At 38.5% G+C, this 218,366-nt stretch overlaps 15 protein-coding genes, 2 long non-coding RNA genes and 1 pseudogene across 35 annotated transcripts; 12 read left to right on the top strand and 6 right to left on the bottom strand.

The window, feature by feature from the left end:
* The first annotated feature begins 1,820 nt into the window (after nucleotides 1–1,820).
* On the top strand, nucleotides 1,821–114,779 carry LOC134818475 (mucin-5AC-like). 2 transcript variants are annotated; one of them, XM_063828058.1, is made up of 8 exons: nucleotides 1,821–1,845; nucleotides 101,564–101,680; nucleotides 101,937–102,197; nucleotides 102,703–102,808; nucleotides 110,365–110,487; nucleotides 110,988–111,047; nucleotides 111,993–112,075; nucleotides 112,286–114,779. In XM_063828058.1, the coding sequence occupies exons 2-8, from the start codon at nucleotides 101,571–101,573 to the stop codon at nucleotides 114,270–114,272; spliced, it is 2,730 nt and encodes a 909-aa protein (XP_063684128.1). In that variant the 5' UTR covers nucleotides 1,821–1,845; nucleotides 101,564–101,570; the 3' UTR covers nucleotides 114,273–114,779. The 2 variants fall into 2 exon arrangements, with proteins under 2 accessions (XP_063684128.1, XP_063684127.1); XM_063828057.1 differs by lacking the exon at nucleotides 1,821–1,845 and adding an exon at nucleotides 19,087–19,091 and having other exon boundaries at nucleotides 101,563–101,680.
* Nucleotides 9,922–32,642, top strand: LOC134818479 (uncharacterized). Of its 4 annotated transcripts, none has more exons than XM_063828063.1 (8): nucleotides 25,425–25,514; nucleotides 26,968–27,166; nucleotides 29,940–30,058; nucleotides 30,308–30,385; nucleotides 30,514–30,612; nucleotides 30,738–30,842; nucleotides 31,393–31,468; nucleotides 31,894–32,642. In XM_063828063.1, the coding sequence occupies exons 1-8, from the start codon at nucleotides 25,455–25,457 to the stop codon at nucleotides 32,028–32,030; spliced, it is 873 nt and encodes a 290-aa protein (XP_063684133.1). In that variant the 5' UTR covers nucleotides 25,425–25,454; the 3' UTR covers nucleotides 32,031–32,642. The 4 variants fall into 4 exon arrangements, with proteins under 4 accessions (XP_063684135.1, XP_063684133.1, XP_063684132.1 ...); XM_063828062.1 differs by having other exon boundaries at nucleotides 31,384–31,468; XM_063828064.1 differs by having other exon boundaries at nucleotides 25,431–25,514; nucleotides 26,968–27,079; nucleotides 31,384–31,468.
* On the bottom strand, nucleotides 38,645–40,160 carry LOC134818495 (uncharacterized). Its single transcript, XR_010160661.1, has 3 exons — nucleotides 40,101–40,160; nucleotides 39,772–39,938; nucleotides 38,645–38,720 (listed from the first exon to the last, which is right to left on the bottom strand). It is a non-coding gene; the product is annotated as an uncharacterized LOC134818495 (long non-coding RNA).
* LOC134818494 (uncharacterized) lies at nucleotides 41,153–42,244 on the bottom strand. 2 transcript variants are annotated; one of them, XR_010160660.1, is made up of 4 exons: nucleotides 42,160–42,244; nucleotides 41,857–42,039; nucleotides 41,326–41,423; nucleotides 41,153–41,212 (listed from the first exon to the last, which is right to left on the bottom strand). It is a non-coding gene; the product is annotated as an uncharacterized LOC134818494 (long non-coding RNA). The 2 variants fall into 2 exon arrangements; XR_010160659.1 differs by having other exon boundaries at nucleotides 42,129–42,233.
* LOC134818493 (uncharacterized) lies at nucleotides 45,354–54,099 on the bottom strand. 5 transcript variants are annotated; one of them, XR_010160655.1, is made up of 19 exons: nucleotides 53,868–54,085; nucleotides 53,540–53,725; nucleotides 53,198–53,377; nucleotides 52,940–53,032; nucleotides 52,626–52,754; nucleotides 52,371–52,488; nucleotides 51,753–52,221; nucleotides 49,260–49,340; nucleotides 49,018–49,102; nucleotides 48,755–48,912; nucleotides 48,281–48,625; nucleotides 48,042–48,080; nucleotides 47,394–47,914; nucleotides 47,042–47,171; nucleotides 46,770–46,952; nucleotides 46,236–46,333; nucleotides 45,997–46,122; nucleotides 45,668–45,834; nucleotides 45,354–45,566 (listed from the first exon to the last, which is right to left on the bottom strand). XR_010160655.1 is itself a non-coding variant. In XM_063828080.1 (7 exons), the coding sequence occupies exons 1-6, from the start codon at nucleotides 53,910–53,912 to the stop codon at nucleotides 52,402–52,404; spliced, it is 720 nt and encodes a 239-aa protein (XP_063684150.1). In that variant the 5' UTR covers nucleotides 53,913–54,099; the 3' UTR covers nucleotides 49,343–52,221; nucleotides 52,371–52,401. The 5 variants fall into 5 exon arrangements, 1 of the variants encoding a protein (XP_063684150.1); XR_010160656.1 differs by having other exon boundaries at nucleotides 45,729–45,834; XR_010160657.1 differs by having other exon boundaries at nucleotides 47,073–47,171.
* LOC134818252 (serine/threonine-protein phosphatase 4 regulatory subunit 3-like) lies at nucleotides 60,131–71,580 on the bottom strand. Its single transcript, XM_063827740.1, has 12 exons — nucleotides 71,397–71,580; nucleotides 70,341–70,396; nucleotides 67,335–67,433; nucleotides 64,316–64,546; nucleotides 64,005–64,148; nucleotides 63,614–63,769; nucleotides 63,321–63,431; nucleotides 62,856–62,969; nucleotides 62,555–62,722; nucleotides 62,211–62,396; nucleotides 61,744–61,929; nucleotides 60,131–61,624 (listed from the first exon to the last, which is right to left on the bottom strand). The coding sequence occupies exons 1-12, from the start codon at nucleotides 71,539–71,541 to the stop codon at nucleotides 60,827–60,829; spliced, it is 2,394 nt and encodes a 797-aa protein (XP_063683810.1). The 5' UTR covers nucleotides 71,542–71,580; the 3' UTR covers nucleotides 60,131–60,826.
* On the top strand, nucleotides 64,760–66,034 carry LOC134817987 (uncharacterized; annotated as a pseudogene).
* On the top strand, nucleotides 80,138–88,182 carry LOC134818137 (uncharacterized). The gene is made up of 7 exons (XM_063827569.1): nucleotides 80,138–80,418; nucleotides 84,229–84,480; nucleotides 84,635–84,749; nucleotides 84,902–85,021; nucleotides 85,240–85,302; nucleotides 85,560–86,184; nucleotides 87,313–88,182. Exons 1-7 carry the CDS (start codon nucleotides 80,138–80,140, stop codon nucleotides 87,558–87,560), a joined length of 1,704 nt encoding a protein of 567 aa, XP_063683639.1. The 3' UTR covers nucleotides 87,561–88,182.
* On the top strand, nucleotides 91,092–96,772 carry LOC134818135 (DNA-directed RNA polymerase II subunit RPB1-like). The gene is made up of 9 exons (XM_063827568.1): nucleotides 91,092–91,339; nucleotides 91,637–92,313; nucleotides 92,472–92,535; nucleotides 92,794–92,906; nucleotides 93,063–93,105; nucleotides 93,352–93,410; nucleotides 93,719–93,818; nucleotides 93,941–94,278; nucleotides 94,560–96,772. The coding sequence occupies exons 1-9, from the start codon at nucleotides 91,092–91,094 to the stop codon at nucleotides 94,652–94,654; spliced, it is 1,737 nt and encodes a 578-aa protein (XP_063683638.1). The 3' UTR covers nucleotides 94,655–96,772.
* Nucleotides 114,780–115,042: 263 nt separating the features above from the next.
* Nucleotides 115,043–116,067, top strand: LOC134818478 (uncharacterized). Its single transcript, XM_063828061.1, has one exon. It carries the CDS (start codon nucleotides 115,162–115,164, stop codon nucleotides 116,056–116,058), a length of 897 nt encoding a protein of 298 aa, XP_063684131.1. The 5' UTR covers nucleotides 115,043–115,161; the 3' UTR covers nucleotides 116,059–116,067.
* A 3,590-nt stretch (nucleotides 116,068–119,657) lies between these two features.
* LOC134818476 (protein maelstrom homolog) lies at nucleotides 119,658–123,496 on the top strand. The gene is made up of 4 exons (XM_063828059.1): nucleotides 119,658–119,817; nucleotides 121,095–121,318; nucleotides 121,525–121,712; nucleotides 121,863–123,496. Exons 1-4 carry the CDS (start codon nucleotides 119,667–119,669, stop codon nucleotides 123,286–123,288), a joined length of 1,989 nt encoding a protein of 662 aa, XP_063684129.1. The 5' UTR covers nucleotides 119,658–119,666; the 3' UTR covers nucleotides 123,289–123,496.
* Nucleotides 123,189–127,195, top strand: LOC134818477 (protein maelstrom homolog). The gene is made up of 7 exons (XM_063828060.1): nucleotides 123,189–123,801; nucleotides 123,982–124,190; nucleotides 124,381–124,505; nucleotides 124,749–124,818; nucleotides 124,948–125,128; nucleotides 125,318–125,392; nucleotides 125,542–127,195. Exons 1-7 carry the CDS (start codon nucleotides 123,698–123,700, stop codon nucleotides 126,086–126,088), a joined length of 1,311 nt encoding a protein of 436 aa, XP_063684130.1. The 5' UTR covers nucleotides 123,189–123,697; the 3' UTR covers nucleotides 126,089–127,195.
* Nucleotides 127,196–127,925: 730 nt separating this feature from the next.
* On the top strand, nucleotides 127,926–133,499 carry LOC134818042 (F-box/LRR-repeat protein fbxl-1-like). The gene is made up of 9 exons (XM_063827455.1): nucleotides 127,926–128,074; nucleotides 128,355–128,453; nucleotides 128,620–128,775; nucleotides 128,953–129,061; nucleotides 129,202–129,346; nucleotides 129,944–130,031; nucleotides 130,185–130,377; nucleotides 132,317–132,450; nucleotides 132,716–133,499. Exons 1-9 carry the CDS (start codon nucleotides 128,009–128,011, stop codon nucleotides 132,992–132,994), a joined length of 1,269 nt encoding a protein of 422 aa, XP_063683525.1. The 5' UTR covers nucleotides 127,926–128,008; the 3' UTR covers nucleotides 132,995–133,499.
* Nucleotides 133,500–141,355: 7,856 nt separating this feature from the next.
* On the bottom strand, nucleotides 141,356–142,531 carry LOC134818565 (uncharacterized). The gene is made up of 2 exons (XM_063828181.1): nucleotides 142,444–142,531; nucleotides 141,356–142,216 (listed from the first exon to the last, which is right to left on the bottom strand). Exons 1-2 carry the CDS (start codon nucleotides 142,516–142,518, stop codon nucleotides 141,605–141,607), a joined length of 687 nt encoding a protein of 228 aa, XP_063684251.1. The 5' UTR covers nucleotides 142,519–142,531; the 3' UTR covers nucleotides 141,356–141,604.
* A 9,015-nt stretch (nucleotides 142,532–151,546) lies between these two features.
* LOC134817730 (fizzy-related protein homolog) lies at nucleotides 151,547–167,469 on the top strand. Of its 2 annotated transcripts, XM_063826976.1 has the most exons (10): nucleotides 151,547–151,577; nucleotides 155,454–155,633; nucleotides 155,861–156,019; nucleotides 156,149–156,490; nucleotides 156,660–156,785; nucleotides 157,981–158,145; nucleotides 159,443–159,546; nucleotides 159,700–159,853; nucleotides 163,180–163,281; nucleotides 165,591–167,469. In XM_063826976.1, exons 2-10 carry the CDS (start codon nucleotides 155,499–155,501, stop codon nucleotides 165,765–165,767), a joined length of 1,464 nt encoding a protein of 487 aa, XP_063683046.1. In that variant the 5' UTR covers nucleotides 151,547–151,577; nucleotides 155,454–155,498; the 3' UTR covers nucleotides 165,768–167,469. The 2 variants fall into 2 exon arrangements, with proteins under 2 accessions (XP_063683046.1, XP_063683045.1); XM_063826975.1 differs by lacking the exon at nucleotides 151,547–151,577 and having other exon boundaries at nucleotides 155,449–155,633.
* A 4,210-nt stretch (nucleotides 167,470–171,679) lies between these two features.
* LOC134818129 (proteinase-activated receptor 3-like) lies at nucleotides 171,680–172,534 on the top strand. The gene has a single exon (XM_063827560.1). The coding sequence runs from the start codon at nucleotides 171,680–171,682 to the stop codon at nucleotides 172,532–172,534; it is 855 nt and encodes a 284-aa protein (XP_063683630.1).
* A 3,567-nt stretch (nucleotides 172,535–176,101) lies between these two features.
* Nucleotides 176,102–213,452, bottom strand: LOC134817875 (MAPK/MAK/MRK overlapping kinase-like). Of its 9 annotated transcripts, none has more exons than XM_063827230.1 (14): nucleotides 213,353–213,452; nucleotides 212,529–212,643; nucleotides 209,589–209,678; nucleotides 186,692–186,762; nucleotides 185,978–186,118; nucleotides 185,320–185,447; nucleotides 184,903–185,021; nucleotides 183,126–183,225; nucleotides 179,950–180,055; nucleotides 179,668–179,803; nucleotides 179,398–179,542; nucleotides 178,421–178,561; nucleotides 177,760–177,977; nucleotides 177,088–177,164 (listed from the first exon to the last, which is right to left on the bottom strand). In XM_063827230.1, the coding sequence occupies exons 1-13, from the start codon at nucleotides 213,399–213,401 to the stop codon at nucleotides 177,807–177,809; spliced, it is 1,512 nt and encodes a 503-aa protein (XP_063683300.1). In that variant the 5' UTR covers nucleotides 213,402–213,452; the 3' UTR covers nucleotides 177,088–177,164; nucleotides 177,760–177,806. The 9 variants fall into 9 exon arrangements, with proteins under 9 accessions (XP_063683306.1, XP_063683304.1, XP_063683305.1 ...); XM_063827233.1 differs by having other exon boundaries at nucleotides 177,760–177,887; XM_063827236.1 differs by lacking the exon at nucleotides 185,978–186,118 and having other exon boundaries at nucleotides 176,102–177,164; nucleotides 177,760–177,887.
* Nucleotides 205,782–209,718, top strand: LOC134817874 (putative transporter svop-1). The gene is made up of 6 exons (XM_063827228.1): nucleotides 205,782–205,991; nucleotides 206,123–206,190; nucleotides 206,356–206,511; nucleotides 207,200–207,353; nucleotides 207,795–207,883; nucleotides 208,256–209,718. The coding sequence occupies exons 1-6, from the start codon at nucleotides 205,843–205,845 to the stop codon at nucleotides 209,170–209,172; spliced, it is 1,533 nt and encodes a 510-aa protein (XP_063683298.1). The 5' UTR covers nucleotides 205,782–205,842; the 3' UTR covers nucleotides 209,173–209,718.
* Nucleotides 213,453–218,366: the final 4,914 nt, after the last annotated feature.

Below are 218,366 nucleotides of genomic sequence, written 5' to 3'. Positions count from 1 at the left end.
ATTATTCAAATTTTGAATTTGGTTTTTTAATCATTTTTCATTTCTGGAGCAATTCATTTGTATTCCATATTTATAATTTATATTAATAATTCCTAATTAAAAGAAATACGTATTTTTAACGATTCGGATAAAAAAGGTTAAATTGTAAATTATTTATTGATACATGTTACGTATCCCAAATATCATAGATATTTCCGCCTTCGGCGGCGCGCGCTTCGCACGCGAAAAGTGGCATGCAACGTATGTCAAATTATTTAACAGAATTAAATTGGTGCTGGTATTTCACATTATGTTTTTATATTACATGTTATTTAATCATGCATATTATTTTATACAAATTATAACTTTTTGTATTTTCTTGTATTACGTAGTTACCCCACGGTCGTAGTGGCCCCACGGTCGTTTCACTATGGTGTCACCCCTGTAGAGTATATACGGTACAGGGGAGCCGCGCACTTGTGCGCGGCGGGTCATACAACGTATGACAAGTATTTTCTGAATAGTGAAAAGGCTTCAGTTTTTAATTACTGGGTGGCGCTCAGCTGTTCATTCCGCCAAATCTCTATCCACATGTTTATGAACATTATAGCCTAGGATCCCCAGCTAGGTACGTAAGCTTGAGTAAAATTTGATTCACGATGTCAATCCTTCGCAGCTCGGCGAGGCCCAATGGTGAATTTTTTCGATCTACCAAAGTGGTTGCGAGAAAATGCAAACTGAACGCAAACAAAAAAAGTAAAAGCAAACATTTATTTTTACTGGGCGGCGCTCAGCATGTAATTCCGCCGAATCTCTATGATTGTGAACATAAATACAATAGCCTGGGCCGGGGTCCCCAGGTAAACATTTATTGAGCTGTTAAAACATAAAAGATATTTGGATTTTTGCAATTTTTGCAATTTTGCAATTACTGTAGCGCTGCGCGAAAATGTTTCGCATCTATAACTGTCTATTACATACGAAAAGATGTTTCATAGAATCGAGCGCTACACCTGAGGCTTACTTATAATGCCAAATCCATTAGTCCATTGCTGATCCTGGAACTGCTGGGTTAGTCAGCCGAAGTCAACGATTCGACCAGATCTGCAGCTTTGGTACCAACTGCCATTTAGTATGTCCTGCAATATATTTATTTTTCATTGCAACATGATCATATCTAGTCAGTAAATGATTTGCAGTCTGTTCTCCACAGCCACAGGAACAGTATAGAATAGTAGTAAGATGGCCATTTCTTTTTGTCAATGCTATGAAGAATGTGCTTTTAAATTTGATGATCACGCGAGAAAGTGCATTGCTAAAGCTAATAATATCATAGTGGACTTGGAGTGGCAAGAGAGTGACTAAAAGGTATATACCTTTTACAAAGATACGTCGAAAAGAATCCAGGGTGATACAGGATCGGAGACTGCAGACCGTAAAGTATACGCACCCACCCTTGCCTCCTGAAGTCTTGGTTGGATAGACATTTATGCAAACTTGGTCGTTTACACTCCAAGTCCCTTTGTTAAAAGAAGTAGTATTATTTATGTCTGGAGTAAGCTTCATTCAATAATAACACTATCAGTATCAATATCAGACTAAACTATCCAATAAATTATCAAATATTAATTATTAATTCGTTCTAAATAAACATTTATAAATTAAGATGTTTAATTACAAGTGGTTAAAAACGCCCAAAATCGATCTGAGAGTTTTTCAGTCTGTAGTACAATCACGATAGTAATAGTAAGTGTGTGCCGCTGCAATAAGATTAGGTTACTGCAATTTAAAATTGTTTGGAGTCCAAAATTGTTTGGAGTCCAAGTTTTAATACTTTCAACACTACTATATAACAAATAATTTGAGGACCCCGAAACTTCTGAGTTATACATCATAAAAGATTTTATATCTGTCTCCATCCTCCCAAAAGAATGGTAGATCCCGATCAAAACTCAGAGGCTGGACTCCTCAAATCATGTCTTACAGGGGCAACATGACAATGGTAATGATAATGACAATGATGATAGTGCCAGCCCCCCTTGTTTTGTTGTGAACGATCCACGTATGTTAGCTGCTGATGGAATCTGCAGAAACTGCTCGTTTGATTCTAAAGGAGAAGTGGTATGTTGTTATGAATGTAAGAGCAATTTTCACGCTACTTGTTATGAACTAAAGGACGGTAAACGTGTTAACTTTCCTGATAATGTATGCTCCCCGTCCTTACTGAAATCTTTCAATGCTAACACTGAATCAAAACAGAAAGGTAAACGTTTTGGAAGTTTCCTCTTCCATTGTGACTCTTGTGTTACATTAGCAAACCTGAGAAACGCTGCTGATTTAAAAACCCATGTACACACCCTTGAAACAAAAATGTCAAAACTAGATGCTGACATAGACACCATTAAAAATCTCTTGTTAAATCCTGCCACTCTTCATGGATTAAGTTTGACCGCAGGAAACTGTTACATATCACCAACCCTTTCACCAGTTAATAGTAACCATGAAACTGGTGGCTCTAATGGTGTTGTCGAAAATCCCTGGCGTGACAGCAGCAGAGTAGAAAAACTGAGGCATCCAGCTTCAGTAATAGTCTCTGAAGGGGGAGAAAAAGTTCCATTATCTGACCTTAAAACTATTATCACAGAAAATAACATTTTTGTAGATAATACCTTCGAAAACAAGAAAGGTGAGACAGTTATCACCACATCTAGTCAAGCTGATCGAACAAAGCTAGTTCAATCTATCTCCAAAAAATTTCCCAAATCTGATCTCAAGCAACCTATAACCAAATTGCCTACGATATCCATTTCCGGGATTAGAGATGAAATCACAACTGATGATCTCTTTGAAACCATTATGAAACTTTACCCTGACATCAAGTCCCTCATTGATTCTGGTGAAACATTCTCTGTACTCTCAGTCCGCAAACAACGAAATTATCAAACAGAAAAACCACTGTTTCAAGCTTCTGTTAGAGTGAGCAATGCCATAAGGAAGCTAATTGAAAATCGTGACAGTTTCCTATCGATAGGTTTGTACCGCTGCAAGGTGTATGATCACTTTTACATCAAACGATGTAATAAATGCCAAAAGTTTGGTCATTACTCAGCCCAGTGCCAAGCATCTAACCATGTCTGTGCTCATTGCACTGAAGATCATGAAACTAACTCATGTACAAATAAAGACACACATTCCTTTCAACCCTCCTGTGCTAACTGTAAAATTCTAATAGAACTGATGAACAGTACACACACTCAGCCACAGATAGATCATGCCCAGCCTATATCTCTGAACAGCACAAGCTTAAGCATTCAATCTCATATTACACCCAAAAAAACTGGTGAAGAACAAGACTGGAGTTAAGAGCCTTAGTATGAAATGTGCAAGCTGGAATGTTCGCTCTCTAAACAACAAAGTTGACCATGTTATGAACTTTTTAGAAGATAACAACATATCTATTTTCTTTGTTACAGAAACATGGCTAACTGATGAGAACAACAACACCACTGCAATAATAAAAAACTATGGCTATAAACTTTACCAAGTGTATCGCAAAGACAAATCAGGTGGAGGTGTTGCCATAATCTACAAATCATGTGTTCGTCTAATCAAAGTTTTTGCCAACAATGACGGATCATTTGAGGCAATTAACGCAAAACTGAAACTCGTTGATGGGTCTGTCGTCTTCTGCTCCTGTGTCTACCGTCCACCTGGGTCCTTGGGAAATTTCCTCTCTGATTTTGAAGATTTCCTGGCGGATGCATTCTCAAAATACAAGCATTTCTTGCTATGCGGAGATGTTAATATGCACCTAGACAGAATCTCTGCCCATGTGAGCGAGTGGAGCACCATACTATCATCTTTTGGGCTTCATCAACTTGTCTACTCACCAACACATAAAAAAGGTCACATCCTTGATCCTGTTATTTCTTCGCACAAAGTAGTAGATCAAACTTCTGTTGAGGTAATGCAAAACATGGCCAAAAGCTTCCCATCCTGTGACCACTATCCGATTATATTTCAGCTTCATAAGCCTCCTGACATCGACAAATGTGAGAAAGTCATACGCTTTAGAAAGATCAGAGACATAGATCAGGAACAATTTAAAGGTGATTTATCTGTTGCTCTATCTGAGTTGGTTTTTGAAGAAAAGAGCTTCTCTGATGTTGTGACTCAATTTAACAATGGGTGTCAACATATACTAAATGTACATGCTCCAGAATATTCCAAAACCATCAAAGACATTCCCACTGCTCCCTGGTTTGATGGCGAATACAAAGTTGCAAGAGCCGACAGAAGAAAGGCTGAGAAAGCCTGGAAAAAGTCAAGTCTTGACATTGATCATGATATCTTTGTTCATTTGCGAGAGCACTGTTCAGAGCTGACTCTCAAAAAGAAAAAACTGTTTTTCTCTAATACTTTCCAAAAATACAAACACTCACAAAAGAGCCTTTACAAATTTGTAGACACTTTCCTGGATAAAGAAAAGAACCTCACTTTACCATCTTCAGAAAATCTTCAGGAAACTGTAAATGCCTTTAACCAGTATTTTACTGAAAAAATTGAGAAAATCCGAACATCATTTCCCAACACTACTGTGACTAATAGTTCTCCAAACTTCAATGGCCAGGCATTATCTGAATTTAGAAAAGCTACTATTTTTGAAGTAAGAGAATTGATCAAAGAATCTGGCATCAAAACCTCATCGATTGATCCACTACCTAAAGAACTCTTGTCAGAGCACCTTGAGCTAATCCTCCCTACCCTTTGTGATATTATCAACGTTTCTCTTTCAACTGGAAATATGGAGGGAATCAAACTAGCACATCTCACTCCCCTAATCAAAGGAGATTCCCTAGACACTGAGAACTTAAAGAATTATAGACCCATCTCTAATCTTACATTCATCGGTAAACTCATTGAGCGCTTTGTATTAAAATGCCTCAATGAACATCTAGCCAAGAATAATCTCAACATCGACCACCAGTCTGGTTACAAAAAGCATCACAGCACAGAAACACTCCTCATTACCATAGTCAATGACCTCCTCATAGCCACTAATGAAAACACAGCAACAGTTGTAATGCTTTTAGACCTGAGTGCTGCATTCGACACAGTTGACCATATCAAACTGATCAATATATTGAAGTGTGAGATTGGGATTGCGGGAACAGCCTTGAAATGGTTCACCAGCTTCATCCGTGGTCGTTGTCAAAAAGTCAAGATAGGTGACCTAGAATCTGAAGAAATTGTAATAAAGTTTGGTGTCCCACAGGGCTCTGTCCTTGGCCCTGTGTTGTTCAATATCTACATCCGCTCAATTTACTCTTCTGTAAAATCAAAGCAATTTCTGATCCATGGCTATGCTGATGATCACCAGATCTACAAGTCATTTTCATCCGCTACAGAATATCAAGTCCTCAGCGAAGACCTGCCCTCCTGTTTTAGAGAAATCGAGACCTGGATGACGAATCACTTCCTTCTTCTGAATCCAACTAAAACTGAAATTATAGTTTTTGGTTCAAAACGTTTATTGTCAGAATTAGAAATTGGAGGTGTCTTCCTAAAATCTTCTGTCTGTATAAGACTTGTTAACGTTACCAAAAACCTTGGCTTTACATTGGATTCCTCTCTGACTCTAAATCCTCAGATAAAGAAGCTTAAAGCTGCAAACTGCCACAAGATGCGGAATATTGCAAAAATGAAACCATTCCTCTCTGAAGATCAAATGCAAATCATCGTACAATCTCTTGTTATTAGTTCGCTTGACTACTGCAATGCACTTTACTATGGTACTAATCATTCTGTTTTGAAACAGCTACAATCTCTGCAAAACAGAGCATGTCGCTTAGTTAAAGGTCTAAAGAGGAGAGAAGAAGTTGAGCCCTACATAAAAGAACTTCATTGGCTCAAGGTACAAGAACGTATTGAATTTAAAATACTCCTGCTAACTTTCAAACTGCTCCATGGACTAGCACCTTCATACCTGTCAAACCTTGTCAAGTACAATCCCAGTGGTGGCAGAGATGTGTCTCTTCATTGCCCTATAAACAGTCCACCAAGAGCCTTCTCTTCATCTGCTCCAAGATTATGGAACAACCTTCCTCAAGAAATCAGGAAATGTGTAAACATCAATGACTTTAAGGGAAAACTAAAAGCTCATCTGTTTAGAAAGTCCTTTGATATGTACTGAGTAAATAATACACTATCAGAAGATTTTTAAAATCTTCATCCTATAGCAGGTCAATTTTACGCTTTAAATTAAATTATTTTAGGCTACTAATTTTTCAGGATTTTCGGGCAACATTCGAGATATTATTCTTTTCCGTGTTTCACTGTGTCTGCCAACAAAATTTTAGTGTAGGTCAGAAAAGGAGGCTCTATCCCGGGACACCAACATTTTTTGGGTTGGCACCCAGGAGAAAGCTGCCTTATTCTTTGTATTTTGTCTCAAGTATTTTAGCATCTTCTTCCACTCTGTTTATTTCACCGTCTCTAGACTTGTATGTTGCCCAGATAATTTGACATGACTGTATTGGATTTTCTGTAACATCAGTTACTGTTCTGCAGTAAGCTTTTTTAATAATTTTGTATTGGATATTGAAGTATTCAGATTGTTTGTATATTTGGAGTTATATATATTTGGAGTCTCATACATAGATTTCTTGTGGTCATCATCTATTTTTCATATGTTTTGTTAGAAAACCTGCTAACCTTTCCTGGATATCTTCTTGTTAAAGGTGTTTCTGCCTTATTTAGTCAGGATTTAACTTGTAGCTATAAACTTCCGTTTTTAATTCCAGTCCAAGGCGAGATGCACGATCTCTACTGTCATTTAGGTATCATTTACAGCTGAGCATAAGGGTTAAATTTAAATTATTTAACCTTTTGGTGCTGTATCAAAATAACATTAATTTATTATTATTATTATTAAGTATCTTTTAAGTCAGCAGCCTGTGATTGTATTAATAGTGCTTTGGTTCTCGATTTTATCAAGTTAATGGAAGCTTCTAGGCAATTGCTTGAAGTGAGCATTTTTAAAAGAACAGTGTTCCAAAGCTTGGCTGCATTAAACAAAAAGGTATTTGATTTATTTTATTGAAATAAATTTTTGTGCACATACAGAATGAATGGTTAATAATTTAATATATATGTAGACCAAGCTCTGTGCATGGGATGCTTCCTGGAAGAATCCAGTTCTTTTAGCGGGGCACCCTACCTAAAGCCAAATTGAGATATATTAATCATATTCCTAGGGAAATAATCAGAAATCGAATACCAATCAAATAATATGATATATAGGAGTAGTAACCATATTTACTATGCAAAATGCCCCAACCACATAGTGTAACTTTATATATTAAAATTCAAATTCCATATCATCATTAAACCTCAATAGTCAATATAATAGCCCAAGCAAAATTAAATAACTTCTTATATACCTTACTGTCATACTACAAATTAATTGAACATTTGAAATCTGTTAACCAGAGAATAAAATTTCTAAACCTAATGCAAGTGAAATAATTTAGATGCAATAATGAATGCCTAATGTTAGTATCTTCTGTCAATGTCCTTGTAAAACAGTCTGTACAAGAGAAATGAGTAACTAATAAAGAAGAAAAAAAAAACAGGAAGTTGTCGTCTGTTGAAAAATAAATAAAATATCTAGAATATAAATTAGAATATAAAATAACATTCAGTCAATGTGTCGTCAATAAACTGTACAATTATCAAATGTTAAAACTGGGTGATACAGTCACCAAAAATAAATACTAAGTATAATAAGTTAATAAATTAAATGTGGTCTATAAAACTACCACTAGGTATAATAGGTCAATAAATTAAAAGTGGTTTATAAAACTACCACTGTGCGAACCCCTTCTCCAGTTAAAGCATGTCAGTCATGTGCAAAATCAATCAGAATGGTAAGGTGTTAAAAAAGGGAATAACCTTTCAATACATTAATTATATATGCCTCAGATTTAAAAGAATTAGAAGATACTTAGTTATCGTCGACTATGATTGCAGTGTAAAATTTTTCATATGAATTGTCGACGGTGTAATTAGGGTCTGTTGTTATAGATGAGAGTAGCTTGTTTCTTATACGAATCACTAAAGCTTTTAACATCGGGCAGATTTCGTATATCTGTTGAACATTATTCCAACAATTTGCCCCCAAGTATGAAAGTTTTATGTGATGTTGATTCTATTAACATATAGGTTGCAGCTTGCCGCCGCTCCTACTACCTCCTGATATGTAACTAAATTTGTTCATAAAGTTCGTAGGACAAATTGTCATGGATGATTCTAAACATATAATTTGACAATGGAGTTGTCGTCTAAGATGGAGTGGTAACCATTTCATGTCTCTATAAACATTAAGGCTGCTCTCTGTTTGTGGAACGTTGAGAGCTATTTGGGCTACCTTTTTGTACAGAGTGTCAAGTTCAGCAAGTTTTGTCTTGCCAGCTCTACAATAGATCGTGTCTAAATAAACGAATTGTGGCAACATGAGTGCATTGGCAAACATTTTCCTATATTTAATGGGTAGCAGTGCTTTACTTCTATACATGGTACCAATTCTCTTCATGACCTTCCTAATAATATAATCTACATGGCTTTTGAAGTTTAATTTACTATCTAGAATGAGGCCAAGATATTTTGTCTCTTTGCATTCCTTGATTGTGAAAGTTACCGCATTACATATAATGGTTAATTCATCATGTTGATCAACAGAATCAAACAATAGGAATTCAGTCTTCTTTTCATTGAGTGATAATTTATTAACACTGAGCCATTTAAAGATTGTCATAAGTTTCTATTTTCATGTTTATAAATGTGCTTCTGCAGGTTTGATCAAGAATAGTGCACCATCATCTGCAAATAGAAAGGGCTTAGATAGGTACAGGCATAAATGATGTCATTTATGAGATACTAAATAATATAGGCCCAATGATTGCTTCCTTGTGGTACACCACTCAGAACTTCTAAAAATGAGCTTTGTTTGCCATTGATCCTAGTGCATTGATATCTACAAGATAAGAAGTTCTTAAACCAAGTTAAAGCAATGCCACCAATTCCATAAATTGCCAATTTTTGAAGCAATATTTCATGATTCACTGTGTCAAAGGCCTTCTTAGGATCAAGAAAGATGATTCCTGGTTTATAAGACTTAGATTTACTCATATATTTCGTCCATCAGATCGTACATCAAATAAGTTGTGGAGTGATTTTTCCGAAAGCCATATTGATGCCGATGAAAAATTTGTTCTCTTCCATGTAATCAGTGTAGTTGCTTGCCGACAAAGTACTCTATAAGTTTTCCTACAAGTGGAAGGATGGATATTGGCCTGTAATTATTAGGATCATCTTTCATTCCTGCCTTATGGATGGGAGTTACTCTAGCTTTTTACAAAGGGTTGGTACAACACCTGTATTAAGGCTCAATTGACAATATGGGTCAGTGGCTCAACTATGTGTGGTACAGCTTGCTTAAGTAAAAATAGAGGCACATCGTCATATATGAGGCCTTGTTATTCTTGAGCGTTTCGACATACATTAGGATATCAGTTTCATTTATTTCTTGGAATCTATCAAATGAGATGTTAGAAGTTCTAGGAGGTAAAAAATCAGTAAAACTAACTCTTTCAATATTGGGGGCCTGATTTTTGTAATCTTGATCCAACATTTGCAAAATGAAAGTTAAATAGCTCAGGATCATTCTCATTGATAGTTTGACAATTAGTTGTACCAGGGGTCATATTGATGCCAGTTTGATAGTTTTCCATATCCCTTTAAGATCATTCTTGGCACTTTTAACTTGTAGATCATCGATTACATTAGCCTTTTGCAGGTTTTAGCTAATTTATTTCTAATATTTCTCTGAATCTTGTAGTAATCCCAGGCCTCATTACACTTTATACATTTGCTACATGTACCACATTTATTGCAATTTCCATTGTCTCTCTTATCCTTCTTTTTACGGAATTTCTTTAGAAGAAAATGTGTATGATTAATGGCATTTAAAAGTTCAGTAGAAGGTTTATGTATGAACTTTTCATGCCTTTCTATGGTCTTGCAAGGGAAGAAGGTTGCATATGCCTGTTCAATATGATGACAAAGGCCAGCAGTGATAGCTTCAACATCTGTACTTTCCAATAGTGGACTGTAATCAGAACAGGTATCTAGATAGTCTAAGATTGTTTAACATTACGTTTACAATGATTTCTAATTTCAACCTTTTCAAATTTAGGAGCTATAGGTACTTTACAATCTATCTCACACATAATAGCTTGATGATCCCCAATACGTTCATCAAGAACAGAAGATTGAACAAAATCTGCATACAGTTAGTGAATATTACATCAATAGTAGTCTGGGTAAAATTGTCTCACGTTTAGCAACTCTAGTTATCCCTTGAATGTTTGAACTAGATTGTAACATCTCAAGGTCATATCTAATTTTTTGTACTGGGTGGATGAGATATTATTCTGGTCAATGTTTATATCTCCAATCCAGATAACCTTTTTCCCATTCAATTTTTTCATGCAAAAATGAATTTACTCAATAAAGTTATCAACACTGCAATAATTTCCGGAGCGATAGAAGCAGCAAACATTGATCTTGCTATTCTTAAGCTTCACCCATAATGCTTCAATGTTATCAAGCTTACTATCCATAACTAATTCTGTGTAAGCTAGTTTTTTGTTTATCATTAAGCCACAACCACCCCTAGAAATGTTTGGCCTGTCGCATCGCATAATGTTGAAGGAGGAAGGAATATTTATGTGTCTGTGTCAATAGTATCATTAAGGATTCATCTCATTTAGGGAAAGTATGTCTAGCTTATGATCTCGAATGAGTTGAGCAAGTTTCATTACTTTTAGCTAAATTTAGGAGACCACCTTGAATGTTACAGTGACCAATGCAAAGGTTATGAAATTTGTCAGCTGAGTTATGAATATTTGTCATTTCACAAAACGTGTCAGTCGTTGTGTCTGATTAAACTAAAATCAGGTGAATATTATCCGCCTGGAAATATTTTCAATAGAAAAGTTTTAAATTTGAAATCAAAATAAATATTCAGGTGGAAATGTCATGTCGATTTCAATGGTGAGCATGGTACTTGATGTGCTTTGCTAGTTTAAAGATACCATCGCTGTTTAGATGCACATTGTCTTCCCCAAATCTACTAAAACTAGATGATTTCCTAAATCCAGATCTATCACTAAACAAAAAATCGATTCTTCTCTGTGGGTATAAAGCTAACAAACGAGTATTTGGAAGGAATATTAGATAAAAAGATATTGATGTCATTTATCAGCTTTATTTCTAGCAAAACTTTCTCTTGGTAAAATGTTTATGATCTTAATTTTGGCAGCTGGAGCCCACGAGTGAAGTGACTGGATCAGATTATCAATAGAGCGATTGGTGTTATCAAGGGCCTTTGCTTTTCCTGTGAACTCATCGGGTGACAATAATCTATTCCTCATGTGCCGAGGACTCTCTAGGATTAAGTCCACATCATTAGTTCCACACATGAGTACGATGGTCTTCACATTATTTGCATCAATTGACCTCTTTCTTTCATCTGAGTGGAAGCGTTCATTGATACCGTTTGCAATGCCACCAGGATAGTGAAATACATGTGCTTCTTGATGAGCAGAGAATAGTTTTGTAGCATCTAACTTGGAGAACATGCTTGAGCTAACATACACAGCAAGGGATTTGCTTTTGACTGAAGCAGGGGGTACGGTGCTCTTATGAGTGATTTTGTTGGGTGATGATTTCCCTTTGATTGAGGGTTCAGTTTCTCTTACAGTAACGAAAGCTTACTTGAGGTATCGGGTGGAGCAGACAAGGTTGCACTGCCATCAATCTGGCGCAGAGTAATGCTAATTCTCATGTCGTCAGTATGGTCCTGAATAAGGCTGTGTTCAAAGCTGTCCTGAGATTTTCTGTCATTAATCATTACGTCGCCATGGGAGAGAGTAAGATTGGCAACGTGGACTTTGCTTTTAGACCTAAAACTGAGGACTCTTGTTGCTCCTAACGATATGGTGGAAATCATGGAGCCTGGGTGATATGGACCTCATCATCTGAATGGAATGGTATTCCTTGCTTGCCATTTTCATACTTAGTGATCATGGCGCTGTTAATTCCAGACTTGGGAACTGTGAGCGTAAACGTTCTAAAATAGAATTTAATAAGGGTTTGTCATTTAAACGGCCTTTGTTATGGAAGCCTCCATTGTAGGCATATGGGAAATCCCCATAGTATGCTACAGTCCTATTGTTAAACGTTTGTGTGTATTGTGTTTCCATATCCAACTTGAGAGTATCAACAAACCTGAATACACCTCGACTCAAATCATGATATGGATGATGGACTTACCCACAACGTTAACACTGGTTGAAGATTGTTTGTTAACATCAGAAGAATTCACAAGAGATGGGTTGCTATTAGGTTCAGTCACACTGCTAACTTCACAGTTTTGAGTTTCTAGTTCATGTTCAGAGATAAGAACATTATCCCTGCAAGAGAATGGAACCGCAATTTTGTCATGGCCTGAGCCTTGGGGTAAGTTGGTTTAGACGAGCAATTTGTCTCCTCAAATTGTCGTTTTCAAGACTTAGTGATATACAGGTAGAACATTTTGCTTTTCACTGTTAGGTCTGTCACGAAGGCTGTAATTTCTGATTGGGATACCGGACATAGTTCAAATAAACACAGTAATGCAAAGAATTCAGGATAGAGTCTAAAACCGATGCTACTGTTTATAGTTATTTAGTTGTTGATTACAGTACCTTTGCAGCAATTCAGAAGATGGGAATGAGTGGTGTCTGATATTCTTTAGGTGATAGATGGGAGTTAACAGCTCTTAAAAACGATGTCTGATAGTCTTTAGGATGTCTTTAAAAAGCCCCCTCCCAGATTGCAACATTGCCATGTTACGAAAATATTCGCTGCACTAACAAAATATGCGCCCTTCTTAGCAAAATATTTGCCATGTTATGATGTATTTGCAATGCTGCGAGCGATGATGCAAATATTTCATAAGGAGGCAAATATTGTACTATGAAAAATTTGCCTTCTTAGCAAAATATTTGCCAAACGCTCAAACGTGCGTAGCAAAATATTTGCCTCCTTATAATTTATTTGCGTCTGGGTGTAAACTACGCATTCTTAGCAAAATATTTGCCTCCTTGTGATTTATTTGCGTCTGGGTTTAAACTGCGCATTCTTAGCAAATTATTTGCCTCCTTATGATTTGTTTGCGCCAGAGTGTAAACTGCGCATTCTTAACAAAATATTTGCCTCCTTATTATTTATTTGCGCCAGGGTGTAAACTACGCATTCTTAGCAAAATATTTGCCTCTTTATGATTTGTTTGCGCCAGAGTGTAAACTGCGCATTCTTAGCAAAATATTTGCCTCCTTATTATTTATTTGCGACTGGGTGTAAACTACGCATTCTTAGCAAAATATTTGCCTCCTTATGATTTGTTTGCGCCCGAGTGTAGACTGCACAAAATCGCAAAATATGTATTGTAATCTAAGTAAGCGAGTTTAGTATAAAACCAACAATACCAATGTATAATCTATTGACAGGAGGATTAATAATTTCCTGCTTTCCGTTGATTAACCGTATAAAGTGTTGTTAAACTGATTCTACAACCCATGTGAGGTTACTTATTCGCAACTGTAACTTCTGTACCTACTTGGATTTATTATCGATAACTCGCTAAAATCTCTTTATCAGTTTATTATTTCCATAAAATTATCTCGAGAAAGCTACGTTATTATAATATTAATACAAAGCTAAATTGACAGGCCCCAAGGAATGGAAAATAACTGTTTGCTTAACAGTAACTTGAGTTCTCATGTTGCCATTTTTAGATTAGATTGCTATGTTCTTATGTAGTGAGGACAGCACTTTTTCAGTTGCAGTGCAACTACCTGTTCATTGTTCACATTGTAAGATTGTAGCATAATCTAAAAATACACATGATCTATCGTTTCAGTCACTATTTGTCAATAGTTCAATTGTCAATGAATTTCACATATAGAAGACATGTATGAGGTAATTATCTTTTGATTAACATAATTGTTCAATTGTTACATTTAGTGATTCTGAAAGAATATCCAATTACAAATATTATAGTTCTAAAATGCAGTTATTTTCAGATTATGATATATTTTATCGGAAATTTGTGTATGCAGCGAATTTATTTAATTACAATTACGTGAGGCATCAGTTACAGTATAGGATTGTTCCCAAAATTGCTTGGAATTTGCCCTAATTAGATTTCAGTCAGGGCGGGTTCACTTTCAGGGTCCCCAGTCATGACTCTAATTTGATGATCCAATCTGAATCCTGCCAACATTCAAATTTTTGTGTAATAGTATAGTAACAAAATTGCGTAAAATAGTGTAACCTCAATCGCATTATCAGGGGAAGCCTCGAGTCCAAAATTGTGTATCGAGGGCTGGGTGCGGACTTTGAAAAACCAAAAAAATATTTTCGGCTAATAATGAACAGGGTAGCATGTCTCTCTCTCTCTCTCTCTCTCTCTCTCTCTCTCTCTCTCTCTCTCTCTCTCTCTCTCTCTCTCTCTCTCTCTCTCTCTCTCTCTCTCTCTCTCTCTCTCTCTCTCTCTCTCTCTCTCTCTCTCTCTCTCTCTCTCTCTCTCTCTCTCTCTCTCTCTCTCTCTCTCTCTCTCTCTCTCTCTCTCTCTCTCTCTCTCTCTCTCCTCTCTCTCTCTCTCTCTCTCTCTCTCTCTCTCTCTCTCTCTCTCTCTCTCTCTCTCTCTCTCTCTCTCTCTCTCTCTCTCTCTCTCTCTCTCTCTCTCTAATGCTCTATTGTTATTATGATCCAGATTTGGCTCGGGGAGTCAACTATTGTGCAGACAGCCGACTGCTGTCTGGTAAAAACGATCCAGTGATAAAATATGCTTGCATCTTTGCATGCGAATCAGGGTACCATCGTGCCCTGAATCGGGTACTATAACTGTGTCGCTTAATTGGAACTAACCAGTGATGATCTTTCTTCTAGAGGGGGATGAGATGTTGTACCCTCGTATATTGACGTGTAACTTCGCGTGCAGCGGAATCTGTTATTTGTTTACCTTCAAGCAAGTAAATACCTCTCAAGCAATGTTTACTTGGGAAATGGGAATCTTGAGGAGATTTGTTTAGTTTAGATAACACCGCCTTTCTAGGGCGGTGTTATTGTTGTCAGTTGTGATGATATAGCCAGCCCCGCTTCATGAGTCAGTTAGTGACCTGTCTGTGTAGCAGGTGATCGTTTGTGTTTGTCGAATCATTGTAGCTTCTGTCTTACACAACGTCGTTGACAACAGTTTTCAGGACATTCTGGTCCAACAATGGTCATGTTGCTGAGCTACTTGATTTACCAACAACGTTATATAATTTCAACTTGGTTTACCATGTCCTCAACTGATGTAGCAACAGAGGGCTCTCTCTCTCTCTCTCTCTCTCTCTCTCTCTCTCTCTCTCTCTCTCTCTCTCTCTCTCTCTCTCTCTCTCTCTCTCTCTCTCTCTCTCTCTCTCTCTCTCTCTCTCTCTCTCTCTCTCTCTCTCTCTCTCTCTCTCTCTCTCTCTCTCTCTCTCTCTCTCTCTCTCTCTCTCTCTCTCTCTCTCTCTCTCTCTCTCTCTCTCTAACAACGTTATATAATTTCAACTTGGTTTACCATGTCCTCAACTGATGTAGCAACAGAGGGCTTGATATCCTTAATCTGCTGATCTTTAGTAGCTAGCAAATCATTCTGTAGATCTAAAGCTGACCGTGATAAGATATAACGTCAGACTTGAGCTGCTGATTTTGCCTTCTTCAATAATTGAATAATATTCATGCGTTTCTTTGTCAAGGTGCAGTTATTTGAGAAATACGATTCTGCATGATTACTTCAACACATGGAACAGTCGCCATGCGAAAAACTCTCCAAACCTATCTTTTACAATCCCGCTCTATCATGCCAAACTTATATTATTGATTTCCTTCAATAAAAATGAGAGCAAAAAACAACGAACGTATTAAAAGTGTATAAGCTGAACTGTGTACTTAACTAGGTATTGAGTAAAGAATAGTATGGTATCAGTAAAGTAGTAAGGACTTGTTAAAAAGTATTTTATTGGTTTAAGTTAGAGCCCTGATAATTTGTTGAAGAAACTTCACTTTCACAGTTTCACAAAGAGAGTGAGACCATACTGCGATTTTTGAAAGTTAAAATTGTTAATAGCTCAATTAATACAGGGGGGGAGTCAGTACCCATACGTTGGGTCTTATAGTTATACAACCGCTGTGTTTTATATTTGAGAGTTGTTGCGTTGCAGATGGCATACTGTACCTACTTGTTCGAGGATTCCGTCACCAAAATTTGAAAATTGGGTGTGGGGGCCACACCCAATAAACATTGAATTGCTTATACTGGTGTTCGTGAAGATGTTATAGAGTTATAGAGACTCCGTTGTAACATATTGTAATAGGTAATTTAATCCGGTTGCAGGCGATATAACCACAAATAATGATTAGTTTAATTCAGTTATGATTGTATTTTACAAAGGATTCACCTACGACGTAAGAAACAAGACTTGGCAGGAACTTCTTGTTGGGAGTACCTTCTCCGGGAAACTTATCAGAATTTATAGTTTCCCTGGAATACTGGGACGGGAGGGGGGCCCGCTTTTTAGAAGTGAAGGCAGTGAACTCGGCTTCCTTTGAGGCTTTGAAGAGTTTGCCCGAAAGGAATTTAAACCCTTCCAAAGCGGGGAGAGTTAAAATAAAGTACAAAAGAGGAAGAAAGGAGAAAGGAAAAAGTAAGTACGAGAAATATAAATATCATGTTTTTAAGATTGATTTTATTTGTCCTGCATTATTGCATCTTCAGCGTTTGTTTTTGTGAATCTAGATGAGCTAATATAATTTGTGTATTTAGACATGACATTTATCAGCACTTTCAGAACAAGAAGAAAGTACGGAGCAAGAGATTAGCGTTCATGGTATGAAATATTGTTATATCTGTACATACTACCTTACTCGGGATTATTACGACGGGTTTATTAACGACCGGTTAAAATATGGTTCGGGAAAAATATGGCGAAATTGCTCAAAACCCACCACATTTTCCCGGTCGCCATTTTACCGGTGTCCAACCTTTCAATTTTAGATTCAAAAATTTTGTCTCAGATGTAAATTTAGAGATAGGCAAGTTTAGAAATTTTCGCATTGCTAAAATTTGTGAAACAAGTCAAATTATCAATAATTGTTGAAAGTAGACAGAAATAATGACTCGTGGTTAATCAAACTAGATGGAAAATAATTTTTAACATAAGAAGCGTAACAACCAGATCGATATTAAGATAAAGGGAGAGACTTTTAGTCTTCCAATAAGTTGTAATCATCTTCGTTATTTTCATCTGGATCATCCCTTTCATCATCCCCCCTTTTCTGAGCCTGGAACTCGTAATCATATGCCGCTCTTAGGAGTACCTTCATTTTGTCAGCTAAAGGTGCGACAGCTTTGAACGTTGCCTTTAACTTGATTTCCAACCCAATTTTAGCCAAATGAAGTCGAAAAACCTACAACAAGTGTCCCAATAGTCTTCTTTATTGAATATAAGACAACGATTAAAATATGAGCACCCATACCCCTTGGGAACCCTAAAAGCTGAGTCGGCGGGTTTATTAACGACCGGTGAAAATGTGGTTCGGGAAAAATATGGCGAAATTACCCTAAACCCGCCACTTTATCCCGGTCATAATAATCCCGAGTAAGGTACATAGTATCAAAATAAGATATTGATATCATACATATGTATTATGATATCAATATTTCATTTTGATACTATATATTATAATAAACATAGATAATTTAAAACAATTTAAACGCTTCATCGCATCATCAAAACATTATTGACTGTAAAAACGCATTTCAATAATTTTTGTCTTCAAAACTCATAAGTCATAAAAACGAAATTGAGTTTGTAAATGATATTTGTAGATACGATTGAACTGAAATAAGTATGTTGTTCTTTTATTTGTAGTCTTAATTTTTGTTCAATATAAGTCTGTAAAACCTGACACATTTAAAACCTTTAAACACGATATTTGCACTCTTAAATATTAAAAAACTAATTTCAGGACATGATCCCTTCGCCTTCGAACCCGATCAAGATCTACAACACGAAGTAGTATCCCTTTCTTCCCCAGTCTCGCAACCCGCCACTTCTTCCGCTGCTGCAGTTGCACCAGGAGGCAAAGGGGCGATAGGAGACTTTAGGCGAAGTATTTGTTGTTTTATAACCTTAACTTTCACAGGTAAAGACGAGAATCTTTTCGTATCCTTAATTGGTCTTGTTACATATTATCATCAACACTGCATAGCAGTTACTATTCGTAATACCACGATGCCTTTTAACCCTTATCATACTGCGGGGTGCTTGGAGCTCATTCATTACTGGGGGTGGGTTGAAAGGACCTGTTCCTAATAGCAGGAATGAAGAGGGCACGGGCAAGGTCTAACCCAAATTTCCGTGAATCCGTCTTTCTTGGATTCTTCTGGTGGTTCAATGACCAAAGCGCCAATTGATTGTTTATTCTCATAATGTCAAGTAAATAATAAAACGCTATATTACTCCACTTGTTCAACTTAGCTTTCGTAGAAGAAACACGGACGTATAGGTATTGAATCTGTCAAACAGCCTAGCTGGTACAGATTAACCTAAAACATATCACCTTATTAAACACGTGTCAAGCAACCAATTAACCCGATCATTATCAAATAAAATATGTCCATTGTTTCTAAATTGATAATGTTTTGATTATAGGCTTCGTTCAAATTTTCAGATTTGTGATTTTCGTGTCTCTCGGAAACTATAATTACAAATCAAGTGTGTTGAGCTGAGTGTAAGCTTGATTGGATTAGCTATTGACCTGCGTGAAAGCGTGAAGTGCTAGACACACTATATCCCGTTCACTAGGAACCTCATTTGGTCCCAGGTCTTCTGTATTACGTGATATAACGCAATATACCACGTGTTAACCCATTACTGCCCGGAACTCCAAAAAGTTTTTTAAAAATAATTTGATTCATAGATTCTAGGTGGTTTATGGTATCTATTTTGAAATTTGAAATCCGGAAGTCCGTAGGTCCTTTAGTTTAGGAGTTACAGACCCGTTGCTTTTGGGCAACACTGGGCAGTTGCCTAGAAGCAGTTAGAAGAAGTTAGTTTATTGCGCGTGACTGGTCACTGGTATCACGTGACGTGGGGTAGTAATTAATGTAGGTTTTACACGTGACGGTTATCACGGGGGGTTTTAGGGATATATCTATACGTGCCTTTTTAGATATGTTAATGTATTAAGTGGTAGAATAGATTTGTAAGGTACCAAGGCTACACGTTTATAGTACTAGAAGATTGTTATTTATATTTAGAGTTTCTGCTCGATTGTACCAGTTATTCAACGATTCACCTGTTTCCTTTAGTCAATACTAAACTAACCTCGTTATCCTTCATGCAAATGAGTTTATGTCACCCCCACCTGCAACAAGAGTACGTTACCAGCATCACGGACAAAGGATAGGACAAAGAAGACACTCTCTGCCACACTCATAAGCTCATAGAGCCTGGCAAACTCTAATCACAGGTTAGTCTGGCAGTGGCTCACACTCTATTGATATCTCTTTAATGAGACTTGATTTGAGGCCTCTCAACTTCCCTAGGCCTAGTTGAGTGTTTCCTAAGATTTTTAATAATCTTTCAACTCTGCTTTAGTTGATAATCTGCTGATGATAGGAATCTGTTGATATTTCAATTTTCGTCTATATAAACAATCTTCAGGTTCGGGACAAAGAGAGCTCTAGGACGCAACTATTTCAACCAGTTAATGAAGCGCTACTTCCCTCTTGCTGGCTTGGACTCTGAAGATAAACGACTGTCACTACGTTCATTGAGAGCGACCGTCGCTACCCGTCTCAACCAGGAAGGTGTAGATGACAACGTGATCATGCAGAGAACAGGACATAGGAGCCAGGCAGGACTTGACAGGTATAAAAGACCTGGACTCAAAAAGAACGTTGTAAATGTATCAAAAAGATTGACTCTTTCCCAGCTCTCTAGATTTAATCCTATGTATCTAGCTGCTGTAGGCTTTTCGGTCGTTGGGACCATGCTTGTTGTGCTGGTGTACCATTTTACCATCAGAATTAAAGTGGCTGTTTGAATGCCCCAAGTAAAATAAGTGTACGATTTTTAAAAAGTTGGACAGTCCGAGTTGACACTTTATTATACTTATAGAAAATGGCACACACTTAGTCTTCTAATTTTTTGTTGTGGTTTCAATATCTTTTTGTAAAACTAATTAATCATGACGCTTATTCTGCGACAGTTAATGCGTATTAAGTTCTATTTTGAAGCTGCTTTGACGAACTTTTAAAATATTGACTTGATAAATTCATAAATCAGGGTTGACATTAATGATTAAATAAGCCTTAAGTTTTAATTTATCAAGTTTTAAGTTTTGTGCCGTGTTCGAATAAATGGGTCAATCAAATATTTTGATTGACCCATTTAGAAAGATTCAGAATAGCATTTCTAAGAGACTAGTGCAAATAAATAACATGAAGGCTGATGCTCTAGCAGAAGAAATAAATAACACTGACGACACCAGAAAGATGTTTGAAGCTTCAAGATATTTAGCTGGTATAAAAAAGTCGGGTAACATAGTGGTCAATGATACCAACAACAATCCTATTGGTACCGATTTAGGGAAAGCAAACACAGCGAAATCTTTCTTCGAAAAACAACTAACAGAAGGAGTTGAAGCTGGCCTGCAACCTTTTACCTGCGATCCAAAACCACTTGATAACCCCATTACACCAGTTGAAGTTAAACTTGCTGCAAGTAAACTCAAATCAAACCGTGCCAGTGGTCCAGATAATCTCCAGAATGAGTTGATAAAGTACGCCCATCCAATCACTTTTGAGAAGTATGCTGAGGCAATTAACGAGTCATTTAGTGGGAACAAATACATTAGTTCGATAGGACAAGGTATTGTGACTCCTCTGCAGAAGCCCGGTAAACCTAAAGGTCCCCTCACAAGCCTTAGACCACTTACACTGTTAAACGGATCGAGGAAGATGCTCACTCAAATTGCCTTAAAACGGGTTGAGAGTAGAATTGACAACTACACCATGCCATGGCAGAGTGCTTACAAGAGAGGTAGGAGCTGCTCTGACATTGTGTGGGCTCAGAGAATGCTCATATCTGTTGTGATGAGGAAGAAATGGACATTTAGCAAAATGGGTATTGATATGAGTAGAGCTTTTGATACCGTGAAAAGGGATACTATCATAAATGTTTTGAAAGATGCTGGTTGTTCGGAGGACGACATTCGCTTAGTTCAATACCTTCTATCGAATACTCTCCTTAGAGTTCGTGTTAACTCCTCACTGTCGGAAGAGTTTGAAAGTTTACTCGGAGCCTTTCAAGGTGACAGTTTATCTGGAAAGCTATTCACACTTATTCTTGCAGCAGCCTTACACCACCTCAGAGCTGTATCTGGGAGACCAAACCCACCAGTATCAGAACTAGGTTTTCCAACTGAGTGGGAATATTCAGACGATTGTGACTTTGCTGACGAGGACATCGAGAAACTGAGAATTTTCCTTCCTGCAGTGAAAGAGATTCTCAAAGACTGGAACCTCCAAGTAAATGAAAGTAAAACTGAATTCAGTACCTTCTACCTGGCGAAAAAATCTGATAAAGACACTAACGGTCAGCCATTAGCTAATAATGAACCATGGCGAAGTAATAAGTCACTAGGTTCCTTACTGTGTACTGAGAAGGACATTCAAAGAAGGAGAATCCTAGCTGAAATTGCTTTTAAGAACTTCGAAAAAGTTTGGTTGTCCGGTAAGAAAATTTCCCTTGAAAGAAAGCTGAGGTTATATGACGCTCAAGTTGTATCTGTATTAATTTACAACTCAAATAGTTGGAGTCCTAAAAAAGCAACCATGGAGAAAATGGACACACTTCATCGTAGACACCTCAGGTCCATTTTAAACATCAAATGGCCTAAAGGTATGATAAGCAACAAAGCATTGTATGAAAGGTGCAAAGTTGAAAAGTTATCAAAGCGTATCGAACACCAGCGGTGGAAGATGTTTGGACACATTCTCAGGAGTATGGAGAACACCCCAGCCCAAACGGCTCTCTCTTTTGCTATTGAATCAGATAATTTATTTATTGGAAGATTGGGGAGACCTAGAATGAACTTGTTATCGGTTTTAAGAAGTGATTTAAGTAGTAGAAATTTGCAAATGGACAACTCTCATGAATTGAATGAAATTAGAGATATAGCTGCATGCAACAGATGTTGGGAAAATCTTTTTCAAGGGTACAGTTTACCGCATTAAGGTATTTTTAAGAATCATTTTTGTCGGTAAGATCCTGTTTTATAATAATAATAAATATTTTGTACACCCTGGTAGCTACTATTAATAATAATTATTATTACTTATTATGATAAATAATAATTGCCAATTTGAATACTGTAATTGACTGATACACGGAGAAAACATTCTCGTTACCTTCCGAAATTTACCCGTTTCAATTGTCCTTAACTCAACTGCGCAAAACACAATTATTGACTATTATAGTATGGCAGATTATTGATGCACAATTTCCACACAGTCGCGAAAATACATAATCATAATATGGCCGATATTTTGCTAAATATGCACAATACAGTTTACACCCAGGCGCAAATAAATTATAAGGAGGCAGATATTTTGCTAAGAATGCGTAGTTTACTCCCAAACGCAAATAAATCATAAGGAGGCAAATATTTTGCTAAGAATGCGTAGTTTACACCCAGACGCAAATAAATCATAAGGAGGCAAATATTTTGCTAAGAATGCGCAGTTTAAACCCAGACGCAAATAAATCACAAGGAGGCAAATATTTTGCTAAGAATGCGCAGTTTACACCCAGACGCAAATAAATCATAAGGAGGCAAATATTTTGCTAAGAATGCGCAGTTTAAACCCAGACGCAAATAAATCACAAGGAGGCAAATATTTGGCTAAGAATGCGTAGTTTACACCCAGACGCAAATAAATCATAAAGAGGCAAATATTTTGCTACGCACGTTTGAGCGTTTGGCAAATATTTTGCTAAGAAGGCAAATTTTTCATAGTACAATATTTGCCTCCTTATGAAATATTTGCATCATCGCTCGCAGCATTGCAAATACATCATAACATGGCAAATATTTTGCTAAGAAGGGCGCATATTTTGTTAGTGCAGCGAATATTTTCGTAACATGGCAATGTTGCAATCTGGGAGGGGGCTTTAAAATAACTATCATGCAACAACAATTTACATCGACATGCAACCTGTAATGGTTGCTACATTTGATTGAGGTGTTAATTCCCACTAGGGGTCCTCAAATTATTTGTTATATAGTAGTGTTGAAAGTATTAAAACTTTAGAAGAATAACCGTTGTTGTACGGTTTGAAATGCTGATGGCCTCATAAAGGGAGTATGGGCAGTGATACTTGATAATCTTAGAGAATTCTGAAATGCAGTGGTACTTGAACAAGTTTTGGACCATTAGAATTAAAAATGGGTTTTGTATGCTCCTTTTCAAAGTGTTTATGGGCTAATATTTGTATGCCATCTTACTATATATAAAGCAAGACGTTATATATGTGTTTATCCGTACCATTTTACTTGACACCACGGCATCAACTTTAGCGCGACTTTCCGCAAAAACCGTAAAAGATATACAATTGAAACTTTTTTGACTGGGTAAAATGCTTTAATGGCCTCCAAATCAGCATGAAAAAATAAAAAATTTGCCAAGGAATAGGAATTTTAGGGCCCAAAATTTGGACTCCCAAGTGGTGTCAAAAATGTGAATTAAATAGGTGATAATTATTTTAGTCTCTTGAGTCTTGACACCATTTTAGGGTTATACAGGTTCCTGCTAGTATGGTCTAGTTCGTGCACATGTTGATTGTTTATCTATATGAGTCGTTTTTATCATTTGACCGTTTTTTGAGGACAATGCCCCAAACACTTATACCACAACTGAGATGTGATTCAAAGAGAGCATTATGTATTTTCAAATATAGTTCAGCAGGTATCGAGTGCCGAATTCTACAGATTGTACCAGTCATGGACCGTTTGATTGCTTTGATTGGAATCCAGTCTTCTTTGTATGTCTGGAGTCACCACTCAAATTGAGTTCCATTGTCTGGGAGGTGCACCTCCCAGACAATGGAACTCAATTTGATGTAGTCTAGTGGTACCTCCATTTGTCGCCAAACTAACAAAGGTCATTGATAATTCATCTTGGTTAAAATATCGATCAGACCTCTTAAAGTGTAGTGCTCTGAAAGCCCTTTTCTCTTTTGCAGGTCAATCAGATTGCAAAAACTTATTAATATCGTCATCAAATAGAGTGCACCAATGCATTGCAAGAAAGCAGTTTACTTGCTTTGATTAGAGCCCAGTCTTCTTTGTTCCTCACAACCTCACTTACTGTGGACCTCAATTTGATACAGTCTATTGTTACCTGTATTTGTGGTCAACGGACAATTCATTAAAATATTGATCAGACCTCTTTAAATGCAGTGCCCTGGTGGCCCTCTTCTATTTTGCTTATATTGCAGTAATTTATTAGGAGAGTTGAATTTCTTTGGGGAATCCCTCCAGGATTTGGCCAACTAGATAGACTATGAACGAATAAAGTTAAACGGTCTCATATGAAATCATTTAGATGATTACCAACCTTGGATCACAACTTTGGTATAATAAAATCAAGACTCTGCACACATCTCATACCACCTTAATAAAGAGGGAGGATCCTGGACCCCGAAATCCACCACTTTTCTGTACTTTCAGAGGTACCAATGTGGCAGGAAACCAGGGCTCATATGCCTTGAACTAAAGCAGTACAGGGGGTGTCTTCTCTGGTATCTAACACATCCTGAAGCAGCCCAACACACTAGTGTTGGGATGTCTGCCCCTGGTGCCTGCCCGGGTCAATAAAGCATTCAAGCGTCATGTATGTTATGTTTATAAAGCGGATGTTATTGCCCACTTAAAGGGGCCTGTTAATAATTAGTTAAATTATTAACTATTTTAGATTTAATAAATTATATTGCAGTCATATATATCACTATTGATGAGTTGTGCAGCTGATACTTATCATTCTTGCACTTCTGAGGACTGCTTCTTCTACCTTGGGGACACTTTTTCTCAATCTTTACTCATTCGATGTTGAGACTGAAAAGGACAACATTATTAGCATGTCAAAAATCCACATTTTGCCCTTTGTAAAACCATATATTTATATAATTTTATTTACAGTATCATATATTTTGATAATTTTGTCAAATAAAATTGTTTCCAGGAAGCACAAATGACATAATACAAACAGGATGGGGTGTGGCGACTCTAAAACTGCAACAGTTCATGTCTTATCTGAAGACACAAAATTGGTGAGAGTTTCAATACTTCTTTTGCATATATATACATATAATGTAATTTTAATGTTACATAGCTCAGAAAAACAGTTATTTGAACGTAAGCTATTTTAATGTTGTAGTTGCATGCACAATTCACTTGTTACATAGCTTTCGGTGTCATCTCCACTTGCTATTCATTCTGAAATCTTATGATGGCTATGTGGCGCAGTTCGTTAGTCAGCTTGCTTGTGAAATGCCTCGCATTCACAGGGTCCCAGGTTCGATACCCGTCTGTGCCGCTAGCCATGGGGTGAGTGTCGTTGACGCTCTGCTAAGGGTTCCGTTGGACCTATGCAGCCCCCCGGTCTACTCAGCCGAATGCTCGAGAAATCGTGTGTGAGGGTTAAATGAGGAGCTGTACATGATCAATACAGCGAAGCTTCGGGCGAAGAAAGTGTGGTATAATACCTTAACCGTCGCTGGCGTTAGACTTGATCCTTCGGTTTCCTGTAAGTGCCGGTTACATGCCGTGACTATAAAGCCATGGTTGTCCGAAGTAAAGCATAAGGGTGGTCATTTCAGTTGATGGCCCTGCTGCAGCGCAGCTAAAGCATCACATAAGTAACATAAGTAAGTATGGTATGCATTATGACCTCCAATCACGTGTACAAGGGGCACCATTTATTCATTCATTCATTCATATTTGGTTTTCACCACAGAGAAAATGGGTCAGGACCTTCTGGACTCCTGTGACCGATGTGTTTCACTCACGACCCCGCCCATTTTCTTCTTTTGATATGGAATATGGATTTTGGCCAGAGATCAGTTACCTAGTTAGTAAAGTTGGTTACTTGTTGGTTACTTGTTGGTTACTTGTTGGTTACTTGCTGGTTACTTGTTGGTTACTTGTTGGTTACTTGTTGGTTACTTGTTGGTTACTTGTTGGTTACTTGCTGGTTACTTGTTGGTTGCTTGTTGGTTACTTGTTGGTTACTTGCTGGTTACTTGTTGGTTACTTGTTGGTTACTTGTTGGTTACTTGCTGGTTACTTGCTGGTTACTTGTTGGTTACTTGTTGGTTACTTGTTGGTTACTTGTCACTGAACTTTTATAGACTTGGTAACTGGCTTGATGGGGAGGAAAGCCTAATTTTCTTAAAACATGAAATCCATCAATCAATCAGCTTCTAACAGTACTATCACTTTTCAAAACGAATATGGCTCAACTCGCCACCAGTGACCAAGTTTATTAAAGGTAAATCTGTCTATGCCTGTTGTAGCACATAAATGAATCGTCAGTTAAATTGGTTTAGGGAACTTCGTTTGCTAACTCAATATCTTGTAATAGGTCCTTGTCTAAGACATTATTATCGTCTCTTCAATAGTTTCACTTGGCACTTGCTACAATAGATTCTATTATTATTGTCTACTGTATCAAACGAACTGTTTTACCATTACTATTTACCTTCTAATAAAGATTAATTTCAGGGATCCGAGGGTTCTAGTGAAGAGTTTGGAGGGTCAGATGAGGAGATGTTTATACAGAGGAGAACCTGGGGCTCACCAGCCCCTCCCCTGCCGGACATTGCCGGATCAAGAGGTAATGTCCCCCCTCTAGCTGACATTCCTAACGATTCTCTTCCAGCTGATGTTTTCCCAACTGATTTACCACGTTATAAACCGCTCCGTAAGTTAACTAACCATATTATAATAGGTACAATGTACATCTTCAATCTTCAAAATTCAAGAAGATATAGCAATCTTATTTGGTAATTTCTCTACAGTCCGGGGAATATTTCCACTAGTTATCCGTAATATCAATACCGTATTTTAAACTTGATGAGCATACACAAAGCGTCTTGAAGTAGTTCTCTATTGTCTTAGAGCTCATTTTGACACTGGTGTGTCCAGGTGTTTATTGGAACCGTTACTGCGCTTGTCAGGTCGTTGAAGATGTCATGAATCATGTTGTACTGTCCACCGTCTGAGATGAGGATCTTGTTTACGTGTGTGGTTGTTGTGTAGGACCCCCGGATACAAGAGAGTTGTTTCTTTTCCCATGAACATACCCGCATACCGTTATAGAATCTTTTACATGGCTCATGTCTGAGTTAAACTTGACAGAGTCACTGAGATAGATGCTGCTAGGCTTGATGATTAGGTACCAATATTGATAGGTAAATTTATAACAATTCCCTGGCAGAATTCGTGTGGTGGCCGCATAGAATCACTTCCTTATCGCCCAGTTTCAAGGGAAAATTATGTTTTTATCATAAAAACCTTCTAAACTTTAATAGTTTATAAAACACAAAAATTGAAGCTTTGTTAATCGACACCCAGTAAATCGAAAGTTTACTTTTTTATTCTGCTTCAATCAGACTATTAATTTGTAATACAGGCTTTCAGGCTTTGAATTGAGTTTAAATGTATATAATTGTAAATATATTAAGACAGTTCGCTACATGTACAATGTACATACATTATGGAATTGAAGTTTTTACTATTCTTGATAAATGTAAATCTTACTTTGGTTCTATGCTCTTATATTGCTATAAAAAATTGTTTGAAATGTTTCACACGATGTGAGAAAATCCTCCGATATGCGTGAATACGGTGCATATGATGATATACTCTCAATCATGCAAGTTACACCGTGATCGTTCTTTAAAGCATTGCTTGATATCAGAGTTTAGTAGTATAAACCCCCAGCAGTTCGATTGTTTGCAATCGTTTTAACACCTTTGCTTGCTTATGTAAAGTTACAGTTAATGTACATCACGTGGTATTCATATGCACTAAGATAGTGTCACCTCAATAGAGCTAAATTGATAACATAAATGTCAACCTGATTGATGTGATTGATGTGATAGGTTAGTATTGTAGAATGTAGAGCCGGACGTTAGATAATCAGATATACATATAGCCAGCGTAATTTATAGTCATAGATCAGTAATAATAGTAAAGGCGTGTACGTCAATCTAAGTTTAAGTAATTCAAACTTGCGTCTTGCATGGCAAGCATGAGGCATCACGCGTCATGTACGCAGTTTAGTGTTTATCAATTACGTGTGAATTACGTAAACTCTACATGAGCACTGATATCAACGAATATCTTGTTAGATTTTTGCTTATCAACAAAATGCTTTGACTTAATGAGAATTTTGTAACACAATCTAAAACTTTCAAGTAGGAAACTAATGAGCCTATTTTATATTTACCATGAGATGCTTTCCATCGGATGATGTACAAATTATCGAATACTTCCCAGAAGCCTTGCTTGAAAATTATGTCCACATTTGGTTTTCATGGTAACTAAGGTCGCTAGAAACCCAGTTTTACTGTACTAAACATTCGTCGGTGCAATTCAATATGCTTTGTTTACTGAATACAAATATCATTACATTGTCCGATGTCCCCAAGGTAACGGATTATCAGTAATAAATATTCATTACGCCCACGAATCTACATGGTTTGGTTCTAAGGTATAGCATGGGGACCTGGTCAGAACCAGTCTCAATCGGAAGTAAGGGGTTCATTCCAATCAATCAGTCCTGCAAACAACTGAGTTTTCATTTTGACCCATATTTCAATCCATAGTGATTTAATATGTTGCATAACCTGGTTTTATGCTCTAGATGTATGAAATGTTTCATGTAGGGCCACTGGCCAATTGGCAATAAGCTAATTGAATCGTTGAGATGATTTCTCGAAATTAATTGGAAAGAAGTGGATTGAGGCCGGAATCCCAAACGTTGACCTTTGCAGAGCCAATGGTCCTAAATTTCTGCAAATAGCGTAACAGCTGGCCGGCTGGCTGCCTCAGAAAGTTCCTCGCCCGAATTTTAGAAAAGGACTCCATCACCGCTGTGAAACCGCTTGATAAGATCTATAGTGTCCGTTAAATGTTCTCCAGGTCAAGTAAAACAGTTTATCCCTTGACAAATTGTTGGCAGGCTGGTTAATTGTAGGGGACGAGTCGAAACTTAGGGCTGCCGCCCGCCATCTCTTAAAAGTTGGCTCTTTCGTAGCTTATTTAGTTCCCCGTTTTATTTGCTGTGACTGCACAAAACTGGCGCGATTCTGGCGTCTTCCGTGCGAAATGTCGCGCCGAACGTTTTAAAACAGACAAGGCGACGTTGAGTTTATGAAGGAGCACGTTTGAGAATATTCGCGCGGAAGCATTTTACTGTTTACGAGTTCATAATGTTTTGTTTTGTTTTGTTTTGTTTCTCTTAATGTTGCGAAAGACGTAACAACATATTCGAACCAAATAAATTATTAAGTTCATTTTGTCACTGTATTTACAAGTGTAAGCTAATAGCTATCAAGGTACTCAAGTTGTAACTGAACCGAGAAATGAATTCTTACAAATTACAACGATGAATATGTCGAGTTCATCTCATAATTCCACTTTAAACACGAGAACGTAGTATAACTGTGTTAACCCTTAACCATCTTTAGCAGACAAACGAAGCCGCCGATCTGAAAGCATGGAAATTATTCACAAAAACAAGGGTGGGGCAGCGTTTGTGATCCAAGAAGAAGCAGCCAGAATAAACAATCCTCCCAGACGATTACAGGTGAGCTGATATTTGCTACTTGACCGAATTTATATCAGAAAATGCAATAAATTTTGTAATAATTCACCTGTTGAAGCTGTGCTTCTTTAAACGCATTTCCATTGCCATGCTTGACAAAGACTTTTCAAATCTTTTTTTCTATATCGGCGTGTATGTGCTTGTGCAATGTGTATCGTTTCTGTTATATCTCCAATATGATTGTGTATTATTATCTAAATTTAAGTATATACAATTACATAATCTATTCAGAAACTGAGTGGAGCCAAGACGATGACTTTGGAGGATTTGACTAGGAAACAGCGGGAACATGAAAGAAACAGGGAAAAGGTATGTTGGTTTCATCTACACAGGCCAAGACATACCCATGTCATACTTTTGTAACAAAATCTTTGGTTGATAAATTTTTCGACCATAAACTAAATAAATAAAGTGTTATACCGTGTATTTCTTCACAGAGACTTCAAGAAAAGAAAGAGAACTTGTCCCGGCAGCACAGTAAAAAGAAGAACAAGGCTAGCCTCGAGTTTGAAAATGCTCAGCAAGTTTTTGTGAAGGTAAATTTGTTGTCAACAAACTATTGACTAAACTATTTACCAACTGTTGACCAACATTGACCAATTCATTTTACTTCTCATTTCTTTTCCGTTGTATTGTATATTGTCTCACACCACCCTTTTAGAGCGAAACAAGATTAAATAGAGTTTCGAAAAACCGAGAAGGTTTTGTTCATGAAAGAGTAATGAGAGTAAGGGAACACAACAAGAAAGTTGTGGACAGAAAAAGGGTAAGTAATTTACTAATTGTAAATATATCATTGAACTCATCATAATCAATAGATACATTCTGCTCTGTCTATCTGCACTTTGCTGCGGTTTTTGCCAGCCAAATTCAGTTTTTTTGATATTGTTAAACCAAGATTACTCGACGATTGTATCTTTCGAATCTGGTCGCTAGAGAACACCTAGCAACCGATAAAATATAAATTCGACTTTAAATGACCACTCAAATTGATCTCTGTAAATACTAAGCACTTAAGTAGTGCTGTACAAGTTTGCATTATTGTGTCGCCACATATTTTGTTGGAGATTACCCGTTACCCTTAGTAACGTTCTGTGACGTCATACATCCTCAGAATTACTGATTCACTGAATTGCGGCAATTTAGAAATCTGAAAGATGCTGTGGTAGACTTTGAATAACGGTTTGATTAGAGTGCTCTGTCCTTAGTAACGGTCGCTCAAGTAACTATACAAACGTTACAATATATATGGTTAAATGATATATCTAGTCTTTATGTTTATTAGTATGTGATCCTTGAAACTTCAGCTTCTTCAGTCACTCAGTGTGCGAGACGAGGAGTTGAATATGAGTGGTAAAATAGAACACGATATGGAATACAATAAAAGTGAAAGTAAGTTTTTATAACATTTCTTTTCTCTAGTTATTATGCTTTAGTTCTTATTTTCAAACTTATCCACTCATTAGTTTGTGCCATACCTAACAAATTACTGTCGTCACGCTTAGTTCACTCTTAGTTCACATGTATGTTTTGATATTGCGTCTCCTAGCTGCACACGCGAATGGATTTCTTGTAAGATAGAACATCTCTTGTATAGGTTGACATCATAGAAAAGCCGCGCGCACGTGTTAATTAGTGACCATTTTTCAGTGTCACGTAACGCATTATTACGTACTGATTAGCTTTAGCAGCTAGGGTCTAACATAACATCTTATTTACCGCTACAAGTTTTTAACTTTTATATTTCTGCTGCACTCCTCTTATTAATAAATCTAGATAATCTCCACTCACTTGTTTACTCAATGATTGTGATGCAGGTGAGTCCTGGGCTGATAATGACAGTATTAAGAACATCTACGATCAGATGGATTACATTACTCCAGCATCCGGTGCATCAGCCGTCAATCACAACAATAACATGAACAACGCTAGTGACGATGAGTTCTTCTCATAAACCCTGAAATGTATTGACATTACAATTCTCGTTATTATCTACGAAAGCCTGAACAGGGCCCTGCATGCAGCTTTAAGCTAAGTCATAAGTTTCCCTTTTTTTGTATTTCTCCAGATTTCTAAAAATAATTTAAATTTAAATTCGTATTTTTTTTGTAAAAATTTGCTAAGCTAATTGTACAGATTATATGCCAACAATGCAATGTTAATTGATTAGAACTATATAGAGTATAGAGTTGTTAAATTCAGATAAAGACTCAGAATTATGACCGGGAATGAATGATGAAGGGCTATTGCATATTGTAAACTTTTTGTAATTAATGAGGTTATTAATATTTACGTTAAATAAGTGTTACTGTTCAGTGCGGTTCGTAGTTTCAACAGATAAAAACGTATCTTTGGTTAAAAAGTTTCATGGTTGCGACATGTTCATATTACATAGTGTTTGGTTTCACTTAATCTGTAATGTTGGGAATATTCTATCAAGTTATGATCAATTGCCCAACAATAAAAATGACTATTGATTAAAAGTCTTGGATAATTAATTAACTTATTATACTGACTAGTGATTAGTTATGCTAATATGTATATACTATTGATTTTCTAATATCAACTCTATTAGTTTCTTTGTGAATGTTATTGCAAAGATAAAATAAAGACTTGTGTGAAAATTTAACATCTTGTGGCTTTAGGGACCGTTTATACATTACATGTTGCATACTTACTTTGGAGCCAGATTTAACTGATGCAGAAAGACTATTCTGATCACATGACAAGGTCACATAAGTGATAAGGAAGCTGAATTATGTCCGATTTCTCTTGAGGGTTAGGGTTTTGGCTGATCGTGCTTAATCACTACATTGTATTTTTATGACCTACCAAGACGCTCGTCGACGGTCTTTGACATTTGAAACAACTATTTTACGAGTATCACCCGTTAATCACTACATCACTGGAGCTCCGACACTTTGCAAAAAAAGGGCCCCCCGGCAAACGCAATAGTTGAGGGATGATTTGGGCATTGTTAATGGTCTGGCCCGGCGCGCGCTACTTCGTAGCACTTGCCATCGGACCATATTCAATATTTCGAGAATGGAGAAGAAAGCGGCGCGCGCTACTTCGAAGAAATTTAGACGAGTAACATCCGTCAAGGGATGATAACAGTTACCTGGGGACCCAGGCTTTTATATTTATGTTCATAATCATCCGAATAGCGGCTGCTATGATTCTAAACTTTTCAATAGTTCACAGGGGGAGCTGAAACCAGGTTTTCGATCAAACGCTGTTATGTGTAGTCAAACGTCGCCAAAAGTTGCTCTAGTCCAATGAAATCGCTGCATTATGTAAGCCAAGCTCCGCATATGAATATATGTAATTCAATTATGCATACTAACTTGCAAAATGCAGCGATTTCATTGGACGAGAGCAACTGTTGGCGACGTTTGACTACAAATGGCAGCATTTGATCGAAAACCTGGTTTCAGACCCCCCTGTGAGTTAGGTTAAAATTAAAAATTAACGAGCGAGGTTATGGTTATATTATGATGTCAATTCATGGCAGCTCGGCGCGGCACAGTAGCGCATCTCGCCGATCTAGCCAGTAACGCATCGTGCTACAAGGTTATGGTAATTTCTTCAGTTATGTTTTCTAGTCAGGTTTCCGTTTACAACTCGGTGTTTAATTTGTTTTCGTCCTGGTCAATGCCAAATACAAGAAAGTGAAAAGTGCCATATCGAAAAGTGCCAAAATCATTAATTTTTCTTGGAAGGATGTATCTCTCTTAATTGACGATGTCAATTCATGGCAGTTCGGCGAGGCACAGTAGCCGATCTAGCCAGAGAAGCCTCATTGAGTGCGCGGCGCGGCACAGTAACGCATCGTGCTACAAGTATCTCTCATGTATGACATTGAAACCATAACAAAAGTGTACGAAAAGGTATCACTTTAAGGCAAATGACAGATGACAGATGACAGATGACAGAGATATTTAACAAACTGAGTAATAGGTTTATGTGAGAAAGAGAAAGGTACATAAGTTTGTATCTGATCTCAGACACACGCAAGCGCGCTATATGATCACGTGACTTTAACACTGCAATATCATTGGTCATCTTTATAATTATATCCAATGCGAAATACAAAATAGCGCGCTTTACCTATAATCCATGGTAGTTACCTATAACCCATAACTAGCTTGCTAGTCTATTGCTCGCAGGAAGCTTGAAAAGACCGCCGCGCACAGTGCACAGGGATTGTATTATTGGCGTCCCAAGTAAAATCATCCCATAAGACAAAATTCATATTTCCTAACCAGTTTGTATCGGCAAAAAAAACTTTTTATCTCGTGAGCTTTTGTGTTTTGACGGATGTTACTCGTCTAAATTTCTTCGAAGTAGCGCGCGCCGCTTTCTTCTCGAAATGTTATGGCCCGACGGCAAGTGCTACGAAGTAGCGCGCGCCGGGCCAGACCATTAACAATGGTCAAGTGAGCTTTACCTGGGGACCTCAGGCTATTATCATTATATTTATGTTCACAATCATCCGAATAGATTATCCGAATAGATTATATTTATGTTCACAATCATCCGAATAGAGATTCGCCCGAGCGTGCTAAATCACTCTACATGCTACAGTCGATCTTCGAGATTGTTCTAAAAGGGCCCCCGACATTTGAAACCAACTTCTATCGATTTATTTTCGGACGCTGATTCCGAATCACCCCTTATGACATAGGGTTAAAATGCTCCCCTGACGAGATATTGGCGAAAAACTGTCTCGATCACGTGATATGACCGTATAAGGAAGTTAGTCCAATTTCTCGTTAGGGTTAGGGTTTCAGCATATGCTTTTGTTAAGGATTGGGTTAGGGTTAGGGTTAGGATCAGATTAGAGGGTTAGGGTTTCGAATAGTCGTTCAGGACCAGCTAGAGAACGAGTTGAAAAAGTCACGTGACAGTCGAGTGTAGAGTGATTAATCATCATCCTCATCTGGGTGCTCAAAGTACGATTTGTGTGTGATAATATCACTGCTCCTCACTGCTCAGGTCAGGAATTTTGAGTTTGTCTTGGAAGATGGAATCCCTGAATCAACTAAAAAAATTTAAAAGATTTTCTCATTTCTGCATTATCATCGTATCAACAAGTACTTTCGAATGATATGAGTTTCAATATGATTTAAAGATTTTTCTCAAACAATATATCACGTGACTTGACCAGTTTTTCCTTAAATTTTGTCTAGGAAGCCGATTTCACCAATTCTTTCGATCATAGGATTCGGGACAATATTTTTACTGTTTCTGAAGCATATTTCATACCTTTTGAGGCAAAGCGTGTCGGTTTTGATGAGAGATGTAAAATCACGCACATCACAAAATCATAAATATCTTTTGTTTGCAGCATCTTTTTTCAAACAGTCAACGGTATAGTATCAGGATCGGACTGAATAGTGCTTTCGAATGATGTATAACTTGATATGATTTGAGCAATAAGTGTTGTCACGTGATATCTCGTGACTTGCCTGTTTCAGCCCAAAAATCTTTCTAGATAATCTTTCTCTACAATTCTTTCTATCATATTGCTTACAAGACTGTGCTGACAGTTTCTGAAGCATTTTTGAAATCTTTCGACCCATTTATATCTTGGTATATTAAGATAACATATTATCTTATCCCATAAATTTTGATCACGTGATTTTGACGCGCATTTTTATCGCGCGTGTAACAAACTTTTCATTTGGCGATGCGCGTTCCAGCAAACACGCTTGGACTTTCTGTACCAAACTGTACCATGGTACAATATTTGACGAAAGTCAATTATCTTGAGATCCTACTGATAAATTTTCTTTAAACTTTCCAGATAGTTGTATATCTATGAGACAGATAATCTGAGCAAGTTTGGGCGAATTTCTATGTGTCAAATTTGAGATATGACTTCAAACACAAGAAAATATCTCAAATTGGCGGTTTCTAGCGGAACGCAGGCACATATTTCGAGATCCTACTGATAAATTTTCTTTAAACTTTCCAGATAGTTGTATATCTATGAGACAGATAATCTGAGCAAGTTTGGGCGAATTTCTATCTGCCAAACCTGAGATATGACTTCAAACACAAGAAAATATCTCAAATTGGCGGTTCCGGTACGATATTTGACGAAAGTCGATTATCTTGAGATCCTACTGATAAATTTTCTTTAAACTTTCCAGATAGTTGTATGGCTATGAGACGGATATTCTGTGCGATTTTGGGAGAATTTCTATGTGCCAACATTTATCAGTAGGATCTCGAAATATGTGCCTGCGTTCCGCTAGAAACCACCAATTTGAGATATTTTCTTGTGTTTGAAGTCATATCTTAAGTTTGGCAGATAGAAATTCGCCCAAACTTGCTCAGATTATCTGTCTCATAGCCATACAACTATCTGGAAAGTTTAAAGAAAATTTATCAGTAGGATCTCGAAATATGTGCCTGCGTTCCGCTAGAAACCGCCAATTTGAGATATTTTCTTGTGTTTGAAGTCATATCTCAAATTTGACACATAGAAATTCGCCCAAACTTGCTCAGATTATCCGTCTCATAGCCATACAACTATCTGGCTATATACACACTATTTGTCATATAGCCATTTAACTATCTGGAAAGTTTAAAGAAAATCTTTCAGTCAGATCTTGATAAAATATATTTTAAGTTATTCACTAAAACACTCTATTTTCGACCATTCCATTTGGTACAGTTTTGTCGAAAGTCCTTCTGTCCAGTTTTGCTAGTATATTGTAATTCGGAAAATATTTTCACATCAAGGGCTTCATGTTGGTTAACCCTTATCATACTGGGGGTGGGTTGATTCGTCAATCCCCCACCTTCAGTAACAAATAAATTTTACTTAATAAATTTTACTTAATAAATTTAAATTTTATATTGACTAATATGAATTTTATCAGCATCGTCTCCTCTATCAGCCATATTATTTTTATCAACAAGTTTCAATCGGCCGGAGAGCTATTATTTAAAACATATAAGTGATACGAAAAGATTGTGAGTGTATTTTTTGCTCTCGATGGTTATTAGTGATTTTGCTTCCTATATTAGACTGGGACCAAATCGGGGCTCCTAGTCAAGCAGATCAAGGGCTAATGCAATCAAGCTTACACTAAACTCAACACACACTTGATCCCGCTGCTATAGTTTCCGAGAGACAAAATCACAAATGTGGATTTGAATAAATGTTTCAACTTTTCAAAAAATTGTTGAAATAATGTTGAAGGCCTAACAATTAATACACGAATTATAACACGATAGAAATATACGATATACGAAATACAATCACTACACACAAACTCAATACTATATCACAATACTGGCAAGCATGACCGTCCCTCTTATATTCACAATACTACCTCAGCTATTATCAGCGGAAGTTGTAATTCCGCACACCCTCAGGAGTGCTGATCTCTGAAGTTACGGGGTACTTATCTTCTTCTTCATCTTCTTCTTCTCCGTCTTTTGTTCGTCTTCTCCTTCTTCTTCTCCTTCTTCTCCTTCTTCTTCTTCTTCTTCTTCTTCTCCTTCTTCTTCGTCATCATGTTGATCCTCGATGTTTATCCTCACGCCCCTCCCCGGTTCCCTCTCCAGCTCCTGCAAACAAGTATATCGTATAATCTCAGAAACAGGGTTAATAAATATCTACAATTTGATAAATCTACTTTTCCAAATCCATTGATATAGTCTATTAATATTTGATCCGTTATGTGAAGTACTTCAGTGACACTTACATCTAACAATTTCGGGTCCAGATGGTACGTAAGGAACAGCACCAGATTGTGTTTGGCGATTGTTCTGTCCGCCTCCTCCCTCCCCAGCAACCTGTAGTGCCTGGCACCCGTCGTGTTTCTGTGGCCAGCACTATGCTGTCCGCCTCCTCCCTCCCCAGCAACCTGTAGTGCCTGGCACCCGTCGTGTTTCTGTCCGCCTCCTCCCTCCCCAGCAACCTGTAGTGCCTGGCACCCGTCGTGTTTCTGTGGCCAGCACTATGCTGTCCGCCTCCTCCCTCCCCAGCAACCTGTAGTGCCTGGCACCCGTCGTGTTTCTGTCCGCCTCCTCCCTCCCCAGCAACCTGTAGTGCCTGGCACCCGTCGTGTTTCTGTCCGCCTCCTCCCTCCCCAGCAACCTGTAGTGCCTGGCACCCGTCGTGTTTCTGTCCGCCTCCTCCCTCCCCAGCAACCTGTAGTGCCTGGCACCCGTCGTGTTTCTGTCCGCCTCCTCCCTCCCCAGCAACCTGTAGTGCCTGGCACCCGTCGTGTTTCTGTCCGCCTCCTCCCTCCCCAGCAACCTGTAGTGCCTGGCACCCGTCGTGTTTCTGTCCGCCTCCTCCCTCCCCAGCAACCTGTAGTGCCTGGCACCCGTCGTGTTTCTGTCCGCCTCCTCCCTCCCCAGCAACCTGTAGTGCCTGGCACCCGTCGTGTTTCTGTCCGCCTCCTCCCTCCCCAGCAACCTGTAGTGCCTGGCACCCGTCGTGTTTCTGTCCGCCTCCTCCCTCCCCAGCAACCTGTAGTGCCTGGCACCCGTCGTGTTTCTGTCCGCCTCCTCCCTCCCCAGCAACCTGTAGTGCCTGGCACCCGTCGTGTTTCTGTCCGCCTCCTCCCTCCCCAGCAACCTGTAGTGCCTGGCACCCGTCGTGTTTCTGTGGCCAGCACTATGCGAGACAACAGAAGCAGTGATCAACCGGGATCCCGGCCCCGGCCCCGGATACGGCCGGGATTTGTGTTTTTTCCCCGGCCCCGGCAAAATAATTTTCAAAATCCCGGCCCCGGCCAGAGGCCCCCAATCCCGGCCAGAGGCCCCCGATCCCGGCCCCGGCCCCGGCTGTTTTTGTCAATTTTTGCCGGGATTTCTCGTATTTTCTGCCTCAATTTAAACCGATAGATTATCAGAATTTATCTTGATTTTAAGACTTAAATTAAACACAAAATTTTCGGTAACATGAGATCGAGTGAAAAATATAAATACGAGGACTTGACATCATTCCAGTTTGATATTCAGAAAATTTCAACTTTGAATTTACAAAGAATGTAAAATATTAATGTTGATTAAAAAAGTTCGAGGTTGATTAAAAAGTTTGAGTAAAGTCATGTGTTCGTGTACCGTTTTCTTTCATATAACTATAAGTACAAACGTCAAACAATTCAGTTCAGGAGCAAAAAACAGTAGAGTCAGAGAGTGAGGCCGACTCAATGCAGATGATGATGATAGTCATCAGATCACAGATGACTACTCGTTTCCGGTGTTATTACTTGCCCGGGCAAGTAATAGAGAGTGGCGGTAAAAGGAGTAGGAGGATATTTGGCAGTGAAATAACGCCAACTCATAGTAGTAATGTAAACAGCGTTTGGTGTAATTATACTTAAATATTGTGTAGCTGCCTTCTAGGTTGACCTTGAAGCTAGCTCACATTGATACGAGTTTCCGGAAACTTTCAAAAATTTTCAAAATTAGATTAAAAAAATCCCGGCCCGGCATATTTTAGCCAATCCCGGCCCCGGCCTTGGCAACATTTCAAAATCCCGGTTAATCCCGGCCCCGGCTGATTCAACTTGGTTCCGGCCCCGGCCCCGGCCCCAGCTAAATTTCGTCCCCGGTCGATCCCTGAACAGAAGTGGTCTGGAAAAATTACATGGCGTCAGAATTTGTTTCGATAATACACACAACATTCAAGCCAGATTAAAGGATTCGAATAAAACTGCTACCTATTATCTTCAGGCACTGGATGGTGGTGCATTAAGTGAAGTAGTTATTATTCTTTCTAACCATCTCTCTCTCTAGATTGATCGTCTGCTCTGAGATCGTCCATATCGATAAGGTTCCTCCCAGATACTATCTTTTTCAGCCCCATCTTCTTCAACGATTCTCTGAGCTGAAATTGATTCTTTAACATCTGCAATCCAATATATCCGGCTTAACCCTTAATTGTAATAAAGTGGTGAAATTGAATCTCGGTAGATACTGGGAAAACATAGTCTCAAAGAAGGGGACCCCGCCGGCCGAAATTCAGTTCCTGGTTTAAAATGTGGCTAACCAAAAAACGGCTAAGTTCACAGCCGGCAATAGAACGTCGGGCGGCGTGGTTGGAGTTTTGTTCTGACCCATTAAAGCCGCAGAACACCTGGTGACCTACGCTGTCCATTATAACCTTCTTGTGCTTCTGTAATATTAAAGTTATGAGTAAAAACTGGAGTTAGTTAATGAACACATCGAGGGTGAACATATCACATCTATTAACATTAATTCTCAAAACAGCGGCTTCATAAAACATACGTTTAGGTACACCATCAGAAGTTTGAACATATCTGCTGTTAGAAAGATATGCGGCGCTCCCTGTGTCTGTATACTTAAATATTGTGTAGCTGCCTTCTAGGTTGACCTTGAAGCTAGCTCACATTGATACGAGTTTCCGGAAACTTTCAAAAATTTTCAAAATTAGATTAAAAAAATCCCGGCCCCGGCATATTTTAGCCAATCCCGGCCCCGGCCTTGGCAACATTTCAAAATCCCGGTTAATCCCGGCCCCGGCTGATTCAACTTGGTTCCGGCCCCGGCCCCGGCCCCGGCTAAATTTCGTCCCCGGTCGATCCCTGAACAGAAGTGGTCTGGAAAAATTACATGGCGTCAGAATTTGTTTCGATAATACACACAACATTCAAGCCAGATTAAAGGATTCGAATAAAACTGCTACCTATTATCTTCAGGCACTGGATGGTGGTGCATTAAGTGAAGTAGTTATTATTCTTTCTAACCATCTCTCTCTCTAGATTGATCGTCTGCTCTGAGATCGTCCATATCGGTAAGGTTCCTCCCAGATACTATCTTTTTCAGCCCCATCTTCTTCAACGATTCTCTGAGCTGAAATTGATTCTTTAACATCTGCAATCCAATATATCCGGCTTAACCCTTAATTGTAATAAAGTGGTGAAATTGAATCTCGGTAGATACTGGGAAAACATAGTCTCAAAGAAGGGGACCCCGCCGGCCGAAATTCAGTTCCTGGTTTAAAATGTGGCTAACCAAAAAACGGCTAAGTTCACAGCCGGCAATAGAACGTCGGGCGGCGTGGTTGGAGTTTTGTTCTGACCCATTAAAGCCGCAGAACACCTGGTGACCTACGCTGTCCATTATAACCTTCTTGTGCTTCTGTAATATTAGAGTTATGAGTAAAAACTGGAGTTAGTTAATGAACACATCGAGGGTGAACATATCACATCTATTAACATTAATTCTCAAAACAGCGGCTTCATAAAACATACGTTTAGGTACACCATCAGAAGTTTGAACATATCTGCTGTTAGAAAGATATGCGGCGCTCCCTGTGTCGGCCAAGTCTCCAACTTCCCGATAGATTTAACTGAAATGTAACTTGTCTTGGTTACGGAGGTGGCGCAATTTTTGAAGGGGGAGACTTGGAAGTAAAATAACTCCCTCTCTACCCCGGCAACCGGGACAATCAGCTTTCTCATCTGTAACGATACCCATCAGTAATTTGATGTCCGTATTAAGGTATTATACAATGAGGTATTGAGTTTTTGAAAGTTAGCGGAGTTTTTGTTTTTGTTTGTTAAGTAATTTTCAAACGAAAGTACACAAAGAGAAGCAAAATAATTTTACGAATTACGTAACTTTGTTAGTAATGTCAGCAATTAAAATTAGCATAGGCAAAAAGTCCGCTAACTGTAAAAAACTCATTACCTCTTCAAATTTTGATGGCCTAGCACTTAGCAGTACCATTTTATATACTACTATCAATTTTTAATATTCAAACAGGCTTTTATTGCATTTACATTTTCGAGATCTTCGTAGGAGACGGCAAGCGGTTCCCCGGATCTCGCTGCCCTTAAAAAGAAGCACCCTGTCAAGAGGACCTGCCGCGTGGTGGTAAATAAATCACACCAGTTGTCGGTTGGTAGGGACTTGATAGTTTCCGCGAGTTGGAGGTAGATTGGGCTGAACATCATCTGGGTGATCTGTAAAATACCATGTCATTGCATATGATACTGAATTTGACAGATAGTTTTAGGCGTTTTTTAATTAAGTCCAGACAGGGATAACTTACCGGTTTAGATTCTTCTTTGGCCGAAAGTTACCTCGCGGACGGTCAGGATGTCCCGTGAATCCATCATCTGTTTAGCAGAGTGTTCCATATTCTTTTGTTTTTGGAGGTCACTTATGAAACTCTCTGTTGATTTCAGCCATGTTTTTGTTTTAAACAAACAAAATTAAGTGGTTGAATAATGAATATGTGGGACATCGTAATGATTTCATGGAACTTTGGATTGAAGAAATTGACATTAAGAATAGAAAAACTGGAAGGTTACTTTTAAAATGCATGTTATCATGAAGTAGTAAGAATGTTGAGCAAGTTGACCTTGTATTACAGATATTGAAATCATTTCCAAATCAGGTTATAAAAAGGTGCGGTGCACTTTCCGCTGGATAATTAAAATAAAAGGACTAATTTTTCGGTTTCAAAAATATAAATTGATTGAGATAAAACATTTTTACATGTAACTTGAAGTTGCTGTCAAAAATTGTTTTACCGTTTTGTAGGATTCAGTTTTAGCATGTACATGAGCTTATGTAAATTTCAAGTTGTTTTTATCTCAAAGAAGTCTTCAGTGATCTTTATAAATTATTTTTTGTATCGTCAAGATGAGTTGATGAATCCAGCTTTACAAATATGGTTTTAAAATTGTGAAGTTGCAAAATCGGTAACCAAAAGCGGAACTAATTTCGATATATAACTTGTACCACATTTCCATGCGAGAGAATGACATTAAACTCAAAAAATAAAATATAACACAAAAATCCTTTTAAAAGTTGTACTCTTACATTTTTAACGAGGTGAGAATTATCGCCCACCACCGCGATCGTCTACTGATATTACCTGGGGACCCCATATTATTACTGATAGCGATCGTCTACTGATATCACCTGGGGACCCCATATTATTACTGATAGCGTTTTAAATCTCGGGCTCCTTTCAAGTCCCTCAGTTCCTTGGTCCACAAATGGGCGAAAATTATAATCCGAGTGTAACTCCTTGAGCCAGGCTAGTTTGCCGGATAATCCGAGTGTAACTCCAATTGAGCCAGGCTAATTTGCCGGATAATCCGAGTGTAACTCCTTGAGCCAGGCTAGTTTGTCGGAGACTCGGATAATCCAAGTTTAACTCCTTGAGTCAGGCTAGTTTGCCGGATAATCCAAGTGTAACTCCTTGAGCCAGGCTAATTTGCCGGATAATCCGAGTGTAACTCCTTGAGCCAGGCTAGTTTGCCGGATAATCCGAGTGTAACTCTTTGAGCCAGGCTAGTTTGCCGGATAATCCGAGTGTAACTCCTTGAGCCAGGCTAGTTTGCCGGATAATCCGAGTGTAACTCTTTGAGCCAGGCTAGTTTGCCGGATAATCCGAGTGTAACTCCTTGAGCCAGGCTAGTTTGCCGGATAATCCGAGTGTAACTCTTTGAGCCAGGCTAGTTTGCCGGATAATCCGACTGTAACTCCTTGAGCCAGGCTAGTTTGTCGGATAATCCGAGTGTAACTCCTTGAGTCAGGCTAGTTTGCCGGATAATCCGAGTGTAACTCCTTGAGCCAGGCTAATTTGCCGGATAATCCGAGTGTAACTCCTTGAGCCAGGCTAGTTTGCCGGATAATCCGAGTGTAACTCCTTGAGCCAGGCTAGTTTGCCGAATAATCCGAGTGTAACTCCTTGAGCCAGGCTAGTTTGCCGGATAATCCGAGTGTAACTCCTTGAGCCAGGCTAGTTTGTCAGATAATCCGAGTGTAACTCCTTGAGTCAGGCTAGTTTGCCGAATAATCCGAGTGTAACTCTTTGAGCCAGGCTAGTTTGCCAAATAATCCGAGTGTAACTCCTTGAGCCAGGCTATTTTGCCGGATAATCCGACTGTAACTCCTTGAGCCAGGCTAGTTTGTCGGATAATCCGAGTGTAACTCTTTGAGCCAGGCTAGTTTGCCGGATAATCCGACTGTAACTCCTTGAGCCAGGCTAGTTTGTCGGATAATCCGAGTATAACTCCTTGAGTCAGGCTAGTTTGCCGGATAATCCGAGTGTAACTCCTTGAGCCAGGCTAATTTGCCGGATAATCCGAGTGTAACTCCTTGAGCCAGGCTAGTTTGTCAGATAATCCGAGTGTAACTCCTTGAGTCAGGCTAGTTTGCCGAATAATCCGAGTGTAACTCTTTGAGCCAGGCTAGTTTGCCAAATAATCCGAGTGTAACTCCTTGAGCCAGGCTATTTTGCCGGATAATCCGACTGTAACTCCTTGAGCCAGGCTAGTTTGTCGGATAATCCGAGTGTAACTCTTTGAGCCAGGCTAGTTTGCCGGATAATCCGACTGTAACTCCTTGAGCCAGGCTAGTTTGTCGGATAATCCGAGTGTAACTCCTTGAGTCAGGCTAGTTTGCCGGATAATCCGAGTGTAACTCCTTGAGCCAGGCTAATTTGCCGGATAATCCGAGTGTAACTCCTTGAGCCAGGCTAGTTTGCCGGATAATCCGAGTGTAACTCCTTGAGCCAGGCTAGTTTGCCGAATAATCCGAGTGTAACTCCTTGAGCCAGGCTAGTTTGCCGGATAATCCGAGTGTAACTCCTTGAGCCAGGCTAGTTTGCCGAATAATCCGAGTGTAACTCCTTGAGCCAGGCTAGTTTGCCGGATAATCCGAGTGTAACTCCTTGAGCCAGGCTAGTTTGTCGGATAATCCGAGTGTAACTCCTTGAGCCAGGCTAGTTTGCCGGATAATCCGAGTGTAACTCCTTGAGCCAGGCTAGTTTGCCGAATAATCCGAGTGTAACTCCTTGAGCCAGGCTAGTTTGCCGGATAATTTGAGTGTAACTCCTTGAGCCAGGCTAGTTTGCCGAATAATCCGAGTGTAACTCCTTGAGCCGAAATTCAGTTCCTGGTTTAAAATGTGGCTAACCAAAAAACGGCTAAGTTCACAGCCGGCAATAGAACGTCGGGCGGCGTGGTTGGAGTTTTGTTCTGACCCATTAAAGCCGCAGAACACCTGGTGACCTACGCTGTCCATTATAACCTTCTTGTGCTTCTGTAATATTAAAGTTATGAGTAAAAACTGGAGTTAGTTAATGAACACATCGAGGGTGAACATATCACATCTATTAACATTAATTCTCAAAACAGCGGCTTCATAAAACATACGTTTAGGTACACCATCAGAAGTTTGAACATATCTGCTGTTAGAAAGATATGCGGCGCTCCCTGTGTCTGTATACTTAAATATTGTGTAGCTGCCTTCTAGGTTGACCTTGAAGCTAGCTCACATTGATACGAGTTTCCGGAAACTTTCAAAAATTTTCAAAATTAGATTAAAAAAATCCCGGCCCCGGCATATTTTAGCCAATCCCGGCCCCGGCCTTGGCAACATTTCAAAATCCCGGTTAATCCCGGCCCCGGCTGATTCAACTTGGTTCCGGCCCCGGCCCCGGCCCCGGCTAAATTTCGTCCCCGGTCGATCCCTGAACAGAAGTGGTCTGGAAAAATTACATGGCGTCAGAATTTGTTTCGATAATACACACAACATTCAAGCCAGATTAAAGGATTCGAATAAAACTGCTACCTATTATCTTCAGGCACTGGATGGTGGTGCATTAAGTGAAGTAGTTATTATTCTTTCTAACCATCTCTCTCTCTAGATTGATCGTCTGCTCTGAGATCGTCCATATCGATAAGGTTCCTCCCAGATACTATCTTTTTCAGCCCCATCTTCTTCAACGATTCTCTGAGCTGAAATTGATTCTTTAACATCTGCAATCCAATATATCCGGCTTAACCCTTAATTGTAATAAAGTGGTGAAATTGAATCTCGGTAGATACTGGGAAAACATAGTCTCAAAGAAGGGGACCCCGCCGGCCGAAATTCAGTTCCTGGTTTAAAATGTGGCTAACCAAAAAACGGCTAAGTTCACAGCCGGCAATAGAACGTCGGGCGGCGTGGTTGGATTTTTGTTCTGACCCATTAAAGCCGCAGAACACCTGGTGACCTACGCTGTCCATTATAACCTTCTTGTGCTTCTGTAATATTAAAGTTATGAGTAAAAACTGGAGTTAGTGAATGAACACATCGAGGGTGAACATATCACATCTATTAACATTAATTCTCAAAACAGCGGCTTCATAAAACATACGTTTAGGTACACCATCAGAAGTTTGAACATATCTGCTGTTAGAAAGATATGCGGCGCTCCCTGTGTCGGCCAAGTCTCCAACTTCCCGATAGATTTAACTGAAATGTAACTTGTCTTGGTTACGGAGGTGGCGCAATTTTTGAAGGGGGAGACTTGGAAGTAAAATAACTCCCTCTCTACCCCGGCAACCGGGACAATCAGCTTTCTCATCTGTAACGATACCCATCAGTAATTTGATGTCCGTATTAAGGTATTATACAATGAAGAGGTATTGAGTTTTTGAAAGTTAGCGGAGTTTTTGTTTTTGTTTGTTAAGTAATTTTCAAACGAAAGTACACAAAGAGAAGCAAAATAATTTTACGAATTACGTAACTTTGTTAGTAATGTCAGCAATTAAAATTAGCATAGGCAAAAAGTCCGCTAACTGTAAAAAACTCATTACCTCTTCAAATTTTGATGGCCTAGCACTTAGCAGTACCATTTTATATACTACTATCAATTTTTAATATTCAAACAGGCTTTTATTGCATTTACATTTTCGAGATCTTCGTAGGAGACGGCAAGCGGTTCCCCGGATCTCGCTGCCCTTAAAAAGAAGCACCCTGTCAAGAGGACCTGCCGCGTGGTGGTAAATAAATCACACCAGTTGTCGGTTGGTAGGGACTTGATAGTTTCCGCGAGTTGGAGGTAGATTGGGCTGAACATCATCTGGGTGATCTGTAAAATACCATGTCATTGCATATGATACTGAATTTGACAGATAGTTTTAGGCGTTTTTTAATTAAGTCCAGACAGGGATAACTTACCGGTTTAGATTCTTCTTTGGCCGAAAGTTACCTCGCGGACGGTCAGGATGTCCCGTGAATCCATCATCTGTTTAGCAGAGTGTTCCATATTCTTTTGTTTTTGGAGGTCACTTATGAAACTCTCTGTTCTCTGAAACAATATAAATGTTGATTGTTGATATGAAATTCTTATGTCCTTATGTGACCAAAACAAGTCCAGTATTTCAACTTTTGGTAGGATTTATATCCTAAATCTTACAGACAACAAACGTGGAGGAGTTAGAGTACTTTCGAAACATCATCAGTAAAATTCTCAAAACTGTACCCTTAAAATCGTGGTAACTCAAAAAATATTATGTATTTGCATGTAAACCAGCTTGACGATCTCTGCTATCTGGTGTGTCACCAGACCCTCACATCCTTGCGCCGTTTTAAGGATTCCTTCGAAACACTTGCAACGACCGAGTTGAGTGGCGGCTGCCAGGCCCTGGTCGGAGGAGTGGGATCGGGAGTCCGGGATGACCCCGAGCAGTTTCTGCAAGCCCTTTTCACAGAAAAGATATTGTAGCTGTTCCATCTCCTCCATTTTTAAAATGTCGGGATCCGAGTGTTTCTAAGGTAGGTCGATTTTAATGAGTTTACTTGTAAAATATGCTAGTAGCTGCATATCAGGCAAAATAAAGTTCACGGTAAAGTGGTGATAGCATGATTATAAGTTTCAATAAAGCGCACTAGATCTGTAACATGCTATCCTTAGGAATGAAGAAATCATAATCGTACAAATGTATCAAATGTCGTCATGACAGAAGATCGGTCCGCTTTTATTTGATCTTCTGACGAACTCCGCGGTTTGAAGCTCAGCCATTTATTGACGAGCTTCGTAAACGAAGTGATCTGAAAAGGTATTTGTTCAGACATTATTGAAATGAATATCATGTGCCATGTAGCCTTTTATTCATAATTATTTTGGTCGTAACTCTTGCCAAGAATCGGATAACAAAGGTTATTATATATCAATCACCTCGTCAGAAGATTTCTTAGAGTTCGGTACCTCTCCGCTCTGAATTAAAAAATAAAGATGAGCAATAGAGCACAATAGCACAAAGAGCCACACCTATGTATGAAGCAAACTGAAGCAAACACTGACTGTTTGCCTCCTCAAATTTCAAATGTTATTCAATTTGTTTACCTGTAATTCACAATATACTGAATCGAGAAAACCTATGCAATAAAACCGTTTTCAAAATGGTTATTGGTTACCTGTAAGGTGACCGGGGAGCGAGCATCAAAATGGTCGAACATGTTAGTTTCCAACATGAGCTCCAACATCGACTCTGGCTCTGAGGAGGTTGTAGGGATTTTTCAACATTACTCTTAGGGTGGTGGTTGTGAAACTGGGTCCGGCGTAGGGAAGGGGATCAGAGGATCAGGAGCTGGAGCCTTTATAGAGATCTGGGGGGTTGGCTGTTGTTGTTGCTGTTGTTTTTTCTGCACAACAGACATTAAAGTTTCCAACTTCTTCTTCCTTGTCTCTTCTGAACTGTGTGTCTCCTGGAACAGGTCCGTGTACCGCAACCTCTTGTCTGATGCTATCACCTTAGCAATCTGCGGAGAAAAGGACTGTTAAACAGGGATGCAGCAAGTCAAAGTATAGAAATTATTCATAACTTGTAAATTATTTTTTATTTTGACAATTTCAATCATTCTGAAATTTTCTATTAACTATTCATTAACCTCTTTGTGCACCCGTCTCGCATGTTTTGCAACGTTACTACAAACAATTTTGGTTGAGCAAATTAAACAGTAGCACACATCAACGGATTTATGCTGTGCAGTAGCTCGATAATTACAGTTGTAATAGCGCAAGACTGCGGCGCTATCAAGTTCCCTCTCTGAAAAGATTTGGTACGTTAAGCAAGAGGACATAAAACACGTTTACAAGCGTTCCCGTATAACTTTTCAGAGTTTAAAAATTGAGAGAGGCAGCATGAGTTCACCTTTAACAACGTGACAGATTTGAGTGACATGCCGCTTGATCTTTTTCGCTGATATCAATGTTCTGCAGTCAATGCACTCTTTCTGCTAAAGGAATTTAAAATCAACTATCAAATGGCACTAAGTTTGCTAATTTAAAAAATGTAACATGGGCATTGGGCATGAAGCATTAGCACTTTTAACAAATCAAACTATCTTTTTGAGAATACACAGAAACTACTTTCCAAGATTTCAAAACACTTACTTTGCGAGCTTCTTCAGCAGGAGTAGCTTCTTCAGGGAATAACGTCCGTGATACCTGAATCATCTTCTTTTCTTTCTTTTCCTGGGAAGAAATCTTAATAGTTGACTATAAAAGTATGCATAGAAGTACAACACATTAACCCTAACCCAAACCTATACCCTAACTCTGACCCTGATCCTAACCCAAACCCTAACCCTAACATTCTGATAATCAAGTTTTCCTGATATATTGCTATGAAAATATGATCCTATCCTACTCTGTTAAGAAAAGTAGTAGTAATAGGTAAGTAATAGGCATTTTTCCAAAAAGTTTGTATTTACCCCCACAATTTTGATCCTTGGGTAGTTGGGGCTGTAGACACTATCAGTGGAGTTTGTTCTTACTGTGATGTATAACTAGACTTAAGTAAAAGTCTGAAATAATATACTGCTTGAAAGCTAAATAATAAACTGCGAGAGAGTAGTTAACGTGATATATATATAATATATATAAGCAACATTTGACAGAGCATAGTGTGGAGTGAGCTATGTGCCCATCCTTGGAGAACCCGGTGGATGTCCTTGCTGTACGGCAGTGTTAAACAAGGAACTGAAAGCGAGGGGTTCCGTTCAGGCCCTTCACACTTTGTTTCTGTCTAGTTCTAATGTACCGTCACAATAGTGACTTTAATATATAATCAAGAGTACTAGCCTGCTGGGACAAGCACTGGTGCTTGATTTGCGGATGTTGTGGAGGTGTTTGTTCAAGCCACAATGACCAGTGATGAGGTGCACTGCAATTCTGTAATTTTGTCTGTTGTTGGTGAGTGTAGTGTTGAGATTTTTGATGATGTTGGTGTTTTTTTGTCCGAGTGTCAGTTTGGTGTGTCTGGGTCCATCAGTAATCCATGATTCTTGGTTAAGTCTAGAGACTTTGTCGTCAATCAAGCGTTTGATTTAAGATTGTGGTATAGGGCAATTCAAAGTGGATTCACTGGTTGTACCAATTTTGGCTAGCTCATCTGCTTTTTCATTGCCCCATAATCCGATGTGTTCAACTATCCATCGGATCTCTAGAGTGTTGGTGGATCCGATAGCATTGAGGATGTCATACCAGTCTCTAGTAGTTCTACTCCTCTTTGAGATCGAGGATATAGCTTGTATGGATGAGAGACTGTCAGACCATATGATGATGTGTGTGTTGTTGTAAGTTGAGAGATATTTGCAAGCTTCGATGATGGCAGTGAGCTCTGTGTGGTAAACAGTGCAGTGATCAGGAAGCTTGAAAGATCTTTCCTCGAGGGTAGTGTTGTTATTGTCAGTGGTGATAATGTAGCCAGCCCCGCTACCTAAGTCTGTGCGTGACTTGTCTGTGTAGCAAGTGATCGTCTCACTGGAGATGTTTTCGATGCTGTTTTGAAGCGAATCTCTATATATTCAGTGTTGTTAGCTCCAGGAGTGGTGACTTTGAAATGCCGTTCAAGCATCATGGTTGGTATTGATAGGTCTCTCACTGCTTTGGGTGGTATGTTGAGATCAGCCATGAACTGTTTGTTGATTGTGGTGTGAGCTTTGATCATTGATGGTACCTTTTCTGAAGGCGATAGTTTCAAGGGTTAGGCTACCATAGGCTTGTAGCCTTGGCAGAGCCCTTTTTCTTGGTGTTAGGATTAGAATCTGATGTTAGGACTGTTCGTAGGGGTGTGATGCGAAGGTCTGAAGGCAGGTGGACTTTAGTGAAATGGTGAAGGACATGAGTGGAGCCTTTGCCATGGTTGAGACCTGACCTATGATTTGTGAAGCGAGTTCTAAGTGATTGGATGGAGATGCCAACATACTGGAGAGGGCAGTCAGGATGTGCACAAGTAATTAGGTATACTATACCGGAGGTAGTACACGTCATGGGCTCAGAGATTGTGTACTCCTCTCCTGTTATCAGATTGGAGTAGCAGGGGTCAGTTTTAAGGAAGCCTTGAATGCACATAAGACATTTTCCACAGTCTGTAATAGGACTAGCCAGGGTGGTAATTATGGGGGTGCTAGGGTAGTTACCAGGAGCAGCGGTCGGCGGTATGGGTGGTATGGGTGCGGGAGTAGGTGGTGCTGGACATGGAGGAAGCTGTAAAGAGGGATGTGTAGCTGAAGGAGTAGGAGGTATAGGCGATGGTAGGGCGGGAGCATAAGATAAAACCCTTCCACTGCGGAGCTTCATGAAAACAGGAAGGTTCCGGAGTACAATAAATCACCAGATGATCTATGGGTGAAGGGTAGCGCGATAAATCAGCGGCTACTCTTCAGTATACCTCTCAATGGAGGCTTATTCAATTGACAAAGACTAATAATAAATGCTGCTTAGCACTATAAAGTTGGTGGCAGTATAAACACTCCTTCACCTTAAGGAACCATATATCAGTTGACACAGAACTATTTGATTACTTTTCAAATGAAGCATACACTCTTCTTACAATTTAATACTGATGATGACAATATGGACTCAAGAGTTAAAAGCACCTACATTTTTAGCTATAACCGAGCCAGGGTTAGGGAGAATAGGGTCTGCAGGGGTAGCACTAGCAGTTGTGGGGGCAGCAGCAGGGGTAGCACTAGCAGTTTTGGGGGCGGCAGCAGGGGTAGCACTAGCAGTTTTGGGGGCGGCAGCAGGGGTAGCACTAGCAGTTGTGGGGGCAGCAGCAGGGGTAGCACTAGCAGTTTTGGGGGCGGCAGCAGGGGTAGCACTAGCAGTTGTGGGGGCGGCAGCAGGGGTAGCACTAGCAGTTGTGGCGGCAGCAGTATGGGTAGCACTAGCAGTTGTGGCGGCAGCAGTATGGGTAGCACTAGCAGTTGTGGCGGCAGCAGCAATAGGGGCGGCAGCAAAAGGGGCAGCAGTGGGAGCGAGTGGGGGGGGGGAAGGCGGCAGGCGCAAACAGCCTTCGCACCACCCCTTGGTCAAGGTCACGGCTCTTCTTTGGTTTCATCCTCTTCACCTGTAATATATCTTCATTAAAAATAAAATAATTTCCTTAGTCAAACAAAAAACTTTCAGTCAAACTAAAATTTATATTTCGTTCCAAGTATACAATCCTAATTTATTATGAAAGGAAGGAAAGAGGGAGTCAATCATGTCTAAAGATACCTCGGAGAACTTCCAATAGGTCAGAAAGTTCTTAAAGTTTCTGGTGGCCGTCTCCTGGTCCACCGTTTCGGTGATGCTTCTTTCTGGTGCTGGCTAAATGAGCTACCTCCTCTGTCCTCTGAAAAGTCATAGGGTGTTAGCACTTGTTTCGTGAAAACGCACGATATTCAAGTCAAATAAAAGGGTAAAACGCTCATTGGAAAAATCTTGATCTACAGAGAGTTGATTTTGTGAAAAAGTATTATATTTTGTAACCTTGGCCATCTCCTTGTGGTTCTGCTCCTCTGAAGCGCTCCATACTGACTGGCGGATCATCGTCGGTGTGGGCCGCTTTCTCATAAAGCTGGGTCTGAACTTAAGCGTGTTGGTCAATGCCCAGCGCAGCTGAAATTTAACTATTCTTATCTTCAATCTTATAAATCGTGTGTAGTCCCTGGTATAATGGGGATTTAAAGCAAAATAAATAAAACTAAGTAGATACTAAACACTTGGTTAACAAAGAAGCTTAGAACGGTTAAGTGCACAACTAGCAATAACATTTCCAAACAGCAACTGCAGATTAGACTTACTTCCCGAGCGGCGTGCTTTGACTTTTGCAGACTTTCGTATTTGCCGCAGAAAACCTGCTGGTCGACTGCCCCCTTAATAACGCTCTTGTGTTTCTGAGAAGAATCATTCAGACAAAGTTTCTTGATCTCTTTACATGTTTCCCATTACCCAGAACCTCTTTCTGGATAAAGTCGATGGGTGGTGACAAGAAATCGGTAGTACGCTCGAAAATATATTAGCAACTGGAGGGTGAAAAACAGCGACTTTACAAAGCTTACCTTCAGGTATGCCCTCAGAAGCTTCCACTGTGGGGAGGTTAGAAAGATGTGGGGTAATCCTGTGATGTGAGCTGTTTTCAGCTTCACAGTCTTCTCGTCCACCATCTCACAGCTCTTCCCGTTCAAGGGGGAAACTTGAAAATAATACAGTTTCCGCCCTTCAACATCTAGCTCACTCGACTGTAACAATAAACTCAATAAGTTATTAAATTTTAGCCATTATTATTGACCTTTACTAGTTAATAAATAAAACGGTTATTTAAATCGGAAAATAATATTAATAATACAAGGATTAAGATTAAAATTTTACTAGTACTGATTGATTGAGTGTATTGCATTTACCTTTCCCACTATGTCCCCCCATGAAATACATAGTGGCTCTCCCGCATGTGCTGATCGGAGCATGAAACAAGCAGTTACGAGGGCTCCCCGCACGTGGCGGAATAGCCCAAGCCACTCGTTTTTTGGTAGCTGCTCTACTTTATCTGCTAGATCCTCGTAGACAGGAGAGAAAACGATGGCAATTATCTGTAAAATGCCTCACCTTTACATGGGTTACCTATATATACTATTGGTTGACGAATTAAACATATAGTTTTTAAAATTTTTTAGTCGGGTTCAGATAGGGAAAGCTAAGCAATCAACGATTACTAAATCAATCATAATCAACCTCTCTCATGGACAGTCGATTAGCAGTGGCTGTCATGACATTCATGGATTGGACAGCCTCAAAAACAGTGAAACGCTCTTTTTTCTTTCTCTTTCTCTTCTGCAGGGGTCATCAGGGTGCGGGTGGCAGGGATCCCCGCTTTGTGTCCCAAGATTTAAACATCCAATCTTCGTATCCCCGTACCTAATGAATTCCAATTCTAAGTCACTCTCCATGCTCATTCTAGAGTATACGGATTTGTTAGCTCCCAGGGAATCATATCGAAGACACAGTTTGGATTTGGAAAATCTCACTCTACATCTCATGCAGTTAATTAAGATAAGTCGATCAGAATATTATTAATTTCAATCATGTACTAATGTGAATACAGTATGGATATTTTTAGAGATTTGTATCATTCGATGAAGCAAAAATACTAATTCATTGATAAGGAAAAGCCTTGATTGCTTGACAGAAATTGCTATCAAGGCTTTTTCACCCCATTTACTGTTTTTCAGGCATTAAGACTCGCCGAAATTAGTTCAGCAGGCATATTTTAAGTTCAAACAATTCTAATTAAATGTCAAGGATGACAGGAATAATAAATATTTATGTGGAGGTTTTTAAGGCCCCAACATTAATGTGGCTCTTGCTATGTGTTGGTTCAGCCGAATTAATTATTATATATTTACATCGTATCAGGCAATGGTTCAGTTTAATTATGGTAAGGGCACAGCCTGTCAAAAACCCTTTTCGCATGATCCGTCGACACCGCCTGAAGGTGAATGCATAATAACGGATCATGAACGTACGGAATCAAACGTTAATAAGCTTGCAGCTTCCGATGAAAATGTATTCAACTTTGTGTCATGCTTGAATTGGTTTTGGACCTCTTCAATGCTTTTAATTTATTTATTATTGTTATTTGGTATTATGAGCTGATATGTATATATACATACGGTATCTAAAATTAAGCGTATAGCGAGCATATTTAACAATTTTTAAGCAATAATGTATTGCGAGCAGCTGTAACTTAAATATCGCATAAAAATCATATAATTATAACACAAAACTAAAATTTTATTGGAATCTAGGTTAAACTAAGATAAAATTAATATCAGCCCCTTCGCCACTCTCAGCAGTCAACCAGGGCTCATAAAAGCTTAACAGCGCCTGGGTCCGTTCACCAACTGTGCTAATGTGAGTGGCGGTGTGGTGAAACCCATTTTAACAGCGTGAATATTTATCAAATATAAGCGCGCTAGCTGCTAGCATACTTGTATCATTTAATTTTTAATCAAATTTATTCGGATATATATTTATTGATTATGTATTGAATTGGTGATAAATAATAAAATTGTCTTTTCTCAAAAAATTGTCTTTTCTCTATAATCAAGTTTATTTTTCTCGTTAGTTGTCATCCGGCCAAACATTAAGCAACTTATATTGCAGTACCATTTATCATTTAGTATATCAAAATTTGACCAAAACCCATAATCATGGGTAGAGTGAACCGCTGCCAGTGTCTCTCTTTTCCAAACAAAAGAAAATGATATTAATTTGAGGAACCGTCCGCAAATGCAAATTGATACCGAGAATGAAATCGGTCGCTCGCTTTTCCCATTCAATAAGCTTTATTACAATACGTAAGCCGTGAATGAATGGGAAAAGCGAGCGACCGATTTCATTCTCGGTATCAATTTGCATTTGCGGACGGTTCCTCAAATTAATATCATTTTCTTTTGTTTGGAAAAGAGAGACACTGGCAGCGGTTCACTCTACCCATGATTATGGGTTTTGGTCAAATATCATCTCTTTTTGATTATAATGTCAGGATAATTTACACAGTCGAAACTTAATAAGGAGGTAATTTCAACGATTTCGAAATTTTACCTTTGAAAACGTTTCCTTGTGTTTAGGTAGGCATATCTGTCAATAACAGACTGAATATAGCACTTTTTACTCATTCAAGTTGGCATTAAATTCATATATAATGCCATTTTAATATCGTAGGAAAGCAGAATATATTCGAAATCACGAATGAGCAAAATTCTCACCTTTCGCACGTGCAAACTTTGAGCGGACGTTGCGTGCGCATAAAATATTGAATCACCATAAATTTTTGCATAGTGTTATTTAATATATAGTTTGATAAGCATGAAAAGTTTCAGAAGATTTCAAAAAGAACTTGGATCACAACGGGACTCCAAAGTTGGTAAAAATCGTGAAAATAACAATTTTTAGTGATTTTAGCTATTTTAAATGAATTTGGGCGTGTCCCCACGTGTGCAACTTTTCGATTTTCAACTTTAAAACTAGCCTATAACACAATTTAGACCTTTAGGAAGCAAAATTGAGCTCCACAACCCAAGGGATGGCCCAACACCAGAGAATACTAATTCACAACTTTTGTGTTTTTATAAAATTATTCTTCAAAAAAGCACAAACTTCAATAGCGAATATCTTTATGAAGGAGCAAGGTAGGAAAACTTTCCGGTAGATTTTCAGAATGCTTGAACAATTATCTAAGGTGAAAATGTCCTCAGATTTTGAATAAAATTACTCCTTAATGCTTTAAAATCGATTTGAAAAGTTGTTATTTTGTCAAAAATCAAGTTTTAAAAACACTTAAATTGATGACGTCATCAAGTGATGATGATGACGATAAATTATTTTTCGATATAATGTAAACTAAAGTATAAACAATTATCTTTAAAACCTGTGGTTCGAAATGACTGTATCTTTTATACTTTTGAATCTACGGACACTTAAATGTAGGCTACAATTTACTGCAAAAGCGTCTATACATATATATATATATATATATATATATATATATAGCTTCACGACAATCTGTTGTAAAACAGGGGTTCCAGAAAACCCACTTCCCGATACTCCTGCAACATGAAATTTTTTTTACAGTCGATTTGGACAAGGTCTAGACGCTCTGCAAAGTTTCAGATCTCTAACTCAATTTTAACATGGTTTTGAAGGCACCTGAATATGGCGATTTTGGGTTTTTTACCTAATTTCGTATAACATGCTGGCGCGTATTTTGCGCAAATTTCTTAAAAACCTCCACATAACTATTTCTTATTCCTGTCATCTTTAACATTGAATTAGAATGTTTTGAACTTAAATATACCTGCTGAACTTCTTTCGATGAGTCTTAATGCCTGGAAAACAATAAAGGGGATATAATAGTATAGGGGGTACATAGTGTTGTGAATATAAGGGCAACGATTATGCTTGCCAGCATTGTGATATGTCATTGTAACTTTGCATGGCTGAAATGTAAAAATACGTGCCATGCCAGTACGAGCGGCTAAATCACTCTACAGTCGATTGTTCTAAAAGGGCCCCCGACAGTTGAAACCAACTTCAATCGATGTATTTTCGGACGCTGATTCCGAATCACCCCTTATGACATAATAGGGTTAATATGCTCCCCTGACGAGATATTGACGAAAAACTGTCTCGATCACGTGATATGACCGTATAAGGAAGTTAGTCCAATTTCTCGTTAGGGTTAGGGTTTCAGCATATGCTTTTGTTAAGGATTGGGTTAGGGTTAGGGTTGGGATCAGATTAGAGGGTTAGGGTTTCGAATAGTCGTTCAGGACCAGCTAGAGAACGAGTTGAAAAAGTCACGTGACAGTCGAGTGTACAGTGATTAATCATCATCCAGATTCGGCGAAATGACTTGTCTTACGTTGTATGACCCGCCGCGCACGAGTGCGCGGCTCCCCTCTACACTGCCGTTCCCTGAGAGAAGGCAGTGAGTCCATTTTTCGAAATTTTGAGATATTGGTACTAAAATTTTCAGGAGAAGATTCTTTACAACTTAAGCTATGAATCACGTTATAAAAATACTGTTTTAGCTGTCACGAAAGATAGTAAGTCACTCAAAACTTGACAATTTAGCACGTTATCTTAACGGGTGATACTCGTAAAATATTTGTTCCAACTCGGCGCGCGTCCTGGTAGGTTTTAAACCTACAACACGTTATCCCAAAACCTTCCCTGAGAAAAGGCAGTAAGTTCAGCCTTTATTTGCAGTTTTTATAGTTTTTGGCCTATAACTTCCACAGTTTTAGTTATTATCTTAACGGGTAATACTCGTAAAATATCTGTTCCATATTTTGGAACAGGACCGTCGACGAGTCCAACTCGGCGCGCGTCCTGGTAGGTTGTAAACCTACAAGTTGATTCACGATGTCAATCCTTCGCATCTCGCCGATCTGTGGTTGCGAGAAGCATTATTGGATGCGCGCGCGGCCCAGTATTGCATCGCGCTACAAACCTACAAGTTATATCTAAATAAATTGTATGTGGTCGTAATTAGCTCAGCAAGCAAAAAATGTTGGTACTAATATTTCAAAATTTAAAAAAATATTATTTTTAAAATTATTCATTATTGAACCTGAACACAAAAGTCAGGTGAATGAATTATTGGAACATTTTTTGAAAAATTTGGTGCTTTAAATAATGTTCAAATTTTCTAAATTAATTCGTCTGACCGATGCTGTAAAAATTATTCCAAAATATTCGATATGTAAGAAGTTATAGGCATTTTGAGCGAGAAATTATCCATTTTTCGTCAATATTACACACTTGCAACACACAGGAGGCCCGCATAATTATATCGCAAGGATATGATCAAAAATATAGAAATGTTGTATTTTTTGTGTTGACTTTATTTGAGGAAAAGTGTACTTACAGCCTTTCTAGAGAGGAAGATCGGTTGAAATCGATCCTGATAAAAGGCAGTAAGTCCGCAATTCCCTCAGAAAAGGCAGTAAGTCCAATGCAGATGGGAAAATAGTTCAGTTATTCTAGAGAAAAATGGTTTTTTATTGATTCACGATGTCAATCCTTTGTAGGTTTATATGGAACAGATATTTTACGAGTATCACCCGTTAATCAATCCTTCGCATCTCGCCGATCTGCATATACATTATACGAGAAGATGCGCGGCGCGGCCCAGTAGTGCATAGCGCTACAAGGTTTTTATAGATCAGTGTTGGTGAATTTATGCTTTTAAGCTAAAGCATGTTTACAGTTTAGCTGACATATGACAATAATTTATTTACACATAGATGTCAAAATTAACTCCGTTTATGCGAATAAAATTACCTAAAAAACGACAAACACGTTTGTCCCCTTTTCTCAAAATGACATCGATGTGACTTACTGCCTTTTCTCAGGGAACGGCAGTACAGTGAAACGTTGTATCACGTTGTGACACCCACGGTCGTTTCATGTCCTGACGATACAGGGGGAGCCGCGCACTCGTGCGCGGCGGGTCATACAACGTATGACAAGTGAAACGACAGTTAATGGGGTAAGTGGGGGTCACGACGTGATACAAGGAATGACAGTGGACAGGCTGAGCGCGGCCCAGTAATATTTTTGGACGCTGATTCAAAATATCATTCCCCATGACGTAGGGTAAAAATGCTTCCCTGAAGAGTAATATGGGCAAAAAACTGTTTTGGTCACGTGACAGGCTAGTTAAAAACACGAATTTGATTGTTTAGGGCTCGGATTAGGGTTGTAGGTTTATAACCTACCAGGACGCGCGCCGAGTTGGACTAATATATGGAACAGATATTTTAAGAGTATCACCCGTTAAGGATTAGGGTTGTGGTTAGGGTTATGGATAGCTTTGGGGTTATGGTTAGGATTTATGTAAAACCGCTTTGTTCGGGTTTGTAGGTTTACAACCTACCAGGACGCGCGCCGAGTTGGACTCGTCGACGGTTCCAATATATGAACAGATATTTTAAGAGTATCACCCGTTAATGTTCGGGTGCAAAACCATAAAAACCAAAGTCTCGTGATAATTTTGGGCGATCGGATCAGTAAGAGCCGGATGGGGCTCACTGCTCAGTAGTCAGTATTTCATTTTGTCATATCTTCGATCGTCTTTATGAACACAAAGTCTGAGGTAAGATTAACATGATTATTTACAGTTACTATGTTTAGTGTTTATTTATTTCCTTTCTTCATCATATTATTAAGTCACAATTTTGTTTGGTTTGACTCCCATCTAGAAGATGACCTACTTTTAAAGGATCGTTCACACGTTATCTAAGTTAGATTTCGACTACCCCTTCTCCCTCTGTAAACACTTTTACACAGCTGCTATTGTGTAGAAATTATAACTAGCTTGCATTTTAAATTCCAATCCCCACTTAGGCTGCTTACAATTAACATCTGACCAATCCCAAAGAACGAACATCCATTATATTAACCTGAGCGAGAACAAAATAAACGACTCCTTAAATTCATTCAGATTTAAATAAAAAAGTGGAAGTTTTAAAAGAGGACGTGGGAAGTAAATATATCAAACTGTCACCAATATATAGTTGAAACTTGAGAACTTCAATGTGGGATTCGATGAGGAGTTTTGTAACACGTGGGTATCAAGTAATACAGTCACAATAAATGCTAAGCAAAGCGTAGTCGCACACACTTACATCAAAAATATATTCTAAATTTGTTATTCGGTTCTGTTCAGTTAATCAAACAATTTAATATACATTACAGAATCTAACAGAAACGCCGAGATTCCCCACTTACCATGTGACATGTTTCTCAATTCCTGTCAGTCAAAATTTTATGAAAGATAAAAATTAAGACTCCTATATTCACTAAAATTAATTTCAAATAATTTATATATAATTATCTCGCTGCTGGTTGGGGAGCGTGTCTGCATTACTTTCAGTACATGTATAATATATTATATAACGATTACCAAACTCGAGGCTCACTTCTCTTCTCGTCCGATCAGGAAAGTTGTAAGTTCCTGGTATATTACCTACTGCAGTGTTCACTCTGTTTGTTCAGTACAGCGAGCATAATTTACAAGAACTTGATCGTCCGATGACAACGTCCTACAGGATCACATCATGACACCACCATACGTGCCCACGTGTGTGCGCGGCACGGCAGATCACGTGACTTGTAGTGTGATATCACGTGACCGTGGAGCTGACTTTCTGTCGTTTGTTGAGAGGGGGTTCGTCCTCTTCATCACTGTCGTCAGCGTAGTCGACAAGAGGTGAGGATGCTGATATCACCTTGTCCAGTGCAGGGAGGGAAGCGGACATAACTTTGTCGAGAGGGGTGGTAATAACTTTGTCGAGGGTTGAGCTGATGTTGGTGATCACCTTGTCTGAGCTGGGTGTTATCACCTTCTCCAAGGGAGTCGTCATCACCTTCTCCGAGTTGATAACTTTGTTCGGGGGTGGTTTCGTGTCCAGGACTTTGTTCTGTACCACCAGGGGCGAGTTGTACAGTGGTTTGTTCATGTCGCTTGCATCTTCATCATTGAAGTAGTTCTCCTCATTTTCGTCAAGGTCCCTTGCATCGCGTCTGAAGCGAGCCGAATTATCGAAATTTTTGGGCCCTGCCATCGTGTCCCCCTTCTTAGTACTCTCCCTCTCTAACTGCTGCTCAAACTTTGTTCTAAGAGCTTTGAAAGTAGAGCACTGCTCTACAGTTAACAACTTAGTGATGTGCTTTTCACACACATACTTTATCAAAGTCTTTATATCTTCACTTTTTATGAATTCTAGCAGTTCCAAAACTGCTGAGTTTAACATGTTGTGCTTTAGTCCGTTCTTCACGAACGCGTCTATAACGTAAGACATTAGGTCGAATTTGATGATGTATCTGTTGTAGAACTCGTCCTTGAGGCCCACTATCTTCCGGAAGAATTTCAAAGCGTTAAGGGCAAGGAAGGAGTACCGAGGATTCATCAGCAGTAACACCTGGAGTAGCAAATGGGTGAGAAAAATGTGAACTTTACGTTGAAGTTATACGATTGAACCAGAAATTAAACTAAATTTCGGAATTAAACTCACAAAACACAATTATATCTTGACATTACCTTTTGGAAGATTTCTTTTGACAAGATATAATTCTTGACATGATAAGTGTGATTTTCCACTGCGAAGGAGAGTACGTCCAGAACGCTAGCTACAAGGGACGAGTTCTCTGTTTTGCTGACGTATTTTAAACACTCTGTTCCGTGCGTAGCCAGAATAATCGGCTCCGTCAGTCGGTGCATGGCGTTCTGTTTGCAAGAATGAAGTTAATATTTTGAAATTTAACTAGGAGTTAATGATTAAAGGCGCTATGATAGTTAGAATTTATCAAGTCGGTGCATGGCGTTCTGTTTGCAAGAATAAAGTTAATATTTTGAAATTTAACTAGCAGTTAATAATTAAATAAAAGGCGCTATGATAGTTAGAATTTATCAACAACCCCTCCAAGTTTTTATTGAAATCTATAATTTTTCAAATGAATTAACAAGAATAATTTCTAGTTAACCACAAAAACAAAGGTAATACAAACCTTGTAAAAGAATTGCAGGAATTCGCTTTTCTCAAGTCTGTTGAGAGAGCGGTGCATGTTCTCAGGATCAATAAGCGTCCGGAGAAGGCCGAACAAGGTACCCTCAGCATTGCACCCGGGATGGTTTACAACCCTTTCTATTACAATGTTCACTAAAAGAGCATCCTCGTCATGACTTGTCGCTTCCTGGTATAGGAGCAAAGTTAGTCTCTTAATTCAACTTTTAACGTGAACAGTCAGATTGTTCTATTCAGATGTACTAAAGGTTGCAGGTGGTCAGTCATCTAAGAGGATGATAATAAAACATCAAGTTTTCAAGGTAAATCATAGCAAATAGCGCCCACCTGAACCATGAAATCTCGCACAAGAGAAGGGTTAGTATCAGTAGCAAACGAGAGAATATCGGCAGCAACAGACCATATCTCCTCGACATCAATAGCTAGAAGAAACTCAAGTGTGGGAAATAATCTCTTGTTTGCTAGAGATCGCAGAAATGAGGTTTTTCCTTGCACCTGCAATGGTAATAAATTATTTAGAGGTTAACGTGACAGAGAAATTAATTAGAAAGTTTAGAGAAATTAATTAGAAAGTTACAGATATATGGATACTTTAAAAAATTATTTCATAAAACGTATTGTAACAAACCTGAAGGGTATTAGAGAAATTGCAAAACTCCCGAAGAAGGCAAGCTAAATCTATCCGCCGAGCTATGTCTAGATTCTCGTCTTGAAGTTGTTGGAACAGCTTCGTTAAAAATATCTGAAATTAGTGTTCATGTGTCAGGGCATTTGAAAAGTTTTAATAATTCCCAGTTGTACCTAAACGAATGTTTAAGTTCCCAGTTGTTAAAATTGGATTCGTTGTATGTTACTTTGAAATAATTGGTAAGCTATCAATGAGAAAGAGCCCCTCTGACGTAGGCAATAACTCCATTTAATGACGAGGACAGTCCTTTGGTGATATATGAGCGGTCAGTGGGGTTTTTCAATTCATTTCATTTCAAAGTGTTCACGAAAGGCTCCGAGAAAAACCAGTCCCAAATGCAATCAAACTCGGGGTAATTACTTATCGCTTACAAATACGAAAATAACTGATAATAAGACACATTACCTCATCTTCTTGTAGCATAGAGACGATATCTGCTTTGTTGAGGAAAATAAAAGAGCTGAGTGTGGAGAGCATGTTGTCTTCAAATACACTCGGTGTAGGAGAAACTATATCCTGCGGAAATTACTGATTAGATCATGGTTAAATCACATATTGAAAACATTCATGATGGTATGTAGACAAAGGAAACAAGCACTGATGTTTTTTAAATGAACTTGATATCGAGATATTATCGGATTGAAGTCTACACTTGGATATTAATCTTTAAGTTCAAGCCGAGGGATATGACCAGGTACCTGAATATATTGAACTCTGTAAGTCTGATGAATTTTGTCAAGGAGGGTAGGGTTGGTGAAAGGTATGCACTCTTTGAACTGAGCTCTGTCTCTGATAAATTGCCGGTGACCGGCTGGCTCTGATAGTGAGGGGTCGTATTCTAATATTCCTAACACCTGAAAATGGCAAATTATCGATCATCAAAGTCGGTCACATCAGAAATCGATAGCACCATCCATATGGATCACCGCTATTTGGCGATTATCTTTTTTGGATAAATTATAATAATGACAATCATCCCTAAAATTCTAAAATTTCATGAGGAGACGTAGGTAATTTTTGAATAAGATATACAACTACAGAGGATCAACCAAAAACCCACAATTAAGACGTTTAAAATAAAATTCTTACCTCAAATATATAATCCTCTGTAAACATTATTTCGAAGATAGCGTTTTTGTTAAGCATGAAAATACTCTTGAAGATATCGAAGAGCATGTGTAAATCCTCCGTATTTTCAAGATCTTCACAAACATGGAATATCTCTATGCATTGCTGAAATAATTAATTAGTCTTTCTATGAAGCATATCATAATTCATAATAACACAATGACAATCGACATGGGATTTTTCGAAATCCAATCGGTATTCAGTAAGCACAGGATTGTAAATAGACACACTGCATTCCCACAACACTAAACATCAGCAGGTTCCAAACTTACCGGGATATAGTTTTCTGATTGTAAAGCAACAGCTAATCTTTCTCTCCTGATGGGACTGTTCATTGCGCCCTCAATCACTTCTCGTATCTCAAACAGCCTGCTCAGTTCGCAAGGGGGGAGATCTATGGGCATTGCTGCATCTGGAATATCCTCAAATCTCTCCTCCTCTTCATTCTCCTCATTGTCCATTTCTTGAGTTATCGTGGTGGTTTGGGGATCCTTGCCTTGAACCTGAACGGGTGTCAGGTTACAAATTAATTGGTAGTTACATGTGTTTACCACACAGTTGGCTTATAATTTAGCTCTACCAGTATGTGTTAACCACACAGCTTGCTTTAAATTACAGACCCGATACGGGAGGAGAAGGGTGTGCCCCCCCCCCCATCTGTAGTTAATACTGAGCCCCCCCCTCTGTAGTTAATACTGCGCCCCCCCCCCCCATCTGTAGTTAATACTGCGCCCCCCCCCTCTGTAGTTAATACTGCGCCCCCCCCATCTGTAGTTAATACTGCGCCCCCCCATCTGTAGTTAATACTGCGCCCCCCTCCCATCTGTAGTTAATACTGCGCCCCCTCCCCTCTGTAGTTAATACTGCGCCCCCCTCCCCTCTGTAGTTAATACTGCGCCCCCCCTCCCCTCTGTAGTTGATACTGCGCGCCCCCTCCCATCTGTAGTTAATACTGCGCCCCCCTCCCCTCTGTAGTTAATACTGCACCCCCTCCCCTCTGTAGTTAATACTGAGCCCCCCCCCCTCTGTAGTTAATACTGCGCCCCCCCCATCTGTAGTTAATACTGCGCCCCCCCCCCCTCTGTAGTTAATACTGCGCCCCCCCCATCTGTAGTTAATACTGCGCCCCCCCATCTGTAGTTAATACTGCACCCCCTCCCCTCTGTAGTTAATACTGCACCCCCTCCCCTCTGTAGTTAATACTGCACCCCCTCCCCTCTGTAGTTAATACTGCGCCCCCCCTCCCTTCTGTAGTTGATACTGCGCGCCCCCTCCCATCTGTAGTTAATACTGCGCCCCCCTCCCCTCTGTAGTTAATACTGCACCCCCCCCCCCTCTGTAGTTAATACTGCACCCCCTCCCCTCTGTAGTTAATACTGCACCCCCTCCCCTCTGTAGTTAATACTGCGCCCCCCCTCCCTTCTGTAGTTGATACTGCGCGCCCCCTCCCATCTGTAGTTAATACTGCGCCCCCCCCCCTCTGTAGTTAATACTGCGCCCCCCCCCATCTGTAGTTAATACTGCACCCCCTCCCCTCTGTAGTTAATACTGCACCCCCTCCCCTCTGTAGTTAATACTGCGCCCCCTCCCATCTGTAGTTAATACTGCGCATTTAAAAAAAAACAGGATCAAGCTGAAGAGAGATTGGCAAGCCCTTAAAGAAACGTCATATATAATGTTTGGCAGTGGTCTTGAATATGACTTCAAGAATAGCTGACACGCCATATAAGGATTAAATGAATAATACTCGAAAGTCGTTTAAATTTTGCGGATACATTTAGATTAGATAGGTAGGATCACATGCAACCAAATTTGATCAGCTGATGCTAAGGCCTAAGATCACGGTAAATTGAAGAATGGAACATTCAATCGGTTAAAAGGAACTTTTCAGCAAGAATTCTAGAAATGCGATAATCGTTATAACACGCTGTCATACCACATATTCCAATTACCGCTAGGTTCTTAACTTAATAGAGTATGATTATTTGTGAGAAAGATCAAGCGTAGTCTGCATTCACTAATTGAATCTCCATAACTCGGGCACTGCTAACAGTTTTAGAGATTAACTGCTAAGTAAGTAGGAGCCTCGAAGAACAGTGTTATGAAACATCTAAGAAGTGTTAACTGTTAAAATACTGTCCACAATGACTGTCTGGGCCTGTAGTGATGAACAGGCAAGGGGTTTAGAGTACTGTGGTGTATCTAGTGGTAGATATGACATGTTTGAGATAAAGGACACTGGAAATGGCAGGACACGCCAGAACACATGAAAACAACTTTAAGAACACAAAGAAATCAAATCATAACGATGAAATTGGAAGTCGTCCTTGCCCAAAGATTGATGCACAAGTAGTCTAAGGATCCATTATTCATCTGTCTTGATGTTAGATTTGAAAAAGCCAATATTCTTTATATCAAAAAGTTAACAACCAAGATCAAAGATTCAACCGAGGCAGTTGAAAGCTCTCTAATTAGTTCATCCGTTCTTCAAGCCCGTTCAATCAAAATGGAAAAAGTTGTGAAAGGTGACAAGATTTAGACGATCATCTTGAACAAAAATTTTACACGGATATGGCGGAATTAATCTTAGGAAGCTGTACCACTGCAGCACAAATGCACACTATCAATCAAGAATATGATGAATTGCAGTCTGCTATATCATGTTCAGCAGATTCAGTAGTGTTGCATGTAGGGCGCGCGCGCAGCACTACAGTAAATGTTTTCAATGAAAACTCTTTACGATTTTGGTGCTGCGCGCTGACAACTGCATACTCTACTATATTCGCGCGTTGGCAGAATATCAAGCTACTCGGCGAACTAACGCCGCCCATCTGCCAAACTTCAGAAAATCATCCATTAATTTGTGCACACATTTTAATTAGCACCGGAAATTATTCCATGCTCGTTGGGATTTAGGAATTGATACGACTTAGTCGTTAATCAAACTGCATGGTTAAGATATGCACGAAACATGTCTACTGTGGACTAATGTGACTGCAAAATGGTATGTGATTTATCAGCAACTCAAATAATAATAAACATGAAACAGTATCAAGATAATCAACATATTGGAAATCCAAGATATAAAAATAATGATAGATTGAAAGAACTAAGAAGGCAACTCCTCAAGAAGCGTAGACATTTCACAACTTTGTCAATAATTTGAAGTCAATTTTCCCGCTTTTTAAGTTAGTCAAAGCATATTTACAAAACAAACCGTTTTAAAATCACAAATTATAGCAAAAAACCCAAGTATTCTTAAAAGTAACCAAATGATGAGTGAGTAGTTACCTGACATATTTTAGCCCATATTTCGTCACACCCGGCCCGCTCTTGAAAACTAAGCGCTAGTTCCGTAGTATCGTTTTCAGACCACACAATCAGTGTCTCCTGAAATATGAGAAATATTATTTACAATCTTTATCAACGCTGAGAGTAGGGAGACGTTTCGTAAGGTATAGACAGGACTAGGGAAGATGATTTAGGGTGATTTTATACCAGGCGGAAGGTAAACACACGTAATACGATTGATGTAATACATGGGAGCAGCGCACTTTCACATTTTGGGTTGAAACTAGATATTAGCATTACTTTTCAGCACATTGTTGACATTATATCCCCTCGCTCACACGATTATATATTTACTCAAGCGGGATAGAGCGTAATACGATTCTATATTTCAACAGGTTAAATAAAGGCAGTGTTCTCCCTGGTTTTGGAGTGGAGCCAAGATGAGGTAACTGCAAGGTGCAGGTGTTTGTACAATGAACATTATACTGTTATGTAGGGCGGTGTGGAGGGTTGTTATTGTGATTAGTGGTCCTAAAAGTGGGGGCCTGGCACACACCACACGTACACATGCTGTACACAATGACATGTAATAACTTAACAACTAACTGCACCTGCAGCTAGGTTAAGTGTGCCCAGTATGGCACCTTCAGGTTACGCTAATAGGGCAGATTATTCTGCAGATTATTCTGCAGCTTATAAGTGAGTGTTTCAGTTTGGAACGTGAAAGTAACCGATTATCTTATTTCGATACCCAATTTATTGTGCTAAAAATACATGCCAAATCCAGCAATTTTATTCTTTTGTCAGCGTATGACGTTATGGACGACTCAGTTATAGAACTTTGGCGTAAAACCCAAAAAGCCTAAACTAAAAGGAGTACCCACCTAAGGATTACCTGTTAAAGAAATAAATGTCCAAATTAATTTTATGAATTTACGAACTTAATTAGTTTACGTTACATTTCATTGATTACCAGAATGGCATTAGAATAGTGCTAGTTCTTGCAGAGTTTGGTTGGATTTCCCGCCGCTCTTAATCAGTTTCTTTGAAGGATAAAACTTTAAACTAATCTGAAAACTGACCCTGTGAACCGTTCAGGAGAGGCGGGAAGAAGAGAGTACTGATTGTAATCTCATACAGATAGGTTACAATTTCATCTACAATACTGCTCTACTCGGAGGTTCCCTAATCCCTACTCGGAGGTTCCCTAATCCCTACTCGTAGGATCCCTACTCGGAGGTTCCCTACTCGGAGGTTCACTACTCGGAGGTTCCCTACTCGTAGGATCCCTACTCGGAGGTTCCCTACTCGGAGGTTCCTTACTCGTAGGATCCCTACTCGGAGGTTCCCTACTCGGAGGTTCCTTACTCGTAGGATCCCTACTCGGAGGTTCCCTACTCGTAGGATCCCTACTCGGAGGTTCCCTACTCGTAGGATCCCTACTCGGAGGTTCACTACTCGGAGGTTCCCTACTCGGAGGTTCACTACTCGGAGGTTCCCTACTCGTAGGATCCCTACTCGGAGGTTCCCTACTCGTAGGATCCCTACTCGGAGGTTCCCTACTCGTAGGATCCCTACTCGGAGGTTCCCTACTCGTAGGATCCCTACTCGGAGGTTCCCTACTCGTAGGATCCCTACTCGGAGGTTCCCTACCCGGAGGTTCCCTACTCGGAGGTTCACTACTCGTAGGATCCCTACTCGGAGGTTCCCTACTCGGAGGTTCCCTACTCGTAGGATCCCTACTCGGAGGTTCCCTACTCGGAGGTTCCCTACTCGGAGGTTCCAGAACTTGGTAGAAGATTTCTGAAAATCAAGTAACACTTATACTGATTGGATATGTCATATGATGGTAGCACTGGTTGAGCCAACAACTGCTTGTATACGACCCGGCTAGCGATACTACTACAAACGATCCTAACATAACAGCTGTCTAGCACCTTCTTGGTATTCCCCGATAACAGAAAGAGATATCTGTCACACTTTATAATACATTGATATGTGGCAGTGCTAAAAATTAGCACTTTTGGCTATGATTCATGGAAACCGAAAGTGTTAAATAACGGTACAGGGGACAACATGTTGCACAATCTAGAGGAACAATCTATTAAATCCCGCTATATAAGATCTGCTATTTCATTACATTGTTCGTAGTATTTAGTCGTATTAAGAAAAAGTTGCAGAAATTTCTCATCACCGCAGCTCAGGTAAAGGACCGACCGATAAAAGTTATCATAATTTAATTTAAGTTATTACATTATTTAAGTTACTGAGTTGTGCGTTCCCCATCTTACAGGGTTCTCAATTAATATTAATTAGGAGCAAGTATACTATTAAGTAGTATCAAAATTATTATGATTATTTAATAAACGTAAATATCGCTCAGCATTGACTCCTATACTACTGTTGACTGTTCTCAAATAAACTAAACCTATAAAACCTCTAGGAACATTCCCAGTGTGACACGTGACAGTCAATTATTTGTTTTACTGTAAGCTGATTGGTTAACATTACAGTCTCGTTGTCAAAACAAAGTTCCCCGAACAAACATTAATCTACCATATAAACCATACATATATATATAAACCTTTAAGTAAGGAGGAACATAGCATCTTAATTGATGGGCAGCAGTTAATCTTAAACATTACGCTACAAAACATCCCTCTTAAATAGCTACTACAGGAGCCCACTAAATTGTAGGATATATAACAATTGTAAGTAGTGTAGTTGTGGGGAGCAGTTACACACATTACACAATGGTAGTTACTATAATAGGAATTTGTCTATAATCTATATCCAACACAGCTGCTCTTTATTTAACTACAATAAAGATAACATTTTGTGTCTGTGTCAGCTATACTTGGCACGCCACCAAGTTTAGATGTTGAAGTATTGCCATGTCAGAGCATCTATTATCATGTTGGGTATCTGCATATTATAAAGCCATTCAGTTGACTAAACGTAATGAACTATTAGTAAACATTTTAAATTGATATTTTGAAAACTTACACATTGTTTGTGGTAAGCTGTGTCAGCTTGAACTTTTGATTCGAGTAGAAGTGATCCTGAAATGGAATAACTGTTAGAACAAAAAATACAAAATAGGGGGAAATCATGTCATTTTAATCTCTTTTGGTTTCTCTGTTTAGAAGATTTTCCAAGATTTGGTGCAAAGTCAAATCTTTTAGATCAAAGATTTTTAACATAACATCTATTTAATTGTCCAAAAATAAGCCGCAGCCCCATTAAACGTCATCGTCATTCAGGAATTTTCAGGGTTGGGATGACATTAAATGACATTTCTATACCCATATCATGTACCTTAAAAGGTCAAAGTTGTAGAATATAACATCGCTTCGTTGTACAACCTAATCTTTCACAACGCAAACTTGCCACTTTAATTGTCACATCAATTATACAAAAAACCATATTGGTCACTTTGGTCTCGCAAGATCGGGAATAAATGGGGTTCCACGAAGTCCTGGGTACTGCGTATACAAGCAACGAATAGGCCGGAGCGCCAACTGGTCTATGCAATTTACAACCCAACATTCTCAACCGATTAGTGTCCACTCTCACTAACAATGGTTTACTATTGTAGCGCTTGTACACGTTTTTGTTGGACATGATGAGGGGTGTTTCAAAATTTATCGAAGCTGACGAAGATTAACGACATTTTATTCGACATTTTATTCAAATAATGTATAGTCATACATATCTTATCTAGTGCAAGACTTTTTAGTAAACAAAGCGAGTAAGTTGCAGTGAAACTGGTAACTTTTGGTGAACATGTACATGGCAAGTAAGGTACATCACATGAACCAATGGCACCAAACATGTCTACCAATCCACCATGTATGCCCCAACAAACTTCTCTTGTTGACAAATTACTTACTATTCGGTCTTAAAAGATGCTGCCAAAACAGTTTTAATTGAAAATTAATCTCTGAACAAAAAAGCTTAGAAATTCGTGACAAAATGTCATTAAATGTTATTGTCATTTAGAGGTAACAAACGTTAAACAATACTTATATACTATGTAGAAGTAATAAAGAAGAAACAAACCATCGTCTTCAGCCTGGACAATAAGTGTGAGGACAGATTCCTCCAGCAACGTACTACTGACATGTCCCGTGCCCTTGTCGTCCCATTGACGTTCCTCGTTGAGCACGTACACCTTGACGCGGCGCCTGTTCTCAGCCATTAACATTACGCCTTGCAGTCAAATCATGCTGCTGGGGAGTTAGCTGCTCAGGTTATAAGATTTTAGGGAAAGGTTTATTTCTCTAATCTGTTCATTATTATAACATATAATATAATATAGCGCATGAAATTATCATTTCTAGGAAATTCTAGGAAAAGGGAAGGTTTATCCAACCAAAAATATTACAGAGGGGAGGGGGGGGGGGCGGGAGTTGTTGCTTTGAGAGTTGTTGCTTTGCAGATAGCATATTGTACCTACTTGTTAGAGGATTCCGTTGCCAAAATTTTAAAATTCGGATATTTAAGACCACGCCTATTCAATATTAAAACACCTATATTGTTCTCTCTGGACATGCTGGACACCTAAGAGACGGTAGATTATTTAATGATGCATCTGATCTAAAAAAATTATGTGAAACGGATTTGAAATGAATGAGTTATCAAGCATTTAGTTTATCTTGTTAGCAAAATTGATTGGGTGATTGTGACACGACACCTTAATTGGGCTACCTTCAAAATTCCTATTGTGTAAATCTGATATGATGTAGTACATGCCATGCTTTTAGCGTGCTACCTGAGCCTTAGCAATGATCAGAGAATTTTGGCGGCAAATGAATAGTGAAACAAAACTGTTGCAAAAGGATAACTTTATTAAAAATATGCTCACAATAATAAACAACGATAAATCTACAGATAATTCTCAATATGACCACCAGTTGTGGCTGTTGGAGTCTCCAGGCAATGGGAAGATGTGGGTAAGCTCTGGACTGTTTGAGGTGTATTTCATTAGGTCTGGATAGATATCTTAGCTGTAACTGTTTTAGCAAACCAACCCAACTTTTCTCCAAGTTTCTTTGTATATCATGAACAAATAAAAGGATTGAATCACGGGTTTGGCCCAAACAGGAGACTTGTATGTCACACCGGACAGCTCTAAGTTGATGCTTTTTAAATTATTTAAAGGAGACCAGCTTGAATGTTTCATGTCTGATAGTTAGAGTTTGTGCAACTTAACAAATGATAGATAAATTAATATCAAAGCACAAAGACAGTGAACTATGGCAACTATAGTAGAGCACAGCAAGGCAGACCAAGACGAAGCTATTTGTCTATGTTACTGGAGGAAGCAGGCATGGCTCCAGCTCTTTGGGGGTGGGTGCAGCTCTGCACGCGGAGCGGGAGGGGGGGGGGGAAGCCCCCTGGAACATTTTGAGATTTTACCCTCCTAAACGTATTTCAATATCTTTCAAAACAGTCTCAATTGAGTAGAAGTCTGAAGAAAGTAATCAAACAAATTAACAGATTAATTTGACAATTTTGGTGTAAACATTTTCAAATCGTTTGGGAGGGTGCAAGTCCAAACTGAGTGGGTGCAACATCCTTTGAGGTGGGTGCACGGTGGAGCCATGCCTGGAAGGAAGTTGAGTCCAACTCTAAACAGAAACTGCAAAGGCTGGTGCGGGACAGGGATATATGAAGGGGGTTTTGATCTGTTAAGAAGTACACTCATTGCACTGAGGGGAATCAGAGGAAGGTCAACAGCCCAGCATCTTGAACTGCAAGACGTATCCTTCAACCTCATCCCCCAGAAGACGAGCTTTGAGGTCTCCTAGATTTGTTTATGTAAATTTTGTAGATATTTTACTTTACTATTTTATATATCTGACTCAGGCGAACTTAGTGCCCCCATCATAAACTCATGCTTAATCAACCGGTATGATGGACTGACCAGCTACCTCCCTCGCCACTCTGATCGTGAGATCACTATCAATCCTCTATATTAACTCTATCTCTTGGCCAATCATGTGATATAAAGTTTATAGAGAAGTTAACAGGTGTTGAGACAACATTGGCTTGTCCAAACAGATCACTCTACCATATGACCCGTAGATCGCAAGAAGTATTTGATCATATGATAGATGTAAATTCAATTGATGCTGGAATCAGATATAGCTTAACTTTTAGATCTGTAGATTGGAGAAACAAAAACTCCACATGTATTATGGGCGACTCTAACACAGGTATGTTACGCTTCGGATCTTGCAAGAGGAGCACGTTTGGCGAGCTTATGCCAGGACGGAAATTCTGGTCACCCAGAATTGATGACATTGATCCCAAATCCTGCATGGGTTACGCTAATGTTGTTTTGTTGTGCGGGATCAACGATGTGAAGCAGCCTGATGTTAAGAGTCAGTCTGATATTGTTGATATTTACCAGAAACTAAAGCTGAAAGTTAAACAGATACAGAAACTTAGCCCTAACACTTCTGTATCTGTCTGTAGATTATTACCCACTAAGGATATGTTACTGAACGAAAAGGTTGATACATTTAACAGGGCTATTCACTTCGACTTGCCTCAGACCTGTAAGGGTGTTCAGCTTGTTGATGGTTTTATGCAGTTTGTACAGAACAATGTCCTTGCCTGGGAACTGTCTAAGCAGTTTGACAGGCATGGGCAACCCGACATGCTGCACCTAAATAGGACTGGGGCTAGAGTTCTTGCAGGGATAATTAAACAATCAATATTTCTTAGACTAAATGGTGGAAAAGACAAGAGAAGACGCTCTGGTAGAGTGAATGGAAGACTATACAGCAATGTGGCTAAAGATAAACTGCTATATTATTATATTTTTGTACCAATGTTCACCTAACTTAACGTCTCTCACTGACACCATCACCCGGCAACCAATTTTAAAGTAAAATTTATTAACGATCTGACTACAGACTGGCGGTCAACGTTCCCCGTATAGTAGCTCAACGGAGGGGGTAATCAGGGCTCGTGTTAATGGAAAATGTACGTGTCCTTCCACAATCCCTTCTGTTGGGTCACACGTTATTGGGAACTGAGATCGCTATCGTGTAACTAGAAGCAGTATATGCAAAGTAACTTTGGTGACAGGTGATGGGCAATATGAAATTACACATCTTACTTTAACTTTATCCCGTCACCCATGGACTTATTAATTAACGGCTGGTGGTGGTGTCATCGTTTGTCGTACTCAAAACGTTTCGCGGTTGCGAATGCCGGCCCATCGAGGAAAATCTTTTTACTTTGTATTTTAACCATTATAAAGTATGATTAGTCGGATATAGTACTGAGTTCAAACAGTCCCCGAAACGAAAAAGCAAACATTTGAATTTTGTTTCGGGACTGAATTGTTGATGGGCCGGCAAATATTTGTTGTCGAGTAGTGTTGAATACTCATATTAACATGATTATTGATTTAATTTAGGAATTGTATATAACTATCTTTGACCAAGTTTAATTGTTAATGAGAATGCACCCCAGCACTGGGCGTGCGCGGCGGCTTTGATGTTAGCGGCTACAAGCTTGAAGCTAGGCAGCTGCAGAAAAGGCGCCGCGCGCTCACAGTTCAGCGTACGGCTTTTCGTTTTTGATTTTACAAATGACAAAGCAACTTTTAATGATTATTAATGGAATTATCGGATATTTAAAATTCAATATGTATTGATTCTTCTGTGGAAAATAAAAATTGTATTTTACTTTAAAAAATTGTATTTTACTTATATTGTATACAATTTTACAGACGAAATGATCCCAGGGGGACTCCCAACCCACCGCTTCGGCGGGTAGTTAATGCACCGATCACAAGCAAGAGTCACTTTGGTCTACTTGCTGTGAGGTGTCTCAGCTACATGGGTTGGGGGTCCCCCCTTTTTTTGTTTGTTCTGACTTATAATAGTACTATGTTTTACAGTATGCACTGAAGGGGTATCCTAAGAAGTTTCTTGAACTTTTAACAGGTACCCCTCCTCATTTAACCCTCAATTAAGTTTCCTATCATTCGGCTGAGTCGACCGAGGAGATCACATAGATCCAATGGATCCTTAGCTACTCCCTAGACTAGGTGACACTGGGATGCGAACCCTGAACCTTCTGCGCAGAAGGCGGATGCTCTAACCACTAGGCCACCTAGTTCTGACTTATAAATAATAGTAGTTGTTGGTTGTGGCGGGGATTATCACGTACTAACTCGGCAAGACAATTGATGAGGCTATGACGAAATGAATGCTACCAGAACTGACATTTAGGTTAATTTACTTTCACTACACACTGGATACCCTCGACAAATGTAATAGGTAAATTCGTAGTGAACATTTTTCTTTAATGATAAATTTTTAATTGTTGTTACATACATTTATCGTAATAAGTTTAATTTTTTTCATAAAAATATCTTAATAATTGGGAGAAATTCAAACAATATAAACATAATATATCAATGACCCAATAAAAATTAAACCCTTTGTAATAATATATAGAATCCACAAATTTACATCACAAGAAAAAGCAGTTTATACCCCATCCAACAAGCACTCCATAACCTTTTATAGGGTTTATAGTTTATAGGAGTGTTGATCAGTTTAACGTCCAAATCACTTATTGCCGTGGGTGGAAGAGTTCTGGTAACTCTGTACCCCCTGTAACTGTAATGAGTTTAATTATATTCTCTGGTGATAATTAAAAATGCTGAAACCATACGTAATTTAATGTATGTGGTATGAACATTACAATCTCTCCAACTAAACATCACAATCTCTCCAACTAAAACATTAAAATCTATCAAATTAAGTAAAACAAAATTAAGTCACTGAATAGTGTCCAGGGTCACTCCAGAGCCCAGAAATAAATGATTATAAAATTCCATGTCGTAGGATACAAGGATACAAGGATACAAGGATACAAAAGTGATAATTACTTTATTGAGTACACAATAGTTGTAATTCTGAAATAATTTAAGTTACACAATTCTAATTATTTACAAGTGTGTAGGGATAATTTAGAAATGTTATATAATGCTAGTTTTAGAAAAATAGATAAATCGAGTTTGTATGGTTCAATCTTATTTTAAGGTCCTATAGCATTATGCACTTGCCAGTATTTGAGTGGAAATCTGGGCTCTTATAATAGGCTGTATAATTTTCGTTCACAGAGAGAATTGAATGGATTGCTCTTGCTGTGGCAGTGAGTGTGGTAGGATCTAGAGTTTTGTTGGAGAGCAAACCGACTAGGTCAGTAATGTTTAGGGGATGGAAATTGAATTTTTCCCTAACTGAGGAGTAGAGCAAACAATCAATCAATACGTGACTTTCGTCCTCAATAGGCTTGAGCCCTTTGCTGAAAAAGCAGTAGGTGCACCAGCAGCAGGTGTCGTATATATCATATTCAATATTGTGTACAGTTTATGTAATTAGCGTCAAGCATCAAAATGTGTCGCAAAATTTGTTCCTCTCCGATTCTTATAAATTTCAAATTTGCTACCCAAAGTCGCATAGAATATAAATAATTTTTTCCCAAGATTTTTGCACATTAGTGATGCAAATAAAATCTAAAACTGATAAGCTAAATATAAAACCCAAGTAGTCTCTTTTGTGTGATTTTTTGTAATATTTTCCAAAAATTAACTTTTATAATATTGTAATTTGTATAACATATAACAAAAGTTATATTTAATTATTAAACGGCGCTCAGCTTGTAATTTTGCATTTTGATTAATGATAAAATTATCGTCCAAATTTCTTCGAAGTAGCAAGCGCTGCATTTTTATTTGTCCTCGAAATATTAGCAGGAAGCTTTGAATTCGCGCGCACCGGGTCAAGCCATTAACATGTAACAAATTGACAACCTGTCATTCCACCGCGACTTTTTATGTTTAAAACATTATTATGTATTGTATCACGTTGCGACCCCCACGGTCGTTTCACTATGGTGACGATACAGGCAACAGGGGTAACCGCGCACTCGTGCGCGGCGGGTTATACAACGTATGACAAATTATGTATTAGCGATCATGTCAATTTTTCAGCCCGTAACTAATAAGTAGCTTAATAAAGTATATTTACAATTTTGCAAGATCAAGATCAGTTACAAAATTTAGTTACGATAATGTTTACTGGGCGGCGCTCAGCCTGTCACACCCCCGAATCTTTATTTGAGCTAAGTGAATTACGACTTCCATTGCACTAGCAGCTAGAAAAATATGTTCATCTAATCGCTCATGGTGCATGGGAAATTAGTGCGCGTGTGACCACTGACCAGCATTCACGGATGCGATTAAATTTTTACCGTTCTGTTAATACAAAACGTACACAAAAAAGTGGTGCCACGTCAATCCTTGGAGGACTTCGCCGCATCGAATGCGATCGTTGCTCTGCGTTGACATCGTCAATCAACATCGATTCATGGCGCTTATTATTACACTGATTAGTTTGTAGTTGATCACTATCATCCTTTAGCACATAACGAGTCTGATGATGTGCGTGAATGGTATATGGCATTTTCCTTTTACATTCTATAAACACTTTTACAATTTGCACGTTACCCAGTTTTATTTACTGGTCAACGGTCTGCATTTTTATATTTTACGTAAAGATTGTGACATAAAAAGAGTGCCGAGTACAGCGCGCAAAGATTATGAAGTGTTGTTAAATGTAGTTTGTTAAAATCAAGCGCTAATTTGTTTAAAGGATGCTACACATTGTATTGATTAATTGTGCACGCGAAGGCTGCCGCGCGCTTTTCGCGCGAAATGGGTTTGCAAAGTGTGTAAATTTAAATGTGATAAACGATTTATTTCCTTCAAAAGTTAAGTATTTTGATCCCCGTGCATTTTTTCGTCGTCAAATACAATTTCCAACAATTTTTTAAATATTTCGGACAGTCATTATTCTTTATATTGCAAGGATCGAAAGAAGATTCGTCAATTACGGCGTTTTCTATGGACATATATTTTTAGTAATTACTATTGATTAACGTAAATTGATCTATCCTGTATCCCATTTAACATTTTTACATAAATTTATTGTTTTGTGATACGTGCATGTCAAAATCTTAGCTCAATAAGGAATACAAATTTTTAAGGGAAGTGGTGCATTTAAAAAATCTTGTGTGAGACTACTAGTGCATCATTAGTTTAAAAAACAGTCGAAAGGTAGCGTGTTTTTTGTTCTGTTTTGCACATTTTTGTTTTGTTGTATTAAGATTTGTTTTAAAGATGCTGCACCTACATTCAATGAAGTTAATTCTCGCATGGACGCGTGATGGCCCCCTGTTAACGTCAAAGGTGTAGATTACCATCTACCATACTGTAAGTTGGTTAATTTGGTCTTTAACAAAGGATACGAACCAATTACCGGATATACAGAGAACATCCTGTATATATTATGTTACAATGTACAGGGTGGGCCAAAAGTCAGTGCCCATAAGTTGGGTCTTATACCAACGCCGTGTTTTATATTTGAGAGTTGTTGCTTTGCAGATAGTATACTGTACCTACTTGTTCGAGGATTCCGTCACTAAAAATTCTAAAATTCCATTTTTGGGGGCCACACCCAATCAACATTGAATTGCTTATACTGGTGTTTTTGAACATATTACAATAGGTCATTTAATTTTTTTTTTTTTTTTAGAAAAGAATATTCAAACAATATACACATAATATAGCAATGGCCAATTGGCTGACTATAAGGTCATGGCCTGAACAAACAATTTTTTTAAATAGTCAAGTGATGCTAAAGCAGAGCACAAATGTGTAATAAGTTAATAAATAAAAATACTGATTCAATGATTAAAATTATAGCTGTGAGTGTCAATAAATTACTGTGTCATAACAAAAAGGAACGGTGTACACGTGATCTGAGATACCAATATCTCAATATCAAAAGGATCATTTAAATCAAAAGGTCATTTAATTCGGAATATAATATGAAAAAATGGTTCGAAACGGATCTAAAATGACGAAGTTATCATGCAATTTGTTTATCTCGTTAGCAAAATTGATTGAGTACTCAATGATTACCCAATTACGACACCGTAATTGGGCTCTCTGCACGACTCCCATTATGCAGATCTAGCCTCGACCCAATCACCTGATCACACGTAATGAACAAACTCGTTATGCGTCATATCTCGGTCATCTGAGAAGCTAGAACTCTCATGTTTTCAGGACAAAGGTAATTTAAATGGCCAAACACCATTCAATAAAATTTGGCTTGATCCGACTGTCCAAACTATCAACTAAATGCGAAAATGAACCTTCATTTGAAAAAAATGAACACGAATATTTTTCGGTTTGACAAATTCCTCGAACCAGTGGTGGTAGTAAGTCATACCAGAAAGAATTATTTCAATTGGGCACTCAGTGACTGAGCTATTAAGGCCAACGTATGGGTACTGACTTTTGGCCCACCCTGAATTATATCATTAAATTACCCAATCACAATATTATGTTCTTGACAATACCATCCGAGATAGTCCAGGACCATGACCAGCACCTACCATATGATAAGGCCTATTGGGCAGTGCCCCTCCGAAAGATACTACCACATACCCAGTCATCGGTCTAGCTCTCTTTGTTGGGGAGCGAAGATCTGAAAATCTCTGCTTAAAATGAGTTCTGAGTGGTGTTTTAGAACTTAAATTTATTGCTATTGATAATATGGGAATCAGGAAGAATGTTTTTAAATGTGGTTATGATGTTTATGTATTATTATTGATTAAATTTGACTTTTTTTACTTAATACATACTGTAGTAGTAGTAGTTGTATTAATCTTGAAGATTTTGTTAAGTAAATCGAATGATAATGGGTATCCCACTTAGGGGTATGGGAAAGAAAAAACGAGCCGCTTATGTTGAATACGCAATACACCATAGAAAAAAGTATGGAGCAAATAATGGGAAAAACTTGAGCATCCCTGAACTTGTCAAGCTCGCCAATCCTGATTGGCTCAATGAGCCTGATGAAATCAAGGAGCACTGGAAGGCTATTGCAAAGGGTCAAACTCCTTCTAGGATCACTCAAAGACATGAGACATCGTGCCAACGTATGGACACTGAGGCAGCGGTTATGACTGATATGTCCTTGTAAGTTTCGTTAATATGAATATGAACCAAAATTTCCATGTAGTCCACCACTTGATTTGTTGACATCAAAGATTATATAAAACTGTTTACGGAAATTTCCCTTCAAATTATTCTGCTTCTGAAATTTTGGCTCTAGTAATTAATAAATGTGCAATTGTAAGATAACAATTGAATAGACCCTGCACGCGGCACTTACAGCCGCACATAAGGATTTCTCAACAATGTGTGGCTGTGCGCGCTGCGGGCAGTATATATATATGGGTGAAATTCAAATTTGAATTTATCTATGATGTATGAATTTATAACATAATATGTATTGTTTGTTTTGTGGTAAATACAAATTTTGTTTTTCTCAAAGAAAACTAACCTCTAGCTCTCGATTCCTAGCCAAAATGATTGTTTCAAATACACAGTATACTCTAGTAGCAGGGTGTAGTTGAGTGTGCACTTCGATGTGTACTATTTCTGACAACACAGGGTTGTTTGTTAGGTCATTCTAAACCAAAATCGTTTAGGTGGACAATTCGTTTCGCTAGAGACAACCCTACAGGGCAAATTTTCTAAATTACCCTCAGTCGCGTATACGGGATTTCCGTATTTCGGCTCCTGAAGGTCGGAGAGACTTAATTTTTAGCTTAAAATCACCGCAATGGCCACATTTATATACAACTTACTAATCAATATATGGTCTAAAATTGTTTGTTTCCGAGATATCTGCAAAAAACTAATTTTAAGTTCAGGCGTAGGCACAAATTTCATCAAATTTGTATCTCCGCTTCTGAAGGTCTTAGAGACTCAAACTTTGGCTTAAAATGACCGCAATGCACATGTTTATATTGACACAATAAAGGTCATAAAGGCCCAAAATGCTTACTTTTGGAAAAAATCCAGAAAAACTGATTTTAACTGGGGAAGTGAAAAAAATCTACTCTAGAAGCTAATTGAAATCGAGTATGCAGTTTGGTGTCTACAACTTTTCTTGAAACCAGGTCCTTTGTAAGGTCATTCTGGATCAGAATTGATAAGGTACGCAATTTCTATCAGTAGTTCCAACCCTAGGGGGGAAATTTCTAAATTACCCTCAGGCACAAATATATGACTTTTGTATCTCGGCATCTGAACGTTGTAGGGGCCTCTCTTTTAGGGGCCTCTCTTTTAGCTCAAACTAACTGCAAAGGCCACATTTACATACAAGCTATAAAGCAACATAGGGTTTATAGTGCTTAGTTTTGGAGATATTCATTAAAAACTGTTATAACTTTCGTGCATCCTAAAATAGTAACATCAAACATGTACTTAATTTTGGTATCCCGGGCTAAAAAAGTCTTACAGGCACTTTACTTGCAGCACAGCAAAAGTTCAGCATGAACACATTCAGATAATATTTATGAAGCAACACAATTCAGTTTCAGAAGCTCCTTCCAGCTATCTTGTGTTATCCCCAAATGTATACGTCTAACCATCTCTCTGGTTACTTCGAACTACTTCAATCCCCAAATTTATACATGAACATCTAACTATCTCGTACTACCACAAGTTGGGCTCTCTCCAGTACTGTTTGACTATTATGGCTAATCAACTTCAGTCTTCAATCCCACCTCATGAAGTAGAATCTACTTTTAGCTACCTTTAATTCTGCTACCACCAACACGTTATAATTGTAGCTCTTTCTAGCTCTTTCTAGCCCGAAGTAGCTAGAAGAAGCTAAAATTTGTGGGTACTGTTTGCTAGTGTTAGCTGGATCATAGAGCAGAAAGTAGTCTGAGGTTGCTGGAATTAGTGCTAGAATTTGAAGGTGCTGGTGATAGCTGAACAGAGTAGGAGTAAGTCTGAGGTTGCTGAATAGGGCTAGAATTTGCAGGTGCTAATGGTAGCATAACAAAAATTATTGGATGTTGGTGGAAGCTAGATAGAGCAGGAAGTAGCATTCAGAGATTGCCAAAAAATCGACTGGGAAAAAGTGCCAGGACCGGGATTAAGACCGGAATTAAGGATCGGGATTAAGCCCAGATCCCGGTCGCGGTCTTAACATAAGTTGGGCTCTCTCCAGTACTTTTTGGCTATTATAGCTAATCAACTCCAATCCAACCTCATGGAGTAGAATCTACTTCTAGTTTCCTTCAATTCAGCTATCTCCACTCTAGCTCTTTGTAGCAATCTCTGAATGCTACTTCCTGCTCTATCTAGCTTCCACCAACATCCAATAATTTTTGTTATGCTACCATTAGCACCTGCAAATTCTAGCCCTATTCAGCAACCTCAGACTTACTCCTACTCTGTTCAGCTATCACCAGCACCTTCAAATTCTAGCACTAATTCCAGCAACCTCAGACTACTTTCTGCTCTATGATCCAGCTAACACTAGCAAACAGTACCCACAAATTTTAGCTTCTTCTAGCTACTTCGGGCTAGAAAGAGCTAGAAAGAGCTACAATTATAACGTGTTGGTGGTAGCAGAATTAAAGGTAGCTAAAAGTAGATTCTACTTCATGAGGTGGGATTGAAGTTGATTAGCCATAATAGTCAAACAGTACTGGAGAGAGCCCAACTTGTGGTAGTACGAGATAGTTAGATGTTCATGTATAAATTTGGGGATTGAAGTAGTTCGAAGTAACCAGAGAGATGGTTAGACGTATACATTTGGGGATAACACAAGATAGCTGGAAGGAGCTTCTGAAACTGAATTGTGTTGCTTCATAAATATTATCTGAATGTGTTCATGCTGAACTTTTGCTGTGCTGCAAGTAAAGTGCCTGTAAGACTTTTTTAGCCCGGGATACCAAAATTAAGTACATGTTTGATGTTACTATTTTAGGATGTACGAAAGTTAAAACAGTTTTTAATGAATATCTCCAAAACTAAGCACTATAAACCCTATGTTGCTTTATAGCTTGTATGTAAATGTGGCCTTTGCAGTTAGTTTGAGCTAAAAGAGAGGCCCCTAAAAGAGAGGCCCCTACAACGTTCAGAAGCCGAGATACAAAAGTCATATATTTGTGCCTGAGGGTAATTCAGAAATTTCCCCCCTAGGGTTGGAACTACTGATAGAAATTGCGTACCTTATCAATTCTGATCCAGAATGACCTTACAAAGGACCTGGTTTCTAGAAAAGTTGTAGACACCAAACTGCATACTCGATTTCAATTAGCTTCTAGAGTAGATTTTTTTCACTTCCCCAGTGAAAATCAGTTTTTCTGGATTTTTTCCAAAAGTAAGCATTTTGGGCCTTTATGACCTTTATTGTGTCAATATAAACATGTGCATTGCGGTCATTTTAAGCTAAAGTTTGAGTCTCTAAGACCTTCAGAAGCGGAGATACAAATTTGATGAAATTTGTGCCTACGCCTGAACTTAAAATTAGTTTTTTGCAGATTTCTCGGAAACAAACAATTTTAGACCATATATTGATTAGTAAGTTGTATATAAATGTGGCCATTGCGGTGATTTTAAGCTAAAAATTAAGTCTCTATGACCTTCAGGAGCCGAAATACGGAAATCCCGTATACGCGACTGAGGGTCATTTAGAAAATTTGCCCTGTAGGGTTGTCTCTAGCGAAACAAATTGTCCACCTAAGCGATTTTGGTTTAGAATGACCTAACAAACAACCCTGTGTTGTCAGAAATAGTACACATCGAAGTGCACACTCAACTATTCCCTGCTACTAGAGTAGTAAGTAATTTGTATTCTTAAAATATTCTTAGTATAGTGCACTGTGATAATATTCACCTAGGCCAGGAGTACCCCATTGTGTTACTAAGTATTGATCTGAACTCTGAATAATTATTTATAGTGATATGTGACTTTTTCAGGGGTAACAAATGGAATGATAAAAAGTGGGCTAAGATAAGTAAAGGCTCTCAGTCATTTAAAGAATCAATCTTGTCAGTTGATTCTATCATCGATAGACCATTGGGTATAATCGACTTCAGTGCCCATGTAGAATATATGGATGGCTTCACTGTTCCAGCCGAGTTTTCACTAGTCCAGGGGACCATAAGAAATGGACTTGATCATACATCAATTTACAATGAACTTCTACGCATTGATCCTCTAAACAAAAAGTATGACTAATTTAAATGCAATTGGTGAACAAATTTTTCCTGAATTGTAATTTTTAGTAACAACACCTTAACTATTCATTTCACTGGAAATTTGATAATGTATCACATTTTTTCATAATTTTGATAGTTATAAATTAACACACTTTCTTTCCAGCCACTTACGAGATGGTTATAGAAATGATTTGAAAGTAAACTGTGAAAGAGAACACGGAATTGACATTGACACGACACAGAACCTCGCAATTGATCTGGAAGAGTTTTGTTCAGAGGTAATGTGAAATGTCCTGTTTAATTGATACACTTTCTGATTGAGATTAGAATCAAATACGAATTTAATGTTTATGGATGAAGTTTAGGATTTCAGGAATCTTAATGGCAGAGTACCACAATGAAAATACTCTTAATATATTTCTATAATTAGATAACAGAGTTGATAACAAAGCCGAAAGACATGTTGTTATTGTGCAGAAAGGAGGACGTTTCTAGGGTACTAGGGTCCTGGTATTGGTTGAAAAGAAGATATAACCTTCCTAAAATACAGGTACGGTCAATCAAGGCCTTTCAACCACTAGATTTTACTGGAGTAAATATGAGTCTTACTGAGATTTAAGTTATGCAGTGGATCTAAATCCCAAACTAAAGAATAATTTTGAAACAATGTTAATTGTGATGTGAAAAAGTATAACATTTTTAATGCTCTCAAGTTGCATCTTTTTATTTTGGATTTCTGATGAAATATAGTAAAACAAAATGTTTAAGGTGATAACTTTGGAGCAGTTTGTGATTATCATAATCAATTACCTGATTGACGAACTTGGTCGAGTAAGTAATAATATTAAATGCAAGTGATTGATAAGACATTCATAGCACGTAGATTGATTATATTCATCAGCTGATTGATGGAATCAGCTGCGAAAATCTGTGCAGCAATCTCAATTGTTTTTATCTTTTATCGATGATAGTTATTGGCCAACCGCTTTTTGTTTCTTGTCTAGCTTCATTGCAAATTGAAAATGCATTTGTGATCTTTCTTAAACGCTATGATATTGTATAAGAAAATTTCACACAGTTAATTGCAGGGTCAATGTGGGAACAAGTTTAGTGAAGCATCTCTTACTGATAAATTTAGTACGACATTTCGCGACACTGATCCTGAATTCCGCTGTAAATACCACAACACTGATGAAGCGTGTGAAAAACGCAGCTGTACCAAGAAGAATGCCAAGAAATATTTTTACCTCCTGATGCCTTTGCTGAATGATTTTTTACCGGAAGTGATACTTGAAGAGGGAAAACACTACTATGATCCCGCACCTGTTGGCTCAAAGAAACGAGCAGGACGACCTCTAGCACCAGCGAATACACCAGCACCAAGTAGCAGATCACCTGAACCTGAGCCCAGATATCAAGACTTCCGAGAGGAGCCTGAAGTGAACAAGCCAAGACGACCACAGGAAACCTATTCTTCATCTCAGAACAAATGCTCCAACAACAATGAACGATCATCACCGACCTGTGACAGTGGAAATTCCTCCGCTAGTAGTAACACAGATGGCCTTGTAAATGATGGCATCCCACCAGAACGACCAAGACGTCCCAAAACAAGTCTGAAGAAAGTAGACGATAAAACCCTGACGAAGAGTTCGCTGAGTTATGATCCTGTGTACCAGCAGAACGGGGCAAGCGCTGTGGAGGTTTCGCTTGGTAAGTGTAGAAATATTAGCATTATTATATCTACTAGAAACCCGCTAGTCGAAAGCTTTGTTCGAGGAAATTTAAAATTAATGACTATGTTTAAATCTATCTAATCTCTAATCATCTAGCTCTAAGCTCTGTAATATAGAAAGTATGGATTTTATTTGACAATGACGACAAAGTTGTAAGTATCCAGATTCCCTAAACAATACATTTAATAATAATATAGTTAATATTTAATAGTACTATGTTTACAGTATGCACTGAAGGGGTATCCTAGGAAGTTTCATGAACTTTTAACAGGTACCCCTGGCCCTCCTCATTTAACCCTCAATTAAGTTTCCTATCATTCGGCTGAGTCGACCGAGGAGATCACATAGATCCAATGGATCCTTAGCTACTCCCTAGACTAGGTGACACTGGGATTCGAACCCTGAACCTTCTGCGCAGAAGGCGGATGCTCTAACCACTAGGCCACCTAGCCCTAGTGGTTAGAGCATCCGCATCGCAAAATATCAATCACAACCAAAGTTATAAATAGTGATATCGTGAGCATAAATGTGAGCTAGTTAAGACGTATCACGTATCACGTATAAAGCATGGCAACGCGCGTTGCTAATCTGTTTTTGCTCTCGCATGTGCAATCTCTTGATGTTGCTAAGCAACGATGCAGGTAACCGTCGATGAAATGACGCCATTATTCTAACGTTTATTTTACCTCACGCCGACGTTAATTATAAAAAATCTAAAGCCTTAATCAAAATTCTAAGAATGCTATATATCCTATTCCTATCCTTTTTTTACAACCCTGCTAAAAATGTCGAGGTTTCAACTCCATTTGCGAGCTGAAATTGGCCACGCCATAGGGTCGGTTTTTGGTCGGTTTTCAGTGTTTTTTTGTCTGGTGCCTGGGGGATTTTGTCAAGTTTAAAATATAACATAGATAGTTAAATAAATATTTTACATTGACTAATGACTGATGCAGTTGTGTTAATTTAATCAGTGTTACAAATAAAGTTGTCGATCATGAATCATCTGATCGAATTCTGTCTACTATTATTATCACAAACCTTGGAAATAATAATCAATTACTTAATACCTCAATGTATCAGCACTTACATTGATCGCACTTTCCAGGCAGGCAAGGTTTGAGCGGAAGAGGACGAGCTCGCTACAAATCTTCCTCCCCCTCCCCACCACCAGGACACCCCGCTCATCCTAGTTGTGCTGCTCTAGAACCTGGTGTGAATCCACCAACTCTGTCTGCTAAACAGGGTAGTTACGGTAGAGGGAGGCTGATGTTTGCCGCAGCACAAGTACCAACCATGGTCTCAAGAACTGAAACTTTATCTGTGTCCGACCAAAAAAGATACAGCCATGATTAGACTCTAGATTAGAAATGTAACTGTTTATTTTTTAAGTAATATGTGTTTTGTTATTTTTAAACAATTCATAAAATCCAATTCACCTTTAATGTAGTTTAATGTAGTTAATTGTCTTGTATTTTCAAAATTTATATTCCAAAGCATTTCCTTAAAATTATTGTGTGAAAATTGTTTACTCAATTGAGTGTTCACCTATTATATATGATTGAGGAGTCGTATTTACTTGGGAAGGAGCACAATCCTGCAAAGCAAACGAGCTAAAAGTAAAGCTAAGAGTGGTAACTAGAGTCGACTCTAAGAGGTGCTTCGAATTTCGAATTTATGCCATGTACATTGTACATTATATTTGAGATAACAAAATCGGTTGAATCCCCATAGCTGTTTCAAGATTCTTTACTTTTAGATCAAACTTTTAGCTCTCCTTTTAAACTTTTAATTTTGTTACAAATTTTTAATAATCACGCTTTGTATTTGAATTTTATCATCAATTGTATTTTCGAAATTTTCAAAGAACTGTCCACATGCACAGTATGGAAGGTTTTTAAATTATAATTTATTGAAACATATTGAACAATTAATGTTATAAGTAAATTTACTTGATTAAATCTTTAAATGGATTTCGAAAGTCTTTTACTTTTCACTTTTCTCTCAATAGCCATATAATAGACTGACCTGAATTTTCACTTTTTCGTCCGATCATCTTGGAAAGTTTTTTGTACATCCCCATAGACGTAAATAGTAACCAAAAAAATTATTTTTGAAAAATTCGGAAATTTAGGTGCTCCCCAAGCCGTTTCCATGACAACCGCGCTCGCGAACCTCAGAAATCTGGAAAAATTCGATATCTCAGGACCCATTGCACCTACAGAGCTAAAATTAGGCTTAAAAGATGCGGAATCAGCACATTTATATGAGACTTATTAATAAACATATAGCCTAAAGTGCTCACTTTCGTCAAAAATTGCAAAAAACACATTTTTGTACATTTCCATGGCAACCGCGCCCTAAAATTTGGATGTGCATCTCTATTTTTCAGTCAAACTATGAACAGCTCAGAACTACAGGTAGATAACTACAGGGGGAGAACTAGAGGGGAGAGAACAGCTCAGTACTACACCTGAGGAAGAACTACAGGCGGGAGAACAGCTCAGAACTACAGGGGGGGGGGGGGGGGGGGGGTTTGGGGAGAACTACAGGGGAGAGAACAGCTCAGAAGAACTACAAGGGGAGAACAGCTCAGAACTACAGGAGGGAGAACTACAGGGGGAGAACAGCTCAGAACTACAGGAGGGAGAACTACAGGGGGAGAACGGCTCAGAACTACAGGAGGGAGAACTACAGGGGAGAGAACAGCTCAGAACTACAGGGGGAGAACAGCTCAGAACTACAGGGTGGGAGAATTACAGGGGGAGAACAGCTCAGAACTACACGAGGGAGAACTACAGGGGGAGAACGGCTCAGAACTACAGGAGGGAGAACTACAGGGGAGAGAACAGCTCAGAAGAACTACAAGGGGAGAACAGCTCAGAACTACAGGAGGGAGAACTACAGGGGGAGAACAGCTCAGAACTACAGGAGGGAGAACTACAGGGGGAGAACAGCTCAGAACTACAGGAGGGAGAACTACAGGGGAGAGAACAGCTCAGAACTACAGGGGAGTGAACAGCTCAGAACTACAGGGTGGGAGAATTACAGGGGGAGAACAGCTCAGAACTACAGGGTGGTAGAACTACAGGGGGGAGAACAGCTCAGAACTACAGGAGGAAGCACTACAGGGGCAGAAAAGCTCAGAACTACAGGGTGGGAGAACTACAGGGGGAGAACAGCTCTGAGGAACTACAGGGGAGAGAACAGCTCAGAAGAACTACGGGGGAGAGAACAGCTCAGAAGAACTACAAGGGAGAACAGCTCAGAACTACAGGAGGAAGAACTACAGGGGGAGAACAGCTCAGAACTACAGGGTGGGAGAACTACAGGGGGAGAACAGCTCAGAAGAACTACAGGGGAGAGAACAGCTCAGAACTACAGGGGGAGAACTACAGGGTAGAGAACAGCTCAGAAGAACTACAGGGGAAGAACAGCTCAGAACTACAGGGGAAGAACAGCTCAGAACTACAGGAGGAAGAACTACAGGGGGAGAACAGCTCAGAACTACAGGGGGAGCACTACAGCGGAGAGAACAGCTCAGAAGTACAGGAGGGAGATCTACGGGGGAGGGGGGAACTACAGGGGGAACAGCTCAGAACTACAGGGGGAGAACTACAGGGGGGGGGGGGGGGAGAACAGCTCAGAACTACAGGAGGGAGAACTACAGGGGGAACAGCTCAGAACTACAGGAGGGAGAACTACAGGGGGAACAGCTCAGAACTACAGGGGGAGAACTACAGGGGGGGGGGGGAGAACAGCTCAGAACTACAGGAGGAAGAACTACAGGGGGATAACAGCTCAGAACTACAGGGGGAGAACTACAGGGGGAGAACAGCTCAGAACTACAGGGAGGGAGAACTACAGGGGCCGGAGGGGTAACTACAGGGGGAACAGCTCAGAACTACAGGGGAGGGAGAACTACAGGGGAGGGGTAGCTACAGGGGGAACAGCTCAGAACTTCATGGGGGAACAGCTCAGAAGAAACTACAGGGAGGGGGGAGAATAGCTCAAAAGAACTACAGGGGGAGAACAGCTCAAAAGAACTACATGGAGAGAGAACAGCTCAGAAATACAGGGGGTGAATTACAGGGGGAGCAGCTCAGAAGTACTATAGGGGGAGAATTACAGGGGAGAGAACACCTCAGAACTACAGGGAGAGAACAGCTCAGAACTACAGGAGGGAGAACTACAGAGGAGGGGGAGAACTACATGGGGGAACAGCTCAGAATTATGTAGTTCTAAGCTGTTCTCCCTCCTGTAGTTCTTCCTCAGGTGTAGTACTGAGCTGTTCTCTCCCCTCTAGTTCTCCCCCTGTAGTTATCCCCCTGTAGTTCTGAGCTGTTCATAGTTTGACTGAAAAATAGAGATGCACATCCAAATTTTAGGGCGCGGTTGCCATGGAAATGTACAAAAAATTTGTTTTTTGCAATTTTTGACGAAAGTGAGCACTTTAGGCTATATGTTTATTAATAAGTCTCATATAAATGTGCTGATTCCGCATCTTTTAAGCCTAATTTTAGCTCTGTAGGTGCAATGGGTCCTGAGATATCGAATTTTTCCAGATTTCTGAGGTTCGCGAGCGCGGTTGTCATGGAAACGGCTTGGGGAGCACCTAAATTTCCGAATTTTTCAAAAATAATTTTTTTGGTTACTATTTACGTCTATGGGGATGTACAAAAAACTTTCCAAGATGATCGGACGTAAAAGTGAAAATTCAGGTCAGTCTACCATATAATCGCTATTAATGTCCTAGTTCAACTTCTCAATATAAATGAAAATGAACAAATCATCTCAAATTGGCTTATCTTACAATAAATATTCAACACAATGTAACCTAACCATTTAAACCATTCATTCTTATCAAGGAAGTATATAGTAAGCCCAATGAAAGTTAAGACGACCCCCTTCCTGGAGTATTGCTATTACTACCAGCAAGAGTATGAGCGTGAGGTTGGTCGGCCTCTGGTTCTATTCGAGTTAGCTGCACTGGCCTTCCCAGACTACTGGCACCATGAACCAGCTGCAACTAGAGAGTACTTCAGAGTACTTGCAAAGGGAGGCATCCCGGACCAATGTCTGAGAGATCATCACTCTCAGATTTCCTGTCAGCGTCTTGATAAAAGACAGAGAGGGTTAGTCTTAATTATAATTATAACTTAATAATAATCTTAAATTTGATCCTTCGAACAGCTGTTGAGCAATGAAACGCAAACATATGCATAATCTTAGCAAAAAACTTAATAATAATATTATATTAATAATGATAAGTTAACAATAATAACTTAACTAAGAGAAGCAATCATTTAACTTAGAAAACTTTCTTTTGTAAAACTTTAGATATGGAGTAAATGGGTTTAAATATTATATGTTTCGTTTTCATGATTTCAGTGGTTTTGTCTGCTCTTTTTTACAGATATTACTATTTTCAGGGACTCTCACGCACCAAGCTTCTTCTCTTACGCACCAAGCTTCTACTCGAACGCACCAAGCTTCTACTCGAACGCACCAAGCTTCTACTCAAACGCACCAAGCTTCTACTCTTACGCACCAAGCCTCTACTCGACCACACCAAGCCTCTACTCGAACGCACCAAGCTTCTACTCGAACGCACCAAGCTTCTACTTTTACGCACCAAGCTTCTACTTTTACGCACCAAGCTTCTACTCTTACGCACCAAGCGTCTACTCGAACGCACCAAGCTTCTACTCGAACGCACCAAGCTTCTACTTTTACGCACCAAGCTTCTACTTTTACGCACCAAGCCTCTACTCTTACGCACCAAGCGTCTACTCGAACGCACCAAGCGTCTACTCGAACGCACCAAGCTTCTACTCGAACGCACCAAGCTTCTACTTTTACGCACCAAGCCTCTACTCGAACGCACCAAGCTTCTACTTGAACGCACTAAGCTTCTATTCTTATGCACCAAGCTTCTATTCTTACGCACTAAGCTTCTACTCTTACGCACCAAGCTTCTACAGTATCCAAGATCTTACTGACACAGATGAACCCAAGAAACTAAATTTCTTGTACAGTTCTACATATCCTGCTCCGAACTCTTTCGAATATGTGGACTTTCCTTGGGCTGGACAGAACATCCATACAGGTACAAAAAGCTATTTATATCATCTCTAAAACTGAACTTTCGCACTATTTTTTGTGTTAAATATTCACAAATGCAATTTCTTGTCTCCCAGACCTAAATTTAACAACAGCTAATAATTTGGTGAATTCCTCGAGATTACTCCTTTTTTCCTATAACAGGTGCTGGAACCGGGCACGAACTTGGCGTGAGACCTTCTTTCTGTCAGCAACAGAGCAAACCATCGTAAGTTATTCTTGATAACACAAAACGTAACTTTTGAGGCTAACAACCCATACTGTGTTCTTGTCTGTAAATTTTTGTTTTAACTTATATTCAGCTTGTCGGTCTACACTCTACAAGAATCCATATATTCAAATTTCTTTAATTTTATCGGATCAAGATACATGTCGCACAGTTGGAATGTGGGTTTAACTTTTCCACTGGGTATACATAAACTCTTTTACTCGGGTTTTACTTTGATTCTAACCTCCAAAATTTCAGGTTTCTATCTTGCACTGAAGATAGTGATTACACCAAAGACTCGAATGCACCAAGCTTCTACAGTATCCAAGATCTTACTGACTTTCCTTGGTCTGGACAGGACATCCATACAGGTACAAAAAGTTATTTATATCATCTGTAGGGTAGTTAAAATATGAGCTCATGAAATGTCTTTACCCTCACACCTGCATTTAATGACTCACTGCTCTAATTGTTTTATAAACGCTCTTCGAGATTAAGTGATACTCCCTCTTTTCCTTTAATCTTAGGCGCTGGAAGAGGGATTTTCTGTCAGCGACTTGATCAAATATCGTAAGTCATTCTTCAAAGCATGAAACTTAACTTTTGAGGCTCATAAAAGATTCCATGCTTGTAAATGTAAATGTGGTCGGTTCAGCCTTCTCTCTAGCTTGCCAGAGAAGAAAAAATCTGAATACTGATTTCTATATAATACTATAATGATACAATTCTAAATGTCCATGTTCCGCTGGGTTCACACCGGCTCTTTAGCCTTTAGCCCGAATATCACTTCTTGCTTTTGAGTGGCCATCATTTCAGGTTTTCGTCCGCGTTTAGCTCTGATGATTTGTCTTACACCAAATGTAACTTTCACGGAGGTAAGAATTGTTATTAATATGTGACAGCTCACAGTTTGCTGTAAGATTAATATTATAAGTTATTGTTACGTTTATGAGGCCTGTGTGAGAAAACACATGCAATCAAAACTTAACCGAGTCAGTGGAACAACTTTAATCGTATTCAAGTTATCTGACTCTAAGCAGTGGAATGCTGAGTTAACAACAAAAGAAGGTGAAAATGTTGATGACACTACATTCAAGTTTTAATATCTGGAACAATTCCGTTTCAAATATTTAGGCTACCAATTCTATTAAAGCATTTTCATTCCAATTCTTCATCACACCAGGCAAGGGGCGGGGATCACCATGTGAACCAACTGAGCAGTACGGACCGGATGATGATAACCTTGTGGACCAGCTACTACAGGACATGGAGACTGAACTCACGTAGGTTTTATCTTTGGTCAGATGTCAGAATGATCGGGCTTCATAGAAATTTTATTGATAAACATGCACTATTTTATCTTTGTCGTTAATAACCCTTAATAACCCTCTTTTTCTCTTGTCAGGCCCGATACATCTAGTGGACCAAACAGCTTCCTGGCCCGCCTCATGAGAGGTAATAATACTACTACTACTACTACTACTACTACTCCTCCTACTACTACTCCTACTCCTCCTGCTACTCCTACTACTACTCCTCCTCCTACTACTACTACTCCTCCTCCTACTACTCCTCCTACTACTACTACTACTACTACTACTCCTCCTCCTACTACTACTACTCCTCCTCCTACTACTCCTCCTACTACTACTACTACTACTACTACTACTCCTACTACTACTACCATCAGCCCCTCTGATAAACGTTATAGGGCTGCTCTGGTGGAGCGAAACAAAACAAAAGGTAGATATTATAATATAGTACCACTAGGCCAGTGGCCTGTTGATAACAGGCCAGATTATTGTGGAGTTATAGATGGAATGTAGTGTCAACTTAAGATTCAAGTCGTTCCACTGCCTAAGTTTCGATTGCATGTATTTTCCCACATAACAGGCTTCAGGAAGTTACTATCCTGTCCGTGTAGAAACTGTAGGTATCCGTCTTTCTCGAGAACATTTAAATCAGTAGAACTACTTGAATAACTCTGAGTGTGACGCTCCCTTTGTTAAAAACTAATCAAACAGGGTTCGGCAGAGGACGGGGACGTAGAAATACCACAACACAGCAACGAGAAGTTGCGCCGTTAGGCAGCTGCAGCACTGAGACCACCGGCCTATAGGGATACGCGGGAACTTTTTTAACTGTGGGAGTGGGTTTTAGTTTTTGTATGGTGAAAATTTATTAAATTTGGTAAATGTATTATATTATGTGTTTTTAGATAAAAACTTATTTTAAAATGTAAAATGTTACATCACTTTAGTTATGGCTGCATTGGCCGGTTCCAACCACGCCCATTTAATAAACTCCCACTAATCAATGCCACCAAATACCATATTGAAACATTCCACATTCCAAGAGTTTTTAATAGCTACATCTTTGGATTTTTTAGAACCTAAATACTAGTGCTATGAAGCTCTCCTAAGCATCATCTCTATCAGCTGCACTGTAGAGACTGTAAAGACTGAAAGACACTCAAAGTTTCTCAACTTATGACAGCGATAGTTTAAATGAGCCTGATATGTTTTACTTTGGGACAATATGTTTAAAAAAAATTTTAGAACCTCTTTTATTTTTTTGGAGCTGCAATGACTATTAAAATGACCGGTAAATCAAGAAAAAAAGAGCAAAAGGAAAAAAATGAGTTGTCAATATTTGTTGCAGTCCCCATTTTTGCACTAAATTTATTATGATTTATTTTTGTAAAAGCTTCTTTTCGGGTTATCAGCTCATGTTTCTAGTTTGGGAACAAGCCTCGGTATCAAGTCGCTGACAGGAGGTCTCAGCAGTGTATGGTCGGGATCACATAGTGACCATATAAGGGCATCACGTGATCCCGGTCACACACTGCTTTTGAAGTATTCTCCAACAAATTCTATTTTTAGAAAGTTCCCATAATATCAACCAGTTCACTGAGGCCTTCTGTCAGCGACTTGATATCGAGGCATTATAGTAAATACTAATCATACTAAGTGATTACTGACTAAGTGACAAGTGATTCATGATGCAGGTCCCCAAAACACTTTGATGAAATTCTGATAGACTCGATAGAGGTTTTTCTCTGACCGTTTCAAAACTGAGGCCATTACTTAACGGTCAGTTTATATGATTACTCTTTTTGATGGGATAAATTGTACTGGTATAATATATTCTGGGTTAAAGCGGTTAATTTATTTGGGTTGTGTAATTTATTCGAAATATTACTAAAGTTAGCCCCGGTATCAAGTCGTTGACAGGAAGTCTCAGCAGTGTATGTCCGGGAGCAAGGAATCAGATCTTATTCTGGTATTTTCCTTGTTCCCGGGCACACACTGCCTTAGGTCTTATAAACATGCCCTAAAATATCATCCCAACTCCCGTGCACCTGAGTTTATTGTGCATATTTTATTTAATAACAGAGCATAACTGAGACTTCCTGTCAGCGACTTGATACCGAGGCATTTTAAGGTTCCTTTAATTACAAAGTAGATTAAGATACGGAAATTTCTTTGGTAACGGGGGTCCTCGATATATTACAGCAACCCGTTGAATAAGCTTGATAGAAGTCCCTCTATAATACTATGAACTTTTCTAACCGAAGGTTTTACAACTTTAGGTTTCTTTTTTGAAGTGTGATTTTTAAATTTTTTAATCATGTCTTTGTAGGTTACGTCTTAATTTGTAAAACTGTTGAACAGCTTTGGTATATTTTTAATTTCCCATTAATTTCCAAAATTGTAGCTAAATTATTCGTTGCATTACTAAAGTTAGCCCCGATATCAAGTCGCTGACAGGAAGTCTCAGCAGTGTTTGGCCGGGATCACACAGTGACCATATAAGGGCATCACGTGTATGGCCGGGATCAAGTCTCACTCTGATACTTTACTATTCTGATCTCGGTTAATAAAAATTCCAACAAATCTCTGTCTCTAACTCAACCACTTTCCCGGTCACACACTGCCTTTAGATAAACAGTTGCAGCTAAGACTAAGTCACTTTTTCTCCAAATCCCAATGATGAATGTGGCACTTTGGGTATTGGCTTCAAACAGCTCGCTGTTAATGTTATAGCTATCCCAGTTCTCACAATCTGAGGGTTTTTGATTAACTTCCAAAATGTCACACTCAGCCGATAATTTTCCTAAATAACAGTAGCTAATTGAGACTTCCTGTCAGCGACTTGATACCGAGGCATTTGAAGATTTTATCGATCATACAATATATTCAATATGTCTATTCAATTTCCGATTTTCTCTATTTCCCGAAAATACCGAATCTTTATCTGAGTTACTAAATATTTACATGACCTCATGTCGTCTTTTCAAAATTTCAAAGATCTTCACCTCATTGTTTGAGCTTTTTATCTCAAGAAGATCCTCCAATGATTGATATGACATATATCATTCTCAGTCTAAGTAAATTATATTTATAGTGAGGGCCAGAATATGTTTAAAAACATGGCAGCCGCACTGTTGCCAGAATGGTGCCTACGTGTGACTACGATGATGAAACACTTTAACTGCTTCCAACCGAATCTGTCCAGCAGCTCAGTGTAAGCATAAATAGTATGATTATGTCCTCCATCTCTTGATATTGATATTAATTAGCCAATCAGTTACTTTAGTGAATTTAAAATATTAATAGATACAAGATGGCAATATAAAATTTCATTAAAATTTTGTAAATTTTGCAGACGTAAAGAATATGGTAAATATTATCGTTTAAAAGATCTGTACGCTACATACCTACATATAGATACGGGTGGTAGAAAGTCTATCATACCCAAAGCATTGGACAGTTCATCAATAACCCCTTCTTACTTTTTCTTGATTTTCAGCAGCTCACTCCCGCAAGATCCCGCTACATGTAAGCTGACAGATATTTATAGTTATAATTTGCAGCATTATTATTAAACCCTTACCTTTATATTAACTGATTTCTAAAGGTAAATGTTGTGAATATCGAATAAGGTTTTGAGCGTTTAATAATTATTCTGTCTTCCAGGTAACAACAAACCACCTTACCAATACCTTGGTCCCGGACATACACTGCTGAGACTTCCTGTGAGAGCACCTGGAATAGACCAAACCGGCAGAGCACCTGAAATAGACCAAACCGGCAGAGCACCTGAAATAGACCAAACTGGCAGAGCACCTGAAATAGACCAAACCAGCAGAGCACCTGGAATAGACCAAACCGGCAGAGCACCTGAAATAGACCAAACCGGCAGAGCACCTGAAATAGACCAAACCGGCAGAGCACCTGGAATTGACCAAACCGGCAGAGCACCTGAAATATACCAAACTGGCAGAGCACCTGAAATATACCAATACCTTGGTCCCGGACATACACTGCTGAGACTTCCTGTGAGAGCACCTGAAATAGACCAAACCGGCAGAGCACCTGAAATAGACCAAACCGGCAGAGCACGTGAAATAGACCAAACCGGCAGAGCACCTGGAATTGACCAAACCGGCAGAGCACCTGAAATATACCAAACTGGCAGAGCACCTGAAATATACCAATACCTTGGTCCCGGACATACACTGCTGAGACTTCCTGTGAGAGCACCTGAAATAGACCAAACCGGCAGAGCACCTGAAATAGACCAAACCGGCAGAGCACGTGAAATAGACCAAACCGGCAGAGCACCTGGAATTGACCAAACCGGCAGAGCACCTGAAATATACCAAATTGGCAGAGCACCTGAAATATACCAATACCTTGGTCCCAGACATACACTGCTGAGACTTCCTGTGAGAGCACCTGAAGTGGACCAAACCGGCAGAGCACCTGAAATAGACCAAACCGGCAAAGCTCCTAAAATAGACCAACCCGGCAGAGCAATTGGAATAGACCAAACCGGCAGAGAACCTGAATTAGACCAAACCGGCAGAGCACCTGAAATAGATCAAATTGGCAGAGCACCTGAATTCAGAACGGAGACTGATAGTACGGATGATATCCCATGTTACCGAGTTTTAGGCCAAGAACCGAATGTTAGCAACCGTCGGTTGAACCCTCTGAATTCTTTTATGGACACTACCTCTAGCTCTCAACGTAATAGAGGTAATAATCTAGCTAATTTACCATCTTTAAAGAAAAGTTTAAATCATATATTCTTTTCTATACACGGTACCTTCACTTTGCAAGACACCTTGGCTTTTATTTTTTACCGCACTCCATTTTATGTCTTGATCTCTACCTTTCTAGGATCTGTTTCTTTCTTTATTGATTATGTCACTGTACTGACCTTTATTGTACCTACATGTATTGTATGGTTTCTGCATCTGTTTAGTTTAGTGTCGTTTACAATAAAAGATGTTTTAATTTTGTCTTTGCCTTATACTTTGCTATACTTTTGTTCACTTTTACACATGATTTGATTACCTCATTTCATTTCATTTCATTTCATTTCATTTCATTTCATTTCATTTCATTTCATTTCATTTCATTTCATTTCATTTCATTTCATTTCATGCTAAATATTCATCGTTACAGGATGTTCCGTCAAGTAACGTTATAAAACTAAGCCGCATATTATTTGTGCCATCACGTCTAGTACAGAACCAATCTGCAACACAACGTTTTTTAACTTTGCCTTGTGTCTCAAAACTTCAAAAACAAATAATTTTTGTCTTTGGGCCCGCAGCAAATGTTTATTATTGGAGACTGCTTAGCAGTCACTGTTAAAGAGTCACTCATATCATCATCTCATTTATAAATTCACTAAATAGCATGACTCAGTGACTCACATTGTTTTGATTGCCACCAAGTTAAATACCGTACTGGTTCATGTTGCAAGCGTCTCTGATTTTAAGCTGATTGAATACAATATGATGTATCAGGGGAATGGGTGGGACGAGGGGTTACGAGACGAAGGGTTACCAGACATACAACACGAACAGATGTGGACCAGAACTACAGGAAGAAAACCAGAGGTAAAATTATCTAGTTTAATGTCCCCATTCTCGAATTTCGTGCTATTTAAATGTGTTTGAAAAATTATGAATAAATTTTAATCTTAACATATTGGATTAATTTCTAAATTCCAGTTTAGATTAGGTTTAGTTAATCCTGCTTTGCAGTTTGCCCAACATTCAACAGTGAGCTCCATTTTCAAAATTTTCTAAATAAAACGTTTTTATTTAACAGGTCGACGAGGGGAAAGAGGTGGTTCTCGCACGGTAAATGCACTCAGGTGCATCGAGGCATAGGTCAGGTGGCATAGGTCACGTGGAATTTTTTAAAAGGGAATTGTTTAACTTTATTTTTTTAAAGGAAATTATATATTTTTAAAAACATTTAATGTTAAAAAAAAGTAAAAAACCTAAGTATTTAAAGATATTTTTGTTTTTAATATGCCTCGGTTCCCTTTTTATTAAGTTCCATAATCCATAAATCATATACTTTCTTGTGGTGCTAACTGACTAAACCTGTCATTTAAACAGAGAATAACCGTCCTTCCTTCCTGAAAAACCAGATAGCCACATTAAAATCTTAACAGCAAATAGTAGGCCCTTTCATTTAGTACCTGTGTACTACACAACATACATGCTACATGAAGAGGTCTCCTCCTAGTCGTTGGAATGGCCTGCATCACACACATTTCTTTTACGGTGTAACATGACATGTTCCTCCATTCCACTCGTTTTAGAGCTAACTGTTTTACTGCGTCTCTGCTGATGTTATCGACACCTGTAAAGTCAGCCGTATCCTCGAGTACACAGGCCATCCTTCTTAAACGTCAAAGCCGTAAAGATTTTCAAAGACATAGCATAGAACAAAGTTTGCAACCTTTAACAAACAAACGCAAGTAAGTGTCCTGATATCTAAAACTAACTTTTGACAGTCAAAATTATAAGGTTTTACAAGGTTTTGTATTTATTCAGCGTATTTTCCAACGGATACTAACAATATATAGTGGAAAATCCTTACAATGGCTCAATTACAGTTTTATTTACACCCAATGATATTGAGGATAGGTTTGTCATTTCATATCAATACTTGGCTAAAATACTTGATTAAACCAATTACCAAAGCTTCCAGGGTTCTCAACGTATGACGGCAATACATGATTTATAAGTAATTGAGCCTGATAGGGGTCCCCGGTCCCTCTGTATGCTTTCAAACACTTAGGCTTTCCATCAATAATATGACTGATTTGGTTAGTTCGTTATCTTAAATTATCCTTATTATACTTATATTGTATCTTTTACTTTTTTGTAGTTAATACTGATTTTAAATATATTCATAATTCTTTAAATTATTAATTATTATTGGGCAGTGTAAAGCTATTTATAAATCTGTTATACAGCATTGAAAAAATTATTCGTTTCGAATACGTGTTATGGTGCTGTCGTTTTCTGACAGGGATTCGTTTTCTGCTTCAGGATTTTGGTTTATCCAAATTTCTTTTTTGGGTCAAAAACTGTCTCTGAAAACCATCAGAACAAATCGCCGGCCCTCAAAAACCTCTGATTTTTGAGTTCACCTTTGTCAGAAAACGGCAAAGTGCAAGTGGTTAATTTGTCGACCTTTAAAATATTAATTTTTTCCGTTATTATCAGGGTAGAGAGGGGAGGGTGAAGGGGGTGAAGTGGGGGGGGGGGGGTGGATGGATTTGTACTAGCCAGTGTGTTAGACAGGTTCACGGACTGAAATTATGCGGCTATGCTTTCTTATTTTTTAAGGAACGCTACTTTTTTAAATTAAAAAAGACTTATTCAAAATGTTTATCATATAATCTATAATATGTATTTAGTTGATCAAGATACTCATATTATACAGCATGACATTGTGTTCCGCTTCTATCTCATTGTCTATATTATTTGAAAACCAATTCAAATCTGAAAACTGCGCTTAAGGTGAACCAGAAGTTAAAGTCAGATAATATTTTGAGTTAAAAAAAGAAAAAAGAAGATAATATTTTGAGTTAAAAAAAGAAAAAAGAAGATAATATTTTGAGTTAAAAAAGAAAAAGAAGATATTATGAGAGCTAACAGACAAAAGTTGAGATCTTGTAAGATAACAGCAACTAATATATCGAATAGCTCTACAATGGAGGTCTACCTACCGAGATCTGCTCAGCAACCCTATGTATTCGGGAGACACGAGACTTCCAGTCAGAGGATGGACACTGAGGCTCCTATTACTATGGTCATGGCTATGTGAGTATCCTAACGAGAATATTTTGGCAAAAAATGTATTCTTTTACTCGTTTGAACCCCATATATTTATTTCATACAGGTTAACATTTAATTAAAGTCTCCAAGAAAATAGCATTTGTGTTCTTTTACTTAAAATTGTCCAATTTACCTAAACTACTGTCAAAGCGGTCAATAAATGAATCAAAATTGCCGCTAGAAGATCTATAAATAAAATAGCAGTGATTTTTTGACTAAGAGCAAATGTATGTTATTTCAGCGGTGATCGAACTAACAGTCTGAAGAAACAATGTGCTCGTACGGAGGCAGAACGGTACAGAGAGCGCATCTCCTCCCTGACCCTGGGCCAGCTCCTTCAAACGGAGGTGGCAGTCCTAGACTTCATGTCTTTCGTGGATTACGGGGACGGGTTATCCCTACCTGCAGAGGTGGGGGTTGCTAGGGGGTGTCTTGAGGATCTGGAGCTGGAACGGTGCCAGTTTTATGGTGGAATTCCTAACATTCCTTACGGAGCTCAGAGGTTTGTTACTATAGTTAAATACTGAAGTTACTGTAGTTACTATAGTTAGTTACTATAGTTAGTTACTATAGTTGCTGGTAGTGTAGTATAGAAGTAACTAGTTCAGCTTCTTGTTAGTAAAACAAATTTTAGTAAAACAAATTTTATTTTATACCCACAATCAATTCATATTTAGTTCAAATATTTAAAGTCAAAATAACCATTTCACATAAGTGGTTATATTATAATAAAATAATTTGTGATAAATTAATAAATTAATTTACACTCAAAAATGAACAAAATATACACAATTTTTACCTAGTGCAACACTGGTTCAGCGCGCGGCTGATCGATTTAAATTGTATTTAAAGAGTCAAATTACTAAACAAATAAATCTGACATATGCCACACTTAGGACAACTAAATTCAAGTAGATACGAACAAAAATTAATTAGATATAATTGGAACGATCCATATTCCTCTTTGAAAGAAATAATATCCTTTACAGTAATCATAACCTTTTCAGGAAGGGGTTCGCTGCAGATGCTAAGACAGCATGTGAAAGGGTGCACGGAATTGATCTACATGAAAACAGGACCAGCAAAATACAGCTTGAAGTGCTCTGTCAAGAGGTTATTACAGTTTATGAATTGATAGCTTGCATCTAATATTACAAAGTTTACTCCTCAGCAATAGCAGCAAATCTGGGGAAACTTGGTGGACATTGACTTTTTTCACACAATTTGAGTATGTTGACTTCAACATTATGTTGCAGCTCATTGTGGTTAATCTCAATGTTGGAGTGATGTTTTTCTGGTGCACAAAACACTGCAGTACGGTTATGTTGAATAATTGTGGTTAATGGGTCATATATGTGGCCACTATGGTGGTTAAAATACCAGTTTTAGGTTTAACCACCATTTTGAGATATGATATTATAAACTGAGTAGTCATTATATTGAGATCATATCATGGTGCAACTATCACAAAAGTTTTCAAACCTCATGGGGGGCATTTTGTGGTCCTAATGGTGGTTAAATTGAAGATGAACGGTGAGCTATAAATATTGCTCTGATTATAGATGTATAACTGGTGGTTGTTCATTTGTGCATGGATGATAATTTTTTATCACAAATGTGCAATTTAATAGTATGGTTGATTTGAGGTGGTTAATATTCGTAAAAAGTGCTAAAAAGATGGTTAACATGTCAAAATTTGTTGTTAACCACCAATCAAAACATTATTAATGATTTTAGTCAACATTTTATGGTCAACAAAGGACATTTGAAGGTCTTGATAAAATTTTTCAAGAAATGTTGTCATAAAAGTGGTTAAAAGGGCTATATTACTTGCTAGGCTGTTGAACAAGGCATCTATTAAAGTGAAAATTAACCACAATATGAACTTCAGATAATGGTTTGCTATCCAAATGAGTGTATATTTGTTTGCAAATGCATAATTGACCCCAAGTTCATGCATTCCGATCAATGTGCAGCTAAGGTGGTTAAAATGTCTCGAAAATACCCTATATTTGCACTAATTAACCATTTTTAGAGCACATATTAGCTTTGTAAAGCTATAGCTGGCTATGCTACATTATCTAGATATAACTACCTGCTCATTTATATGACCAGAAACATTGCTGAGTCCTATGTTGCGTCCATCATGGTTAATAAAGGTCTAAAATTGACCAAAATCAGTGTTTTTGGTCGTTTTAACCGCCATACGGCCACACATTTTGTTGCATTATCTTTAAAATCACTTATTATCCTTCAGCTATCTCTCATAATCAAATATCAAAACAAAATAAGGCACCAAAAGGTCAGATTGTGCTGAATAATGGTTAATTTGTGATGGCTTCTGTTGACCGAAGGTCCAAAATCAACATGTTTTAACCACATTATGGCCACATCTAAGGTTTTATGGTATTGGGACCATAGCCAAAAGTTTTGGGCACCTGGATGGTGTACTCTGCTTTTGGAATTATGGTGATATCTCAATGCTGTGCCATTCCAGGTGGTTAAGTACGCGCGCGCGCGCACGCATACACTTTTGGGGTTTTTTGATATACCACAGTTGGTGGTTAACCGTTTTACATTACACCTTCACTAAAAGTATTGGGCACTCTAGTGGTGACATAATATATAAAGAAATTAAGCATAAACTAAATATGCTGGCCTACAGATGGTTAAGTACGCGCGCGCGCGCACGCATACACTGTAACATAAACACATATAAACCACTCCACAGACCACATTTATTAACCTTTTTAATTTCTTTCTTCAACTATGTGTCAAAGAACCGTTTCTGTTCAATAATGACCATCAATTTTAACTGTAACACTCATATCTTCAGTGAAGTAAGGGTTTGAGTGTTAGAAGTACAAAAAAATGTCCACTAACAAATCAGTCATATTTCGACTACTTAACCACCTAACTCAGCACCAAAATGTTCTGGGATTTATTTCGTTGCACTATCATGAAGCTATGACATTTTTGGACCTATGTAAATTTTCAGATTACTAGAATTCATAATTTGTGATTTTTAAGGGGTGGTAAAATGCTTCAAAGTGGTGTATTTCAAAGTTTCCCCAGATTTGCTGCTATTGCTGTCCTACATATAAATTGTTTTATCATTTCTTAAAATCCCAACATTCTTTTTGAATCATCCTGCATAACGTAAGCTGGATTTAAAAAGGATTAACAATGTATGCGTTGTTCGAATTTCTCAAAGAAGTTCATCTTTAACTTTTTCGGTCGGCTCATCAAAAATATGAATTATTGTCCCTTATATATTTTTTGTATAGTCGAGGAGCAACAACTCAACAAAGGGGTATTACAGTTCAACCAATCAAATACAATATCACCACCTCACCAGATAAGAGCATTTTGGTCCATTCTAAATATATCATGATGTAGCGATTCTGGTCTTATTTGTGATATGAAGAAGAGAATTTCAAGAGCTCTTCTTTGAAGTAAATACTTTAGAAATCCCTCCCTTACTTACGCAGTAGTAGTGTTAGGTTCGAACAACCTTGCCGCATAGGTCCGGGACCACTAAAAGTAGATGCCTAGGCCACGTGCTAGTTTTACTAGTAACTAGAATAATAGAATATGGGACATACTTGATACTAAGCAACAAAGGAGAATGATCTTAAAAGTAAATCAGAAGCCACTTGAATCGAGTTAGACAACCAAGAACTTTCTTGGTTTTAAGGAAACTTAGCAGGACACCATTGCCCATTTTTACCTCAGCTTATGTCCAAATGGGCATGGGCATTGTGCGTCGATAGGGTTGCCCTCCCCCAGATTGAGCTATATGACTAAACAAAGGACACGTTATTGGAATATAATATCGAAGGAGAATCAGCACCGCACCGGTGCATCTGCCTCCTAGTGTTCTAGCAAGAAGCTGCAATTTGAATCATAAATTCATTTAATCGATGAGAAACAAAATTTACAATATCTTGAGCATTGGGCGTTGATAGGGTTGCCCTCCCCAGATTGAGCTATATAACTAAACAAAGGACACCTTATTGAAATATAATATCGAAGGAGAATCAGCACCGCGCCGGTGCATCTGCCTGGGGGGGGGGGGGGGGGGGGGGGCCAATGGCATAAATGGAGAAAATGGAGAATTACTCATAGGTTTTTCCATTTTCTCCATAGAACTATAGAAATAGTCTCCATTTTATGCCATTTTATGCCATTTTATGCCATTGAAAACCTGAAAAATTTAGAATTTCGAGAAAAATTATTTAAAAAAAAAGATATTTTCGGCCAATAATGAACAGGGTATCATGAAACATGGAGAAAAGTGGTTTTCAGAAAAACTTTGAAGATGTTGACTTAGAAAATGTTCGGTCCGAGTCATTTTCGATACGTACCTCCCGTATTCAGAGCTCCCGATTCCGAGCTCGTGTTGCAAATGGGAGGCCTGACTTCCGAGATCGAATTACCTCGAGTCCAAAATTGTGTATCGAGGGGAAGGTGTGGACTTCGAAAAACCGAAAAAATATTTTCGGCAAATAATGAACAGGGTAGCATGAAACGTGGAGAAAAGCGGTTTTCAGAAAAAATTTGAAAAATTTTGACTTAGAAAATTACCCCTCGATACACAAATTTGGACTCGAGGCTTCCCCCTGGTAATGCGATCTCGGAAGGCAGGTCTCCCCTTTGCAGTGCGAGCTTGTTTCGACTTTCGAGGATGTAAGTCTCACTTATCAGTGCAGTGCCTATTATTCATGGCATAAAATGGTGAAAATGGAGAATTACTCATGGGTTTTTCCATTTTCTCCATAGAAAAAGTCTCCATTTTATGCCATTTTATGCCATTGGCCCCCCCCCCCCCCCCCATCTGCCTCCTAATGTTTTATCAAGAAGCTGCAATTTGAATTATAAAAGCTTCTTTTAATCGATGAGCAACAAAGAACCAATGGAAATTTGCAATATCGTGAGCGTCGTGAGCGTTTTGGTTCATTTTTAGCGATGCTCATCTTATTTGTGCTATGCTGGTGGGAATATTAACAGCTAAGGTTTTTCTTCTATTTGTCACAGCCAATACTCAGCGAATCAGGATAACTACCCAACTAACACACCTGGGTGATGACGCTGCTGGTCAGCCTCAAATAGAGACGGACCAGGAAGATCTGTACAATACTTGTTTAGAACAAACCTTGCTGTTCTTTAAAAGGGATCGTTTGGGATCTAAATATCTAGAGATTACCGAGGATGGTTCAAAGGATGACGACCAACTTATTTGTGATTTTAATTTTGATTCCTTTCTTTCTAAAACACACGGGAATCTTATCATGGAAGACTTTTCACAACTTCTTGGTTTTGATGTTGACAACGTGACTTGGTCTTGCAAGCTGATGAGCTCGGCACAAATCTGTGATGGTGTTTCGGTATGCCAAACCGATGAATGTAATTGTCATGGTAACGACCATGGTAACAAGACGGAGGTTTTCTACTGTGCAGATGGTTCGGGCTGTATCGCACTGGATAGTCTTTGTAACAGTGTCCAGGAATGTGCTGATGGCTCTGATGAGTGTTTTTGTTCTGAGTTCGTTGTTCTTTCCTCCCTACAGACCACTGATAAGATTTGTTTGGAACCAGAACAGTATTGCGATGCTAAAATTGACGGAAGAATTTCACCTGACTTCTCCTCTGAAACGGGTTATCACAAATGTGAAGATCCCGAAGATTATTGGGACGTGTTGAACCCTATTGATTCCTGTTTGGAAGACGCTTTTTACAATTTGGACACTTCAACTGACATCGCATTAACAGATCTTGCAGAGTATTGTCGAGTCAACTGCAGTCAGGTCAAGAACGGTTGGGAGAGGTTCTGTAGCCACATCGTTATGGGATACCCTCATCCCTATGAATTCATTTGCGACACGGAGGATTGGACAGAAAGCTATTTCCTGCGCAAACTCTGTGACGGAGAGATTAATTGCGGCAACCATGCAGACGAAATTGGATGTCCAGGAAGATTTTATTGCAGTCCTAACCTGACGACTGAGTCGATAGAAGAGGATAAAGTCTGTGATAACGTGAAGGATTGCGCCAATGGAACTGACGAATGTGGAACCTGCCAGACTGGTGGGTTGTCTTCTTCTGAATTCCTTGTAAAATCTAATCTAGTCTTTGCTACTGCAATCATCATAGGAACCGTGACCATCTTCCTAAATATTAGAGAAGGCTACAAATGCTCCACTATGGCATGTAAATCAAAAGTCAAAGAGATCGACAAAGTGTTTTTGATTCATGTTTTCTTTCATGATACCCTTACGGGAGTCTATTCGTGTTGCATAGTGCTTGCCACTTTAGTCCTTAAGTTCGAGGGTGACTACTGCCAAATTGAAAAAATTTGGAGAGCCAGTCCATACTGTTCTTGCCTGGGGGTCCTGTTTTCCTTCTCATCTCATGGCTCACTCATGTTTATAGCTTGTATGAGTATCACAAGGTTCCTGTCCTGCCAGGGCATATTGGTTGATATTAAAAAGAGGACAATCGTCATATTGTCCATATTTATAAATATCTTAAATCTACTACACTCTTTTCTTCCTTTGATGCCGGTCACAGCGATTAAAGACATTTTCAGAACAGAAATCTTCTTCACGCACTTAGGTGAAAATCCTTTCTTCAGTGTAAATCCAATCAACAGGTCCCGCCTTGCTTTGGTCCACAAGGAGATGCTCCACAAAGAAGATGATGATATATACAGAATGATCAGCGACCTGAGCAAGATTACGTCTAAAGGGCATATCTTTGATGTCACGGAGATTAGCTACTACGGGAATACAGGCTTGTGTGTCCACAACATATTCAAATCTCAGGAGAACTACAAGCTCTACAAACTCCTCTACTGCACCATTCTCGTGATCCTACTTGGACTGGTCAGTGTTGCATACATTAAGATTATTCTAAAGCAGAGAGATTATTCTAAAGCTGTAGCTCCACCTGTCGCGGGGGCAGAAGGGCCCAACTCGGTCACATCCCAACTAACACTGAAAGTAGCACTCATAATCGGATCGCAGCTATTCAGCTGGATACCGTTTATTCTCAGTGTTCTGTATTTCGAGTACATCGCCTCGAAACCAGCTTCTGAGCTGGTATTTGAGATCTTTGCACTGGTGGTGATCCCAATGAACAGCTTCCTGAACCCTGTGTTTCACAGCAAGCTTTACAAGAATGTAATGCAAGCAATGTGGGTCAGGTGGAGACAGTTTGTAAACACCCTCACTAGACAGAATACAGAATAGACAGAATAATACTATTGTCAGTAGACAGGATGACAACGAATCTTCGGACATTCAGTGACCTGATTAAAAGCAACATTGCTCGAAGTATGGTTATATGATGCTATCAGGAAGACAAATGAAGTTGAGAGAAAGACCAACTCATTATGTCAATGAAAATTTTAAAAAAAGCTGAGTTAAAATATTGATATAAAACACGTAAAAAAAGGGGAAAAGAAAAAAGAGATCAACATCTTAGAATAAGCGTATCCGAGACACTATGTCAGATATTTGTTTTAAACATGAAGACAGGAATTTGGACACACCCAAGGATGTGATGAACGTTTATTATGCCTTTGTTAATTAGCTCTTTGTCAACTTGCTCTTTGTTAACTAGCTCTTTGTTAACTAGCTCTTTGTTAACTTGCTCTTTGTTAATTAAATCTTTGTTAACTTGATCTTTGTTAACTTGCTCTTTGTGAACAAATTGTTTTCGAGTTTGCACTTTTTAAAGGGAGGAACAATTATATACGCAATTATTATGTTTTGCTGGTTTACTATCGCATTTTCTTGTAAGTTTAAAATTATAGACCGAGCTAGGTGGGTAACAAGATCTGGATCTGGATTCAGATTCAGATTCTGGATCTATTACCTTGGTAACCTTAGTTACCTTGGTTACCTGGTTACCTTGGTAACCTTAGTTACCTTTGTTACCTTGGTAACCTTGGTTACCTTGGTTACCTTGGTTACCTTGGTTACCTGGTTACCTGGTTACCTGGTTACCTGGTTACCACTGTTCACAGGACGTGTTGAGATCTCAATTGAAATGAACATTTTGTTAACTGTAGCTGTTGTTTTCTGTTATTCATGTTACTTGCTGATTCTTTTTCAATAATTATGAGTTTCAATTCTATCATTATTTTATTATAATACATTGTACGGCTACAATTTCAACACTATCAACTATTATCAACACCCACATTCCAGTATAGTACTGTGTGTACACTTTCTCACTAATTATCATCTCAACGTGTTGAGTCAGACACTTTGGTCACATGCTTATCATTCCATAATACATGTATATCGTATTATGTGGAATAAATTTTACTGTTAAAATAAACGTTTACCCCTTATCTTGCCGTACTGCTGAGTAAAGTTATACATATTATACTAATTCCAACCGTAACCATTGAAAGTAAAAAGTGCATCTCAAAACAGCTTTATCACGTACACGATCTATGATAATTACTAACAAGCCTGATACTTATACCTTCTAAAACTGAGCAGTGCCCATAATTACATCTCTAACTAGACAAGTGCAGCTGATACACACAACACGTGATACACACGTGATACACACGTGATACACAGTTACACGTGAACATGTGCTAATAACCGGTTAATGACCAGTTAATGGCTGTCTAATAACCGTTACTGTTCCAGGTGAAGAGTGAGTTAGAAGGGAGTCCCCTGTTGCTGTGTAGGTCGGAGGATCTGAACAGAGTGCTAGGTTCTTGGTACTGGCTTCAAGACAATCCTGCTGGACAAATCCTCGCTAACATTGGGGTTAGTTTCTTCTTTATAGACAGTACTACTATTTTGCATTGTTTCTAGACAGTGATAATATTTTATTGGTTCTCCAGTATATTGCTGTTTAAAGTTACTTATTTTCTGCTGGCACTTAGCTACTTAGCCCGGTGAGGGCTCCCATCTGAATAATAAGGTGATCTTTTATTTGCTACTAAGCTAGTCCAGCATTTATTAAGCTGTAACGTGCGTGATACCCGAGATTATGCAGAAATATTTTAACAAAGCCGTATTCAGTTACTGGGAAATGCTGTATAAAATTCTTGCACCCGCTAGATAATTATGGGTTATCTTACATTTTATATTATAAGCCAAATGGAATACTGGAGCTGAGGGGGAGTGACGTAACTCTTATCTCAGAATGAAAATGAACATTTATTTATATATTCACCTGTAGTCGAGTTCATTAGAACTTTAGAAGCGTAATCTAGATCACGAACCAAACTGTTCTATTTTTAGAAAATAACATACCTAACCAGGTGTTGATGGTGGAAGATTTCCTGGTACACACACTTACCAGACTTCATCAACTCAGCGGGGTGAGATTATTTACATTACTCGTTATATAATAAGTGGGAATAAGTCTTATATCAGTTCTCAGAAACATAACATTAATATAAAATCGTTGAGGATGTTATTCAATTTAAAATTTAATTATAGCCCTGCAAATGGCAGCAGGTAGAGTTATATTACATACACCCGTATGCGATTTGAGAGCCAGTCTGATTTAGAGACAATGGTTATTAGCCCCCTCATAGACATAAGGGTATCACTCTTAACTCAGCTCACAGCAGAACCATAGTTATGTGAAAATGAATTAACATGTATTATATTTAAAATAGGTTACGTCACCGCTCTCTACAATTTAAACCACAAGATTAAATCATCGTAAATGTCACATGCAATGTTACCTTGGTAAGCATCGAGCTTCCAAAAATAGATAAATTTAAATGTTTGTTGAACAGTCGCGATGACCGCTTCTTCCTAAATATACCTGAAAAGATGTCAAAGTATCAAATTTCATCATCATACAGTAAGAATGTATGTAATGATTAGTGAGGCATCATGTAGCCGGTGGGCCCGACATGATACGACATATCTTGACACGTCGGGGTTTGTCGGGATTTGTCAGGGTTTGTCGGGGTTTGTCGGGGTTTGTCAGGGTTTGACGGGGTTTGACGGGGTTTCCGGTTTGTCGAGCCTGGAGGCTTTTTTTTTTTTTTTTTTTTTTGAGTCTCAGAACAAAAAGCCGAGACGGAGTCATCAAGCTTTACGTGGAAAAACACTATACAAGAAGGCCTCATGTAGCCGGCGGGCCCGAGGCAAAACCCCTCGACAAACCCCGACAAACCCCGTTTGTCGGGATATGTCGGGGTTTGTCGGGGTTTGTCGGGGTTTGTCGAGCCTGGAGACTACATGATGCCTTTAGTGTTACATTTCATCAACCACGCTTATAGAATGTATCTTCAACAGTGTTTTTACAGGTTCTACACGGAGGTGTTCCCACATTCTCCCAGTTCACTACACTACTCACGCGCTCCGCTAATGATCTCAACGCACACTTCAGGTATTATGTTGCTAATTATGCTGTTAATTATTATGTTGCTACTTATACTGTTAATTACTATTATGTTTCTTCGCATAAATACATTTATAAAACCCCAGTGGAACACGAGAAGGAGTTTAATTGAGTGTATCTAGCGGTTTATATGTAATATATATTTACATGATTGAACATCCTAATGATATTACAAGCTCACACAACATTTCACTACAGGTGCGAGTATCACAACACTGTAGAGATAGCGTGGGATAAGACAGGGTGTGCCCGGAAGAATGCGATGAAGTACCTGGGTACTGTATCAGACTGTCTGTCTCCAAGCATTGCTGACTGTAGAAGCAAAACCCGCACAGTTCCCTCGATAATCTCGCCTCTAGGCCCAGTTACGAGTGGTCGTTCAGAGGTTCAAGCGCAGAGCATACATTTCTCTAATCATTCCGGTCATCATTCCGGTCACATTTCACGACCAAATTCCAGAGACGGGAGCATTCTATCCAGTAGTTCCGGATCCTCCTCCCACTCTGCTTACATCCAACTCCCCGGAGAATCCTCTCAATCCTCAGCTCGTCCTAAATCCAGAGGGCGGGGCCGGAGCTCCCCTCCTAGCAGTGTTTCTCAGTCCAGTGCTGGGAGCAGTTCAGGAGCTGCTAGAAGCAGTTCAGGAGCAACTAGGAGCAGTTCAGGAGCAACTAGGAGCAGTTCAGGAGCAACTAGGAGCAGTTCAGGAGCAACTAGGAGCAGTTCAGGAGCAACTAGGAGCAGTTCAGGAGCAACTAGGAGCAGTTCAGGAGCAACTAGGAGCAGTTCAGGAGCAACTAGGAGCAGTTCAGGAGCAACTAGGAGCAGTTCAACAAAGAGCAAAGATAACCCTCTTGGGTTACTAACACCTGACTTCTTCAAGGTGTCCAAAAACCACTCCAATACCAGTGAAGACAGTGCATCTAACCGATCTTGGTCCCCTCCCTCTGCGAGACTGAGAGTCAGATCACCACACTCCATCCCTCCTCCTGTAGAGGAGATAACAACACCACCTGGTGTACAACAGGACACTTTCATACCTCCCACTGTTCCAAGACGACCTGGGAGCAGCTTCTCGGCAAGAAAATCCTGTTTCGATTCCAAGAAGACGGAACAACCTTTGCGACCTTCTTCAGGAGTCACCAATTTAGCCTTGGGCTTGCTGCCTGGCCCGGTCACAACCGGGCTTTCTCACCAAATCATTGGTTCGACTCCTGAAGATAGGGAGACTTCCTGTGTCACCACAAGTCGTCCTAGGAAACCAGTTTCCTTCAACAGCAGAGGGAAAGACGCTCATCTCAAACAAAATGGAACTTACAACGGAGTTATCTCTGTTCAACAGACGGAGAGGAAACAGGAAGAGGATACAGAAAGATACAATTCTCAAAGGAATGCCAGACATGGCAGCCGCTCAGGTACCAGTACCGTACCATCAGGTACCAGTACCGTACCAACAGGTACCAGTACCGTACCATCAGGTACCGTCCTAGTTCCAACCTCTGTTACCTCTAGCTCCATTACAACATTACTCTCTAATTATGGGAGTTATGGTAGAGCTCCAACAGTGTCGACTTCAGTTCCAACAGCGCAGACTTCAGTTCCAACAGCGCTGACTTCAGCTCCAACAGCGCCGACTTCAGCTCCAACAGCGCTGACTTCAGCTCCAACAGCGCCGACTTCAGCTCCAACAGCGCCGACTTCAGCTCCAACAGCGCCGACTTCAGCTCCAACAGCGCTGACTTCAGCTCCAACAGCAGCTGTCACTGCTTCAAATCTAGATGCTATAAACGCAGCGTTCTCATTAGCTTCTGCAGCTCAATCTGCTACAAACCGCACTCATAATGTTTCTGCCGCTGCCGTTCTTGCAGCCCAACCTGCACCCCCTCACCCTGCCTTTCTTCAAGCGTTCTCTGCTGCTGAGCCTACATCACAGATAACTCCTCCGCAAGCGTTCTCTGCTGCTGAGCCTACATCCCAGATAAATCCTCCACCTGGATTTGGTCCTGTGCCAATGTACCGTACAATTCCTTCCGGGTTTGAGGTCGCACCCATCCTCAGCCGAAATACTCGACTTCGAGCTAAACTGAACGAGAGTGTTTCGTCAGAGGATGCTGAGAATTGTTGTGATCCTGAAAAGAGGGTTAAGCCTGTCAAGAAACGTGGACGTAATTACCCTAATTACTAATTACTAATTACTAATTAGTAAACTCAGGACATAACAGAGACAAATAGAAACAAGTGTTATCACAACTATACTAGTCACGTTTGGGAGTGAAAAAACCTTCGGGAGTAAAAAGCAATATAGAGAAGATGAGTCTCTGCGTGTGAATCTCCTAAAAATGTACATTAATGTGTCTTGTCAAAGATTTACCGATCAAATAATGACTCTTAAACAATTATTATTATCTGTTTGGTGTGATTAATGTGAACCGTTAAAACTTGCGATGATCTTATTCATGACGTAAAGATACCCTAGTTTATTATTTACAGTGATTAATTATGTTATCTGCAGTACCTCGTGGCTAGATAAAGTGTGTTGTACAGTGATGATTTCATCGCTCTGGATGTAACATATGTATAATTTAAAAACATTTTTCTGAACATTATAAAAACCTTAGCTAGTCGAATATTTGAGAATAGCACAGTACTTCATGACGTGTTATAATGACAGTTTTTACATGCCCACGTGACACGTGTAGGGACTACGGGTGGAAGATGAATAATTGATATTCCAACAGCATCTTGTTCCCTGCATTGTGCTGATTCCGGGAAGCATTTTGTTTACGCTCTCATCATTCTGTAGGATGAGATATCGTTCATTTAAAATTGGGTAATTATAGGCCTGTCAAGGATTTCAGCCTAATTAAGAGCTGATCAATTGCAGCGTCATGTGTGTAATCAGTGTCATGTGTGTAATCAGTGTCATCAATTGCACGTCATGTGTGTAATCAGTGTAGCTTACGTTGCAAATATCGAGCTCTCTTATCTTTTGTAAATTTGCGATAAGTTCAGTTTGCTGCTACAGCGTAGTTTACCTTTGCGTGTGTACTTGTACATTACTATACAAGTACACTATGGCGGATGACCCAAGTTTGACCCGATCCCAGGAGTTAATCAAGGAGTTCAATTATGATGAACAGGAAGATGTGGAAGGCTGTGTTGCAAGGTGGTCCAGTCAGTTAGGAAAAGACCTGCACATGGACTACAGTGACATTGATTACGAAAGTCGTGAAAAGATCAAGACTAAGGATAAACAGACTCTGTCAGGCTGGCTTGTGAATGCAGTAGACCTTGTTCGTCGGCAGAATAGTCAGTTGTATCTCTTGAAGGAGATCATCGAGTGCTTCAAGACGGAAGCACTAGCAGACAAAGAGAAGGTGATCAGACTGCAGGGCCAACTGCTTGTGCAGAAGGATGAACAACTTCAGTTGCTTAAGACGTCTGTTGAGGAGACAGTCCAAACAACGGTGGAGTCAGGGATTCAGAACTATAGTGCAGCTGTTCAACAGAACAGTGCAAGTGGTACGGTCTGCAACAGTAAAATCCTGAAGAAGGTGATGAAGAGTGTGGCTGCAGAGGAGGACAGGAGCAAGAACCTGATCGTGTTTGGGCTGAAAGAAGAGGAGGAAGAACAGCTTCCAGCGCTAGTTACCACAGTTTTGGAGGAGATCGGGGAGAAACCTCACTTCGAAGCGACTAGAGTCGGTTGGAAGAGGCCAGGTAGTACGGCTATCCGACCAGTCAAGATCACCGTCCCAAGCTCAACAGCGGTTCATCAGATTCTGATGAAAACAGGGAGACTGAGGGAGACGCACAAAGATGTATGGATATGTCCAGACAGATCCAGCGAAGAACGAGCAACAAGGAAGCATCTGGTCACTGACCTGAAGAAGAAGAGGGCGGAACAGACTCATCTCGACCACTACATCCGGTACGGGAAGGTATGTAGCCGTGATAAGAAGTCATCATGAGTTACACTCTCGGACAATGATCAGTATATGAAGGAGTGATGATTATTTTAAGAATTTTCAGACGTTATCTGTATTTAAGAGACAACTATATATTTTGAATATTTTATTATTTGATTGTTTCACACTTTTCATATTTCATAATTTTATTACTAGGTGGAGGTGATGTTATTGAGACTTTGGGCGGCCATAAAACTCCTGTTTTGAAAGTTGTCCTCTGTACTTGTTTCACTGACCCACGCTTTATAGCATTTATACATTTCGGCCCATTTTATATGTTTGTTCGACTTGCTGTACATTTGTATATTTGCTATTTTGTAAAAGTTTCAAATAAAATCAGCTAGTTGTGCCATATAAGGGATAACTGAGGTCACGTGACATTCAGTCCTATCACGTGACCGCTAATCCTATCACGTGACCTTGATTCGTAAAGCCTCGGGCACGTGATCACATTCGTAACATGTCGTATGCCGACTAGGAGATTTTGTGACGTCACCAGAGCTGAAGCTACTTGATCAGGCCTTATATGGAATAATATCGTGTATCGGGTGTAATTGGACCCAATTAGAGCAGCTGAGCGCTCAATTATAGCAGCATCTGGTACCACCTTCTGAAACCCAGCAGACAGCTGGCCCAGAGAATCGAAATTAGAAGGATTTTTTATTGATGGAAATCAAAGCGGAAACCTTGTAACCCTATGTTTTCGATGACGCCGAACAAGATTAAACAGGTTATAATTGTCATACTCTCGTGTAAATTGCTCTAAAACGTGATTGAAATTGTAATGATGCTATCAATTGTAGACGGACGTGACACCCCCCCCCCCCCCCCCCCCCCCTTTAATAAATCATTTCATTAGCTTTTTGAACTTCCTCTGTTTTCCTGGATTTTGTTGCCTCTCCTCAGAGACAACAATGTGGTGTCCTGCTTTCATGTCTTTGTTAGCACACTTCAGCTTTGATTCTGTCATCAGTGCCACCGCTCTTTTGACTGCTTGCTGGTGGCAGGGATATTTCGTCACCAAAGGTGATTCTATGAACATGTCGAATTGATCAGGATCAGAGGGATGCACCCTTACTGGTACTGTAATGACTTAATATCAAACTTGAAACCTCGGCCAGCATTAAATCGACATGAGTCGCATGGTTTTCCTTCCTCATATAGCGGTGTTACATTGATTTTAGTTACGTTGCAATTTTACTCGACTCTTATCAGTTCACTTCTTATCAGCGCGATCGCAGTAAGTTTTACTGTGTGCAACAGTTACATAACTGTAACTGTATAATACACATAACATTAACTCTGTAATGCACTTCAAACTGCAGTATAAAGAGTACGCACTTCGCACAAATGACAAGAAGGTAATCTAGTAATACGATTTTTGGTATTAATATCTTTAATATTAATAACACGGCTTGTTCGATTCAAGCCCGTTCAATGTGGTCAATACCTGATGTGCGGATCACAGGCTTCGTTATTTACAATAGCTGAGATTAGGCAGATATAGCGGTTCCAGTCGTTACCTGGGGACCCCAGGCTGTAATATCCAGATAAATTGAAGCTGCGGCGGAATGACAATCTGGGATGAGTGCGGCCCAGGAATGCCAGCCGTTACGCCGCTCAGCTTAATGTAAAAACTGTATTACAATTGATAGCATCATTACAATTTCAATCACGTTTTAGAGCAATTTACACGAGAGTATGACAATTATAACCTGTTTAATCTTGTTCGGCGTCATCGAAAACATAGGGTTACAAGGTTTCCGCTTCGATTTCCATCAATAAAAAATCCTTCTAATTTCGATTCTCTGGGCCAGCTGTCTGCTGGGTTTCAGAAGGTGGTACCAGATGCTGCTATAATTGAGCGCTCAGCTGCTCTAATTGGGTCCAATTACACCCGATACACGATATTATTCCATATAAGGCCTGATCAAGTAGCTTCAGCTCTGGTGACGTCACAAAATCTCCTAGTCGGCATACGACACGTTACGAATGTGATCACGTGCCCGAGGCTTTACGAATCAAGGTCACGTGATAGGATTAGCGGTCACGTGATAGGACTGAATGTCACGTGACCTCAGTTATCCCTTATATGGCACAACTAGCTGCAATTGATCAGCTCTTAATTAGGCTGAAATCCTTGACAGGCCTATAATTACCCAATTTTAAATGAACGATATCTCATCCTACAGAATGATGAGAGCGTAAACAAAATGCTTCCCGGAATCAGCACAATGCAGGGAACAAGATGCTGTTGGAATATCAATTATTCATCTTCCACCCGTAGTCCCTAGACACGTGTAATCACGTGATCCCACACGTGTGTGGTCACGTGTGGCGTGTGCGATCACGTGTGACGTATACAGTAAACCGTAAGACCTGTCTTATGACAAGAAATGTGATTTATTACTTTATTTACAGCTTGTTGAATTTTGATGAGGGATATTAAATAACATGAAAACTTGTGCAAAATTATTGTAATTATACCTATATTATGTAGATAAGATAGATAAAGAGTGGAAGTGTTGTCACACGTTGTAGACCTGCCGCGCACGACGTCTTACAATTCAAGTGTGGATTTAAAACTATTCTTTATTGACTTATATTTTCGGTGTGAGATTATCAACATTGTCACGTGACACGTGTCACGTGACAACTATTAACGAATATGATTGGTCTCTACTAGAAGCTGATTAGTTTTGCTTTTATCAACAACTTACCCATCACCTCCCCACAAATAGTCTGTTAACCACCAGCTCGAATACTTACTTTGAGATGATTCACCTGCAGTGCTGTAACAGGAAGTGTGGCTCAAGTATTACGTAATCACTATCTGGCTAACTCCCTCCCCCTCTGTGTTCAGATTTACACATAGCTACACATAGTTCAAGTATATTACGTAATCACTATCCGGCCAAATCCCTCCCCCTCTGTGTTCAGGTTTACACATAGCTATTGTGTCAAAATAACACAAGATTAATCATTTAGAAACCCCCTCCCTCCCTCCTCCTCAGTGATTACGTACTATGTGAACAACCCCTAAAAATATGGAGAAAATTTACCTGAAATTAACTATTTTTGCTGGATTGGTTTTGGTACCGTAGTATGTAATTAGTGTAAGTATTAAGTATGTTGAGGCAGTAGAGTTTTAGAGTAAATGCCAGTGAAATTGTTGGTGTGTGGTTACTGGTTAGGTTTTATTCTTACTTAGTCTTCCTTTAGATGTGGATTCTGTTAACATTTTGTATCTGCTGCTCTCTTAATCGTAATTTTTCTCAACATTGTGTCATTATTTCTCTACACTAGATACGAAATAATATCGTATTGTTATTTTAATTGTTTGATTGAAGCCAAAAGTTTGATTGTCCTTGATAAAATTACCGAAAAGCAATGAAAAACGCTATCCCAAAGTCAAGAAATATAAAAATCTTCATCTATTGTTAATTGTAATAAATTCAACAATCAACAAATTCATGATAACAAACTATTACAAAAAATAACAAATAAAGATATGAGCGGAAGCTAAATATTCCCATTGTTTGTATTAAATAAACTAAAGAAATGTATCTTTAAATAAACTAAAGAAATGCACTGGCTTTATAGGGAGGGAGATGGAGATATCATTACCAGGGGAACAAGTTATGCCTCTCCCCAAGATGGGCAACAGGAACAAGAAGAACAACCAGAAGAACAAACCTAACGGCTTCATTTGTTTTGCTAATGCTCAGAAACCTAAACTTGCTCCGCAGTATGATATCAGAGGTTTGTTTGTCAGTTTTAGCCACCGTTTTTGTGCCTTCTGAGGCCAAGCCTTATAATATAAGACGAAATCTAACTTTAACCTACACTGGCGGACTATCTAGATGGTGAATGTGAACCTTCCCCTAATTGTCTTGCCACCTACTTATGGAGCCATTCTAGTGTCTACATAATAATATATATATAAGTTTTGTGTAAACAAATTATGTAAACAATGATTCATCCATTGGAGCCGATGCTACTCAACTGATATTTCTTTCTGGTGTATACTGGATATTATATTATTTGGATATTACATGAATCTACTTGGTGTAGTAAATAAAGCCGTGCAGTGTTTATCAAGAATTTCTGGGTCACTTATTATATTACCTCCTTATCACCTCCATGTTAAATAATTCAAGATAAAACAGCTCAAACAATATACGGTTCTTTGATCAGAGGCAGCGTATTCTTAAGAAACTGGTGCACAGTGTATAATGCATATATTGAGGAATTTAAGTAGACTAATACAGAGTACTGGTCCTTATCACCGTATTACACACCCTGCAATACATAATGTATTCACACAGAGGCATAAAACCACATATCATTCATTATCATTGTGTCCTATTCTACCTAAGTGCATTAAACTCACTCCATATAAACGAATGCATGTTTACGATATTACTCATAATTTTGCGAGAACTATTTTCTTAGGACACGTAGGTCAGTGAGATAGCTGCGCTTGTCCGCATTTTCTCACACCAAACATAATATATAATACATTTCCACATTCCACATATTATATAATGACTTTCTAGTCTAATGAAACGGTTTCATAGATAGAAATAATAGTTTTTAGCTTGTGTGTTGTTCCTATGACCAGTCATGCAACTTGTTGTCTGTATTTCACTGTTGTTTTCTGACAGCCTTCCTGCCAGCCAAACTGGTGCTATCGAACTTGTCATAGTTTGATCTGTAACGCGCGAAAGCCATTTTGAAATACTCTATTTAAAACAGTATAATATAGTCGATCGCGCAGCGCGCGAGCGTCTTGTGAGCTGAGACAGTTAACGCGCGATCAGTCGATCTAAACATGCCTGAACAAGCTCAAAAATAATGGATCGGAACTGCTAGGTTCAGGAAAGATGTTACCTTAAGCAGTGAGCTCGAATGAGTGTTTTGCTTATTCTTACTCAAATCTTGATAGATAGCTTATATAAGAGATTTTCATATCGTCGAGTTCCTGTATCCCTTAAAACTTACAACAATCTTCAGAACTTTTAAAATCCTCCTCTCAGGTCCCCAGATGCTTGTGCAGTTGTGTGACCCACTTTGGAGGAAGCTGACCCCGGACGAGAAGAGGATGTGGAACCAGAAAGCTAAAGAAGAACATGCCAGACAGCTGGGAAGGAATGTGAACGGCGGGGACCCGTCTCTCAGGATGGACTGTAACAGGAAGTATATCTCTGAAAGGAATCAAGCTGAGAAAGCGGAGTCATCTCGTCGAGAACGGGAGAGGCAGGTTGGAGTCGCATCAAATTATTTGAATCCAAATTTTAAATCTTTTTATTTAACTCCGACTTTCTCATGAATTTCTGGTACCCACAGCGCATTCACTGTATTTCATCTTTTTTAGTATATTTAATATAAAATATTTAATATAAATTATTAATTGGATATGAATTTTGATTTAGATTATTAATTTGATATAGCCTGTGCTCCCTGCAGTTGGTCCGTGATGAGCTAGAACGTTGTGAGGAAGTAATTGACAAAGAGTTTTATGTGATAGACGCTCTGTCAATAGTGGACTATCTAGATGGTGAATGTGTACCTTGTGAGATAGCAGTCATCAAGTGTTCAATTAGGGGCGGAATTTTGGGATTATATCATTTCTTCCCTGATCCTGGTCCTCTTAGGTTCGTTTGACATTCAATAAAATGTTATACAATTTTCTGTTACAATTATTGGTAACAATTGTTAAAAGTCACGTGGTCTCGTAGCTCAATGTTTGAGTTTTCTTCAATATAACTACTTACTTATGTTTTAAGCGCTTATTTTTATTTCAGACCTGGTCACTTTGCAGAGGCTCTAGAACGATGCGAACTAGAGCACGAAATCAAGCCAAAGGATTTCCCACTGGCTAGCAGTGACTATGAGGGAGATGTCAGCAAGTTGGTAACATTAATGAGAGCTAACAACCCCAAAAGACCGCTGGTATTTGCTCGATCGAGTGAAGCCAAGAAAGTTGAAAGTTGTTTGGCATGGCTGGGGTCCAGGGTAGAGCAAGAATTCAAAGTCAGGGTATTTGAACTCGAGAGTTTCATCGAAGAACTAGTAAAATTTACTAAGAATACTCCACCGACCTTTGCTCAAATCAGACGACTCCTCTTCGAAACGAAGTTCGATTTTGTTCAAGGAAACAGGTGTGACTTTCATTGCCAAACGAACAAGATAGCCTGCGCTATTGGGAACGTCAGAAAATACTTCTACTTTCTCTCAGAAATAATGTACGATTACTACCAGTATGATATCGCAGAGGGTCACCACTACCCCAGAGGATTTGATAATAGCTGTGCAGCCTCCCGCGCTGCTTCTACGTACAGTGTCATGTCTTCAGTTGCAGGAGACAGAGATCAAGACTTTGAGGATACCACCTCAGTAGCTTCAAGCTTCTCAGTGGGATCCTATCAGCATAAGAGAAATGTTGATCCACCCCGGAGACCAACGTACGATACAGGGTATTCTGCCAAGCAAAAAATGGGAGCAGAAACCCCCGAACTTTTGAGTCAAGTTAGCAACTTCAGCATCGGTTCCAACACCAACTCCTTCGGCTCCGCTAACAGTTTCGTTACAGCCAACACTCACTTTTCCTCCAACCACTCTGAGAACTCCTTCTCCTCGGCTAACTCACCCGGCAACTCTGGAGCCTCTGCCAGCCACTCTCACTCAAACCCCAGACGTCCCAATATCCCTTCCAAAGAAGATTTTACTTACGATAAGCCGTATAATGAGCCCATCCCCAAGTACAACAACTATTCCACCCCTGTTAACTCGTTCACCTCTTCTCCCAGTACGGTGAGGTCTATGTCTCCTCAATCAGTTTCTAGCCCTCCCCAATATCAACAACGTTCATCCCCCTACAATCAATCATCTCCCTACAATCCACCATCTCCCTACAATCCACCATCTCCCTACAATCCACCATCTCCCTATAATCCACCATCTTCGTTTAATCAGTCAAATAACCCACCTAGCACCTCGCCCCAGACTTCACCATTCAGGCAACCAGGTGGTATGGCTGGAAGTGCAGCACCCTCTGTGGGAAGGAGCAGGGCCAGGGGCTACAAACCTGAGACTGAGGATAGGCCAGTAGTTAGTATGGGACGGGGTCGGGGTCGGGGGACCGGATCCTTGCCTAGTAGTACTACTGGTATACCTCGTAGACCTAAGACTGCGTATGAGTACGGTGTAAAGAGTAAAAATAGTAAATAATAAACTTTAAATAAATTATGTTTTCGAAAGTTGTGCTGTTTGAACCTTGTAACCGAGCGTAAAAGTAAATGGATTAAATTTAGCAATTGTTTGTTAATAACCTTTAACACTGGATAAATCTGCTGTTTTGCTATTATCTCTTCAGATATATGACTTATATTATGGATTGTTTGAATTGTTTTGTTCTTATAAGTTATGATGTTATCAGAAGATGTGTTTAACTTATTAGTGCGAAAGTTCAGAATGAGACACGTAAACCTAGTTGCGGTAGATGTTTAAATACTAATGCTATTTCATAAAAAGCAAAATATCCTGAACCAGCGTCTAGATTATAAACTCTTTGCCCGTCCCCTCTTTGCCCGTGTTCTTTTGCAGGATGTAAAAGGTGAAGTAAGAACGCTACTTGGCTATGGTCGTTGTTATCCCAGCTGGGGCACAAATTCCCCCTCAAAAACCTCCCAATCCCTCATGTAGGAACTTGGAGAATTCCAGCTATTCCACCGACACTTTGAGGTAACTTGTCAGTTTACAAGGACTGCGATGAAGTAAATTTAGAAGAGTTTTTAACAATTAAGGAATAACGATGGACCGATATCTTACATTTGAAACAAATTTAATTTTCTATACTGCTTTGCGTCCGAGGCTAAGAGATATCTTCAGTTTGACTGTGATCTAAATACAAACTGTCTCCAGAGAGATGGTGGGTAGTTTCGTCAGTACACTAGACGAGGCCAGCGCCTGCAGCACCCTCCTCTATACCCTGAACATAGAGTCAGTCCTGCCTCCCCACCTCAACCAGGAACCAACTCCTCGGGAGATTGGGGTCGTCAAGTTCTCCCTAGATCTGGGAGTCTTGGATCAGAAGTATCATTCCTTTATTGATCCGGGCTCTCTACCTAGAGGTGAGCGGGCAAGTTAAGTTTGGTTTGTTGAACAGTTGAACACAAACTATAATCCAGTTATTTTAAGATTGTAATAAGAATTGCAAGTGCATTTTAACAATCAACATACCAAAGAATCTTCAGCCATTATATCTTTGAGAATGAGCGGGTATTGATTAAATTCTAAATTTTACCCAAAAATATGCGTCAGGTTTTATGCACGAGGCCCAGTTTCACTCAGAAACGCACAAAATTCCAGTTCTGGATTTCCAGGAGAAGACTACAGATTGTAAAAGTGTGTACAATGATATCATCAACTTTATAGATTCTACCAACGTGAGTAAAGCTTAACAACACTCTCCGACTGAAAAACTGATAAGGTAACAAGTAACGAATCTAACCAATGTTAACTGCACTGAGCCTCCTATGGCTGGCAGAGTAGCGCGCTGCTAGCTGCCAGCTGATCTGCCAGCTGATCTGCCAGCCAAACGGATATAAGTACCATGCAAACAGTGTATATCTTATTACCTAAAGCTTTAAATAAAACTGTTTAATAATATTTCCCCTCTTGTGTTACAGGTGGTGTATACCCATTCAAACCTAGTGACTTACACTCAGGAGGGTTTAGACTGGATAGCAGGAAGCGCGGGTAAATATAACATTTTACATTATTATCATTTTACAAGTTTAGTAATGTATCTAGATTACAGCTGTTCACCCCATTGTTATTTTTCCGTTTATTTTCCATTTCCAGAGATTAATGAATCAATCCCCACAGAAACAAAGCCCCGACGTAAGCTGATAGTGTTGCCTCTGGAGAGTCTGTCCAGTGAACTGATACTGCTAGCAACTGGGGAGATAAGTAGTTCTCTCAGATTGAGGGACGAACTGAGACCGCAGATTCTGGAACATGTCACACATATTGGATGTGATTATCACGCAATAAGAGATCTTCCCATGTGAGTGAAGAGCTACTTTATATTTCAAAACTCCGCCTTTTATAGTGTTTTAAACACTATAAAGGCTAATAGCAGTAAAGATTTTCTAGGATGCAGTGTTTGAACTGGTCACACTGACATGTTTAATTAGAATTGGGAGGATTTTTTCCGGAACTAAATTGGATTTCGAGTAAATCGCTGCAATTTCAGTTGTGCGTTGAGTACTAGCCATAGACAAGCTGTAGCAACACATGGACTTCTTCAGAAATACTTCTGGAATCATCTGTAAGTAAATCTTTCCAGTACCATTATTTGCAACCACGTTTTGACTTCACTAATTAATCAAATTATGGATTGTTAGTTACTATTGTGCAGTTCAAAGTAATGTAAGAAAGAAGTTGTATTGAAGAATTTAACCCGGCATGACCTTTCAGAACGAAACTAGCCCTGAGCCCAGATCCTACGCCCAGAATTCTTTTAAAGAAGTCAATGCTACATTCCTTCGAAAAATGCAGCCTCGCTGAGTCAGATTCTTCACATAGTAATCACGGGACTCCTCATAAGAATAGCCAACCAGCGGAGAGAAAACTATCACCTGATAAACAATCCAGTAGAACTTCTGGTGACTCTGACGATGACGACAGCGTGAATTCTGTGTTCACCCTCCCCGAAATCTTCCAGAGCAACGAAACACAGATATCTAGCAGGACTAACTCAGAAAACAAGCACTTCAGTAACTCTCAACCACTACGGAGACCTCAGTGTTCAAGGAGTGACCATACTGAAAGACAAACTAACCCGGATCAGTGCAGTAGGGAGCAAACAGTTCAACAAACACGGACAAACAGCTCGCCTTCGCCTCAAACTCAAACTAATAAGCAGACCCAGGAATCAGACAATATACTGATCAGGAGAGTGGGTCTAGGACGGGGTTTTCTTAAAACAGCATACAGGACACCTCCAAGAAAACCTAATTCATAAACTGTCGCATTTAAATTTGTTGTCTGGTGTAATGAACATAACAAAATAGACTTTCTCGTCAGTGATTTTCAGAATATTCCTAAAGTTATGTGCAGAATGCTGAGAGCATTGTTTATCATATGACCGAACTGAGACAAGTGCAGCGCCTCGCCCCACTAAAGGAGGCTGCTCTCTACCGTCTCTTAATAAGCATCTTGGGTGTGTGCCAGCATTGCCAGCTTCAGTGCATGACTGTTTATGTCATGACTGGAATTCGATGTGAACATTCTATCTTGTTCTATAATAAATGTTGAGTAACATAAGACAGAATCGTGGCATAGTCCCAAGAACGCTGTATTGATTCGTTGACAGCATACGAATTCCTGTATTATTATTAACTGATATCATAACTCAGAACGAGAAAATCACGAACAGCGCTTTGGCCTGGCCACTATTTAAATAAATGTGTTGATTTGTCCCATCTGGCGGTTTCTTCCCTTGTTTTTACCACTCTAAACTTACCACAGATCAATCTTATCTCACTAATTGTGCATGATTTGTATGAACTTGGAACGAAATTTATATTATTAAATAATAGTTCTAAACAAGGGGTAGTTAAAAACAACGCCCTGCAAGTCTGAAAACGCCCTAGTCTGACATTTATTCATTCGTTTAGGGAAAGATTAGACAAATTTATACTGTTAATTAAATTGTTTTAAATCGAGTTATTTTTGATATTTCTGGGTTTAATTTTTAAGGGAAAGTTTTAACATTTATTTTGTCACTATTCAGCTTCAAGTTTAACCCGACCCCCTCCACGGACAAGTTTTGAGACACATATTTGGCCAGTTTCCAGAAGTCTTACTTCAATTTCTACAGACAATAATTACAGTATTCCCTGTTAGAGAGCCAAATTTGTGCATTGCACTGTTGTTTCCGGCACGAGCAGATATTTGACCCCTTTTACCAAACAGTCCAGAATATCCCAGAACCTTTGCAGCAGATTTTATGATCCCATGTTTTAACCACAATTGTGTAAATTGAATTTCCGAATTATCAATGGTGACAGTGAATATTAGTGTGGTGATTTGTATGCGTTAATTCCCGCACATATGACGTTTTCGCTTCAAGCTGTAGTAATTATACCGGATCACATGGGTCGTATCTGTCATCGACTATTATGTAGTCCGGCGAACTCGTGATGCCTCCTCAATATCAGCAATCAGCATCCCAGAGGTCGCGCCTTAAATCCGCTCCTTCTTGTTAGTGTTTGTTAATGAGCTTACTGTTTGGTTGTTGGTCTGTCTTTCTTTTAGGATCAATTAATAATGGGATGAGTACTGTGTTATAGTATAAGGTCCAGTATTTGCAACATTTCCACTGCAATGGTAATCTATTACAGAACTTAGTTAACTGTCAGTAGTGGTTTGACCCGTGCTCTTATTTTCGTCCGCCTTGTGTTTGCCACATTAACAGTTTATCAAAATAAACCATGACATAAACATATCCGCCATGTAGTATCTTGTATTATTAGAGCAGCATAGTTTGGAAGCTTGCCAGGCCTTTTCCTGTCGTACTTGTGTGCAACTTGTTCATCAATATTCATGAATTTTTAAGCAATTTGAAACCATCCATAAATTACGTCGTCAAACAAGGGGTGGGGTTTTCGGTTTTATGACTTTTGGTAACAAAAATAAGCCAAATCCACCGACGTAATTTATCGATGGCCCCTAATAGTAATTAGCCTGAAAGTTAAGCCATACCTCATCTATGTGCAGCGTTCCCAAAAACTGGAATCATATTGATAAAATTTAGATAAAATTGAAGTCTGTTCATCTCTAACACTGTACTTAGTAGAAAAAGAAACAGTTAAAAAAGAGGAGAGCACCCGCCCACCACCACCCCTCTTAACAGCGCGGGTCGCTACTAAACTTACAGTACATGGTTACAATACGGACTCTCTCGGACGAGCTACTTGTTAAAGTATTTGGCTACCTCTCCCCTGTGGTACGTAATGTGGTTTGTGTGTGGTTTGTTATGCATATTACTTGGTGGTTTCGGGTGGTTAATATGGGGTTTGTGGTGTTGTTTGTATTCTACTCACCCTACCTCAACAATTAAGATGAGCACTATAAACGCTAGTGATGTGCTGTTTTTAATTTTTGTGGTGTGTTATCTGATGTTATTAATGTGTGAAGTCTTTTCTACAAAACCGACTAAACATTCCGCCACAAACCCCCTCATTTAAAAACAAGCTCCCAGTTAATCGAATAACAATTGGTTCCAGGAGTTGGTGGGTCAAACCCCTCTAGTCTGCAGGAAATGGAGGAACCTCTCCTACGACTCTAAAGTATGGGACACCTTGGATCTTCACCATCATCACGAGGTAAAAACATAGCTAAATAAAGAACCCTTCTTACTAATACTACACAATGTTTTCAAAAAGCGTATACCATTCGCTGGAATTATGCATTCCATAATAATTTACTTTATACGACCATTATATTATTTTGACTATAACGATTTGACTATAACAATTTGTAATCCTTGAGGTATCTGAGAACCAGCTCAGGAGAATAGTGTGGCTTCACTGCTCCACAAGGAAACTAATTCTCAGATACAGGAGGGACTTGAGTGAGAGAAGCATGATTTGGTGCGTGTTTCATCTCAAGAACCTGAGAGCGCTGGATCTGAGCCATTGTCCACAGGCAAGTTTTAAACTCTTCAGTGGACACTGGACATGTTTTATGCTTTGCTAATATGGGAAAATTATAATTAATAGGAAATATATAATGCTTTATAGTATGCAGTATCCAAGGGAAAAGTTGAATGTTTAGAGTATATAGTGAGAGCATACCGGTTACCGTAACGAGTTTCATTTCCAGGTTAATTCCAGAATTGTTAGTACCATTGTCCAATTCTGTAAGAAACTGAGACATCTCAATGTGAACGGGTGTACTGGATTCGATAACGAGTGTGTTCTCATTCTAACAGGTGTTTAATATGGATTATCCAACTATATATATTACCTTCGGCCTTTGGGCTTTAAGTTTAACAAGTTTATCTTTTGGTTTAAATGACGTTTTTATTTCACAAAATACCTTTGCAAAAGTTAATTCCCTTTCATCATCCAGGATGCAGGAAATTGAGACATCTGAATTTCTCGGAGTGTGAGACTGTTACAGATTTCGGAGTAAACGCTATGACATCCTTTCTACCAAAACTTAATTCAGTTCTATGTGATGGAGTGTTGTCTTTACATGACGAAGTTATTGAGATGTGAGTTATTATTATTGGTTATCATTATTGGTAAGCGTGCATTGGCCAAGTATAATCGGCTGTATGTTTAGGCTATAATTTATAAGCTTTTTAATTGATAATAGGCCATACAGTATCTTAGTAACAAGTCGTCTGATTCTCATAAAAATAGTTTCTGGGCAGGGAATTAGAAATACCTATTTTTTTGTCATGCTTCCAAAACCCAAACTCGAACCAGTCTTAACTCTTACTAAGGTCTAACTGCTAGTAAGACTGTTACTAGCAGTATGGCCTAATCTGGAACTTCTCCAAAATTCAAATAGATATGACTTAACTACATAAACCGCTAAGATTACTGTTTAGAATGAGACGACCACCATCTGGAACTTCTCCAAATAATAAAATAAAGATGACTTAACTAAATCACTCAGTTTTTAATGAAATATCCGTCCTCTAAAATTGGAAAGACAGGTTGCTGAAGGAGGTTATTTAGTAACTTTGAGACACGCGGAAACCTTAACAGTTAATAACTGTCGTGTCTTGTTTCTCTGTAGATAGTATAGTTGGCATATTTGGGATATTTGGGATAATATCGGACTGAAGTTGACATATTTTCAGGATAGTTACTAAAAAGTGCAACACGATTACAGATCTTCAGCTCGATGGGGGCAATTTGACTGACGAGGGTGTCGAGATGTTATCTGAGGTGAATATGTGACGTCATCATTACTTTGTAATGTGACGTCATGATTATTGATTACTTTGTAATGCTCATTGTCATCAATGAGCATTTATTGAAATACTCTCCCATGTGCACATCGATATCCTCCCATTTCCCAATTGAACCCCCCAATTCCAGCTACGGTATCTACGAAGACTGCGTATTCAGTACTGTGACAATCTAACTGACGACGCTATCCTTGACTTCCACAGTCTCCTATACTTAGAAGAGTTGTCTCTGACTCGAGCTCATTCCTTCTCCACTACCGGGTTTGTTGGAGCCTTCTCCAGACCTCATCATTTCATGAGAATAGTGGAAATCACCGAGTGCAGTGAGTATTCTTATCCAAATGATCTGTATGACCTTTATTAAAGCTTCTCAGTAGAGCTCTTCGAGAGCTGATCGTCACTTTTCAGATCATACTTCGGCGAAGTTTTACGGTGATACGGTTTAGAGACTGATAGTAATAGTCGGTTAAACAATATTATATTTTTAAATGCGTAAATAGTTATCTATAGAATAACAGAATATTGATTAAAATACGTTCATTAATTACCAAATATTCATCCTTTGGAGTAAGCCATTAAAATTAAGAAAACTTTAAAGAGTATCTTATCGTCCATCTCAAAACCAGAGGTGCAAAATTGCACGTCCTTCAGTTAAAAGAGCAGTATCTTAAGCGGATTCCTTGCATATCTGCCGAGGGTCGTTACAGGAAGAGTAACGTCTATAATACTTCTGTAACTTCCTCCACGCCCTCCCGCATTTAGATTTCCAGGCTTGCTTCGTTGTCTTTCCTGCCTCACATGGTAGGAAATCTGGGTATTTTCCCTCCTTGAAACATTTGCCAGGATTGAATAAAAGCTTGTGGTACCGCTTACAATTCGGCTCGGGTCCGGGAGCGAGAGGGGGTAGTCCAAGCCAGCACAGCAGGCAGAATCAACAGGAGAACCAAGAAAACTTTCATCTTAGTAGCTACGATAAACGGTTTGGAAATGTAATCGATCATGACCGTAATCGATTCAAATTTGATCGACATATACTTCAGCAAAGCGATTATTAGTGTTTTTTCGAGTAACTATATCTGAGGGGCGTAATGGATCGAAAAATATTAATATATTCAATATTTATCCACAAAACGGAAAAATATCTGTACTTGATCCTAAATGATTATATTTTAACGATGGTTATTTTTAATTACGATTTTTAATATAAACGCGGTAAATCAATATTGAAATATATATCGATTTTTTTCAAACCGTTAATCGTAGTTGCCAAAAGTTGTATTCCTATTATTTCTAATATAACAGAACATCAAACCATATCTGAGCATCATGGTTACCACGCAAAGCTTAAGTAAGTGACCATTAAATGAACTTGGGTAAATAGATTTCGTTGATGAGCACCTTACTCGAGTAGTCGAGTAGTTGATGTATTGAGACACCTTTTCGTGAGGGAGCTTTAGAAGTGCTCTCTGATGGTCACTTTGGTCACGTGAGGTCTAGCAATTATCTGTTCCAGACCTGACCCCGTTGTGTCTGCTAAGTTATATTATATTACTGTTAATTTACATTTATTTAAGTGGAAGCCTCTTGAAAACATGTCAGTCGCCCTTAGTGATACTGATAGTCTCTCAAAATAACTAGTGTGCAGTTAGCAATGGTACTGGTAAGTTAGTTAAAAGTTAGCATTAAAATATAGATAAGTATTAAGTACTTATGACTTGCAGTCTGATTGAATTTTAATACTACTGTGTACTGGAGCTTCGAGGTATTTATAAAGGGGTTATTGATCGTTGAAACCTCAATTAATCGATGTACTAAGTACTTTGAATACGCTAATTCCGAATAACCCCACATGACATGGACAGACATGGGGTTAAAATACTCCCCTGGCGAGTTATCGGCGAAAAACTGTTTCGATCACGTGGTGACGTGGCATGACCATATGAGAACCCTAACCCTTACGAGAAATTGATTAATCTTATATTATAACTTATTTGTCATACGTTGTATGACCCGCCGCGCACGAGTGCGCGGCTCCCCCTGTATCGTAGAAACTCTACAGGGGTGAAGCGACAGTAGGGGTCACCACGTGATACAATAACTTATAAGGTTAATTAATTTCTCGTAAGGGTTAGTGTTTTAGCAAATTATGCTTCATTTAGCGATTGGGTTATACTTATATTAGGGCGGTCGGACAGACAGACAAAGAGAAACTTGCGAACTATAATATAGATTATTCTGATTTTATCATTACTACCCTATCAGGCGGGCTGGACGATGTGAGTCTGACAGCTATTGGTAGGAGTTGTCCCAACCTAACTGATCTGAACATTTCCTGGTGCAGGAATGTTACGGACGATGGTATGATCTGCTTCTTGGAGAGAGTCTCTCAACTTCAGGTTACAATATACAGGGTGGCTCAGAAGTAACTGCCCACACGCAACCCTTTAATAACTCACGTAATTCTTCTTAGAATTGCACAGAAATTTCAGAGATTATAGATATGGGTCAAACTTAAATTTCCTGAATTTCAGTTAAAATCCCTCTCAACTCCAGGTTACTAAATATCCTGTTCATACAATGAACAGCGTTTTTGTGTCATTTCAAGCACGTTTTGAAAGTACCGCACGGATGACTTTTAGCATACTGATGAAATCTTAACAGGTACTAAAACTACAGAGCGTCCCAAAGTTGTGTGACTTGGTGGCCCTAATCCCCCTCTACACCCCCTCCCTAGCCCATCTGAACGTAATATCCTGCTCTCGTATCCGAGAGGAGGACCTGCTCGCTGTGGCTGCTCAACTACCTGACTTACAGATCGCTTATAACAGAGACCTGGGCTGCTCTCCCAAGACCACCAAGATGTTAAAGTACTTTGATCTTATGTCCCCGAGACAGTTTGCTATGACTAACAGATTGCACAGGATGTCAGGGTCAACTTGAACCATCTCCCGCTCTGTAATAATTGTGTGTTCTTCAAAGAACACAGCTTGACTACCTGAAAGACTACCTGGAGCTACAGAGCTACAGTAAATGTGATGCAGCATGGTATTGGACTTAAGATATCGATGTTTTTTAAAATCAGGGAATGACATAAAGATTGCTTTTTTGGACAATTTACTCATTCCTTCAGACTTGTTAATGTTTATACTTCAATTGACGTTAAACTCTTTTAAATACTTTTTATCATATTTTTATTATTTATTTAATTACTTGAACTTATTTCTTAATTTTACTTGATATACAATAACATTGTGTGCGTTACTTAGCAAAACTTACTTGAATGTTAGAATTCCGAACTTAAAGTTAAAAGTGTTGCTTCAAATCTTTTATCAAATCTTTTCTTTAAATTTGATTTAATTCCATAAACATATAAATTGTACCTGTGGTTCAGAAAATTATAGTAGTTATTTAAAAAGTTAATTATGTTGTTTTTTCAAACAAAGAATTTTATTTCGACATAATCGTTACATTTGCAGTAGAGACCCGAAGGCCGAGCCAAAGTTCGACCGGGATCAAACTTCCAGCACCTCGATTGTGTTATGTGCCATCTATAGTTGAGTGACTAATTGGTTTGTGGAGAAAAATTCGGTCAAAACTGTGAAATTTCGGTCGGGGAAATTTCGTCTTCAAAACTGAAAATGGGAGAACATGATTTTTCCATTTTTTCGGCAATTTTGACTTCCAGTACCTCAATTTGGTGTCATACCATCCTCAGTTAACTGACTAATTGGTCACTGGGCAAAAAGTCCATAAAATCTGGCAAATTACTGCTCAGAAATTTTCATATCTGAAAATGGGACAGAATTTGGAAAATATGAATTTTCGTTTTGTTAAACTTTCTGTAGGAAGCTTCCTTTGACGGATGTTACTCGTCTAAATTTCTTCGAAGTAGCGCGCGCGCTGCGTTCTTCTCGAAACGCATGGCAAGTGCTACGAAGTAGCGCGCGCCGGGCCAGACCCTAAGATGAGAAGTATGTATGATACCGGGCGAAAAGTACGTACTTGTACTTTATTTTGAAAAGTACGTATGATACCTCAGTGTACGATTCAAAAAATTTTCAAACTTATTTTCACAGGCGCGATGTAACGTTTTTTAAATCCGACGTTTTATTTATTGGAAACTCCCGACTTCCACGATTGAAATTTAATTGTCATGATGGTTTTGAAAGCCATATTCGTGGAGATAATAGAAACACTCAATCGCAGATAACAAAGAAAGTTTAATAAGCTTCATCATTTCATCAAAACAAAAAACAATGAACTTTCTAGCATCATCATTTCAACAGATCAAATTTACTTTCAGCTTTAACGTTTTAGTTTTGCATTAGAGTAGATGTAGATCAATTTGTTGAATCTCTCAGGCTTAGTGCGTAGTCTTCTACTGCAGTAGATATACTCCATGTCTCTAAAATTTTGTTCACAGACTGAGGAAGAAGTCAGAACACTAAAAACTTTTCTAGCGATCAAATGGAGAACCTCATAACTCTGTGGGCTATAGTATCTCCAATACAACATAGGATTTTGTAGATTCTGCAACGAATCCAAATTTTAAAAACCGTGCGAAAGTTTGACACGTGCCGACACGTGCACTACATTATTGTATCTGCATACTTTTCCGCAGTATTTTAAAAGTACGTACTTGTACGATACTTTGAAAAGTACGTATGATACATACTTCTCATCTTAGGCCAGACCATTAACAATGGTCAAAAGCTTCCTCCGACCGGAATCAAACTTCCAGCACCTCAATTGTGTTATGTGCCATCTATAGTTGAGTGACTAATTGGTTTGTGGAGAAAAATTCGGTAAAAACTGTAAAATTTTGGTCGGGGAAATTTCGTTTAAAAAAACTGAAAATGGGACAAAAAATTAGAAAATATGATTTTTCCATTTTTTCGGCAATTTTGGCTTCCAGTACCTCAATTTGGGGAACCGGTCACTGCGGCGGAAGTCACTGCGGCGGTGGACGGTACAGCGGAGGACGGTAGAGCGGAGGACGGTACGGCGGTAGTTTCCAAAAAGGTTGGACGGTACGACGGGTCACATGACACCCACTTTACTTTGGACAGTACGGCGGTACTACTACTAGAAACTGTACCTAAGACAGAACTTACACATTCAACTTGTTTCTAAGTTTTGTTCTAGATTCGCATTATAAGTTATTTTTTATTTTCTCTTTATCATTTTGTATAATTCTTGTTAGTTTAGTTGTTCATTTTTTTTATTCAGGGCTTTGCAGACAATGTAAATCGAGAATATTGAGTTGTTGAAAATCAAAAAGTTAATATAACTTGACACACTCAATAGCAATATCTAAATCCCACAAATCATTATCAAGAAGTTACAGCAATCAATAATTCACGTAACACTTCTGAGCAGATCCAGGTAAGTCAAGACATCCTCTTCGTAAGAGTGGTAGTTCTGCACGATGCGGTGAATCCTCCTGTCCTTATCGCTGTGAGCTTTCTTCCTCTTCGGTGGGTTCTCTCCGACCAGGTAGACTGCGTGCTTCCCATCTGTTGAACTCTGCTCCATCTGAAGTGCTGTGATGAAATTGTAGATGGTTGGGTCAGCTATGTCGGCACTGTGTTGCAGTACTGGAGAGTGGAGATGGTAGTGCTAATGAGATAATCTCCTCAACTTTGATCCGCTTTATATACTGTTTGCCTCTATCATTATCTACGTTTCACTGAGCAACCTCTCTTCTTGGCTACGGTTGATCAGATTCCTGGATTTGATCCCTCGTGACGTGTTCTCATGCCCTTGTTATTACCCATTGCATCTCGGCGCAGTGATATGAGATCTCACCGTAACAAGCTCATCGTGCACTCGCTTAACCACCGTTGTGCAGACCGGACGCGATCTGATACGAACCAGAAAGTGGAACAAGAACTGCTCTTAGTAATCACAATGTATATATTAAACTTTATCAAATTTAATTTTAATTAAAATTAATTTCGAAGTAACAAAGAGGAAAATAGACCTTTTTAAAGCTAATCGATTTTGTTATATTAGCAGTGCTAGGTCTATCTTATAGGTACAGTTTAGTAATTAGTAGTAGTAGTACCGCCGTACTGTCCAAAGTAAAGTGGGTGTCATGTGATCCGCCGTACCGTCCAACCTTTTTGGAAACTACCGCCGTACCGTCCTCCGCTGTACCGTCCTCCGCCGGACTGTACACCGCCGCAGTGACTTCCGCCGCTGCGTCCTATACCCCTCAATTTGGTGTCATACCATCCTCAGTTAACTGACTAATTGGTCACTGGGCAAAAAGTCCATAAAATCTGGCAAATTACTGCTCAGACATTTTCAATTTCATATCTGAAAATGGGACAGAATTTGGAAAATATGAATTTTCGTTTTGTTAAACTTTCTGTAGGAAGCTTCCTCCGACCGGAATCAAACTTCCAGCACCTCAATTGTGTTATGTGCCATCTATAGGTGAGTGACTAATTGGTTTGTGGAGAAAAATTCGGTAAAAACTGTAAAATTTCGGTCGGGGAAATTTCGTCTTAGAAAACTGAAAATGGGACAAAAAATTAGAAATTATGATTTTTCCATTTTTTCGGCAATTTTGACTTCCAGTACTTCAATTAACCAAACTAAGTGAAACTGCAATATTTTATGTATTTACGAGATTTGCAAATAAATATAAAACCAAACAATGAATATAAATCAGTCCAATTTTCTAGAGATTATTTCTACCAACCGGCTGATTTATTACGATATTGTGATTCTTGTTTCAAAAACAATTTTACAGTTACTCTTCTTCTCCGTCAAATAAAACATGCCCTTTTTTCCTGCCAGGAGCATCTCTCTTCATCACAATATCCGAACCAGCTGTATTTCCTTCTCCCAAACCATCTGAAACAAAAATCGCTGAAGATCTAAATAAATTGATTATTAATATTACTATAAGATCAAAGCTAAAGAGAACCTACAGTGAAGTCTTGATATTTAGTTAATTGTTTTTAAGGACAGATTAGACTTGGGCGTTGTTTTTAAAAGTAAATCTTTTACTAATTTGCAAATTTCTTCAACTAGCCTGCATCACGAGATTTTGTAAAACTATTCAAATAAAACACCCGGACGAATTTATATTTACACTTACCTTCCAATTCTCTGTCGAAGAGAACAAACTTCCTTCCTTTCCCTTTCTTTTTCTCTCCATCTGCATCACAAATAAAAATGACGGCAAACATCAGTACGATCAAAAACAACTTCGTCATTTTGTGATTGCTTAAATGTTAAATGTTAAAGTAGAAAACTGAATTTCTCTGTGAAAAACTTCCTTTTTATAGTCTTTGCTGGGTGAGGCAATGCAGTGCTCCACGGAAAATCTTTTGTTTTAATTTTAAATGTTTTATTTGTTTTAAATGTTTTCTTTGTTCTATTTTTGTTGCGCTCGCTGTGGAAATGCTTTTTTGTTATAATAAACTGTTAGGTCCGAAATGGTGCAATATGTTTTTAGTTTTTCAGCAAATAAAGAAATCAAACCAATATTTTACTTTTAGCTCCCAGAGGAAATATAACGATGGCACTAAAAATGCTAAAAGAAATGGCGGTCAAATGTGAAATGGTCTCATGCCACGTAATATTACTAAATAAACCTTAAATATTTCCATAATTATTGAGCAGGACATACCTAGTTAGCTAGCTCTAAAGCTCTTTGAATAGGAAACTTCACTTTAACTCGTCAGTTCGAAACATGTTGAAGTATGAAATGAAATGAAATGAAATAATGTGCTTATATCCCGCCCATATGGTTAGCTGCCGGCACAAGTGCCAGCTACTAACCATGTCAGAGCGGCTCTAAAGGGTGAGTGAAAAAGACAAGCGTGGAAATGAATATGACAATGTCGTAAATAATTTAAATTAGTCTAGGATCTTGTCCTCACAACAAATAATACCACTTCTGATATAATAGCGTCTATTCAAATCGTCCTTAGCCTTCTGTTTCATTTCCAATACCAGCAGATGGTGTTTGGTTTGCTCCTCAGGTGACCGATCCGGAGAAATGAAAACTGTTTTGTGGTGCTGACTCAGTTTCAGTTTTTTCGATTTCAATAATATCTCGTGGACATTGTTGGTATTTGAGACCGATATTTTGACAGGTCTGGTCTTGTCGGCTAATGTCCTTCCAATCCTGACAGCTTTATAGCGTGGTTTTACTTCGATTTGTTCAAACAGTTCGTCTACTTTATCGGATAGTTTCTCATCATCTGTCTCCATTAAACCAAACACGACCAAATTCCTACTGCGGTCCTCTTTCGATACAGCACTCTGAACTACCTTTTTCAAGCTCTGTTCTGTCATTGCAGTTTCCGGCGGGACCTTCGAAACAGCTTTACTGTATGACCTGATCTCAGCTTGTACACTTTCCTGAACGGCAGATTTAACGGTGGTCTGAACATATTCCAACTGCTTTGATTTGCCCTCAAGAAGTTCACTCTGCAGTTTAATCACCGAATTTTGAGATCGAATAAGAGAGTTCTTCAACTCCTCCACATCTTCTTTCATTTTGACAGCTTCTCCTACAAATTGTTTCATATGCCTGTACACACTGTACAATAAATTTGACATAACTTTCTTAGTCGGTTTCCCTGGTTTTTCAAATTGTTCTGCTGAGAACTCTGATTCATCACAGTTTGAGGCTTCTTCAAGTTCTGTAATCCAAGACTGGAAATCCTGATGCGTTTCAGTCAAATACACAGAGCGAGCTGACACACGCTCTAATAACTCCATATCGTCCATGATGTACGTAACTTGTATTACAAGGCTACACGGTGAGCGCAGTGTAATTAAACGATTTTACTGATAAGAGAGCAACTGTTATCAACACACAAGCTAAAAGATCATACGATTAAATAAGAACGATAAATAAGATTTACCGATTAAATATCAAAGCCATTAATTTCGTGTTCGGCAAAAAAATATTGGGATTTTACAAGTTATACCGAAATGATAGTGTCAAATCACTTTAAGCGTTTAGCTATGTTCCCTAGCAGTCACTCATATAACTAACAAACACCCATATTACTAGCAATCACTCATATTATATAAATATCTCCGGGATTTCGACGCGGGATCATATTATCACTCAGCCCGGCCCGCTGTTAGATAAACATCTCAAGGTGATATCATCCCGCCCCGGAAATTTGTATAAACCCGGCCCGCTTTTTAGTCGTAACTGATGTTTATCATTCAATTCTCCGACTTACAATAATCAATGATACTGCTGATTTGAACTCGATAATAGTAGAACAGTTAGACGCGCGATCACGTGGGCGCGTCACGTGCGTACCACGTGCCACCAATAGCATACGCCGAGTCTATACCACGTGACACGAAAGCGCACCACGTGATATGATTATGAAACATCGTAACCGTCCACTTCTTTTACACGCAAATTCCTGGGAACGTTGCCAAAACAGCTAATTCTTGGAATTTCTCCAACGCGTGGCGTGAGAAGTTGGCGACTAGCCAGCTACCCTTGTCCGTGCCCTAAAAATAGTATTGTTTTGCTTGCTCTCCTTCCAGCTCTTGTTCCTGCTAACGTTCAAGCTATTGCTCCACTATGACAGATCGGTTTGACATTCAGATTGATGAACTGCTTTCCAATCGTGTTCCGGACAATACAGTTAGAGTCAACAACTGGGCTCTAAACAAATTTAATTCTTGGCTTCAGTCATCCAGATTTGCTCGTGACTTCAATGACTTTGACCAAATTCCTGTTCAACGACTCAACTACATTTTAGAGTGCTTTCTTGTTTCTGTTGGATTTGACTTGAAGATGAAGACTATGTATTCTGTCTTTACCGCTTTAAACCGAAAATATTACTAAAATCAGACCCGTATTCCGAAATAAAAACTATTTTATCACTCTCTTCTAAAGTATAAATCCCTTGTCGAAATCGCCGGAGATAATTATAATCCATAAACACTTCACGCTCAGGGCTGAATAAATGTAATCCCTCAGCTGGCGCTTCGGGATTTACTGGGCCGCGCTCAGCCTGTCATTCCGCCAAATCTTTATGTTAATGAACATAATAGCCTGGGGTCCTCAGGTAATTCGGGATTACATATTAACACAAAACTCGTGCGCTGCGCGCACTCGTATGTGTTTATCAGATCATCCCGCTAGCGCGGGATGATCTGTTATATAAACCCTTTGCGTGGCGGGTTTATGTTATTATCAGTAGCAGTCACTCATATCAGTAGCAATCAGTACAATTAATGATTTTCCATCGTACGTACTACTACTGAGTACTAGGGGTTGGGCTGTAGGGGAATTATTATTTTCTCACCCGAGGAACTTCTTTCTGATTTGTATAACTGCAAGGATCAATACAGTCGGGAGTGGAAAAGTCTCCACTTAGTGGAGCCGTACTTTTTAGTTGTGTTCTGTTTGTACATTTGTCCGTTTGTACATTTGTACATTTGTCCCTTTGTCCGCCGGTATGTCGCACAACCAACTTTACCAGCCGTTTTATGTCAAGTTCATGGTATTTTTAGTGATTGTTGGGGGGAGTGTGATTGGAGCAAGTGTGGTCATTTCCTGTTTTCAAAATGAGAAGTGGTAGGTTACTGGTACAGGTAAGATTACACAGAGTTCTACAGTTGTACCTGATTTAGAAGCAAATCATATAGAGCTGATTGGTTAATGTTTAAGGGCTAAGGCTTACAGCTGATTGGTCAATACTGACAGCTGATTGGTAAATACTGACAGCTGATTGGTCAATACTGACAGCTGATCGGTAAATATACAGCTGATTGGTCAATACTGCCAGCTGATTGGTCAAGGCTGACAGCTGATTGGTAAATACTGACAGCTGATTGGTCAATACTGACAGCTGATTGGCAAATACTGACAGCTGATTGGTAAATACTGACAGCTGAATAGTCAATACTGACAGCTGATTTGTCCCCCTATTTCAGGTATGAAGGATTAACCCGCCCCAGCTATGCCCCGGCTGTCTGGGTGATAGCTCCAGTATTTACACTTTCTTTCCTGTTGGAGTCACTGAGTGCCTGGTTTGTGTGGTATTCTAACGGCTTCAAACATAGCTATCAGCATATCCTCATCTACTGTGCTCAGGTGCAAATTTTCAGACTATAAAATAACCCAACGAAACCACTTTAACTAGACAGTAGACAACTAACAGAATTAGTGCTGGGACGATCGCCAGTTAAACTTATTCATATGATTGTACTTCAAGTAGGATTCACTTATTAAGATCGACACTAAAAGTTCGTTGTGCTTTCTCTTAGCTAAACATTTTACAAATTATAAATGTCTGCTGTTCCGTAAAATAAAAACTTAAACATGATACTCTTAAAAAATGAAGCGATGGAAAGTAATTAAATGCGACGGCCAGCAACTACTTTCATCCAGCAATACTTATTAGATATAATTATGAAGGAAGATAGGTCATTGCCCCATAGATTATATCATGCAAGAAAGAAACACGATAAAAACCCTTTTGATCAGGATATTCGCCAAGTCAATAATCAAACAATCCCACCAGAATAAGTTTTGTTCAGTTTGAATTAGCAAATGTATCCAACAGCCACCCATTCAACATTCCAACCCCAGGACTCAGCGTTTCCACTCTGAGGACTGTGCTGTAGTCCCTCTACCCACATAATGAAAGAGGTTGTGGTTGTGGTGTAGACTGCAGCAAGACCGGTAGCTCTCCACTGAGCGCTTTTCCCCTCCACCGAGGTGGTGACAGTTGGTACCTTGACAAACCCACACTTACTGATGTCCACACTCAACTTAACTCCGTGAGAGGAAACATCATTCCAGGTGGTGGTGCCTCGACCAGTCGTTCCAGCACATACTCGAGCACATCTAGCCTCCCCCGGCTGTTCCTCCCCGCTCACTATCATCACCTCCCGAGGGGTAGCTTTTAGGTCCGCCATACCTTCCTCAACTGATGTCTTAAAGTCCGCTATTTCTTCTTCAACTGATGTCTTCAAGTCCGCTATTTCTTCTTCAACTGAGGTCTTCAGGTTTCGCATATCGGCTTTGGTATCGGCAAACGAGATGGTAAGATCAGCGACTTTTTCCGTGAGCTTGGTAACCAAGTCGTCCAGTAAGACTATGCTCTGCATCGATGAGTGGAGCAAATCCTTGAGGTCAGCCACATCGTCTTCGTTCTAAAATTTGACGAGGATAAACAGGGTTATACATGTTGTAGACATGTTATAGGCAATGTTATAGGCACAGTTCATGGTTAGATTTGAAATTTTAAATACTGATATGAATTGAGAAATTGTACTAACAAGAATACGAAATATTAGCTATTTAACGATAAAATAGCTTTTAGCTTCTGCATCTGAAACTACTACTAAAGAAACCATAATAAGTTCAATATTTAACTTACGATGTTGTTATTTCTACTGGGCGGAGTGCAAGTACTCGACACTGAAGCTATTAAGAAGATGAATCCAAGTACCATGTCAAAAAACTCTCTGCCTTCGAAGTTAAGTTTTATAAAAAATTCACAATTGCCGAGTTTTCAATATTAATTATTAATCATCACTCAATATTTTGAACGTGCTGTTCAAAAGGAAAAAAGCTTTCGAATCATATCGGATCTGACTATGATTTAAATATCAGATCATACAAACAAATTTAACGAATAATAGGTTATACAGTTGGCATGTTCAAAATTCTAAGCGCATTAACTGAATTACTGAAACTGCGTTATACTTATATTTTTCGTAAAACTACAAAAATAAACGTTGCAACCCTATGGAGTCTTATTAGCTGAATCAAAGTTTGGTACTGGTAAAAATCACGAATAAAATAATGGATTGTGGATGGATTTACAGTCCCCCAATTCATAATATTAATATAATTATAAATAAATTCTTATCGTGATTATGTGTGAAAATTTGGCGTCTGATTGCATTAAGTTAAACTTGATGCTTGAGTTACTGGCACGCCCGTTTTTATTCGACCGAATTATGATATTAATTTCATTTATTATTTACAACTAATTACCTAATAGGTTGATAAAGTTAACGTGTTCAAAAACTCCAAACTCATACTGAATTTGAAACTACGTTCGCGTTATATTTTCTGTAAAACTACACGGAGAAAGTATTCAACTCTATAATGGAGTCTTATTAGCTGAATCAAGCTTTGGTGCTGGTAGAGATCACGAATAAAACAATCAACAATGGATTGTGGATGGATTTACTGTCCCCCAATTCAATTTTCATAATATCAATAAATTGTTATCGTAATTATGTGTGAACATTTGGCGTCCGATTGTCATTTGTGGGGGAGTTTGAACTTATTCATACTGGCACGTCCGTTTTTATCCGACCGAATTATATTTATGATATTAATTCCATCAATTTGCAATATAATATGAATAATACTAATAGTTTCATTTCCCCTCCCAGTACGCTTGTACTCTAGCTTGGTTTCCGACGTTCTTTGGGTACGAGTTTACAATGGCAGGGATAGTTGTTCTCATTGGCTCCTGGACCCTCACTATGCTCACCTTGGTAATATAGAGCCAAATTGTTGGAACAGTGCCATTTAATGCTAATTCATGGTTAAAATAGGAGTTTGCCATTATCGGACTTTCTGTACTCAATATTTACCTGTAAATTGTAATTATAAATTTACTGATCAGCGACATTCAATTTAATGATCAGTAACACTAACAGTAATTATCATCACTTTCACTTTCACTTTCAGTTAGCATTCTCCCGGTGCACGTGGTTAGCTGCTGTTCTCTTCACTTTCCCACTTACCTGGAAAACCTACTGTTTGATATGGGGAATGGACGTTATGATCAATAATCCCGGAAGATGAAATTTGAAATTGGGAAATGTTTGTCCGAGGAGGGGTGCTGGCGTCGCCCGATTAACTTATTAAAAATCGGATTATTAATCATGATCCAGATAGGTCATGATTTAGATTGAAAAATACTGTGATTTGATCGCGATTACAGCAAATAGCACGCAAGTGAGATTGAGAAAAATGGGATTACATGTCATAAGATTGAGTCACAACCACCGAACTTATTTTAGAGTGAAATCTGATTTATTCTGAATCGATAATTTAATTGTTGTATTTTATTTTATTCTAGTTTTGTGTGAGCACAGAAGTCCAGAATCTGATTATATTTCATGGTTCATCACTACAGATGTTAAAACATCAATAAATGAAACACATAATTCATATTGATTCAAACCAAAACTTCCACATTATATACACAATCACAATCACAAGGTTGAGCTTGCATAAACAGGCTGGTTCAAATGAATAATCCTTTAGTTTTTCTTTCGGTTTCTCTTCCACTTTGTTATCGTTCATCGACAGTTAGTGTCCTTATTGCGGGTTAGCTCCCTGCAAATGTATGACATTTTATAACATTACATAACCTGGGGACCTCCGGCTTCAATCATTATCAAACGAACTAAGATATGGTAGAGCCACTCTATTTATGTAACACTAACAACATAAAACATTATCACTGGATCAGGATGGTTGTTTAATAAGTTTAGTTAAAATAAACTCACCCCGTTTGCACCCCGTCCCCACCAGTTTGGCCATGCCGGCCACTGCTCCTCTTCAGATCCCAGAATGGGTGTATGCAAACTCTCCTCACCGCCGGTTATTACACCACATTCCACTAAAACTAACTCCGCTATCATTGCCAGGAACAGAGAACTGAAATGATGGTAAATTTCAGATCTGTAGAATTGTAAGGTAATGAACTTGCAGTTTGGACTGGTGATCCATTTGCGATGAATTTCAAAACAGCCGGTACATATAAAACCCATAACTGGCGAAGTAAATCAGGCCCAGTAAATCGAGAATATACTGTATCAGTATGATGATAACTTACGCTAGCAGAAAGAATACTGAGGACTTGATCATGATGAGATGGTGATTGAGGAAACTTGAAATTCTGTAGTAAAATCACCGAGTCAAACTTTGAGAGTGAGGCAGTGCTACAGAATCTGCCACATTTATACCTTTTAGCTTGCTTTGTTTCCCTGCACCAAATCAGCTCCGGGCGGCCACTTGACCACGTGGGCGCCCACGTGGGTGTTATGTCACGTGATGAGGCGCTCTTTATAATTATTAGTTGTCTGAAATTACTGTTTGCAATACTTAATTTCATTCTGTGTTTGATTGGCTCCAAAGATTGCTCTAGCTTTATCCCAATTTGCTGAGAGTAACCTCGATTGTCTGTTATAAATCTGTAACTCATTGATTGGGTGCTGATCGAGATCGTTGAAATGTTAGTTCAATACGATCCAAGCAAAGATTTCAGCTCTTGCAGAGTTAACGTGCTAAATTTTCTATTTTGATATATCAATATCTTCCTAAAAGTAAGGGGTCGTTTACATATTACGACCGAACCCCCCCCCCCCCCCCCCCCCCCCCTATATTACGTAATCAAGGTTTGACCCCCGGCCCCCCCTCCTATATTACGTTATTATTTATTAAAAGCTATCACAACGGATTAATGGATGAAATAATCGCAAAGCACTTACTAAACGAAAATTGGTTTAAAAAACGAAAATTATGATTACATAATTAACAAAAATTGTCCAATTGGTATTTCGAAAATCGGTAAAAAATTAAAATTTTGATTACGTAATCAACGACCAAAACCCCCCCCCCCCCCCGTAATCAACCGTAAGCATTTGAAACCCCCCCCCCCCCCTCGGCTGATTACGTAATATGTGAACGACCCCTAAAAGCAAATATTACATATATCGCTATTATCAAAATACTGTGATTGGTATTCCAGGTAGCTCTTGCAAGTGAATGTAGTACTAATATTTGAAAAAGATGCCTGATAGCTTACACTCATTAACACAGTACGTATAGTTCTATAATAATCCGGAATTTGAACATAAATCGTTCACCCGTCAGTAGTGTATGAGGAATTATATGAGGGTACCCGTCATTATTAATAATGTCCGTCATTAGTTTGAATATACAGACCTATTAATATTTCATCAGATATACAATGGTCAATCTGTACGTCACAAAATACCATGAGGGAATCTTACCTGGGTTGTAGAATGATTAATAAGTTTAATTACCTATTGATTAATTAAAGTGTAATTAATAAATATTACAGGTAAATGATTATTGGGCTTTTACCTAAGAATGTATTATTGGTTTTTTCAATTCTGCCTAGATGGATAACCTTTGCAAAGTGTCTGAAGAAGGACTCTATAGCGAAGGTGGGGGTAGTGAAGATCAGGAAAGAGAGGGAGATGGAAGTCAGAGTTGTCAGCGCGGCTTTACTCGGCATCTGTTGGAAACATCACTGATTAAATAGTTTTAATTAACCAATATCAGTGTCCTCTATAATTCTATAATTGACCGATAAAAACCCAGTATCACTGTCACGTGTCTAAGGTTCGACCGGGATCCCGGCTTAATCCCGGCTAAAATGCCGAATTTTGACCGGGACCGAACCGAATTTAGACACGTGTCTAACAAATGGCTCACCAGAATTTATATTTATAATTATATGGGGTATATGTAACTGAGTAACTCAAAATCTATAACAAATAACTGTAACTTAACTAACGGTTTGTTACGGAGAGAATGGGGCTGGGTATGAATTACCAAATATTCCACTGCACAAAGTTAGGAATCTTTGAAAAAACACTTTTGCAGTTTGCACCCAAAAAACCTTTAAAAATTGATTACCCAAAAAAACCTTTAAAAATTGATTACTAAGTCATGTTTTTAGTAATTCATGACAGAAATTTTGAAATTAGGAAAATCTGTTGAATTTAAAATCTGATGAATGTATAATAAATGTTGAATTTATTGAATTCATTGTCATTTTCTTCAATTTATGTTTATACAAGATTATTACGCTTAACTACATAATTACTATCACAGCTACACTCGGTTGCTATGATCCTGTTATAACATCATCATTCATCGTGGTAAGGTAACATGACACAATATGTGTTACCTTGGTAACATGAGCTGCATTATCAGCAATACCTCCATGGTGTCAATGCCTGCAGTTGCTCACTGCTGCTTTGGCCAAACTTGTATCCAATTTGGTAACCTTCTTCGCTTATTTTCTATTTTCTGGGTTACTACTTGTTTCCTCCTATTATGTAACTAAATTAACACTGGAATTTAGTTTTGGAGAGGAGATATCTCGAACTTATATTCATTTTGTTTTCTAGTGACGTTTGTTCAAAGGCACCGTTAGTTAGGTCGTTTTAGTGAATCAGAATGGAGCAGAAAAATGTTCCAGACCTTAAAGATGAGATGAAGATGGAAGAAGAAAGTATTCCACCAGAATTGATCAAGACGGAGATTAAGAAGGAGTCCGAAGATAACTTATCTATTAAATCAGAAGTGTATTCGAATGGTGTTTCTCAGTTGTATTGTCCCAATCAGGAATCAGCATTAGTTCCACACCAATCGGTTTATACCAGTGAAAATGCTTACATTCGCTCTGAATGTTCCTACAGTGCTTGCAGAAAAACGTCTTTAGTTTCCCATCAAGGCGTTCATACCGGCATAAAACCTTTCAAATGCTCTGAATGTTCCTACCGTGCAAGCCAAAAATCAGACCTAGTTAAACATCAGCGGACTCATACAGGCGAAAAATCGTACAAATGCTCTGAATGTTCCTACCGTGCAAGCCAAAAATCAAACTTGGTTCAACATCAAATGACTCATACAGGCGAAAAATGGTACCAATGCTCTGAATGTTCCTACCGTGCAAGCCAAAAACCAGACATGGTTCAACATCAGCGGACTCATACCGGTGAAAAACCGTTTAAATGCTCCGAATGTTCCTACCGTGCAAATAGCCAAAAATCAAACTTAGTTCAACATCAGCGGACTCATATCTGTGAAAAACTGTATAAATGCTCTGAATGTTCGTACAGTGCAATCCTAAAATCACAATTGGTTAAACATCAGCGGATTCATATCTGTGAAAAACTGTATAAATGCTCTGAATGTTCCTACCATACAAGCCAAAAATCAGACCTGGTTAAACATCAGCGGACTCATACAGGCGAAAAATCGTACCAATGCTCTGAATGTTCCTACCGTGCAAGCCAAAAATCAAACTTGGTTCAACATCAAATGACTCATACAGGCGAAAAATGGTACCAATGCTCTGAATGTTCCTACCGTGCAAGCCAAAAACCAGACATGGTTCAACATCAGCGGACTCGTACCGGTGAAAAACCGTTTAAATGCTCCGAATGTTCCTACCGTGCAAATAGCCAAAAATCAAACTTAGTTCAACATCAGCGGACTCATATCTGTGAAAAACTGTATAAATGCTCTGAATGTTCGTACAGTGCAATCCTAAAATCACAATTGGTTAAACATCAGCGGATTCATACCGGTGAAAAACCGTATAAATGCTCTGAATGTTCCTACCGTGCAAGCCGAAAATCAGACCTGGTTAATCATCAGTGGACTCATACCGGTGAAAAACCGTATAAATGCATTCAATGTTCCTACAGTGCAATCCGAAAATCACAATTGGTTAAACATCAAATGACTCATACAGGCGAAAAACCGTATAAATGCTCTGAATGTTCGTACAGTGCAAGCCACATATCAACACTGGTTTACCATCAAATGACTCATACAGGCGAAAAACCGTATCAGCGGAACGATATCGAAGAGAAATCACATCATTCTCACGAAAGCAGTTTCAGTCAGGCTTCGAATTACGTCCAAAACAGTTGCGTTGGAGGACCTATTTTTGTTAAGCCTCTGCCATTCGTGAAGCCTTTCACATTTGTAAAGCCCCTGAATTTCGCTGACCCCTTTTTTTCCAGTTCCAGATTACTTCCCAGTTTCTTCCCCAATTATCAACCATCAGCTCCTCTCACCTTCTCACCTGGTGAATCTGTTGTCACACCTGCTGATCCCACTATCTCACCTACCTACTCTACAACGTTTCCTTCTCCCTCTCATATTTCCTGCCAGTACAGCGACCATGGGACGTAAAAATCTAATGGCATAGTCTGCTACTTATTCGCTTATAATGGAGTCCCCCTTGGAATTACATTCATCTTATAGTTATTAATCTGAGAGGGAATTACAAACGATAAAATAAACTATCAGCAGTTTTACACACTGCCCCCAATGTAAAAACATAAAAATTAAGCTGAACGATTTGCCTAAGAGTATACCCAGCATTTTGATACTGGGTATACTCTTAGGTACAATTCACTTAAATATAAACATAACGATAAAGAAAATGTCGATTTGATGCATGAATTTGTATCTTTGACTGCTAATCGGATTGCGGATAGTGCTGCGTGGAAGGACAAACAACTAACCGAGTAAGGAATGCGCGGGCCCGAAAGGTTTTGCACACACCAAAATGCTAGACGTTAGTTCGGATGAGTTTTAAATTGTTGACTTAAAGAGGGTTCTGTTTGGAGTTGCTATTGTGGATTGCAGTCTTGCTGTGACAGAAAGTTTATAATATTTGTGATTCAAAAGGAAACATTGCATTAATTCCAGAATTTTATTTGTGTTCTTACATCGAGCTAACTGAAAACACCTTTAAGTTTAAGACCCGATTCAGTTCACACACAAGCTCCTTCAAACTCTAGAAGTTGCGAAATCAGAGGGAGTTATCATAGTTTTAAACTAATATAATTAGTTTAATTCTAATTCAATATTGACTCTTTGGAGGAATATATGATTAACACGTTGATCCTCATTAAGGGGAGATACACCAAAAACGTTTTTGCTTCGAACATCGATTTTATTTTATATTATGGTTAAATAGACAAAAAGAATAAGATTGCACACCTTCAAAATTTTCTAAAAATATTCCCTCATCGAGAAAAATAATATTTTTCTTTTTCGAAAATTTTTAAAATTTGGAGAAGTCTGTCACTGTTATACCGATAACTCGGCCATTTTAAAAGTTTTTTGGCTGATTTTTTACTGAACATTACTTACACTCCGTACAAGACAACCCATTAAAGAATTATATAATTGAACAATAAATGACCAAGTTACAGACCAAACAAGGTGAAAAAAGAAAAATTGGGATTTTTGCCTACCACCAAAGTTGTACATTTTACCACTCGCCCAGGTCATCGGATATCGCTTCAAAAATTTTTGTGAGTGTAGCTGATGATCATATCAAACTTTTTGGAACAGGATTTCTCTCAGTTTTGAGTTTTAAGGTATGAAATGTGGCCTAAACGACTTAGTAAAATTCATCGTAAAAAAGGGCCAAACATGGCAGATTTAAGGCTTAAAATGCCTATAACTCAAAAAGTATCAGTTTTTTTGTAATAATTTTTACAGAATCGTAATCAGCTTGAGAAGACGAATCTTTTAGTACCAAATAGGTGATTTTAGAAGACAAATTGTCTTAAATAATTTTCCAGCTCGAACACAAGGGTCCCCCCTTGTATAAATTTTGTACAAATTGTACACATTTTTTTACAAATTTTGTGTCTTTAACCATTATAAATTTGGTACTAAAAGATTCGTCTTCTCAAGCTGATTACGATTCTGTAAAAATTATTACAAAAAAACTGATACTTTTTGAGTTATAGGCATTTTAAGCCTTAAATCTGCCATGTTTGGCCCTTTTTTACGATGAATTTTACTAAGTCGTTTAGGCCACATTTCATACCTTAAAACTCAAAACTGAGAGAAATCCTGTTCCAAAAAGTTTGATATGATCATCAGCTACACTCACAAAAATTTTTGAAGCGATATCCGATGACCTGGGCGAGTTGTAAAATGTACAACTTTGGTGGTAGGCAAAAATCCCAATTTTTCTTTTTTCACCTTGTTTGGTCTGTAACTTGGTCATTTATTGTTCAATTATATAATTCTTTAATGGGTTGTCTTGTACGGAGTGTAAGTAATGTTCAGTAAAAAATCAGCCAAAAACTTTTAAAATGGCCGAGTTATCGGTATTACAGTGACAGACTTCTCCAAATTTTAAAAATTTTCGAAAAAGACAAATATTTTTTTTCTCGATGAGGGAATATTTTTAGAAAATTTTGAAGGTGTGCAATCTTATTCTTTTTGTCTATTTAACCATAATATAAAATAAAATCGATGTTCGGAGCAAAAACGTTTTTGGTGTATCTCCCCTTAATTAATCATAGTTTTGAACTAATTACAACACTACAAATCAGACAGAGTTATCATAGTTTTAAACTAATTACAACACTACAAATCAGACAGAGTTATCATAGTTTTAAACTAATTACAACACTACAAATCAGACAGACTGACAGAGTTATCATAGTTTTAAACTAATTACAACACTACAAATCTTGTAGGTTTACAACCTACCAGGACGCGCGCCGAGTTGGACTCGTCGACGGTCCTGATATATGGAACAGATATTTTACGAGTATCAACCGTTAATACAAACCAGACAGAGTTATCATAGTTTTAAACTAATTACAACACTACAAATCAAACAGAGTTATCATAGTTTAAACTAATTACAACACTACAAATCTATTACATTTATTGAGAATACTAGGTGGTGCGCCATCGACAGTGAGCCGCGCGTGCCGACTGTAGGATGGTTTTTTAGCGCTAATTTCGGCCAGCACAATTTTCTTCAAACAAATAGATATTAAGTATCCTTCCCGACCTCCGATTGCAACAAAAGTTGGTAAGCTTACTCATAGACTTACAAGGAAAGTGTCCGAAAAGTTTAAAGCATATCCAACCATCAGACATTATGTTACAGCTAAAAGCAGCGTATTTTGCTCCATTTTGATCACTATATCAACTCCGATATCCACCAAATTTTTCGGACAGTTGTGAAAGCCCTATTGGAAGGTCTTCGCCAATTTTCAGAATGATCTCATTCAAGGAACTGAAGATATATCCAAATAATACGACAAAAATCAACGAATTTGGTCAAATTTGGTCAAATTACGCGAGTTTTACAGCTAATTTTGCTCCAAAAGCCGCGCACCATCAAATATGGCACCTAGGCGAAACTCACTGATCTTTCCAAAAAAGGTATGACAAATTTCAAATTTAGTATTGTGAAAATTCTCACAGTCTCTAGAAAACAATGGTACAAAAAATTTTAAAATCCGAGCAAGTTTATTTTTATGGTGCACCCCCTAAGAATACCTATTTATGTTTTCTTAGAAAAGATTTTAGGAAAGACTTTTCTTTTAGAAAAAATTAGAAAAGATTTTAGCGGCCTTTTATATAGCCGAGCAGCACTAAAAGGGGTACACAGCGTGTCACGTGTGTTAACGGGTGATACTCGTAAAATATTTAATCCAACTCGGCGCGCGTCCTGGTAGGTTATAAACCTAAAACACGTGTGTCAAGTTTTTAGCGAAATGTTAAAATAACGTTAGCTCCCCAAAAGCAAAATTTTGGATTTGTAGATTGATAGACCTGGCCTTGTAAAATGTTGTATCACGTCGTGACCCCCACGGTCGTTTCACTACCCCTGTAGAGCTTTTCTACGCTACAGGGGAGCCGCGCACTCGGCGGGTCATTTTGATAAAATGCAAATCTATTATGATAGATTGTAGATAGACCATGTCATATGTACATTTAGATTTATATTCCAAATAGTCTAATTTTGAACGAAATAAAACTAAAAGTGCGCAACTAGGACTTTAATTTTGCAAATTCTTCAAGTGTGTTAATAAATTACTTTACACTCGCAACTCGGGCCCCCCGACAGTTGGAACCAATTTACTGGGCGGCGCTCAGCTTCTTGCGCGAAAAGTGGCATTCACATGCAACGTATGTCAACTAAACGCTCAGCCTGTCATTCCACCGAATCTCTATTCGGCGGAATAAAGATGATCTCTATACATTTATGATTATGATCTCTATCATGTTTATGAACATAAATAATAATATAATAGCAGCTGAGCTCCCCAGGTTGCTCTAACCAGAGCCCTCTCGCTTGCAGTAGCGCGCGACCGCCGAAACAAGCGCGTCACGCAGTACGCGTAGACACATGGCTATGTGAACTCCCCAGGTAAAAACCAACTTGAATGTTGAAACGATATCAGATATATTTTCGGACGCTGACATGATTCCGAATCACCCCTTATGACATAAAGTTAAAATGCTCCCTTGTGCCCTGGCGATCACGTGATATGACCCGTATAAGGAAGTCGGTTCAATTCTTCGTTAGGGTTAGGGTTTCAGCAAATGCTTATACCTTGTGTCCATAAAAAACACGGTAACGCATCACGCTACACATATTTGCTTATAGAACCATGTGTTTTCGCGCCGCTGCGGCATGCGGGTGCGCTTGTTTCACAAGCCACTGCCAAGTCCCACTGCAAGCGCAAGGGCTCTTATCTGGATAGAGCAACTACATGACAAATACATTGCGAAATATTTGATCTTGTAGGTTTATAACCTACCTTGATTCACGATGTCAATCCTTCACATACAGCTCGGCGAGGCCAAGTGGTGCATTTTGCCGATCAACCGAAGAAATAGTTGCGAGAAGATGCACGGTGCGGCCCAGTATATAGTGCATCGCGCTTAGATGATGTTACTCGTCTAAATTTCTTCGTAGTATGTAGTAGCGTGCGCCGCTTTCTTCTCGAAATGTTAGCCCGAGGCAAATTCTAGGCTAGTCCATTAACAATAAACTTGTAGTGCGATGCGTTACTGGGCCGCGCCGCGCACTCAATTATGCTTCTCGCAACCGTTAGATCGGCGAAATGCGCTACTGGGCCTCGCCGAGCTGCGAAGAATTGACATCGTCAATTAACAATGGACAGATCGCGCTACAAAACCTACCAAGACGCGGACCGAGTTGGACTCGTCGACGGTCTCGAAATAATATTTGAAACAAATATTTTATGAGTATCACCCGTTAAATTTTGAATTTGATTTGATCATATCATGAAGTTTAAAAGAAGTTACCACAATTTGCGCAATTTAATTGATGATTGAGAAGTGTGCATTCGGTGGAGATATAACCTGGCCATACTTTTATTTAAATGATTAAGTTGGATAACAATTGAATAGATCGATTTTCTCAACTCTAATCAAATATCTTATTGTCAGACGCTGTATGTAGCACATCAACTCATATCATCGAATAGGAGACGGTGGAGAGGTGTATGCGAAGCCGTACAAGCATCTTAATTGTTAATGAAATTTCATAGTCGGCCACACTGGTTCAGTTTTAACATTTAATTCTTAATTTGTTAAAATTATCTCTGATCTTCTTGCTGTGCAGTGTAAAATCATGTGTACTTTGTAAGGGACCCAGGTTCAATTTAAGCCGGGTATAATTCAAGCTGGCTCCAATTCAAGTTAAGGAGACATAGTATAAATTGGCTTCTGTTGCCAATACGTACTAACACACTCGGTGCAGTTTTGACTTTAACGGGTGATACTCGTTACATACTTGTTCCTATGCACAATGACCGTCGAAGAGTCCAAGGTATTCACTTTGCAGTGTAGCTTTTCGAATATTTTCAAATACAAAAGTTTCTGAAATATTTTCTACCTGAAGGTTTGATTATTATCCGTTTGCATTGTTCTTATCTAAAAATCGTTATTTCCTTCAAAACATTCTTATTCATTGGCAATTGTGGATTTAAGGTTCTAGTAAAGTAGTGACACGTATAACTTAGTTCCACAATACTTGAATTGGTATAATTATGTAATTTTTCACTGTGTAGTTTTAACAATTTGATAATCATGGTTGTACTTCAAACTTAGATTTGTCTTCAGGTCATGTTACTTTCAAGTTACGTGTAGAAGAGTTACTCTGTTATCTGCAACTTCAGTCTATATATTTTATAATGCTAATTATCGACATGGGTGAGGCAAAAACTGCTTTCACCTCCTTTCATTTCTTGTGATTCTGAATACATCTAAATTTACGATCCACACTGAATATTCCCAATGTAACCTATTTAACCTTAAGCTTCATGTGATTAGCCAAAAATTAGTCCCGTTTTGGACACTTCTTTGTATTGTATTTATTTAGAACTGTTATTGTTGAGTTATGCCAACATTTCTGTGAGAATGGCCTGTTGCATCTAGCAGTATAAGTTAAAAATAAGTATAAGTTAAATTAAGTAGAAGTTAAAAATAAGTAGAAGTTAAAAATAGTAGAAGTTAAAAATTAGTATAAGTTAAAAATAAGTATAAGTTTAAAATAAGCAAATCACAATGCTAAAAAGTTTTCAAAGTAAAGTAGGTTTTGGAAGGTAAATCTTTTCAGTCAGTGTTGTTTCTATTTCCCATGATCAATGATGGAACTTGTTTTTATTTGCCATTCCAATTTGCACATGATTCTCCAAAAATGGCTGAATATAATTACGTATAGTTTTTACATATAGTTTTTACTTGTTCTTCCTTACCAGTTTACCCACCATTTATTATTGAAGATGACACTCACCATGGCAACAATGTGTAATTGATTGCTGTCGAGAAATGGAGAGTGGGGCAACTAGCCCAATTCACACAGAGTGCAAAACAGCGAGCACACCAGAGCCTCAAACACCAACCAAAAACCGGAAAAACAAAGGAAACGGTTATTATTCACCCCACCTGAGACATTCTCTTGCTGTAAGTATATGAAAACTTCATATTGCATTTCAAATTGCTTATTTGTTATTGTTACTGAGCTTCGTTGATTCGGAGTTGAAGTGAAACATTTTTTCCTTAATTGCTATGAGGTAACTGTGCTCATTCAATTAGGAATCTAAGTATATTATGTTTTAAATGCAGACCTTACTCAGACTGTTTCATATTCAAATAACATATCTTAACTTACAATTTTCCACAACCATCAGGGTGGCACTGGATCACCAAGTAAGGAGAAAAGCTGCGACAGATTTATCCCCACACGAAATGGAGCGAAATGGGAAAACTCCTTCTCCCTGACACCAGAGACTCAAAGTGAGAACGGAGACGAGGGACGTGAACAGCACACATACAGATGCTTGTTACAGGTACTTTCTTTTAGTTTTGTGAGATATTATACAGCTTCCAAGTTAGACATTAACATTACTTTAACAGCCTTTCATAAAATCCTGGCGCCCAATGAGATCATATTGTATGCTTACTATGTTATTTCACAGAACGAGTTATTGGGAGCAGATATAGACGACATAAGGTTGAGCAGTGAGGATGGTGGTCTGCAGCGCACACCCCACAAGAGGAGACTGTTCCACTATCAGTCCCCCAGCAGGGAGCCTCAGGACCATGGCTACTCACTCTCCCCTGTCAGCAGAAAAAGTCAGAAGCTGTTGACCTCACCCAAGAAGTCCCTGCGCAAGATTCCCAGATTGCCCTACAAAGTGCTAGATGCACCAGAACTGCAGGATGATTTCTATCTGAACCTTGTTGACTGGAGCTACTCTAACGTGTTAACAGTGGGACTCAGTGCTAGTGTTTACCTATGGAGTGCCTGTACTAGCCAGGTTAGTAGCCACAATTAGTCTAGAAACTTGCTTTAAGTTTTTCTTAATATGTTCTCATCACTGCTAATAACTACGAATACAGTCTTTTTGATTTCTAAGATACAATACAACGATAATTGTATCTAATTGTACAATTGTTGCAGATTTGCTCTAATATCCTAAATCTCAGGTAACAAGACTGTGTGATTTGTCATGTGAAGGAGATACAGTAACCAGTGTAGGATGGTCAGATAGGAGCAGCAACATTCTAGCCGTGGGAACTAACAGGGGCTGTGTACAACTCTGGGATACTCAGGTACCTGGCAGTAATTATTAATATACTTACTATATTATAGTAGTTTATCAAATAACGGAATAGTTCGCTGTTTATTAGTCTCATGATTGAAATACTGATATCTGGATAATATCCGGTTGGAAGAGACAAGGACAAATGAAACAAGGAAGTTAGGAGTAAGGGCAAATTTTCGGCGTCAACGCCATCTTCAGGCTAAAATTGGTATAAATGTTAGTATATAATTATAAATGCTTCTATACTAGTTAAAATGCTAAATTGAAATTACACACACTGAATACAGGTTACATCAAGGTTACATTGATGTAACCTGTATTCAGTGTGTGTAATTTCAATTTAGCATTTTAACTAGTATAGAAGCATTTATAATTATATACTAACATTTATACCAATTTTAGCCTGAAGATGGCGTTGACGCCGAAAATTTGCCCTTACTCCTAACTTCCTTGTTTCATTTGTCCTTGTCTCTTCCAACCGGATATTATCCAGATATCAGTATTATAGTAGTTTTAGCGTCTTTATTTAATGATTTTGTATGTCCTTATTCTATTATTGGATATCTAAGTAAATTTAGATTTGCATTTAATCCTGATTGCCACTGTTATTATTGACAGCATTCCTTGTACTGTATATTTTTAAACTTTATTATTTATTTAAACAGTATAAGTATTGCACTAGATCTTTGTCATAACATGTATCCATCTCCGGGACAGTGAAAAATCTCAGTACTCCCGCAAATTTTTGTTGCTTGTCATTCTGAATTTTTGTGCTTGATTTGAGCATTTTTAGATTGTCTTGCTCGCTTATCACACCGAGGTAAGATGCTGGTTATGATGCACGCTAACACACGCCCACATCCGATACGATAAACAAATTTACTTTGTTTATTTTTCCCTGGCTCAAATAAAAGGGCTCAAGCATGATTGATAATACCTTTAAATAAATTTAGTTAGCAAGCATTCCACATGTACAGACAAGCATATCATACAAGGTGGCGCAAGTTTGTTTCGAGTTTCGACAAGTGTCAGAAAATACAAGAATATCATTGGCAGATGCTGAAACCCGATTGGTTTATCCTTGTATTTGTAATTGTAATGTGTCTCAACAAACTTGTGATACACCCTAATAACATAACACTATAACATAACTCACATGATGACTGTTATGTTATCACTGAGTTACCCAAACTCTCCGGCAGGCCCAGAAACGAACAGCAATATTCGAGTCTCACGAGTCCCGCGCGGGCGCGCTCGCTTGGAACGGGGATCTGTTATGTAGTGGCAGTAGAGACAGGTTCATCATCCAGCGAGACATCAGGACTCCTCCACACCAGTTCAAGAAACTTACTGGACACAAACAGGAGGTGGGTTCAACATTTAGAGATTTACAATTATTACCTGACTCATTACCTGACTCATTACCTGACTCCGGGATCAGTTTTAAATCCTTTTATTGAGAATACATGTTAAATGTAAGGTTATTTGACGATGGAGAACTGTCTATCGTTATAATATATTTCAGAGCGTAAAAGCCTACATTCTCAAATTATAGCTCCTTTTATTAATCCTGCTAGCTATCTCGTATTTATCGGGCAGGGCAGTGTGTAGTACGGTGGTACTAGAAATACCGTCTGGACCGCATCACAGTCAGTGGATAAGGCTTGCCCAGTGATTAACTAGTTTAAATATCGGAGGGAGCAAGTCTCCTCGCCTCATGATGCTTACAATGATGCTCTTCGCTGGTTGACATTTTTATATGATTTAAATTAGGTTTGACTAGACAAGGATGACACTGAGCGTGTTTCTAGTTCAGTATTGTGTAATACCCACAATTTTCTGATTATCACTTGCCAAACCTGAAGTGGTAGTCGTTTAAGTATCCGAAAGGTAGCTCCTATTTTATATATTATATGCTCTGTACCGCTTAACTCTAATACATTTAAATGTCATAAACTGATTCGCGTATAATCAAAGTTCTGGCCAGTGAATCTTACTTTGAATTTTAGTACCACTTTCACTCTGAAGTCAACTACCACTTTCGGGATAGAGGTTATAAGGCAATTTGGTAAATTATTAATCTGTACATTATAATTTATATAGGCTAAAGTAGAACCAAACTTGCACCAGAAAAGCCAATCATAATATGATTATTATAAATATAAGGTATCTGGTATATAATTCTAAATGAGTAATTATCAGTTCAGTACTAAGTGCATTTTATAGGAGTAAAATAGTTCTGTGTAGTTAAAGGCTAAAGCTCTTGTTTAGAGTTAGTGAGCTAATAGGTATAGTACCGTGTGTACACGGTGAGGAAACTCATAAAGCATGAGGGTGAATGTCCTAAACTGCTTTTTCGCATTAAAAGTAAATGGTTACCACTTACCAGGGCCGGCTTTATGGCTCTTACTTTGCTGGTCAATATTTCACACAAGGGGTTTGGTACCTGAGTAACCACTAACCATCTTGTTAAATGGCTACAAAATTACGACCTTAGCCATGACCATGTCGGAATGACATTTTGTTGACAGTCATGGTCGAAATACTAACTTTATAAGACTTAGAAAACATGGAACTTACCGAGTAATTGAACTGGATATGATTCACAATATTGCTACACATATTAAACATATTAAACATATTTTAAACTGTCGTGCCCTGCAGGTGTGTGGGTTGAAGTGGTCTCCTGACAGGCAACATCTTGCGAGTGGTGGTAACGATAATAAGCTATTCGTCTGGAACCAATCCAGCTTGTCCCCTGTTCAAAAGTGAGTGCGCCTTATTCTTCTTAAGCTTCAATATCACAATAATATATGATAAATCTCTTACTTGTACGACCACAGAGTTAGTGTCAATCAAATCAATCTCGAGTCAGTCTTACTTGTACTTATTCCTTGATCTTACAACAAACCCCCTCTCAGATACTCTGATCACGTAGCAGCAGTTAAAGCAATAGCATGGTCCCCCCATCAACACGGGCTATTAGCTAGCGGAGGGGGCACTGCTGATCAGTATATCAGATTCTGGAACACTCTCACAGGGCAACCTCTCCAGTCAGTTCACACTGGCAGTCAGGTTGGAATTAGTCCCATTTTTATCTATATAGTATTTTCATAATATTGTATATTATCAGTCTTCTTCTCATAGAATTAGCCTCATTTGTATTTGTGTCATATTTGTGATATTACTTTTTATATGTCTTACTTTTTGGTTTTAGTCTACAATTTTTAGTGCTTCAACTGTTCAAATCAGCTAGCTGTCTTGGTATTCGATAAATTTACTCACCAAATGGGGATAAAAGGTGTCTTTACTTAATTCGGTCAGGGGCCAGGGTTGTGATATTGGGAAACGGGGCAGTATCCACTATCCAAGAAGCCCAACCACTTGGTAGACATAGAGTAATGGTTTTAAGGTTTAAGGTTATGGTCCCTGAAGTCTTAACTCTTCCCTATTAACCCTAAACTTAACTTTAAAATGTAAGGTTTAAAGTGGTGGCTTAATTAGGTGTTAATTGAATCCTTACTGCTCATCCCTGGAGGATTGTAATCTGAAAATCGGTTATCTTTGGGTAGAAGAGGATCTGAAGATTGAAAATCGCGCTGTTGTGTTACTAGGGTGCTAAGTTTTACCTTAGTCACTGTTCAGTTTTTATCTCCCAGTCTTTCCGCTAAATGGTCAAACTTTATGTTCTCTGCCCTATTTCTTAGTTTATAGTTTCCAGTTTGCTTCCAGGAAAGTATAATTTCCATATATATCATGTAAACGCTCTAGTTCTAGAAACTAGTTCTACTTGAACTAGTTCTACTCTCGGCAAGTCTTGCATTATTTCAAATTTGAATTTACCGCTTTTGATCATCACCAAACTGTTGGACCAATCACAGCCGAGTATCTTGACAAGTTGACAGTAGAGCTCACAACATCTTGTTTACTGGGGCAGGTGTTCAAGCCGGACCACAATTATCACCCTGTCCTCTTGCATCTAATATTCGTTAATTTCTGAGCGGGAATATTCAAATTTAAATTCAAACATCTGCTCGCTGATAATAGGAAGCAAGCCAGAGATAAGAACAGAATATGCCTTGCGGAGGTCTTGTTTCATCTTATTTTCACTGTTTCTTGTGTCGGAGAACTCTTCTTGTATTACAAATAACACAACCTTCCTTATATTATACTGTCATATGAAGACCTAGAGAACAGCTGATAAGACTCGCCCTGATTGTGATTAGGTGACCGTACGTGGCTGAGAATATGTTGTAATAATTAGGAGGTTGTCAGATCTGATTATTATGTGACTTGTGGGGGGTTTTCATTGACGTGTCGGGACAGATCTCAAATTATCCAATTTTCTAGAAATATGTAAATTTATTAGTAATAAGTCACTAAATCCTTGTAGTTGTAGATAATAGATATTTCAAGGTTAAATTTCAAATATTTTCTTCCACTCCCCAAGTATAAAGTTTTAATAAACTTAATAACCAAATTACAGTACTAGCTCTTTTTATGCACTTGTGCTAGCAATATCTTCCGTTGATTTCCAAATAATAAAATATGTAAATACTGTTTCCTTGCTTTAATAAATATCTACTATTTAAGTGACCAACTCACATTCCTGACCACGTACGATCTTACTCTTGTGTCAGTGTGACCCACCATAAAAAACGCCTAAGAAAGTCTTCTACGTGAATGGAGCGATAGCAGAAGCGACAGTGTTCATTAAGCTGCTTTGGTTGCACAAGTATCAAAAATGGCAACGCCCTTAATTTGCATGACGTTAACGTTAAACAGTTTTAATTGGATTTAAGTGCTAGCTGACAAGCGGCACTTGGTTTCTTGGAAGCAGGGGATATGGAACGTCATAAGGGGAATTTGAGGTTGAAGGATGCAACAAATTAGCATATGCCCTCACATTTGATATAATATTATGACCGATATGCCGAATTCTCCAATATAACCAATTTTAGGACATCTGCCTGATTTCTGTCAGTTATAACGTCAAACAATCTTGTGATTCCCAATTCCCTCTCCCTTACTAGCAAGACTGATGACGTGAAATGTTATCATTTCCGGGATCCTATCATAATCTCGATTTGAGTATTTATCATTTATTTATTATCACCATGTGAGAATTTTCTCACGGGAGCATCCAATTTTGAGATAAGATTGTGTTCGACGTCATTACTCATTTTTGAGCTCATATAAAGTCGCTTTATCTACGATATAATTTAAAATGATGAAGCCGATTAATTTTTGTTCATGAAATACAAAAAAAGTTATTCTAGCACCTAAATCATTCATTCTGTCTGATACTTCCACTAAAATTCTCCTAGCCTCATGCTTTAACTTCCATTCATGAAGAGGTGTCTAAAATATTTTGCAAAATCAGTATCATCTTTCTAGTTCCACTGTCATGAAAAGTTAGTCAAGATCAAAGGTGCCAGATAAGCACCAAGTTGACACACCACACCGTTTAACCATCCGGTCGAACCTGTCAAATCTACAGCTTGATAGGGTTGATAACCATCTTAATTCTTTGGAAGCATTCCAGCAAAAACTTCCACTTCACAGCTTCATACGTGTACAGGGTGTACCACAGAAAGTGTGACTTTTTGAGATATAATGATACAAAATATTATGAAGGAGCAGTACTTGTGGAGTACAGGGTGTTCCTGCTCCATCATGACGTCGCCAGCGCAGATAGTTCCACTTCTATTAAATAAGTATTATGACGTCATACTGTCTAGTCGAACTATGGGAACATTCTGCAACCTGGTCTGGTGTTAGCATCAGAGTGACGGGTGTGTCCATGAGAAATGTTACAGAGGACAAGATGGTCGCTTAAACCACAATGGACAGTGGACACACAGTTAAATCCCATAGACTTGGAATCTGTTATCTTCGAGCTCCAGAGGTATTGATTAGAGTTCACAATTCTCATTGTGGAAGTCTCCTTTTATGGTACACTGTACGACTCTAATACGATTTCCCACCTTATAACTACAATCTACAATATAGCGTAGAGTAGAACTCTCATTATACTATAGAACTGGATATTCTTTGATGTTTAAAGCTTTCGAGCGTGATCCTTTAACCATGGGAAAGATCAAAAAGCGTGGGGGGGGAGATTATCTCAAAACTATCTCTAATTGATTGGCTTCTATTTTTAGAATCCTAGTCTGAATTTGTTTCCCATAAAAGGTTTAAAAAGCAGTCCCTCCGTTAACAGTTAGTGACGGCGATATTTTGAAGGTTCTGGGAAAACTGGGTTATTGAAATTGTGTTAGTACTAAGCCTTCAATACAAATCTTTAAAAGGACAAATTTCATAAAACACCAGCATTTAAAAAAAGTTATTAAGTTTTACGAAGTAAGTTTCCCCTTAAATAACAAATAATAATATTTCAGGTATGTAACCTAGCTTGGTCTAAGACTACCCACGAGTTTGTCAGTACACACGGTTACTCTCAACACCAGATCCTTGTCTGGAAATACCCCTCGTTACAGCAGGTTTGTTAAAACACGTGTGTTTGTTTGTTCTCTGTGGGTTTCTTTAAACAAGTCACGTGTGTTTGTTTGTTCTCTGTGGGTTTCTTTAAACAAGTCACGTGTGTTTGTTTGTTCTCTGTGGGTTTCTTTATGTTACTGTTTTATATAATCGCATACCTCTCCGTGATCTATTTGACAATATCTGAGTTTGTCTCATTGTTTAGCTGTTTGCCATTCCTAGGTTTTAGTCCGCTATATTTCGTAGATCTTCATTAATGCTCGCAACCAAGTGCTAACCAGTAAATTAACCAGTAAATTAACCAGTCCATATCACCCCTGAGGGGGCTTTCTGCTCCCAGAATTCTACCTGAGCCAGTAAAGCTCACTAACGTTCTATTAATACATACACATTACACATAAAGCAAGGAGCTTACCTGCATTATATATTACACGTATAAAGCCAGGTGCAGTATAAATTATAGAGACAATGTTTACCCCTAAGGGGAGCTGTGCACAGTGTGCAGCTCTTTGCAACTGTGCACCACCGGAGAGCAATCATGAGCTATTATATGTAAATTTACAGTATCACGTGACCACGTGTCAGACCACGTGTCAGAAAGAACGACCAATGGAAGCAGGAGCTTGTCTCAGTGCACTGCTTTATTGCTGCCCAGCCCAGTGTTACCTCACACAGATCAACCTGTGATGTACCTGTGTTTGTAGCACGTGACACAAATAAGCCAATTAGATCGCTGCATTTGCACCACTCCACATCCCTTTACCTGCAGCATTTATCTGCCTCGTTTCCATGACTATATGATCACGTGACATACAATTTGCTGAGGAGTTCTAAAATAGGTTCCGGCACATTTAGCTTGTCCGTATTACATATAGCTTATGTGCTAGAGTTACCGGTGGTCTAATTAACTAATTGGATAAACACGAGCAGTTACACACAGGATACACACTACAAACTTACAGTTACTACTTATCGTGTATAACTCTCCGTAAAGTAACAGGTTTTAGAACCAGTACATTTACCAGAATTATACCTTCACTGGTTGGCAATATCAGTTTATTGGCACTCAGTTGTGATGTAAATCCAGGACAGTGGCAGTTATTTATTGAGTCACCTTTAATTGAATATAAAATCGGTGTACAAATATCACTGAATTCAACTTTTAGTGTGCTCTGAAGGGTACAAATATCATTAAATTGAATTCGTAAGTCGCTAAAGTATAACGGTCTCCCATATTATAGAGTTAAATAGTTTCACTGACCGTAAAACTAAAGTTTGAGTGTAGAATATGTTGCTACACACATTCGGTGGTTTTCAGTGGTTCCAAAGCATATATCTGGAGATCCAACGATACGATTTTCTTGAAACTTTCTAGATAGTAAGATAGCTTTAAGACAAATAATTTGTGCAAGTTTGGATAAATTTCTATGTGCCAAATTTGAGGTATCACTTCAAACACACGAAAATAGTGCTGTCGGACAGATGTCGCTGTCGGACAGATGTCGTGTTACCGAATTATACCTTCACTGGTTGGCAATATCAGTTTATTAGCACTCAGTTGTGATGTAAATCCAGGACAGTGGCAGTTATTTATTGAGGACTCACCTTTAATTGAATATAAAATCGGTGTACAAATATCACTGAATTCAACTTTTAGTGTGCTCTGAAGGGTACAAATATCATTAAATTGAATTCGTAAGTCGCTAAAGTATAACGGCCTCCCATATCATAGAGTTAAATAGTTTCACTGACCGTAAAACTAAAGTTTGAGTGTAGAATATGTTGCTACACACACTTCTGCATTTGCATTAAAATTAGAGCGAGTTATCTCTGTCTGTTTCCGTGTTATCTTTTGGTGATGCAACAGTTGCAGCAAATGTTAATTACGGTTTGTTAAAATGTTGTTATCAGAGCCCTTTGAACGTAGCAGTGTCATGGTTTTATCACGTTTAAATTTAATTGGTAATAAAACTAACTGATATTGGTGACGTATAGAATATTAGATAACAAATTCAAGATAACAACTCTGCAATTATAAGCGTACATGAAGTACAAGTTTTTAGGAATAAGGCGCCTACCCAATTAGGGTTTTCCCCAATCTCCAGCACTCGAATTCATTCCATTTTAAAGATAATAATTCTTCAATCCTAGTAACATATTAGCCGTAGCGACAAGAGAAACGCCATTGTCGGACGTGAGGAGAGTGAGGACTCCTCAAACTACATTAAATATATATTCCTTCTGTAACGTCCTGAATAAATATAGTTTCTATTATATATAATTTTCACCACTAACACACTCCTCCCCCCAGGTTGTGTGTTTAACCGGACACCACTGCCGAGTCCTCTACCTAGCCATGTCCCCGGACGGACAGTCCATAGTTACAGGTGCTGGCGACGAGACTCTCCGCTTTTGGAACGTTTTCAACAAGTCCAGACTTCAGAAAGAGTCCCGGTCAGCGCTCAACTTATTCTCCAGTATCCGTTGAAATGGACTGGAAATAGGGATCTCCGGGGTTTCTTAGATATCTTGCGTTTGTGTATAAAGTGATGTGGTGTATGACGTCATAGAAGGCTTTGATGACGTCATTTTGAGGATGCTCAGGTCTTATAATAGGATTGTGACAGTTTAAGGAAATTCGTTTAATGTTCAGTGTTTTACAACTTAAGTCGTGTGTGTTAATTGCAGAATTTTGTCAATCTAGCTGGCCATTGTAACGGAGGTTCGACTAAAAAGTGTACATCATCATCAAAATCATTATTACAATCACTTAAAAATTAGTTGTACACGCTTATGAACGACTTATGTATCTTCGGGCGAAGTCTCAGGTCGGATCTTCGTTATTTTGCGTTAATCAATCATTGTTTTCGTTACAAATTTGTGTTTTGTTATAATATATTATTAATATAATGATATATTGTTTGCCGAACCAGGCAATTTGAAGCTTTTTGAGAGTTAGAAATATTATCATGTGATCAGTAATAATTATAGATATTATTCAGACTGGAATTTAAATTCATTTGACTTCATGGTGACACTTCCATATAAGGTCATGTTACCATGGTAACACTACCGATATATGTATAAGGTAATGTTACCTTGGTTACGTCACCATATAAGGTCTTGTTACTATTGTAGCACTACCTTATAAGGAAATGTTACCATGTGACTCCATCATGTGATTTCAGCTCAGAGCTCTTGTTCATTTCGTGTTTGACGATAGTTTAACAGTAAATAACACCGTTAAGTTTCTAAATTAGTTAGATACCGGGAACTTATTTACATAATTTCAACTGTTATTATATTCTTCGCTGCATTTGCTACTCTTTTATTTTTCTACTGTAAAAAGTGATGCTACTAATCGTTGCTGTGGATATAGATTTAAATAGTTGGTAGATCAACTTAGTTCATTACATCGGGTTTAGATCAATTGACTTGAGGAGATTCTGATAGAAAGTTCTAGTCCTCTTGAAGCTTCCACGCGTTAGATACATTATGATTAGAGTAAGTTTGAGGGGAAAGATGAGTTAATTATAATGATAAAGTAGTATAATTTTGTACGAGTAATTAAATTGTAAATATATAATGTGCTATTTATTTACATGATGATTGTGATTTGATACAGTTAAATTAGAGACTGTGTAAAGGGGAACATCTTCAAGTTTTGATTAACAATTAGTTAACGATATTGATATCATATTATAGAAAGGACATTATTGTACGTTCACATTGCTGAGTTTAACTTGCTTGTACTTATTTCAAATCTGAATCCTCGCATATTATCGCATTTAAAATGGCCGTTCTCAGTCAATTTCGAGATATGGAAATAATTTTACATTATTTGCAGCTTTTCTATCCTTCAGAGATTTTACTAACTTTACTCTAACAGTAATTAATCTCGCTTTGGAATTCGGAAAATGTAAACTCACATACCGGTTATTTATAGAACCGCCCATCCTTTAAAATCACACCATAAAATTAATTATATAAATTTGAATTTTGGGGTAACTTAATCAATAATGAATGTACTTGTTAAACCAACCTAATGTTTCTCTCTGTGTATTATGCAATTTGATCTGTGACAATGTTGTGAATTATATAATATAATACCTCTCAAATGTGATTTCCTTGCCGTGCACACCTTCTCCATTTTCAGAGGAGTGTGACAATTTATTTGTTAGTTTTTAAAATCACCGTGTTTTATTTCAATCTTTGTTAGGATTCTGTGTAATACTAACCGAGGAGGAGTATGCAATCTGAGTGGGTTTGAATTGAGGTACAGATGAGGGAAATAGAAACAATAATCAGGAATCTGAAATTCAAGCCGCTTTGAATGAATCTGAAAATATCAGAAAATATGAAGAATAAAGCGCAGGCCCAGTCATGCCACAGTCTAGTCATGCCACACTGAAGCTGAACAAAACAGCCATCTGGTGTACCGTGTTACTGTTACAAATCAGATTAATTCAACACGCGTAATATTGTCACGAGTTTTACAGTGATAAAACGTCATCTTAGGAGATCTGGCATGTCTTAACAAGTCTCGTATTTCAAGTGTGTAGGAATTAGGATTTGAAATTTGGGACAAAATATCTGATTTCTTGGTGGCCTGTGGGAATTCCGATATAAAGGCTCAGTGACGTAATTTGGAGGATATCAAAAGGTATTTTTACTGCTAAAAAGCCTTTTTCAGTTTCTCCAGAACTGCGTATTCTCTTTTCTAGTTCCTCAAGAATACGCCCCCGGCCAAAATACCAATCTCCTGATCGATCTCTGAAACTTTAATGTTACATTATAAAAGTTACAGACTCAGCGCGAGCGTGTCTTAACTTCGTAACGATAAAGATTGAGCTGAACAAAAGGTATAATCACAGAGGTTCTATATTACTATTTAACTATAATGTTACGGTCTGATGTATGGAACTGTATTTACTATAACAATTCGACTGCATTCATTACAACCATTACCAGCATATCAAATTTATCAGACAGATGCTTCTTGTATAATAGTTGTACACTCCCTTGTGATAACGAAGATGCAGCAAGCAGATTTGTGTAGTACAAGTCACGTGACAGTATAATCATGTCACGAGTACATTATACACGTTACTAGTCACGTGTACAGTGTACATTATACTCTTAATATTTAGTATACAATGACCTGTGTATTTTGCTGCGCATTTAGTGCACAACTTGACAATAATTATTGTAATGTTAGCTTAACCACTGCTCGTACAATAAACATACAACATTTTCCATTTTAATACCAAAATTTATTTGTTAATACTAGAATTGATGTAACTTGAACAATGATATATCATACATTCGCTCGTATAATATATCAAATTGTACACTCATCTGTGATCTGAACAGGAAGATACTACTTTTAAATACAAGGCACTCCCTAAATGTACTATATACTAAATGTACTAAATGTACTAAATGCACTCCCTAAATGTACTATGATAAGATATATACAGCTGATATCTGTGTACACACTGCACGTGTGTGTCGTGAGTTACTATTAATAGATCACAATGTATAGTGTATACGAGCTTTCAACCCGGATATGAGAGATGGTGGGGTCCTTGGCACTACTCCCTTAATTAATTACGCATAAATTATCCCCTTAATTACACGCCTTTTTATCCCTTAATTGCACGCCTTATTTTACATATTATTATCCCCTTAATTATTAGCTTTCTTACGCATGTATTATCCCGCTAATTATGAGCCTAATGTTACACATATCACACGCCCTAATTGTACTTACTTTTGTGTGCGATTTTGTCATCATCTCGTAAATTTGGGTGTATCATCTCGTAAATTTGGGTGTATCATATTTTGTCAAATTATGGTCACTTAACGAGCACAAGCTTATTAAACTGTCTGGAACAGATCAAATGATCAATAATAGGCAGACTATGCAGTATGCACTCTGATTATCTATCATAAATCAGTATAATCAGTACACTATAAGGTACTATGCTGTGGGTCCGACTTTAGAAAATACTGATATAAAGGTTATGATAAAGTCAGGTTTTGATAAAGTCTTCAGGTTCCTTTGATTTACAACGCAGAACTATATTTAAAACACTAATACTTTAAAGTTAAACCTAGATTCTCAAGGCCATTAGATAAATGGTAGTGGGACCGTATTATAAATATGCATTTTTAACGGATTAGCATCATAAAAGAAAGCCTGTGATTCAAATGAACTAGTTGCTTGACGTCATTTCTTTATGATACTTTAACCCTGTGAAGTGGGAACCTTTTGAGGACGACAGTTTCTGTATTATAACGAACATTTGACCGTTACTAGGTTACCAAGTCATCCCACTGACTCCCACTGATTCTATAGAAAATTGTCAATTTTAAGTATCCTTTGATATTTTGAATAAAGCCGAATAAATATGCTTTGATAACATAAGGCTTATTTAAAGGGCACTACCGTATACCAATGAAGAACAGTGAGGTTGTTGCAATGTTGTTATGTGTTTCATATTTTCAGGAAGTATTTATTTAATCAAATATTTGTCAGACAAGCTGAGTCTCTGGCAGAGAACGTGAACCAAATATAGTTATTTTTTATTTAATTTCAAAGTTTTTACTGTTAAAAGTGTCAAACCGCGCCTATCTCGAAGTGACAAACTTCAAACCGGTGCAAATTACCAGTGGCAGTAAAATACCTTATTAGCTATCCTTTAGCTATCTTGACAGCTGATATAATATCCTCCGTTATTAATCTATGCGATCGTGTGTTTTCCATTATAGAATATTAGCTCTTGAACGTAATAACGTTGCAAATCACAATCTTGCTGTCAAAGTTGACACACCTCACGTGTGGCAATAGCTTCAGATACTGGCATTTTATGGACACGCAGAACGTAAATTATCTTACAAACATGTGACATAAATTAATTTTGGGTTACTTTATTTAAATTTTTAGCAGTGGGTATATTTAAGTCTTGGGATTCTTGGGAATCCAATTGTTTTGGTATGTAACTACTGAAATGTACGGCAGGTGCAGTGAATAGAGGGATACGTGCTGTTTACTGTTAGATGCAATATAATGCAGCTAGTCGCATTCTTAAATACGTAACTCTACTTTAAATGTCTTATATCCACTCGATTTTATCAAAATTCAAACAACAACTATATAATTGGTAAATTTGTCTGAATTTTCCAGAACATTCTTTCATCGTCACAGTTTAAACTGAATTGCTATGAAATGGAAGCGAGAGAGAAAATGTGATGTTTCAATTTATCACGGACGTCACGATTTGACATAGTAACAGTTCCACGTATTCTGTATAATCTTCGCTTTAAATTGTTCACGGTATATTCCAGGTCAAATAGTCTCGTACAGATCATTTTGCATATTCAGGAACTTTCTATATTTGGGATAATAGAATAATGTAGTGGGCACTGGGCATACATGATGTTGAATCTAAATAGAAGCTGAACTTTAGCTTGAAATAAAGTCTCGTAAGGCCGAGTTTATCACATGACCTGTCTATGCCTAGACGATCGTGAACTCCATCACAGATTCCACACAGTTTCCCCAAAAAAAGAAGCTCATTTTTGAAGAAAGAAGCTCAGAATTGGTTAAAATGTTAACACCCCTCGCTCTCAACATTTAAAAGAATTCAGACACAAATCGCTGACATTTTTTCTCTCTTTCCGGCCTTTGTGTCCTTTAATCCACCCTTCTTGTTATCTCCTGACTCTCCTTCTTCTTCAACTCCGGTATCTTCCTAAAGCTTTCACCGAACTTTGTTTGTTAAGGTTAACGGAGATTTACGGTATTTGATTGACGCACAGACAACATTGTCCTACGTATGAGACAGACTGCACTCAGTACTGTCCATGTCGGTACTGTCTATCTTTTTACTACTAGTACCTAAGAACTCAACATCATCTAATACTAAATTGACCCAAAGGGGGTGGGTGTCCTAAATATTATCCGAAAAAGCAGTTAGTACCGTGAAGGGGGTGGGTGGGTCCTTTTTGTAAAGTCCAAAACTGCACTTAGTCGACGTCACGTACGGCACTTAGTAGAATTAGTACCTGATCCCCCCGGCACACCCTGTACTCTGTAGTACTCATCATACATATTTGTCCTATCGTATACCGTTTTCCGAGCAAAGGCATGACCTAGGCAAGTTACTGAGGTTAGTTCATTATTTTTCTTTTACATTTTAACCCCACTGGTGCTTCTTCTACGATTCTAGAGCTAGGATGAAGTATGATAACTATACCCTGTATGGTATCCACAGCGCCACAGAACGACAGCTTCTAACCGCATACACCTCTACCATAGCCATGTCATCTCTTATAGGCGATGCTCTAATACTGATAGGATCCTTGAGATACAATGCAATTAATCTTCATAAAGTCATGGTCGTGTTTATTCAGTACATTGCTCTTGCTGATATCTTCCTAGTGATTTTCACTGTCTTGCCGGAAGCAGTCTCACTAGCTCTGAACAGATGGGTGTTCGGCAAACTCTTCTGTCGTGTAGAGTATTGTGTTACCTACAGTGTTTTAGGAACTTTCCTTCTCCTTATTGTTGCGCTGTCTCTGACCAAGTTGCTGATCCTGAAATATCCGTTCAGAGCTGTCCATCTCTCTACAAAGATCGCTCATTTTTCATCACTCGTCTGCTTCATTTGCAGCTTCGTATTAGCAGCGCTGCCTGCCCTGACAAAGATAGATGATATCTACTTCAGCTACCTGACCTACACCTGTCAGTTCAGCAGATCTTCATCTCAAGACAGCTGGTTCTTAAAGATCACCTTCATCTTAATCGGATTAGTATCGCTCATTAGTTTGGTGGTTGTGATGGTGAGCAATGTCATGATTATCATCACAGCTAAGAAGATCACTGCTAGAGGACCAGGAGGACTCCAGTGGAGGGGGGTGATGACAGTGGTGCTCACTGTAGCTGTCTTCACTGTCGCTAATCTACCGGGAGCTATCTGCGGTGCAGTTAGCTACTTTGTGAAGGATGCCCCAACGGAGATGTCCCAGTTCTGGCATTTTTACTTTTTTAGGATTGGGTATGCGATTGGGTCCCTAAATTTGATGTCCAACTTCTACATTTACACATTGTCTCTAAACAGCTTCAGGGAGTTCCTTAACTCCAGGATGGCGACGATATTAGCCCCCCTCGGCCTCGTGAGATATTTTACTCAAACTGAAGTTAGAATAAATTCTGGGGAAGAGGAACGACAAAGACTTATTGGTGACTAATAAAGAGCTGACTTTACGAAACTCTCGTATTTTTTGATGAGCAATTAACAGTTAATTTAATAAAACGAACAGCGCTGCACTGATTAACAAGCTGATGAGACATTAATCAGCGATGCGATTTTAAAACTTGTTGCAACGATCCCTAAAAGTAAAGTCTGTTATCTCTGCTGATGGACAATGGACATATTTCTTAAATCTATCTGTATTAACTAACGAAAATATGTGCGATTACCAGACATCCCATTTATCACTTTGCTAATTCATTTCGTGTTATTACTACGTTTTTAAACATATTGTTGTACTATTTCTATTAAACAATAATGTTGAATCATGGATCATTCTGGTTTAGTACCTTGAGTTTTAAAATTTGTTAAGTTTGGTCTGTTTCTTTCTAAACGTGAGTCGTAAATTGGATATGAGTTTTCCTTTTCAAATGATCCCATGAATGCTGAGTGCTGACCCTGCAATTTTACTGAAAATGCCTTGTTCCAATAATTTTGTTCACTCTGTAAATTGGTAGAGATTTTTAAATTGAAAAATGTATATAACAATTCTCGTTACCATGGTTACTATGCAACTTCCTATTTCTCATATTATTTGCACGTGGGCGGTTGTACAAACGACAAACATAGGGAATTCTCTGAATTATAGTAGAGATTCCAGTTCCACTTAGTCGTCTTTTAAGTTCAAATCAAGTTGTGCGCGTTTGTCAGGTACCCTCTCTATATATGGGGTAAAGACCTACATCAGTAATCATCTCTAATATGTTGCTGCTGCGGGTCAGGTATTTGAAAACTGAATGTTTGCTTGAAATGGAGCCTTGTCAGGCAGAGTTGAACTTATAACTACTTTGTGCCTAGCACATTTTAAAACTCTGTCCCCTGGAATTATTTCTGGTTGAAATGTATCCGGAAAAGTATTTGGAAAGATGCCCGCCTAGGGACATTTTTTGATGGAATTTCTTGGTGCATTTTCGTTATGTAAAGAACCAGTACCGATAAATTTACGCAATACTGTGCCCAAATGAAAGAGACTGTAAAAGATGGGTAAAATGACTAGAGGCCAAATTTAGAAAAATATCGCCAAACCTGTGTCGGAATTTGTTGTTATTATTACAAAGTTGTGTCAGATTCTCTTAAATTGGGTTACTTATGCATGAAATGCCACCTGTTTTGTTCTGTAACCAGCTGTTAACAAGTGGTAGTATTAACTGTTATTAGTGTTAATCGTTCATCTAAATGTAGTTATGTTTTCTAGTTGTTTAACATGCCAACCACCGGCTGAAATAAAAGTTACTTTTTCGAAGAAAGTGGTTTAAAATTCCTCTTTCCCGAAATTATGGAAGCAAGTATGGGATTTGGGTTAGTACGACTACCAGGCACTTTCTAAAATTATAATAAAATATGTAAAATTATAATCAAATATGTAACCAAGTTTCCTTTCTGCCAACTTTAGCGGAAACTATTTATTATTACCTTAAAAGTGTAACAATTTCCATGACTTTCTGTTAAGTTAAGAATCAACTCTAAATATGTGTCATGATTTCCATGTTGAATACCTACTGTAACTCATTGACAGAATTAAAAGAATGTTCGTCCAAGCTTAAAAAATATCACGATCATTCATTGCCTAATACCGGGAATACTGAATACTCACAAGTTTTACTAGATTTCATTGTTCAATATTGAATAAAGATTATTTGCTTGACAAATTTCATATTAAATCATACTGGAATTACATCATTTAGGGCTCTAAAAATAGAGAAAACATGCCGTCCTGAAATAAATAGGATTGTCTGAAGAAACCAAGACACTGGTTAATTGTTGTATCATGTATGTCATCTTGTATCTTGGTTTGTATCAATACAACATTCTTCAAATTTCAACCCTGAATTCCTGAAGCCTGGTCTTTAGCTGGGTTTGAAAATTACATTCCAGCATTGCCTAGTCATCACGAAGTGAAAGTGTTACTACCGACCCTTTAAATGCATTAGTTTAAAAACAACAGCTGTATTGCACCTTTTGAAGTGATATAAATAGGCATTAAAATAATGACATTAAAACTACTTCTAGCTATTTTGAAGTTTATTTTTTACTCGCTTTTAATGTGCTATTTTCAGTGCGACATCCCTACAATTCTCAGAACTCAAATGATACCGTGAAATTACAGCTTTATGGACTGGTGAACTATTTTTTTTCGTCACGTGACAGAGATTCTGAGTTTTGATTGGTTAATGCTGGAAGCTGATTGGTTAATCGCTGACAGAAAAAGTAAGATTCATCTACCCAGTACCCACCACTATACAACCTTGCAACACCGCATTTAGCTATTCCTTAATAGAAGTGGCTGATGTGATGATAACTTAATTATATCCCAATTATTTTTCTTTTATTGGAAATGAGGAGCAGTTTGCAGTTTTTGGATAAAAATTAAAATGGTAGTTTTCGAATACACTTCGGATAAAAATACGACAATCCATTACTGTTAAAGGTAATACCTTAAGCCACCAACAATTTAACGTACCGTTGTACAACCACGAATGGAATGTTTATTAAACAACTGTTTTAAAAATAGCCCCACCTTTTGACCAGTTTTAACTGCCAGCTTCCTTGCGGGACGTTTCAATGTGGCCAATGAAAATCCAGGATTTAGTCTCACATGACTTTCGTGTTAAAATAACACGTGCACACCGGATATAAGGTTACCGTGATGGGCAAGTGTATTTGTCACGTGATAATAGTGTATTTCTACGTGTCGTAAATCTGCACATGCTTTCAAGATGGTGTTTTGTAAATGGAAATTCAGAGAATCAGTTCACAAATGAAGCTGTCGTTCTTCTTTTAAACATCATTTCATTTTCAAAACAACGATTTTAGAGGACGGCAGCTAAATTGTACGTACATTGTGGCACGTGGAGCGCGGCTCCCATGACTACGAAAATAGAAGCAATTTCATGAAAATAGTGTGCTTTTCGAAGCGCTGTTTTGGATAGCAAGAGTGTAGGTTTCGGTCCAGACTGTGATATTTTGTATGCGCGCAGTGCGCGCAAACCAAAACAAATTCTCACCGCTAATTTTCAAAAGCAGCGCCAAACTTTATAAAAATGAGTCCAGTTATTTGTTATTGAAATTCGAGACCAAAACTTTGGAGCCAAAAACTCTTATCAATTCTGTACGTTGAATTGCCACTTTCAATCTTGAGAGTTCCACGGCCATACTGGAGCTGCCTATTGTGCCAGAGGATGTGCAGCAAGAAAACGTCTCAATCTTCAATTTCACTGTCACAAATTTTAGGTTTTAGGATTTTTGGTTTAGGACTTTAGGTTCAAAGTAGATGATATTGTCAGAAATGTGTAAGACTCTTTGCTGTAAGAGATGCCATTAATAATAATAATCGATTTACGTCGAAACTTCACATAACGCATTAAGTTTCATCGCCTCAGAAATCCGGTTAAGAAGGATTAAATGATAACGGTGATTTTAATTCTTATTATATTGGTATGAAGATATTAGGCAGAAACACCAAGTAAAAGATATAGGGTAGAAACTGAAGAAGTAAGTACGCAGATTAAAATGTAAACGTAAAACTTTGTACAGAAAATTTATAAATGCATTTAACTATACAGCAAAGTGTACTTTGTAATGATTAACAAGTGTCATCAATGAATCTAAGAAATAGCAAGTAGTAACGCTCACAATTCCCCACCGCTTTCCACAATTCAAAGTTCAATTCTACATTGTATAAACCCTTTATATCCAGAACCGAGATTATGGTTCAAATTTGCATTAAATAGTGAACAATTAAAATTGGAAATAATTTATGATAGGGTGTTTTTGAAACTGGGTAAATCCCAACAGACCGTTTTAAGTTTTAATCTCTGTGCTCAGTGGTCCACTTGTCCTGCCAACTCCAATAACAAACTTATCGAAAGATTTCCAAACAACCTAAACTACTAGCTACAAGCTAGTCAGCTATTATGCGATGTAATCAAGAAGATAATACCTGCTATTATATTGCTACAGAAATTAAATTAAGAAACTGGGCAACATCCAACTGCTCGAAGCCTGACAGTGTCACCAGAACGAGCAGAAAGTAACAGCACCCTAACAGCCAACTTGAGGTAGTGATCATGATTATTTTAATCATCTTGATTGTGATGAAGTGGCAGAAAAGCACACTGCAAAATAGTAGTCTTGAACCGAGCTTCCGCCTTGCTCAGGCTGACCCATTCCCAATACTTTTCCATCTCTTCCCTTTTTTATATCTTTACAATATTTTTCTCACCAGACTCTAGTCAGATTCACCTGACTCATCATAAAGTAGACAGATTTTCCCTATTGACAGTGTCAGGCTTCTATTCCAGGAGCAGGATAGTGGATATGTCCCAAAAATTTTAGGTTATTAAACTTAAACTTAAAACTTAAAAACATTTATTCTGATAAAGTTGTTTGATACCCAAGAGACATTTTAACAAACTACAGACAAAATATTATTTCAATCTTTCTCGCAATCACACAAATTAAACTCGTGACAACGGTGTTCGTAGAATCTGCAATGTAACGATCACGTTGTCCCGAATTGAAATATAAATCGAGGTACCCAATATTTGTCGATTAATCTTGACCCGAGCCTGAAAACTAGAATCATTACATTTATGCCCACTTTCAGTTTGAATCAAATATTTCTGCTGATCATGGTCTCAGAGCTGAAGATGATTTGGCACATTTAACAAACATCAGCCACTATCAAACTTCAGACTCGGCTTCTTACTAAAAGCTTATCATTACACGCAACAGACACATTTTATAAGGACCGTTCACATATTATTATTAGTATTACAATTACTTACCGGCCATTTTCAGACCAATTCCCAGCCCCTGGTTTTCACTTTTACACTTTGCAATTGTGGAGAAATAATGATCCCCTTCAGGAAAAAAGTAATTTATGAACAATCTCTCGATATTCTACACTTGTTAAACTTTTAATTACACGAATGACAGAGATCAGTTATATTATACCGAATAACCCAGCATTAATAGCATTAATGTAACTTTACTTAACAAACACACGGGGTAAAAGTAAAACGGGGTAAAAGTAAAACATTTTACACTGCACAAAATGCTGCATCATAACATCACCACTACCTAACACTATTTACACATCCAAAAGTAAAAAGCACGCAATACAATATCAACACGACATGAAACCACATTTCATGCGCTTACCCTGCGCGGCGCGCGGCGTTGTCATAGCAACGCGCCCACGTGCGTCTCTACCCTCCACCGCCCAGTCTCTTATTTATGTTCGGCAGGTAATGAGACATGTCGTATATTGATTTGTTTGATTGGTCCTTCTGAGAAAAGTTCTTGTAAGCACTGAGTGAGAGACCGTTACCTAATTTGTTGCGGGTCCGTGAAGGCTTGGTTGACGATATAACAGGATTCTAGAGAAGAATTGATTGGCGAGGTTAAAATCATGTTGTTTTCGGAGGGAAAAAAGGTAATCGTAAGTATCAAGATAAAAGGATCAAAGTTGTGAATGGGATGAGCTGAAACTAAGAGTGCAGCAAAAGAACAGCACAGACAAGCAGGATCACAAACTGCCACACAAAAAGTTATAAAATATTCAATATTCATTATTCTGCTCAATAAGTCTATCTAAGACGACAGCAAAGAAATATAAGGCGTCTGCAAATGATATATTTTTGAAAAACGATCACAAATTCTACATGAAGTCCTGTAAAACAGAATTGAGGTTGAAATAATCCACAAAGATCTTCCCGAAGGTGGTAAACACAAAGTTTCATAATTTAAGCTATAAAGCTAAACTGCTCCATACCAAGATATACAAGCTCTATTTCTTTCTGTGGCGTTTCGGTTTACCTACCTTTTTACTCTGAGCATTTGAGTCGATGGGTGGTAACAGGGTGGTGTGACCCGCGTTATAGTAACTGTTGTAGTAGTGGTGACTGCTGACTTTCATGGCTTTGTTTAGGTTACTGGCGGGAAGAGGGGCGAACTCCGACACCTAGGTAAGTTACATTACGTGTCATTAATAATTGGAAGTCACCATGTTTCAATCGATACTTACTAAGGGGTAACTGAAGGGTTAGTTGTAGGTTGCTAGAAGCTCACAAGTTGTTACTTAGGGTTTACAAGGGGATTATTACTAATTAGGGGTTAATTACTAATTAGGGGTTAATTACTAATTAGGGGTTAATTACTAATTAGGGGTTAATTACTAATTAGGGGTTAATTACTAATTAGGGAAACGTGGGAGTGATTTGTGGCCTAACAAAGTGGATAATTTGGGATCGAAGCTGGTTGATGCAGAGTGGCTCTAACGACCAATTTGAACAATAATAAAATAACCCGCTAAAATGAAAACAATTTCTCTTAAATAGCACTACACGTACATGATACAAACTTTTAATAAAAGTGCAATTTCACTCATGCTAAAATTACATTAGATGTTTGGTTTAGGTATTATTTTTGTGTGGTTTGGTCTGTTCATAATCTTGTGACCAGAATGGACCTTTGCATAAATTTGTCAAGCCTTATAATTATATTTGTAAACAAGAGTTACAACAGTATGCTTCCCAAATTGTAGCTTTCTACCGCAAACATTAATTTTGCTGCGGTTACACCAAGCACGATTGATTTTCCTTACCACCATCACCCCCTCTTCAAAGAAGCCTGTAGGGCTTTCTAGTTCTTCCTGCCATTGGAAAAAGTCACAGATAGGGGGGCATGAAATTATTTAATTGATAAATTTTCACGTGGCTGCTACCTTTAAAATTTGGAATGACGATGACACCCCGACCCCCGAACTTAAAAGGACGAAGTAAGAACGCTAAATCATACCTTGTCCTGGTGAGAGGTAAAGTAACTGGGCCTGGTTCTGTGGTTGTTTAGTTTTCGTTTCCTTCGCTCAGCTTCTTCCGTTGCTTTAGTTGGTTTGGCGGGTTCTGCCGCCGGTGCCGCCGCCGACAGCTTCTTCTCCAAATCTCTGAGATAATTGTTAAGAACTTGTTATAAGGGTACAATTACTCATACGGTACAGAGTTCCCCAAACGGTATAATAACGGTACAGTTCATTTCCCAAACATTACAACACCTCATTTTAAACGGTACCTCATTTCCTTGAAGAAAGGATGTCTGACAGCCTGCCGAGCACTGATCCTGTCATCAGGATCGTAAACTAGTAACTGAAGGAGTAGTTCTCTGCAGTCCTTCGAACCAAACGGTATCATCTTCGCTAAACCCGTCCCTTGATAGAAAAGGTTGGTTAAGAACGGATTTCACCTGAGAAATTCTGGGAGTGAAATTTTGGTTCAAGTCCGAGCATTGCAAGAAGATGTCCAGATTAAAATATAAACGGCAATAATTATCGTCCGTTAACCGGTGCTCACTTACCCCTTTTATACGGAAAATTAAAGTCCAAACTCCGTGACTTGTACTTGCGAAGTTTGTCCAGAGTTGATTGTGACGGAGTGCCCAATACGTCGTGGATCTTTGCTACCTGAGATAATTAAGTGAAGATATATAGGAAGCTGGAAAATAACCAGCCAAATACCAGTGAAAGTGTAAAAAAGCTGTGGAAGAACTTAATTTACTGTATGGTTGAACGAAAAGTATGACATGTACCGTTGCCTACTATTTTGACCCATATTCTAGATATTAAAGATTTTTCCGACAATTTTTGATCAGTGTTTGAGATTGTTGAACATTTGATGCCCAGGAAACATTGGATTCATTATAATATTATTATATGTACTCTCCGTGTATTTGAGAACTTAAATTTTGTCACAGACTGATTAATAATATTGAGAAATTGTTGTTGAGACATCTATCCATAGACAATAATCTAGTACCCAGGTGGGCTGTCAATTGTTTCAGTCGATGATCAGGTATCTTAATCTAGGTCTGACTTCATATAACGTACCATGGAGCCCCCAAATTTGATTAATATTTGAGACAATTAACCACATGGCCGACTAAAAAGTTAGGGAACAGGGCCAGAGTCAGTCCTCGGTCAACAGTTAGCACCTGCCAAACCTAATCCCTGTTAAATTACAACTCTAATCCAAGTAGCGTCAGAATTACTAAATGTGATTGTTTCATCAAGTCAAGTACTAAATATGTACCCCACCGCACCCCTTCTGTTCAAACCACCGCTTAGCCTTAGACAGGGAGCCGACCTCATCTTTCTACAGTTGATAAAGCATGAGCACTTGATAATCGATAGAACTTTTTACTATTACCAGCCCAAAGTTTATTGTTACCAATTAACGGTTCAGTAATTTAGGACAATAATAAGTAATAACGTGCCATATCTTTTGAGGAGCCGAATCATACAGCTACTATAAAAGATAAGAGGTCTTATCCACAGCAGTTAAGTTTGAATCGTTTCAATAGTAGTGAAGTCGAAGAAACAACAAGATGAAACTCTTTCTAATCCTTACTTTGGTGGCAGTGGTCTCGACTAGCCGTGGCCCGATGAGCAGAGGTTTCGCTAGCCTGGTATCCAGTTTGACCGCTGACTATGAGGACGATATGGAAGAGATTCTGAACTCTGAGGAGGTCTACTTGGACGCCCTAGCTCGTAATGAAGAAGTCTACTACTCCGGAGTGGAGTTACTGATCGGAGAGGAGGAGGAGCTTGAGGACGAACCTATCAACGAAGATGATGGAGAAGAGGAGAGCGACTCTGGTGAACCTGATGTTTCTCACCTACCTGAAGTAGTGGATAACAGGGAAAAGGGCATCGTGCACAAAGCTATCAACCAGGGTATGTGTGGTTCCTGCGGCTGGGTCTCTGGGACACAGACATTGGAAGCTAGGATCGCCTACATCTCCGAGAACTGGATCCCCTACTCCATCCAGAATTTCATGAACTGCGCCGGAAAGCCGTGTTTGGGAGTACAGCCATATTCCGTCAACACCCAAGCAAGGAAGAGCATGTTTATTGTCTCAGAAGATCAGGTTCTGTACACAAAGAGGGCGTGCGTGAAGCAGGACGAGGGAAAGAAAGCTTGCTACGCTAACTGTGGCAAAAAGAACCCCGCTAACTTTGTCAACGCTCTGGACGACCAGTTCGTCATCATCGCAGGCACAAGATCCGCTCAATCACCAGCTAAAGCAATGGAGGCTTTACAAGAAGGCCCACTTACCACATGTTTCTCCAAGAAGAGCAAGGAAGAAGGAGAGAGATGCAGCAGCGGGTGCAGTCATGCCAACTCCATCATCGGCTACAGCAACGATAAATGGCTCATACAGGAGAGTTACGGGAAAAACTGGGGCAAGTATGACGACGGCAGCTGGGAAACTACCAAGGGTTCTCTCTGCGCTGACGCTATCATCAAGAAGGCCTATTACCCAAAGATTGTGTACGATTATGACAGGGCTAATGCCTACTTCACTTCCATTGAGGGAGGAGTGAACGAGCTGGAGCTGACGCTTGTGGAGAAGGAACAGTACGGCATCACTGTTAACAATACAAAGAACTGGGGAACTGCCAAGAACAAATGTGCCTTCATTGGTTCAGCCTGCAAAGGAGTTGCAGCCCTTTCTTCTGGAATATTCGAGCTTATCTCGGACTTTGGTGCTGGTTCAAACGGAGAACAACCTGCTTTCAAGAAGGTCCAGATGGTTATCTATCTCCGTCACGAGGAATCCGGAAAATACATCGGAATCAAGAAGAACAGGAAAGGTAAACTGCACGTTATTGCGGTGGAAAAAAAGAACGCAGCCCCATTCTTTACCAGCTATGCAAGGTTCATCTCCTTCGACTACCCCAAATACCACTTAGTGGACAACGTCCTTGAGCTGATAGTTGGAGGAACTAAAGAGATTGACGTTTTTAAATCCTGGACTCTCAACGGCTGCAACATCTACAACGATGTCAGCGGAAACTCCTTCGACCAAATACCCGCCAAAAAAGGTAGCGATGTGTTGCTGGGAGCCAATAAATACAACCCTGAAGCCCCATCACAAAGATTTAACATCGGTTTGTCCGGAAGCTGGGCGCTGACATCTAGCGATCTGAAATTACCCCTGGCTAGCCGTAAGAACAGCAGGATCTTCACGGATGACGACAAAGCTTCTATACTCCGATTTAGGTGGAATGCTAGGCAGATGATAACAACACAAGCAACCCCCTACGGTCCTGACATGAATCTGACTGGAGGTGAATTTAAGTTCGAGGACAAAGAGAATGCTATGAGGCCCCGAGATTGCGCTGTTTCCAAACTCATCCCCATGGGATTTGAAGATCATCTTGCTTTGGAGAACGGAGAAGTGGTGATGAGCTCAAACACGGACAGCAGATGGACTTTCGAGTACGCCGATTTGTAAGATGAAGTTTTTATGTTTTAGTTGATTTTATGGTTAATGGTTGTTATTTACGTTTTTGCATTATATATCAGTGATATCCTGTTTTCATTTGTTGAAAAGCTTCACTGCAGAACTGCAGAAGTCACCACTAACGAGAATTATCAAAAAATATAAGGAAATTAAAATTGAATCACAAATACTTGGAGATTAATTAATTTGGTTGCTAAGATACACTTCTGGTTAAATGAAGCACAAACCTGATCGACTTCATTAGCACCAGGGAAAAGGGGGTGAAGTGTCATGATCTCGTACATAACACAACCTATGCTCCATATATCCATCTTATGGTTGTAATACCTGACAAAATCGTCCATAAAACTTAAAGTTATTGAACTTAATAATATTTTACTGGGAATTGGGCTCGAGCGATTAAAATAGCATAGCATTACAGGATTTACCGTAGAATTTCATCGCCCTTGTAAGACAAATGAGCTGGTAACCAGAGAAATCTTGGCAATGACCCAAGTGAAAGTAGCAGTCTTGTGTCATCTTGAGGTATAACAGTCCTGTGGTGAGTGATTGTGACTGTGACTGTGACTGTGACTGTGACTGTAACTGTGACTGTGACTGTAACTGTGACTGTGACTGTGACTGTGACTGTGACTGTAACTGTGACTGTGAAGCTGTGACTGTGAAGCTGTGACTGTGAAGCTGTGACTGTGAAGCTGTGACTGTAACTGTGACTGTGAAGCTGTGACTGTGACTGTGACTGTGACTGTGACTGTGACTGTAACTGTGCTTGTGACTGTGACTGTGACTGTGACTGTGACTGTAACTGTGACTGTGACTGTGACTGTGCTTGTGACTGTGACTGTGACTGTGAAGCTGTGACTGTGACTGTAACTGTGACTAACTGTGAAGCTGTGACTGTGACTGAAGCTGTGACTGTGACTGTGAAGCTGTGACTGTGACTGTGACTGTAACTGTGACTGTGCTTGTGACTGTGACTGTGACTGTGACTGTGCTTGTGACTGTAACTGTGACTGTGACTGTGAAGGTGACTGTGACTGTGACTGTAACTGTGACTGTGCTTGTGACTGTGACTGTGACTGTGACTGTGACTGTAACTGTGACTGTGAAGCTGTGACTGTAACTGTGACTGTGACTGTGACTGTGAAGCTGTGAAGCTGTGACTGTGAAGCTGTGACTGTGAAGCTGTGACTGTGACTGTAACTGTAACTGTGACTGTAACTGTGACTGTAACTGTGCTTGTGACTGTGACTGTGACTGTGACTGTAACTGTGACTGTGACTGTGACTGTGCTTGTGACTGTGACTGTGACTGTGAAGCTGTGACTGTAACTGTGACTAACTGTGAAGCTGTGACTGAAGCTGTGACTGTGACTGTGAAGCTGTGACTGTGACTGTGACTGTGACTGTGAAGCTGTGACTGTGACTAACTGTGAAGCTGTGACTGTGACTGTAACTGTGACTGTAACTGTGACTGTGACTGTAACTGTGACTGTAACTGTGACTGTGCTTGTGACTGTGACTGTGACTGTAACTGTGACTGTAACTGTGACTGTGCTTGTGACTGTGACTGTGACTGTGAAGCTGTGACTGTGACTGTGACTGTAACTGTGACTAACTGTGAAGCTGTGACTGTGACTGAAGCTGTGACTGTGACTGTGACTGTGAAGCTGTGACTGTGAAGCTGTGACTGTGAAGCTGTGACTGTGACTGTGACTGTAACTGTGACTAACTGTGAAGCTGTGACTGTGACTGTGACTGTGACTGTGCTTGTGACTGTGACTGTGACTAACTGTGAAGCTGTGACTGTGACTGTGACTGTGACTGTGACTGTGACTGTGCTTGTGACTGTGACTGTGACTGTGACTGTGACTGTGAAGCTGTGACTGTAACTGTGACTGTGACTGTGACTGTGACTGTGACTGTGACTAACTGTGAAGCTGTGACTGTGACTGAAGCTGTGACTGTGACTGTGACTGTGACTGTGACTGTGACTGTGACTTACCCGTCAGTAAGAACACACTCTGGGGCCCTGTACCACCTGGTTGAGATATACTCAGTGTAAGGCTGTTTACTGAATACTGATCTGCAACTTCCAAAGTCTCCTAGCTTCACCTTTTCTGCCTGGAAATTTGTAAGGCGGTGTTAACCGTGTTTTAGTAAAGATTACCGGTAATGAAGTCATTTAAAAAAAAGAGTTTTAACCTTTTATAAAAAATTAATACAAAAACTTCAGATTTACTTTTTTTAAAACGGCTATTATTAATCTATGTATTCTACATTTTAAAGGTGGGTGCAAAGACTCATTTTTATCATATTATGTATTATTTATTCCTCGTCAAAATATTAGGTCGTTGAATCCGCGGTCATCCGCGGTCACTTAGTTTAGTTAATACAACTTTAATTCACACTCATGCCTTACCCGCAACAACACGTTCTCCGGTTTAACATCCCGATGGAATATTCCATTCTTGTGAAGATGCTCAATACTTTTACAAAGCTGGAACATGTAACTTCTGATATCTGATTCTGGTAGGTAGGACTTCCTTCCTGACAACAGACGTGATGTTGGAGGCTATGATTTGAGAATGTAGCACTGTAGATTGGGAAAATTAAACTGAGCTTGTAACAACTATTTTTAGTGTAAATTTGTTCTGCTTCAGGATGTCCTGCCTCAATAACTCATTCCCGGGTGCCCCGTCATCATGACCCTAGTATTAACGCTTACCCTAACCCAGGCTCTCACCCCAGTAATAAATGTATTCTTCATGTAAACCCTAACCGGAAGTACTGAAGCAGGAAAACCAGGAAAACCCTGTATTTGCAGTGCACACGATGAAATATAACGTTATTATTTGGGGTCATGCAGGTATTTGAAACACGTTAAATTATAAGATACCTACAGTATGTAAATTGTAAATAATGATATGCACACAAAATGCAGAATGAAAGTTTTGTAACGTAATAACACATGCAAACTTTTTAAGGGTCAAAATCATTCACACTATATTCTCAGAGACGGAGGCAAGAAAGAGGCGAAGGTACTGCTGTACTTGCGCTGATACAGCACACAGTTTTACCCAAATTTTGCATAAACGGGCTAACTTCAGGGAGGTCCTGACCGGTAATGCCCCGCACATGCAGATCTTCGTTATGTTTCCGTATTCTATTAGAATACTGAGTTTGTAGACCTGTCGTGTCGTTCATGTACGACCGCCGCTCTGGGAATTAGGTCCGAAGTTGGCAAGACTATTATTGGACATTGTGACCACTTGGTCACAGGGTAGAGAAGCAAGGTGTGTCTGACCGTGAGCTGATTTCAGACTTTAGTTTTTAAAGGGCTTGTTTAAAAACAATCCTTTCAGCCTTCCGGAGATACTTATTACCTTGAATTGTTAAGCGATTCGACAGAAAGAATCTGTTGAGCAATAATTTGAAGATATTTTAGGTAGTAACAATTTTGACATGCATATCCTGAAGTAAGAAGTTCTTGTGGCGCAAGCCAAATCGAGACTCCGTGAATAACGATGTGCGCGCGGCGTCACGCGCGTTTAAAATTGACACAGTGACTGCGCTGGTATTTGATTTAAGATAATGAATGTCGCCGCGCCTTACAAAAAGCTTCTATTTTTTCCGACCAATTTGGCCTCTTTAACTTTATTTATCAGACAATTTCCAATAAAAACAGCGCACAAAGATCTAGTAGGCTGTAGGCATGACATCATTTAAATGGTAATGATTTTCAGTAACTGAAGTTAGGATGAAAAGAGGTCTACTTTAAACACGAAACAAACCTCTAATCAACTCATATAGGTTCTGGTCCATCAACTCGCATATTAGCGACAATATCCCCGTTTTCTTATTACTGAAATAAAATGTAGAGTTAGGTCAAGTGAATAACATATTTAAATTATACAAGAGTCGATTGATCGCTATAGATTTTACCAGGAGCCTTTAAACGTTAGTGGGCTACGGTAAACAGCCTACACGGCTTAAATTATCGTTTTAAAACATGATATGCTATAACTAAAAGTTTAATAACCAGCTACCTTTTTACCAGAAACGTATTATATCGTTAATTAAGTAAGTCATAAATCACAAACCATCAGGTTTATAAGCTTTTAAGGGCTCCAAACAAGTCCCAAGAAAATTCAAAGAAATCATAAAGAATCTAATTAAAACTTTCCCAGAAAGAAGGATAATCTCTCATTTTTGAATCGATAATTAACTTCCAAGGAATAAAATCCCCCTTAATTACATCTAACCATAAATCCTGTGAACCTTGTTTCACCACCTGTTCACTAGGCCCCGAAACCTGGTTACAGGGTCTAATCAAATCCCTGGTAGAAAAGTAGTACTCTCTCTAGATTGTGTACACATAGCATATCGGGTTACAAAATGAGAGGCTATGGTAAAATGTTACCATGGCAACCGCTAGTCATCACTTATATTTTATTGTGCGTGACGTTTAGTATTTAATAGCGTTCTACTACAAGAGTCCGGATAGAAATTGTTGCATAAGAAGGGTTGTGACGTCATGAGATAGTGAGATAAGAAGGTTGTGACGTCATGATGTAGTGAGATAAGGAGGTTATGACGTCATTATTGTCGTTTAGAAAAAACGATGTTTAGGAGAAAGTTGTTGTTGTTTATGAAATGGGTTATATTTTATGTAACGTTTAAGGATGAAGTTTGGCTTGACATCACAACACTTATTTCATTGACGCCATCTGGATAAGAAGTAGTTAAGTTTAAGATAAGAAATTGAGCATTGCCTCCCCCCACGCAGAGTACATTATTTCAGTGCTGTCATAAAACTCGTAAAGAGAGAGAGGAGAGTTGTGGTATCTTAGCAACTATTCTTATTAATACTCCTAACAGCTTATCAGGTAATGACTACAGAAAATGGACCCTATTATCGGTGTTCTCATCTATTATGCATGATGGCATTCCATTATATTCTATCTATCAAGCTGTTATTCATGATTACATCCGGTTATTACTGACATCAGTTCAAAATCTGCATTGTTTGATTTAATGTTTTTCGATTATTCAGTATCCGAGAAAGTAATCGTATCAATATACTTATCTATATATATTTCATGGCTGGACTTCTACACAATAAAAGAAAGCGGTTGTGATTAGATCTTCGAAAGTCTTTGCATCGTTTATTTACATCAATTCTGAGAAATTATATCATTAAAGTAACTACAACAAATACGAATCATATACAATTGAGAATAAATACAAACTAAAAGCAGTGGGAAAATCTGATGAGCTGAAATTTAAAAAAGAAACTGAAAGCCGTTAAAAATGTACTCTTATCTTATCTCTTATCTAAATACTGATAACTGATTCTCGGAAAATCACTTAAAATCACAACAAAAACCTGTAAAATTTATAATTAAGTAAAAAATGTAATATGCACGTCTCTGGAATAATGGTAGAACTAAATAAAATCTACAAAATATACTAAAACTAAAACTAAGCTCCGGCAGATTTAAAAAGTAGATGGTTACTATCAAGGGTGTTCATACCCCCAAACCGTTCAAGGGTTTTCAATTGGGTCTGGTAGAACCCCTCTCTAGCTTCCATAGCCTTTTCTTTGTCTGCTTTACTAATATTAGGCTCAAATACTAAAGCGTCTACTATAATGACAGAAAGGTGCTTACTAAGTGAGGAATTATAGGAGGCTATGGTACTAAAATCTAAATCATGATCAATATCTAAAAAATGGTTAACTAATTTACAACTTCTTATACCTTTCTTTATGTGACTCTTATGGTTAGAGAATCTCTTAGGGAGATTTGAGGTAGTATAACCGACATACGACTGTTTACAAGTCTTACACTCCATTAAATAAATGAGGTTATAACTCTGACAAGATATATACTTAGTTATAGGGAAAACTTGTTTAGAATGGTGACTACTAAAATTGGAACAGGGGGACAGGAACTTTTGCTTACAAACATAACATTTACCACAAGCATGGCACCCTGGGTCGACAGCCCCGGGAACCGCCCTTAGACTTTCGGAGTCTGGTTCCTGGATCTGGCTTGCAGTTGTTTCTCTCTCATTATCACAGTTTATATATATATTATATATAATAAGCAATGATTTAAAATCTGATCATCTTGACAGCAAGCATTTGAGCGAAATTTAACACATGCAGCACGTGACTCTTCTAAACTGCACAGTTTGCAAAATAATATCTCATTCCAAATTTCGAGTAGATTCAAATTTAAGTAAGGATCTTATCCCACAACATCCAAAGTAAGAACCGTGTATTTTGTTTCCCAGCATTCAGAAATGTGGCCTCTATTATCCATGTGTTGGCTATATTTGCTTCAACAGAAATAGCAGTAATCTGTAAAGCCGGATGCCAATTACCTGAATCTTGTATAGACTGTACATGAGGTAATTGATAGGTCACTGAGGTAATTGATACGTGATACCTCAGATACCAGTAATTTCAAACCACTACCATCCATTACTTGTCTACATTTGCAAAGCACTTGAATATAAAAGAACGTACTGTATCTGGATTCTGGAGGTTGTCTGTTTTAAAATGGGCTTATAAATATAAAATATGCTACAGTTTCTTCATTTGTCTGGCGCCATAAAATGCATTTTGGCATCAAAAGTATCCTGATAAAACCATAAAAATAGGGTAAAATTAGGAGATAATCTCAAATTTGCTCCACTGTTCTAAGTTGATACAAACTTAGAATGCCCTTACTAAGCTGCACAGAATATTTAATTACTTATTGTAGCATTACTAATTGTTGTACATAATATATCAATATTCACTATTCAGTAAGGTTAAGTACGGCCATAAAAATAGAACATCATTACTAAAAAACCCAATGATTTCCTGGATAATTTAAACTTGAAGCTAATACATGTGAACGCCCTGAACAGTAGCTGTAAGTACCAGCTACATATTATAGCATTATTTGCACGGTTATTAATACGTATATATACGTATATATATATTACATACGTATTATATTATATATAATCTCAATAAAGTATGTACATTGCACCACACAACATCAGCTGATAGTATAATTAATACAAATAATGTTCAAGTACTACTGCAGCCGAGCCTGGTGTCAATTTAAAGCTAATCATCTTCTGCTTGAGAGTAATTCAGATGTAACATGTACAAATATAGTGTGTTTGAGAGAGAATTATCAGTAGTGATGAGAGAGATACAGTGTTTGAAGGAGAAAAAATAGAGAGAGAAAGAGAAAGATATAGAGAGAGAGAGAGAGAGAGAGAGAGAGAGAGAGAGAGAGAGAGAGAGAGAGAGAGAGAGAGAGAGAGAGAGAGAGAGAGAGAGAGAGAGAGAGAGAGAGAGAGAGAGAGAGAGAGAGAGAGAGAGAGAGAGAGAGAGAGAGAGAGAGAGAGAGGGGAGAAGGAGATGGAGAGGAAGAGGGAGAGGGAGAGGGAGAAGGAGAGGGAGAGGGAGAAGGAGAGGGAGAGGGAGAGGGAGAGGGAGAGGGAGAGGGAGAGGGAGAGGGAGAGGGAGAGGGACAGGGAGAGGGAGAGGGAGAGGGAGAGAGAGAGAGAGAGGGAGAGGGAGAGGGAGAGGGAGAGGGAGAGGGAGAGGGAGAGGGAGAGGGAGAGGGAGAGGGAGAGGGAGAGGGAGAGGGAGAGAGAGATAGAGAGAGAGAGAGAGAGAGAGAGAGAGAGAGAGAGAGAGAGAGAGAGAGAGAGAGAGAGAGAGAGAGAGAGAGGGAGAGGGAGAGGGAGAGAGAGAGGAGAGAGAGAGAGAGAGAGAGAGAGAGAGAGAGAGGGAGAGGGAGAGGAGAGAGAGAGAGAGAGAGAGAGAGAGAGAGAGAGAGAGAGAGAGAGAGAGAGAGAGAGAGAGAGAGAGAGAGAGAGAGAGAGAGAGAGAGAGAGAGAGAGAGAGAGAGAGAGAGAGAGAGAGAGAGAGAGGGAGAGGAGAGGAGAGAGAGAGGGAGAGAGAGAGAGAGAGAGAGAGAGAGAGAGAGAGAGAGAGAGAGAGAGAGAGAGAGAGAGAGGAGAGAGAGAGAGAGAGAGAGAGAGAGAGAGAGAGAGAGAGAGAGAGAGAGAGAGAGAGAGAGAGAGAGAGAGAGAGAGAGAGAGAGAGAGAGACGTGTCATGATATTTGTTAAAAATAACAATATTTTAAATTTACCCCTGAATTTAGCCACTCCTAAGAACTTGATATAACTTAGATCTTACATAATACTACAATATAACATGTATAATAAATAGTGTTTAAGTGAGAGAAGAAAAAGATGGGTCCTTTAGATCAGCACTGCAGTGCTGTGTCAAGCACTTCTATAACAATTGGTTAAGTGGTCATCATCACACCGGATCACTAACCAGAATAACGATAATTGATACATATCAAATACATGACAATTTAAAAAAAAGTTCAATCTAATTTCTTTTCGAACTTTCAACATTCTTATCTTCCAGTGTTGACCATCAATCTAGATATGTTTCAAGCAGTTCAATAGCACTTGGGCAGGTGAAGGTATGTAATCTGTATCATCCGAGTGAATAAGTTAGTGATTATCTACTCTGAAAACCACTAGATCTACTATTCTGTAGGTGTGTGCCGAGTTATGTATCAAGCAGCTGATATCTATCATTGACACATGGTTAAAAGTACATGATAAGTGTCCAGATAATAGAAAATTTAAAAACCACTTTCAACTTCTGATGAATCTGATATGATAGCACTTTTAACTTCTGAAGAATCTGATATGATAGCACTTTCAACTTCTGAAGAATCTGATATGATAGTACTTTCAACTTCTGAAGAATCTGATATGATAGCACTTTCAACTTCTGAAGAATCTGATATGATAGTACTTTCAACTTCTGAAGAATCTGATATGATAGCACTTTCAACTTCTGAAGAATCCGATATAACCAAAATTCAATCCCATAATAAATAATTATGTTCTTATCTTATATTGAGATAATTTTTTTAAAATCCTTTTTTATGACTATTTAGTAAATGGATTATTCGTCCAACATAAATTCAAGCAACAAAATAAAATCCTCTTGTATGTGCGTCGTGTGTCATTGTGCGTCGTGCGACATTTTGTGACTGCCATAGTGCTGTCACCAAGCACTAGCAGTTCTAATTCTGATGTGCTTGTTGATGTGGTAATCAGGAGTATGATGTGTTTCATTGCGGTAATATTTATAATAATTCACTGGTCAATATATCAATAAGTTCTGATTTCTGATATCTTTTGTTTTCTTGATGAAGACAATTTCTCACAAGATAATTTCAGTTGCTTATCAACCACAACTCACAAAACTGTGCAGTCACAAGTGTAGTCGTTGACAGTGTTGGTAATAGACCAGAACAACTTTAAATAACAGACGTTGAATAATTTATAAATATTGGGTAGGTATAAAAGTATGTTAGTACGATTAGTTTTTAGGGCTTGTAATACTTATGTTATTCAGTTAAAATATTAATAATGTGACTTATAGTACAATGTGAACATGTCATGTGAACATTATATTTCTTCAGCATCCTGAGGTTTTTATCGAGAAACAGTCACCAACTTTCTCAGTACACTACAGAGAAAGACGACTAAGAGTATCTGGAGATGTACAAGTAGAGAACGTGTGCTGACTGATTAAAAACATCTTGTGCTTTAAATTTCATTTGACAATTTGAAAATCTGTGACTGGGAGTGTAATCGTCATGGCAACGATCAGTCACGTACTCGCACGTGATCTTGCACGTGATCTTGCGAAGATGACACGTGACAGTCAAGATGTCTTTTTCATTTAGTGTTAGGTGTGGGATCTCGTTTTATATATATAAAGATATGACACTGCGATGGAAAAATACACCATATCTGCCGATCACGTAATTATCATACTAGAATGAAAGGTTTTAATTCCCGTCAAATTGCTATCTAAATTTAAATCTACATCTTGGTGTCTAATTGTTACTTTTGAGTGGTTCCCTAAATACCTAAATAGTCACTTTAAGTAAAAATTCGGGATACTACGGCAGAGGGATCTTCGGCAGAACACAAAATGGTGGGCACTACGGCGAAACCAGACAGCGAATCCATGTTAAGGTAATTGATACCAAATGTCCAAATTATTCTACTGCTACTTGAATTGATTTTAAATTACGCTTATAAGCATCAGTATACTTTTATTCGCAAAATTAACTTCTTTTAGTTTTAACTATATAGTTATATAACAGTTACTGATATTCAACTTGTGATCTGACTTGATTGACAAAACATGCGAATCTGGAGATATAAAATGTTTCAAAGTTTCCAGATCGTAACCTAAAGGTCAAAGGCGACCGGCGAACTTATGCTCCTATTCGAATTATAAAAAAAAACTTTTAATATCCTTGTATTGATACATTTTGTTTAAAAAGTCAGATCAAGCATATTAATAGCTTAATTTTATTAACTTTTATAGTTAATCAATATTGTTTTATAATGCTTAAAAGCAGGTCTTTTAACAACAAAATATGTAAATGAACAAAATATGGTCCTCTACCCTAGTTAGCCAGCCTTCTCTACTATTATAAACCACGTGGTTTATAGGTTTATAATAGTAGTTGTGAAGTTGTGAGGGCTTACACCTGTCAAATAGCTTAGAGAGATAGCGACTGCTGAGTGCTGAGCGAGCTAGCATGCCTTGAGAAAGGTTTAGTGTGCAGACAACGTACAATTTGCTGCAGAAAAGATTCAGTTTGTTGAAAAAAAATATGGATGTGCAGTTAGAATTGCTCTTGTGCAGGCAACTAAGTTATCAGATTAAGGTTTAAGTGTTACTTAAGTGTTACTTTGTACATTTTCTCGTTGTAAAGATCGTTGTAAGAGCAAGTGTTTTTATTTCTCGCAATAACGCAACAACCAATTTCAGAAATGTCAAACTCTTAGGATTGTAAATGTTATTAATAAATAAAGTTAGGACAATATCAATAATAAACATTTTGTTTATTAATGTTGAAACAATTGAAGTGGGTCCATGATCATTAATTTTGTCCAAAAAAACAAATAAAATGATCATTATATCTATCAGTCGCTACAGAAGAGCGGTGGTGTAACATTCAGCCTTCAGGGCTTTAAATTGTGAAAGTGTTTTAACCGCCGACAAAGCATAATCGGTCAGTTCTCCAGTATTTATTACGCCACCTAGCAGTGCAAGTGGTACTTTTGAGCGCTGCTTTTGTTGCCGGGGAGGGGGGGGGGGCACATTTTTTAGATGACGTCAATCAATTAGTGAACAGTATATTGAAACCAGCGCTTTGAGGTCACTACTAAAACTATCTATGTATTAAATAGTTACATTTTTTCGGTTAAAAAAATATCACCTTTTTGAGTTTCACAAGTTTTTGAGGAGATTTCTCGACAAATTAACAATTTTAAACGTACGACCTTCTTGCCCATCACCGACGATTTATCCAACCCAATGACATTATCTCACACCACAGAACACTCAACAACCTCCACAGATTACTCTACAACCTCCACACACAGCCCCAGTCCCCACACATTCACACGACCATCACACACAGCCCCACACACTCACACAACCATCACACACAGCCCCACACACTCACACGACCATCACACACAGCCCACACACTCACACGACCATCACACACAGCCCCACACACTCACACGACCATCACACACAGCCCCACACACTCACACGACCATCACACACAGCCCCACACACTCACACGACCATCACACACAGCCCCACACACTCACACGACCATCACACACAGCCCCACACACTCACACGACCATCACACACAGCCCCACACACTCACACGACCATCACACACAGTCCCACACACTCACACGACCATCACACACAGCCCCACACACTCACACGACCATCACACACAGCCCCACACACTCACACGACCATCACACACAGCCCCACACACTCACACGACCATCACACACAGCCCCACACACTCACACGACCATCACACACAGCCCCACACACTCACACGACCATCACACTCACTCCAAATCACGTGACCTTACCACCATTAAAAGTGTCACACAGCTCTCAATCGCAAGCACACTAAATACAGTACAAATTTTATAAAATGTTTCCAGCAATACAAAAGCCAGTGTTAAAACAACTTTCCCACGTATATCTACGTGCGTATCTTGTCTTTGTATGATGTCAAAGAGTACTACGAGTAGTCAAGTAAACTACTTCAAGTAAGTACAAAAAGTGCAGCTATTATTAGGCAGACTCGCGTGCCTAGCTGAACTTTGTCTTTGTGAGTGGATGAAAGCAAGTCACGTGATGTCATAGCTGGTGTGTGATTGGAAGATATGGTCAATTACTCTTAGATCCCACGGGTCAGCTATTGTTTGCAGAGTACGTAATGGTGACGTAAGGAGTGTTGGATACGGTGCTGGGGTAAACAAACAACACCGCCAACTGTTTACAAGTAGCTTTGGGCCGCTAACAACTAGCCGGGGCCATTAACAACCATCTGGGCCGTTAACAACCAGCAGGGGCCGTTTTTGAACTACTATATCCACGTGCAGACATAACCAATCGATAGTTGTTAGTGTATTATAAAGGAGCAATCTGTTATCAATCAGGTAGAGATCATGGCCGTTGATAAGAAAGGGTTTTAGCAGATTCTTTACCTGCTCTTTACGGGTTTTACCTGCATTTTAAATGGTTCTAAAATTGTTCTAAAATTGTTCTAAAATTGTTCTAAAATTGTTCTAAAATGGTTCTTAAGCGGTTTGATACGGTGGCCAGCGTTAGCCCATTGAGTAAATATTGACAATATGTTAAAAATGTTTCAATATCATTTAAAATTAAGTACATATTTTATTCAAAGCAAGCTTTTTAAAATTCCGTAAATTCTCTACTGCATCACGTTTTCACATAATTTCTCAGCGAATATTAACAAGAATTTAAAGATGTAACTAAATATAGCCGGGAATTCAAAGAATTTAAAAAAAATACAGCACTGAATAGTGATCATATCATTGCAGAACTCATAATATCTTCACTCACTGATGGGTCATTTTGTTGCAAGTCATGTGATCAAGTTAAAAATCAGTCGCATCATCTTATCCGTTCACATTCACAGAATTACAGAATATGGTGCTGTATCTCTTCAACCATATTCCTAACATTTTGACGGCTCGTGCGACACCAAAATGTCAAATACCCTTAAATCTGAGGTCATTACACTAACCAGATACCGCACATGTTTGACGTATAATACACTCACCAAATTTCACAGTAAAGATGGACTGAAGCTATAACTAATATGGTATTTACTAACAGTTACTCCGCTAAAATGGATTACAGGTTGTACACTAACGATTGAGGGCTTGTTACTGTGCTATGAAGAGCCGTAATTCGCGGAATCCTACCCCTGTAACTGAGGAATGTGATTTAGTGTTATCCAGGGTATTGTTCAGGGTATTGTTCAGAGAACCCTGGTCTATAAACATTTCCGTGAAACAATAGTTTTAATTACATTTAATTGGGGTTGATGACATTTAATGACGTTGTATGTAAATAATCTTGATTATTTACACGTCATATTAAAATGTGTTTGACTGATAAAACCCAAATAACTGAACTTCGTCAACATCTATTCTTAGAGACTGATTAAAATCTAAAATTGCAAAGTAAATAGGTTAAAAGGTAGAGATATATCTCAACTTTTTCCGCCATTATTTCTCTTCTAAAATTCTGACGACCTAAAATTTCAAAATGAGTCCCTTACCTACCTTGACTGTCCAAAATTTTGAAGACCGTCTTTTACTTAAGGGAGATTTCTACAAAAGGGTTACATTTCCCAACTTTTTCTATCACAATTTATCGTAATTTATAAATTACCACTCCCCTCTCCTAAGCTGGTAGAAAGGCAGGCAGACAAGCACTTTATTCACGTTGCGGCCGGAAATATCATGCACTGAGCACTTCTTTAGTACTTCACATGACACGTGACTACATCATGTGTGTCACGTGGGTTACAGTAGCTGGGATATTTTCAGTCACGTGGGCGCTGGATCATGTCACGTGGGCGGCGCGCTGGATCATGGATTGTAGATATTGTAATAGCGTCAGTTTTTAAATATTTAGACGGAGCTTCGGCAGAAATAGACAAAGAACCGCTCAGAGACATCGTCCTTTGCTAAGTGAGATACCGATAATTTCTATCTGGTGATAGTTTGTAAAATGAATTCGAAAATGGTTTTCATACGACAAATGGTATTGATATATGGCTAATTCTTATCATTTATCCGACAAAATTTCATCAAAATCGTTGCCATCATATCCTCACTTAACGTTTATCATGATTTTGGCCAAAATACGGCATCCTTAAAGTTTAACTGCTTGTATATATTAGGGCCTTATGGAACAGTATTTTATACCCGTCTAATGGCAAGACATAAAGCGAGCCGAGAATTTAACTGCTAGCTGCCCTGTATTTTTATAGCATAGTAACAGTCAACAAAGTGTTGCACGTGATATATATTCGAGGACTGTCGACTTTAAGCAGTCTGGCTATGATCTGTCACAAATCGATATTATCTCAAATTGTGTAGCGTCGTAAAGTTTATGTTAACTGCTTTGGGAGGAACCGTACGCGGCTGTGCGTTAGTTCCTAGCTGTACAGTTTACAGCCATTTTCGTGATATCTTCATGACGACCAGCAACTGTATTGCTAAGGACAAAGTGAAGCAAGTACTTCGTGACTCTTGAAACAAATAACTCAGGAAGCAGGGCTGCCATGAGCGGTCTCTTCCTTTTATGTCAACATAAGACCATGATCTCAGTAGAAAGCTTGAGATACTTATAATATGATAACGTCATCTTGTCGTGGCCGGAGCCTGGAACTGAAGCATGAAGACCAGTAGTTTTAGCTGTCTAATGAAATGTCGCTCCTTGTAGCTTTAGCGATGTTTCCTTGCTGGCAGATTAACCAGATATGTGTGTTACTGTTATTTAACCTCCATTATCCATGAATCATTAAATTCCAAAAATTGGGTTAAACTTTATATTTACCTAACATCAATATTGCCAAGACATTGTGCTTCCACTTGCTGATCGACCATTAGCTATGAGAAACAAGTCATTGTCTAATATAAATCATAGGGGGAATCGACCAGGTTCATCGACCATTAGCTATGAGAAACTAGTCATTGTCTAATATAAATCATCTAGGGGGAATCGACCAGGTTCATTGACCATTAGCTATGGGAAACAAGTCATTGTCTAATATAAATCATAGGGGAAATCTTAGGGGTTGTCAAACTGAGACAGACTCTCAGCCTATCATTTCCAGCTTTTTAAAAATAACATACATGACATATGATGACATGGCTGCATTTAACGTAGCAAAGTATTAGAGAACTGGACAATTTTATCATGCTCTGACTTACAGATGACAGATACTGATACGAAGAATAATGCTGAAGGATTGGGCGACTCTGGTCCGAATCCAAAATTAGGGTCAAAATGTTGATCCAAAATGTTTGCATCATGTGCTTTTCCACCCGTGTTGCAATGCAATTTTATAATTTGCGCGTATGAATAATAAACTTTCGAATAATAATATAGATTGACTGGAAATCTTGGGTGAAAGATCCTTGTTACCATACATATTCAGTCTCGTTAGCGTGTTAGGTTCAAATCTGGGGCGACATTAAACATCTAAAATCTGGGGTGACTTTTAACTGCATGGCAAAACCTTGATACCATGTCTCCAGTATTGTTGTCCTTGTTACCGTATTCTTTGTTAACTGGTAATGAGATCTACTTAATCATGAACTGAAACGCTCGGTAGAACGGTCCTGTTTCGCCAGTTTTGCCGGCTGAACCACGTTTAGGCCGTAGCATGTGATAGATCATAATATCATTCACAAGCTTGACTTTCAAGGGGATCTCATCATCGCAAGGCTTAGGTCACATCACCAAAACCCTACTGCCTTGTAGGTTAACTAAATGCTACAGCTCTAAAATTTCGGACGTGTCTTAAAATAATTCCTCGTTCGTTCTTACAGAAAGAATTATCATTAACTTACCTCATATATAGTAATGTTTGAGCAGCTTTCCAACACAAAAAACCTACATAATTCCCATAAATATAATCGAACAAAATTTGCCGCATATTTGCCCACATTTCGGCAATATTCGCCGCACTCTGGCCACACTATTCACCAAATTTGCCGCACACTTGCCGCACATTAAGCAATTTAAGGCAAGTGCGGCATCGCATTTTTGCGAAATTTTGCCGCACCTAAACACTGCCTCTGAACCGATCATAATGTCGTTTCAATAATCATCGCACGTGCACGTTCAAGTAGCAAGTAACAGTTCAGATCATATCTCGCCGTCGGACGAAAGTCGTGTTACTAAAAGCATACAATGAGTATACTGAAGATGTGACCATTTACAGTTTAGTTGCTTTAATTGTAATAAAGACTTCGTTAAACGCGACAAATAAGTTATGATATGTCACCGCATCGGTCATATTTCTTGGACAAAACGAGCTAATTAGCCAAAAGAATGGGAAAAGAAGACGCCCGAAGTATAGAGAGGCACGGTATAGAGAAGTTTGACTGTATTCTAAATACAAATCTCTTTGAAAGACGAATCGCACTCTCATCTTAACATTTCCAAGCCAAGCTATTGGTTAATTTATAGCCCACGTGACTTTTACACGACTCGAAGTAAGCGGAGAGGGTGATCATTTAGCCGACCAGTTTGTATTTATAAGTCAGTATATTAAAAATAGGAAGTTCCATAGTAACATCGCCAATCGCCATTTATGCTCAGTACACTTAACGTCCCTTGCTCATCTATGGGGACCTCTTCTTGCCATGGAATAATTTTGATTAGATACAAACCTTTCCCACCAACTACTAATGTTATACCGCTTCTTAATAAAGGATAAGTTTGAGCCTCAGACCGGTTGGGTATGCAAAGTGACAATTCTCATCTACCTAAGCACACGAGATGCTCAGCCCTATGATACGTATGCAGCTAGCACAATTATAGCAGGAAAACTGCCCATTAATCATCCTTATAATTTGATAAATGCCACACACTTTACGCCAAGTAGGACCAGAGATAACAAAGACCAATTGTAACCCCAAATTATTCTGGCACCTCTGGTAGGCTGACTTAAGGGCTTTATAATCAGTCCGGGCATTTACGAAATAGGAGCAAACTCATGATGTAGCCTCCTTTTTGTGATGATACCCTAAGTTTAGGGACTTCAACTTTTTAACGAAACGTAGTTCGAAATTATAGTTTTTTATTCACATTTCAAATCGAATATCAAATTGTAATCGTTTTTTCCCTTTATAGAAAATTAACAAGAATGTGGTCTACACCATGTCCTCTATTTAATACAGTGAGATTAGATAAGATGAATTCCTTACTAGGAAAATTGGGCCACAGCATGGCAGCATAAATGGTTCGTTGAAGTCTTTATGAAGTCTCTATTAGACTATTAAATTCAACAGTTCAAAAATTTGATTCCACCTAGTGTAACATGTCCGTCAAAAGCGGCAGCATCATTTTGCTGACGATTGTCCTGCTCATTGTAAGTGCTTCAGCAGAAATAGAGGGTAAGTACGAAACAAATTTGATCGTTCATTAATTGCGATTAATTATATTAGCATTGATAACACTTACCCAATAAATGGATAGAAAACTGACTAACTGGTAAAGTAACACATTAAAGTTTAAATAATAAGCTATTATATGATTTATCTTCCAGATGAAGGCTAATGTCCTGCTTCCCATCCCTACGTCTACCTCGACGGAAAGTACTGTTGTACATCGAACATTGAGGCCATTGGTATAGACAACCGAGGAGGTACCAAGTGTGATTCAGAGAGACAGTGTGTGCTGCGAGGGAGACCAATACACGCCATGTCCCAGTGGAACCTGTCAGAGCTACCGAGAAATTAGGCCAGGTTGGTGATCTTTTGATTTAGATGGTTGATGTGGCTACGCTAGTAGGCTTGACATCACTCCTCACTCATCAGGGACCTATTCATAACCCGTATTTCAAAGGATCACGTGATATCAAACTAGAAAATGTAGACTTTTTACAAAATTTCTGGGGAAAGAGACGGGAAGAGGTACGGTAAATCAGGGTCCGGGTACAGTAAATGTTATACTAATTCTCACGATTATTTCAGAAGTTTTCAACTTTAACTCAGATATCGAAGAATCTTACTGCGATTCGATCCGCGAAACGAAGGATCCACGAAATAAGGGTGTTTTCTCACAATATTATTTGTCTAAAGCGTACTGATCTGTATAACCTATTTTTAGAAGGCCCCTCCAGTCAAATGTCTGAGCTACAATATGTGGACACAGGACAATATTTACTATAGACAAGCCAAAGGGGTGGGCCTTGTAGTCGACAAATTATTACACTCACTGCTAACATATCATGTGACATAAACTTAAAATTGCACGCGAAAATGCTTTATTATGTGGCCATAAAGATCCGGTTGGGTGGTACAGGGTACTGATTCAATAATTGCACGAATAATGTCCAATAATAAATAATTAGTTACAACATACAAGTAACTGGTCATAACATGATCGCTCTACTTCATTAGGCTTATTGCAAATGTATGCAAGCGATAACATATTCATCATACTCTTGAGTTAAGTTACAAAATACGTTTCATCCAATTACAAAGTTACAAAATACGCTTCATCCAGTTACAAAGGTTGTTACAGTTGTTAGCGCAGCCACGTGAAGCTATCCAACAAATATGTCCAGAAAATGTAATGTTGTTACAGCATCTAGATTCTACACATCTACATTCTACAATCTACACCAGCTGTGGTTTTGTTAAAACGTTAAATTTACAAAAGGTGATAACATTAATACCTTTAATAAGTTAATTATAACAAACATTAGCCTCAAAATAAATTACACATTGTGAAGGGGTAAACACAGTCTCTTTTTCTGATCCTCACTTCTATATCACTGGAAAAACTACGTTACAGTTTCTATTGAATGACTTTAAACTAGTGAGTGGTGTTTGCAAGTTTTTAAATTTTTTATAGCATTAACATGACCGCAGACCTGATTGGAAAGCACAAATAAAAACCTACTATTTTCTGAGAAATTTCCAACATTCAGGAATAGATTCTAAATTGTAACGTGATTTGAGGAGTATAATGAGAGTGTAAGTTTCTCAAACCATTTCAAAGAAACACCTTTAAAAAGTTCGGTTAGTTCTGTCAGTTCTGTAAGTTCTGTTTAAGTTCTGTAAGTTCTGTAAGTGTGATGGGACTGTAAATAACACTGTTTTAGATTTGTTGGTAAATGATGGTTCCATAAACTATATTTACTGATCTTGGATTGTTTCACTTCAGTAAATAACTGTGCAGTTAATTGCAATTAACACGAACGATTGTTATTATCGCTTTACACAATTCCTTTTTTCATGTGGGCGTTACGATTTCACCTTTCTTCTTTTATTTTGAGTTTCTCTCTTTTGCTAGTGATGAGGTTCTTGATAAAAGGGATCTATTATAACTATGGTAAACGAATAGATGCAGATGTACATGGTAATAATTGCTTTATTAGTTTATTATAAGCTAGTTTTCTTCTCAATGGAAATCTCTCAATGTGACACGTTGTTTAGTAATTCTCGGTAACAAATTTTCAATGCATGATAAGTTCACTTCATACATAGTTCTTGGTATGCGCCAATGTAGGGAATGTATTTTCCTCTCACAACAGTGATTCGAGGAATTTGGTGGGAGTTTCTCGATGTCAGACGGTTTTCTAAAAATTAAATCGATCTGAAAGCTTTTAGTCAGAAATGTTTCAGCCTCCCAATACCATATCTTTTCAAGTGTGTACTGCAGCCCCAATAACCATACAATGTACCTTCATTCTACTAAAACCCCACATTTTCCAAACTAAATCACCGACGTAATAATGACTAACGACACTACTACATCCCCCTGTTTACACTGTTTACCTGCTCGCAATTAAACCCTTATCTTCCACACCTTACTTAATGTACTCCTAACTACCTTCCCTAACTTACTCTCCACTTATTCTCAACCAGCACAAAGTAGAACACTCCCTCCTACCTGCCATTAGCGGAGTTAAGTGGAGGATTGTTGCCATGGCAACCCATTAATTGCTCTCTTTCTCTCTCTCTCTCTCTCTCCGTCATTCGTAATGTAAAGGTATTGGTATATCATGTAATGTGTTGTGGTATATTTTCAGTGTTCTAACACTTGGAATGCGTTACCAGGGTGACCAGGAGACGCACAGTAGATAAGATTCAGGGATATTTGATATGTTAGGATTATGGGGGTTTCACAATGAGTGCACTGATTTAGAGGTATCGGATACCCCACACATTTAGTTATAATAATGGGTAAAGAAGGAATGAACTGATGAATCTAAAGAATGGTCATTGTTCTGGAGGTGAAATGTTCAAGTTTAATGAGTTATTTGTAACAATGAGGTGTACCGGGTCTACTTGTGTTTACAAACGAGAATTGCAGCTGGATAGTGAGCACTGGAAGCATTTATTGCACTACAAAACCTGACTAAACATGTATCCCAAATACACTCTTTAATTCCATGATTATAGGTATTCTATTCTGCAATGTTGTTTCTTCAGCCGGGCTGAAATCATGTTCATTCTACGAATAAATAAGATTACCAAGGAACCCGCTGTAAATTCAGCGCTCACGTCCGGACGTGCTTTTACCTCCTAGATATCTCTTGAAACTAGGTAGTGCTTTGATAATATGATTTCAGGAATTTATCCAATTTTCCAAGGCATAGTTGTGATAGTTAGAATGGTGTGATTTCTGAGAAAAGTAGTTGTTGTCCTGAATACTTTGCACTTTTAACTATTTTGTTCCTTATATTTGTGTCTTGTATTTTAGCGGTTCCTCTTGTTTCGCTAGTACTGTGTCAGTTTTAAGTTTGATTTTAATGGATTTGTTGAATTAATAATGTGAAAAGTTTTGGATTCAACTCGAATCGACATTGTCGAGATAAGTTCGATCTAAAAATATATGCAAAATGCTACATAAAATCATAAATGTTAGTTCGCTAAATTTTAATAAAATACAACGATCTTAAATTTTCTGCCATTCATGGAAGCATGGACTATACAATTTCAGCTAAACATTAACTCTGACAATCAGAGTAAAATAGATTGTAATTCTGCAATACGAGAGCTCCTTCACACATACCACCCGTAATACCACCTGACTCTCATTTGACACACATAGTTAAAATAATGCACCATTATTATGTGCACCTCACTAATAATCTACCACACTATTCACACTGTTATTACACTATTCACACAAATATTAGACTATTCACACAAATATTAGACTAATTGAAGACTAATCTCCCATATTATAGTATTCTATAACACATCAGATCAACACATCACAGATCACAGCATTATAAGATCGACGTTAGTTATGATTTGTGGCAACTTGTGGCGTTTGTTTACGTTCAGGTGCGCTCGTTTTAAAATCATATCATGGTATATTCGTGGATATGTCGCAGCCTACATCCGCTGTCATTTTGTTGTTTAAGTTTAACAGTTAAACAGTTGTCATAATGTCAATAAATAGGTCGATATGTATGTAAACGTAACAATTTGTTAGATTTCGTGAAGTTCTTTCATAGGTATAGCAACTTCTAATTATAAATACTTTTACAACCTCTAACAACCTCTAATTAAACCTCTAACTAAATAGATACGTGGCGATGAAGTAATAAGCTGTTTCCTACCTTGTACCTGTTATAGCATGACATATCATGCGTGCCTCATCTTTCCCTTGCTATCCCTGTATTTTATGTGGCATGTATTACTTGTCGTTGTGCTAGCTTTTAATAAATCTCAATTGTATCTTTATTTAAATATCAATCTTGTATTGCTTGATGGTTGATCCTGTAAAATCCTGAGGATATGATCAAGTTTTTGTTGTTCATGCGACATTTCCACATGACACTGATTACACGACAGCTTGATTATTAAATTGTCCTTGATTTGACCATTATTAATACGGAATACGGATCTTTAAAATTTAAAAGGCTGCCTTGTGAAGCAATTTAAACGCAAAAGCGTATAATTTGTTTAATTAATCATGGATTTATAAGAGAGCATAATTATAGTCATCATCAACGAGCCGTTATGTGGAATAATCATACTCGAACAGCAGTCTCATTGACCGAAATGATCAGTTAGATCACTATATATATATAATACATATTATATATAATATATAAACCTATCTATGTTTATAAACCTACGCCCTACCAAATCTACGTTAATAAGTCGAAACCTACAGAAATAAGATGCATTCTTAATATCTAAATGATAGATCTGGATACTGGTGGGAGGTGAACCATATCCTTCTTTAGTCATGTGACCGCATCTAACCAATCAGCTTTCAGCATTAACCAAACCCCAGAATAACTGTCTCAAGTCAAAACAGATCGTCTCACTATTACGTACGGTCATCTCATTATAAGGTTAACATTCACCGTGAGCCAGAATTTAACCATTTCGGACACCCTTCCCCCGCACCGTTGGCCACTTTACACATAGCTGATAGCTGTTGTGTAGAAATTACAATACCGTAAGTTATTTCAAGCCTCATGCCAGTTAGGTTGGCTAGAACCATCCCTACCAGTGTATAATAGTCTCGAAAAGAAATTTTTAAAAGAGATTTTGGTTCTAACATTGGAGGGTCTCCTTTTAAAAGGATATAAGTTACATTTGTAATTATCACCAAATTACCATGAGCATAGTGCAACAGTAACATAATGCAGGAAAGTGTTAAGACTATAGGATATATAACTAAAGAACACTACAATAACTATACAATAACATTTTCACAGCATAATCATGACTCCAGCAGTAACATGAAGGAGTACAGCATGTCCGAGCTGAGTTCGGAGTATCAAGGAGAAGAGAAACAGCTCCTACTAGTGAGAAGAGATGCTCCTTCTCCACCAGTTGGAGGGGGGACTGTCACTAATAATGAGATCCTCGATAGATACGGCTTTGGAAGGTAATTAATTAATTAATTGGAAGGTAATGGGATAGCTTGGATAGTAATTTAACTCAGTAATTATCGATTTTTTGAAGTTAACAGTTGAAGCAAATTTCACGTTTTGAGCGCTACGACATATTCTGTTACAGGTACCAGTACCTACTAGGGTTGTGTTGTGGACTTGCAAGAACTGCCGCTTTCTCACATATCTTCCTATGTTAGTGGACTCTCATCATTTTCTTATCATCGAGTAAAACTAAGATTTACATTTTACAACCAAAACTGCAGGAGAACCAAAACTGCAGGAGAACTAAAACTTGTAAAATATCACTAATTATTCTAATTAATTACCTGTAACAGTATAATTACCCATAATTAACAGGTACAGCAGTAGTAAGCAACCAGAACGTGTACTGGAAGCTAAGTCTACTAGAGGACAGAATGGTGTACACAGTATTAGCTGTGTTCTGTATAGTAGGCGGGGTCTTAGCTGGGAAACTAGCTGATATATACGGCAGGAAAAGGATCCTATTGATGGGTTAGTTAATACTTTTAGTTAATACTAGTTAGTTAATACTAATTAGTTAATACTAGTTAGTTAATACTAATTAGTTAATACTAGTTAGTTAATACTAATTAGTTAATACTAGTTAGTTAATACTAATTAGTTAATACTAGTTAGTTAATACTAATTAGTTAATACTAATTAGTTAATACTAATTAGTTAATACTAGTTAGTTAATACTAATTAGTTAATACTAGTTAGTTAATACTAATTAGTTAATACTAATTAGTTAATACTAATTAGTTAATATTACTAATTAGTTAATACTAATTAGTTAATATTACTAATTAGTTAATACTAGTTAGTTAATACTAGTTAGTTAATACTAGTTAGCTACTACTTTTAGTTAAAACTGCTAGCTACTACTTTTAGTTTAGGGAAAGTTATGCTTTATTTACGAGAGAATGCAGAATCAGGATTAGATTTTTAAGAAAAATATTGGCAAACCGAGACGTTTTTACTTGCTCTCATGCTCTGCTAATTATGCAATATGCATGATGTGATCTGAAAAACTAACCTAGAGCCGTGTTCCTACATCATATAATGGTCTGCAAGTATTTTATAGTGTGCAATGTTACTTTTGATTATGCAATAATATATTTAGAGTAAAGAGTGTTTATAGGGTTTATAAATTGTGTTTATAAAGAACAAACTCCCTCAGGTACTGTGTTATCTGCGCTAGCTATGACTATTGGCGCTATAACCCCCCAGTACTACCTGTTTATAGTGTGTAATGTTATAGGAGGAGCTGCTATTGGAGCTAACCTTGTTGTCGGTACTTGTCTGTATGGAGAGTGCATTCCTAATAGCCACAGGTCAGTAACCATGGTAACACCCTGGTAACATTCCTAATAGCCACAGGTTGGAATTCAGTTTAATTAATGAACTAAAATGTAATTTAGTTAGTTTACCCAGTTGATGTTTAGTTGATAATTTAGATATTCCCACAGTGGGCTACGAATTAGTTTTGCTGTAGAGTTGTGACAAGTAGAAACACTACACAAGATAAAGCTCTCGTCTAATCCTATTAATTAATGTACGAGAACTAATAAAACTGTATTATGATAATTTATGAGATATAATTCTACTATTTTATGTAAACATTTTACTTGTGATATTATCTGTGGTGTTCTAATAAAACTGAATTAACATTAATTCTGAAAAGACTCAAGTTGAGCCATTATTATTATATTGTAATATCGAGTGAATGCAAAATATTTTAACAAATAATTTTAACATATTTTAACATGTTTCAGATCGTACGCAGCCGTGGTTATAAACGCTTTCACCTGGCTTGTAAACCTGATAATATGCCTTGTAAACTACTTCTGCTTCCACGAAACAGGTACCACTACTTGTGGGGTGAAATTAACTTGTAGCACGTAGTGTGTATATTACGTGGTGTTATAATATCTCAGTATTATGTGACGAGATTAACTTTTATAATAACAATTTCACGGTTATATCACGTCACTAGCTAGGCTTGGTTGTGGAATCTGTGCGATATGTTGCAGGTTCTAGTGTCTGCAGAGCAGCGCTGCAATTAAGATGATAGTGAACTGCACTGAACCTAATTAAATTGATTGTACATACTAAGCAGTTTAATTTTTCAAAATTACGATAATTTCACACGTGGAAAGATGAAATCTAAACCTAATAAATACAAAAAATAAACAATAATAAATGAAATTATCAATTAAAACTATTCTGGTTGCAGGGTGGAGATGGCACTACGGTCTAATAGTCATCCCCAACATCCTCTCCTTCGTCTTCACCTACTTCCTTATAGACGAAAGCCCCCGTTACTACGGTATGATAGGTTACACACAGGGACAACTCTACGTTCTGACCCGTATCAGGTCCTGGAACAAACCCCACCTCACCTCACCTTTTAGCGAGGACCTGAAGAGCACTGTTATCTCAGACCGGGGCAGCTGGAAGGGGCTCATGTTCCGGTTCTTTGGGGCAACTCTAGCCACCATGTCTATTGGCTTCATGGTCACAGCCGTCATCACCATGATCACCTTCTCTTCTCCCATCATGATTGCAGCGGACTACTGCTCCCTGGGCCAAGTACTGAATCTGGAGCAGACTGATCTGTGGGAGGAGAGTGATCACTTCCAGTACCTCGTCCTCAGCATCATCTACTTCTCACTCTTTATAGGGTCCCTCCTCTCCCACTTCACACTAGTCAGGAACAGATCTCGTTCTGTCTCCCTCTACTTCCTCTTCGTGCTCCTTCTCGTTACTCTCATCCCACAAATGCAATGCTTTACAACCTGGCTGCTTCTCCTCAGTGCAGTTCTCACAATGGTCGTGGTAGGAGCTATACTTCACATACAGACATTAATTATTATAGAAATGTTCCCTACGTATATTAGAGGGGCTGCGTTTGGGGTGATTTACGCGGCTACTTTCATGGGAACTCTGTACGGACCGTATGTGGACATTTTAATTAATGCTGGAAGTTTGAAGAGTGTGTATGCGGTGTTTTTCGTGCTGTCAGCCACCACTGCAGTGCTTATTAACGGAGGAATTGGGGGCAGTTCAGACACGCAGACCAACAAGATATTTGACAATAGAGACGATGTTTTCGGTGGAATTTTAGAGTCACGTGAATTTGGAGAGCTTTGAATCAAGTGAGCGTAGATTCTGAATCGCCTAGAAACATTAAAGTGATATCAAGCGATGAAATTAAACAAGAATACAAGACACATTTTTATAAGTCAGATGATTAAAGACAAAGGAACCGACTTAAATCGGTAAATATCAGTTAAGTATCATTAGTTTAAATTATGAACTGAGAAACGTTTTATATTAATGGAAATGAAACCTGGTTTATTCTGATTACCTGCTTTCATTACCTCTACCTTGTCGTTAAAAAAACTATGAGTTTTACGAATTTAACCTGTTATGATTTAACTTATTTAACAACAAAATCTATTTGATAGTGACGGCTTTCAAATAGATGGATTCTATCTTGTTAGTTAATATCGTTATCAGATAACTAATAATAATTGGATAATTATACATAATGAGTGAGTACTTACAAAAGAACTTCTTTAAGTTCCACAATGTTATCGTGTGGTGAGAGACGTCGCATTGCTTGTATTTCTCTCAAATTGTTGATCTGATCTATCCTGCAAATATGTTATTTTATTTTATAATTTCTTACAGTACAATTTTTTTATTAATCTTGTCAGTCAAGCAACTTACAGAAAATGTATTAAACTTACATGTCGAAAATAAACCTAAAATGGTGCCCGATAGTAAAAATAAAAAAACCACAAAATCAGATTTAGTCACGAGTATTGAGTCTTATTTTAATTTCTTTAAATCAGAAAATTCCTGATTAAAATTTAAGAATTTTCTTGAAAAACCGCGCAAGCTATAACAATAGTTTCTTTATCGTAGTATTATATCGGGTCCTGATGTCATGAACCAGATAAAAGCACTGAGACAAGTTGCATGAAAACTTATTCAATCTTCTAGAGGAGATACAACACAGCATAGTTAATGAGGTCCTTGCCGCTTCCCATGCAAGTTGTTATGCACATTATTCTGTCTACATGAGCCTGTCCCCGCGGCTAGCTGCGGTGTCTTCACATAGCACTTCAACTTTTAAATTATACTTCGAACTGTAGATACGATAAGTACGCAGTCTATTCAAGCGGCATTTGAAAAAGTTAATGAGAATTTTGAGTGCCCTTTATCCATGAAAGAGTTTCAAAACTTCAAAGAAATTTACTGGTTTTTCAGAGCAATCTTGTGTAATAGACTCTTTGAGGAAATTTTAAAAGGTGCACACTGTGGTCTGTGTTACAATTTACATACATTCACACCATACGCTATATATGGGGAGACAATAAAAAGTAAGGACTGTAGATTGAGTTGAAACATGCTTCAAATTAAGAATAAATAACGGCTTAATCACGAAAACGTTTAGAGTCATGGGACTGGTTGCTTCGGTATAGTAATTACTGTGAAGAAGCCATGTATGATAATAGTTTTTATAAAATAACGATTCGGAAGATATCATGATGGTGCATATTAGGTACGAAGTTTTATTATGTAAGAGGTCTCATTCGGTTACGAAGACCATTTATTCGATCACAACACTTGCCCTCTATCACGAATGGAACAGGAAGAAGAATCGGAGAAGGTCACATACGTTGCTTCATTTGCGTGTTTCACAAATTTCTTATTTTCCCTGAACATTTTTCCTCGCTCTGCATACCATAATATGACACTATAGCCTACTACATATTTGACAGTAGCTTTTTTACGAGTGCCATACTTTGGCACTATGACTCTAAAAGTAAATGCTTATACTAAATAAGCATTTTAATATTACAGGATTATATTGTGATATCACTAGACAGCGTGGAAAAGTGTACTGACCAACACTGATCAGTGATCATGTCCATCTTTGCTGATGCTGCAATTCAGTTCAGCGTAATGACACCCGACCGAACTGACGAAGTTTGCCAACTCCTGGGTAAAAACTTCCTTCCAGATGAGCCACTAAGCAGGTCGGTTGGTTTGAAGCAAAACAGTTTTCTGGACAGCTTTTGGAGTGATGTAATAAAGGGAGGGGCTTGTGTAATGGCAACTGACTCATCTGGAAAAATAATAGGAGTAAGACTAAGCGAAGTTAAAGATAGAGACTCCTGGCTCAAGAAGTTTTTAGATGGATCCATAATGAGGTTTCTGCCCTGTTTAGCTAGAATAGGGGGGGGGGGGCCAACGCCCCAAAAGGCCCCGATTTCTAGGGCCCTTTTCCGATTTTCGATATGTGTAGGGCCTTTTGAGGCCCTAGAATTAACTTCAATTTCATCAAGTTTGATATATGCTAAGTGCTTTAATGATATTATCTGACTACTTGCACAGTACTTTTATGTTTATTTGAGTGTATTTACATGGAGATTATGGTCCATAAACACTATCAAATAGTTGTCAGGGTCAAAAGGCCCCAAAAGGCCCCGATTTCTAGGGCCTTTTTGAATTTTCGATATGTGTAGGGCCTTTTGGGGCCCTAGAATTAACTTCAATTTCATCAAGTTTGATATTATGCTAAGTGCTTTAATGATATTATCTGACTACTTGCACAGTACTTTTATGTTTATTTGAGTGTATTTTCATGGAGATTATGGTCCACAAACACTCTCAAATAGTGGTCAGGGTCAAAAGGCCCCAAAGGGCCCCGATTTCTAGGGCCCTTTTCGGATTTTCGATATGTGTGGGGCCTATTGGGGCGTTGGCCCCCCTTAGAATAGCTAAGTTGTTAAGAAAACCAGTCCTTCAAAAGACATGTGAAGTTGTTCCTGCCTTACTGAGTGAGCTCGGCTATGATGTCTGGCCCTTGTTTGATGAGTTTGGTTGCCAAAAAATACTCAGTGCTGTTTGTGTTTGTACTGCAAAGGAGGCACGAGTTAAAGGTCTTGGCACTGAATTGGTAAAGCAAAGTGAATCAGGAAGAGAGAAAGGGTGTGACTACTCTGTAGTCCTGGTCACTGGATTGTACTCCGGTAAAATTTTCCGCGAAAAGTGTAATTATACTGTTCAGAGTGAGATGTTCTATGCTCAATTTTTGGACAAAGCTGGGAACCTTTACTTGAATGACACTCGAGAACATATGTCTAGCTTCATGTGCTACAAAAATATTTCAGACTGAAAAATAATTTGAATGAGATTTTATTACCCGTTAAATATTAGAATGAGCATGATTATCGCCATAGTGACATCTATCTTCTATATGAACTTGTATTTAATGTGATATTGTGTTCAATATTAATAAACCATTTTTACTTTGTTTACAAGCTCCAATCTATACAATACTCATGTTCTTGGGCCCTGACAATCTAATAATTGTACCATTGAAATCAAACGGTATCTACTAATCTACTATCTATGTCGTGTAAGGCAAAAAAGACACATGAAATTCGATTTGGTTTGGATGGTGGCCATACAAAACAGGAAAAATGACTTACGAGGTGTAGCGTTGTTTCATCCTTTTCATTGCGAAGAAGTTGCCATCCTTGATATGTTGACACTTAAGCACTTCCGAGAATGTGCCTTCTCCTTTCTTCCCGAGTATCCTGTACCCTGTAATAGTGTGATTTTATAATCATGAACTTAATTTCAATTATATGTAGTTTTTACAGGAGACTTCAAGGCATATACTATAATTATTCGATCATGGAATAGTAAATAATATAAGTTTACACCGAATCTTCCAAGAATTTGATTTGGGCACATTTTATTGATTTTGATTCATGCAGTAAAACAGCAGCTCTTTCGCAAATTCAGCTTATGGGAGGAAAACAGAAAAGACAGAAGCAAAATATTGAACAAGCAGTCTAGCAAGAGGTGACAAACACATAAAACCTACCATCCATACATAAACTAAGTTTTCAAGACAAACTGCAATGCCATTGTACCTATTGGCAAAAAATAGTTTTGCTTCACATTTCCATAGAAGAGTAATAATTCTAAATTTGAATAGAGCTGTTATCTAAAGGTTTTGATGCTATCAAATTGTAAGGCAAGAATTAATGATATCAGAAACAAGCAGCCTGTTCTGTTTAATGCAATTTAAATACCATGCAACCAATCTTAATTTGATAAACTGGTTTTAGTCATCTCAAGTAAAATGGATTGGATGTTAAATTTCTCCTAGATAAGTATTCCCTAATCAATATCAAGAAAGTGTGCTTTAAAACAACACAGATGCTGTAAAATGTACAGAAACTCGCAGACACAATACAAAGAAAGAATCTAGTATCAAATATAAATACTTCCTCTCAGTACATACGTTGTGAATTCGTTGCTCTCTCATCAATGATATTTATTTCTACCACCATACCCTATTAGCATTATAACTGTCTAAAGATTATCCATGTTCAGCTAAAAATTTTAGTATTGAGAATTAAATAAAATCATATCAACATAACATCAACACATTATGTTAATAATATGTACTCCTTTATCTTTAGAAACTGTGAGCCATTAGAAATTGTACTGCTTCATATTTGGGAAATATAGACAAAAACTATAAATCTTGGCACTTTTTTAAAAAGTTTGAGAGATCAAATTTTAGAAAAAGTTCTACAAGCTCTCAAAAAGATTTTTTCTTGATTTTGTTAAGTCAGTCGCTGTAATACTGATTCTTCATCCGTTTTAATGTATTTTTAAGGTATCGGGCCAATTTTTATTGAACCTTAACAGTAACTCCTACAAGAACCACTTTAAAGATATATTTTTTGATTCAACAATAGATGACTAAATTACAAGCTGATTTATACTGCATGATGAAGAACTACAACTTTTTGCCATGACAAAATTGTAATTTGATTGTTCATATTTTACATGTCACTGACAATTTGTGGAAACGAAATGGCCGCAGTAAATCGGGGTTTCAGTAATTCGAGACACAGTAAATGGGGGGTTTTCATGAAAAAAGATCAAACATGGCCGATTTCAGGCTTTAAGTGACTGAAGCTTCAAAAGTATCAGTAATATACAATGACCAGAGTAAGATTTCCTGGTCATAAACTAGAATCGTGATGGCATAACCATGTGACATGACATAACCATGTCATAACCATGTCATAACCATGAAATAACCATGTCAGACAGGCTTCACAACCATGTTATGACTCAAAAATGGTTGCAAGGTGGTCACTAGCTGGCACTTCAAAAGTTCGCTATCTGACTACTATAAAATCTCCCTCTTGATCGTCCAATACGTCAATTTAAGACTTGCTACTAGGTGGTCACTACCCAGCGATTCAAAAGTGATCAATAATGGTGAGTCGCGTCGGCCGACATCTTGGGTTGTACTGGATTTAACAAGTTTATTATCGGATGTCTACTTATATTTATTATGATATCATTGACATTATTCATTTATTGTAATGGCAATAAAATTTAAATTTTGTTTTACTAAAAAATTTTGTTTTACTAATAGCCGGTTGCTTTGCAGAGCTAGTTATTTGCCAGCTAGTGACCAATCAGTAGCAAGTAAATGACTACTAGCCCCTTGTTATGGTTGTGAGAATCGATGTTTTTGGAATTGTACACAGAACAGCTATGAATAAATAAATAAATAAATAAATAAATAAAGTCAATTTTTACAGCACAGCAATATATATCTAAATATCAGATGAAAAATATGAAAAGTACAAATGAGATTCAAAATCTTTTTAAATAGTTTTCTTGGCCGTTTAGCTGAATCGGCTACAAGATAATGCATAGACCTAAAAGACTATTTGGCTTGAACCCTGGGATTGAGTCGGTGGCATGTGATGATAATGATCATCTAAAATACGGGCCACAATTAGCACTTTAAAAGCGGACATTCGCATTATTTATTGAATACCAAGCCTTATACAAGCCTTATTTCGGGCAGTGGCGTAACGTTAGTGGCTGATTTAACTTCGGCGGCTCGAAAAAGTCGCCCAAATTTTTTGTGTCCCTAAAAAAAAAAAAAAAAAAGGTCGGGTACCTTTTTTTGGCGCCCCCTACAGCTTTTTTGCGCCCCTGGAACAAAAACAGGACCCAACAATTTTTTTCACACCGACTGAGAGCTAAATTGGACAGGGGAATACACCAATAAGGCGCTATTTTCAGCGAGAGGTCATAAAATTCAAGAAAAATTCAAGAAAAAACCTAGGGGCGACTTTTCGTTGAGAAAGGGCGCCTTTTTGGCGCCCCCTGAGAGTGGCGCCCCCCGGCGTAACCGGGGTGGCCGGGGCAGCGTTACGCCACTGATTTCGGGCCGAGGGGACTAAGACTCATGGTCTCGATTTACAAGCACATTTCCTGGGTCTTTAACCGCCTTGATATTAAGAAAATTTTCACTTAATGTAACAAACTCGTTGTGATGGCTAAATTGACTGACGGACCGCGTTAATTGATCGTGTTTTAGGTTTTTAAAATATTTGTATTTTCGTATCATGTTTGGTGACAAAAAAGCATACCTTGATAAATTTATGACATGTGCTAGGACTAGACCTATCAGTGAACAGAAACTTACTAGCAAATTCTTTGAGAGAGAGCACACCAAGCCAATTTTTGCCCGTCAATCACTCATGACATTGCATAATTTATACGCGTATCACTGCTGCAATGAACTTTTTAAAGTCTTTAAGTATCGAACACCAATTGCACTATTTGAACTTTTCTGTTTGTCTAAAAGACCCGGCAAAGAAACTCTTCTTATAACAACCATGCCCTCAAACAGTTTCGTTTACAAATCTAGTTGCCTTTGGAATTCATTCCGTCAGATGTTGGCACTGAACGACCTTGAAATCACTCATGGTGTATTCAAATCAAAGGTAAAAAAGTCATTCTCTCGTCTCAGGGTAAAGGTGACAAGAATACCTGGGCCCCTTTGGCAAACTTTCTGAACTCAGGCAGCTTGAACAACTAAATTTGAAAAAGTAAAACTTCTTGTCTGAATGAACTATTAGAACCTCAAGAAGCTGATCCGCATGTCTCCGCTACTAAAATGTTTAATGAGCCCAATCACTCGACTCATCACTTAACAGTTTAATCTTCAAAGTGAGTTGTACAATCTAGGTTGTTTTAAGTAGCTGTTGATAGTGTAAAACAGGAGTGACTTGATCGTTTTCATAACTTCGATTTACAGTTTGAACCATAATAAAACTAGCACTGCCATGGGGTTCAAAAAGGGTCATTGTAAGCCTCCAGCGTAATGGTCCTAAGTCTCTGCCCCATGCAGTGCCTGTCAGCATCAGCTAACAGAATAGCCCTAACATAACGATCAAGCCACAAATTAGGTTCTATAATGATTTAATATTGTTGAATAAAGAGATTTGAATATAATATTTGTTTTATTCTGAAAAATATTTGTTTTATTCTGTATGTTTAGCTTTGGGTGCAAACTTTGTTTTGTGATTTAATTTTTCTATTTTAAGTTCTATCACCAACCATGTTATTTGTTACTAAAATGCTATCCGTAGCCAATAATAATAAATAAGATTTTCATCATCATATTATTTTAAATTGCCAATAAAATCTACGAGGCACAAGTAGTCTCTATTCTACTCTACAACTGCAACTCCTGGGCTGCACCACTAGCTTCGTTGAATGAACTTGATATTGCTCATCGCAAACACCTCCGAAGAATCCTCAACATCAGATGGCCTACTGGGGTTATTTCTAATGAGGCACTCTATGCTCGTTGTTATGTCACTCCCTTGTCTGTGAGAGTCTCTAAGTTTCGATGGAGAATGTTAGGACATATCTTAAGAGGACAGGAAGACTCACCAGCATACACCTCTATGTTATTTGCTATAAATTCTGATATTTTTATGGAAGGGAGACGGGGTAGACCATGTTTAAACTTATTAGATGTTATTAGAAAAGACTTGACTAGTAGAAATCTTGATATTAGACTTAAGAATTTGACTGATTTCGAAGACCTTAGATTTTTAGCTTTAGATAGGGAGGAGTGGAAGAAGTTAGAAGATGGTTGGTGTTTTTGTTTTCTTTTTTATGCGTTTTGATATCTATAAGGTGCCTAGGATGCTCTTTTAAAGAGATATTTCGTACTTTGAAAGATTTACTACTACTACAATAAAATCAAATCAAATCAAATCAAAATATAATGACACAAACATCATCACACATCATCAAAAATATATCTACTAAAGTTTAAAAATTATATCAAATCTATTGGCCTAAACAACCAAGTTAAAATGAATCTAATTTACATACATTCCACTACTATATAAGTTGATAAAGCGTTTTTTAGCAACATGAGGATTACACACAAGATATTCATTGTGCTTCTCTTTATTAGTAGCATAATTTAATCCCTCAATCTTTTCTAATACTTCGTCCGAAACATACCAAAAATGACTATCATTCAGAGATCCGTTTAAAATAGTCTCTTTTTTGAAAGCCTCTAATCTTATTTTAAAACTTAACACAGTTCCACAATTCTTGACATCCGAGGGGAGTTTGTTCCAATATGGTCTCCCCCTTTCCGGAAGAAAAGAACTGTGGACTTTCTTCATTTTACTGGTACTTTTACTGCATCTACTGTTTGATACCACATTAAGACCGGATCTGCTCATACTGAACAAACCAGCTCCGTAATTGGCCAAACCACTTATCATTTTAAAAGATTCAATGAGGTCCCCAATACCACGTATTCGCCACTCTGCCAGCGTTGTAAAATTTCCAGGAGGATTTCCAGTCGACGACTGTATGGAAGAGTACCCACCTCGTCAATCAGACGGGTAATTGGTAAACCGCCTCTGGCCGACGCTCTCCAGCTCCAAGATGATCCCCCAACTTTCATGAGCCGCAACTGGACTCCACAATTGAACACAATACTCTAAATGGGGTCTTATCAAAGCTTTGTAAATGGATATCAATACAAAAATTAATATAATTTTCATTATCAATTATCTCACGTCGCAATCCTCATTTCATGTAATGATGGAAAAATCCAACATATGACGCAGTGGGCCCACTGCATGGAGCATGAGCAAGATTTTTTCCGTGAAAGGTTACGAATGGACGTTTTTGCAGAAAAACGTGGATTTTGGAGATGGCGGTAGGCGGGTCTGAACATGTAGTGGGTACTTCCGTATGTTACCATGACAACTAGCGCGCAGTGACGCGCGCGGATATTGCTTGCGGAGATGTGATGTATATAGCTAGCATGTCAATGAATGCGCGGCGCGAGAGAATTTTAATATATACTATGCATGTAATGTATTTGACATACGTTGCATGCCACTTTTCGCGCACGAAGCGCGCGCCGCCGAAGGCCATATTATCTCTGATATTGG

This window comes from Bolinopsis microptera, chromosome 7 (genome assembly GCF_026151205.1).
Source record: "Bolinopsis microptera isolate Bmic1 chromosome 7, MBARI_Bmic_1.0, whole genome shotgun sequence".
In the NCBI taxonomy this organism is placed as follows: domain Eukaryota; kingdom Metazoa; phylum Ctenophora; class Tentaculata; order Lobata; family Bolinopsidae; genus Bolinopsis; species Bolinopsis microptera.
The sequence above is the reverse complement of the archived record's forward strand: the minus strand, read 5'-3'. Positions and strand labels throughout refer to the sequence as shown.

Bases quoted from the DNA above. Each gene is read 5' to 3' on its own strand.
- LOC134818479 (XM_063828062.1), top strand. From the start codon at position 25,455: ATGGGGTGTGGCGACTCTAAAACTGCAACAGTTCATGTCTTATCTGAA. The intron at 27,167-29,939 runs GTAAGTTAACTA...AACCATCTTTAG, and splicing joins ACCACGTTATAAACCGCTCC to CAGACAAACGAAGCCGCCGA. The intron at 30,386-30,513 runs GTATGTTGGTTT...ATTTCTTCACAG, and splicing joins ATGAAAGAAACAGGGAAAAG to AGACTTCAAGAAAAGAAAGA.
- LOC134818493 (XM_063828080.1), bottom strand. From the start codon at position 53,912: ATGAATGTCATGACAGCCACTGCTAATCGACTGTCCATGAGAGAG. The intron at 53,378-53,539 runs GTAAATGCAATA...TTATTGTTACAG, and splicing joins GGGGGGACATAGTGGGAAAG to TCGAGTGAGCTAGATGTTGA. The intron at 53,033-53,197 runs GTAAGCTTTGTA...GATTCTTCTCAG, and splicing joins TTCTGAGGGCATACCTGAAG to AAACACAAGAGCGTTATTAA.
- LOC134818252 (XM_063827740.1), bottom strand. From the start codon at position 71,541: ATGTTAATGGCTGAGAACAGGCGCCGCGTCAAGGTGTACGTGCTCAAC. The intron at 63,432-63,613 runs GTACCTGGTCAT...TAATTTCCGCAG, and splicing joins ACAGAGTTCAATATATTCAG to GATATAGTTTCTCCTACACC. The intron at 61,930-62,210 runs GTTTGTATTACC...TCTTGCAAACAG, and splicing joins TCCTGCAATTCTTTTACAAG to AACGCCATGCACCGACTGAC.
- LOC134818137 (XM_063827569.1), top strand. From the start codon at position 80,138: ATGGGTATCCCACTTAGGGGTATGGGAAAGAAAAAACGAGCCGCTTAT. The intron at 84,481-84,634 runs GTATGACTAATT...CTTTCTTTCCAG, and splicing joins ATTGATCCTCTAAACAAAAA to CCACTTACGAGATGGTTATA. The intron at 85,022-85,239 runs GTACGGTCAATC...AAAATGTTTAAG, and splicing joins ATAACCTTCCTAAAATACAG to GTGATAACTTTGGAGCAGTT.
- LOC134818135 (XM_063827568.1), top strand. From the start codon at position 91,092: ATGAAAGTTAAGACGACCCCCTTCCTGGAGTATTGCTATTACTACCAG. The intron at 93,411-93,718 runs GTAAGAATTGTT...TCATCACACCAG, and splicing joins CAAATGTAACTTTCACGGAG to GCAAGGGGCGGGGATCACCA. The intron at 94,279-94,559 runs GTAGATATTATA...CTAATCAAACAG, and splicing joins GGAGCGAAACAAAACAAAAG to GGTTCGGCAGAGGACGGGGA.
- LOC134818475 (XM_063828058.1), top strand. From the start codon at position 101,571: ATGGAGGTCTACCTACCGAGATCTGCTCAGCAACCCTATGTATTCGGG. The intron at 102,198-102,702 runs GTTTGTTACTAT...TAACCTTTTCAG, and splicing joins ATTCCTTACGGAGCTCAGAG to GAAGGGGTTCGCTGCAGATG. The intron at 110,488-110,987 runs GTTAGTTTCTTC...ATACCTAACCAG, and splicing joins AAATCCTCGCTAACATTGGG to GTGTTGATGGTGGAAGATTT.
- LOC134818478 (XM_063828061.1), top strand. From the start codon at position 115,162: ATGGCGGATGACCCAAGTTTGACCCGATCCCAGGAGTTAATCAAGGAG.
- LOC134818476 (XM_063828059.1), top strand. From the start codon at position 119,667: ATGGAGATATCATTACCAGGGGAACAAGTTATGCCTCTCCCCAAGATG. The intron at 119,818-121,094 runs GTTTGTTTGTCA...TCCTCCTCTCAG, and splicing joins TCCGCAGTATGATATCAGAG to GTCCCCAGATGCTTGTGCAG. The intron at 121,319-121,524 runs GTTGGAGTCGCA...TGCTCCCTGCAG, and splicing joins GTCGAGAACGGGAGAGGCAG to TTGGTCCGTGATGAGCTAGA.
- LOC134818477 (XM_063828060.1), top strand. From the start codon at position 123,698: ATGGTCGTTGTTATCCCAGCTGGGGCACAAATTCCCCCTCAAAAACCT. The intron at 124,191-124,380 runs GTGAGCGGGCAA...AATATGCGTCAG, and splicing joins TCCGGGCTCTCTACCTAGAG to GTTTTATGCACGAGGCCCAG. The intron at 125,129-125,317 runs GTGAGTGAAGAG...CTGCAATTTCAG, and splicing joins GCAATAAGAGATCTTCCCAT to TTGTGCGTTGAGTACTAGCC.
- LOC134818042 (XM_063827455.1), top strand. From the start codon at position 128,009: ATGGTTACAATACGGACTCTCTCGGACGAGCTACTTGTTAAAGTATTT. The intron at 128,454-128,619 runs GTAAAAACATAG...GTAATCCTTGAG, and splicing joins ATCTTCACCATCATCACGAG to GTATCTGAGAACCAGCTCAG. The intron at 129,347-129,943 runs GTGAGTTATTAT...ACATATTTTCAG, and splicing joins CATGACGAAGTTATTGAGAT to GATAGTTACTAAAAAGTGCA.
- LOC134818565 (XM_063828181.1), bottom strand. From the start codon at position 142,518: ATGGTACTTGGATTCATCTTCTTAATAGCTTCAGTGTCGAGTACTTGC. The intron at 142,217-142,443 runs GTAAGTTAAATA...GTCAAATTTTAG, and splicing joins CCAGTAGAAATAACAACATC to AACGAAGACGATGTGGCTGA.
- LOC134817730 (XM_063826976.1), top strand. From the start codon at position 155,499: ATGGAGAGTGGGGCAACTAGCCCAATTCACACAGAGTGCAAAACAGCG. The intron at 156,786-157,980 runs GTACCTGGCAGT...ACTCTCCGGCAG, and splicing joins TACAACTCTGGGATACTCAG to GCCCAGAAACGAACAGCAAT. The intron at 163,282-165,590 runs GTTTGTTAAAAC...TCCTCCCCCCAG, and splicing joins AATACCCCTCGTTACAGCAG to GTTGTGTGTTTAACCGGACA.
- LOC134818129 (XM_063827560.1), top strand. From the start codon at position 171,680: ATGGTCGTGTTTATTCAGTACATTGCTCTTGCTGATATCTTCCTAGTG.
- LOC134817874 (XM_063827228.1), top strand. From the start codon at position 205,843: ATGAAGGAGTACAGCATGTCCGAGCTGAGTTCGGAGTATCAAGGAGAA. The intron at 205,992-206,122 runs GTAATTAATTAA...ATTCTGTTACAG, and splicing joins GATAGATACGGCTTTGGAAG to GTACCAGTACCTACTAGGGT. The intron at 206,191-206,355 runs GTTAGTGGACTC...CATAATTAACAG, and splicing joins TTTCTCACATATCTTCCTAT to GTACAGCAGTAGTAAGCAAC.
- LOC134817875 (XM_063827229.1), bottom strand. From the start codon at position 213,401: ATGGTGGTAGAAATAAATATCATTGATGAGAGAGCAACGAATTCACAA. The intron at 186,119-186,691 runs GTTTGTTTCGTG...CCTAATTCCCAG, and splicing joins CCTATATGAGTTGATTAGAG to AGCGGCGGTCGTACATGAAC. The intron at 179,543-179,667 runs GTACCGTTTAAA...CAATTATCTCAG, and splicing joins CCTTTCTTCAAGGAAATGAG to AGATTTGGAGAAGAAGCTGT.